At 38.5% G+C, this 288,358-nt stretch overlaps 4 protein-coding genes across 6 annotated transcripts in view; 3 read left to right on the top strand and 1 right to left on the bottom strand.

The window, feature by feature from the left end:
- Positions 1-4,491: 4,491 nt before the first annotated feature.
- On the top strand, positions 4,492-110,818 carry nlk.L (nemo-like kinase L homeolog; the record flags this gene model as incomplete). Its single annotated transcript, NM_001091101.2, is given in 11 exon segments — positions 4,492-5,168; positions 58,673-58,802; positions 61,874-61,929; positions 76,373-76,479; positions 82,376-82,461; positions 86,956-87,165; positions 95,731-95,832; positions 103,860-103,946; positions 104,916-105,114; positions 106,849-106,942; positions 109,007-110,818. Coding segments are annotated over 11 exon segments (1,602 nt in total). The 3' UTR covers positions 109,062-110,818.
- A 6,096-nt stretch (positions 110,819-116,914) lies between these two features.
- ift20.L (intraflagellar transport 20 L homeolog) lies at positions 116,915-124,247 on the bottom strand (the record flags this gene model as incomplete). Its single annotated transcript, NM_001088666.1, is given in 5 exon segments — positions 116,915-117,319; positions 117,768-117,871; positions 118,987-119,072; positions 120,652-120,780; positions 124,188-124,247. Coding segments are annotated over 4 exon segments (399 nt in total). The 3' UTR covers positions 116,915-117,237.
- Positions 124,237-143,996, top strand: tnfaip1.L (TNF alpha induced protein 1 L homeolog). 2 transcript variants are annotated; one of them, XM_041581837.1, is made up of 7 exons: positions 124,237-124,298; positions 133,073-133,418; positions 134,515-134,684; positions 138,540-138,629; positions 139,478-139,530; positions 140,205-140,400; positions 141,115-143,996. In XM_041581837.1, the coding sequence occupies exons 2-7, from the start codon at positions 133,205-133,207 to the stop codon at positions 141,349-141,351; spliced, it is 960 nt and encodes a 319-aa protein (XP_041437771.1). In that variant the 5' UTR covers positions 124,237-124,298; positions 133,073-133,204; the 3' UTR covers positions 141,352-143,996. The 2 variants fall into 2 exon arrangements, with proteins under 2 accessions (XP_041437771.1, XP_041437770.1); XM_041581836.1 differs by lacking the exon at positions 124,237-124,298 and adding an exon at positions 124,645-124,830.
- Positions 143,997-153,339: 9,343 nt separating this feature from the next.
- The window catches only part of LOC108708040 (small G protein signaling modulator 2), a 182,540-nt gene continuing 47,521 nt past the window's right edge, over positions 153,340-288,358 (top strand). For both annotated transcript variants that reach the window (XM_018246316.2, XM_041581838.1), the window contains exons 1-5: positions 153,340-153,550; positions 216,171-216,246; positions 268,518-268,680; positions 285,940-286,101; positions 287,698-287,765. In XM_018246316.2, coding sequence (XP_018101805.1) covers positions 153,494-153,550; positions 216,171-216,246; positions 268,518-268,680; positions 285,940-286,101; positions 287,698-287,765 — 526 coding nt within the window. In that variant the 5' untranslated portion in view covers positions 153,340-153,493. The remainder of the gene's footprint in view (positions 153,551-216,170; positions 216,247-268,517; positions 268,681-285,939; positions 286,102-287,697; positions 287,766-288,358) is intronic.

Here is a 288,358-nt window from a genome sequence, read left to right on the forward strand (position 1 = left end):
TTTCTTTACATACAGTATAAGGGATAATGATAAGCTCCTATCGCCTACCGTATATTTAAATAAACCCATGTAAGTGCTACTAAGCTGTTTCAAACAGTGGAAATTACACAAGATGTCACCTGTCCAGATACAATCACCTCAAAGCTTTTGGTGGGTATTGAACCCTAACTGGGCCAGTTGCAGAGAGCTGCAGTTCGTTCATAGCTGGAACATGCTGTAACCTTAACTGGATTGTGTCATATGATGCCATGTTTAAAATTCAATTTAAATGTATCAGAAGCATGGAAACTGGCACATTCTGAATCTGACTGGTTAATAATCAACCCTGTAGCATCAACTATTATATTAGATATAACCACATTCTGGTTACTTAGATTCTCAACTAAGTACCAACATGGCATGTGCAGGGCCAGGGTGGTTCACCTTTAAGTTAACCTTTAGTATGTTATAGATTGGTCAGTTCTGAGAAACTCTTCAATTGGTCTCCATTCATTTTTTATAGTTTTTAAATTATTTGCCTTCTTTTGACTCTTTCCAGTTTTCAAATGGGGGTCACTGACACTATCTAAAAACAAATGTTCTGTAAGGCTACAAATGTATTGTTATTGCTACTTTATGTTACTCAACTTTTTTGTTCTCCTATTCATATTCCTGTCTCTCATTCAAATCATTGCATGGTTACTAGGGTCATTTGGGCCCTAGCAACCAGATTGCTGAAATTACAAACCGGGGAGCTGATGAATAAAAAGCTAAATAACTCAAAAGCCACAAAAAATAAAAAATATCACGTACATCACTCTCTAAAAGAATATCACTCTCTATATCATACTAAAAGTTAACTCAAAAGTGAACAACCCCTTGAAACAAGATCAGAAAATTGGGACTTGCTGTGGCCATTTTGAAAACACAGACCATTACTGTTAAAGGGCTCGTGGACCTCTGGAAGAACATTACTTCCTGCTTTTCAGCTCTCTTGGTTTCCACTGACTGGTTACCCTGGTGACCAAGCAGTAACCAATCAGTGATTTGAGGGGGGGGGCACATGGGCCATAACTGTTGCTTTTGAATCTGAGCTGAATGCTGAGGATCAATTGCAACCTCACTGAACAATTATGTCCCATGTGGTCCCCCTTCAAGTCGCTGACTAACTCAGAGTTAGAGAGCTGAGAAGCAGGAAGTTGGTTTCTGTTCTATAATGATAGACATCCAGTCAGTGGCGTAACTAGATATTACAGGGCCCCACAGCAAATAATTTTCCAAGCCCCCAAAATGTCTATAGGTTGACCTGTTTTACCAATATTTATGCAAATTGCAAATAAATTAGGGCCTCATGGGGCCCCTATACCTCCTGGGCACCCCTGCAGCCACAGGGTCTGCTTCCTCTGTAATTACACCACTGCATCCAGTCACTCCAGCCTTTATACATTACATTTTTGCCTAACTAACTATATTAGAAACTTTTTTTTATTTTGCACAGCCTATTTATCCAGTTTTTATTTTTACACTATTTTCAAAGTAAAACTAGCCAAGGTATGGATTTGGGCTACTTTTTGGGTCTTTGGCTGGCTTGTACTTTGAAAACAGCCAAAGTTTTTTCTTGCCCTAATGTGCCATGTCTGTGTCTCCCAATGCAAAGTTGGGTAATGTAGCTTTTGTTTAAAAATTTGCCAACTGCCAAGTTTTAAGGAGAAACAACCCCTTAAGAAAAAGAAACCCTACCCAACATAGACCCCCCTCCCTCCTCCCCCCAGCCTAGCTGCCCCCCCCCCTACCCCTCCGTGCAAATTCTGTCCAGTGGAGTTCTGTAATCTTCGGAATGAGACCGACGCTTTGGCAATTTTCGTGAGTTTCGGTGCATGCGCAGTAATTGTGAAACAGAAAATAAGCGCATAGAAAAGATGGAGCCCATGAACTCTGCTGGACAGAATCTGCATGGAGGGGTAAGTAAGGAGTTAGGGGTATTTGCCTAGGGGGGCAGCTATACTGGAGGGAGGAGGTCTATGTGGGGTAGGGGGGTAGGGTTTTTTTTTATTAAGGGTTTGTTTCTCCTTTAATGGTAAAACTACAATACCCAGCATGCAATGGGACTGACGTGTGTAGAAGTCAGGAGTTACCAGATTTTGAGCTCTGTACCACAGTCTCCCATCACTCTTAAGCATTCTTGCATTTTCTGGTGACTTTCCTCAATTTCAGACAATTTTGGGGCAACAATCTGCTGGCCACCAAAATGTCTAGAGGTTGACCTATTTTACCAATATTTATTGAAGTTGTATATGTATCAGGGCCTCATGGGGCCCCCTATACTAGGGTTGCCACCTTTTAAAAAAGGGGGCAGGAATAAAAGGGCCCTAATGGCAAAGGGGGCGGGCTGTGATGATAAAGGGGGTGGAGCCACAGTGCACGATTGTGTGGGTCGTGCCGTCAAAGGGGGCCGAGCCATGGCACGCGTTTGGCAAGAAGCTGGCAGGAAAAAGGTTAGTTTTGACCAGGCTGGGGGCAGGCCACGGCTTTTGTTAGGTGTATTACAAATTTACCGGCAGCTACATTGCCAGTAAATTTTCACACAAATAGCCCGACATACCGGCCCCTGCCTTGGCAGGGTGGCAACACTACCCTATACCTCCTGGGCCCCCTGTGTAGTTACGCCCCTGGTGACAGGTAAATCTGCCCCATTTTGCTTCAAGGAAAAATTTGCCAAACAGTTAAAATTTGAAAAAGGCGTATTTTCACATTCATTTATTTTTTTAGACTTGTTTTCACTGCACATATTGTGCTATTTTTGGGCTACTTTCGAAGTGCCTCTTGGCTAGTTTTGGGCTGGTTTTGAAAATGAGACCCGGCAACCCTGGAGTAGGCCACAGTTTGGGAACTATTGGTGTTTAAAATAGGGTTAGGGAGTGCTGGGGGTTGTGGTTCCTGCTTTGCTGAGAGTTTTAAGCCTACAGTGGAACCTCAATTTTATTAAGTTTCCCCTCTTTTTACATGATTGTTTTGCGCTCCCGCCTATATACTATGCATAATACAAATTTCCCTGATTTTATATTTTCCTGGATTCTCCACCATTTTTTTCTGGAGCCCTGAAAAACGAAAAATATGATTATTGCACTTCCTCTCCCGATGTCATTTATGTGCAGTTATATAATCCTCTAAAGCAGAAAGGAACAGTCCTTGTCCATCATGCAAAGTGTTTCCCCTCAGAATGAGCTTTTGCTGACGCAGACACGCTGGGACTTTAGCCGGACAGCTGGTGAGCAGGGCCAGGTAAAACTATAAAGAAATAATGGAAAGAACCTTAACTCCCCCAATGCCGAAGGGCGCTGAATGACTAAATATGCACCCAGCGTATGCTTGTACCGGGACCGGAGTAGTTAAAATCTTTACCTTCCCTCGCAGGTCACAGTGGGTGTTGTTCATCTAGAGTAGAAGTCACTCAGTTCCCATTGATCCTCGCCGCTGTCATTCAACGGGAATTTCTTTTCAGGTACGGCCCCTCACGAATTCATTGGGTGTTTTTTCCCTTTCCCCGCCCTCTTCATGCGTTGCCACAGGGGGCGCCAGCATCTAATGTCTATCACCTTCTACAGCTATTCGCTAGCCGTCAAGCGAAGGGGCTATTCTGATTGGCTGCATTGCGCTGTCAGTCAGACTCAGCGTCAGGTGGCTGGGCTGCCCGCGTCTAGCAGCCTCTGCTTGGCTCGGTATAGGCAGCCTGGGACTGGCCGGACTGTGGCGGCTGGCGGGGGATTCTTTGGATTGTATGCACTGAGCAAAGCAGCGCTGGCTTTCCCTGTTGTCGGTAGTTCGGTGGATTTCTAAGACGGATATTGAGAGCCGGAACCGCCTGAGAGGAACCGAGGAACAACCGGGATACGTCCTCCTGTCGCCTGTCATAGGCATGACCTGGCCAGCGTAGCCCTGTCTGAGTGTGACTCCCTGTGTGTCCTTGTTCCGCTCCTTCCGTCACTAGACAGCATCCTTCCCTCACCTTCCTCATTCCCCCCATCCCCTCTTCTTGTCAGTTTTGGGACTGTGCGTTTGGCCTGGGCAGCTGTCAAAACCTCCTCCTGCTGCTGCTGTGGCTGCCCCTTCCCCTCTCCTCACCCTCCTCCCATTCACTCACACTTTACTTGCCTCCTCCCCAGAGAAAAGAGCAACAGCTCCTCTGCCCTTTCATCCCCCACCCCAGGGTGCTGCTGCCAGTGAGTTTGTAGGGGGCTTTGTTTGTTTGTATTTCCTCCAGCCACCGTGTATATGAATTGATTGGCAGGGTGCCTTGCAGCTGACACTGCTGTACTGGTTGTCTTGCTCCCAGGCTGGAGGAGGAGGATGTGGGATGGAAGGACCAGGATTCCATTCACTTTTTAGATCTTGCATTGTGGGGATTCTTGTTGCAGGAGTGTGGAAGGAGAAGGTGGCCTATTTTTGTAACAAACCGGAGTAAAATAAGCATGGCTTTCTAGTATTTATTATATCTCTGAGGTTTTTGGGGGGGGTGGGAGGGTTTGGGAACACAGATACAGTGAAGTAAAGTTTTAGAGAGGGGCCCGACTAGTGTTGTGCTGTGCAGGTTGGCGAGGGATTGCTATAGGATGACCCCTCTTTTGAGGCTGTTATAGGAGGCCTTCTGATATTCACTTTATGGCCAAGTGACAGTTGATCATCCGTCAAGTACATTGGAGGGCATTTCTGTGAATGTCTCTTTGCGGCACATCTACCAATGCAAATATGATGGCGGCATATAATGGGGGCACATCAACAGCAGCTGGGGGTCACCACCACCATCATCATCACCATCACCTGGCCCATTTGCCCCCTCCCCACCTACACCATCATCACCACCTCCATCCACAGCATCATCTGCACCCAGGCTCAGCAGCAGCTGTACACCCTGTTCAGCAGCATGTCTCCTCTTCATCAGCTTCCTCTTCAGCTGCCGCCGCTGCTGCGGCAGCGGCTGCAGCAGCAGCAATGCTAAATCCAGGACAGGCCCAGTCGTACTTTCCATCTCCAGCTCCAGGGCAAGCTCCAGGTCCTGCAGCAGCAGTGGCCCCGGCTCAAGTGCAGGCTGCTGCTGTAAAGGCTCACCATCATCAGCACTCTCATCATGCCCAGCAACTGGATATTGAACCTGATCGTCCCATTGGTTATGGTGCATTTGGAGTTGTCTGGTAAGTTACTCAAGATGATCTGTAATAAGCATGAATTATATCCATTCCTAAATCCAACAACTGATATTAAATAGAATTTAAAGCAACTTTCCAATACACATGAAACATTTTCAGTGGTTTTGAAATTATTGTTAATGTATTTGCAATTGTTATTTTTTTTTTCCAGGTCTGAGACTAAAAAAATGTAAACTAAGTCTGTTGACCTCCAGGTGCTCAGTGATTTCATTTCTGTCACATGACTGATCGAAACCTGTGTAGTATATAGTGAATAAAGTACCCCCTCTTGTAAAATATAAGGATATTATAAGTTACCGAGGAGTTTCATGACCATATAAAAACACGAGGTTGAAGGCCAAGTGTTTTTATACAGGTCATGGAACGCCGAGGTAACTTCTAATATCCTCATATTTTACAACTGGGGGTACTTTATTTATTATAATACACAAGTTTCAGTGAGTCATGTGAGAGAAATGACATCAGAACTCACCGTTTATAACTAATGACATCAGAACTCATTATATATATATATATATATATATATATAAAATTTACAAGATATTTATGGCTTTTGTGTATTATAATGTTATTTAAATCACTTCGGTTTCTCTGGCCTGTATAAACACTTCTCCATCTAATTTATGTTCAGGCAAAAGCTGATGTGCTCGGGCTATTTAGCAGTCAAATGGTGGCTCTGTTTCCATTCACAAAAAAAAAAGGAAAAGGAAAAATCTCCCCCATTTGGGTAAAATTACCTAGAGATGAAATCATTTCTCAGAACACTCACTGCCACCAATACTACAGTACAATACCAATGTAGTATGCAAGATAATGCCGTTTTCAAAAAACAAGTTGATCCCTATTTAATAATGGACGGTAAATTAACAGCCTTCTTTTGCTGTTAGTTTTGAGCTCTGTAGGAAGTTATAAGAAGAAGAAGCTATAATTGTCTTTGCTTAGGCAGAAATAGGTCAGACAAACTGAATGTTTTCATTAATGGTTTCATTTTCAAAGAATTCTCAAAGAGAAATTGCTTGTGTTGCTTGATTGCTTTCAAAATGCACTATGTGGCCAAGAGCTATCCGGATAACGTGAGCCATGTTATAGTGGTTTCTCAGGTCTTTGGGGGGATGGTGGCAACTTTTAAACAGATTGCTTTGATTTTACATGTTTACTTTTTAACATCCACCCCTAATGACTATATCAAGGCTTTTATACAAGCTACAAAACCCCATGTTGATTTTGCACTGTATTTTATAATACATGGCCTTGTTTTCAACAAAGGAAACATAATATTTACTATGTCCGGCTTCTGTGGTGGCCTCTTTCATGCATGTTAAGGGACTCCAACGGTAACCTTAGAACATTGCGGCCTACACACAACTCTCCAGATGTTGAGCAACAGATAGGAAATTCTAGGTAGAATATATCTTATTTTGTATCTTCGCTTACATTCCTTAATACGTTTAGTTCAGGGGTGTCCAAAAGGTAGATCGGGATCACCAGTAGACCTTTAGTTGGTGATCAGTAGATCTCAAGACTGTCAAGAAGCAGGTTGACTAAATAACCCTCCTGTCTCATACTTTTCATTCAGATATTTATTACACTAAGTTGACCTAAGAAATGCAGGTATGGGACCCGTTATCCAGAATGCTTGCGACCTGAGGTTTTCTGGATAAGGAAACTTTCTATAATTTAGATCTTCATACCTTAAGTCTGATAGAAAATGATGTAAACATGAAATAAACCCAATAGGCTGGTTTTGCTTCCAGTAAGGATTAATTATATCTTAGTTGGGATCAAGTACAAGGTAATGTTTTATTATTACAGAGAAAAAGGAAATAATTGTAAAAATTTTTGATTATTTTATTAAAATGGAGTCTATGGGAGACGGCCTTTCCATAATTCGGGGGTTTCTGGATAAAAGGCCCCATACCTGTAGTTGTAAATCAATATAATATTTAAGTGAAATTTTCAATGGAATAGAATGCTAAAAATGTTTTTATGGGTGTAGCTCATAATGGGACAACATCACTAAAAGTAGACCTCACATTAGTAAAGTATGGGCACTCCTGGCTTAGTTTAACTGTATGACCGTTACTTGTGTGTTTATTCCGTAAAAGACGGATCACTGTATATACCCAATGAAGGCACCAGATCACAGTAGAGCTCTGTTTTCATGTAAATGTATACGACTACAAGCCATGCCACTTATATCTTCTATCTTCATTAAATTATCTTACTCGTGCTGTAGATGTGCACAAAGATTTCAGAATGTTTGACCTTACTTCGTTCAGGATGTGGTTTTATGGTCTGTGGTCTTATGTCTTTATAAAGGTCTGTAGTTCCTGCAGTTTCTTATAAAATCCCTTGTAGTGGGGCCACTTTACTCCAGTGTAAAGTTAGGATGATAAATAATGATAAATACAGCAGTGTAACTTATGTGATAAAACAATATCAGCACCACGTTATTGCATATTTAATTTGCTGTTGAGAGTAGTACATAGCAGATGCTTCCTGTGCTCCTGATTGAATAAAGCTCAGACTTTAAAGGCAATTTACCTTAGTAGATAAATGGATTATTCTGTATTGAGCCTTAGAAGATTTAAAACCTCCCCTCAGCCCCTAGTGACACCTTTAGAAGTATTTTCCGTCACTGGAGAAACGTCTTTATCCCTGAAAGATTTTCTCTCATACCATATTCCAGTCCTTCAAGCTGGAATTCTGAGACGCAACATAAACTGTTGCAATTGTTGGATACACTATTAACATATATATAATGGCAAATATAATTCTTAATTGGTGGGTGTTATTTTTTTTTATTTTTTTGTGGTGGGGAGTATGCTGGTTTTAAATTTTAAAAAAGAGGGTTGTATGTGTCCTGATTCATTGTGCTATAAATGGGATAAACAAGACAAAGTGCATTTGTTTCATTTTGTAGGCTGTGCGTGCAGCCCATGCACTAAAGACTTAATGAGCGAGTGGGTTTTTGAGGCAATGTTGTTGCTGTCTGAACTGAATAATGTTTCATCGCTATTAAATGAAACCACTCGGCACATTTTAGATGGTTACTTTGCTCATTCCTTCTAACTGGAATGAAAGCCAGTTCCTTTCCCATTATCACACAGGCATATTTTTTTTCTCATGTGGATCACCTTAAATAAAAGTCTGTATTATTAAAGTACAATGTTGCAAGCTTATCTGTGAAATGTTTCTGGTATGGGATGGATCTTCTTTTACCTTATTTGTATGGAAATATTAGAGACAAAACAAGCTTTTGTCTGGTTTATCTGCACAGATACTAGCTGTAAAAGTAATCTTGCTTTGTGAAGTACGTCTCATTCAGCAAATGAGGTCAATCCTACCCAGGGACTGGAGCTCACAAAAGAGCAGTGCCTCATTTTATTGGTCAGCTATATTTTGTTACCACGTTAAAGCTGTTTTTCTTGGTAAGATGGTTTGTTTCTTTAATATTTATTGCAAGATCTGATAATGATGGCATGCTATAGAATATAATCAATGCATTTTGTTTTTCATTGTAATTAGGGATGCACCGAATCCAGGATTCGGTTCGGGATTCGGCCATTTTCAGCAGGATTCAGATTCGGGCAAATCCCTCTGCCCGGCCGAACCAAATCCTAATTTGCATATGCAAATTAGGGGCAGGGAGGGAAATTAGAGGGACCTTTTGTCACAAAACAAGGAAGTAAAATTTTTTTTCCCTTCCTACCCCTAATTTGCATATGCAAATTCGGTTCGGTATTAAGGGGTTTCGGCCGAATCCAAAATAGTGGATTCAGCGCATCCCTAATTGTAATTAAAGAAGAAAAACTGGTACCCCTTCTTAAAGCAGAAGTTACCATATCGCTCAATTTGGCTGCACCTTTGCCCCTGCTAATTGACAACTACCAATGTATTCAATTTTCAACCAAAGTTGTTCTCAAAAGGTTACGTTCCAAAATCCTCAACTTTCCTTGACTGTTAAAAGTGGTGATTGGTCTTAAGGAAATATTTCAGTCCTTGGTGTATTACCCTGCTTGGTGTATCTATAAACACCTTTGTTGTAATGGATATTGATATTAAGAGGGTTATTTATCAAAGGTCAAATTTTAGAGCTTTTCTACCACTTTTAACAATAGTGGATTCAGCGCATCCCTAATTGTAATTAAAGAAGAAAAACTGGTACCCCTTCTTAAAGCAGAAGTTACCATATCGCTCAATTTGGCTGCACCTTTGCCCCTGCTAATTGACAACTACCAATGTATTCAATTTTCAACCAAAGTTGTTCTCAAAAGGTTACGTTCCAAAATCCTCAACTTTCCTTGACTGTTAAAAGTGGTGATTGGTCTTAAGTAAATATTTCAGTCCTTGGTGTATTACCCTGCTTGGTGTATCTATAAACACCTTTGTTGTAATGGATATTGATATTAAGAGGGTTATTTATCAAAGGTCAAATTTTAGAGCTTTTCTATACCTCTAATGAGCTTGAATCAACTCACAACTGGAATGGTTTCTAATTTAAGAAAAAACTCAAATCAGTGAGTTCAGGGCTCACAACCCTAAAACTTGAATCAATCGAATTTTTTCCGAAAAAATTAAAGGAGAAGGGAAGCTACCAAAGCAGTTTATTGCCAATAGACACTATATTTATTCTGCGGAATGTTTTATCATACCTGAGTAAACCGCTCTAGAAACTTTCTCTGTTTGTTTAGGATAGCAGCTGCCATATTAGCTTGGTGAGACATCACTGCCTGCCTGTGTCTCTCCCTGCTCATTCATAGCTCTGGGCTCAGATTATAGCGGGAGGGAGGGGGAGAGGGAGAGAGAAGCAAACTGAGCATGCTCAAGCCCTAGCCCTGTAGGCTTATGCTGAAAACAGGAAGTCTGATACAGAAGCCCATGTGTACACAATAGAATGAAAGAAATGCTGTGTTTCTTTTGAAAGAACATCATTACTTTTTATTACCGGTTTATTTATATAGACCTTCCTGTAAAAGCGTACTTAATTTTAGCCTTTCGTTCTCCTTTAATTGAGGTTTCGAGCAAAATCCCCCAACCATCATGGAGGCTACTAACATCTTCAAATGATTCAAGGGACCTCTGCCATTAATTCCAACATGACATCGACTGATTTTAGATGGTGTATTTTCAGATTCCTATTTCCAGGATCGGGATATAATAAATCTTAAACAATTCGAGTTTTTTTTTAACGTGAAAAATTTTAATTTTCATGGAAAACAAATCTCAGACCTTAACAAATCTGCCCCTAAATCTATGCATTAATATTTTAATTTGAGTCACCTTGAATTCCGAGTAACATTTTATAGGAACTCTGAACTCAAACAACTCTATGCCTTAAATGGAGCCCTTTCCTAGTGTCCAGGCAAGCTTGGTCTGGTCATATATTATCTAGAACTAAATGAAAGGCATATAAAATAGTGCATTTTCAGCTGATTGCAGCAAGGAGTTAGAACCATGGAATAAATTATCTTGCATAAATTGCTGAACTCTTATTTTAATCAGCAGGTGTAGGCCTTATATAGAATACTTTTCCAAGAAAAAATATTGTACCTTCAATATACGTTTAGATTCAGCAGGAGTTTTAAACCTTTAGCTTTCCAGTGCTGGTTAAAACTTCCAACAACTGCTGACAGCAACTGATTGTGGTGGCATGATGGGATTTTTAGGTTGGAAAAACTGAGGAATTTATTTTTATTATTTGATATTTTTTTATTTGCCATCACTCTCCATTGATGATGATGTATTCTAGAGTATTCTCAACAAGGAACTCTCAGGAGTGAAAGGATGCCCAGCATTGCTCTTAAAATATCCATGTTCATGGCATATAGTATAGGTGGTGGTGTTCTGTAATGTACCTTGGGGAAATTATTGGGTTCATCTATCCCCCACCCCCAAATATACTTTTCTTGGGGCTCCAAAGGAAGGGATGTAACTGCCTGTGATAAAGGGTTTCTATATGTTCATGTGTCCTTGTGGTTTGGCCTTTGTTGGATGGATTACTCAGATTTTTTAGATTCAATTTTTCCAATATAGGTCAACCATCTATGTGTAATAAAACCTTTACCTCCTCCTAGGAGGGATGATGGTAGGGTATAGATACAAAAACGATTTTGGAGTACTATAGATTTTATAGGTTGCATCCAATTGTATTAAGTAAGGATTTTGATTTCCACCTGTTAATCTTATTTGGTCATAATGTCATTTTTGGCTAAAATACTCTGTAAATGTACTCCTTTCTTTATAGATTTTCTACCAATTGGTTTTAGGGATGCACCGAATCCACTTTTTCCCTCCAAATTAGGATTCGAATTCGGTTCGGCCTGGCAAAACGATTCGGCCGAATGCTGAACTGAATCCTGGATTCGGTGCATCCCTAATTTGTTTACATGTTCTCTTCATTTATGAACCTAAGCCTTTTTCTCCAATTATGATGATGAAATGTATTATTCTGTATGGAATTGCTGACATTTGCCTTGGCTTGTTCCAGCACAAGCCATGTCTCACAGTCAATGAGATATAATGGCATGTAGATTAAGGAGTGTTTATTAGAAGAAATTGGAAGAAATACAGATTGCTTTGGACAATAAGCCTTTGTTGACATGGAGATTACACCCAAAATTTGTAAAAAGAGCCCAGTGACTGTTTTGAAATACATCTCTGTCTCTGCTTTGATGTTACTTATTTCTGGTAAACTGCCCAGGGACCATTCATGTCACAGATGGTGCAACACCTGGCATTGGGTAAATAGAGGGGGATATAGGATACAGGAAAATAGATAATTTTGCTACCTTACTTGTCAGAACACTTACTAAATAAGAATAAAATAAGTTTATTGTCTGAGAATCAAGGTGTGCATGCATATCTGGCCAGCTACCACAAAAACTTTTAAAATTTTAAGTACTGACTAAAAATATAATACCATTTCATAGCATGAGTAGAGAATCCCTAAATGTCTTAAAACAAGATAAAATCTTTGCAAATGGCAGCCCAGACAGAGAGAGAATTTAATGGCTTATGTTAAAAAAAAATGCATTAAAGGAAAACTATACCCTGAGCAATGTAGGTCTCTATATAAAGATATTGCATAAAACCGCTCATATGTAAAACCCTGCTTCATGTACATAAACCATTATAATATACTTTTTTAGTAGTATGTGCCATTGGGTAATCCTAAATAAAAATTGGCATTTTAAAATATGAATTGCCGCCCCCTGGGATCCTAGGATTCATGATGTACACAAACAAAGCAAACAAAACATATATGTTAGGTCACATGAGCCAATGAGACAAAATTATGTCTTTTGCTTCCACACTTCGTCCTGTTACATTTAAGGCCCCCATACACAGGCCGATAAAAGCTGCCAACAGACCAAGTCGGCAGCTTATTGGCCATCTGACAGGCGTCCCTGATTGATATCTGGCCGAAAATTGGCCAGATGCCGATCGGGCAGGGTAAAAAATCCTGTTGGATTGTGGCCACATCTTTTCATTGATGCGGTCTTGTGATTCGACCACCCGTATGGCCTCCATTCTGATCCAATTGTTGGGCCCTAGGGCCCACGATCGGATCAGAACGATATCGCCCACTGCAATGTGGGCATATCTGGGAAAGAACCGTTCGTTTGGCAAAGGTGACCTGTGTATGGCCACCTTTAGAGCTGTAGTATTTCTGGTCAGGTGATCTCTGAGGCAGCACAGAGACCATCACAAAGTGGTGGTTCAAGGCAAGAGATGTACAAGGGCAATATTCACCTCAATATATACTAGTTTGGTAAAATTCTTTAATATGCCACAAGGACCAGTAACGTCAATTTTTTTTAAAAAATTCATTAGTATACAACTAAAAAAAAAACCCACAAAGACAAATTAAACTTTGAAACCGCTTTTTTTTACTCCACTTGCTTCTCTTCAGAAAAGGCGTCAGGGTGGCGATCCATCATGCGGCACTCGATTTGTCCTCCCTGGCTATCTGCTATAAGGAAGGCAGGGAGGAGAAATCGAGTGCTGCACAATGGGTCGCCTTTTCTGAAGAGAAGTGGAGTTTCGGTAAGTTACTTCTTAATAAAGACTTAGTGATTTCAAAGTTTAATTTGTCTTTTGTGGGGGGTTTTTTCGTTGTATACTAATAAAAAAATTTTTTTTTTAAAAATAGATGTTACTGGTCCTTTAATTTGATATAAACTATCTGTAGCTTATGTATTCATTTTGGGGTATAGTTTTCCTTTAAGAAGCTACTAGATGAGTTGTCAGTCACAGCAAGTGCTAAGGTTACTCTTAATTAAGATAATTGCTTTTTCCTCTGCAAAGAAAACTTATTGAGATCAGATCAAACCATAGTTTGATTATCTGAGTCATCAAGGACATGCCTTAAGGCAGGGTGTGTTGTTTACTAGGAGCTGATCCTGTGAATATGATACCTTTGAACATTTATGATACTGACCTGATATATGTTTCTTAATTTTTTTTTGGTGGCTTATGTTTTTTTTTAATTAAACATTTTTGGGGAGCTTCATCTCAACTAGGTTTTGACTAAAGCTCCCCATAGACACGACGATTCTTCTTGCCGAACGACCGATTTTAGGGAAGCCCGACCGATCCTTCGAAATTATCGTGCGGTTAGTGGGATTCGAACGATCGTACATCTTACGATTTTTCGGCCGACATCTGTCAGGAAATTGATCGGTCAGGTCAAAAAATCTTTGTCGGTCCCAGTGCAATCTATCTCTATGTTTGCAGGGCCAAGCAGGCAGCTCCCCTTTGTTTTCCTGGCAAATTGGTCTTTTTAGTTGATGGTAAATTCGTACAATCGTACGATCGTTCTGAGAAGATCGTGGTCTCACGATCAGGATCTGATTTTTTAAAAATCTCAACATCTATGGCCAGCTTTAGAGTATATGCCACAGGGCTTCATTTTGGTGGATTCTGGGAATTGCAGTTTGTCCCAAAGATGCCCCATGAGCGGGTAGAGGACTGTGAGAGCAAAACTGTTGTTGGGAAAATAAATTGCAGTATTTGTTCTGCTGGGATGGGCTATGAGAGCAATAATGTAGTTGGTTAAAAACATTTGCTGTTTTTCTGCTAGCACCTTTTAAAAGGGAATTCCCTTTTTTAATTTTTTTAATTCAGTTTTAAAATTAGTACACCAGAAATGTTGAATTCTTTTCAGTTGCTTTCTACTTTTTTTTTTTTTTAGTTTCATTTCCTTTCTTTGGTGATTCCCAATAGCAGCTCAGGCTAAATCTGTTAGCCAATTGACTGTTATAACTTCATTAATACATTTCTGAGCAGTAATGTAGAAATGCCAGCAGCTAATGTAGAAATTGTAACAGTTGCGCAGTAGTAAAGGTCAGGGGAAGCTACTGTTGTTAAAGGGGTTGTTCATCTTCCAAACACTTTTTCCAGTTCAGTTGTTTTCAGATTGTTCCCCAGAAATAAAGACTTTTATCAATTTCTTTCCATTATTTATTTTTTACTGTTTTTCCAAAATCTAAGTTAAAAGTTCTCTGGTGTTTGAGTTTGGCAGCTCAGTAATTCAGGTGCAGATTCTGACCCGTTATGATTTTGCAACATGTAATTGATACATTTCTCAGCAGCATCTCTGGAGTATTAGCAACTATTGTATCAATTCTAACAGCTGCCTGTAATGAAACCCAGAGATTCTGCCCAGCAGGGACAAAGATAAGAAATGTATCAACCAAATGTATCAATTAGGGCTAGTCCACACGGGGAGATAGCCACGCGTTTGCGGTCGCGACCGGCGCAGGCGACAGGTTTGTATGGGCGCCTATGTAAAAACGCCTGTGCTAACCACACGAGGCGATGCGCTTTTCAACAGTCGCCTGAAAAAGCTTGGCGAGGCATTTTCAGGCGACTGTTGAAAAGCGCATCGCCTCGTGTGGTTAGCACAGGCGTTTTTACATAGGCGCCCATACAAAACTGTCGCCTGCGCCGGTCGCGGCGCTTTGTCGCCGCGACCGCAAATGCGTGGCTATCTCCCCGTGTGGAATAGCCCTTAAGAACAGGTTACAGGGTCGGCGCCCCTCCCAGAGCTGCTTTAGAAGGTGAAAAAAGGCTTTTGTTCATTTTGTACAATTTCCATGGTGATGTAGATGTTTGCAGTGCAATAAATCTTGGAAACGTATCGATCCAACATGTTTAAAGTCAGCAATGACATGGTTTAAGCAGCTCTCGTTTTTGCTGCAGCATAAATACATCTTCAGAGGGAATAAAATGACTCTTAATAGTAAAACAGAGTTATTCTTGTGACACAGCAGGACTTCCTTTCATTTGTTTGCACTATGTATTGGCACGTAATAAAGAGATTTCAAATCTTAAAAGCATATTGGATTTGGGAGTATTTTGTTTGTTAACATGCATTTAAAAGTGTATTAATCAATCACTTGCATATAAGTTACATGCAAAAGACTGTTTAATAATCCTGAATATTTTATTAATATTCAGTTGTGATCTGAAAAGCTTAGAGGTACCATCTGATCGTTTACCACAAGACTATTGGTTACCATCGCTAGTTTATAAATGCTACAGCTACCTTGCTGTAACAAAAGAAATATATATATATATATATATATATTAAGCAACAACAAAGTCCGCACTCATAGGTCTTCTGATCAAAAAGAAAAATGTGTTTATTTCAACGTTTTGGCTCTTACATGCGAGCACGTTTTTCTTTTTCATCAGAAGACCTATGAGTGCGGACTTTGTTGTTGCTTAATACTAATTTTGTTTTTCCCAGCACCTAGGCAGTTATAGGTGATCTGTGTGCGCCAGGCCAGTGGTTTTGTGTGTGTGTGTGTGTGTGTGTGTGTGTGTGTGTGTGTGTGTGTGTGTGTATATATATATATATATGCTTTTATTAATCTTCAGACCCGCAACTAAGATTAATATAAAGAAAACAAGTCACACAATGATCGGACCATTAATTGACAGACGGCAATTGTCTGAAAGTACGAAATTAAGTTATGTCAAATAGTAGTGACAATATCCTATTGATACTGTCAGATCTTATAATTAGCTGATATAGATCTTTTAACCTCTCTGATCGACTGAACGAGCAATCACCATGGTACGAAAAATGCCGGGCACTCTACACACGGTCCAAAAATCGTTTGAAAGTTTGTTTCACACAATCATAGCGGCCGACGTAAACTTACCAGGCTGTCAAAGACGGAGTTCACACAAATAAAGGGCCAAAAATTATGGATTCCTTAAATTGTGCAATCTGTGCATGCTAAAAAAGTAGCAAGAGATTATTAAAGGAAACTGACATTGCAGAAGTAGATTTGTTTTTAAAGAGCAACAGTTTTGGAAAATACTCCATAAAGAACTGATCACCATACCTTAAAGGGGTTGTTCACCTTTAAATTAACTTTTAGTATGTTGTCGAGAATGATATTCTGAGACAATTTGCTATTGTTTTTTTATTGATTATTTGGTTTTTGAGTTATTTTTGAGTTATTCAGCAGCTCTCCGGTTTGCAATTTCAGCAATCTGGTTGCTAGGGTCCAAATTACCCTAGCAACCATGCACTGATTTGAATAAGAGACTGGAATATGAATATGAGAGGGCTTGAATAGAAAGATGAGTAATAAAAAGTAGCAATAACAATAAATGTGTAGTCTTACAGAGCATTTGTTTTTAGATGGGGTCAGTGACCCCCATTTGAAAGCTGGAAAGGATCAGAAGAAAAAGGCAAATAACTCAAAAAGTATAACGTAAAAAAATTAAGACCAATTGCAAGGTAGCTAGGAATTGGACATTCTATATAACATACTAAAAGTTACCTCAAAGGTTAACCACCCCTTTAAGTCTACACAAAAAAGTCATTTAAACATTAAATAACCCCAATAGGATTATTTTACCTCCAATAAGGATTAATTACATTTTAGCTGGGATCAAGTACAAGGTACTATTTTATTATTACACATTAAAAGGGAATCATTTTTTAAAAAAAAAAAAATATTATTTTCTTTAAATAGAAGAGTACAAGGTTTATGGCATGTCTGCACACAGGGAAAACTTTAAATGGAATAGATGATGTTGCACTTAGCATGCGCTAGGGTTTAGTTCTCCTTTAAAGGAACTAAAAAACGTTAAAAAAAACTTTTACAAAGTAATATGGTTAAAAAGGCCATATTTTGTTAGTGGACCTATTGTATCAGCCTTAAGTTTCAACTTCTCAATAGCAGCTATGACCTTCAAACTTGCCACAGGGGGTCACCATCTTGGAAAGTGTCTGCGACACTCGCATGCTCTGAGCAGCTGTTGAGAAGCTAAACTTAGGGGTTGTTGCAAATTTACAAGCAGAAAATGAGATTTGTCTCTAATATCAGCTGATTATACAAGGCTGATTATTAAATTCTGATGCTAATTGCACTGGTTTCTGTGCTGTCATGTAGTAATTATCTGTATTAATTACTAATCAGCCTTAAATTGTTTATATTCTATATGTGTACTGTATATTGTGAGTGGATCCCTAAGCTCAGTAAGTGACAGCAGCACAGAGCATGTGCAGAGAATCGGCAGAAAAGAAGATGGGGAGCTACTGGGGCATCTTTGGAGACACAGATCTTTACTGCTAAAGGGTTGTGGTTTCCTTGGGCTGGTATAGAAACCCAAATCATAATGTATAACTTTTCTATCTACTTCTTTAGTTAACCTTTAGTTCTCCTTCAAGTAAGTAACTGTTTTTTCAAACTGTGTTTCCATTCTGTGCGTTCCAATGTAATGGAACTGCACCATGAATATGAAGCAAAAGGCTTCCCAGCTAGGAGCTGAAAGTATTAAGGGTGGGAGCTGAAAGTATTAAGGGTGTTCAGCATGAACACAGCACAGTCAGATATCTCTTGAGCATGTCAAATAAATTCTGTTTCCCTCCATTTTCAATGTATTGATGTGACTGCTGCATATAGGCTTGGCACACCTTAATGTGGTGTACGTATTTACCCTTAATTTTAAATCAGCTAGTAGAAGTGTTACCTGTATTTGGGTAAATATATTGTTTTTTTCTGTCCTATAAAGAAAAATCTTTCATTTTATGAGAGAGTGTCTAGGGAGCACCAGCAGCCTGGTTTCAGTGCTTTCATCTACGTAGCCATAGGCTTTTTATAAGACAACACTAGGTCTGTTTTCACAAGCCAAGGGTGACGTCAATCCATGTACTCGCATAGAGGAGGCTTTGCGGGAGTGATATGAAGCCTGCTGTGGAGGAAAACAAATTAAGTGCATGCTGCTTCATTTATTCTGAAATGGGATGGGGTTCATTTTTAGGTTTTGTTGTACTTTAAGCTTCTTCCATTTTTTAACATATGGTGGATAGTATCTAAAATTTGGCTTGGGTTTTTATTCTGTTATATTTCTTATATTCTGTTATATTCTTATTCCGTTAGAGAGAGATATATATATATATATATATATATATATATATATATATATATAATATTTTATGATCATACATTCAACTGCTATGTCATATTTTATTTGTTGTTTGTAAATAATCATGTTAATCTTATTCTGTGAAATCTTACTCACAAATTCCCAAAGATATTTTGTGTTCAAAATTACGGGCCAGGTCATTATTTGATTTTTCTAAGTACGGGTTTGGGACCTGTTTTTCCGAAAATCATGTAAACATTAAATAAACTCAGTAGGCTGGTTTTTCTTCCAATAAGGATTCATGTTCTCTTACTATGTTTTAATATTACAGAGAAAAAGAAAATCATTTTTAAAAATGTGGATTATTTGGATACAATGGAGTCTATGGGATAACGAATCCTATACCTGTAGTGTTTCCACATATTTGACATTAATTGGGAATGAATTAAAATGAATTTATAATCCACCGGGTGTACATTAGGATTCTTGTTGGCCAAACAATGGATCACAAGGTCATAAACGAACATTTTAACTGTGCTTTTAGTTGTGCTTTAGCAATTAAGCATAATATTAAAGATAAAAGCATATATCAACTTGTATTCAACATCCATTAAAAGCTTCTTGTAATATAGATTACCAACGTATTAAATAAACATTTGTGTTTTAGGTGGAAAAAAAAAAGATACCATTCAAACATTCATCCAGTATAACCTTTTCCGACGCTGTTGGTTTCATAAGCATTCAAGACTAGTACCTTAATCAGATGAGTTATCTGCAAGGTCATTGCTTAAGAGGCTTTGAAGTTGTTAGACTAAATGGACACAGTGTTCTCATTTATATGACATTTTACAAGTACAGCTGAGCAATACATTTAATTCTTTTGATAATTCAGTATTTCATAGTGCAGAATGTGTTTGTATACATTTCAATGGCTTGCCCTTTAATTATATGTGTGTATATATATATATATATATATATATATATATATATATATATATATATATATATATATATATATATATATATATATATATTTATATTTGCACAAGTATTTTAATTTTAAGCTCCTACATCAAAAGGACTTCACACATGTTAGTATTAAATATACATGATTACAGGTCTCTTAAATACAGTGGGAGTTTAGATCCAAAGCAATGCTTTAGGTTATGGAATATTTTTATAACCCAAATACAAAAAATCTGATGTATACAGATGTATCTTTTTAGAGCTTATATGTGGTCGTTATAAGAGATGTTTTGGTAATAAGATGATTTCATGTACCCCAACCTCGTTCAGTCTCTCTACTGGAACCTAGATGCATGACCTATCAAGGGTATAAGTGAAAGGGTGAGCCACATCAAGCAATTCTTTGGAATTTTATGTGCATGTAATCCTGTGTTTTGTCATCCACCAAAGCAAAAATTTTGGATACATACATTGCAAACATTGTCCCCTAAAGGGCTTAACAGGGAGTATGACCTGTATGCTTTCATGTGAATGAAAGGTATTTTTGTAACACTTTACTATTGGATTGTTGGGACTAATTGAATATGACATCCTGATTCCACATAACTTTTTTGTTCATAGTTACATATTGTTACTTTTGACCGATATGTTACTTTAATCTTTGCATGCTACTGTTACCACTGTCTAATGGATACTGATGCAATATACAAGTTAAATGTATGCTTATTGGTCTATAGGTAGTACATGATGAACCACATCCCACTTGATGGGAGTGACCTGTACACATGGCTTTAAAAGGATGTGATGTCATTGTAATTTTTATTGCTTGATAAAGAAGCAGGAGCTTCGAAACTTTGTTTTTTCTTGATCACAAAGCAAGTTGTCTGGACTTTTTTGATATATATATATATATATGTATATATATATATGAGGTGGGAAGTGTGGTGGATACATAGACTTTGGCACCACATGGGTTAAATAAAGACTATGACTTGTATGTGTATCTCTGAAGCATTTCCACTGTTCTCCGGGATATAATCATTGTTTTTAAATTTTTCCATTCTCCTTTATTTGTAGCTTCCTATAATATTGTTGTGTGGTGGTTTCCAAGATACGTATGGCAAAGTCATATCCAGTATATGGAATTATTTCCTGTATTAACTTTTAGGGCCAGATTTATTAAAGGCCGAGTGGTATACAACCTGAAAAATGTTATTTTTCGGGGGTATTTTTCAGTCAAAACTAAAATTTTTGGCGCTAAAAAATTTGTAAAAAAAAAAATAAAAAATTATTATTATACCCCGAAGTTGGAAATAGCTCAAATCTGGAAATATACCAGCTAAAACCTGTCAAGGTCATGTAGTCAATGGCAGAGGTCACTTGAACCATTTGAAGATGTTAATGTCCTTCATGATGTTCGAGTTTTTTTTCTGTGGGTTTCACTCGAAAACTTGATCTATTCGAGCCATTTTAAGTTTTTCCTTGATTAATTCGAGTTTTTGGGTTGTTCACCTCAAATTCACTGATTCGAGTCTTTTCTTAAATCGGAAAAAAATTGAGTTGTGAGTTCATTCGAGGTATAAAAAAACTCACAAAACTCAAAAAATTCAACCTTTGATAAATAACCCCCTTAATGTGGGTTACCAAGTATTGGGGCATCACTTTATCCCTGGCTTGAGTGGAAGTAATCCGAAACGTTGCAGATGGGGTAATGTATAAGTTCACTGCTGCACTGTGGAGTTTTTGAACTTTTCTAATTTATAGCTTGTTCAGCAGTGGTTGTGGTTAGAAACTTGCACTACCTTGTGACAAAGAGAAGGTATACTGCTATTGAAGGAGTGTATGTCTATGCACATCTGTTTATTGAAAGGGAGTCCTCTATTGTCCATCATGACTTCTCTCTAAAGATGCTGTTTTAGCGTTAGTTAATCTTAAAGGATTGTTCATTTAGGTTTTAATTTAGGTTTTTATAGCTCATGACCCATTACCACACTATGCAAACCATGTAGTTAAAGGTGAAACTGCAAATGTCCTAATAAAAATGTCCAGATGACTCATTACTTTCTAAGTGGCAGTGCCTACATAGCAGATTCTACTGGTAAATTTGAAGTAATACATTATATAAAATAGTTCATTAATATACATTTATTGGCAGATTTATTTTCCTTTAATTCTTGACTTCATACTAAGTAAGAAAAAACAAGTGAGATCTCAATTTCCCTTGGGTTTTCTTGTGTTTATTACTCAATCGTGATTTAAGATGTACAAGTATGTGACCTGTTATCCAAAATGCTCAGGACCTGGGGTTTTCTGGATAATGGATCTTTCCATAATTTGGACCTTCGTATCTACTTCTAGTCTACTAGAAAATCATGTAAACTTAAAAAAAAAAAAAACAGGCTGGTTCTGCTTCTAATAAGGATTAATTATATCTTAGTTGGGATCAAGTACATGCTACTGTTTTATTATTACAGAGAAAAAGGAAATCATTATTAAAAATTTTGATTATTTGGATAAAATGAAGTCTATGAGGCAGAATGCCTAAAGGGCGAAGTGACTAACGCTATCGTTAATTTGCTAGCGTTACCGCCCGCGGGGACTTTGCCGGTCTCCTCACGGGTGCAGACGTCACTTCGATAGCAAAGGAAATAGACGCTAGCGTTGTTTCGCACTCTAACGCCAGGCGAATTTTCACTCTGACGAATGGACGTAACTCCGCAAATTCACTAAGATGCAGATTTTTTTAACAATTCTCAACATAACATTACTGTAACAGTTTAATTTGTAATTGTATTTGTACTTTGTATTTTACTTGTATTATGTAACCTCTGTGGAGTAAAGTATACCCTGTGCAGATAGTTTAGCTGCGTCATCCTATCATTGCTGCTAATTATTCCATCAAAATGGAATCCAGAATATTCACCCAGTTTTCCGTTGTGACTTCGGGGATGTCCTGTTACCACTTGGCTTGTAGTTTGTTCAGTGAAGTGCTACAAACGTGTAATAACAGCATAAAAATGTGACAACGCTTTGCGTAGCTCTTGTCTGTACACCCCTTCCTCTAAGCTGTTTGGTGTGGTATCTAAGGACTCACATCTAAATTGAGACTCAATGTCATGTCTAAGTTGCAGGTACCTAAATAACATTACATTCGGGAGTGCATATTTTTGTTTCAGTTCCTGGAAACCCAATAGCTTACTGTCTTTAATGACGTCCGTTATATATTTTACATTATGTCTTGCCCATATTTGAGGGTAGGGGATACTCATTAAGGGGCACATTTACTATGGGTCAAATATCGAGGGTTAATTATCCCTCGATATTCGACCATCGAAGTAAAATCCTTCGACAACGAAGTCGAAGGATTTACTGCATTTACTTCGAATGATTAAATCCTTCGAATTGAAGGATTTTAGTCCATCGATCGAACGATTTTCGATCAGAAATTGGTCAAATAGTCGAACGATTTTTAGTTCGAATCGTTCGATTCAAAGTCATAGTCGAAGGTCGAAGTAGCCAAAAAATACTTTGAAATTCGAAGTTTTTTTCAGTCTAATCCTTCACTCGAGCTAAGTAAATGTGCCCCTAAGTGTTTTAGGTGCGGATTACACCACAATGGGGTAAATCCAAAGCAGTGATTTTGTACCTCAGGGTAATATTGTAATGTGGACTGCCAAATTGTGACTGTGGCTTCCATCAATGGGGAACAATTAACCGCATGAGTGCGTCCTCTATATGGGAGATTCCTCAGACCTTCAAAGGATCCCACAAGCTTTGTCTCTTAGAGTAGTAGCTGCATTAGTTTGGTCTGAAGTAGCCCAGTTCCTTACCATCACCATTTGCGCTGCCAGATAGTATAAAAAAAGGCGAGGGGCTGCCAGACCCCCTTTATGAACAGGTAACTGTAAAATGCCAAGGGCAAGTCTGGGGGAGGCCCCATTCCATTCCATTGCGATGGTAAGAGTCTTAAACCTGGAAAATATCTGGTTGCGAATTACTATTGGGATTGCCTGAAAATGTAAGTTAGTTTTGGCAGTACCAACTTAATGAGTATCTCCAAACGAGCGGATCTTTCCCCGATATGCCACTAAACAGCATGGCTATATCGGGGGTAATTCGAACGATCGAATTACGATGCGCCAAGGGGCTCCGACGGGTCGGTCGGTTAAAAATCCAACCTTCCCGATCGGTATCGTGGCCAGATATCGATCGGGAAGACCCTTCGGAAGCCCCCATACACGGACAGATAAGCTGTCAAATCGGTCCAAACGACGATATCGGCAGCTTTATCTGCCCGTGTATGGCCACCTTTAGTTGAGGATTTTCTTTTTTTACTCAGTTTGGAGTAGTGACTAATTTTCCACAGCATGCTTTTAGACATTTATTTTGTTTATTAGGTCAAACTGTGCTTAAATTATATGGTCATTTTAGGCCAGCGATTATACATGAGCAAAGGATACTGATTTGGGAGTAAAAAAACAAACTTGTATGTGTGCATTATTAAATCGAGTGTTTTGTCCGAGTATTGCCTTGTGGAGCAATTCGCTGCGTTAGCGACCTTTTTATAATGTAGTATTTTCATTACCCTGCATTACTCCCAGATTTGAATATTTATCATGTGTTTGCATTATCTTCCTTATAAATGATGAACAGCTAGCTACTCATGCATTGTTTTTTCCCCTTCTCTTTATATACAGTATTTTTGCAAAAGGTTTCCTTTTCCAAAGAGGAAGGTCAGGCAGAATAGTTTAAATGGGCCCAACTGCTCAGCCAGATCTATGCATGTTTGGCTACCTTTTATGTTCAGTGATAGATGTATACAGGTTTGGGACCTATTATCCAGAATTCTCAGGACCTGGGTTTTATTAGATAGCAAATCTTATCGTAATATGGATCTTCATATTTTAAAGGGGTGGTTCTCCTTTACATTAACTTTTAATACGTTATAGAATGGACAATTCTAAGCAACTTATCAATTGGTCAATTATATATATATATATTTTTTATAGTTTTTGACTTATTTGTTTTCTTCTTCTTTTTACTCCTTCCAGCTTTCAAATAGGTGTCACTGAACCCATCTAAAAAACAAATGCCTTGTAAGGCTACAAATGTATTATTATTGCTACTTTCCATTACTTCTCTTTCTATTCAGGCCCTCTCCTATTCATATTCGAGTCTCTTATTTAAATCAGTGCATGGTTGCTATGGGAATTTGGCCTAGCAACAGCATTTCTTAAATTGCAAACAGTGCATCTATGGAGTTTTCTGGATAATGGGTTTCTGGATAACAGATCCCATGCCTGTACTGAGAACCATGGCAATCCAAAGCTTTTATGCCTGCAAGCAGAACTGAATAAACAACTATAATTACTGTATCTGTTTTGCTTTATGTGCTTTTTTATCCTTTTCTGTGCACTTTTTCTTTAAAGGGGACCCGTCACTCAAAAAAATTATTCAAAATCCTATTTTATCCATACCTCCCAACTGTCCCTTTTTCGGAGGGACAGTCCCTCTTTTGACAGCTCAACCCGCAGTCCCTCATTTGTACTGGAAAGTCCCTCTTTTCTCTGCACTGAACAGCCAGAAAAAGAAACAAAGTTTCTCACTTAATTGGCTTTTAGCAGAGAGCCCAGAACAGCTAACAGGTGCAAATAAGAAACTTTGTAACAATTTTGAGACACAAAAACAGAGTTTAGATAAGGAGAAATATTTTCAAACTTTCATAACCTGCCAAATTTTGTAAAACAAACATGGTAATTAGGGGTGTGGCCACAGAAAGGGGTGTGGTCAAAAAATTACTGCGCTACGTGCGGAAAAAAAATTTTTGTCCCTCTTTTTACTTCCAAAATGTTGGGAGGTATGTTTTATCACATTAGTCAAGCAAAATAAACTTTAATTACATTGTATAAATTATTTGAATCTTGTTTCCTTCAGTCTGGGAATTCAAAATTATAGCAAGCAGGCAGCAGCCATTTTGTGGACACTGTTTTTAAGGAAAGCATTGCATCAACTCAGAATCATGTTACTGCACCAGAATGGGGGACCCGATGTCCATCCCCATGCCCTGGCTACACAATTAAATGTTAAAGAGAACGGGGCAATGTGTGGAGAGCAGTGACATCTAGGAAGTGCTGAATGGAAAGTGAAAGTAATTGTCTGCCCCGCCTCTACGCCTAGGCATAGAGGAGGGGCAGACTATATTTGATTGACAGCTGAGATGTTTAAATAAGTTTACAACAGCTATGAATGATTTCATAAAAAATAGAAATTGGATTTCATGTTTAATTTGAAAAGGACTTTTATTATACAGATTTTTGTGTCTGGGTGACAGGTCCACTTTAAATGATAATTTTTGGACCTTTAGATTTTATTCGTATATAGGAGATTTGCCCCCCCCCATAAGAATATTAGTCTCTAACAAACTCTAAGATCTTGAAATGGGATGAAACTGCATTTATTTGTATTTGGCATTCAGCTTAGATGCTGAGTGTGCTTATTGGGAAAGTCACATTTTTAGCTTGCAATTTTAATTCATTTCCTCACATTAAAATTCTTTTCTAGATGACTGTTGTGACATGAAACAACAATAGCTGAGGTCATTCTATTACCAAGTTATAAATAGAACTGTGAAGTTCTTTTTTTCATTGGTGCTCTGAATCTGGCATTCCAACTTTTTCTGATAAGCAGCTTTGTGTCTCATTAAAATCATTTCTCTGTTCTGGAAGAACAAAAAGAAATTCTCAATAAATGCAGAACAATGGGCAAAAGCTAGGATTCTGACATTTTCTATTTGTTCACATTAATTCAGCCGAAAAGGAACTCATTTTAAATTAAGAGCGGGTGGTATGCTGTGAGAGCTGCAGTTATTTCTCATATCAAGATGTAATGTAATGCTACTAAATGAACATGATCTAGTACAAACAATACTTAGTGGATTTATTTAACTTTTTGGTCTATGGGGCAAATTTACTAAAGGGCGAAGTGACTAACGCTGGCGAAAATTCTCCAGTGTGACGTCATTTCGGAACTTCACCGATCGATATACTTACGGGAGCAGGCGAAAATTCGCTAGCGAAAGAGACATACACTAGCGCTCATTCACAGGACAGCTGGCTGTTGATACAAAGTAACAGTAGTCAGTCAGCTCAGCAAAGTAGTCAGACAGATCAGCAGGAGAGCAGTGAGCTAGGCTTAGGGAACTGTTCCAAAGTATTAAAAACCATGAAAAGTCTGCATATTTTTTAATTGATGTATATTGCAAGTTGCTTGAAATTATATTTTCTTTTCAAACAGCTTAAGTTATGTTTTTATGGAGTTCCCCATTTCAGTTAAAATTCACTTATTTCATCCTTTTCTATTCTTTAAATGGTTATGAGGTATGAGATCCGTTATCCGGAAACCCGTTAACTAGAAAGCTCCAAATGATGGAAAGGCCATCTCCCATAGACTCCATTTTATCCAAATAATCCAAATTTTTAAAAATGATTTCCTTTTTCTATGTGATAATAAAACAGTAACTTGCACTTGATACAAACTAAGATTTAATTAATCCTTATTGTAAGCATACCCTGGAAGGAATAGTGTATTCGATCGAATTCGATTCAAATTTTTTCCAAAAATTGATTTTTCAAAGTCCACCAATTGACTCTAAATAGTTTCTGGGAGGTCCTCCATAGGTTAAGGTTTTAGATGGCAAGTGGTTGAAGTCGAATTTTTAAAGAGACCGTACATGATAAATTTTGATATTCTCATTTTTTTTTCAAATCGAATTTGGACTATTCCCTAGCTCAAAATTTGAATTTTTTTCATTCGCCTCGACCTTTGATAAATATGCCCCTATATTTTGAGAACATTTCAGCCCCCTGTGCTGGGAAATTGTATAATTTATAGACACTTGATTTGACTATTGTCTCCCCAATGAAGGTGTTATTCTATAACAGGAAAGATTGAGTAAATGGACTGAAGTGCTACCCCTTTTACCACTACCAATGCACAGAAACATTGTTTGCTCACCAAATCAGTCCATGAGTTGTTTATGTCAAACTTTATTGTTCAGACAGTTACGGTACTTTCTTCAAAAATAATGTTACAGCATGTTTATCTATTCACGTTTGCCACCTTTTCTAGATAGACCAAGTGGACTGGGCCACAACCACCATTAATTAATATGTGTCCACTCTGACTTGTTTGGGGATAAAATAATACCTAAACATACAGTGCTATTTGCTTGTCAGAGAGAATCAAGCTAATAAATGCTGTCTGAACCTCAACGCAATCCTCTCATGTGTCTAGTTGTCTTTGTTACCTGCTTGAGCTTATTAAAATATGACAGTATAGAATGATGAATGTACTTCGATAAAGAATTTATTTTTAAAAAGTCATTTTTGGACTCTCTGAATACGATGAATTTTGTTCCATTTACAGATTTTGTCTTTACGGCTCATATAATAAATTTTACATCTATTGGAGTTCTGTGGAGGGTGGCTTTTAAAGGGACATTATACAGGTATGGGATCCATTATCCATTACGGAAATGCCTTCTCCCATAGACTCCATTTTATTGAAATAATCCAAATTTTTAAAATGAATTTCCTTTTTTTTTCTGTAATAATAAAACAGTACCTTGTACTTGATCCAAATTAAGTTATAATTAATCCTTATAGGAAACAGAAACAACCTATTGGTGTTTATTTAATGTTTGCATGATTTTTTAGTAGATTTAAAGTATGAAGATCCAAATTATGGAAAGATTCTTTATCTGGAAAACCCCAGGTCCTGAGCATTCTGGATTACAGGTTCTATACTTGTACCTTGTTGTCCAATACGTACCATGATTAGGGCTTGGGCTGTACATTCTTTTTTGCCTGTTTTTTAATAATGAAAACATTTTATTTCTGTTGTTCTTGAGCCAAACGGCATCGGCGTTCACAGGCGCCATCTTCTTCTTCTTCAGTCTACATCGGGTCTTCTTCTGGCGTTTGGGTAATTTTCGCGACTTTCGGCGCATGCACAGTTGACAAAAACGAAGACTGCGCCAACTGCGCTTGCGCTGATACGGAACTCCATTTGCGATGAAGAACGGAGAGAAGAAGATGGCTGCCGTGAACTCTGATGCTGTGAATCTGCACTGAGGGGTAAGTAAAGAATTTTGGGCATTTGCCTGGGATAGCAGCTAGGCTGGAGGGAGGGGGCTATGTAGGGTAGGGGTTTTTTTAATAAGGGGTTTACTTCTCCTTTAAGCTATCAGGTTTCTTTTCAGACTGATTTTAGAGTAGGCCTGTGTTTTTTAATGCTTAAAAAAATAGTAATAAAGTCAGCCGTGCAATACCATCACGGCATCCCTAGAGCTACTGTAGATGAAATGCCACTGATCTGAACATTGGTGTTAACACTGCAATTGTTTCCACAGTTTGAGCTAGCTCCCAGAGGGATATTTGTCAGGGCTTTGTAGAAAGATAAGAGATGCTTCATGTACATTTCTTTTGCAGCAGACATCTGTGATATATTTAAGTGGAACATTGCCAAGCAAAATGGGGTGCAGGCACAAGGCTTTATATTATAAAATGCGCAACTGAAGATAAAAAATATATCTGCATTAATTGAGGTCTCATTAACCAGTACCATAAAGATTACTGGATTTTTCAGTTTTATATTAAAGGCCAGGAAAAGAAAACTGCTTGAAAACTGATGTCAAAGTGCCATCCCCATAAGTCGATATCCTGGGGTTGTTCACCTTCCAACACTTTTTTTTTCCAGTTCAGAAGGTTTCGGATAGTTCGCCACAAATAGACGTTTTCCAATTACTTTCTATTTTCTATGTGTGACTGTTTTTCTAATATTGAAATGTAAAGTTTAATTTTTCACCTTCTAAAGCAGTTCTGTCTTCAAGTAATTGGTTTTCTATTGTGTTGTATTTAAAGGGGTGGTTCACCTTAACTTTTAGTACAATGTAAAGAATGATTTTCCGAGACAATTTGCAACGGGTTTTAATGTTTTCGTATTTGTGGGTTTTGAGCTTTTTGTTCGGCAGTTCTCCAGTTTGTGGAAATCTGGTTGCTACTGCACAAATTACCATAGCAACCATGCATTGATTTGCATAAGAGACTGGAATATGAATAAGAGAGGGCCTGAATAGAAAGATGAGGGGGGGCACATTTACTTAGGGTCGAAGTAAAATCCTTCAACTTCGAATATCGAAGTCGAAGGATTTACCACATTTCCTATGATTTGAAGGATTTTAATCCATCGATCAAACGATTTTCCTTAGATCAGAAAATTGTTAGGAAGCCTATGGGGACCTTCCCCATAGGCTAACATTGCACCTCGGTAGGTTTTATGTGGCGAAGTAGGGGGTCGAAGTTTTTTTTTAAAGAGACAGTACTTCGACTATCGAATGGTCGAATAGTCGAACGATTTTTAGTTCGATTGGTTCGATTCAAAGTCGTAGTCGATGGTCGAAGTAGCCAAAAAAATCATTCGAAATTCAACTTTTTTTTATTCTATTCCTTCACTCGAGCTAAGAAAATGTGCCCCTAAAAGTAGCAAAAGGTTTTGTAAAAACGTAAAATGGGGGTTCTACTGTAGCTCAAAAACTATAAAAAAAGAAAACAATATAGCATTGCTATATGGTTTAAATATATTGTTTTGTTACAATGTCACTTTGTATTTGGTGCAAGGTGATATTCTTTTGGTGACACTGCTATTCCCAGTAGCTCATTACTTACTTTAGCAGTAAACCATCTGTTTGAAATGTGCTCTATATTTTCTACTCAGATAAGCAAAATTATAGCTTTGTTTATTGGCGAATCTGAAGATAACCTTTGTGTTGCTCATACATAACCACTGTAAAACTTGTAAAATCCTGTCCCGTTTCTCTTTCCATTCAACTTCATGGGGGCGTATTGCATTTTCTTGGTGTCTATTCTCAATGGGCAATTCCTAAACATAATTGCATCTGTAGAAGCAGCTGCAATATATTCACAAAACCTAGATCATTCCCCAGAACCATCACAGGTTTATTCCAAATTGTTTTGTTATTATGGCAATGTGTTAATCTTGGTAAAGCAGAGTTTGGTGCTGGTGACCTTTGCAAACTGAGCTTCGATTTTAAATGTGCCTTTTCTTTCCATCTGTATTGTGTTGGTGTGAAAGTGTGGGGAACCCTATTGAGTCTGGGTCTCTGTTTTCTGGGTATAACCCAATTCTGTGTTGGCTTTAAACAGCACTTATTATGTTCTACATATTCTGCTTCCTTACAATATTGATGTGTAATTCTGATATACAGGTATAGGATCCTCTATCCGCATTATCCAGAAAGTTCGGAATTACCGTCTCTAGTGATGGGCGAATTTGTCCTGTTACGCTTCACCACAAATTTCGCAAATTTCCAGCGAAATTCATGAAACTTCCCAAAAATTTTTGAAACACCGTTTTTGACACTGGCGACTATTTGTCAGAATCTAAGTGGGCACTGACATGGGAACGGTAGTTGGCGTCGAAAAAACTTTGACCGCAAATTTGCGAATTTATTAGCTGGTGGCAAAATGTGCAAATTCGCCCATCACTAGCAGTCTCCCATAGACTCTTATTTTATCCAAATATTCCACATTGTCAAAAATGATTTCCTTTTTCTCTGTAATAATAAAACAGTACCTTGTACTTTGTCCAAACTAAGAGATAATTAGTCCTTATTGGAAGCAAAACCAGACTATTGGGTTTATTTAATATTTACGTGATTTTCTGGTAGACTGAAGATCCAAATTACGGAAAGATTTGTTAAACGGAAAACCCCATGTCCCGAGCATTCTGGATAACAGGTCCCATACCTGTACTCTCTTTTGGTTCTTAGGGGGCAATGTAATAAAACATGTGGAAATAAAAGCACCCTGAATTTGCTGAATTAATACTGCGTTTGACCTTTTCTGACAATTACTTGGACTGAATTATGTTTTTATTACTTTAAAACACTTTTGATGTCACTGCTCCTTTAAGTGAATTACAATATCTAGCATCAGAGCTGATTGTTGAGAGTTGTAATTCAGTAACAGCTGGATAGGGAGCAATGGAAGCCCTCATGGCTATTTAGCCCAAGAACCCTCAAATACTAAGGAACACCCCTGGCTGTTTGAACAGTTTGTTAAGCACCGCAGAAATGACTTTAAAACAGCGAGCCAAATATTGTCCCCTGCAAGTAGAGCTTTTTCTTCTTTGAATCATTATAGGTTGCTGTGACAGTGATTACAATGATGATTATTATTGTGATCAAGTTTGTCATGATTACATGCATAATTGCCCCTTAGCTTCAGATAATAGTTAGAAGCACATTAGCATTGCTAAATAAATTGGCCTTATCTGTGATTCACAGGTGGGCCCATTTCATACCGCCAAACGGAAATTATCTCCTGTAAGTCGTTACAAATTTTGGTCTTGTCTTTGTTCACTGATTTAACTATCAGTGGCGATTTCTGTCCAACAGTTCCTCTATATTCAGATTTATTAGGGGGGTATTTCTTTTCTTTTCTCTATGGCAGCTGCTATCCTTGCAGCCTTCATTTTCATTCCTGCCCTTTTCCTTGAATATTCATGACCTGCTTGGCAGAGGATCTCTTTTCAGTCATAAGCAGCTGCTCAAGAGTCTGCTGTGATGACAGCCTGTTACTTATTGCTTTGCCAGCTATCAGTCATTCTTCCTGACATTTGGTCAGATTCATTACATTTTATTACGAAAAATACTAAATTTGAATGTGGAAAAGTAGAATGATAGTATAACATATCCACAGTGATTGCAACTAAAGTATTAACCTATACTTTCTGCCTTTTGCCCACATCACTAAAGAAACATCATATATTAAACATTCAAAATAACCGTATACAGCTACACAGACCAGCCATCTGACATTTGTTGCAGCCGCCTTCTTGGATTTGCCGAGCTCGGTACCTGGGGTATTCTGGATAACAGATCTATCCGTAATTTAGATCTTCATACCTTAAAGGTATTGTTCACCTTTGAGATAACGCATACCTCCCAACTGTCCCATTTTTAGAGGGACAGTCCCTCTTTTGACAGCTCAACCCGCAGTCCCTGGTTTGTACTGGAAAGTCCCGTTTTTCTCTGTACTGAACAGCCAGAAAAAGAAAAAAAGTTTCTAACTTAATTGGCTTTTGGCAGAGAGCCCAGAACTGCCACAGCAGCAGATAAGAGATAAGCAAATAAGTAATTATATCAATATAAGATAATCGGTCCCTTGGAAAAAGTTAGACTCACAGCTTAAAGGGCAATTCACCTTCATTAGCAATAACATAAAAAAAACACAGAAATATATTCAAACTTTCATAACCTGATTAGGGGGTGTGGCCACAAAAATGGGCACACTCTGAAAAAAAATTGCTGCGCTACACGTGCCAACTTTTTTGTCCCTCTTTTTATTTCCAGAAGGTTGGGAGGTATGATATATTTTACTATGGTGTAGAGAGTGATATTCTGGGACAATATGCAATTGGTTTTCATTTTTTATTATTTGTGGTTTTTTTTATATAGCTGTTTATTCAACAGCTTTCCAGTTTACAGTTTCAGCAATCCGGTGGCTAAGGTCCAAATTCCCATAGCAACCATGCATTGATATGAATAAGAGACTGGAATAGGAGAGGACCTGGATAGAAAAATAAGTAATAAAAAGTAGCAATAACAATACATGTGTAGCCTTACAGAGTGTTTGCTTTTTAGAAGGGGTCATTAGAAAGCTGCAAAGAGTCAGAAGAAAAAAATAAATTACTGTAAAACTATAAAAACTATAAAAGTTACCTTAAAGGTGAACCACCCCTTTAATGCTACCAAAAGAAGATTTTAAATATATTTCAATGACTTTGCTGGTATCATTGATGTTCACTTTTTTTATGGCTTTTTTGCATATAGAATATTACTTCTAGTTTTGGGCTTCTGGATGAAGTTAATCACAAACCATTTCAGTGTTTTGAATGTGTTTTGAGGTCTAAGTGAGCTTTGCATGCCATTATGACGATTACCAGTGTTTTCTATTCGTCAGGCTTCAATCATGTGTATGTTGCATATGTAGTCCCTTAGTAGCATACTATTGAAGTCTTGTAATACTAGGCCTGTAATTATAGATCTTTAATGTTAACATGTCATTACTTTATGCAACTGTTTAACAATCTGTATTCAACTCAAATAATCTAGGTTATAAAATTCATGGTGCCTCCAAAAATGAACAGTTTATTGTTAGATGTATACTCGGAGGCCAGCATCCATTCTAGTGAAACAGAGAAAGGATGTTTAAACATTCTATGTTATATACAGACACTCACTAGTACTCTTAAAACGTTAAAGTCGTCATAACAATTAAAACCTTATTAATAAAGTGCTTATGCAAATTAGGATTCGGTTCGTTATTTGGCCGAATCTTTCGCGAAGGATTCGGGCGTACCAAAAAATCGTCCAAAATAGTGGATTTGGCGCGTCCATAACAAGAATATAGTTTCACACAGGGCCAGAACTAGGAGTAAGCAGAAGAGGCATGTGCTTAGGGTGCAACGAAATGGAGGCCCCAAACACGTACCTCTTCTTTCGCCTACCCTTGGTCCGGACCCTTGTTCCCCCACTGGCACTCTCTGGTGCGCTGCTCCGTTCAAGGGTAATTAGGTGGTGTGTCCGCAAAAAGGGGCATGGTCAAAACATTTGCGGCAAATATTTTTGTCCCTCTTTCTGTTTTCAGATTGTTGGTTGGTATGATTGTTGGTGTTTAAGCATAAAAAGGGGTTTAGTGGATTTTTTTTTTGATTCCTTGCATTCTTTATATTTTTGTGTTTAGGTGCCTGATTTTGCTTTATTGTTACATAAACAGCAACGATGTTATAAAGGGGTTTAGACTGTGTCCCTTGCATTCTCTGTAATTTAAAAACTAATTTTCTATTCATTTAAAAGCTACAAATGGAAACTCCCTAAACACTGGTTTGACCTTGGGAGAATGTGAAATTTGCAGTGAAACATATCAGTGTGGATCATACCGGAAGACTGATGTATGGCCATACAGCATATTTCTTTGATACTTATAACTTATTTATTGAAGGTTACTTCAAAAAGCTAATTATTACACATATAAATTCATTACCACAAACCCACATACCCAATGATATAACTCAACAAACACACACTCTTATACACAGTATAGACAGCTGTTCTGTGCTAAGCTATATAAATGTCCATTTTCTTCATACCCAACTCTGATCTGCTGAGCCTCAAACTTTCAAAATATCTGTAACATTTAGAGGCACATTTATAAAAGGTCCAATTTCAAATGCATGTGAGTTTTTTAAAACTCCCATAAATTCGAAATCCGACCAATCGAAATTTATTAAAAAAAAAGCTAGTTTTTCAAACTGACGGATTAAATTGACCTGAAAACTCTAATCAAATTCAAATCTAATTTGATTTAAAAAAAACAACTCGATTTGAGTTTTTTCTCTGAAAAAAACTCGAATGTTAGGAAGGCTGCAAACAAATTCAAATTGATCCCTGGACATTTCCCATTGATTTAAACAGCGAATGGTTGAACTTGAGTTCTTAAAGGGCCAGAGTATGATAAATCTCAAAAATTGAATTCGATTTTTTTTAAAAAACTCGAATCAAATTTGAATTTCTCCCTAGTCAAATATTGCAGTTTTGACCATAAATTTTTTTTTCGAAAATTCAAATTTTCAATTCCATGTTGCTCTCCAACTTTTGTTGGTCTTATGTTGCTCTCCAACGTGGCTCAGGAAAAAAAAAAAAGGCTGGAAACCCGTCAATAGAGCATCTATTGAAAATGAATGCCAGCGTCTAAACCGTGTATTTGTTTTAGTAGTATGCCTGAAAAAGCACTTGATACACTGTTGGTTACACTTATGTGTAAGGCATATCCTATAATGTGGTGCTATTGTCTAGCTAACCTTTTTTTAGTAAATTCATTTTATAAGGATCTTCTCTTCTTGTCCTTTGCTTGCTTTGGTCTGTATTATGTGACTTGCTTCTTTTATCTATTTGTTAATTACAGCTTTTGCTAATCTGGCCTGCCCTCAATAACCAATGTCTTTACAGCTTCTCTTAAGCTTCTTTCTATCGTCAGAACATATTGGCCTATTCATTGCATACATTTGCTTTTATATAAGGACTGTTTGTTATGCTCATTTTTGTATTGCATGTTGTTGGCCATAGTTATGAAAACTTTTTTTTCCGGCTTTAATTTGCTTTTTTGTTATAAAATACATTTAAGTTCTTCAACCAGTGTTTCATACTTTGCTCAATTTAAATTGCAGCTCAAACACATAAACTCAGCCTTTTTTGTCATCTGATGTTTAATGGGTGCTGCTAGTAAAACAGATGCCTGTGTATAGTGAAATATTAACTTACCGGTATATGAGTATTATAGCTGCAGTGCCCTAGCGGCAGAACTATCATTTTGCCTACAACAGAAAAGGAGTGGGTAGACTCGAGCACACTAATTACACTAAGAAATTATGATTATGACAGGTATGGGCTCTGTAAGCTGCAGGCTGTTTGGAAAAGTTTAGATGATGTAGTGGGTAGGGAGCAAAGAGGAACTAGGCTAAAGAGGGTTAACGCCAAACATTAATTTAATGAGATATAGAATTTCAGAGAGGAGGTGCAGGTCTAGAGGAGTTCTGCAGATACCTGAGAGGCAAAAAAAAAAATGATGTGAAACCTGTTTAGGTTCATGTGTACCTTCTCAAATCACTGATCACAAACCTTTAGCAATCTCAGAAAAATTTTGGGCATTGATTCCACCCTAATATCATAATTTATAAATTACCTAACTGCTGGATATGAATATTTCATGTAAAAAATAGATTGGGCTATTTCTTTAGAATAAACTATGAATCCGTTGTAGCAAGACTTAGTTACAGGTATGGGATCCATTATCCTGAGTAATGTGTTACATCTACCGCTCTCCCGCAATTCCTCTTTCACTGCAATGGTGGTGCTGGCCCTCCACCAACCCGGCCAGGTCCCTTAGCAACAGTAGTGAATTCACGGATCCGCACATACACTATTATCAGCAGTCGTGGACGTGGTCCCTCTTTTTATTGTAATACCACCAACAAGATCAACGTTTCGAGGGATTTAACCTCCTTTCATCCTGATTTCTTTTTTCTCTTTAATAATAGTGACTTGTTCTTGATACAAACTAAGATGTAATCAATCCCTCTTGGAAGCAAAACCAGCCAATTGTGTTTATTTAATGAAGATTTTCTAGCAGACTAAAGGTATGAAGATCCAAATCACAGAAAGACCCCTTTTCTGGAAACCCCAGGTCCTGAGCTTTCTGGATAAGATGCCCATACCTGTACTGCATGTATTGGTTTAAATATGTCTACCTTTACACATTTCTCAATCTACAGTCATAGTTTATGTAAACTGTAAATTTAAAGATTTAATCATTCTATCTTGATCATACCATTTTACCATACTTGAACTGAAATATCAAAAACTCAAAATATCACAAATCCATTGATCTTCTAAAGCAGTGTTGTCCAACTGGCGGCCCACAGGCCCCCCACATGAAAGTCTGCCTGCTATGACTGTATACCTTGTGTGAGCTTTAAGGGTCAGGCCACACTAGCAGTTTCGGGGAGATTAGTCGCCCCAGCGACAAATCGCCTCTTCTTCAGGGCGTCAATTTCCCCGAACTGCCTTCCCCCTGCCCTCCGCCGGCTAAAATGCCGGCAATTCACATGCGGCGCTTTGTTTTCCGAAGACGAGTTGAAGGAGATTGTCGTCCCGAAGAAGAGGCGATTTGTCTCTGGGGGGACTAATCTCCCCGAATCGTCTTGTGTGGCCTGACCCTAAAAGGTATTAGTACTGGGATTAACTGGCCCCCTTTGTTGTTTGCACCTTAAATTCAGACAGTGAAATCCTGCATTTTTCACACCTGTTATCACCCCTGCATTGTTTACACCTGTAACACCTCTATTGTTCACACCCCTAAAGCCCTTTTCTGCTCATACTCAAGATGAAAGTATCCACATTGTTCCTTATTGCACCTTATACAAATTGCTGGAAGGGCACCAGCTCCTTGTGTGCCATACTTTGCTTGTTTTATGCTCCCTGTGTGTGCCATACTCTGCCTGCCCTAAACTCCCTTTGTGCTATACTCTGCCTGCCATATGCTCCCTGTGTGTTCCATACTCTGCCTGCCTTATGCTCCCTGTGTGTGCCATACTCTGCCTGCCATATGCTCCCTGTGTGTGCCATATTCTGCCTGCTATATGCTACCTGTGTGTGCCATACTCAGCCTGGCCTATGCTCTCTGTGTCTGTTATACTCTGCCTGCTCTATGCTACCTCTCTCTGCCATACGCTGCCTGCCCTATGCTCCCCATGTGTGCCATAATCTGTCTGCCCTATGCTCCCTGTGTGTACCTTACTCTCTGTCCTATGCTCCCTGTGTGTGCCATACTCTTGCTGCCCTATGCTCCCTGTGAGAGCCATACTCTGCCTTCCCTATGCTCCCTGTGTGTGCCATACTCTGCCCTCATGCCCTGTGTTCCCTCTGAGTGCCATTTTCTGCCTGCCCTATGCTCCCTGTGTATGCCATACTCTACCTGCCCTAGGCTTCTTGTGTGTGCCATACTCTGCATGCCCTGTGTTTCCTGTGAGTGCCAATTTTTGCCTGCCCTATGCTCCCTGTGTATGCCATACTCTACCTGCCCTATGCTTCCTGTGTATGCCATACTCTGCTTGCCCTTTTCTCCCTGCATGTGCCATACTCTGCATGCCCTATGCTCCCTGTGTATGCCATACACTGACTGCCCTATGTTCCCTGTGTGTGCCATACTCTGCCTGCTCTATGCTACCTGTGTGTGCCATACTCTGTCTTCTCTATATGCTTCCAGTGTGTGCCATACTCTGCCTGCCTTATGCTCCCTGTGTGTGCCATACTCTGTCTGCTCTATGCTACCTGTGTGTGCCATACTCTGTCTGCTCTATGCTACCTGTGTGTGCCATACTCTGCGTGCCCTATGCTCCCTGTGTGTGCCATACTCTGTCTGCCCTATGCTCCTTGTGTGCCATACTCTGCCTGCCCTATACTCCCTGTGTGCCATACCCTGCCTGCTCTATGCTACCTGTGTGTGTGCGCCATACTCAGCCTGCCCACTTCTCTAGAGTGTCCCAAGGCTTAACTGCTATTACAGTAAAACCATTCACTTATTCTGATAATGGGAAAACCTTGTTACTTTTATATTTTGGCTTCATCATAAAATTATTCTATTGTTTTTTGTGAGTGGATCACGTGCAGTTTGAGGCTTGCTTTGACTTTTCACAAAATCTGTATGCTGTAATATTGTTTAGAAACTTGCATGTTAACAGCAACCTTACCATGATGTGAATTTTGAGCTTATATAGCCTACACTTTATTTTTCTGTCACAAACTGTTTTAAACTTATATTCTCTTAGTGGCTCTCACAAATAATGAGTTGTTGTCCAAAAGCTTATTTGGAGATTGTAATGGCTCTGTGGTTGGTACAAAGAATAGTACAGTTATGGGCCCCTTTATCCAAATGCTTGAGACCTGTGGTTTTCTGAATAAGAGGCCCATAATTTGGACCACCATACTTTAAGTCTTCAAAAACATTTTTTAATATTAAATAAACCCAATAGGATTGCTTTGCCTCTAATAAGGATTAATTATATCTTAGTTGGGATGCATGTTACTGTTTTATTATTACAGAGAAAAGGGAAATCATTTTTAAATATTAGAATTATTTACTTAAAATGGGAGATGACCTCGTAATTCCGAGCTTTCTGGAGAATGGTTCCCGTATCTGTATAATATATGGCGACTCTTGTTTGTGCCCACAAACTATGCCCACAGTCACCCAGTTATATTTAGCATTCAAACAAATCCTGTCTAAATCCAAGTAAGACACTTGATTTATTGGTCACGTTAAAGGAATTGTTCAGTATAAAAACTGGGCAAATAGGCTGTGCAAAATAAAAAATGTTTCTTAGTTAGTTAGCCAAAAATTGAATGTATAAACGCTGGAGTGAGTGGATGTCTAACAGAACAGAACACTACTGAACCTGCTTTTCAGCTCTCTTGGTTTCCACTGATTGGTTACCAGGCAGCAACCAATCAGTGACTTGAGGGGGGGGCACATGGGTCGTGTTTGCTTTTTAATCTGAGCTGAATGCTAAGGATCAATTGCAAACTCACTGAACAGTTATGTCCCATGTGGCCTCCCTTCAAGTCGCTGACTAACTCAGAGTTATAGAGCTGAAAAGCAGGAAGTAGTGTTCTGGCTATAATGTCGGACATCCAGTCACTCCAGCCTTTATAGATTACTTTTTGGCTTACTAACTATATTATAAATATTATTTATTTTGCACAGCCTATCAATTTACGCATTATTTTTACACTGAACTGTTCCTTTAATGTTAAAAGTCTTCATTTTAATGGACAATCCAGTGGCCACGTATTATAGTGAATTCTGCGTCCCATTTACTTGTTTCCACTTTGCCGAATACCCTGAATGTATGGGGCCTTATGCATTTTTAATCCACGTTTATTTTTATTTTTTTAATTCCCTGTTGAAGGTTTGCATTGAATTCAGCCAGTTTATTATGGCACCCAGTAGATAATGATAGCAGTGACTCGGGGATTGTTATCTGAAGGCTTATTCGCAGTAGCACAAAGGTCACTGCAGCAAAGTGTAACAGATGGTGTTTCTCTTGTGAATGTGAAAGCATTTTATTATTTTCAAGCAGATTTTTTTGGTACTTCCCGAACCCTTATCATCAAAGACACATGTAAACTGCCTCGTGCATGCATGTAGATTTGAAATGATACTTCTTTTTTTTTTTTTTTTTAAATTATATTGAGCAGGCATTTCTAAATGGTGTCAGTGTCAGTGGTTTTCTATTGTGACTTTATTCTTGTGACTTTATGGCTTTGTTGCAAATATGTCTGTAGGGGTCCATATTGCAAACAAGTCAGCGTGCGTTGTAATCAGTGAAGTGCTTGTGGTTTTATGACTGGCAACATTATTTTGAGGCCATTCCTAGCTCCAGTAGGCATTTAACCTCTACTCTGTATCTGTGGTCAATAGGGATGCACCGAATCCAGGATTCAGTTCGGGATTCAGCAGGATTTGGAACCAAATCCTAATTTGCATATACAAATTAGGGGCAGGGAGGGAGATCACATGACTTTTTGTCACAAAACAAGGAAAAATTATTTCCCCACCCCTAATTTGCATATGCACATTAGGATTCAGTTCGGTATTCGGACACATTTTTCGCAGAGTCCAAAATAGTGGATTCGGTGCATCCGTAGTGGTCATAACGCTGTGCATTTCCATGGGTCACTTCACATCAGCTGCAACATGCAGTGGTGACATTGCAACAGTATTAATTTCCTTACAATTAAGTTAATTCCAAGGGCTAATTGGAAATGATGTGGCCAGAGTGATGCAGGAATCCTAAATGGAATTGGGCTTTTCCCTCCGTGAATCCAGTTCCTCAAGCTGAACCATAGTAGAGTTTAATAAGTGATGATTTTTATTTGAATTGTTTGGTGTCTCGTGTATAAATAATGTATTCTAATATGACCATGGATTTTTGCTTATTGTCACAATGTCTATGTATTTAGTAGGCTTCTTTATATCACTTAATCAGCCAGTCTTTTAATATAAAAAGTGTACAGTACAATTCTTTTATTTTCACCGATTGTTAAGAGAAAGATGTGTCTACATTCTAGTGACACTGGCAAAACCTTGGTAGAATTCCTTCCAGGAGTTCTTCTTGCAGTTCGGACGAAATTGACAGTTATTTGCTTTGTCATACGAGACTGCGAGGAAAACATGCTTTGCTGGCACTCGCTTTCTCTCTTTTATACCTCGGCTGCCCTATCATTCTAAGAATAAGGAGGAGAATATTATCTGAAACATGACTCAGCTGCTAGGCTTTGCAAACGCTCCGGTGATACATTTGTCAGTTTAGTGAATCATTTCCTTGTGTATTGCATCTCCATTAAACATGAAGCTAATTGTGGTAATAACATTTTTTTTCTGTGCCGTGCCTGCTGTATTTGTATATGCCTTTGTGTGAAATGATTAACATCTGCAAGTGCAAGAAGCCATAATACTCAAGATTACTTGGTTGCAAAGCAAATACTTCCTTCATACCAAATAATATTACAGGTATGGGACCAGTTATCCAGAATGCTCGGGACCTGGGAATTTCCGGATAACGGATCTTTCTGTGATTTGGATCTTCATACCTTAAGTCTTCTAGAAAATCATGTAAACATTAAAGGGATACTTTCATGGGAAAACATGTTATTTTCAAAACGCATCAATTAATAGTGCTACTGCAGCAGACTTCTTCCCTGAAATCCAATTCTCAAAAGTTTGTTCTATTTTCTTTCTTTGTGCAATAAAACAGCAATTTGGTACAGCAGGAACAACTCGTAATGTGTTATAATGTCCTATATAAAAATACTATAAACCTGTATAGTTTTAAAGTGGCCTTTTGATCTGAGCTGGGTTTCAGCATCTTGTATAGTCTTGCTGAAATACAACATGTCTCTGATTGTCTTTCTTCATTTTGCTTAGGGAAAAATACAAATCACATTGCCTTGTTGTGCAACTGAATGCATAATTAAGCCTTATTTATCTTGTTTACTTTGTTTCTTTAGTGAAAATGAGGAGGAGAATCACATTTAACAAAAACCATTGCTATTTTCTCTAGGTGAAAGTCTAGAATTAGCTTGCCACCATTTATTTCTCTGCTATTTTGACATCTATTTTCCCATTTGCATCCATCTTATGTTTTGTTTTTAATTTTCCTCCAGCATTTATAGTTTTCCCATCTCCCCCAAGATCCCAGCACTGCAGGACAACAATGCTAACCATAGTGACACTGTCCTCATTTTTATTTGGAAATATGTTTATCCTATTGCTTCCAGTGACACATTAGTTAATAGACATACAGGAACTCCTTGCAAAAAGTTTTCTTGTCTACGTTCTGGAACAAGTGTGTAAACATAAAACCAAAAATGAAAGGGGAACTCCGGCTTCCAAACCAAAATTTGAAAAAAGAGGCCCACATAATACAGAACCCCGAATATCTCACAGTTACCTGTTTTTTTCAAAAAGTGTGAAAAATTAAATTTTCTATGTTGCAATCCAGCTGTGTAACAGTTCTACTCTTTCTCCATCATTTGAAATCCCGGCAGGGAAGGAGGGACAAAAACACTGATGTTACAAATTGTAACAACTTCTCCACAGCTTACAGACAGCATGCAGGAACTACATAACCCACAATACATTGCACTGTGATGTTCCATTCCTTATTTAAATTACATGTGCAGTACGGAACGCATTTTAGGACATCATCAGGAGAAAACACGCTCCTGCATGCGCTCTCCTCAGCCCTCATTACAAAAGCCCTCCGTCCTCAGTCCTCCCTCCTCAGCTCTCAGCCCTTCCTCCTCCGCTATCAGCCTGGCTTACGAGCTGAGGTCTGAGCACGGAGGGCTGAGGAGGGAGGGGTGAGGAAGGAGGGCTTTTGTAATGAGGGCTGAGGAGGGAGGTCTAAAGAATGAGCCACAAGGGGGGAGATTGCAACAGCAAATGTGAGCAGTACGGAGGTGTGACTGCAGTTTCTTCGGATAAGTGAGTAGAGTGGGAGACGAGTCTGCATACTTCTTATTTATGAAAGCACATGCAGGAGCGTGTGTTCTCATAATGTCCTAAAATGAGTTCCATACTGCAGGGAATTGTGGGGTTTGGAGGAAGGCTGAGGACACCTGGCTGTTGATACAAAGTAAGAGTAGTCAGCCATCTCAGCAAAGTAGTCTGAGAGATCAGTAGGAGAGCAGGGGGCTAGGCTTAGGGAACTGTCAGAAACCAGAAAAGTCTGCATATTTTCTAATGTATAATGCAAAGTTGCCTGAAATTATGTTTACTTTTCAAAAAGCTTAAGTTATGTTTTTGGGGAGTGCCCCTTTAATGATTCTTTCCAAGTCCTGATTAGTGCAGAGCTACATTATTATCAAATAGATGACCAAATACAATGTTAATAGGCTCTGAACTCTATAATAGGTTTGTTTTTGCTTTCCTTTCTAATTCTTTCGTTCTCTATATTTAGCATCATGTTTAGGTTTCCATGATTAAGGCGGTGCAAAGTTAGTTGCAATTATCACCTATAGCAGGTTTCTATGTGTTACTGCACCTGGTAAATATGTATGCCTTTTATAACTTATAGTAGAATGTGTGTTTTTTCTTTTTTGTTAGAATACAGTCAAGAAAAGTTTGGGCAAATACACAATTATAAAATTGTGTGTGCTTGTTTTTGCATCTGCTCCAGGCACAGTGAGCTCTAATAATATATTAATCCTCCAAATCAGTGTAAAACCAGCAGAATCCTCATTTCTCAATATGACTAAAATGTCACATTGGCTTGTATTTGGAAATCTTAAGCAGCTGCAGCATTGTTTGTATTTAAGCATTCCATTAGCATTGCCTTTATTTAAATTCAGAATACTGAATTTTGCTCTTATGTGCATTTTAGATGTATGTTTTGTTTGCATGTTAGGGCTCTATTGTTCAGTTAACTCCTAACGAAATCACAACTTTTTCACATAATTCCTTTACTCTGTGTAGTAAAATGTATAATTCATGTGCATCTTTTTCTCAGTAGAGGTACAATAATAGTGGTTGCTCCCCAAGCTTGATGAAAATTTGGAAGAGGGCACTCACGTCCTAATGTCTGTCCTCTGTAGTAAAAATATGTCTGTATGTGTGTGTCAATATTTTAAAACAATTTAAATGTGGATAGAACTTTTAAATCTAAATCTATGTTAAGGGGGGTTATTTATCAAAGGTCCAAGTTTAGAGTTATTTGATCTTTTTTATACCTCGAATGAACTTGAATCAATTATGTTTTTGGCAGGGAAAAACTCGAATCTCTCTAATTGTTTTCAGCCAAAACCCTCAAAAACAAAGTTTTTTTTTAACCTGAAAAATTATTTTTGACTCCAAAAAAACCTTGAATTATCATGGAAAACACAACTCGAACCTTAATAAACCTTCCCCCAAATGTAAATCATTTTAGAGCTCACATAAGCACTCCAGACCTCTATATAGGGAAATAGATCTCTTGTTGGGTGCAAATTCAGTGTGTACTTAAACACGGTAAACACTTAAACTTTCAATGCATATTAGATCACTGCAATGTGGCTGTGTGTATGTAGCCTGAGGAATGCATTTTTTTTTTTTTTTGTTAAATTTTACTTTTTTGTATTCTTAATCTGTCAAAATAATAATTTGGAAAGATGGTTTGTAAAGCACTGCTCCTGCTAGAGAAATCTTTTCTACATCCACTCAGATTTATATTTTATGGATGTTTCAAAAATCATTTGACAGCTGCCTTAGTTTTGTAAGAGTATGCTTAGAATGGAAATGCTGTATCAGAGAGAAGCATTGAGATAGTGGATAGATATGCAAGGGATGTTGGCAAGAAGTATTTTGTACAAGTTGTGATCTGTATTATCTGCACTCGGTATGGTCTCCATGTCAAATTGTTTGTCATTGTTTGGATGATGTACCAAATGCTAGTGTTTCTGTTATGATTGATTAGATCTATATAAAAGGCTGTTTATTGTGTGTGTGTTTTATTTTTTGTCTGTAACTTCCTTATAGCACTTGGTTACTTTGTTTAAAACTGTCAGGTTATTTAAGGGCAATCGATGCACAAAACTTTGGTGGATGAACTGCATTTTAATATAATTTCCCAAGGAATATTGTATTGAATACCTTATTGAACTATTTTGGTTAGTTGTTTCTTTAGTTTACATGACTTCATTGCTTCCCTGAATTGCTGTTAACGGTCATTTAACAGTGATTTCTATCTACACAGATAGCTAGCTAGACATCCTTTTTGTTATCAGGTTAATTGGCAGCTTAAAGGAATTCTGTCATAATTTTTATGGTGTAGATTTCATCAAGTAATTAATTCTACCATATTTTATCAAACCAATTAATGAAACTTTTAGAAGAACTAAAAAAAAAAATACAAGAGGAAAACTTTGGTCAACTCTGAAAAAAGGAAGTGACGCATATGTTTTACCACCGGCGATTCACTTTATCTCCAATGGGAAAGCATGTGTCATTGCTCTTAAAGGGGACCTGCCACCCAGATGTTAAAAGCTGTATAATACTAGTGCATTTTCAAATTGGACATGAAACCCAAATTATTTTTTAACTAGAACATCCATACCAATTATAAACACATTCAAACATCTCGGATGCATAGAGGCGGGGCAGGCAATTACTTTCACTTTCCATTCTGCACTTCCTAGATGTCACTGTACTTCTCACATTCCCTCTTCTTCCTTATCATCTAGCTTTGTAGCCAGCACATGGGCATGGGCATCAGGTCCCCTATTCTGGTCCATCAACAAGAATTTGGAATAATGCAAAGCTTGTCTTAACAACACTGTTATTAAGTGTTTGAACATTTGGGGTTCAAATCTGCTTCATTGACTGTATAATTGAGCAAATTAAGTGATGAGAAATGTAGGTAAATTAGAGGTATATCTATCACTCTTTGAGGTTTTGTCTGACAGCGGTTATAGAGATATTGTGAAGGCTGAAGAAACAATGGATTAAACTAAGCATCAGCAAATGAAAGCATTCTAATGCTCCACAGGGAGCCTGAAAAGAGATTTGTGTTTCAGTCACAGTAGTAATCATTGTCATACATTAGAAAAAACATTACGGAAAGAATGGGATTTTAAAATTGCTTTTTCTGTTTCCCTTACCAAATTCTTCTGATATCTGTGGGCAGATCTCAAATGTAGTATTCATGCAACATAGATTATATGAGACCTAAGAACATGGTAAAAGAACTCTGGAAGCATTTGGTGGGGAAAAATCCAAAATTTGAAAACTTACAGAGGACTTGTTGACATGTACTTGTGAATGTTTTTGATGCCAGAATTATGAATTTATTCTTCTTCATTCTTGTTTATACTAGCTAATAGTAATTATTCATTTCCATTTGCTTTTTGATTTTCCCGATAATAAATTGTCTGGAATTTGGATCTTCCAACCATAAGTCTACTAAAAAAATTGTTTAATGTTAAATAAATGAAGTAGACTTGTTTTGCCTTCGGTGATGATTAATTATATCTTGGTTAGAATTAAGAACTAGGTATTCTTTTATTATTATAGACAAAATGGAAAATCATACGATAATATGGAGTTTATGGAAGACAGCATTCCTGTTATTTAGGGCTTTCTGGCTAAAGGGTTTCTTGACAGTACTTGATTTTCCACCAAACGGTTCTCAAGTCAAAGGGGCGAAGTGGCTCTTTTGAGCAAAATGCACAATAATGGTTATTTGCAGGGACATTGGCAATTTACTATAAGGCAAAGAGGACAATTCACTAGCAAAAAAAGGCGCTAGAGAAGCCTTGCGCTGTTTCGCCAGGTGAATTTTCACTCAGGTGAATGATCGTTACGCCTCAAATTTACCAAAGTGCGAACTTTCCAAGTTATGTTGCCCCACTGCCTCCAAATGCTATAGATGCCATAGTCACTTTTCATTGGCTTGTGTGGGGATTTTTGAGTCTTCATGTTGTTGAAATAAAAGGGCTTGTTTTGAATCTCAGGGCATTGGTAGTATTGGTCTTTTGGTAGCACATGCCTTTCACACACTTCTTTTGCATTGTATACATAGATGTTTTAAAAGTTCAGTAGCAAGGTATCCAAAATACACATTATGCACTCTACTGGGTCATAACAATCAATGCATTCGATCTCTTGCCCATACACTTGAAGACAATTGCACTATTCGATATATAAAGCAATCACGCTGGAAGCCTTTTGCGCTTGCGTTTGTAGATCATATTCACTGACACAATAATGGGTGCATAAACAATATCAACTTAAAGGGCACCTATCACCTAAAAAATTTTTCATCGACTGGCGGTGCAGGTTAACAGAGATTTCAATCAGTATGATGAAAACATTAGTATTCTTCTCAGAAAAGACCTCAGTGTCCTTACTCGCTTTTTATGCACATACATGTGACTTACAGTAGAGTGGTCAGTTTGTTTCCTGATCCTAAAGGTGGCCATGCACGGGCCAATAAAAGCCTATTGGACTGTGTATGGGGCCCTCCAACGGGCTTCCGCAAACGATATCTGGCCGAAAGCCGGCCAGATGTCGATCTGACAGGTGATATATGGCGGAAAGTCGGCCAGATGTTCTTCATGCGGTACCGTGAACCGACCGCCCGTTTACCCACCGTTAAGATCGCTCGTTTGGCGAAATCGAATGGATCTCTACGTGTATGGCCAGCTTAAATAAAGTATAAAACGAGTGAGCTGGGGTATTCTAACATAATGCATGTGTGTCCCTCAACATGAGTGCCTGCACTAGGAGCTACCTTCCAGTGTGAGGGCCAAATACTCAATAAGGAGATTTTCATAGAAGAATACTATTATTTCCAACATGTAGAGTACAGACCTCCAGCGGGGCAAACAATTTTAAGGTTAACTGGTGCCCTTTAATGACTACATACAAATTGACGCGTGCGATATTTGTGTAATAATAGTTTCAGAATTATGTATGTACAAAGGGGAAATCTTTTCCACTGTTGCATTTATGCTGTATCATGTGAGAATCTTGTTCTCTGAACAAAACAAGAAGTGCACTCCAGTCATGCACCATAATTAGGATCAAGTACAAGATACTGTCTTATTGCAGAGAAAAGGGAAATATTTTTTAAAAAGTTAAATTATTTGCTTAAGATTGACTTTATAGCAGTCGGCCATCCCTTCACAGCTCTCTCGGTTATAGGTTTCTGTATGAGGGATCCCATACTTGCAATAGTATTTTTTTCAGCTACAAGTAGCCCTACGTGAAACTTTGATATTTATGTTTCTCTCTGGTGAGCCCTGGCTGTTGACTTAAGCAGGTGAATGAGGCCATAAGAAAAAAACTTTTTGAAGAGCAGGTCTAGTCCAGAAACTTCAAATTGTTGCACATACCTATTTGAGTAACTATATATCCTGCTTCTATCCTTTAACCATTTGGCAACCAAAGAAAAACTCTAGTTGACAAGCTTTTTTTTCTTGTGGAAATTTAGTTTTTTGTATTGAAATTGTTTATACTTGCTTCTCACAAGGAACATAAATGATTTCATTGGCTTTGGAGTAATTAATCTGTCAAGCAACTGCCTCAGCCCTCTGTTTATATTGTTAGTCGTTATAGTTTTTTAATTTAAAGTTTTATTTAACACTTGGCCTTACTTCAAGTCAGTGTAGCATTGTATTGGCATGTAAAGATCATACAACTTGTCATACTGAATCATTACAAACAGTAGAAACATAACAGTACACAATCTTAAGTACCTTTAAAGCCTTCACTCATCATTTGCCATAGGAAACACATCCACCCACTAACCCCATACCTTGCCAATTTTATTAAATTTTTAAATTCGTTGGTCAATTTTATTAATGAAAGCATACAATTTACCAGGTTGATCTACTGTTTAATTGCAGGGTTTGGGTTGGAGCCAGTGCAGAATGATAACTTTTCTTGCATAGAATAATAAGGTCCTGTACATTATTCTGGTGTGGTTGTAGGGAACTAGCTCGGCTACTGAACCCAATAGGCATGCTTCTGGGGATAGCACTTGCAGTAGGTCTAGATGATCACTAAGGCAGCAGACCACTCTCCGCCAGAATTTCAGGATTTCTGGACACTCCCAGAGAATATGAATAAAGTCCGCTGATGGTTGGTGACATCTTGGACAGGCTGAGGATTTGCTAAGGAAAACCCTATGTAAGCTTGCAGGGGAATAGTAGTAGAAATGTAAGATTTTGAAAATGATCAATCTGTCTCTTGTTGAGATAAGGTAATTGTAAGAATTTTCAGTGGCTTCTTCCCAGATATCCTCTGAGATTGTTGGTAATGCCCTTTGCCACTTTTGATGGGCCAGTTGGAAGGGAGAGACCTTCGCCTCCAGCAGATTTTTATATAAGGATGACACCAACTTCTGTGAGATTTTGTTATGAAGTATATTGCCAATGTCAAATTTGTGGTTTATTGGATTGTATCCACTGAATTGGCCATTGAATCCATGCTTCAGTTGCATGTATCTAAACGGGTCTATGGGGGTACCTAGTAGTTTCTCCTGCAGTTGTGGAAGGGAAGGAAAGGCTCCTTGTTAGTTGTTAGATAGTATACCTTAGCAGCACTTATAGATGTGAATATTCTACATTATATTAACTAGTTTTCTGCACTGTCTATTTCTACAGCATAATAAAATAAATTCAAATTTTTCATATTGCAGATTTAAGTAGCAGCAGCAATACTTGTGGGCCTTTTTTATTGTAAAGGTACATAATGACACTCTCAGAATAAGCTCAGCCGAGCATAAAACTAGTGCACTCAGATGTATACATTATTTAAAGTGAAGTAACAATATCTTGTTGATTTAAGATGTTTTTAAGCTTAAAAAAAAGGCTTGTCTGTTATATTTTCTGCTCTTTTCTTTTTGCTATAAGGTATGCCTTTTAAAAAATGTCTTAGATGAAATCAAGCAGTAATTTACTAGCCTGTACTGCATGACTGCATTGTAATGTTGCCAATGTGCATACAAACATGAGATCGATTCATGTTAAGGACAATGTAGAAAAGAAAAGCAATAAAAAAAAAAAAGCAGAATGGGATTAAAGCAAAGTTGAATAGGATGCGGATGTTGTGTGTATATATGATTATGCAGGACAAAGCTTTTTACAAGAAAGAGTATCATGGTATACGGGAGAAAAATGTGTTCGGAATGGATCTGTTTGTCAGTTTGTAGTCAACTTGATGAAACCGGGACTGCAAGTAAACAGCACATGAGATTCAGCAAGGGCACAAACCTAATACTGGTATCCAGGGACCTGGGATTTTCCATAATTTGGATCTTCGTACCTTAAGTCTACTAGAATGTCAAATAAACGTTAAATAAACCCAATAGACTAGCTTTTCCTAAAGTGGACCTGTCACCCAGACACAAAGTTGTATAATAAAAGTCCTTTTCAAATTAAATATGAAATCCAATTTATATTTTTCTATTAAAGCATTCATAGCGGTTCTTAGCTAATTTAAAAATCTCAGCTGTCAATCAAATATTGTCTGCCTCTCCTCTATGCCTTAGGCATAGACCCATGATATAGATATATATATATATATATATAGGTTAATTTATATTTCTGTATATATTCTGTATATATTTGTATACAAGTGCGCACAAAAGCTTCTTTCATTTTATGGAACCAGGGGGAGTTATTTTTATTATGTCTAATAGGTAAATGAGAAAGGAGATAAAAGGTCTCAGAAATAGAAGCAATTCTACTAACATCAACATTGACTGCAGGAGATTAGACTAGCACTAAAGTACTAAACAGAAAGCACCTTTATACTGTTAGCATTTTGAAGCAGAACAATGATTATTGTTATTTCTAGTGACCGTTTTGTTCTTATTGTAACTTTCCACAGGGAATTGAGTTTCTATTTGTACAAATACATTCTTAATACAAAACTGAAACCTAAATCAATGTTGTGGTAACAGGGCTGGAACTAGGGGTAGGCAGAGAAGGCGGCCGCATGGGCGCAATCATGATGGGGGGCGCACTTTTAGGGGGATTTTGTTTTCTTTTTTTTAATCCCTGGTTTGATTGGCCTTTAATAGTTTTTTAATTTTATAAACTGCCTATTCCAACCCCCTCTTGCCCGTGATTTGTACTGTGTGCACTCCCCACCTCCCTCTTGGCTGCTGCTGGCACAGCTACATATTTGTGGGCAATATGGTAGATTTTTGGCTCCTATTGGCACAGGTACAGATTGGGGGCAATATAAGGAATTGGCTGTTGATGGCACACGTACAAATGGGGGTAATATGATAGCTGCTGGCACAGGTACACAGATGTTTGGGGCATTATAATGGATTTTTGGCTTCTGCTGGCACAGGTACAAATTAGGGGCAAAATGATGGATTTTTTTGTTTGCCGCTGGCATAATTACAGACTGGGGGTAACACTATGATGAATGTTTTGTCTTATGCTGGCACAGGTACAGATTTGGGGCTTGGGGGTAATCTGAGTGATTGACTGCCATTGGCACAGGTACAAATAGGGGTAATATGATAAGCCCTGGCACAGGTACATGGGGCAACATAATGACTGCTGGCACAGGTACAGGGGGCAGTATGAATGGTAAGGTGGAAAATGATAATGTAGGGCCGGGTGGGGGGGGGGGGGCGCTGATTGAAGCCCTTGCCTAGGGTGCCAAAATACCTTGGCCCGGCCCTGTGTGGTAAGAAAAAGTGAGGGAACATATACTCTTGAAGAGTTTTTTATTCTGTTCTGTTCTTCCAGGCAGCAATATAAAAGATGCCATAGCACACAAAGCATTCCTGTGCTGCTTATTTGCATTTATAAATATGAGTGGGAAATTCCATTTTCCCTTCCATAGTAGAGAAATTCTGCAAATTTTATAAGAGAACAAAATAGTGGCTTTTTTAACAAGGTTAAATGCCATTATTGCAGTATTTCATAAATTCAAACATCTTTTAAGATCTTGTTTTACTAAATGTGCTCCTATCTGTTTTTAACAAAATGCCGGTGCTGTTTTGTTGACTTGGAGGATTGTATACGCTTAAGATGGAAGCAATAGGTGCCTGCTACTCCTGTGTATTTAAGCAAATACAGGTATGGGATTCATTAACCTGAAACCCGTTATCTGAAAAGCTCTGAATTACAGAAAGGCCATCTCCCATAGACTCCATTATAAGCAAATCATTTTCATTTTTAAAAAAATTTCCTTTTTCTCTGTAATAATAAAATAGTACCCTGTACTGCAGCCAGACTAAGATATATTTAATCTTTATTGGAGGCAAAACAATCCTGTTGGGTTAATCTAATGTTTAAATGTTTTTATAGTAGCCTTAAGGTATAGAGATCCAAATTACGGAAAGACTCTTTTCCAGAAAACCACAGGTCCTGAACATTCTGCATAACAGGCCCCATACCTGTATTCTAAGAAGTATACTGTTCCCCTTAATAGCTATACATGTGTAGTTGCCCTTCTCAGATTTGTGTGGCCCAAATTACTGCTATGTTTGCAGTTAAGGTGTTAATATAAAGTAAATTGATTATATGTGGCTCATTAATTACCTAGTTTGTGCTTGGCAAATCCGGTTTAGGGCTCTTACAAACAACATTTTGTTTACACACTCATGCTGAGCGTGTAAAAAACACATTTTGTGTTTGTGTGCATTTTTTGTAAAGCACCTAAGTGCGTTTTGTCCGATTGCAACCCTCTATTCTATTGGCTTCTAAACCCCTGTCAACTGCAAGAAAGTGCAGCTTGTGAAGCCAAAGAACGAAATAAAACATAAAAGCTATACTGTGAATGCTCAAGAGTACAACAAGGAACAACATAATGGAATGCATTAGCTGATGCATTTAGGTGCACTCCTTTGTCTCACACATGCAGCAAAACACATTATAAACCGCCTTGTGTATAAGAGTCCTTATGCTCCTATGGCTGCATCTAAAAATGCATGCTGAATGCAACAACATTTATTACATTTTCTGGTTTCATGGGTCCCAGGTTGGACCTTATAGGCTCTAGGTGGCAGGTGCTGGTCGGGTTAGCAGCTCTGGGTTGGATAATGGTCCTTCCAATTGGGCCCATGCAGGAATCTACCCTACAACACAAAGAGTAAGTGGACATATGATTATACTAACCCTTGTCATGCTCTCAGTGACCTTTGTTTAACTTCAGAGGAATTTTATTTATCATTGCACAGTTCAAATCCAGACATAATGCCTCATGTCAATGATAACAGCGGAATCAGATTTATTACTACAAACACTGCGATGGAGTCCAACCAAGAATTTGCATTTTTCAGCTGAAGCCATAGCAAAGCAAACAAATTGCATGAGTGGAACACTGTCTTCTTTAGGCAGTTGGCTCACTGTGTACTTTTGGCTTTTCACTTCATTGCAAGGATTTGCCACTGCCCTTTAGCAGCAGGTCATCCATCCAATTTTTTTCTCTCCTTTATGTGCTGCTAAGGAAAGTTTTATTAACTTGTTTTTTCAGTAAGTGCCTTCCGGGAGGGAACTCTGTGTGGGAGAAGGGGTTGGCAACTGTGGTGGGATATACTAAGTGACCCAGATAGGTCCTTAGACTTTACTCAGTCTGTAGAACATGCACATCCAGACGAGCTGAAGGGTAATTCGGATACGAGTAACCTTATCTTAATTAACCAACCCACTGCCTAGTTGATCCGTCTCCCTGCCAGTATCAGGATTTTAAATCATGCACATTGGACAAATTGTTTTAAGCAATAATTTATTAATAGTTTTGTTTTAACCTTTTTCATACTTGAGTCTTCGGATGCAAGGGATTGGAGGTTGCAATAACATGGGTCAGTTCTTTCTTCTTCTTTGTTAATTCTGTTTAATTACTTGACCCTGCGCACCATCCTCTATACAGTCAATATTTATGGTTGGTGCTCCCCAATCTCTATTTTATAAGCACACACACACACACACTCACCAGATGCACGCAGGCAAAATTAGAGAGAACAAAATTATGCACAGAATGTTCCTTGGCTGGACTCGAGTTACAAGGAGTACCACTAATACACAGTGTGTGACACCCATTTAAATTGGGTGAATTCCTGTGGAAGAAAAATAGCATTTTTTTTAAGCGGTTGCTTTGAACAGTCTTTATTGCATCAGTTTGTGTTCCTTCGCTCATGCTGAGCCAGTCACTCGTTTCATGCTTCATGTGCTGCTTTCAGACAACAAATCTGGTACCTCTGCCCTGTGGCAAGTAGCACATATTTAACATTGTATGTCCTGGGCTTTGGTGAAATGCAAATCCATGGAAAGAATCAGGTTAGGTTAATGCCTGCAGAGACCACCAGGTTGTTTTGCTTTATCTGTTGTCATCAATGAGAACAGATTTCATCCCGGTCTTTACCTCTGTCCTTTCTGAATGAGCCAATTTGAACTTCCCTTGGCCCACAGGCCAATATTAGTCTATGTCTATGTTCTGTATATGTACTATACTATTTTGTTTAAGCTAATCAAATATTTACCGGACATTGGTATGGCAACAAGTATAGCACAACACAGAATTAGCTATATACAGTGGTGTGAAAAACTATTTGCCCCCTTCCTGATTTCTTATTCTTTTGCATGTTTGTCACACTTAAATGTTTCTGCTCATCAAAAACCGTTAACTATTAGTCAAAGATAACATAATTGAACACAAAATGCAGTTTTTAAATGAAGGTTTACGTTATTAAGGGAGAAAAAAAACTCCAAATCTACATGGGCCTGTGTGAAAAAGTGATTGCCCCCCTTGTTAAAAAATAACTTAACTGTGGTTTATCACACCTAAGTTCAATTTCAAAGGTTATAAAGCCATTTCTAAAGCTTTGGGACTCCAGCGAACCACAGTGAGAGCCATTATCCACAAATGGCAAAAACATGGAACAGTGGTGAACCTTCCCAGGAGTGGCCGGCCGACCAAAATTACCCCAAGAGCGCAGAGACAACTCATCCGAGAGGCCACAAAAGACCCCAGGACAACATCTAAAGAACTGCAGGCCTCACTTGCCTCAATTAAGGTCAGTGTTCACGACTCCACCATAAGAAAGAGACTGGGCAAAAACGGCCTGCATGGCAGATTTCCAAGGCGCAAACCACTTTTAAGCAAAAAGAACATTAAGGCTCGTCTCAATTTTGCTAAAAAAACATCTCAATGATTGCCAAGACTTTTGGGAAAATACCTTGTGGACCGACGAGACAAAAGTTGAACTTTTTGGAAGGTGCGCGTCCCGTTACATCTGGCGTAAAAGTAACACAGCATTTCAGAAAAAGAACATCATACCAACAGTAAAATATGGTGGTGGTAGTGTGATGGTCTGGGGTTGTTTTGCTGCTTCAGGACCTGGAAGACTTGCTGTGATAGATGGAACCATGAATTCTACTTTCTACCAAAAAATCCTGAAGGAGAATGTCCGGCCATCTGTTCGTCAACTCAAGCTGAAGCGATCTTGGGTGCTGCAGCAGGACAATGACCCAAAACACACCAGCAAATCCACCTCTGAATGGCTGAAGAAAAACAAAATGAAGACTTTGGAGTGGCCTAGTCAAAGTCCTGACCTGAATCCTATTGAGATGTTGTGGCATGACCTTAAAAAGGCGGTTCATGCTAGAAAACCCTCAAATAAAGCTGAATTACAACAATTCTGCAAAGATGAGTGGGCCAAAATTCCTCCAGAGCGCTGTAAAAGACTCGTTGCAAGTTATCGCAAACGCTTGATTGCAGTTATTGCTGCTAAGGGTGGCCCAACCAGTTATTAGGTTCAGGGGGCAATTACTTTTTCACACAGGTTTGGATTTCTTTTCTCCCTAAATAATAAAAACTGCATTTTGTGTTTACTTGTGTTATCTTTGACTAATAGTTAAATGTGTTTGATGATCAGAAACATTTTGTGTGACAAACATGCAAAAGAATAAGAAATCAGGAAGGGGGCAAATAGTTTTTCACACCACTGTATGTGCATCATTTTCACTGTATTTGAATCCCTTTCACACTTGTAATGGTACAAGTCCTTTTAAATATTTAACTAACTGGCATGACCCTGTTCTGAATTTCATTTTGTCCCATGCATTGTGAGTGTTGCTCATCATTTTCTGTACACATAGAACAGATTATGGCTTTTATACACATTCCCCTGTATATTTTATGTACAGATATGGGATGCATTATGTGGAAACCAGTTATCCAGAGAGCTTTGAATAATGGGAATGTCATCTCCCATAGCCTCCATTGTAATCAAATAATCCTAATTTTTAATAATTTTGTAATGATGAAACGGTACCTGATCCTAACTAAGATATTATTTATCCTTACTGCAGACCAAACAATCTTATTGGCTTTAATTAACGTTTACATTATTTTTTAGTAGACTTAAAGTATGGTGGTACAAATAACGTAAATTATTGACCCCTTATCTAGAAAACTCCAGGTCCCCAGCATTGTGGAGAACAGGTCCCATACCTGTAATAACAGAATTTTAACCAATTTTCAATCAAATACACAAGAGCCATGAATATCCTATAAATTATATTCTTATAAACGGTGCTTGGTGATGTCAACAGTTATAATTGGAGCTTAGTGATGTCATTTCTGTCGCATGACTCACTTAAACTTGTGTATCATAATAAATAAAGTACCTCCTGGTTTGAAATATGAGGATATTAGATGTCCCCTCGGAGTTCCATGACCTGTATGAAAACACTGGACCTTCGGCCTTGTGCTTTTATATGGTCATGGGACTCCTCAGTAACTTACAATTAGGGATGCACCGAATCCACTATTTTGGATTCGGCCGAACCCCCGAATCCTTTGCTACAGATTCGGCCGAATCTGAATCCTAATTTGCATATGCAAATTAAGGGTGGGAAGGGGAAAACATTTTTTACTTCCTTGTTTTGTGACAAAAAATCACGCAATTTCCCTTCCGTCTCTAATTTGCATATGCAAACTAGGATTCGGTTCGGCCGGGCAGAAGGATTCGGCCGAATCCTGCTGAAAAAGGCCGAATACTAGATTCGGTGCATCCCTACTTACACTATCCTTATATTTTAAAATAGGGGGTACTTTATTCATTCACTATATTATTTAGAACTGTACCACTTCTGTGAAAAGACCTTGGGTACAGCATTCAATCTGAAATCAAAACACAAGTTTATTTTGTCACATACGCATGCTATGTTTTAATTCTTACCACTAAGCATAGAGACTGCTTTTTTTTGCCATTTTTCCTCGGTTGGCTTAGTGTGACATATATACAGTTCAAAAAATATTGTTGATTGCTTTCAACTAGTTGCATTTTATGTTTGCTATTATATTGCTTTGCCTGAGCTATTTCACTGTGTGCATATTGTGGCAGCTGCTGAGAAGGAAATGTATTAAATTAAGTATGTTGGTCTGAGTCCAAGTAAGAAGAACACTTCTTCTCTCATCTTTTAAATGAGCAACAGTTCTTAACAGTCTTTGTTGTTTGCAGTAGATGAACAAACTGGTCTTTAAATGGAAGTTAAGACAAAGTTTGGTTGTGTAGAGTACAACAAAGTAAATTTCTGTTTAGATTTAAAGTTACCCTTTAACCTCTGTTAAAGTTTGTTTCATCTTTAAATAGGAAAATGTAGTGTAAGTGGTACAAACAAGGGAAAGTTGTGCTCACAACTATAAATATAAAGGGTAAGGCATTTTTTAGTGGTGAGCACAGCTTTCCCTTGTTTGTTGTAGTTTATACAGGAGCAGTGGCCAGCTTCATGTTGTAACTCCCACCCACCTTTCCTTCTCCTTTAAGTTGCGCCTTCAGTCACTGTATAATCTTTAATTATACAAAACCCGAAAAAGGCACCTGAGCTACTACTACATCAGCTAATAAAACGTTTCACTTAATTTATTATCTATATTATCTATACTTTCCTGTTTTGATCACTAAAGGTGGCCATATCCACTTAAGGTCACTCAAAAAGCGGATCTGTGTCCGATTTGACGGGGTCAAATTGGGTTGATCCAATTGTTGACCCAAGGGATAATAAACAGTTGATACACTGGTCTACATAGGGTTTTCAAACTTCCCTGAATTGATACATGGCCAATTTTCAGACATATAGGTTGGGCAGGCTGTTGGAGGGCCCCATACATGGGCCAATAATCTGCTGACTAGGTCTGGCGGAACAGTCAGCTGTTTTTATCAGCCTGTGTATGGCCACCTTAACACAGTACATCACGATCTATAAATAAACTGTCACGTTCTACTGTAAATTACAGGGCAAATCTGATCTCTTAATTTTATTTAGAGAAGTATCCTGGGAATTGTAGTCTTGTATTTGAAAGTTTCTTTTCCCTGACACTACACACACACATTGCAGTTTGAAATATATAATGAGAAATCTTAATTTATTTTTTTATATATCTATAGAGTTATCATTTTTTTCTTTTATCTTTTAGGTCAGTAACAGATCCAAGAGATGGAAAAAGAGTTGCTCTGAAAAAGATGCCCAACGTCTTCCAGAATCTAGTCTCTTGCAAGAGGGTCTTCCGAGAATTGAAGATGTTGTGTTTTTTTAAGCATGACAACGTGAGTGATGATCATTTTTACATATCTGCTCTTCTCATGTTGGGCACATACCATTTCTTTTGCCCAATATCCCTATTCTGTCTACATGCCTACTACTGATTTTCCTGCTTCACATCTTTGCTGTATCTTGTTTGTACACACTGTGCTGCTCATCCCTAATCTCATCTCTTTGCTTCTGCCTACACATCTCATTCTGTGTTCATAATTCACTCACAATGAATCCCTAGCATGACCACACTCCTACTCTCTGAAATAATTTAAATGTATACATTTTGTGGCAGCTTTTGTAAATCAAATGTATTGAATAAATGAAACATTTTTGCATACAAAGAAAATATAAACCTAAACCACTACAGAGAATAAATAGTCGGACAGACACTGCTTTCAGTAGAAAATACATTAAAGAGGTGGTTCAACTTTGAGTTTGCTTTTAGTATGTTATATAGAATGGCCAATTCTAAGCAACTTTTCAATTGGTCTTATTTGCTTATTTCTTTAATTATATGCCTTTTTCTCCTGACTCTTTCTAACTCTCTCCAAATGGGGGTCACTGGCCCCATCTAAAAAAGAAGTGCTTTGTAAAGCTATTGTTATTACCACTTTTTATTACCCAATACTTTTTATTACTTGGCAATAGGCTAAAACAGTTTTATTTGCAAAATAGTGGAGCTTCATAAAGTCCTGGTTGTGTATGTGCCATATTATCCCTCTTCTAAAAAACAACCTAAAAAATTCTGTATACTTATACTTAAAATAATATAATACAAATAATACAAACAATAATAATTAAAATATTGTTCATAATGTTAAAAGACTGCACATCAATGGGGCGTTATACCGTACAGAGTTCAAACAGCTGCCACAGCATAGGGAATTGTTTGCTACATAATATCACTTTACACATGAATAAGCCAGTCATTTTGGCAGTCCTCCAGGTCCCCCCTTCCTCCCAGAGGGTCTTTAACTGATGTGTTAAACATTTCACATTGCCGCATGCTCTGCCTGGTCTAACTGTTCTCATGGGATCAGGAGACTCCTGATGAAGACATTGTGATGAAATACTTAGAAGAAGCCAGACTAACCCAGTTTAAGGGGATACCCAAGAGAATTTACGAGTTCAGTTACATCAAGCAGAGGATGCTGCAAGAAGAATCTCATTTCACATCAATTATGAGTGATCAAAGGACATATCCACCTAATGCTCACTGTTTATTTAAACTAATTGGGACTTTTTCTACCATAATATTGCTTTATTTTTTATTCAGAAGCAACTGCCAAGTTACTGCCTCCATGCTCAGTTGTCTGCCACCTATTTTGGAGAACATAGTATTGTGGTGAATTGAACACCTTACAAGCATATGCTACTGCAAACCTGTGTCTTTAGTGCGACACAACAGTACCCACTGAGAGAGAGATCACAGATTTATTTAAGCGACTTCAGCTTTTTTATTAAAGGAGGAACATTCACCTCTAGTAAGAATAAACCAACGACATGCAAAGAAGAAAAAGGGTTAATACTATGGCCCCATTTTCTTTATTGGGAGCACAGACCGTGTTCTTTACACAATATAAATACCATTCTCCTTTTTATTTGGTGTAGGATTAGTGCATCCTCCTCAACTTCATGCACTTGCAACATGCAATTTCCACATATATACGTGGTTATTGTTTATTTCCATTAAAAATTGTGTATAGCTTAATCTCAATACCCAACTGGGTAACTACTTTGGTAGTTACACTGATTTAACCTCCCACCCCCATCAAGTTTCCCACAGGACCCGTTCACACTCTTCTTCTGATCTGCACCTGAATGTTAAGCTGGCCGTAGACACAACAATCCGATCGTACGAATCATGGATTCGTACGATTTTCGGACCATGTGTGGAGAGTCCCAACATTTTTCGTCCGGCGGAGATCGGTCGTTTGGTCGATCGAACAGGTTAGAAAATTTCTGTCGGCTGCCGATAATATCTCTGCATGTATTGCCGATCGTACGATTTTCAGTGGGAGACTGTCACTAGTTTTGTCAGATATAACTATCGTACGATTGCTGTCAGAGGTAGTACATTGGCTGATCTGTTCTTTTACTACTTTATTTGAGCAGAATGGTTAGTGGCGGGTCGGGAGATGGGAAAGTCCGATCAAACGTTGATTCGTATGACCAGGGCTGTAACTGGGCTGATGTCAATAGGCTCATTTTCTATGCAGTATGCAATGTGTAAAGTGCATAAAAGGCAGCAGTTGGCCAATTTATTTACACTGTAGACCTTTTCTCCATTTTCTTTGCAATCTGCACACTGCATTTAGCCTTTGCTGAGTGGCCGCACTTTTCGGCACAGAGACCTACAGCCAACCCCTTCAATAGAGCACTGTTATCACCTAGATGTCCCATCTCCTGCCCCCTTACATTTCACCGGCGGTGAATTTTTGTCTAAACAAAACGGGTCAAATTCGCCCAAGCATACAGGGAGACTAATAGCTAAAGTTTGCCTGGTGCTCTTCTTTAAATCTTCTGCATTGTTTAAAAAATTGAACATTCAATATATACTTTCTGCTAGATATACCATTGATCACTTAACTTTACATAGAGTGCTGAATTCCACCACAATAAAAATGCACAATAAATGTTCTTTGTGTACATGATAAATGCAATGTATAAACCATGTACTACATCATAAAGGTAGTACAGACCAGTAAAGGTGGCCATAGACACACAGATCCTATCGTACGAATCGAGGATTCGTACGTTTTTCGGATCGTGTTTGGCGTGACATCTTTCGTCCGGCGGAGATCGGTCGTTTGGTTGATCGGTCAGGTTTGATTTTGACCCGCCCGATCCCGCCGGAGCCCACGGCACATCGTAATCGGATCGTTCCGCCATACGGCCGAACAATCAGATTACCCCCGATATAGCCATGTTTGTATGGCATATCGGGGAAAGATCCGCTCGTTTGGCGATGTGGCCAGACGAGCGGCGATGTGGCCAGACGAGTGGATCTTTGCATCTTTGGCCACCTTAAGCTTTACAGCTGCCTGATAGCTAAGTGACGTTATATTTTTATGCTTTGCAGGTACTCTCAGCACTTGATATTCTCCAGCCACCTCATATTGATTATTTTGAAGAAATGTATCCTACACACTTGTTTGGTTTGGGGTAGGTGTGATCATTTGCAGGGGTTTCTTGGATTTGTTAAGTCAATATTAATGTATGTATTAATAATAAAATAATTGTATCTGGAATGTGTCCACTCACAACAGTTACAGAACAATTTACTAGAAACACAGCTCATTTAGAAATAATCTATATAAAAATTTTAAAATTAAGTTTTAGTCCAGTAAAGGATTTTAAGCTTTAAAAGGTATGTCATATTGTATTTCCTGCAGCTGTTGCCATCTCTCACAATTAGGCTAATATTAAATAAATATTAAGTACTGTATAGTATTTTATAGAAAAAATATTTAAGCAACATACAGCATTCACACAGTCATGTGTTTTTATGCAGTTATATCTATTATTTTGTTATTGCTGTTATTCTTTACATTTCACCATTTTCCTTCCAGGTAATATCTTTACTTTCCTGTACTACTTTGCATCAGGGCTTGGGGGGGGGAGTCTTTGGGGCTCATTTAGCAAGTTTGAATTCAAATTTTTATCGCAAATACCGTTTATTCTCTAAACCTCACAAATTTGAATTGAAAACTCAAATTTTAGATATTTATTAAGCATGAAAAATTCTAATATTCAATTATGTTACTGTTCATATTCTTTATCTCCTTGACGTGCACCACTTTCTTTGTTAGTTTTATAGAGTAAAATAAAAGCAAGGTGCAAAATCTTTAATCAATTACTACCGAAAAAAATTGTCCTTAGAGGCAACAAACATGAAAGCGATCGGCAAGAATTCATTATACTGAATGCAGCCTGTTCTGAATACCATCAGAATTGTGTCTCCAAGGCTTTGATAAATGTGCCAAACTGCTGTGATATCTATTAGGATTCCCCACTTTTAATATTAATAATTAATGTCCCATCATCTTTTAGATAGTAAGCTCTATTGAGTAGTGCTCTCTTTACCTCCTGTGTCATGTAATTTGTATGCTTGATGTGTATTCACATTGTATTCCATTGTACAGTGCTGCGGAATATGTTCGCACTTTATAAATATGTGATGATAATTGTTTTTCATTACTCTCTAAATTAGATTAACATAGAATATAGTTTAAAAAACAGTCAATGTTGTGCTTCAATGGGGTTAGTGTTTAAAGTGAACCTGTCACCCAGAAATAAAAAGCTCTATAATAAATGTCCTTTTCAAATTAAATATGAAACTCAAATTATTTTTTTTATTTAAAGGAGAAGGAAACAAAAAAAATATAACCTACTCCATTTTGTGCGTCATCAGGCCCCCTCCTGAAACGCTGCATTGAAAACTGTAATTTTATCGTTTTAACATTTTGTAAAGTTTGGCGCCGCCATTTTCTAAATGGTGTATCACTTACGCCCTGCGCATGCACCCAGAGCTTTACAGTTAACAATAAACATATGTGTCTTTTCATTTTTTTATTATTAATTACTGCAGACTTGCTCGCTGACAAGCTGTTAATTAAAACCAGAGCGAGCGCAGGAGCTTCAAAGATTCACTGAGTGTCCTAGGAAGCAGGATCCCGATTGGAGATAGAACGAATGAGACGGGGGCAGAGAGGTCAGTGATGACGTACGGCTCCGCAATGTCATCTCTACCAGGGAACACATCAGATTCTAGTGCGCATGCACAGAGCACTGCTCTTAACTATTGCGCATGCGTGTGCCCTATTCAGAGTGATTTTCGAACAAACTGGGTATGATTTTACATACATGTTTAAACTTTTTTTAAAAAACGATTGCAGCCCTTATATTGGGGAAGAAACTAATGAGGGAATGTTTGCTGTTAAATATATGTTCTGTTCATTGGCAACACTTAGAGCTGAAGTTTATTTTTGACTTTCCTTCTCCTTTAAGCATTCATAGCTGCTGTAAACTTATTTAAACCTCTCAGCTGTCAAATATTAACTGCCTTAGGCATAAAGGTGCAGCAGGCAGTTACTTTCACTTTCCATTCAGCACTGCACTCTTCACATTCCCCCGCTTCCTTCATCATTTAATTGTGTAACCAACACATGGTCCCCCGTGTTGGTGCACAAGCAAGATTTTGAGATGATGCAAGGCTTGTCTTAACAGTGTCCACAAAATGGCTCCTGCCTTCTTGCTATAATTATTTATTCTCAGATGGAAGGAAACAAGATTCAAATAATTATTACAGTGTAATTAAAGTTCATTTTGCTTGACTAACATCATAAAATAGGGTTTGGAATTATTTTTTGGGGTGACAGGTCTCCTTTAATTAATATTGCTGGGTTTCCTATGCTGTATAGCCAAACTTCTATACTTTATTTATACTTGTAGAAATATAAATCTGTATACAGTAAGCAAGTAAACTTTAAATATACTTACTTACCCTCTATTGTGACTACTAAAGCATATTTTATTATTCATACATCTTTTAACAGACCTGACCGCATATACTCTGCTAATTGATTTAATCTTTTCTTAGACGACTTCCATGCTCTGACATCTTGCATCATATCTTTTCACTGTTAGATCTGTTATGATATCTATGAAATCATATCACAAAGTGGGAAGAAAAGAAGACTTGTTGCCCTTCAGTTGCACTTATGCAGCATTTTTATCATTGCTTTTCTTCTGCCACATAGTTCAGTGCTATCAGCCATCTCTTGTTTGGTATTTATGACATTTACTTGTCATTGCTGATTTAAGCGAAGAGTTATTCAGAAATGATGATCTGTAAAATTCCATTGGATATGTTGGATTCTATGCTTATATAAAAGGAATGCCATTCTTAAGTGTAGCTGAACATTTCCATTACTTTATAACAGGGGAAAAAAGCATGTTCTCCAATTAGTGAAAACAATCCTGTCGGGGAGACAATGAACTATGTTTCTAGTCCACAGAGCGCAAACGAAGGATTGTGATTCGTATAAATTATTATGTATATTTCAAGGGGAAAATATACTTATCCTTTAAAGATCAAATCAAAATAATATTTAATAGCTGTGTGCTTCATAACTAAAATATATAACCCCGAGTGCCCAAGTTGTCATGTGATATGGTACAGCACGTGCCTCTTTTTACCTAGCAACTATTCTTGAATCCAACACCAATTAGAAAGGTGAGTGCCCTTGTTTTGTTCATCATTAAAATTTTAAGAATGCGTTTATTTTATGTGCCAGCACTAGTAAAGAAAATTTAAGAATATGTGGCCCTGGGCCTAATTGGTTCTAGTGTATTCAAGTTAAATTTCAACTTATGTGAGTTTTTTTTACATTTACCCGTAAAACTGGAACAGTTTCTTAAAATTCATAGGGTATATACCACTGATGTATTTGACATGCCATGACGTGCACAGCAACATTAGATTGAATACCACTTAAAGAAATTGTTCTGGATAAAAATAAAAACTGGGTAAAATAAAAAATATTTTCAATATAGTTAATTAGCAAGAAATGTAATGTATAAAGGCTGGAGTGACTGGATGTCTAACATAATAGCCAGAACACTACTTCCTGCTTTGCAGCTCTCTTGGTTTCCACTGATTGGTTACTAGGCAGTACCCAATCAGTGACTTGATGGGGGGCACATGGGTCATAACCATTTGCTTTTGACTCTGACCTGCATGCTGAGAATCAATTGCAAACTCACTGAACAGTTATGTCCCATGTGGGCCCCTTTAAAGTCGCTGACTAACTCAGAGTTAGAGAGCTGAAAAGCAGGAAGTAATATTCTGTTCTGTTATGTTAGACATCCAGTCACTCCAGCCTTTATACATTACATTTTTGGCTAACTAACTATATTAGAAACATTGTTTATTTTGCACAGGCTATCTATTTACCCAGTTTTTATTTTTACACTGAACTGTTCCTTTAAGTACATCTATGTTTTTGTTTTATTTTTATCTTCCTGCCTGTGATTCAATCCATTGCTTGGTTGCTTGGATTGTGGTACTCTACTAACCAGGTAGCAGTTTAAATTCCTAGCTAATATTAATAAAGCACCAACATATTCTGCTACACTGTACGATACAAAACAAATATATATATATATATATATATATATATATATATATATATATATATATATATATATATATATATATATATATATATATATATAAATAAAACAACATGAGGCTTTCAGCTCAGAAGCTGTCTTTCAGAATGAGTATGTCAGTGTTCATAACCAACAGTGCATTGTTAGGATAGTTGGCTAATAATAAGGTCGCTGACACTTACTCTGCATGAGAGCTGTTGAGCCAAAAGCCTGGTATTAGTGGTCTAAAACGAATATCTCAGAAACCATTACAGATAGAAAATGAATGTAAATTGCAAAAGTGTTTAGACAAGTTTACATAAATTCATTTTCTGGGTTTAGATGCCATTAAAATTAAATAAATATAGTTTATAGAAAAGCACACCAGCAAAGGCTTACATATTTGAAATACTCTGAACAAGTTTGTTGAGATTATAACCTCTTGTGAGAAGGGCTCTCTACTTTTTAATCTTTGTTTGCTATAAATGATTGTGATGATGAACTTGTATAGGCCATACAGCCAATGTTCATACTACATGTAATTTACATTTTCTGTAAAAGCATCTATGGTGCATCCTTAACGACTTCAGATTTTAATCCTCTTTTATTTAGTATGTTTTAGTTTCTGTTACAGCTAAGTATCATAAATGAAAGAGAAAAAAACCCCAAAATTATTAGCAATAGCTTAGAACATATAGACACGCAAAATTTGTATTCTAAGGTTTGGTACAATTAGTTTCCTTAACTGGAACTTTTACCATGCTATGGAAGTAACTCCTTTAGTAGAGATTATTCAGCCTGGCTGCACATGTACAGCTGTTCCAAATTCACTGTCACAACTGTTTTTCATTTCATGGGTTCATAGCTCTATTGACTGAAGCTGGCACATGGCAGCAGAACAGATATCCTTGTACAGAACTTTTCATGCACTTCTTCTAGATTCATAGCAGCACACTTTTTTATACATGTAGACATATTAGCAAATCCTAAGGCAAAATATATAGGAGAGCTCAAGCATAATTTTCATTTTGAGAAAATTTATTTTTTTTCATATTGGGCTGAAACTGTTACCTTTGCACAAACATAATGCAAAAATATAATTCTGATTGCTTGTAGGAAAATTATTTTTTGCTCATAACCGACTGTTTAGTGAATGTGAAGGGTGAAAACATCCAATTATAGTGTTTATAAAGCGTCAACTTACAGTGGTGTGAAAAACTATTTGCCCCCTTCCTGATTTCTTAATCTTTTGCATGTTTGTCACACAAAATGTTTCTGATCATCAAACACATTTAACTATTAGTCAAAGATAACACAAGTAAACACAAAATGCAGTTTTTAAATGAGGGTTTTTATTATTTAGGGAGAAAAGAAATCCAAACCTGTGTGAAAAAGTAATTGCCCCCTGAACCTAATAACTGGTTGGGCCACCCTTAGCAGCAATAACTGCAATCAAGCGTTTGCGATAACTTGCAACGAGTCTTTTACAGCGCTCTGGAGGAATTTTGGCCCACTCATCTTTGCAGAATTGTTGTAATTCAGCTTTATTTGAGGGTTTTCTAGCATGAACCGCCTTTTTAAGGTCATGCCACAACATCTCAATAGGATTCAGGTCAGGACTTTGACTAGGCCACTCCAAAGTCTTCATTTTGTTTTTCTTCAGCCATTCAGAGGTGGATTTGCTGGTGTGTTTTGGGTCATTGTCCTGCTGCAGCACCCAAGATCGCTTCAGCTTGAGTTGACGAACAGATGGCCGGACATTCTCCTTCAGGATTTTTTGGTAGACAGTAGAATTCATGGTTCCATCTATCACAGCAAGTCTTCCAGGTCCTGAAGCAGCAAAACAACCCCAGACCATCACACTACCACCACCATATTTTACTCTTGGTATGATGTTCTTTTTCTGAAATGCTGTGTTACTTTTACGCCAGATGTAACGGGACGCGCACCTTCCAAAAAGTTCAACTTTTGTCTTGTCGGTCCACAAGGTATTTTCCCAAAATTCTTGGCAATCATTGAGATGTTTTTTAGCAAAATTGAGACGAGCCTTAATGTTCTTTTTGCTTAAAAGTGGTTTGTGCCTTGGAAATCTGCCATGCAGGCCGTTTTTGCCCAGTCTCTTTCTTATGGTGGAGTCGTGAACACTGACCTTAATTGAGGCAAGTGAGGCCTGCAGTTCTTTAGATGTTGTCCTGGGGTCTTTTGTGGCCTCTCGGATGAGTTGTCTCTGCGCTCTTGGGGTAATTTTGGTCGGCCGGCCACTCCTGGGAAGGTTCACCACTGTTCCATGTTTTTGCCATTTGTGGATAATGGCTCTCACTGTGGTTCGCTGGAGTCCCAAAGCTTTAGAAATGGCTTCATAACCTTTGAAATTGAACTCAGGTGTGATAAACCACAATTAAGTTATTTTTTAACAAGGGGGGCAATCACTTTTTCACACAGGCCCATGTAGATTTGGAGTTTTTTTTCTCCCTTAATAACGTAAACCTTCATTTAAAAACTGCATTTTGTGTTCAATTATGTTATCTTTGACTAATAGTTAACGGTTTTTGATGAGCAGAAACATTTAAGTGTGACAAACATGCAAAAGAATAAGAAATCAGGAAGGGGGCAAATAGTTTTTCACACCACTGTAGTCTACAGTGCTGTTTATTTAGATATTTAATCACAGCTCATGCAGAGCAGCTATCCGATGCAGTGCTTAATGCTAGGTTGCTCCTAATCACTCTACAAATATAAATTTAAATAATAATAAGTATTTCTGGCAAAGTGCATATCTGTGTCTGTATACTTTATATACTTCCAAAATGACCCAAAAAAGTAAGCAGGGGATCTGGGGTATGGACTGATTTACGTTTTTTATTGTTGAAAACTGCTCTCCATAGAGCAAATCTTAAAAGCAGTTGTAACAGGCATCACTTGCACCTACCTTTGCTGTCTTGAAAAGGGTAAATGCATGCATCTTATGGGAATGGGTAGAAGATAGGGTGCTTGTGGTTGATGGAGGTCCTTAACCTTAGTGTTAATTGAATCTAGGAAGTGCATATATAGTTAGGGTTGCTCACACTCTGATTTACAAATAAAATAAATATAAATGCATGACTGATAGAATTATTTCTGGTGTATATGGAAAAAGGGATGAATGATGTTTGTAACTGTATATAGGCACCATAAGGTTTTGCTAAGAGAAACCAAACCGATGTAGCTTTTTTTTTTACAGATATACCTGTATATTTTTACATTAGTTGTACGTAATTCATTCAGAAAATAAGCAAAGATTTTTCTTGTGTGAAAAAACAATACATCTGTTGGTTACTAGAGATGCACAGAATCCACTATTTTGGATTCGGCCGAACCCCCAAATCCTTTGCGAAAGATTCGGCCAAATTCCGAACCAAATCCGGATCCTAATTTGCATAAGCATATTGGGGGTGGGAAGGGGAAAACTTTTTCATTTTGTTTTGTGACAAAAAGTCACGCGATTTCCCTCCCCGCCCCTAGTTTGCATATGCAAATTAGGATTCGGTTCAGCCAGGCAGAAGGATTCAGCCGAATCTGAATCCTGCTGAAAAAGGCCTTATCCAAAAACGAATCCTGGATTCAGTGCATCCTTATTGGTTACCCTTAAAAAAAATACTTTGCATTTACTTTTTGGTAGTAAAATTTGCAACAGACTTAATTATAGCACAGTTCTTCTCTAAGAAACTAGAAGCCAATGATAGCTGGCCATAATAATTATGCATAGGAGATTGGCCAGGACTTAATAATAATATTTTTAGAACCTTAAGGCACTTTTTTGTCTCTAATTTTGAGGCAAAAATATAGGGTGTCTTTCTGTGCCAACATGAGTGCCGATTTTCATATTCATGTATACTGGTATACATGTCTGCAAGTGTAGAAACTGGGTGACTGATTATTTAATATCTCCCTCTGGAGTAAGACAGTAAGTACGACCAATATTCTTCTAATTTTTGCTCGTTCGGATCTTGGACCGTGATTTCAATAGTATGGGGCTCCACCATTCTATGAGGGCTCACAACAGTGGCTGGTAGAAAGTGCAGCCTGAAGGTCAGGTTTGGTGAGACTTGGGTAGAATGACTATTTCCTCTTATTCCATTTCCTCTTTTTCTTATAATCGCAGCTTGAAGGCCATTTAGCATTTTAGGGTAAACACTTGTGTTCGGTCCTAGATTATCCTGGGAACATGACTGGATTTCTAATACAGCAGTGTTTCCATATATATATGTAACCCTGTTACTGGTTAAAGAGGCCTGACCAAATTCTGCACCTCAAACCAAAATAGTATGAAAACCTCTGATCTACCAACAGTAACATAACCTCTGCTAATATTCCACCTAGTGTAAAATGCTTGTTAACTATACTAAGTTAGCTTCATGTATTTTTTTTGATGCTAAAATGTCATCCAAGGACCTCAAGGCATTGCTTAACACTGTATTTCCCCCACTGTCACCTACCATCAAACACAAACATCCTGTGAGTGCACTAACCCTGAATAAATAAAGGTAAAGAAATTAGCAAGGAAAGCACATGTGATTTCCCTAAACCTCCCTCCCTATATACGTATGTGGTGTTAGCACAATATTTGGTTCAATAAATGTGACAGTCACTTTTTTGCTGACCTGTAATGACTATGTTTATCCTTTTTGCTGGAATAAAAGTCTTGTGTTTGTTTATACAAATCTTTCTATCCGTATATCCACCAGTGCATTTGAATGACATGCAGAACTGGTTGTTTGCGTGCAAGGTAATGTTCTAACATCAAGTGAGCTTTTGGTAAAGAATACAGAGAAATTTACTAAAAGAAAAGCTCTGTTAATATACAAGCAGCAATTTTCTAGGGCTGAAAGCAATGCAAATAGTAACAGACTCACTTCTTAGCTTAGAAAACAGAATCTATGACACAAGTACAGTATTACAAAAAAAGCAAAGAAATTATTTTATAATAGAAAAAACATTTGGTAGCATGAGAACTGTTGTAAAATGATAGCATTACCACTAGCAGATCAAGGAAACTAGTGCATGTAAAAGCTGAAGGTTGCACAAACCTTCATAAAGTTGAAGTTGCTTCATGTTTTAATTTCTTGCTATTTGGGTTAATGCATAGGGCTTATGTCTGCTTTTTCATGTACAGCAATATAATGTGGAAAAAAATGATTTGTTTCCATGTTCTTAGACACCTCTCTAATGCTTGTAGCCTTGCATACCTAGTAATTCTCTTTATGCTTCTTAAAACTTGACATGCATGTGGGTCTGAGCACAAGTATTTCGGGGGCATAGGGATTCTTTGTGTGGATAAGTTAAAAATACTTGCCCTTTAAAGCACAGTGGCTACTGTTGCAAAGGCTCAGGTGCAGGACTGAATTACATTACAGATGAAGACGATGCTTGTTCTAATACAGACAGCCACAGCTCTTGCTTTGGCTTTAAATATTTCAGTTACACTTCAATGTAGCTCTTTAAATATCAGGGATCTTTTATTTTGTTTCATGACAACAGCAAGTTGTAATAAACCCCCTACATGTAATGTTAAAAGAAAATAACAAATTTTGTGACTTTCAAGCTTCTAAGGACCGACAAGGAAGCAAACACTAGTCTTCCTGTTATGCTTCCTTTTATTTGATTTCCCTTGTTTTTGTACACCGGCTAAACTTTGCTTTAGACGGGGATTCTAAAACAGAGTGGATGTTAATGAGACTGTCACTGCACACAGTGTAGCACTGGCACACCCCCATTGCTTGTATTGGGCGCACAACTTGATGTCTTGTTACTGCCAAATACTGTACTTCTGATTTGAGCCTATCACACCATTTCTGAGGGAAAATGAAGATGGCAGATTCAGTCATGCAAAGACTGTAGAATAAAATTAAAACTTTTTTTTTTTCCTCTGGGGAAAAACTAAATAATATCAAATTGGGTGAAGATTTTTTTATTTCAGCATCTTAGAAAATCTGCTGCTTAGCATCTCTGTCCCCTTAAATAAATTAAAACCTTTGAATGAACAAAATGGGAAATTTGCCCTCTGACAGCTGCCTCAGATGCCAATCCCCAAAAGCAGACTTGATACACACCCTATTGTCGTGTCCCTCCCTACTAAATTTCTGGAATATGGTGCTCGGATGACTGGAAAACCTCTTCAGGTACAATTAGAATGGGCACTGTTTAGCAATGACATAACTTTTACACAGTTAACAAAATCAGACAAGAATCTGATTGGAAGACTGGCAGCAGCTGCCCGGAAAACAGTATGACAACTTTGGCTAAATAAAGAACCTCACACCATAATGATAGTAAAACAAAAGCTACACTACCTTTTCCATATGGATTGGTTGGAAGCCACAATTAGAAAGGAACAAAACACCACACATTTTTTTTAAGAACTGGACAAAATATATAGAATCCTTACCACAACAAATCAGACACCTTACAGTACATACATTTAGATAAACCCCCTGGTATAATACAGCGATACTGACGGAACAACGGTTAGCCATGGAATCGTCCCGATACCTCAGAGACCAAGTACCAGATCAACGAGAACCAAGCTGTGCCCCCCCCCCCAGGAGTCACCCAACTAACCGGTTATTAGCCTCCTATCCACAGAATCCTCAATAGGGTCTCATGGACGTTTGTCACTTGCGCTGCAAGTTTACATTGTTATTATTGTTATGATGAGGTTATAAAAAAGTTGATACATAATGTTAGTGGAACAATACAGGAACCTAATGTATAGTCGTAACTGTATAACTGTTATGTAAGGTTACTTAAATAAAAACAAGTTAAAAATATAAAAAAATAACCTTTGAATGATAATAGCACTGCATGCCTATTTGAACTGAACCACAACTGGGGTTGCCACCGGCCGGTATTTTACCAGCCTAGCCGGTAAAAAAACTGCCAGGGCCGGTATTACAAATATACCGGCAATGTAGCTGCCGCTAATTTGTAATACCCCTAACAAAAGCCCTTGGCCCTCTGGCAACAACTTACCTTTCCTTCGTCTTCTGCCCCTCTCGCGATGGGGCGCCGTCCCCTTTTGCGTCACGACCCCCGCGGGTCCGCCCCTTTTTACGTCACAGCCCACCATTTACCTGTGGCTCCACCCATTTTTACATCACAGCCCGCCCATTTAGTTACCGCCCCCACCACTGGCCGGTAAATTTTTTAAAAAAGGTAGCAACCCTAACCACAACTGATAAGTCATGTCCACATACCTTTTTGGGCCTCTCAAATCAAGGCTAATTTTGCCATTACCCACAATGAGCTGTTAAAATGAAAATTAATATGCATTTGTCAACTAATCCAGCCTATATGAATGAATGCCAAAGAAACTGTAGACTCGATAGTTTAAGGGAGTTATTTAACAACGTCCAAATTTATCTCAATGTTTTCTGCTACAAACTCTGATCGTGTTTTTTTTTGCTTATTTATTATTACTTTTTCCCGTAAATCTGTCTTTCATGATTTTTTCAGATTTTGCATTCGATTTTCACGATTTTTCACGAAAAAATTAATTGGGACTTCTCCCATTGACTTATAAGCAACCTCGACAGGTCTGAGATGCCGGATTTTCTGATTCTGTCTTTTCGATCTTTGGGGTTTAATAAAGTCCGATTTTATTTAAAAAAAAAAAAAATTCGTTTTTGCATTCAGAGTTTAGTAAATAACCCCCTAAATGTGTTTTATTAGCATTTAGCTGTTGTGCATCAAATTACAGAAAAAAAATCCTTATCCAGAAAGTTATAATCTATAACGAATGAAACATGTTTATAAATAGCCAGATATCACCTGTTGCTTTAATGTAAGAAAAAAAATGTGTGCAATTTCCACTGATAACAGAACAGAGCCACATTTTCCCCTTCTGCATATTTTGGTCCTGAATAGAAGCTTTAACCCTCTTGGGCACCATCTGTTGAAGAGGCTGCCACATTTACAGGCAATGTGAACATCAAACACGCTCTGTATTCACTCCTATTTTGATGCCCTCATTAAATTACCCAGAGACAATAATCAGAAAGCTTCTTTTCAAGTTAATAGCACCTTTGAGGCCCTTTCAAGTGAGCTCTATTTAATGCACAACAGACCTGGAGTGGTGCAGGTGCCATTTTAGACCCTCATTTAATTTAAGCTGCTTTGGTTGGCCTGGCAACAAATAGAGGCATATGGGAGACATTATACAAGAAATACTGATTTGGGGAGGATATTCAAAATGGCTAAATGGAAGCCTCACTGCAAAGTGCACAGTAATGAATTTGGCTTTTTCGAATGCATGGAGTTCAGCTTAAAAAAAATGTTAGGTGAAGATTGCCAATGGATGAAATGAATTTAAATAACACTTGGCTTTATTTTAAAATCAATCATTGCTCTCATAAAATTGCTTTTTGCAGTGAAAGCTTTTTGTGCGGGGCATTCATCTGACCTACTAAACCAAAATCATTGTGTCATGAATAATGGGTTGCTTGCATTTTTACTTGAAAATGATTGCTAACTTTTGGGCTTTGATTGAACCAAACTGCAAACTTAATCAGTTCGAGCTGTGAAAGATTCATGTCCACCCCCCAGCACTTATATTGCTTTGATGATTTTTAATCTGTTTGAAATTTTTTTAAGAAAAATAACTTTTTTAGAAATTATAAAGCACTGTTAGCCTTGTTCTTTCCTACAGTGTTTCCCGGCCTTCATTATCACTAAGTGCAATATATAATCAGCAGCACTTGATAATGTACATTACTGTATTCAATTTATTTCAATACACATAATGTATTGAATGTGTTATATTGGGTCAGTAGCCTGCATGCTGAGCTGTGGCGACATCTGTTACGCCTTTGAGCAACTACTAGAAACAGGTGTTTTCCATTTTTTCATATGCTTATAAAGGACCCAGGGTAAAATATGAATTTGACTTGTGTCTGTGGATATGACACTAAATAAAGGATAACAACAATTACGACTTAAGCAATACTTGTATTGATATTATCTTGATGTAGTATGTATTTATATATATATATATATATATATATATATATATATATAGATAGATATATATATATATATATATATAGATAGATAGATATATAGATATATATATATCGATATATAGATATATATATATCTATATATATCTCGATATATATATCTATATATATCTCTATATATATATATATATATATATCTCTATATATATATATATATATATCTCTATATATATATATATATATATATATATATATCTCTATATATATATATATATCTCTATATATATATATATATATATATATATATATATATATATATATATATATATATATTATATATATATATATATATATATATATATATATATATATATATATATATCCACAGCAATGACTCAGCACTCACCAGACTTGCTTAAAAAAATGTTAAAAAAAAAATTTTATTGTGCAAAATCAATGTCTTGTTCACATATTTAGGCCTTTATCAAGATCTGAATATGTCATAGCTGTGGATGTGCTTGCTGAACTACCACTTGGCACCCAGGCAGTTAGTGGATTTTTTTGTGTGTGTCCTCCATTACTATGGTATATATAAATAGAGCTGCCGAATAAAAAGCTAAATAACTAAAAAAAAAAACAAAAAAAACACAAATAATATAAAATAAAAACCAATTGCAAGTTGTCTCAGAATATCACTCTTTCTACATCATGCATCATACCTGGATAACACTTGAACTGGGAACTGGCACTTATATATGACACTGTCATACACTGTAACCTACAGCACTTAATCTGTATTGTAATTATATTTTATATCTATGGGAATTGAATTTCAAATGCACTTATTGTTACTTATTAATGCAGTTACCCCATGTATGTTACTACTAATTTATTGTTTTGCTGAACAGTGCTTTGCCCTCAAGGAGCGCTATACAAATAAAAATATACATACCTACATACTAAAAGTTAATTTACCCCCCATTACTGACTAGCATTTCTGCTTCATCTACCAAAACTGTAAAATAACAGATCCTTCAAAGTGATCAAATTGCCTTGAAAACATCTTTGGGCATAGTAAACGTTAACTCAAAGGTGTACTACCCCTTTAAATTAAACCACTAGGCCTTCCCAGACAATTCATTATTGACACCTAATTTGCATCTTTATCATTTAAAGATAAAATGTAAAGTCGGTAGCTACACCTGCCCCGTTTTGCAGGAAATGAAATATCCTATATAGCAGGTTGTATTAAGGTACATTTGGTTTTAACAAATTAATGTTTGATTTTTAGGTTTGCTTTCCCTGTACATTACTGTTATGATGTATCACTTGGGATTCTTACTACAGACATTGTTAAAATAAACTAAAAATGATGATGGATGGACATTAAATTCTTTTTCCAAACATGCTGCTTTCTTTAACACATGGCTCAGATATGTTGTCACGGAATTAATGCAGAGTGACCTTCATAAGATCATTGTCTCTCCTCAGCCTCTCAGTTCAGATCATGTCAAGGTTTTTTTGTATCAGATTTTAAGAGGTAAGTTGTGTTTTATTTATAGTTTTTTTTTTATCAGAAATATGCGTATGGGATCTATTATCCGGGAATTCTTGGGACCTAATAAGGGTTATTTTTCTGTAATTTGGATCTCCATAAAAATGTAACATTAATGATACCCAATAGGATTGTGAATTCATGCAGCTTAGTAACAATCAAGTACAATGTACAGTTATATTATTACAGAGGGGAAATCAGTAAAAATGTATTTGATTAAAATGGACTTTATGGGAGATGGCCTTCCTGTAATTTTCAGTTTTCCAGATAAGAGATCCCATATACTGTATGTATTTAGTACACTTGTCTTCTTATATTGAGGCCATTGCCATCTGTAGCCATTCAGTATATAGTATTGAAAATGTCTCAAGCCATGAATGATCAGGAATAGATACCTGTGAAAATACAGGCGGAGAAAACATGCCTCTGCTTTGTATGTGTATAAAACAGGGTTGGAATCCTCCTGTCATTGAGCATATTTATGCCATTGTATTTTTATTCCAGTGGAGATTGTGTGCCATAAGCATTAGCTTTATAAAGAACACATCATGTAGCCTTGAGCAATGTATACATATATATTTTCAAAAATGTATGGCACTCAACAGGACTTAATCAAATATAAAGAGTTACTTATTCAGTGGTAACCCAATGTTTTGTTTACTGAGCAATTCTATAATGTCTTTAAAATGTCTGCATAAACATCCATATTCTATGGTCCGCATGTTGTCGACCAAAACAGAATACATATTATTTCAGTGATCTATAAAAAGAACTTACAGTGTGCAGTAAATTTTTGTTTATAAGCACATATTAATAATGACATGGCTGTTGCAAATGGGTATGGGTTGAGTATAGAGAATTTCCGGTGTTTATTATGTAGCAAGTTACATAATATATACCCTGTTTGCTGAACTATTGTGGAAACAGAAGCTATACTAACACTAACTGGTTATTTAAAGGGATACTGTCATGGGAAAACATGTTTTTTTCAAAACGCATCAGTTAATAGTGCTACTCCAGCAGAATTCTGCTCTGAAATCCATTTTTCGTAATAGCAAACAGATTTTGTTATATTTAATTTTGAAATCTGAAACGGGGCTAGACATATTGTCCGTTTCCCAGCTGCCCCCAGTCATGTGACTTGTGCTTTGATAAACTTCAGTCACTCTTTACTGCTGTACTGCAAGTTAGTCATATCACCCCCCTCCCAGCAGCCTAACAAAAGAACAATGGGAAGTTAACCATATAGCAGCTCCTTAACACCAGATAACAGCTGCCTGGTAGATCAGAACAGCACTTTATAGTAAAAGCCAAGTCCCACTGAGACTGATTCAGTTACATTAAGGGGCAGATTTTTTAAAGGTTGAGGTGAATTTTCGAAGTTAAAAACTTCGAATTCCGAGCTATTTTTTGTGTACTTTGACTAGGGAATAGTCCAAATTCGGATTTGAAAAAAACTTCAAAATTCGAATATAGAAATTTATCATGTACTGTCTCTTGACCCTTGATAAATATGCCCCTAAGTAGGAGAAATAACAGCCTGCCAGAAAGTAGCTCCATCCTAAAGTGCAGGTACATGTCACATGACTGGGGCAGCTGGGAAACTGACAATATGTCTAGCCCCATGTCAGATTTCAAAATTGAATATAAAAAAGTCTGTTTGCTCTTTTGAGAAATGGATTTCAGTGCAGAATTCTGCTGGAGCAGCACTATTAACTGATGCATTTTGAAAAAAGCATGTTTTCCCATGACAGTATCCCTAAAGATGAATGCAAGCAAGATCAATAGTGCAGAATAACATTTCCGTTTAGGAAAATGTAGATGGCTGACTTTTCACAATTTAAACCTTTTTCTAAATATTTAATAAATCAATGACCTGTTTGGTGCAAAAAATAACAAAACCAATACTTTTGCAAATATACACCTTGCAAAGAATGTATCTTCAGCCCTATTGATGACATGCCTTTTCAGTTATTGTGTATGCAGTTTAGTTTGTGTTCTTGATATCAGTTCTTGTAAGCTTTCATTACTCGCCATGGCTAGGGATGGGCGAATTTGACCAAAAATTTGCAGGCGGCGAAATGTTGCAGACAACCATTAAAGTCTATTTTTTGACGCACGTTTTTTTTTTTGATGCACGCCATACAAGTCTATGGGCGTCTTTTTTTCGGTGAAACGAGGCAAAAAAATTCGCCCATCCCTAGCCATGTTTTTTTTAAGAGAATTGCCCCACGTCTCAATTTCAGTTAGGCTGGGAATCAAACATTCAAACCCACACCAAAACTGAAAATTAAAAAAAAAAATTACTGCATTGAATTCAATAACCTGAAGACAATAAAAAGCAAAAAAAGTAATTTTGACTTTGGCACTGCATTCAAGACCAGGTATGTGTTAGAGTTTTATATGCCTAGCAAGGCCTCTAGAGAATAGAGCTCTTTTAATAATCAGTTTATTGTATCCTTATGTAAGTGTTATGGTTAAGGTTCTGATTTTGTTGATCAGAACATTATCACTTACCACTGTAAGTAAGCATTCGTCTGGGGATGTAATTGTAAGATGAGCCTACAGTTCCGGAGAATCCTCTGTGATTCATGATTAAAAAGTAGAAGACATGGGTTGTTTGAAAACTTTTGATACATTGTATGTGCCTGAGGATAATGCCTCTAAGAACATGTGACAAATGAAAAGTTTGAATGGCATGTTTCCCGGATAGGATGGTGTAAGAATAATGTAGCATTATTTGCTGCTGCACATGCCTGGACTACACACATTCACTTGTACGTTGTTAATCTTATTAACTGGCTTTCGTGATGTAGGCTTTGGCTATGCGCAGTATTACATAAAGCTGGTGTTGACTTTCCTGAAGTGTCTTATTCACTGTCAATTTCTGCATTAACATGGAAGAGGAGGTGATCGATGACCCCATCTACATTAGCCTACGTGAATGCTATCATGTCAAAAAATGGTATATATTCCCTTTGTGTGTTGCCAGAACTGCTTCTCAAGTCATTATCTGGGTAATTTATGCTCCACACTTGCAACCTTTTCTTGCAACACTTTAACAACAATTTCACAGTCAATAATATGGCTCACTAGGCTATTGAGCATATGTCTTTTATTAGTGCTTTATAGCTGTAGAGTGTTCATTTCAAGTGGTCTCTTTTTTTTCTATATTCTTCTTCCTTTTTTTTTTTATCTTGCAATGAATGACCACTTTATTCAAGAAGTGCCCAGTAAGTGCTTAGAATATGAGGAACATTTCTATTCCTCAGCTATTGGGCTTCAATTACTAAGGAGTTATTAGTAGAAAAGCAAAATGCAGTATTTTTTCAGAAATCCCTTTATTTTACTCCCCACATTCGGTCACCAGCAGTAACAGCCTCACTCATCTTCTGCAAGTAATTTGCACCCAAATTTTAACACAAAATCCTCAGAAGCAGTCGGAGCACTGTGAAGGGCATGGCCTAGAACAGGGGTGTGGCTGGGGGAGCAGAGTGGTATGGCCAAAAAACACCCATATATGAAGGTATCTTGGTTGGCATCTCTGCTTTTTGAGTCAATAAATAGTTTTTGTAGTGCAATCAAATTAAGTTGCAACGTGTGTTGTATGCTGAGACTGAGTTTCTAGCTGTCCTTTTAAGGGTGGTTGGTGGCACATGTTCAGATTTGGGGAGATTAGTCGCCCAGCTACAAATCTCCTCTTCTTCAGACAACTAATCTCCCAGAAGTGCGTACTTTGATTGATTTGTTTTCCAAAGTTGTCTAACGAGGAAACTAATGATCCAAATGCCATCCTGCTGTCAATTCTTGCTGGCGGGAAGGCATTTTGGGGAGATTAGCCGCCCAAAGAAGAGGAGTTTTGTCGCTGGGCGACTAATCTCCCCGGAATCGCCACGTGTGCCACCACCCTAACAGAGCAGCCTGACCAGTAGTCTGCAACATACTGTATCTGAATAGGATTTTGCCTCAAAAACAGGTCTGATTGACAGTCTTTGAGGACGTATAGCCATGCAGAGGAATGTGAAAATACAAAATATACACAAAAGAAGACCACGTGAAAGCTGAAAGGCTTCAGAGTACATTAGGTATGCTTAGATGGAAGGGAAAGTGTGTGCTGTTTCTCAGACAGTGTTGCCAGTCCCTATTTCAAGTAGGGATGCACCGAATCCAGGATTTGGTTCGGGATTCGGCCTTTTTCAGCAGTATTCGGATTCAGCCGGATCCTTCTGCCCAGCCGAACCGAATCCAAATCCTAATTTGCATATGCAAATTAGGGGTGGGAGGGAATTTGCTTGACTTTTTGTCACAAAACAAGGAAGTAAAAAATTTTCCCCTTCCCACCCCTAATTTACATATGCAAACATAGGGTTTGGATTCAGTTCGGTATTCAGCCGAATTTTTCACGAAGGATTCGGGGAATCGGCTGAATCCAAAAAGTGGATTCGGTGCAGCCATAATCTCAAACTGCATCATTTCTGCTCCGTGCTCAAATCTCTGTAGTCAGAGCATGGTGGACAGTTTTACAAATTAATCTGTTAAAATGGTATCTACACTGTACCCTTGTAGTGTGAAGAGAAATGCAGAGCTGCACAGCAATGTTTGGGGGCATCATCTTGGTTCACATTACTCACATTGACTACTTGGATTTCTGTGAGCGTGGAGTACTAGCTGAACATATATCTGCAAAAACTTTCTATAGTGTGTATTTACACACTGTTTTATATGTAGGTGGGTAGAGTTGCCACCTGGCCGGTATTTTACCAGCCTGGCCGGTAAAAATGTTCATTGATGCCAATGTTATTTATAGGGGAAAAAAGTATTTTTTTCCATAGCTGGGTCAAATTGAAACCTTTGTGCCAGGACAGTTTTTCTGCTTTATGATGGTTAACAAACCTTGAAGGCCTATGTGACATAAAATAGTTGATCTATGACCTGTTTGACTATATACATAGCGGGTCAAATTGTGCAAATCTGATTGTTCCTCTTCCTGCTGAACTGAATAATCATGGGATGGTGTTGAGAGTTCATGTCATCTCATCTGGTGCCAACATAGCATACATTACCAGATGCAATCATGAGATGATCTCAAAGTAAGTTCAGGCCAATTTAAAAGACGCTGGTGTATAGAGTTCTTACATGTTGCTCGCTACTTGTACATCTGTTAGTTTGCCCTGAGTGCGGGCACGGATCCTCCTTTGTGCTTGCGGGGGGGAGGGGGGTGCCCGGAGCGCCCTGCAAGCCCGGCATTGCCATAAATTTATTATAATATGCAATAGGCTTACTGACATAAACTGCTTTTGAATTTCCAAATCAAATACATTCTTTGTATGGGTAACAATTTATTTACACACAGGCACACTAAAACATTGCATGTGTTGGGCTCTATATGGCACGACCTTGGCTCAGATAAAAGCAAGTTTTCAAACTCTGTATAGAAATCGTAATGCAAAGTTTTATTTATTGATTCATTTATTCATTTTTGATTATATAATTTTTGATAAACTTGTATGATTTTTCTAATTGTCTGCTAAGTATTCAGTTTCAATCGACATCAAGTTACTGCTCCGCTAGGCATTTCATTAACGTCATTATTCAATTTGCATGTGTTATTGACATTTTTCATGGTATTAGTCACATCGCCTGTAACAGGTTTAGTATAATTTTGATCAGTCTAGTGGAAATTCTGCAACAAACTCCTGGCATTGTCTTCTTACCCTATTATTTCTTTGCAACAGTATTATTGCTGCCCCTCTTGTATTCATCCACAGATAATTAATTGTTATTTACATTTGAACTATTCGCTTTTATTTTAGCCTGCATGTTATACGTGACATCCATTATGTTTCAATTTATTTTCTTCATTTCTCTCATTAATGTTAAGGTCTGAAGTATTTGCATTCAGCTGGCATTTTACATCGAGATATTAAACCAGGGAATCTACTTGTGAACAGCAACTGCGTTCTTAAGGTAATTTTTTTGAGTTGTTAAATATAAAATGAGACAAAATGAATTCAATTGTGGTCATTGAAGTAAACTTCTATCTAGCAAGTGTGTGTGTATGTATGTATGTATGTATGTATGTATGTATGTATGTATGTATGCATGTACGTACGTATGTATATAATACACACATATATGGCCAAGGGCATGTGGACACCCCTTCTAATTGTTGGAATTGGCTATTTAAGCCACACTTATCAATGCCAACAGGTGCGACTATATCATACATTGAAATGTATTTCTTGTTTAAACAGGATAATAACCCTGTGCACAAAGTAAGGCTCATACAGAATGATTTATCAGAGCTGAAAGTGGAAAAACTTGACTGACCTGTACAGTGCCATAACCCCAACCTAACTGAAAGAGCTTGTTCACCTTTAAATTAGCTTTAGATGATGTAGAGTGTGATATACCGAGACAATTTGACTTTATTTTTTTTATTTTATTTTTTATTATTTTTATGGTTTTTGAGTTATTTAGATATTTATTAAGCAGCTCGGAGATTTAGCAGTTTTAGCATTTGCTTTGAATAAGAGTCTGGAATAGGAATACTGTAGGAGATGCCCTGAATTCAAAGATGAGTAATAAAAAGTAGCTATAACAATACATTTGTAGTTTTACAGAGCATTTGTCTTTTAGATGGTGTTAGTGACCACCATTTGAAAGCTGGAAAGAGTCAGAAAAAGGCAGCAACTAATTAAAAAATGATAAACCAGAAGAAATGAAGGGCAATTGAAAAGTTGCTTAAAATCAGCCATTTTATAACATACTAAAAGTGAACTTAAAAGTGAACCACCCCTTGAACACCTGTGGGATGATTGGAATGAAAATGTGAGCCAGTTCTGATCACCCAACATCAATCCCAATCTTGTATTAGTGGAAGCAAACTACATCAAACATTGTCCTATCTAATGGAAAGCCTTCCAGAAGAGTGTGGGGTAAAAACAGTTTTTTCAACAAAGAGAGCACCAATGTCATATTACAGAAAAACAAAAGGTTTAATCATTGACCTCCCAACCCCAGTGATTATAATCTCTTGCCTCTAACTATGGTGCCCCTCTTCTCTGGAAAACTCACAGGCCAGGCTCCTACTTTAGTACTAGACTCTAGTATACTCTAGCATTCCACCATCATCTTTGCCAACAGCCAAGATACCAGAGATCGGAAACGGCAGCACTCACCAGAATAGTACCCTGGGCCAAAGAAGAGCACTTAGCCGAGTTTGAGGAAAGCAATTATAATTGCCAATATGCCTAACAAATTGGCACCGCAGTAAATAATCCATTTCAACTTAAATTCTCTGTTTTGGTATGATATGTTGGACTGGCAGCTGTCCACATACTGAGGGGGTTATTTATCAAAGTCTGAATTTATCTCAATATTTTCTGCTACAAACGTTGATGAAATCCGCTCAGGTTTTTTACACTTATTTATTATTACATTTTCCCTAAAATTTGCTTTGCTGGAAAAAAAATCTGATTTTCAAAATTTTTTCGAATTTTTCCCATACGATTTTCATGATTTTCACCTGAAAAATCTGAAAACTTCGGGGTATTGCATGAAACCCACCGCACATCAAAAAATCATTGGGACTTTTCCCATTGACTTATATGCAACCTCGACAGGTCTGAGATGCTGGATTCTGCTTTTCCATCCATGGGGTTTAATAAATTCTGAATGTTTGATTTTTTTTTTTTTTAAAGTTTGATTTTATATATAAAAAAAATTGTGATTTTTGCATTCAGAGTTTAGTAAATAACCCACTGTGTGTGTGTGTTCATAGAGAGAGAGTGGGAGAGAATAAATGAGTGTGTTTTAGGTTGTACTGGAAACTTTGTAAAGTTATTGATTCAGTGCCATTCAATGTTTGCAAATAATGAATTTTCTGCTTGTTAACAGAGCACATCAGGCAATACACAGTGCAGGGAGGACAAAAATATAGGGATAAGTAATACCTTCTGAAAGTAACCTTTGAAATACTGCTATGGTCTTCAGGCTTCTTGGGTTCACTAAACCCTTATGGTTAAATATTACAACTGCACCCCCCCCTCCCCATTTCTCATAACAAAACAACCTTGTGAGACTTCCTCGCAGTTTTGGTGAGGCTCCACAATAAATGTTTTATACCAGAAAGAGTCCAAGTCCCAAAAATTGCTTTTTAGGATAAAACATTTTGGTTTTAATAGTTATAGTTACATTTTAAATTCATAATCCCAGGGAATGTAATATGTTAAGCTTGTTTATATGTTACAGAACTACCTCTGGAAGCTGCACAAACTACATTTGGTAGCACTGTATGTTAAGCTATCTTTTTAAACCAACATACTAGAGCAAATTCATATAAAACTGTTTTGCGTGGCTGTAGTATGTTATAGATGTCCGCATCTTGGCCTGCTTGAAGCCAGTCCCACATTCAGATACTTTTAATAATGCAAATGTCTGTGGGAGGGTCACCAGTATCACCTTATGGCATATTCACTTACACTACCAATTTAATGCCATGAATTCTTTGATTTTTAGATTAATGTTTTGACACTGCTTTTCTGATCAGTACTGGTGATATCTGTGCAAGATATTATATTTCATTCCAACAATTAGGTTAAAAAAAACAGAATATATATAGTCTGCTTGAAGCAAACAGAAGGCTGCTGGCATTGCATTACTGATTAGATTTTGTATACATGTTACAGAAGCAATGTAAAAACAGTTGTGCAATGGTGACTTGCTTTTTGTGTAGCATGAAACAGTCACAATAACTTCATAAAGATGTAAATATGATTTTAGGCTGAGGGAAGTCAAACTAGATATTTGGAGCATGGAGAAACATGGTGATCAAAATAACCTAGAATCTTAGGTTTTGAAGACAAGGAGTCACAGCAGGGTTGTTGTTTCTCTGTACAGAAGATCTTGGTATTATTTGATTGCTGCATTGAACATTCTATAGAGTCTTTATTAGTATTAAAGTTAATAGCTGACCACATAATAAAAAACACATTATCGACCATTTTTCACCCTGATTGCAAACCTTTTCTCCAAACATAGTTTCATAGCAACATCAGTTCCAAATATCACCTATCCAAAAATCTAATGGCACAATGTTGCCTCTGTGTGTCCCAAGCTCTTTCAATCAAGGTGCTTAGGCTAGGTTCAGTAGGCTCTAAAATGATGAGTTTGCCCTGTAAGAAATGAAAGCTCCTATTGTTCAGATACTTTCAAATTTCAAATATGTAAAGCTATCTTATAACGATGAGGGACAGACTGATCCAGTATTTTTTTTTACCAGTAGTATACAACTCCCCTGAAGCTCAAAGCAAGGGGCCAGATGATACCTGCCCCTAGGTGTGGAACCTCTATTGCCAACTATATTCACATGAAATGGTCTTGCCCTACTATACTGTATGTATGAAGCCAGAGGAACCTCAGATTTGGAGTCCCTGGTTAGATAGCTTGTACTTGATCCCAACTAAGATAAAATTAATCCTTATTGGAAGCAAAACCAGCCTATTTGGGTTTATTTAATGTTTGCATGATTTAATTATAGACTTTAGGTATGAAGATCCAAATTATGGAAAGATCTGTTATCCAGAAAGCCCCAGGCCCTGAGCATTCTGGATAACAGGTCTCATACCTGTACTGTAATTGACTTTGTATCTTATGTTAAAATGTGATGACACAGATGTGTTATGTTAGCTATTTATTTGTTACAATAAAGTAAAAATTCACCTTTAAAAGAAAAAATTGTAAATTGAATGTTGCCTTGTTATTCAAAATTCTTCTGAGAATGTAATTCCATATTGATGTGTTTTTGTAGCAAGTGAGTCACTCTGCAGAGACCTTTATTTTAGTATCGCTAAGTTTGCAAATCACACTACATAGATAGTTTTGTAGACAGTGGGATTATATAGAAAATTTGGGGGGCCTGAAATGGAGGGTTAATGTGAACTATCCACCAAACTGGCAAACGTCTGTGCTTGGTATGGGTCAGAATAACTCTGTGGTCAAATCTGCTCAGAATCCCAGTTGGACATTTGTAAATACTTGTGGCCACTAATACGCCGTCATCGTCTGAATGGAGTAATAAGCCAACTGCATGATTATATTGCTCAGCAGAAGATTTCTTTCCTCCCGACTTTGTTCAACTGGTTAGTGAGCTCTGAGTTCAGCTCATGAGAGACTGCATGTGCAAATACTCGATAGAGATAATAGACCTCTTTCTGCTTCTACTCCTGTGATAGTACTGATTTACAAACTATTCTATTAAGCGCAACTAGTATATGTTTATGCTGGAACTTTTATTTTATACTGGGTATATACCACTTACTTTGAATTTCCTGTTTCTGTAGTTATGTTTTATTTTACTTTAATTTTGATTGGGTAATTGTGTTTACTGCAATTTATTGCTTGTTGTTATGAATTAAAGGGCATACCTTTTTAACAGAAAGCATCTTTTTTGTTTTTCAGATCTGTGATTTTGGATTGGCAAGGGTTGAAGAACTCGATGAATCTCGGCATATGACTCAGGAAGTTGTCACTCAGTATTATCGGGCTCCAGAAATCCTCATGGGGAGTCGACATTATACCAACGCTATAGACATCTGGTCTGTAGGGTGCATTTTTGCAGAGTTACTCGGGCGAAGAATATTGTTTCAAGCTCAAAGTCCAATCCAACAGGTAAACATGTTTTCATAATTGGCAAAAAATATTATGTCTGTCCTTCTGCCTTAATCAAATAAAATGGTTGCATCAAAAATATATTTCCTGAAATGAATGGTAAAAGAAAACAAAATTGCCAACTATTTTTTTTCCACTGGGATCAGCCATCAGTATTTCAAATTTTACTCCCAGCTTATTCTTTCATTAGGGAAAAAGAAGATGCCCTTGAAATATATCGGTGTCAGACTGGGGTGTCTGGGGCCTGCCAGGGCTGCCACCTCAGGGGCCCCCAGCCTCCATTTCCTACCTCTGCCTCAAACCTGCCTCCAACTCCAGCCTTGACCCCCCAGATTTTTTCCCGGATCCAGCACAATCCAACCCTGATAGCTATACATTTAATTCATTAGTGGCAATATACAAAATATTCTACTACACCTCAGAACAATAGGTAGAAAACTATCTATTTCCATTATAACTATGTCTCAATGTAGTAACTAAAGACTGTCTGTTTGCATTTGCTTTATTGTGTGAAGCCAAACCAGCTGTACATTTGTTTAGTAACATGCTTTTTTCCTCTTTGACCTGGAGAAGAATCTTACATTTCAAATTCCTCCCATTAAACCTAAGCTCTATGAGCTGTATCTTTTCAATTGTTGTATGGTTACAACTCTCAGCAAACATGGCATATGGGAAGCTATAGCCTAACAATATCTGGTCAACCACCTCTCCATGATTCCTGTATTAAACTTACTTTTACAGGAGACAAGAAAAGTTCAAAAAGCAAAAAGTCTATTTGTAGTGGGCTAAATCTCTTCTTTGTTTGGAATAAATCTGTGAAGCCATACATTTGCTGGTTGATTATGCTGCTTTGGTCATACAGTTATGTATTATGCCCCCCTTTGGCAAATCTATAAGTTTGTGTCCTCCTATGGGGAATGATAGATTCAGCGAAATACACAAATTTGAACCAAACCAAATTTGTTGGATTGGATTGGAGAAGAATACTAAGTACAAATTCCTGTCTCTTGAACCCTATTTAGCATTTTTCTGTCTTGTACAACAATTTCTTCCTATCATCCTGCATAAACTCTCTCATTTTTTATTTAGTATCATCAGCAAATACAGAGACAGTGCGTGCTTTGCCAACCTCAAGCTCTTTTGTGAATACATTTAAAATCAGTGTGCCAAGGACAGACTTCTTAGGTACTCCAGTTGTCAGCATCGGTCCAGCTAGAATATGTTCCATTCACCTCTAGCCAAGCAAAAAAATTATTTGAAGGCGAATATTCCTTAACTTAATCTATAACCTTCTGTGTGGTACTATATTAAATGCTTTAGCAAAACCTAAATGAGTCACTGACTGAATCGACTACAACATCAAGTTCTAGGTTTCTGCTTTTTTGCTTACCTCCTTTTAAAAGCTATTTACATTTGTTTGGCAGAACCCGTTGGGCATACACTATGCGGCACTTAGTGTTCGTATTGGGAATTGAAATGTTTCTAATTGCACTCCCTTAAAAAATATTTCAACCACAAATGTCAAGGTGCTACAGGCTGTATTTATGTGGCTTAGAGCTGGATTACTTTTTGAATAATGCCATTGCATTAGCAATTTGCCAATCTCTTGGTAGCAAGCCAGGCATCAGAGAATCAAGGCTAAGTAAAGTGCTTTGGCAACCACTGAGCTAACTCCTTTTAGTGCGCTTAGGGGAATATCATTAGATCCTGGATCTTTTTGTTTTTGTTCAGATGATCTCTTTTGAGACAACCTGTTCCCTATTTTTAATTTTTATTGTATTTTTAAAAAATATAAAAGTGATAACTTACTTCAATAGTTCCATATTGGTGTAAAATGGTTTAATATTCTACATAGATTTCTTTGTGACACTTTGTGTATTAAAAAAACTTTAGTTTCCACCAACCGGTGTGCAGGTTCTATTAGCTCAAAGTTAGGGAAACCCTTTTTTTGCCAGACAAGCACTATTCCTTTTGGGGAGTTTTCTAGATTTTGCTCTGTTCACATTTAATTGCAGATTTCTACATATACACATAACTGAAGAGTTATATATATTGTGACATTCAGGTAGCTTAGACGATAGGCCACGGCACAGAGTCTGACACCGCCTTTCACGCTTTAAATGCAGCTTGGCTGGCTTTTATTAGGAACAAAATCCACTTCTCAGCACACTTGCTTCACATAGGATTAGCAGTCCCACTTCAACATCCACATTGGTGTACATATTAACACAAATTTCCAGCACTTACAGTCATGCATGTATAGAAGTCCCAGAATCCTCTTGGCTCACACAGTCTCTTGGAAGAGTTCATTTTTTCTCTTCCCAGTCACTTGGAGCTCTCCCCAACACATCAGGTCAGCCGGGAAACACAGTCCCCTTCCCAGCAATTCTGACAAAGGCAAGCACACCTCCTTCCTGCACATGGAGGTGTCCACAGGCCCCTCACCCTCCTCTAGCACAAGGAGATCTCCGGGGGGAGCCCTGAGGGGTAGTCCCGCACCTCTTTTTAACTGCAGCTCTTCTGCAGCCTAATTACCTAGCTACCTCTAACTGGGCAGCTGAAAATACTTAATAGAATATGTAATGGAAGGCCCACCCTGCTCTACTCCATTCACTCCAGGGACCAATTTATCCAGCTTTTCCTAAGCTGGCACACAAATACAGCCACTCTTGCTGCAACACTATACATTTTTTCCCTGGAGTTCTCTATTCACCAGTCTAATACTGGGGACATATACACATAATCATTATATTTTCATGGACACCCCTTACAATATAGATACTGTATGTATCTATAATTCAGTAGGTTTAATTGTGACATTGGGATCTGCTTAGCAGCTGTACTCTCCCACCATTCCCCATGGCCCCCAATCCGATCCCAGCTCTCAGTCTACAGTCTATAGTCTCTCTCCTTCTAGTTTAAACACTCTTCCAGTCTGTTTTCCATCCATTACCATAGAAAAAATCAATTGTAATTGTAATTCTAAGCAACTTTACGTTATACAGTGCAAAGATTAAAATATTCAGTAATTTTATAATTATTTGTAAATATAACTACTATTGAAAGCAGTATCTGTCCAGAAATCACTGTTACTTTAGCACCTCCATTAGATAAGAAGGCCAGTGAATATAGGAAAGTAGCTTAGGTTGCTTAGTGCTGAATCAACCTGCTGAAATACGCAGATCAATTTTAGCCCCTACATAGGCAGTAGTCTCCTCTTCTTTTTGCATCCGGATCCTCTGTGCGGGCTTCGGCAAAGTCTTGCATTTTTTTGCCAAAATCAGCTGAATGTGTGCTCGCCAGAGCCAACACAATGCTTCTGGATGTGAAAGGAAGAAGAGGCTACTGTCCATGTAGGGGATGAAATTGAGCTGCGTATTTCAGCAGGGTGATTTTAACCCCCATAGGGCACTAGTCTTAGATCTGCATTTTCATTAGGCAGAAAATTTTAATTTTTGGTTTACTATTTCTTGTACAGATACGTTTTTTCTGTCTGTATGCATACGAGTTTTAGCTCTAAAGTACTGTAGTTTGAATGCTCAAAGGGCTCACTACAAACTTTATGTTTTGGGTGGCCAACCCAATTTTTTTTTTTTTTTTTTGCCATGAATGTGAGATCATTGTATATGTTACCAAACACTTGTGTTTTTTGATCATCTTCCTCACATTAACTACCCGCCCTGAGGGTTTAGCCAAATAAAATACGACTTTCTCACACCCACTTTTTAATGCAACGTTCCAGAAAATGAATGAGTACAGTTGAAGATGGCAAGTCAGATATTGACAAAATGAGATGTAATTAGATTTGAATAACCTGCTCATTAGTGTTAGACCCACTGCATGCATTCCTTCACCTATCACATCAAAGTAGTCAAGTATTTGTTCAGTGACTGTGATTCCTTATGCACTTGTTTGGAAATACAGAATAGCAAGCTTTGAAATTAGATCAAAGGTTTCATGCAGCATTTCTAAGATTTCTCTAGTACTTTTGATCTGTGACTTATTAGTCTACACTGTGGCATTTCTAAATGGAAATTTGTATTATCAAATGAATTTATTGACTGAAGGCTTGCCAGCAATCTTGGTACTGACAATATGAATGAGTGTTGAAATAAATACATAAAAATAAATAAATAAAATCTTTGTTGAAAAGGTTTTAATTAATATAAAACCATTAGGCACTAGTAGTTGTCCTGGGATGACTATTGATACCACTTATACTCATTGTCATTTGGAATTGGAGTCAAAATTGCAGTCAAATGCTTTCTGGCCAATACCTGCCTATTACTTCTAGGTCAGGTTGATTATATTTGAGTGATGGATTGCCTACACAGTCGCATTGAGATATTTCTCCCCTAGCTGAAAAATTCCAGGAGAATATGTGCAGTCTGCTATGGTCTAAGTTCCTGTTGCCAAATTAGAAAATACCCAACACCCATTATAGTGATGTGCGTTCAGGAAAAACTCAAACCACACCCAACCCTAACCTGCAAAACCTTAACCTGCACCTGAACCTAACCTGTAAAATGGTGCCTTTGTAGAACCTGCACTGGACTAGTACCCACATCAGTCTCTGGTTCCAAGACTGGGAATCTTCAGGAGCAGTGTAATTCCCCAGTCTGACTCGCACCAACCCTAACCCGCAAATGGTTAGCCAAATTTCAACCCTTGAGTCACCAAGGGTTTCAGGCCAACCTGCACATTACTAACCCATTTCCCACAACAAGCACAATAAAAACACACTCATGAAGTTCTATACAGTTTATTTTTAGCAATATTATCATTTTAATATTATTTAATTGAAATGATTAAAACATGTTAAATATTTGCTGCACTTCTTGATTTTCTTGTACATTTAAATGATACGGTTTGCTTATCTATTAGTGAATTTACTGTTTGATTTACTGGTTTTTAGGAAAGTGCTGTTCACTCAGTGCAGGTAGAGTTTCATTGGACAGCCTCTTAGTGTGGAATTTTGTTGGCACATAGTTGTTTACAGTGTTGTTTACTGATAAACCAAGTACATGGTACAATGCAAACCAAGGCAAAACATTACATGCCATTTCAGTATTACCAAACAGGTGTTGTATTTTCATTGTATATACTTTTATTAACATAATTTACCTAGAGTATTCTTTCACTGCCTATATATGTCAGACGTTGTGTTGTGTACTGTATAAAGATTTCTTCTGCATAGACAAAAGGGTATAAATAAATTGGTAAGAAAATGTGAATTGTTAAAAACACTGTGACTATAATTCTTATTTAGCCTTTGAAGTTCACATTTTTCAATTGGATATCTGATAAATGTAATGCTTGTATGTCCCAAAATCACTTAAGTTGAGCCACATTATGTTCATTTTACACAGTGTGTTGCAACCTGGGAAATTTAAAATCACTCTTTTGTTCATTCAATCTGACTTTGACCAGTCTAGCTGTTTTCCCAACACAGAACATGCCTCATGGGCATTTCATATATAAATTACTGTATAACATCAGCTGTATCTTGCTACCACCCAAGATTATTTCATTACAAGTGCTCCACACCTCAAAGAGAAAAGAGGAGAACTGGCAAGTATTCCACACACATGGTCGGATAGCCCCATGTTGGATTTCAAAATTGAATATAAAAAAATCTGTTTGCTCTTTTGAGAAATGGATTTCAGTGCAGAATTCTGCTGGAGCAGCACAATTAACTGATTCATTTTGAAAAAATTTTTTTCCCATGACAGTTTCCCTTTAATGACTGTAAAAGAGATGCTATCCCAGATAGCCTCAGTCTGAATATAGACTGTTCCTTGTGTTAGGGAGCGGTTATCTGGTTACTTTCCCATTGTTCTGCTGATGGGCTGCTGGGGGGTGATATCACTGCAACTTGCAGTACAGCAGTAAAGTGTGACTAAAGTTTATCAGAGCACAAGTCACATGACTGAGGGCAGCTGGGAAATTGACAATATGTCTAGCCCGTCAGATTTCAAAATTAAATATAAAAAAATCTGTTTACTCTTTTCAGAAACAGATTTCAGTGTAGAATTCTGCTGGAGCAGCACTATTAACTGATGCATTTTGGGGAAAAAAAAAACCATGTTTTCCCATGACAGTATCCCTTTAAATTGTACTTTTTGCCTATAATCCCTGTATCATTGAATTTACAAGATCCTTATAACCGGTCTCGCTTCCACAAGCACCATGCCCCTTCTACCTGGTTATAGCATTTGACACTTTTTTCATCCTACACTGTTTAGACATTTGCACATTTGCAAACCTGTGTGCTATTATTCATGGAGGAAGCTCCAGATGGGATGCTATAGGAGCAGAGCAATAAAGCAAAGCTACCATGTTATAAGCTTTCTTTTATTTTTTATTATAAAGGCCACGGATACCCTGGTGACACTTGTTCTGAACAAGTATCTCTGAGCAGTTTTGTTGCAATTATTGTCCTCGGGGGAGACTTTGTTCCGAGTAGCGCTGCAGCATTCACAACAATCCTCTGGCAAGCACGAAGGACCAGGTGCACAAACCTCTAATGACACAGGGGGAATTATATCCTTTTCTTTGCCTGACAGGTACATTTGCCAGAGGATCTTGTTTTTTTTAACTCTTTCATTGGTACAGTGGAACACCTGTCACTCAGAGTCATTTGGGGTTATCCTGCTTCAACACTGTAGTCAAATACTGGCCAATGTAGACAATACACAAATAGTGATTCTTCAACGTGGAAGGGTTTCCCCATCATGTCAGATGAAATGTGCTACCGGAAGTGAACTTTAAACCTCATTTTTCATCTTGGCAGCTTAGCAACATAAGCAACAGAGCTTGAAACAAGCAATACCTTTTCTTTAAAGTATTTAGAAGACACTTCCCTTTCACAGTTATGATAAAATAATTTGTTGGGCTACATTGTCAACCTCTGTATATATCTTGGCAGCTATAGACTGCTCACAAAGTATACGGCATTTTTCACTTTACTGTAAGGGCTTAGCTATTTTCTTGTAAGATTACAGTCCATTTAAACTCCCAAAGCAGCTTAGGCTTATACACTTAATTACTCTTTCTCACTGTCAGTACTAAAGTCTAAGCTACTTGTCGGCGTATATAGCAAGACGTATTGTTTATTAAGGGTTATTACATTCTGATTTTAGTGGTATCTAGTGTAATTAAGGAGACAGATATTTGAAGCAGTGTAACTCGCTTATTTCGTAGTGTCATTTGACAGTTTTTGATACTGGGGGTTTGTTGTTAAAATGCCAGCCCCTGTCATTTCAAGCACACACAGAACAGTGAGTATCTATGGGGTATTGTAGCACTCCTCTTTGATAGAATCTTCAGATTGACAGCCCAGACTTAGGGAGGGTTAACTGTCCCTGGTGCATAGTGAAAATGTTCTGAAATGAATATGCAAATGGAATCTACGATCTGGAAACCCATTATCCAAAGAGCTCTGAAACATGGCTGTGCCATTACCCAAAGTTTTCTATTTAAAAAAACAGCTCTCCAATTGTTGCATTTTCCATGTAATAAAAATACAGTACCTTGTAGTGTAGGCTTTATATTCAGGAAAGACCAATTATCAAAAACATTTGGTCCCATACAGTCCTAATAATGATCAAAACCCTCTTTAAAGATATTCTTACTGGCTAATAAAACTCGATATTACTGGCCCCCACAGCAAATAATTCTTCAGGCCCCCAAAATGTCAAGAGGTTGACTTATCTTACCAATATGGTTTTTGAAATTGTATATGAATTAGGGCCTCATGGGGTCCCTATACCTCCTGGGCCCCCTTTATCTGTAGTTACGCCCCTGCTTACTGGACTCTCTTTCTGTTTCTATCCCTTTCTCTCTCTAATTTCTAGAATTATAGAGAGAATCTGTCATTGGGGGTTTTGCCTAAAATGTCATAATTTTGAGTTATGTAGTGTTTTTCCACATGCTGCAGTACAGCAGACTCTTGTACCCTGGGTCCATCTTGTACTCATCCTGAAGCCCTTCAGTCCACTGTATCTCCTATTTCTTTTGCCTCTATCTGAGAAGGACTCCAAGTCACAGTCAAAATAAAGTCAAATATGTGCTTCGTAATGAGCTGATCTTTTCTTATATATAGATACCTGTATCACAATTTAAATTACACAGCAGTTATACCATTACTTTAAGAAAATTAAAATCTGGTGCCAGCTGGTTGAGTTGATTTTGGCAATGTAGATTTACAAACCATAAAACAAACATATTTTTTCTCACAAAGAAAATGTTTTATTGTGCTAACTTCTGTTTCTACAATACCAACAGCATATTCATGCACAGTTCCTACAATTTCTCCATCAGTAATATAGTAGTTCTGCTACATCTGGATTGGCTATCCCTGCTTAAGGGAATTACAGTATATAAATGCATATTGTTTTGCTTTAATTAGAACTTATTCCACCACAGTGTATAGTAATTTGCTCCTGGCTACTAATAGAAAAGTGCTTTAGAAAGTGTTGAACTTTAATTTTAGTATTGTACGGTAAAAATACTGTTGCATTTTTGTTTAAGTAATATTTTTAATATTTTTCTGTTTCCTTCCAGTTGGACTTAATCACTGATTTGTTGGGTACACCGTCACTAGAAGCAATGAGAACGGCTTGTGAAGGAGCCAAGGCACACATACTCAGGGGTCCTCATAAACAGGTACTATAATTGAGCTGTGCTGCCCATGATTTGTATAATAGAAGTGTAACCTTATAGTAAACTGAGTGGCACCGTTGCTCTAACGATGAGCTTCACCCCAATATTGTGCTCCGGATTAGACCTTAATATATTCAGGGGTTGAGCAACGGTGTGGAGGCAGGGTGTTGCACAACTGTACATGTATGCAGTGCACAATGATTGGGCACCAGTGGTTCTTGAACAATAACTGAACTGATTTATTAGAACATAGCCTCATGGGAGAATAGCATAATGATACAGAAGGCAACCATGGTGTAATAGTCAGTACATACTCACAATGATGACCAATCAGCCTACCTAGAGTTTTTCCTGTTTCCTCTGGGGACACTTCATATGGGAAACCAAGGGTAGATTCTATACAAGTCCCATTTCCCGTCTGGTTCCCTGACTAGGCAACAATGCCTTTGGGATCAAATCCCTTCTATCACTCCTTAGTAGAGCCAAAGCTGCTCAATATAGGTAGCCCTAATCTATATGGCTCTCCTAGAGAGACTATTACAGGGTCTAGCTATTCCTTACTAGTCCTGACTAATGTCTCCACAGGAGGTGCAAATCCACTTAGAAGAGGAGTGACCGAGATCTGCCGGATGAAAGATGTCAGCACTCTCCACACACGATCCGAAAATTGTACGAATCCTCGATTCGTATAATAGGATCTGTGCGTCTATGGCCAGCTTTAGACTAAGGGTCCCCTTTGGGCACAATCTTTGGGGGAAGGCAAAGTAAATGAGGATTCATTTATCCATCCCCTGCATTAGCTAGGAAACACTGAATGGCTGTTTTCATTAAAATATCTGTAAAAGTCTGTGTAGTAAAGTATAAAACACACGTAGTGTGATGTGTCCTAGATATTTTTCACTAAAACAGAGTTGCAACCAACACTGAATTTTTTTGTGATTTTTCATATGGCTGGACCTTTCATTGCTGGTGCATCTGAGATATTGCATTCCACTCTACTGGATTTATTTCTTTAATAAAACCTCTACAAATCATACTTTTTCAAGGGAGCAGTAGATCTTTGGGATGGGGTACTTGTCCCATTTGTTCTAAGGTTGAAAAGGAGCACTTTTTCAATGTAATGTACTGAATGGCATGTTTGGGGACAGATATTTATTATACAAAGGTTTTATTAGCGAAGTGCTGATTAGAATAGATCAAATGTCATGCATGGCTCCATATATACCTATAGGATGAAAGCCTTTCTTATAGACTACAAGCATATTTTAATTGCAAGAACAGATAGGATCTATAACTGTATAAGATCTATAAGTATAAGCTTCAGAAATAATATACTAGATTTTAATGTTGCTTATTGATTTTCTCCCAAAAAACTTCTGCTTGAGTTAATGTATTTGTATACTGATTATAAACTTATTGAAGACCTTAGATTAGGGACTAAAATCAACGCAAAAATAAGCAAATGGGGTTTTATAAGTAAACCATATATTTTAATCTTATACCAACCTTTACTTTATGTTATACATTGTGCAATGGTTAATGTTTTATTGATTGGGCTATTTAAGGACTGTACTAGGGAATCGTGGTTGACTTTTGAAGTAGTCTGTTGCTTAGCAACATGATCAGTACCACCCCTTCAGAAGTCACTGGAAGGGAAGGAGCGAATCGGTGATGTAGGAATGATCTGCAGAGCCGAGGGCACACACTGGGAGATTGGCACTGGTTTAAATTTTATGTTAAACAGTGGTAAACGTCTAGATAGCTGCAGTCCTACAGGGGCAAGTTTTCACCAGGTATGGTAGTTGCTGATCAAAACATTTTTCATGCATACCATTTAATTATGAATTATATCTTTCTATTGAATTAAAAATTGCCATTTGCTTTCTACGCTTGTTTAAACCAAGTGGGAGCCCCAGTCTAGGGGGTGTGCATGGTAGTATAATAAAGCATACATAATTAATTTACACAGAAATGAAAGGCATGATATTGTTCCCAAAAAAACGGTTTTGAATAATTTATTATACATTCTACTATATTAGATACAGGTGTGGAATACATTATTCGGAAACCCGTTATCCAGAAAGCTCTATTTTATGGAATGGCCGTTTCCCATAGACTCCATTTTATCCAAACAATCCAAATTTTTGGATGATTGATGATGATTTTCTTTTTCTCTGTAATAATAAAAGAGTACCTTGTACTTGATCCCAACTGAGATAGCATTAATCCTTACTGGAAGCAAAAACATCATATTGGGTTTATTTAACATTTACATGATTTTCTAAGAGACTGAAGGTATGAAGATCCAGATTACGGAAAGATCCGTTATCCGGAAAACCCCAGGTCCCGAGCATTCTGTGTAACCAGAATGCTCTGTTCCCATACCTATATATAGATTTGTGTTTCTAGCTAGATTCTCTATTGATATTCATATATTTCAAGGTGATCTGCAAATAGCAAGTCTATTGTGGGTAAATTTAATTTTTTTGTTACCTGGATCAGAGGGAAACTGAAATTTACAATTGTTAGATTTTTTTTAAAAAAATATTCTTAATGGAGTCTTAGTAGAGTAGAATTATTAAGCAGTTAAGAAATCTCTAAATATACATGAACTGCTTTAGTCGTGTGGAAAACATATGCTGTTCTTTTCTCCTGGTGGGAAGTTGATGGTGTGTGCTCCTTCACAATTTCTGGGCTTTGTGCTAATTGGAATAAGTTTTTTTTAATCAGCTAATCCACCATGCATTATACAACAGCGAGTTTAGTCTCAGTGCAGAGACACACGGTCACATTCAGATAGATTAGTCACCCAGCGACAAATTTCCTCTTCTTCAGGACAACTCATCTCACCCCGAGGTTGCCTCACAGGGAAACTTTGGGCGACTTCGGAAAATGAAGTGCTCCGCCAGCGATTTACATTCTAGCCGTAGGGAAGGCAGTTCGGGGAGACTAGTCGCCCCAAAGAAGAGTAGATTTGTCACGGGTGACTAATCTCCCCAAATCTGACTTTGTGTCTCTGCTCTTAAAGAGAGAGAATGTCATTCCCCCACCCTTTGTATATGTATAGTAATCGGTTGGACCCTAATAATCACTTGCAGGCCAGGCAGCAATATCTTGAACTATTAGCGCTCTGATCTAGATGATTTCTATTTAAGTTAATAGAGGAGCAAGTAATTTAAAAAGCTAACAAATCTTGCCAATAGATTAACCACAATACTGCAAGCTATAACACTATATTTTTTCTGCAGAATGCTTTGCCATACCTGAGTAAACAGCTCTAAAATCTCTTTTTTTTTTTTTTAGGATACCAGCTGCCATATTAGCTTGGTGTGACATCACTTCCTGCCTTTGTCTCTCCCTGCTCACTCATAGCTCTGGGCACAAATTACAGAAGGGAGGGGAGGGGGTGAGGAAAAGAGGAGCACACTGAGCATGCTCAAGCCCTAGCCCTGGAGGTTTATGCTGAAAACAGGAGTCTGATACAGAAGCCTGTGTATACACAATAGCAGGAAGGAAATGCTGTGTTTCTTTTGACAGAGGACAGCATTACTTTGAGGATTTACTGGTGTATTTATATAGACCTTTCTGATAAAGCTTACTTAATTTTAGCCTTTCCTTTAATTTCCTGCCCCGAGCTGAAAATTGCACAGGTGGCAAAATGCTGGGAATTGCCCCATGTACACGTTGTGTTGGCTTTCAATGCCCCTAGGCCTTGCAAGACTGAATTGTGTAGCACTCAGTCTTTCATGGCATGGGGGCAGGCCCGGACTGGCAATCTGTGGGTTCTGGCAAATGCCAGAGGGGCTGCTGTATGGTTCCATAGAAAGTTACCATAGAGTGGGCTGGTTGGGGACTGTTTGGGCCTCTGCGTACTTGGAATGGCAGGGCCTATTTTGACTCCCAGTCCAGGCCTGCATGGGGGCATTGTGGCACTCCAGCAAAACTGTAATTGCATCCATTTAAAATGTAAAGCCCAAATTATAGATACTCTTTGAATGCCAGTATGTTCTGGATTTTGTGGAGAAATTTAGGGCTGTGCATTTTCCAGCAATACTCACCTGTTACAAGTCAGGACAAAGCACATTGTGGTAATTCCCAATCACTTTAAATAGGGAAAGATTTCTGGTGCCCCCAACAAGCAAAGTGAAAAAACACTATAGGAGTCATTTCAGATGTAGGACATAGTATGCAAAGTGCAAAAAAAAGGTTGCAATCTGCTGTTTGTTGTGCACACTGCGTCCTGCATTGGGGCATCTTGTAACCCGTGCAGCAAGGCAGCAATACTTTAGCCCACAGCCGCTCACAGGCAAAATGTTGTTTTAGCTCTAGAGGGAGGGATAACTTTATTTAAAAAAGTTTTGAATTTATTGTGCTTAATTTAAGCTAATGAAAAAATGTGGCAGTGATAAAATACTTGGAATTGTCATGGATCACTTCTGATTTTGACAAATGGGAACCTCTATGAAGGGTTATAGACTGGGACATATTTACCATATGACTGGGCCTTGGGTGCCTATATGGTAAAATAAAATTTGCAGGGGAAAGAAGGTTGGGCTGCAGCAGACTTAAATACAGCCCTGTGGATGGGGTCTATTTTTGCTCATTGTTTCATTATCATTCTGCTTATGAGATGCATGGTTATCATATAATCAAACATTCTTTTCTTGCTGCCAGTAACCACAGGAAAACATCTGAATCTAGCTGGTATTTTAATATTATTGTAGTCATTTTTTTTAGTTGACCCAGTTGTTCCACACAGAGGAATTCAGCATGCTGTCACTTTCATTTATAGTCATCTGACTCCATTAATACCCAGTCAGGACAGATAAAGCAAGGCTTCCATTTGGCCCTATGCCTAAATGACAACATCCCTGCTACATAACTAGCAGCCTTGTCATACATGAAACCGGGTCGTTCAACAAATAAAAACATTAGGAAGGAAAAGCGAAATCTGTTTCTTGGGAGGCAAAGTAATAGTGAGGATTACTAACCCCTAAACCTCAGCTCCCATCTGCTCAGCGGCAAAACACAAAGCTACTGAAAAAAAGACCAGTAGCAAATAAAATAGGTTCATATAAACCATTAAAGCAGGAAACACAATGTCCGCAAGAGCAATGCCGGCAATTTAATCCGTAAGCCCACGAAACGAGAAATTCAATAAAGCAGTTACATTCACCAAGGCTCAGAAATTGTCTGTTACTTTAGGAGATTATTGAAGCCAATGAAAGCAGTTGAGTCTATTACACTTTCAAATTGAGGCAGAATAATATGGTTGTACAAAGCATTACAAGGCTATAAAGCTACAGTAGACGCGGTCTTTTCCAAGAAGCCTGACATGGCCTTCAAATATCACTGCTTGATATTGCAAGACAATTTGCAGCTGGTTTTCATTATTTATAATTTGTAGTTTTTGAGTTATTTAGCTTTTTATTCAGCAGCCCTCTAGTTTGCAATGTCAGCAATCTGATTACTAGGGTCCAAATTACCCTAGCAACCATGCACTGATTTGAATAAAAGACTGAAATATGAATAGGAGAAAAAATAGCAATAACTACATTTGTAGTCTTACAGAGAATTTACTTTTAGATGGGGTCAGTAATCCTCATTTGAAAGCCAGAGAGAGTCAAGAAGGCAAATAATTAAACTATGGAAAATAAATAATGAAGACCATTTGAAAAGTTGTTTACATACTAAAAGTTAGTTTAAAGGTAAACCAGCCTTATAATTTGAAAATACCCTCTATATAAACTGCAATGCTTTATCTGAGAATGCCCTCTGTATAAGCTGTAGTGCTTATGTAACAATAGCTTCATCACATGGAAACGAAAAAACGTTTTAAATATAATCAATTGAAAATTGTGTACCATTTCTGAATTAATCATGCTACTTACTCTTCCCTTTCCCCCTCTCAGCAATCTGTGTCTCTGCATGCAGAAGTCGGTCATATTTTGATTGACAGATCTAATTCATTGGTGTGTGCTCCCTTTGCTAAGACAATGTATTAGCAATAAATGTCTTCTGAAACAACCGACTCCAACACAAAGCTGCATATAGAGAGGCAAGTTGTAGAGAGGGGGATAGGGAAGAGTAACTTAATTATTTCAGAAATGGTACAGATTTTTTGATTATGTTTAGAAACATGAGTTGAAGTTTCATTTTTGTGATAGTTGCACTGGATGCTGCTCTGTGAACAAAATGCATAGGGCTGTTCTTGTCTGTTTGGTTTAATTGATGCATTGCCTGCTGGCAGCCCTCTGTCTGGGGTTATGCATTGTCTGTGGCCTGGCTGTCTGGAGATGTTCTCCTGTATTGAGTTTTCAGTGAACCTTTATTGTGGCTCTTGGTGTTGCTATTGCTAAAATGATATGTTTTTCCCTTGGTGATGCCCTGCAGAGGTGTAGCCAATTTCTCCTAATGCCAAGTGCATGGTTGTGTGCACAGCACTTGTGCTTAACCTATATACGAGTTTTGTAATTAACATCTTATTAGACTCCAACATGCAGTGAGTTGTTAGCTAACCAGGACCTGTTGGTGCTGTATGAATACGTGTTGATAATCATGCTTAAAGGAACAGTTCTGTGTAAAAATAACTGTGTAAATAGATAGGCTGTACGAAATAAAAAATGTTTCTAATATAGTTAGTTAGCCAAAAATTTAATGGAGTGACTGGATGTGTAACACAATAGCCAGAACACTACTTCCTGCTTTGCAGCTCTCTTTGTTTCCAAAGGCAATAACCAATCACTGACTTGAGGGAGGGTCAATTGGGACAAAACTATTAGCTCAGATTCAAAAGCAATAGTTATAGCCCATGTCCCCCTCAAGTCACTTATTGGTTACTGCCTGGTAACCAATCAGTGGAAAGCAAGAGTGCTGAAAAGCAGGAAGTAGTGTTCTGGCTATTATGTTACGCAAGGAAACAAACGGTCGCACACCCTTGATCAAATTAGCTTGGTGCACAATATTAGAGGATCCGGCAACCTCACAATCGAGTAGGAAGAAAATATTGGCACACAAGGCATACAAGTTGCAGGGAGTACCCTGCTTGTTTTATTATGTGGAACGCAACGTTTCACGGGTAGCATGATACTTTGTAACCTTTTACAAATGTTGCCAATTGCCTTATCCTAATTTTGGTTTTATCTTTTGTTACTTTATTTAAATATACAAGTGGTGTTTCCTTTTTAGGCCACTGTTAATATTGGACTTTTTCTTTTGCACTTACGGATTTTCTCAAGCACCTATGGACTTATTTTTTGATGCTTCCAATTATGGACTATAGTGTGCAATATACACCTTGGACACCTAATATGGGGGATTTAATACTAATTATCATGTAATTATTTATACATTTTTGCTATTTTATAACATTGTATATGCTAATTCATTAATTGACCACCCTATTTGTATTTCCTGCACTACGGTTCCCACATGCTTGTCAAAGGGGCGTGTCCCAGAAATGTTACATTCCGCACAATAAATCAAGCAGGGTACTCCCTGCAACTTGTATGCCTTGTGTGCCGATATCTTCATCCTACTCTGGCTATTATGTTACACATCCAGTCACTCCATTTTTAATACATTACATTTTTGGCTAACTAACTATATTGAAAACATTTTTTATTTTGCACAGCCTATCTATTTACCCAGTTTTTATTTTTATACTAAACAATTCCTTTAAGAACTTATGCTACTCTTCTAGAAATGTACCTCTCTTGGCATCCCACTGGATTCAGTGTATACGTGTAAAGCAATGTTTGCTTATGTACATCTGCCGTTACTTAAACACATTACAGCGTATGCCGTAAACTGCTGATCCCCCCCGAGTACCAAAGGTTATTATGGTGATAACATAGACAGCGGGAGATGAGGAATGCTCATTGCAGTGGGACGTTGCTTCTCCCTTAATCAGAATGACAGGAGTGCTGTGCTTGCTGACTACAGGAATAGCCAGAGCAGTTACACAGAGCAGCCCTTTTATCTGTGCCACAGCAGGCTTTATTCTTCATTATTTCTTTTTGTCCTTTCAGCCATCTCTTCCTGTCCTCTACACACTGTCCAGCCAGGCAACTCATGAAGCTGTCCATCTGCTCTGCAGGATGCTGGTCTTTGATCCAGTAAGTAGGACTTGCCCATTCCCAGGGTTATTTCTTCCTCTACTAACATTTGCCTTTATAGTGATCCTCTAACAGAAATATGTTGGCACCTTATTCAGTGCCAGAAGCTTGCTGGACCCTGTAGCACTTACAGTTCATTCTGGGCCACCTAACCAATCCATAGAACCCTGCTGATTTAGCAGAGGCGTGAGGCACAGATCATTTTGTGCATTGTACATTGAATGCCATTTGTTCCCTCAAGCATAAAACCTGATGTTCTGTGTTTACTCACGCCTGAAGCAAAGCACGAGAGCCCTGTTGGTACACTGGGTTCTGTGCATAAGCATGACTATGCCAAAACAGAATAAAGTTCAATAAATAACAGCACAAAGCTTGTCCTTACTCTGTTACCCACTCAGATTAAAGGTCACCTACAGGATTTCTGTCCTTGTTTTATTTGGTTTTATTTGCAAACTGGTAATAGTGCTACAAAACTAACTGCTCATGAACAGTTCTTATGCTTCTAATGCTTATACAACATCTTCAAAACCAAGCATCAACAATTAAAGTATGAGTGTCCCATCAATATATGAACATAAACTTCAAATGCTGCTGCATAAGCATTTAATGGTAATAATTAAATGACATAGATCGTTAGAAGTCCAACGCCGCAGACTATATCGTCTAAATGGCTGTCGAATGTATTTATAATGTTATTTGTCATCATGCTAAAGTCTTTATCGCCCTCTAGTGACCATTTTACTTACTAAGCAGTAATTTAATATTTATTATGTGAGTGTAGATAGTGTGCATCCTCCATGTTCTCCAGAAGTCAATGTAACCCTATCCCTAGAATGCGAAAGCATTTTGGAGCATTTTCATGCTTGAAAAAGTTCAATGTCAAAAATGATAAATACTCCAGAACTGAATCCATATAAACTTTTCTGCTTTGGATTATAAACTAACATTTCGTCTTTGTTTTTTTTTCAGTCCAAACGGATATCGGCTAAAGATGCCTTGGCTCACCCGTACCTGGATGAAGGCCGCTTGCGATATCACACTTGCATGTGCAAATGTTGTTTTTCAACTTCTTCCGGGAGGGTCTACACCAGTGATTTTGAGCCGATCACAAATCCAAAATTTGATGACACTTTTGAAAAGAACCTCAGTTCTGTTCGGCAGGTGAAAGGCAAGTACTGAGTCGTAGAATAACCTTAGGCGTTCATCTTATTGTGGTGTGACAAAAGGGAAATGAGTATACACCTCAACTACTGCCAGTAAATGATTTTCACACTGTTTATCAGTTAAACATTTTACTCCTCTACAATCAATTCAAGAAATATAATCCCACATTTTATGGTGGCTGTAGTACAGCCAAAAGCAACAGCTATTGCATTGGAGTTAACTATCCATTTAAAACATCTCAAGGCAAATGTGAAGCATTAGAAATAAATTACTCTTATGTGAGCTGTCCAAGCAGGAATGGAATGCTCAGATTAAATGGGCAATATACAAAGTAAATAGGATATACAAAGTCATAGTATATATGACACTGATGCTGGCTGCACAGTTGCACTGGCCCATCATGGGACCAGAAACTCCCAATGGACCCAGTAAAGCTTCATGCAACTAGTTTCATGCCTATCTCATAGCTGTTACCTACTTTTGCATGAGGACTAGTAATAACAATGGATCGAAGGATAGACAGAAAAGTGGAAAATAAATAATTTGGAGTGTGGGTCTATGAGCTAAAGTTTTCAGGTGGGACCCTGGCACCCCAGACTGACACTGTCTGAGTTAATTGTTTTATAATGCTTATAAAATGACTGGTAATAACTTAAAGGGGTTGTTCACCTTTAAATTAACTTTTAGTATGATGCAGAGAGTGATATTCTGAGACAATTTGCAATTGGTTTGTATTTTTTATTATTTCGTTTTTGAGTTGTTTATTCAACAGCTCTCCTGTTTGGATTGTCTTCAGTCTGGTTGCTAGGGCCCAAATTACCCTAGCAACAGACTGCAATATGAATAGGAGAGGGCCTGAATAGAAAGATAAGTAATAAAAAGTAGCACTAAAAATAAATTTGTAGCCTTACAGAGCATTTGTTTTTTAAATGGGATCAGCGACGAAGAAGAAGGCAAATTAAAAATTATGAAGAAAACATGAAGGCCATTTGAAAAGTTGCCTAGAATTAGCCATTCTGTAACATACTAAAAGTTAACGTAAAGGTGAACCACCCCTTTAAAATAATGATTTAATAGAAAGTATGGGCTGCAGTTGACTCAGGAGAAACAGAGAGTTGGGGGTTAGCATACTGTAGTGAACCATGTTAGCGGCAAGAAGAGGTGTAAAATTGCTGGAATTGCTGTTAATGCTAAACTATACAGTAATACAGCTTCATCCATATAGTGACTGTATATTCATATACAATAGAACCCCCCAATTTTCCGTTTTTTAGGGGACCAGGAAAAAAGGTGTAAAATCAGGGAACTGTATTATGCATAATATATAGGTGGGATCACAAAATAACAATGTAAAAAGAGGGCAAACTTAAAATCAGGGGATGTAAAATTGAGGTTTCACTGTATTAGATGGTTAGATGCTGGTGCCATTCTACTTTCTAGACATGCTATTTTTTCATGAGTGCCTATGGACATATGAGGGTGCACCTAACTACTGTCTGATTTACTGTGAGAGTTTCTTTACTATAATGTGTTTGTATTGGGCACATGGGGCATTTGGTCTGCTGCTGCCATACTGCAGAAAACAGTAATATACAAAACACTTTTTTTCGTGTCACGACTCCTGATAAAATGTATAAAAGTGCCATAATGCCTCATGTGAAATATTTGTTACTGTCTTTGCCTTTGTACCTATAATCTACTTTTCTCTACCCCCCCCCCCATTCTTTTTCCTCTGCAGAAATAATTCATCAGTTTATATTGGAACAGCAGAAAGGAAACAGAGTACCTCTGTGCATCAATCCTCAGTCTGCTGCTTTTAAAAGCTTTATAAGGTATGTCACCTTGACTTGTAAATACTCAATCAATCTGCAATAAATAGCTTTATTTATTACTTGATAGTTACTCACATCTCTTTATACACTGCTAATGGACTCCTGACTGTTACATGCAGTCCTATACAGTTAAGTATAATTACAAGCAGCCCTCATCTTTATTATCATCTTTATTATCCTCTTTTAAGAGGAACATAATGTTCGGTAGGGGGGACAGCTTGTCTGTACAGAAAATTCTTTCTCTCAGTATCAGTATTAGTAAATATTAGGCACAGTTGCTCTATGTTTCTGGGAAGACGTACTCTAGAGACTCTGGTACATGTATACAATCAATAGGCAGCTGCTATGCTGAAGCCTGTGGATAATGCCTGCACCATGGCAAGCAGTAGCTCATATGTATAAATGCCTAATAATAATTTTGGTGCTATCGATAGATTAGTCGCATCATCTAAAACTGCAGAAACATTACAGCATGCACTTATTTAACAATAGCAACACAATTCAATATGAAAAGGTTAGTACATTGTAGTTGTGTTATGTTCAGGGACATGGGCAATTAGCAAATTACTAGATACTATTGTCAATGTTTTATATAGAGTTTTCAGAGTAATTTGGTCTGAGCCATATGGTTAATTGGAAATACACTGAGGCATCAGCAACTTTAAGAGGCTGCCATTAGTATCCTGTTGGGCCCATCATATTTGTACCTTGTAATGGCCTAGGCCTAGAACCCTGGGTTTATAGCTAAAAGTGTATATAATAAAATGACTACCCTATTTGCATTTTGGAATATAATATTGATCATTACACTGCAAATGTGAATTGCTTAAAGCAATAATAAATGAACACCAAGTGTTTTAAAGAAATGAAAATATCATGTGCTGTTGCCCTGCACTGATAAAACTGCTGCGTTTGCTTCAGAAACACTACTATAGTTCATATAAACAAGCTGCTGTGTAGCAATGGCGGAAATTGAAAAAAGGCTACATGGCACAGGTTAAATAGTGGATAACAGATAACACCATTGTGTTCTACTGAGCTTATCTGCTGTGTAACCTGAGCCTTTTCTCCTTTGAATGGCTGCCCCCATTGCTACACAGCACCTTATTTATATAAACAATAGTAGTAATTTTTTGGTGTTACTGTTTCTTTAAACTGTATCTACCCACTAGGGATGTGCGGGCCGGCCCCATACCCGTGGGTTGGGCGGGTTCAGGCTGACCTCGTGCTCCTCTTCGCTAGTGGGTGCGGTTGAGCTCTTCTCCTGCTCTTCCCGCCCTCCACCTTCAACTGCCGACGTCCGACTTTATAGCTGAGCCTGTTTGCTCCCCCTTTTGTGACATTATCGGCTTGAGTGGGTCTTTAACAGGAAGCCGTTAAGCGGTTGGAGGGAAGTCGGGCTTCAGGCGGGTGCGGGTCGTGAAAAATCCAACTCGCACATCACTACTACCCACTGCTGCCATATTTTAGCTATAAGAAAATATAAATCTGCTTCCAATGGTAGAAGCTGGTGCTGTCAGGCAGTAGTCATTTAGAAATGCTATAGCAGGAGTCTTGAGATCTACTGATCACCAGCTAAAGGTCTACTGATAGATCCCGATCTACCTTTTGGGCACCCCTGTGCTATATGTTAGTTGTTTCCCAAGGAGCTGCAGCTAGGGACAGACATTTGAACTTGAGAGGAAAAGCAGCAGCTATAATATATTAGTTGAAGTCAGATGTCTGCATTGCTAATGCTCTGTGAGTTGGTCATGATATATGAATAGGAGAAGGCCTGACTATAAAGATAAGCAAGTAATGGCACATTTAGCCTCACAATCACAATTTTGCATTAACTATTCTAAATTCAACTTTGCCGTTAGAGGGAATACATTAAATGTCTGAGAATTGTGAATAGGATTTGTCAGTGCCACCCTTAAATCCTCTGAATGATGGAAGCAAAGACAGAGACCAGTGTATTGGACTGAGATACCACTTGCCAAATAAAGCAGCCCCTTCTCTTTGCAGTCCAGCTACGTTGTGTCTGCCATTGTACCCAAGACTTACGTGCTTTTTCTTTTCCAGTTCCACTGTTGCTCAACCCTCCGAGATGCCACCATCTCCACTGGTTTGGGAGTGAGAGTGGAAGACTTACTACTGACGACCATTGTGTAGCTTTCCACTGGAGTCTGGGAATTGCAATTCTGGAGAGTGCGCCTGTACTGTAATTTTACAAATTAAGGTTAAATCTACCAACCACTATGTGAGAAAAAAAAAGTGTATCATATTTAAGACAAAAGTGGTGTACAGCTGTGCCGTCGGTGGTTGTACTTCTGAATGGATTGAACCCAGAATTGCTTATTTTATCAAATATATGATGTTTTAAGGCTCAGAACAAATTGCACCAAATGATGTAATAAATGGGTTTTTGTAGAGGTTGGTTCTAGGTTTTTAAATATTATTTTATTTATTTTTTTAATTAAAGTGTGGCTGTGTGCAAAGCATTTTTATACTGAGCCATTCCAAAATAAACTCCCCCCCCCCTTAAATTTTCTGTTAATCCAAGCAACGAGTAAGGACTGGAGAATGTGTCTGGAGACCAATCACAAAGTACTTCCCATATTGAAGAATGACCAGGGGCTGACTATGTCCTGAGCTTGATGTCCCTTACCTAGTGCTGCACTAGAAACCATCTTGTTATTTATATGTTCGGAGACCAGAAGGCTTTTGGCGAGGAGGAGGAGGAGTACATCGGTGACTAGAGGGAATGGACGTTCTCCCTTCCCAATATAAATATATAAATGATATATTCTATTTTTCTTAGACTTCTTTTTTTTCTTACCTTGAAGTCCTGGGCATGCATCGTTTCCATCTGTGTATATAATTCCATTGATCATCGGTCGTTTGTAAAGGTCCTTTTTAATGTCCCACTGTATAAAGGTGAGCTAGCTTGCACATTTTAGATTATAAAAAGGTTTTTGTGACCCCCCCCCTCCCAGACCCCTCCAGCCTTTGCACTGGACAGCCTAGAAGCAAGGAAAGGTGCCAACGCTGAGAACTGAGGGAATACCTGTACCTGCGCTTGTGTAGGCGAGCAGACATGGAAACATCACGGCTAAAGAATCTTTTACTTTTCATTTGCTTTTTTGATTCAACACTGAATTCTCCTGTGCATATGTACATACAGACACAACGTAAGGCCTCTACCTCCTGGAGTAGACAGCTCAGCTCGTTTCACTCCAAATGATTATTTTTTAGCTTCAGTGTGCAGACTTGAAACTTGAATGTTCCTTCCAGTTTTTATATGTAAGCATATTCCACTAGCGCAACACGAGAAGGCAGAAGATCACTCTCACTGTTATCAAGGAATTACTACAGATGTAGTGTGCTATTACCTGCTAAACTTATTGTCATTTATCCTACAAGAATATTTTTTTGATCCTGAACAAGCTGGATTTGATAGGAGGACACTAAATAGATTTTTTTTTCTCCCTACAGTTTTTTGTTTTGTTTTAAGCTTTATTTTACGGAAATAATAATTTTTTTTTCAACTTCAATGGAGTCATTTTTGCTGTGAAAAATGTGCGTTTGAATTCCAACTATCGGAGATATGGAGTCTTTCTTTCATCTTTTTTTTTTGTTTCCTTATTTAGTTTCCTTTTTTCTGCAGCGGCTCCTTTAACAGATGCCCCGGAGGAAGTGTTTCACCTGGGGCGTAAGCAAATAGCCCGGGGTCACCAGAAGGAGATGATCAGCATTGTGGAGCACAAGGCTGGCTGAGGAAAGGTGAAACATGACCATGGTGATTTGAGATACTTGCTGGTCACTTTGTAAAATGTAGATTTGAAGTTCAGTGGTGAAAACATTAAATGTGTCATTTAAAAAAAAAAAAAAAAAGATGTTTTGTTTTGCATTTTTTATCTTTTTTTATCAAAATGCTTAATGTATCTACACATTTAATACCTGGATGCTATCTATAATTGTATTTAATATTACCCCAAAGCATATCCAGGTTTCCATAGATTTATATCTCTCCATCACCACCAATTCGCCATTTACCCCTCCAGAGGGAAAGGTGGGTTAATTCTCACTTTCTTATTTTATAAATCTGACATGAGCAACCCACAGATATGTTGCTTAGAGGAGAACTAAAGCCTAACTAAAGGAGTAGGCTGGAAATGTTTTACATTATGTTTTAGGCTTCTGTACCAGCCCAAGGCAACCACAGCCGTTTAGCAGTGAAGATCTGTGTCTCCAAAGATGCCCCAGTAGCTCCCCATCTTCTTTTCTGCTGATTCACTGCACATGCTCTGTGCTGCTGTCACTTACTGAGCTTAGGGACCCACTCACAATATACAGTACATATAGAATAGGAATGTTGTGTAAGTCAGACAAATAGATACCGCTTCTTAATCAATTGTGGATTGTTAAAAATGAGCTGGAGGATCTATGTATAGATTTTAAGAAAAAACTGGATGATTACACCCCGTACTAGTGTGTCTTAATTAAAATTGCTGAATTATATTGCATTAATTGTCCTCATATGCAGAGCTTATTTAATTAGAACCATATACTTATTAAAAATGTGAGTGCAATCAATTAAATAAGTTCATTAACCTCCCCTCCTAAGGGTTAAAGCAATTAGGTGCTAAATTGAACGTACTTGAAAGTTAATTATAAACTTGTGAATTATTCTCAATTAATTAATTATTAGTTCCAATTTCAGTATATAAGAGGTTAATCGATGAACCATTAATTCATTATCAAGTGACCATGCCAATAAATGAAATTCTAGTTCATCCAATTACCTTAACATCATTGCTCAGATTTCATAGATGAGTAGGAAAGAGAAATAATAGAAGGTGGAGAAGTCCTGTAGAAACTGATTTTAGATGAAATTTAGGGCATAGAAAGAAGCTCACAGGCGCCAGTAACTGGGACATAAGGAGCAGATCTTTCTCCTATATCTTAAGATGGGTAATATAGTGCTGATCCAGTATTTGGGACCTAGGGCCCAACCATCAGATCACACCAAAAGGAGATAAAAGTGGTCGGACTGAGGGCGGAATCAACGAACCGATGTGGACCTTGCTCAGACAGGATTTTTAAACCTGTCAGATTGATATCTGCCCAAATTTTCCCAGATATCAGTCGTTGAAGCCCGTCGAGGGCCCTATGCAAGGGCCAAATATCGGTCACCTTTAGACCTACTTTATCTTTGCCACGTGTATTGTCAATAATTCTACACCAGTCAAAAAAGGAACTACACATCATTTTAAATGCAAGGCGCCTTATCGCATATATTGAAACCAAAAACCTGCGTTACTCCTCTTTTGGAGTTCCTTTACATTCCAGGTATGGACCCTTTAAGTTCCTGGGGTTCCAGGTATGGGCACCCACCTGTAATCATCAGGCAACAGGCAGAGACTGAACTGTTCAGAGGAGTAGCAAACAGCCTACCATCATATTCATCACTGTAGCTTTTTGTAAAATTACATTTCTGGTTTCATGGTTTACAAATGACTAACTGGCAATCGCTATTCCTAGTAAGTACTTAAATACCAAGCCATTTTTTTGGCCTTTTTGCAATGACACACCCAGAGACCTGAAGGAAAAATATTGCCAGTGTACAGTTTGCCTTTAAAAATAATTACAAAAAGTAGCTGTTAGTTCCACACTTTGACTACAATAGGTAAACTTGCATGCCACGTCTAGGCCCCTTATTTAACACGTCTGTAGTACATTTAAGATCAAATCCCCCAGTAAACAGTGTGATTGAGTCATAAGACTATGTTGCACTTACCCATAAAGGGGTTGTTCACCTTTGAGTTTACTTTTAGCACAAAGTAGCAAATGATATACTGAGACAGCTGGTTTTAATTTTTTAAATTCAGCAGCTCTCCAATCTGCAATCTGGTTTTTAGGGTCCAAATTACCCCAGCAACCATGCATTCATTTTTTTTTTAGATGGGGTCATATGCCCTACTTGAAAGGTGGGAAGAGTCAGAAGAAGAAGAAAATAGAAAAGTTGCCTAGAATTGACCATTTTATAATATACTAAAAGTGAACCACCCTTTAAAGGAATTGTTCAGTACAAAAATAAAAACTGGGTAAATAGATAGGCTGTGCAAAATAAAAAATGATTTTAATACAGTTATTAAGCCAAAAATAATGGCGTTTCTAGCAGCTAGTCAACAGCACAGCGTGGTTTAGACCAAGCCCTGGTGATTTTTTTCTGTTTTGTAGCCAAATATTGCTTCTAGCTGCCATTCAGCGTTTAGGTAAGGTAAGTAATAGGAATGTCGGACATTGTTGTTGCGTGAATATGACATGAATGTCTGATGCGAACGCTGCATGTTGCGTCTTCATCCGACTGTCGTGTCGTGTCGGATGCACGCCGCAACAATGTCCGACATTCCTATTACTTACCTTAGATTCGGCGCATCATCATCATCAGACGTGACGCCTGGAATTCATCTCAGCGCGTCGGAACGGTTACTATCTCAGGTAAAAGTGCTCGTGTAGTTCTACACTAAGCCCCAGCCAATCAGGCCCGGGCCAAGGTGTAGGCAGGGTAGGCAACCACCTAGGGCTCAATAACTGGAGGGGCACACTTATCTGGGGGGGGGAAAAAAAGTTTTTGAATTTTTTTTTCATGTATTAAAATTTGTCCCATGGCAGGCCTTTAGTATTTAAGTATTATTTTAAAAAAATACGCATTCGCCCAAGGGCCCCAAACCCTGGGATTTGTAAAAAAAAAAAAAAAACAGCAGCAGGCCAACAGCAGCAGCGCTCCCCCACCCTGGGAGTGCTCAGCATGATGAGCGTGACTCCCAATTATGTGACGCGCCGGTACAGATGGGGGGCTTGGACCTTGGGGCAATGTTGTTGATGGCTAATGGGCAATGGCTGCTGGTACAGGTACTGATGGGGGGGGGGGTTTGAGTACCTTCGGGGCAATATTTATGGCTAATGGGCAATGGCAGCTGGCACAAGTACAGATGGGGGCAATATTGATGGCTAATGGGCAATGGCAGCTGGCACAGGTACAGATGGGGGCTCGGGGGCAATATTTATGGCAAATGGGCAATGGTTGCTGGTACAGATGGGGGCAATATTTATGGCTAACGGGCAATGGCTGCTGGCACAGGTACAGATGGGGGCAATATTTATGGCTTGTGGATATGTTAAAATGTGATTTAATATGTTGTAAGCTGAGTGCCAGTGCAGTTTGTCTTTATAAATAATTATAACAAAAAACTTAGAAGCCTGAGTTCATACTGAAAACAGTAAAAGAAAAACAAAAACCTAGGAGAAATTGTACATGTATGGCAGGCTGCTCCTCTATAACAGGCCCAAAGAACGGAACAATTCTACCTTATTCTGGAACACTGATATAACGCTGTCCCTTAGATTCACAGGATAAAAATCCAATATGGTCCTAAACTTAATAGTTCTAAATGCTGTACTTACTTTACCAAAATCTCCAGGGGTCTACTAAAAAAATAATTTAAACATTAAATAAACCCAATATGATTGTTTTTGCCTCCAATATGGATTAATAATCTCTTCGCTAGAATCAAGTACAAGCTGCTGTTCTATTATAACAGAGAAAAAGCAAATCATTTGTAAACATTTTATATATTTCATTATGGAATCTGTGGGAGATAACCTCGTATTTCAGAGGTTTCTGGTTAACTGATCCTATACTTGTACAATAAGTAGCCAACTGAGTGATCCCCGGGCTGATGAAGGTCCAACATTTACAGACTTGAATTTAGCCAAAACAACTATAATGCCAAATTCCTAAATGACTCATTCTAGACTGCCTCTACAGCGCCTTCAATCCAAGCAATCGTTTTTAGGTTGAAACAGGTCTCGGGCAAAGTTGTGCATCACCAATAAGATGTCAGCTGAGCATTAATGTAAAAAGTTTTCAGTAAAGCTACAATAGTATAACAAGCTGTGCTGCACCTTTTCCTATTGCTGCTGTCTGTACCCTCTGCCTCCTGGTCATGTGTTCAGTGTAAGAGTGTGGCTGCTACTGGCAATTGGGTAAGAAGAGAACAGAAGCACGGTTGAAGCATTGTGTTGAATATATATATATTTTTATAAATCATGGCAAATTGAATGTACGCAAAAAAAGCATTGCATTGTTTCTATGCAAAAAGTCTATGTAGATCTCACTATACACATAATATATATCCATTTACTTATCCACAGCACTCCAACATGTACAAATAAACAATATAAAATGAGAGACATTGAACTCCAATTTGAGCCAAACAGAATGACTGACTGGATGAAGTCACGTACCTATAGTAATGCTACTCAGTGCCATTGTTCATCTTTCTTAATATTTCTTTGACTCACTGTTGGATATTCTCCTGAACAAAAGAAGCCATACAAATTCGATTTTTGCCAGTTAAATATAAAGGCACAGTTTACAGTCTTTAAAAATGACTGAAATGGCACAGTTTTAAGGGCAAATTCACTAACAGGTAAAAATTCACCAGCGACGGCTTTGCAGCCATCGCAACAGTTCGCCAGGCGTAAATTCGCTAGGACAACGATCAAGTGTGAAGTTGCGTCCAGGATGCTGGTGAATTTTTGCTAGCGTTACTTCGGCAATCAAAGCGAAGATGCGCTAGCATTGCCTAATTTGCATACGGCGGGAAATTATAAAGTTGAATGGATGTATATGTTGCAGCAGCAAATATATTACACTACACAAGTCCAGGGAACCTTAATAAATAAAATAGAGTTGTTATAATGCCCTACACATGAGCCCACTATAAAGTTTTTGAAAATGGAGGGGCAGAACCCGGTTTCCCAAAAAAAAAATTTCCGACCTTTGCAGGCTATCACTCTGAAACAATTAGTAACTTAGAAAAATTTTGCACTAAAATTGAGGAAGTCCTATGCACTCCATTGCACTTTGCCTGGTCTGAGGTGGCGAAGGCAACGCCGGCGAATGAGGTAACGTTCAGTAAAATCCGCATCTTGGTGAATTTGTGGAGTTACGTCCGTTCGCCAGAGTGAAAATTCGCCTGGTGATAGAGTGCGAATGATCGCTAGCGGTTGTCTCTTTCAATAGCAAAGTCACGCCTGCGAAGTTCCTGAATGACTCGCGCTGGCGAATTTTCGCTACCATTAGTTACTTCGCCCTTTAGGGAATCTGCCCCTACGTCTATAAAGAACTGATAGTTGTGTTTCATGTGTAAGGTGACACGCTGCTCCCCATACATACCATAGCTGCAGCTAAATCTAAACATATGGCTCTTATGGCTTTTCCTGCAAAGGCAATGTCTATATATATATATATATATATATATATATATATATATATATATATATATATATATATATATATATGCATTCACAAAGTACCTGCACTCCTTCCTTGTTGTTCAAATGTGGGTGCTTGGTCAATCAGCGTATACAATGTTCAAAGTGGACCAGCACACCGAAGTTTTCAATCAAAAGAGTTTTATTTTAACATCACACATGAGTGATGTTAAAATAAAACTCTTTTGATTGAAAACTTCGGTGTGCTGGTCCACTTTGAACATTATATATATATATATATATATATATATATATATATATATATATATATATATATATATATATATATATATATCATGAATCTTTATAGACATGCAGAGCCCTGCCTATAACGTCACAGTGATAATTCAAGTGGATGAGGCATAACTGAAAAGGGAATTACTTTACCTTAGGTGCGGCAAGCTGAGCTGCAGCTGCTAAGTACACACCATAAAATACGCCATCATTGCTTCATTTAAAAGATAATCCCCGGTAACATCATGGTTTTATTTACCTTTTAATTGTGCTGACTGGCTATTACTGATCCATGACTATTCATTGCAGGAAATACTCCAACATGCCTGAAGCCAGATGGGTGAGTCAATATACAAACAAGTTTAATGTATTCAAACGATGGTTTAAAAATTCAAGCATTTAGGCAGATCGTTAGAAAGTATAATAATACATTTTAATGTTTAACAGTGGTTTAAAAATAGCGTTTGATTCTCTTAAAGCTTCTTGACCGGTTACTTGCTGGAGAGAAATGTTGGTTTTGCAGTTTTTTTTATCATGAAATGTCAGACTGCAGAGAAGAAGTGGTAGGGAGTCCTGGAAAGCTCTAAACAAAATGAACATGTAATATTAAGGAATGTTTTTATTGAACGTCCAACTGGTATTGCAATGAGATGTGGGTACTGAGGAGAGATCCTTGCTGGGAAAATAAAGCGACCCACAGAGTCAGTCAGAGCAATCAAGGCTTGCGAGTGATGCTATTTCTGGAGGTTAAATTGATCAATAAATTCATTTTGCTCAGCTTCCACTTTACACAGAGCGTCGTATTCTATTCGGTACCTGCAAGAGAGGAACGATAAGCGTTTTTTTGTCCAGGAAGCTTATAAATATGGCTGTGCCATCTCCCATCATGTGCTACATAAAGGGGTGCCTGGCCAAACTGAATTAGAATCAATGTGACTTTTTTTTGCAAAACAAGGAAGTAAAATTTCTTTAAGTGCTCCTAAAATGAGCATTAAGAGACATGCTCTTGCACTCCCTAGGGTCAAGAATGATCCTGCATATGGCTAGGATTACACAAACGATTCCGGCGCGCTGCGACAAAACACGGATCAGTCGAGTCGGATCAACGCAGCGACACCATGCGACAATTCTATCTCTCACTTTATTTTTGCCGCATGCGTTTTGTCGCAGTGCGTCGGATCGTGCCGGAATCAGTGTAGTCCTAGCCTATCTTTTAACTATGTAGATACACAGCTGTTCTATTCAGAAACAGGTCAATACATACCTTTCTAGTTGCATTTTCTTCTCTGCTATTAAGGCATATAGTTGCTGCTGCTGGGCTTCTCTTTGCTTTGCTATAGATTTTAACAAGTTCCGGGCACCTATTGCCTTTAACAAAATAAACACACTGCAAACAGTCAGTTGATAACGGTGCAGTGAGATTACCCAGCAGTATTCTAGACATAGTATTTCCACGGCTGCTTGATTGCTACGCTCTGACCCAGGTATATTGCTAACAGTTGCAGAGAATAGCTGCAGAGAAGAGCAGCATAACAAACAAAGATATAACAGCTCAAATACAGGTATAGGATCCGGAAACCCGTTCTCCAGAAAGTTCAGAATTACGGAAAGGTTGTCTTCCAGACGGGTATATTTATCAAAGAGTGAAGTCAGAGATCGCCATTGTCTTCTAGAGTGAAATTCTGCCACTCTCAATTCATTTCTATGGGATTTTTAAAGGCGTATTTATCAAAAGGATGAACTTTCGCTTTCACCCATTGATAAATACTCTTTTAAAAAATTCCATAGTGGTGGAATGTCACTCTAGAGGACTGTGGCGATCTCTGACTGATAAATATCCCCCATAGACTCCATTTTATCCAAATAATTCAAATTTTGAAAAATGATTTCCTTTTTCTCTGTAATAATAAAACAGTAGCTTGTACTTGATCCCAACTAAAGATTTAATTAAACCTTATTGGATGCAAAACCAGCCTATTGGGTTTATTTAATGTTTACATGATTTTCTAGTAGACTTGGGGCATGAAGATCGAAATTACGGAAAGATATGTTATCCGGAAAACCCCAGGTCCCGAGCATTCTGGATAACAGGTCCCATACCTGTACCACAATCATCAAAACTGTATACTGGTCTGATGTTGTCTTAGAATACTACCGTTATGTTTCTAACTCACAAGTATATTTTGTGTTTCTAAAAATGCAAAATGTGAGAAAACTGTATGGGGCCAATTCATTAACTTTGAGTGAAAGATTCGAAGTAAAAAAACTTGAGTTAAGTCCAGGGGGCAGAGGACAGCCATGCCAACATGAAGATGCTGAACTTCACAGATATTACAACCTGTAGTAAGTAGTCAGAGGTGTAGGCATGTCCTTCAGTCATTCGTAACAGCCCTTGGGGTGTGTCAGACAAAATGTGTACAGTATGTGATCGCTTCCACTAGAAAACCTATTTCATTCAATGGCATAAACATTGATACCCTTACCTTCATTTTCTCGTTTTCGGTTTCTTTAGCTAACTCATCAACAAGCTCAATTAGTCCACCCACTACTTTCTGAAAATGTCCTATTTCTAAAAAAGAAAAAAAAAGTTAGTATGTAAGGAATGCAATTTGCATCTGACACGCACTGCGATTTTTTTTATATGAAGCACAGATATGCAGCCTTCCAACTGTCACTTGCTATTAAAGACAGCTGACAAGAGGCTGTGAAGTATTCCCTAAATAAAGTCATGGATCCAAGAGAAGCTAGCGTGATCAGCATTCTTACCTAAAATACCAGCTTTTAATACCCATGCAATAATAATGCAGCAGCATTAAGTTAACTTTTAGGGGCACATTTACTAAGGGTCTAATATCGAGGGTTAATTAACCCTCCATATTCGACCATCGAAGTAAAATCCTTCGAATACCGAAGGCTAAGGATTTACTACAAATACTTTGATCGATCGAAGTAAAAATCGTTCGATCGAAGTAAAAATCGTTCGATCAAACGATTAAATCCTTTGAATCAAATGATTCAAAGGATTTTAATCCATCGATCAAATGATTTTTCTTCGATCCAAAAAAGCTTAGAAAACTTATGGGGAAGGTCCCCATAGGCTAACATTGTAGCTCGGTAGGTTTAAAGTGGCGAAGTATGTAGTCGAAGTTTTTTTTAAAGAGACAGTACTTCGACTATCAAATAGTCGAACGATTTTTACTTCGAATCGTTCGAATCAAAGTCGACGTCGTGGCCTATTTGATGGTCGAAGTACCCAAAAAACTGCCAAATTCTAAGTTTTTTTATATTCGAATCCTTCACTCGAGCTTAGTAAATGTGCCCCTTAGTACGTAATAGAATGGAAGTTTTTAAGCAACTTTTCAATTGGTCTTCATTTTTTATGGTATCTGAATTATTTGCCTCCTTATTCTGACTCTTTTCGGATTTCAAATGGGGGTCACTGACTCCATCTAAAAACAAATGCTCTGTAAGGCTACATACAAATGTATTGTTATTGCTACTTTTTATTAATCATCTTTCTATTCAGGTCCTCTCCTATTCATATCCCAGTCTAGAGTCCTGCAGCAGGTCGGGTACCTGACAGCACTTCCTGATTCTTGATGGTCAACGGGTCCGGGTTGCGGATAAGGTACTTGCGGGTCGGGTACCGGGTAAGAATGCGGGTTGCGGATTGCAGGTATGGGTTCCAAAAAATAGACCCGCGCAGGACTCTATCCCAGTCTCTTATTCAAATCAATGCATGGTTGCTAGGGTAATTTGGAACCCAGCAACCAAATTGCTAAAACTGCAAACTGGAGAGCTGCTGAATAAAAAGCTAAATACCTCAGAAACTACAAATAGTAAAATATGAAAACCAATTGCAAATTGTCCCAGAATATCCCTCTCTACATCATACTAAAAGTTCATTTAAAGGTGAAGGTAACCTTAAAGGCTAGTGGTATACACATGGCTTTTGTAGTCGCTAGTACTCTCTAACTATACAAGAGAGGCATAACTGAACTTTCCTTCTATGTACAGCGTGGCAACACATAACTGCGGAAATAAATGGCATCACTTTCTCAATTATAGTTCTGGTATATTTTACATTTAGTTTTTTGTTTTTTTTTACCATTTCCCACCAAGGGTATACTGAATAATAACAGACTTACTGTCTACAAAATCTCGGCACTCCTCCTTTAATTCGGTTGTTTGCTGGGAGACGTCGGGGTCCAAGATACGCAATTTGTTCAGCTCATCAAAGTGCAGCCCCGCGTCAGATAAGGAGTCCCTGGCCATTGCTGTGAGTACAGATTATTTGGTTAAAAAATTTTAATAGTGTAAGACTTTTCTTCAATCAATGGAGCAGCCATGCTAAAATCCCTACCCAGTCACAATGGTAATTTTTTATTAGCTTTACTTTTCTATAAATCTTCATTGTATATGAACACATAGAAACTTCTCATCAGACTTAAACAAAAATGGTAGCCAGGATACCACAGAAAACAAGGAACTGCTTGACTTTTACCACAAAATAACTAAACATATCTGAACTATGTGTTTGGTAACTGCATCAAGCTGTAATGCAGCCAGATTCCATAGCGCATTATACTGAAAAAGGAAATACCACAGACTAAAGAATGCAGGACAAAGTTAATAAATAAAGGATTATTTAAAAAAAAAAACTGGCTTTAGTAGGAAAAGGCTCCACAAAATTAACTGTAAAATAGTCCAAACCCAATTCATTATAGTACAGGTATGGGATCCAGAAACCGGTTATCTAGAACACTCTGAATTACGGAAAGGCTATCTCACATAGACTCCATTTTATCCAAAAGTGCAATTTTTTTAAAATTATTTCCTTTTTCTCTGTAATAATAAAACAGAACATTGTACTTCATCCAAACTAAAGGTGGCCATAGACGCACAGATATTGTACGAAACAAATTTTTGTGCGATATTCGTTGCGTGTATGGTGGGAAAAGAGCCGACCAATATCGGCAGAAGACTTGAATATCAGTCGGCTCGGCGATCGGCCTGGACGGAAAATTTTGATCGGGTGCCTTTGAAGGGACCCAAACATCCGGCATTGTTAGTGCTAAATCGGCAGATACAGGTAGAATTCTATTGTTTCTACCTGTATATCTACCTGTATATTTGACGATTCAGCTCTACACGTGTGTATTGAAATGAACGATCTTTCTTGGGAAGATCTTTCCCAAGAAAGATCGTAATTGTTATGTCCATGGCCACCTTAAGATATAATGAATCCTTAATGGAAGCAAAACAAGCTTATTGGGTTTGTAATATTTACATGATTTTTTAATAAGGTATCCAAATCACAGAAAGATATGTTATCCGGAAAACCACAGGTTTCCGAGCATTCAAGATAACAGGTGCCATACCTGTATAGCCTTTTGTAGAATCTTAATTTTTTCCTCTTTGATAAGTATGCTGGGTTTCTGTGAATTTACAGAATAGACTGTGAGTTTAGTCAGAAGGTTCTGCAATCTGCAGTTATTTGCGTTCCCAACACTGCCTGCTTGCTTACCCACGCCTCTGAGCTAACACTATCTAATCTCTCAGTAACTCCTGTATGCAGCTGCTGTTCTCCATAACCTCATAATAACAAGTTACACTTCAATACTCCCGTTGATGTGGGACCATGACAGCATTATGAAGGCAATGGAGTAAGAGTTACTGATGGATCACAGGAGCCAGCCCGATAGCAGACCTTTGACTCAAACATGCCCTCTCCTAGTCTGCTGGCATTCAACCCTCCCTGAAATTAGAAGGAACGTTTTTTAATTTAATCAGACTAAGAAATCAGAAAAGCCAATACTGCTATTTGGTTTCCCCAAATCAATCTATTTGCCCCTGCTTCTCCTCGCTGTTCACCAGATAAATCTCTTTAAGAACTACAAATCCTGCTATTTGTTGGGTTGTGAAGCTCTCTGTCCATTTCACCCAGCACTCGCCTGCTGCCTATGTGGCAACTGAAAATGATGCATGGGAAAGATTTCTTGTGGGTATCTTCTGCATCTGAGAAGAAACTACAGTTATGGGAGCAGTCTCATGTTTTACTCTTGAGATGCCACTGTCCATGAATACCAACCTTTCACAGGAGCCTATTAATGGGCATGCTCCTACTAGTCATCTGTACAGAAAGTCAGCTCCAAAATATGACATTTCTAGGTCAAAGGGCTGATATTAAAAGATTAAAAAACTGTAAGGCCTGACATAATTCTAATTTAACTATATCTTCAGTAATACAAGGTATGCTGGGAAATCATCAATATAGTTTTAGGTCAGCAGGCGAAAAAAACAAAAGCATTACAAATAGGAACCAAGTAAAGATCTGTGTAAAAGTCATGTAACCAGGAACACCAGAAAGTGGCACAGCTACAACAGACTGTTTTCCTAAATCTTAACATTTTTGCAATATATAGTGAATAAAGTACCCCCTCTTGTAAAATATAAGGATATTATAAGTTATCACTTCGGCCTTGTGTTTTTATACAGGTCATGGAACTCAGAGGTAACTTCTAATATCCTCATATTTTGCAACTGGGGGTACTTTATTTATTATAATACACAAGTTTCAGTGAGTCATGTGACAGAAATGACATCAGAACTCATCGTTTATAACTGATGACATCAGAACTCACTGTGTATAAGGATATAATTCATGGCTTTTGTGTCTTATAAGGATATAATTTACAGGATATTCATGGCTCTTGTATATTATATAGTGAATAAAGTACCCCCACTTGTAAAACATAAGAATATTATTATAAGTTACTGAGGAGTTCCATGACCATATAAAAACATGAGGCTGAAGTATATATAGTGAATAAAGTACCCCCTCTTGTAAAATATAAGGATATTATAAGTTACCAAGGAGTTTCATGACCATATAAAAACACGAGGCCGAAGGCAACAGGGGGTACTTTATTTATTATAATACACACGTTTCAGTGAGTCATGTGACAGATATGACATCAGGACTCATCATTTATAAGTGATGACATCGGAATTCACCATTTATAACTGATAACATCAGAACCCACCATTTATAAGGATATAATTTACAAGATTCATGGCTTTTGTGTATTATATATATATATAAATATATATATCGACCAGAGAAGATCATTCTTTATATGCACAGTGGTTACATGTTTCTGAGACAGTTTAGTTCTCCTTAACTAGTCTTGTTAGCAGCTTGAGTGTAATACATTAACATCATTACAGATCTTTACAGTTCAGAAAGAAGGCAGACAGTATCCAGTGCATTCATCTTTCAGATGTGATGGAGGAGAGATGTGTAATGTATTATTAATCCCACGTCAGATAGGTGCAAGGCTAGTAATGTTCCAGGCTAGTAGCCTCCACCTGTTGTTGGGCTGTCTCCAACTCCCAGTCCCACATCTGGCCGCCTGTGGAGCTGTCAATCAGTAAAAGCTGCACTGTTAAATACTGAGTATGTCTGAGAAAGCAGAATGCAACACCAAGGGCATTTTCAAGAGCTAGTCACCCTTAGCAACCAATGAGATGTTTGTTTTAAACAGCGGCTCAGAAAATGCCACCTGCTGATTGGAAGCAATGAGTAACTAGCTCGGTAACAAACTTCCCACCGCTACTTTCATTACGTTCTTTCAAGTCCCTACAGCTGTCGCGTTTACTGCCCTATACCAGTTGCTTTTACCGTTCAGTCGTCTCCCGCTTCAGCTGCCACGGATACAACTCGCTGGTGTTTACAGACGTCATTTCCGGGGACACATCTGGGTTCCATAGTGACAAAGCGGAAGCAAAGCCTGTAAGCGCCATATCACATGCTGGCAAAACATTATTGCGCTGTTGCGTTTCGCGGGACGCAGGCACATATCACGCCAATTGAGTATATATTTATTACTGGAGGTATTTTAAAACAGGTCTACATCTATCATTGTAAAAGCCCACGGCCTTCAAACCAGTATTCTGGTAATGTCAGCTGGTATTAAACCTCCTCCTCTCTGCAAAGTTCTAAGCCAAAACTAGGAACAGCAGCGTGACATTCCGGCAGTTTCGTTTTTCTTTACGTCGAATGCGTAAAGCGATTTGGCTGTGGCGTAGGTCCCAATAGACTACTACGACATTTCCCAGTATTCCCGGCGCTGGGCGGCTCCGAGACTGCCTCTAATCTGATAGTGAGGGCAGGTTGCCGTGGCGACAAGTTGCGGAAGTGACCTCAGCCTGTGGAAAAGATGGCGGAAGAACTGTGGAAGTGAGGCAAGCCCGTATCGCATAGAGCTGGTTGTTGTAGCCCCAGTCGGTGCAGGTGTGTGTCGGACAGAGGATGCAGCGCGCAGGTACGGCTCACTGGCTTTTTGACATTGTGGGGGCTTGTTACCAGCCGCACGTAACTAACGTGACTGTATGGGGTGGGTCACATGCTCAGCTCCTTGTTATTTAGCACAGTGTGAAGAGACCGTGCCAGGAGAGGGATTAGTAGTAGTAGTAGTAGCTGGAAAAGGAAACAGTGACACAGGCAGACATATTAGTAGTGGGGCTGTGGCAGTGACGATTATACAGGAAGTGTGAGGGTGACACTGGCTGGGGCGACTGTATGTGCCTCAGGGCTGCAATGGCATAATGGGCTCAGGGTTGCCAGGTTTACCTTTCAAAACCAGCCAAAGACTATAAAAAAAATAGCCATTTAAAAAGTAGCCCAAAAATAGCCCTATTTGAAAGATCGGAATAAAAGAAAGTAAAACAATAAGGGTATCAAATCAAATAAGCGTCTGGAATTTTCCAATAACTTTTCTACATTAAAGTGGACGTTATAAAAATTTTCCCTGTAAGTTTGGACATATTTCTATAGACATGAAAAGGTGCTTAACAGTACAATTTATATATATATATAATACACAAAAGCCATGAATATCTTGTAAATTATATCCTTATAAACGGTGAGTTCTGATGTCATTAGTTATAAACAGTGAGTTCTGATGTCATTTCTGTCACATGACTCATTGAAATTTGTGTATTATAATAAATAAAGTACCCCCAGTTGTAAAATATGAGGATAAGTACCCCCAGTTGTAAAATATGAGGATATTAGAAGTTACCTCGGAATTCCATGACCTGTATAAAAACACTCGGCCTTCGGCCTCGTGTTTTTATATGGTCATGAAACTCCTCGGTAACTTATAATATCCTTATATTTTACAAGAGGGGGTACTTTATTCACTATATAATACACAAAAGCCATGAATATCCTGTAAATTATATCCTTATAAACGGTGACTAGTGATGTCATCAGTTATAAACGGTGAGTTCTGATGTCATTTCTGTCACATGACTCACTCAAACTTGTGTATTATAATAAATAAAGTACCCCCAGTTGCAAAATATAAGGATATTAGAAGTTACCTCGGAGTTCCATGACCTGTATAAAAACACTCGGCCTTCGACCTCGTGTTTTCATATGGTCATGAAACTCCTCGGTAACTTATAATATCCTTATATTTTACAAGAGGGGGTACTTTATTCACTATATAATACACAAAAGTCATGAATATCTTGTAAATTATATCCTTATAAACGGTGAGTTCTGATGTCATCAGTTATAAACAGTGAGTTCTGATGTCATTTCTATCACATGACTCACTGAAACGTGTGTATTATAATAAATAGAGTACCCCTGTTGCAAAATATGAGGATATTAGAAGTTACCTTTAGAGTTCCATGACCTGTATAAAAACACTCGGCCTTCGACCTCGTGTTTTCATATGGTCATGAAACTCCTCAATAACTATATATATATATATATATATATATATATATATATATATATATATATATATATATATATATATATATATATATATATATATTGTATATATAACACAGACACACATCTCTCAATCCCAGCAAACAGGAACACACTATACAATGGACGTACACACACACACACACACACACGCGCGCCATACATTCATACAATTCTAGCTGACAGGGGCACTTTCAAACATACACAAACTGTGCTATGTACTTATTTAAACATACACTGTACACAAAACACAATACATGCAGGAAAATTAAAAGGGCTGTACAGAAAACACCAAGGACATGTCCACAGTACCTCAGTCTCAACCACCCCCCCCCCCCCTAATATCTCCAATTCACTCCAGAGTCCAATTCCAGCCGCACAAAATTGGGCGCCATTTCATTTTAAAAACAGACCAATTTGGCAGTAAACCCGCCAACCTGGCAACCCTGAAAAGGGTGTCTGTGGAATGATGACAGTAGGATAGTGTGGTGTTAAAGGTGTGGTTCCCCTTAAAGTTAACTTTTATTATATTCTAGAGTAGCCAATTCTATTCATCTTTTCAGTTGGTCTTTCTTATTTTATAGTGTTTTAATTATGTGGGTTATTATTCTCTCCAGCTTTTAAAAGTGGGTCACTGACCCTTTTGAAAAAACAAATGCCCTGTAATGGCAGGGGCATATTCAGTGAGATTTAGTCGCCTGTTGACTAATCGACTCTTCTTCAGGGTGACAATCTCCCCGAACTGCCTTCCGCCTGCTAAAATAAAAAAATCGCCTGCTGCAATGCACTCGTGGCAATTCAATTTCTGAAGTTGCCCGAAGTTTCCTCATGAGGCGACTTTGGAAAACGAAGCGCGGTGTGTGCATTGCCGCAGGAGATTTTCATTATAGCCAGCGGAGGGCAGGGGGAAGGCAGTTCGGGAAGATTGTTGCCCCGAAGAAGAGGAGATTAGTCGCTGGGCCGACTAATCTCCCTGAATCTGCTTGTGTAGCCAGACCCTAAAGGTGGCCATACACGGATAGTTCCGCTCGTTTGGCGATGTCGCCAAACGAGCGGATCTCCCTCCGATATGCCCACCTTGAGGTGGGCAATATCGGGCTGATCCGATCGTGGGCCCTAGGGCCCAACGATCGGATCCTAGCGTTCACCAAACGGGCGGTCGGATCGCGGGACCGCATCAACGAACAGATGCGGCCGCGATCCGACGGGATTTTTAATCCCATCCGATCGAGATCTGGCCGACTTTCGGCCAGATCTCGATCGGGGAAGCCCGTCGGGGGCCCCCATACACGGGCCAATAAGCTGCCGACACGGTCTGTCGGCAGCTTTTATCGGCCCGTGTATGGCCACCTTAAAGGAGGAAACAGATTTCTTTTAACACTTCATTTTGAAATATAACATAGGATTAGACATGATGTACATTTCTCCGGTCACAATGGGACTTCTGTTCTGATAAACTTCAGTCACTCTTTACTGCAAGTTGGAGTGATATCCCCCCCCCACCCAGCAGCCTAACAACAGAACAATGGGCAACTAACCAGATATCCGCTATCTGACACCTCTGCTGAAAGATTCAGGTGCCTGAACTGATAGTGGTTCAATGGGCTAATAGCACTGCTGCTAGTGTCCTGAATTTTAGCAAGTGGGTGAATAAGCAAAACTGTCTATACTACCCCCCAATAATTTAGGGTGACCAGGCATTTCTCTGCCAGCTAAAATACACTATGGAAAACCTGTCCCGTTTACCATTAGCCTCAATAAATTAGTACAGTAAAGCATATATACACACAGTATTCACTTCTAAATATTGTTACACTGGTTTCTATGAACAATATCTCCAGATCATAAATACATTATACAACGAGGGCGAGAAGTAGTGGCACCCGAAATACGTTTAATACTTTAGCCCCATATACAATAAATACATTGAGAGGCAGTGGAACTTTAGACTCAAATACATTAAATACAATGAGGAGCTATGATTTATGACATCCCGGACCCCCTCACCCGTACAAAAAAAACAGGTTTCCTGAAGGCTGCAGAAGATTTGAGCATTGTAGAGATCAAAATGAAGTCCGAAATCATTTGAATTTCTAAAGTCCATAGCCCCACCTAGTGGTAGACATGAAAATAACACCCAAGCATGAAAAACCCTGCTTTTCCTAGGGAGCACGACTTGGGTCATATTGAAGTACAATGAGAAGGAGAGAAACAATGGCTTATCTCAAAGCAGTTTCATCCTGGAGTGCTGGTTTCTTCTAAAAGCTCAGAATCAGACACAATGCACTGAATTGGCTGCCTCCAAACCAATGTTACACCTAAAAAAATACATTGGTTCTAGTAAATAAAATTTAAAAGTAAAGTGAATTATTTCCAACGCAAACCATGTAATTTAGAAATAAAAAGTAAACCATAAAAATCACAGAAAATGACAGAATCCATTTACCTAAAGTAGCATAAAAATCTGCTGATTTTATACAAATGTATATATTTGGAAATGTTTTTTATCAGCCTTTTCATGTGGAAAAGTAAATACACCACATGGCAATTTTATCACCAACATATTTCAACATATATTTGATCTTTAACAATATTTGGGGGCCGATTCACTAAGCTCGAGTGAAGGATTCGAATGAAAAAAATTTGAATTTCGAAGTATTTTTTGGGTACTTCGACCATCGAATTGGTTAAATTCGTTCGAATTCGAACGAAATCGAACGTTTCGAACGAAAAATTGTTCGACTATTCGACCATTCGATAGTCGAAGTACTTTCCCTTTAAAAAAAACTTCGACCCCCTACTTCGGCAGATAAAACCTATCGAAGTCAATGTTAGCCTATGGGGAAGGTCCCCATAGGCTTGCTAAACTTTTTTTGATCGAAGGATTTTCCTTCGATCGTTGGATTAAAATCCTTCGAATCGTTCGATTCGAAGGATTTAATCGTTCGATCGAACGAACGGTTAGCGCTAAATCCTTCGACTTCGATATTCGAAGTCGAAGGATTTCAATTCGAGGGTCGAATTTCGAAGTATTTTTAACTTCGAAATTCGACCCTTAGTGAATCTGCCCCTTGATCTTTACTGATTGAAAAAAGTTAATGTAATATAACAAAAATCATTTGCCATTATTTAAATAAATGCAAATTTCACATGTGGAAAATGGAAGTTCTTCCCTACATGTATCACCAGCCTCAGACATTTAGATGCATATTTATTATGTGGTGTAAAAAACAGAAGAATAATTCACACATCGCCAGGCATCGTCATGTAAAAATTGTCTTTTTTTTTATTTATTTTTTTATTGTTTTTTGCACACCTTTTCTTTGAGCAATTTCCGCCGGAACTTACTTACAATGGTCCGAAGCAGGGATGTTCAATAGCACTTTTTTTTTTTTCTTGGTGAATTTAATTTTACACGGCATCATACATATGCCTCTAATTTTGGTTTACTCTGGTGCTAAAATGTGTGGAATTATGATGCCTAGAATGTTTTCTCTGATGCCTTTAGAAAAAAGGTTGAAGATGCCTATGTGTCTGGGGAAAGGTTTTAAAAAGATTTGTAAAAAACTTGTATGGAAGATCATCTACAAGAATTCAAGCAATTGCCAACTTGCACAGGCCCGGCTGTCTTAAGCTGGCCATAGATGTAAAGATTTTTAAAAGATCTTTTCGTTATCGTTAGACCAAGCTTATCTTGAAACGATCGTTTAAAGGAGCAGTAACACCAAAAACTGAAAGTGATTTAAAATAATGATAAAATATAGTGGTGTCCTGCACTGGTAAATCTGGTTTGTTTGCTTCAGAAACTCTACAATAGTTTATATATTCAAGCCGCTATGTATCCATGGGGGCAGCCATTTAAAGCTGAAAAAGGAGAAAGGGCACAGGATACACAGCAGATAACAGATGAGCTCTGTAGTAAACAATGTGATTTATCAGAACTTATGTTATCAACTGTGTATCTTGTGCTTGAATGGCTGCCCCCATGGCTACACAGCCGCTTGTTTATATAAACTATAGAAGTGTTTTTGAAGTAAACACACCAGTTTTACCAGTGCAGAGGAACAGTACATTATATTGTCATTACTTCTAAATACTTACATTTTTTGTTGTTACTGTTCCTTTAAATGTATGATTTGTCCATCAACTAAAAAGACCATTTCAAGAGATGTTGTCTAGTTGAAGCCAGGAAAACTGAGGGGAGCAAAATTATTTGTTTCATTAGGTTTTGTGGTGCAGTAAGTTAATGTTTATGTTTAGTATACGAAATACTGCATTTCTAGCCTTATTCTATTTTAAGCTGGCCATAGATGCAAAGATCAGATCGTACGAATCATCGAACGATCAGACTTATCAGACTTCCCGACCTGCCACTAACCTTTCAGATCAAATAAAGTAGAAAAAGAACAGATCAGCAGATTTTCTGCCCCTACAGCAATCGTACGAAAGCTATGTCCGACAAAAGCTGGTGACAGTCTCCCACTGAAGATTGTCAGATCGGCAATAGACACACAGATATTATCGGCAGCTGACAGAAATTTTTCAACCTGTCCGATCGACTGAATGACCGATCGGCATGGCACGACAGATGTCGGGACACTCCACGCACGATCCGAAAATCGTACGAATCGAGGATTCATGGGATCGGATCTTTGCTTCTATGGCCAGCTTTAGACTTTAGTTCCCCTTTAAAGAGATAATTTCCAATGCAGGGGGTGCTTTGACGTCCTTGTACTGTAGGAATATGCAGTGTAGCTTTGCCTGCAATGTACTTCCCTCACTGTACAGACAAATCACAACTTCAAGATGGCAGAACACTTCTGATTCATAGCAGAGCACTATGCTCTTTATTGTGAGTCCCGTCTGATACGTGTTGGCATTCAGCTGATATTCTCAAGATGGAGTTTAGCTTCTATTCTACATCCATTTGCAGCACCCTTGTGCTATAAACCCCCTGTTTTTTTAACTGTGGGTCTCCAGAACTAACCCTCCCAATTTTCTTCAATATAAAATAGAGAATATAAAAGAGAAATAGCATGATGTAGTCCAGCACCATATGAGGACTGAAGGTTACAAAGCAAGAACCCAATGTGCTTGTTTTGCTGTTGTTAAAAAAAAAAAAAAAAAAAAGGTTGTAGTCTTGTTTGACTCAAGAATCTTTTTTTTTTTTTTTCTTCTTCTTTTGCTTCCTTTACATCATGTGAGTGCTGCTTATAAAATAGCCGGAAGCAGGATGACTGATTTATCTAAACTGTGATTTCCAGTTTTTAATTTTAGATCGTGAGGTTCCTCCCTTGGGTTTTGTAGGAAATGCCGTTCCATTGAAATCAAATGTAACTGGAATGTTCTGCCTATCTGATGTCACTTGCTGAATTATTCCCTGAAGTGGCCTGATTATCCATACCAGTTGTTCGTTGGCTGGATTAAATTCAAGTGATGTCATTTGAGGAAGTCTATAAACTCTTTCATTCAACAGGGGTGATAGAAATCCTATGTAGAACATGTTATTCTCATAGACAATAATGTATTGCATTATAAAGGCAACAGAGGAGTCGTGCACAAACACAAAAGGCATTTAACGTGTATGTTCACGCATTTTTTTTTTTTTAGCCACAGATTGTGACACAAACACTCAACATTTTGGGGTACAATCCAACCTTTGTAAAAATGCCATGCTGTCATCTAAGTATGTTTTGGCCTCTGTACTAACTCTTCTGCAATATTACTAGAAAAAAAGAGCTAAAATGTTATTGCTCTTTTCATTTTTTCCTGTTTTATCTGGATTCACTTGTGTTCTTAGACTTAAAGGGATACTTTACTTTTTCCAAAACACGTCAGTTAACAGTGCTGCTCCAGCAGATTTCTGCACTGAAATCCATTTCTCAAAAGAGCAAACAGATTTTTTGAAATTTGATTTTGAAATTTGACATGGGGCTAGACATATTGTCCGTTTCCCAGCTGCCCCCAGTCATGTAACTTGTGCTCTGATAAACTTCAGTCACTGTTTACTGCTCTACTGCAAGTTGGAGTGATATCACCCCTCCTCCCCTGCAGCTTAATGACAGAACAATAGGAAGGTAACCAGATAGCAGCTCGCCTACACAAGATAACATCTGCCTGGTAGATCTAAGAACAGCACTCAATAGTAAAATCCAGGTCCCACTGCAACACATTCAGTTACTACATTAAGTAGGAGAAACAACAGCCTGCCAGAAAGTATTTCCATCCTAAAGTGCTGATTCTGAAATCACATGGCCAGGCAAAATGACCTGAGATGGCTGCCTGCACACCAATATTACAACTAAAAAAAATACACTTGCTTGTTAAGGAATGAAATTTTATATTGTAGAGTGAACTATTTGCAGTGTAATTTAGAAATAAAAGCTACATCATAAAAATCAAGAGAGAATTCCTTTAATCCAAGCGCTGTCCCTTATGAACATTAATGGCTCATTTGCACATTAGTTGTTGGGCTGACTTGCTGTTCAAGGGTCACAGAGCAGTGAAAGAAGGATGAAATGAAGCAGCTTTCAATTCCACTGTTATCAACACAATGATATCACAGTACAAGGGTTGCCTCTAAAGGAATTTTAGGTGTCTAGACATTTATGTATCCCTCTTCACTCTTGCCGGGTATTCTGGCATTGACAAACCAGGCAATTTTGTGTGTTTTGTTGGCCGGATCTAAATTTCACCCTAAATGGCCTTCAGGTTGCACTGGTATGAGCCACAGCGTGGGAGCCTCTGCTTTAATTACATTTGTTTTACTATCATTGCAGATTTCCAGTTGGAATAAGTTAGCAGGCTGTTGATCCCTGCTAACTACAAGGGTCCTTGCTGTGCACCATCCAACCACGGCAGCACACGTGAAGCCCACAGTGTGTAGAGTTGTCGTCTATTTGCAGCGAGAGATGTCAGGAGATACTTGCTTGACAGCTGTGTGCCCGGCCTCTGGAGCCAAACCTAAAACGTACAGCTTCAAAGGAGGATGTTTAGGAAATAAGTACATACGGCTAAATGTGGGGGGCTGCTTGTATTATACTACAGTGCAGGTACTCACAAGACACGATACTATGCTCAAAGCCATGTTCAGTGGGCGCATGGAGGTTCTGACAGACAAGGAAGGTAAAATCTATTTATTTTCTCTGAGATATGATAATACAGTACAATTATTAAGACACAAGTAGTCTCCTCTTGGATGCATGGATGACACAGTGCTAAAAATTGAATTTCTCTCCAGATTTACAGTAAAACACTTTAAACCATTTGTATATAGATGCATAAAATGTGGTTCTGGAATTCAGTTTCAGCACTTTGCAAAACACACTTTTCAGTGCCAGTGGCACAGGTGTCAGAAAATTGTGTAGAACCCAGCTTCGATGGTGAACGAATAGTGATTATGTAGGCAGTTTTACAAGCTTATACTGGTTTCTTCACACATTTCCTATACACTTAGTGGAGTTCTTCAAGTCCATTGAAGTCCCTGTATTATGATTTTGGATTAAATGGTGGTACCCAGGCATATATACTATTGGAATTTATGCCAAAGATGAACAGCAGTGTTCGTTTAAAAACACAGCTTTACAAATAGGCTTTTCATGTCATGCCAAATTTGATACAGCTTGTTTGTTTGGACATAAAAATTAAATCTAGGCTTTCTATATTTATACCCTATAGTTTTCCATGGTCATCTAAGTGACACAATGAGAGAATGTAGAATGCATAAATTGCCATTGGCTCAGCAATAGGTGTCCTGAACTGCCTACAAATTCCTATGTTTCCCCAACAACTCACCAACAGTGTGCAGTGTTCTCACCAGCAAAAAAGTACTCCATTATTTAATTAATGTTAGTGTTAATGTTTGCAACCCAGCAAAACCGCCTGTTTTATTTGTTATCAGTATCCAGGAGCCTAATTCCACACACTCCGCACTTGATTCTCTTTATATTAGACTTTTACTGCGATAGATGAGCATTTCTGCTCCCTTCTAAATTTTTCATTATAGCAATACATTTTTGCCATGAAAAATGTTGACGTCTTCATATCAATTGACGTCTTTTTTTTTTTAAATGCACAAGTTTTGATGAGTCATGTGACATAAATGATGACTAGTGATGAGCGAAATTTTTCAATTTTTTTCTATTGTGGAAGTGACATAATTCTAAGGAGATGTATACATACGTACACTTTATTTTCCACATTATTTATTTTCTCTCTACAGGTTGGATTCTTATTGACCGCTGTGGAAAGCATTTTGGGAGCATTTTAAACTATCTTCGAGATGATACCATTGCTCTTCCAAAAAGCAGACATGAAATCAAGGAGTTAATGGCTGAAGCCAAATATTACCTCATTCAGGGTTTGGTAGATAAGTGCCAAACAGCACTACAGGTAATTAGATGAGCCTAGTTTTAGTCTGCATATACCCATCTACTACAGCTAAATATACTTAGAGCAAATGTTATGTACTATAGGAGACCAGCATAAGTACAGTGTGCAAGTTTAGATACACATTGCCTTGTTTTTACCCATAATGAAGCGTTTTGTCTTAAAATTCCAGCATCTGCCTCCATTACGGCCCATGTATCAGAAGATGTAGTTGTCCTGGCTCACATTTGGTGCAAGTTGCATCTAGCATATGGGGAAGTGGGGTTATATCACTTTATGGTTTGTGCATTTAAAACTGCATTTGTATCCAAATCACTGGAAGCATGTCTGGTGTGCTTGTTGAGGCAATTTGCTGCTGGAACCTTGCAAGTTTATTACAACTTCACTCATCATATTACTATACATTGCCTTTGTTAATGAAAACTATACCCCCCAAACAATGTAGGTCTCTATAAAAATATATTGCATAAAACAGCTCATATGTAAAACCCTGCTTCATGTTAACAAACCATTTTCATAACAATATACTTTTCTAGTAGTATGTGCCATTGGGTAATCATAAATAGAAAATTGCCATTTTAAAAAATAAGGGCCGCCCCCTGGGTTCATACGATTCACTGTGCACACAGACATACCAAACAAACCATACTTGTTATGTTACATGAGCCAATTAACAGACAAAGTTATGTATTTTGCTTCCACACTTCCTGTTACAGTTAGAGTTGTAGTATTTCTGGTCAGGTGATCTCTGAGGCAGCACACAGACCATCACAAATCGGGGTTCAAGGCAAGAGATATAAAAGGGCAATATTAACTCTATATATATATATATATATATATTATATATATATATATATATATATATATATATATATATATATATATATATATATATATATATATTCCAGTTTGGTAAGATTTTTTAATATGCCACTTAATATGATCTAAAATATCTGTTGCTTAAGTATTCAATTTTGGGGTATAGTTTTCCTTTAAGTCAGATAGGGTATCTATTTTTTTCTATGTGAAGTCATTTCAAAGTATTCCCCTTAGAGAATGATTTATTTATTTTTATTTATTTTTTAAGCCATTTTCTTACAACTAACTAAAGTTATGCTTTGTATCATTATAACAAACAAGGGAAAGTTGTGCTCACCACTATTTTTTAAAACCATTAGGCGGGGGTGCAATGAGGCTGTGACCACAAAATACATATAGTCAAATACAAGAGTCCTCTGCACTCAACCCATTATCAATATATTTAAGACAGAGACATTTTGTGCATACTGCTACTGAAAAATGCCTTACCCTTTAAACAACACAGGGATTGTTTGTCCATATATTGCAATATATTTAAGCTGGCCAACTACGTCAAAGTCATCCCATATCTGGCCAGTCCTATGCTCAATTTTATCTGATTCATTAAGAATTCTGTTGCTTCATTATATATTTTACAAAGGGACTTGGTTTTACCTGCAACTTAACTTGCTGCTTTCAAAGTAAACCTCCATACTCCATACTACAGGAGCAGTGACCAGCTCCATGTTGTAGCTCCCACCCTTCCCAGCTATAGTCAGGTGATCCCACTGGTGTCTAATAAAAGGGCAGCCAAGTATGGAGGTTTACTTTGAAAGCAGCAAGTTAAGTTGCAGGTAAAACCAAGTCCCTTTGTAAAATATATAATGAAGCAACAGAATTCTTAATGAATCAGATAAAATTGAGCATAGGACTGGCCAGATATGGGATGACTTTGACGTAGTTGGCCAGCTTAAATATATTGCAATATATGGACAAACAATCCCTGTTTTGTTTAAAGGGTAAGGCATTTTTTAGTAGCAGTATGCACAAAATGTCGCTGTCTTAAATATATTGATAATGGGTTGAGTGCAGAGGACTCTTGTATTTGACTATATGTATTTTGTGGTCACAGCCTCATTGCACCCCCGCCTAATGGTTTTAAAATTAGTGGTGAGCACAACTTTCCCTTGTTTGTTATAGTTTATACAGGAGCAGTGACCAGCTCCATGTTGTAGCTCCCACCCTTCCCAGCTATAGTCAGGTGATCCCACTGGTGTCTAATAAAAGGGCAGCCAAGTATGGAGGTTTACTTTGAAAGCAGCAAGTTAAGTTGCAGGTAAAACCAAGTCCCTTTGTAAAAAAATATATAATGAAGCAACAGAATTCTTAATGAATCAGATAAAATTGAGCATAGGACTGGCCAGATATGGGATGACTTTGACGTAGTTGGCCAGCTTAAATATATTGCAATATATGGACAAACAATCCCTGTTTTGTTTAAAGGGTAAGGCATTTTTTAGTAGCAGTATGCACAAAATGTCTCTGTCTTAAATATATTGATAATGGGTTGAGTGCAGAGGACTCTTGTATTTGACTATATGCTTTGTATCATTGTCATGCTGGAAAAAAAAGTTGCAACCAAGTTTTAAGTTTCTTGCTGTTGTCTTGAGGTGTTGCTTCAGTGCACTAGACCCTTTTCCACTTCAGCTTCAAAGCCTCACCTTTTTTTCCTCTGTGCATAGTGATGATCACTATGGACAAACATTTTCTTCATCCTCCAGAAACCTCTGTCTTCGCCTGGTGTTCATTTTCAAACTTCAGTCTGGCCTTTTTTGAGTTTTGCAGAGTAACCAATCAGTGGAAACCAAGAGAGTTGAAAAGCAGGAAGTAGTGTTCTGGCTATTATATTAGACATCCAGTTACTCCAGCCTTTATACATTACATTTTTGGATAACTAACTATATTGAAAGCATTTTTTATTTTGCACAGCCTATCTATTTAACCAGTTTTTATACTGAACATATCCTTATTAATCGGTTTCATAACTACAGACGAGGGCTGATTCAACAATTGTTTATATATTTTTTTCTAAGTGTTACCAATGCGTACAGCTTGTGAAAGTGTTAACCATTGTTTAGGGCTTTAGCACACGGGCAGATTTGGGGAGTCCCCTAGCAACTGATCGCCTCTTCTTTGGTGTGACAATCTCCCCAAAATGCCTTCCCCCTGCCTTTCGCCTGCTAAAATGAAAAATCGCCTGCGGCAATGCACTCGTGGCGCTTCAATTTCCAAAGTTGCCCAAAGTTTCCCCGTGAGGCAACTTTGGGCGACTGCAGAAATCGAAGCGCGGCAAGTGCATTGCCGCAGGCGATTTTTCATTTTAGCAGGCGAAAGGCAGTTTGGGGAGATTGTCGCCCCCCGAAGAAGAAGCGATTAGTCGCCAGGCGACTTTCTCTGAATCTGCCCATGTGCTAAAAAGCACTAAGATTTAACATCTGAGCTGGAATGATTTGTTTCAATGGGGAAAATATCTTTGAATCTTTTCTCTCTGCATGTTATTTGCATTGGGGAGAAAGGATTTGGATGGATATAGGTTCCCAGTGCTGCTGCTGACCTGCTCTGAACACTAATATCCCATATACCAGATTAGCTGAACACATTTTGACAAATTGACTACTTTATCAGCTTTGATAAATGTGCATGTATTTTAAAATGATTTCCTCTCAAGAGAGTTTTGATAAATTGAAAAAAACAGATCCAGCTGCTAAGGATCCTTTTAAATTCCTTTGTGCAATCTTTCATATGTAAGCACCCTGGATTTTGTATGTTCTTTCCATGTTTGTGTGTTTCCTCTGCTCTGATTTCATCCTGCAAAAGCTTCAGCTCAAATGGGTCCCACTGTGGTTTTGCTCATGTGAGTGGGGATAGTAAAACTTGTTTGTAAGCATTGATATTTCTCGTCCCTATTTCAGTTTTATTGTTACTTTTCAGATTACATTTTACCAATACTGTGTATGATAAACTGTAACATTGTATCGTCTTTTTGTTTTTTAATTTTAGGATACGAATGATACATATGAGGCAGTCTGTAATATTCCTATTATCACATCCCCCAAAGAAGAAGAAAAGCTTATTGAATCGTCTGCCAAGGTTCGTTATGTACAGTTTAATGCCAGCAAAAATGGCCTTTTTGTATCATTGCCAATTCTAAATCAGTATTTTCTGTTTGATTAAATGTAAGATTTTCTTTTTTGTGCTTAGGTTTGCCTTATTGGGCATAGTCATTTATTAAAATAATGGCAACATATGTACTAGATTTGAGCAATCAGATTAATTTTAAACTACATCCTTTACTACAATAAAAAAAAATGAAAAAGCCATTGCATGACTATGAAGATTTTCAGTCATCCAGGTCATGGTATATCTAGTATAGGTAAACAACTGGACTTGCTGAGTAATCATTGAAGACGTTTCACTGAAGAAGCTGCTCAGATGAGTAGTGAAACGTCTTCAATGATTACTCAGCAAGTCCAGCCACTGCATATTGTCTTAGAATTCATTTTAAGCTGCTTTTAACTGGCTTTACACAGGCCAGTAAAAGCTGCTGACTTGGCCCTGCCAGAGCAAGTTATCTAGCTAGGCCTGTGAATGGGCCATGCAGGACAGCTGTATCACAAATATCTATTGGGCCAGCAAAGACATGGCCAAATCAGGCAGTGATCCACTGATTTGGCAACATAATGAAAGAGCAGATCTCCAATTATATGGCCAGCTTTACCTTCTCCTATATGTTCTTTATCCTTAAATCTAGAAACATGATTTCTTTCTTGCCAAGACAGTATTATATAATATGTAGGCCATTGGAGACTGAGGAAATGTCCAATTTAACTTGATATATTCTGGGCACATTCGTCACAAGGCATATTTTTAATGTTTTTCCCCCCTTATGATTGCTAACACTATTTCACTTTTCTCTGTTTTTGGTTGCTTTCCAACAGCCAGTGGTAAAGTTGCTATACAACAGAAGCAACAACAAATACTCTTATACCAGGTTGGTTATCTTTTATTCCATTGGTTTGGTTTATTTAATTCATATTTTAATAAAGGTATTTTAGGTTTGCTATTCTGTGCTTCTTTGAAAGCTGGTTTAGTTTTCAGGTTTTGCACACGGCACAATCCAGATAAACTACGACTGCTGCTAGAGGCATGGAAAAGAAAACTGTTCCCGAGGGCTGATTCTGTTACCTGACCCCATGAAGTTAGCAATTTCATACTGTACTGACTAGTGCAGTTGTGCAGAGTAGTCTGTAACATTGGAATATGCGCATTATCCACATGCGTGTAATATGTATCCATATATGTTTACTTCTCTTGAAGAATTGCCTAAATTGTTACACTAGACCCCATAGGGTCCAATGTCAGTGAATTAAGAGGGGAAACGGGTTAGCATTTATTGCAAATCTTTTCTGATTATTAGTCTGCTGTCCTACACACTCTGGAACATTACAACAGGGTATTGATAGGTGGGTATGAATCCAAATGTGTGAAAACTGTAGCTTTGTTGACTGGTGCATGGCGTTGCAAAAATTCATAATTTTTAGGTGCACATATTCAAACTCTTTAAAATGTGTGTGTATATTTGCATGATTGACTGCAATTAATTTCAAATAAATGTAATTACTTATGGAATTATTTAAATTTATTTATTTTCTAATAAACTTTCAGCAATTCTGATGACCATCTCCTGAAAAACATTGAACTATTTGACAAGCTTTCCCTCCGCTTCAATGGGCGCGTCTTATTCATTAAAGATGTGATTGGTGATGAAATTTGCTGCTGGTCATTCTATGGTCAGGGTCGAAAGTTAGCAGAAGTCTGCTGCACTTCGATTGTTTACGCCACAGAAAAGAAGCAAACAAAGGTAAATAATTTAACGTTGATTTGGTCTTCAGTTCTACTAGGGCACATGCTGGACTTTTAAATATGTGGATTCTTATATTGTTGAAACATCGATTTTAATTTGCTTGCTATTAAACATTACACATTTGGATAGAAGATTTATACACACCTTGTTGCAGCATGATCTTGTGATTATTGGAATAGTAAAAGCAAGATTTGTAAATAGTGTAATAATAGTGCAACTGCTTTATCATGCTAAAATTAGCTTCATGTCACAGCCTTTACTTGCCAGTGTCTGTCACAGGGTTTAGCATAAACACTTTTGCAAAGCGTCTGCTCTCTAGCATTTATATAAATACACCCAAATATATACCATTTATCCAAATGCAACTATATTCATTCTTGCAAAGTCTCACGGCTCCCAGAACAACATAAGGACATTAAATATTTTGGGAACTTATAAGCACAATAAAACGGTTAACTATAGAGACTACTGAGATCTGGTGAAACCATTAATATTGGATAATGCACAATAACTAAATGGTGCTGGTAAATGGCACATGCAATGTTTATTATTTTTACTAGGTTTGGACTAAAGTTCATACAGTTGAACCAATCAATAAATGATGCTTTTGTCTGTTCATTTGAGGGGTGTGGAACGTGAGCATATCACAAGTTTTTATATGAACAGTTTGAAGGACAAGAACTTGTATGAATAAAATCTTTTCACCCATAGGTTGAGTTCCCCGAGGCACGCATCTATGAAGAGACTCTAAATGTTCTGCTATATGAGACCCCTAGAGTCCCTGACAACTCTTTGCTAGAAGCCACCAGCCGTATACGCAGCCAAGCGTCGCACAGCGAAGATGATGACGGATTTGAGCTTCGTGACAGAGTGCGTCGTATTCATGTAAAGCGATACAGCACATATGATGATCGGCAGCTTGGTCACCAGTCAGCTTACAGAGACTAACCCTGGAGTAATGAGCTTTTAAGAAATGAGGCAAAGATATTCTTTGCCTTTAGACTATTTTAGCCAGACCCTTTTTGTAGGAGCTATCATATTTAATTCTCTTGCTCCAAAGCTCTTGCACCTCAACCACTCTTCAGCATAAATCGGATCATTAGAAAGGTAGACTCACTTTTTCCCTTTTAGTGGGCTGCTCTGTATGAAAAAAACAATATGAGTAAGATGTTTCCCACAACCAAGGGTGCACAATGTTCGTCTTTCTCTGTCTTTTGTCTGAAAGAGGCAATATCAATAATCTTGCTGAGTTTCCTGATCTGAGGGTAACACTACATGTGTATTGCGTATAGGTCCATGATAAGCTGAGCCGTTGGGATTAAAGTGGGAGTTTTGGTACAAAGCTGCAGTGCAAGTGCGTGCATGTTATAAAACATTTCCCATTAGTTAAGGATTTAATCATGTTTATCTTACCATGTTACTGACCTCACAAGCTGAGACAGTCGAGTAAGTAGTGTTATTGCTTAATCTTTGTTGCCTAAGGTAGAAAGTCTGTGTGGAGTTGGCACTGCTATGTGGACACTGAAGACAAGAAGGCAATGCACAGAGTTTTATTAGAAACATGTAAGTGGCATAACATTTCAGGGAGAAAGAAGCTGCATTTCACAAATAATTAATGCCCCTGAAATGCTGTGCCTCTCTCTCATGCTTTTAAGAAGTGGCTTCAGAGTTGGGTACTTCTCTGCTGAGTGTAGTGACAGCTGTATGGCATCAGTTTGTTTTACAGTCCCTTTCTGAATAGTAGTTTTTTTTGCATTTATTTTCCCTTAAATAAACATATAGTGAAGGGTTGTAGTGCACTGCATGCTGGGATTTATACATTAACATGGTGCTGCCATATTGCAGTACAATTTATTCATCACAGATTGTAGTATAACAGCAACAATTCTTGCTTTATATAGAGCAGTCCTTCTAAGGCCAACAGTACGGCAGTGCCCTTTGTTTATAAATTCAGGTATTCAGAAATGGGATTTTCTGTGCAAACAATAGGCTGTCCTTGTAAATGTCTTTGCTCAGTCTAGATAAAATACATGCAGTAAATATGTTGTGCCCCTTTACCAGATCCTAAGAAGTTTGAAAATCCCAGTTACAAACCAAGTAACTTCGAACCATTAGATTAATGTAGATACTGTATTCAACTTTTTATTTTTGTGCTTAGTTCTGCATCATTAGGAGCATTAGCAAGTGACCCCAAATTTCTGATACAACTTAAAAACTGATCTTGTACATGTTTTTGTGGTTTTTACAACCCAGGGGTTTGCTTGGGAGCATTAGATGTGCCCATAACTTATACTGAAGCCTATCTGCCCTTACTATGAACTTATGTGACAAAACAAGAAGTTGCAACTATGATATCAAATGATACTGGCCAGGGACTGTTTTTCATTTCTGTTGAAATATATATATTTATATTGCCAAATTTCCCTCTACATAGACTGATTTTAAAACAGTGGGGACATTATTCTACACTCTAGTGACATGTGGGTTGAGAAAAATTAGTCCCTAACCCTCTGTGCTCTCCAACTTATATACGGCCGCCATGATGTCCGGTAGGGGGCGGGGCACGCCAGCGCACTGGTATATAAAAAGAAGGGTGCCTAGCGCAAGTGGGGCTCTAGGAGGTTGCAAACTTTGTGCAGATGTTGACCCGAACCCAGGACTTCGGGTCAGCCTGCACATCACTACTGGACTCCTCTATAATGCACCATTAGCTTCTGAGTGGGTGATTCATTAATAATTAAAAAATAACTCCTATAAATGCCATTGTGATTCACAGTGCTCATAGGCAGGACCTCTCAGGGGTAGTTGGTTTCAGACAACCCTGTCTAGTACTTAGAAAAAGAACTTTGCTTTTTCTTATTTTGAAAGTGGAATGCCCTCTGTGTATAAATTATGCAGCACAATAAGTCTTATAAACCACTGTCACCTCAGTAGCCCAGAGCATAACTGTAACATACATATACAAGATCTCAAATTGTTATCATTGGGAGCCATACTCTATAGAGAGTGCTTTATTGCCAACCTTGTCCAATCACATCCTAGTCTTAATCTTTTTTTTTTTTTTTAATTATTATTATTAATTGCTTGTTTTGATTTTGCTGTTGGAGTTATTTAAACGTTCTGAGTGAAGTAGGGTTGCTACATGATGCAGTTGACTTGCGAGTTGCCATTTGCAGCTTTTATTACCTTGTCTCTTATCGGTAACACAGTGAAGCTCAAACGCTGCACTTTTAATATGGCTTTATTAGGATGGTCCAAACATTTCTACATTTGGGCTTCCAAAATCTACAGATTTGACTTCTAAATGGACTTAAAGAGAACACTATATTGAACATATGCAGTAGAATGTAGATTTTAGCTGTGTTGTCAAAGGTTGGGCTGTTTGTACCTTTTCAGACAGGCTCCATCTACTTTGTCACATGATATTATGGTATGGGTGAGCCCGGCACATCTGGGGTAAAAAAAAAAGGTGGGGGAGGCAAAGTTTGCAATGTTTAGTTTCCCCTAGCAAGTTTGTTTTCTTGCAGCTGGACAGTAAATTGTGCCTTCTGGTTGGATGCTTTGGGTTACTAGACCTGTAGCAAAATGTGCAACCTCCTCCTAGTTACTATTACACCTCATACAAACAGGGTTAACCTTTGCCCTCTTCATTTTGCACAAAGGGGCACCCTGAATGTGATGTAGAACCTGATATAAGAGAGCTGTCATGGAGCATGGAAGCCACCCATATACAGGTGGTCTCAGCATCTCAGGGGAGGGGGGAGAAGGTGCCGGTAATTTCAGTTCAATAAGATCTTTAGGGATACCAGTTGGTCCTCATGTAACTCCATGAATTGATATTAAATTCATTCAAATTGATATGAATTGATGAATTGATTTAAAGGGAAAGACAAACCAAAAAAGAATTTCCCACTAAAAAAAACCTAATTCTAAGCAACTTTGCAATATATATTCATTACACATTTTTATGGTTTTAAAGTTATTTGTATATGTATTGCTATTGAAAGCAGTGTTTCTCACTTTTTATTCTCTGTCCTGGTGGCTCAGACTGTTGATACAATGTAAGACAAGGCAGCTGATTAACTGATCTGTCTAAGAATTAAGACTAACATTGTTTAAAAAGTAATAACCAGGAATTAAGCTGCTTTCAATAGTGATTGTTTTTACAAATTTAATACACTTAAAGGGTCAGGGCACATGGACAGATTCGGGGAGATTAGTCACCTGGTGACAAACCTCCTCTTCTTCGGGGCAACTAATCTCCCCGGAGCAATTCGTTTTCCGAAGTCGCCTGAAGTTTCTTCGTGAGGCAACTTTGGAAAACGAATCAGTCCGAGTGCCATCCCGCCGGCGATTTACATTTTAGCTGGCGGGGAGGCAGTTAGGGGAGATTAGTTGCCTGAAGAAGAGGAGATTTGTTGCCCGGCGACTAATCTCCCCGAATCTGCCTGTGTGCCCTGAGCCTAAAAGCACTGAAGATTTTTTAATAAATGTATATTGGAAAGTTGCTTAGAATTATGTTTTCTTTTATTAGGCAAAGTTTTATTTTGGGGTTGACTTGCCCTTTAATGAAGTCAGTCATTATAATGGCAGCATTGATCTGTGTTTCAAGCAGGCAGTAGAGCAAGGGGGGGGCTCTGTATTTCAAGCACTACTGTAAGTGATAAATACCTGTGGATGTAAGTCAGAGATGTCTAACCAGCGTCTGCTCTGCTGGGAGAGCTCTGATCTAAATGCATTGTAAATACTGTATTTCCTTTTGTATCAAATTGTTTTGTAACTTTCAATGTGAGATGCTTGCTCCCTCGTGCAGCAAAATATTCTCACGTCCTTGTTTTGTATTTTTACAGTGAGCACTTCTTCCATGCTTGCAAATGTGACATGGTTTTAAAAGAATGCCCCATCTTACATTGTTTTTCTCTTTCATTAGACAATACATATAGAGCAATGGGGAGTGTTTGTACTGCTGCCTAAACGGAAGAATCTTTCCGGCAGTGCAAGCTGTATGGTCGCTCCATTCTCCAACAAGGAATGTTTTGTTCAAATGTTAAGTATAATGTAGCGGGGCTCATTTATCAACACTGGGAAAATTTGCCCATATGTAGTTACCTATAACAACCAATCAGTGATTAGCTTTTTAAAGCCAGCTGCAAGTAGAATAATGAATGCAACAATCTGGTTGCCATGGGTTACTGCCCAGTGTTGATAAATGACCCCCACTGTCTTTTGTTTAGGGACAATCAATCGAAAAAGATAATTTCTGCTTATTAATACGGTCGACTAGGGAATCTTTTTAATTGAATTGGAATTCTGATCTTTTTAGGTTTTTACTTTTTAAGGCAAGTTATATGAATGCAAGAAAATGTATTCTTACAATTACATGTAGTGATGTCATGAAAGGGATGGGGCAGGCACCAGTCTATAAATTGATGGGCCGAAAGTGTGAGGTTGCAGGCAGGGAGAGCTGTAGCTTGTCCCTCTGGTTTCAGGCCGGCCCGTACATGACTATTTCCCACATTGAAGCTCAGTTGTCTCGCTCATTTGCTTTTATGCTTTACTTTTAACTTCTTTTAATATTCTAGTCCTTGGCTGAGCACTGCAGCTTCTGAGAGCAGTTCCCTTGTGGCAGCCTCTGGTGATGGAGCGGGAAATGTTATTGGGAAACTGCTGGCACTGGTGAGCAATGGAGCTGCCCATCTGGGCATAGAAACTGACAACTGCCCCAGGAATCATTTGTAAATGTTTCTGTAATTTCAATACGCGTGAAAACGACTGATTTCTATCAGATCAATCAGTATTACATGTAACATTCATTGCAGGCTTTGCTTTTATTAGTCTGTATGAAGAGGACATTATTCCTCATTTTCAATACAGATCAGCTGGGCTTGTGCCCTCTAACCTCTTTAACACTCAAGTAATTGCTGTACATTTGAATTTGACAAATGAGACACTAACTTTCTAATAACAATAAAGATTATCATTGTCCAGTCTGTGTGGCTCATTGATCCAGAGGTAAAAGGTATGACTAGGGATATGCTGCCGGATGTCTCGTACAACGTATTTAGAATCTTCATCCAGCGTTTCCTTTCATATACAGTAAGAGAGCAGGTGAGCTGTATGTTACTGGATTTAGCTGTTTTCTAATGTCCAGCCTGCTCTTCTCTTCAAGCCTGAGCCTGGAACAATAAAGGACCAACCATGTGATGCCACAATAATGTGGATGCAATTTGAGCACCATTTACAAACTGGAGTTTTAAATCAGAATTCTAGCATGGCCTGTTTCTGAAAAGTGGGCATCTTAAAAAAAAAAAAAAAAAATGAGGGAACAGAAAAAAAAAAATCCACCCTCTGGATGCAGATAACACAGTATTTCATCATGCGGGTAACTCAAATTATTTTTGTAAAGCTTCAATTCTGTGCATTATTTTGTGTAAATACTATGGTCAAATTACCACTCACCAAAGTGATAATGAAGTATCTTTATTGTGCGGAATTGTTGCAAATTATATGCAAAATACAAATAGCCAGTCAAACATTCCCTTGACCGCTTAAAGCGAATAATCTGTAAAGTGAATGCACAAGTACAAGTATAAAGTTTAATTGTAAATGCATACCTTCCACCTGTTGTGTTTTCTGTGGGACAGTCCCAATTTTGACTGCTCAGCCTGCAGTCCCGGGTTTCTCTTACTTACAAGTATAGGTATGAGACCTGTTATCCAGAATGCTCAGAACTTGGGGGATTCCAGATAACGGATTTGGATCTTCATACCTTAAGTCTACTAGAAAATCATGTAAACATTAAATAAACTCAATAGGCTTGTTTTGCTTCCAATAAGGATTAATTCAATCTTAGGTGGGAGCAAGTACAAATTGCTGTTTTATTATGACAGAGAAAAAGGGATTACGGGTTTCCGGATAACAGGTCATATACCTGTATGTGTGAATGAGTAAGGCTGGTGTACATACATTATGCTGTACTACTTTTATACTGTATCAACGAATTCTACCATTATAAAAATTATGTCACTATCTTTTTCATGACAAATGTTTAAAGGAAACTGAAATAATAAAATTAGGGTCCATAGGCACCCAAACATATCTTTGTGGCTCAGCCATTCCATAATACTGAAAATTGCCACTGCCCTGCTAATAACCCTTCCCAGACATATGACCCACACCCACTCCCCATCCAACCAAGAGATCAGTGCAACAGGAAGTGACTTCACTTCAGAGGTGGATCAGTCAGATATAGGAATAAATTGCTAGATCGGCAGCTGAACCAGATACCCAGGCAGGTACATAAGGAGCAGAGGGAGAGAATACGGGAGCACTCTGATCTTGCTGTGCTTTCACGTGTAAATGAACGCTCCCGGCATGTACAACCTTTCAAGTGAATATATTGAACACGGAGCACCAGCAGTAGTTAAAATCCATAATTTATTAAATCTTCATTAAAAGGTTAAGCACATCCTATATCCCAACAGCATGCTTGACGCGTTTCGTGGACCAAGCCACTTTCTCAAAAGCTATGCTTAGCCTGTCCAGGTGAGCATTTAAGAAGGTAACACCACACCCCCATTAAAAACATTAACCCTTACATGGTACATGAGGAGCCCTTATGTGGTTGGGGTCTGCAGGGAACTTCTGTCCCAGAAACCCGACCACTTTGCAGGTATTTCACGGGTACCTTACCCACTGCAGCCTCTAATACAAGTGACATCATTAAGCACCAATTAGAACGATATATTTAGTGTAAAGGGGGTTGTTCAACTTTGAGTCAATTTAGCATTATGTAGCGAGTGATATTCTGAGACAATTTGCAATTGGTTTTCATGTTTTATTATTTGTGGTTTTTGAGTTATTTAGCTTTTTATTCAGCAGCTCTCCAGGTTGCCATTTCAGCTATCTGGTTGCTAGGGTCCAAATTTTCCTAGCAACCATGCATTGATTTGAATAAGATACTGCATATGTATAGGAGAGGGTCTGAATAGAAAGACGAGGGATAAAAAGTAGAAAAAAATATATATTTGTAGCCTTACAGAGCATTTGTTTTTTAGATGGGGGTCAGTGACCCCCATTTGAAAGCTGGAAAGAGTCAGAGGAGGAAGGCAAATAATTAAAAAACTATAAAAAAAAAAATAATGAAAATTAAATGAAAATTTGCTTAGAATTGGCAATTCTATAACATACTAAAAGTTCACCCCCTTTAAGAATAGGTAATATAGTGAATAAAGTACCCCTATTGTAAATTATAAGGATATTATAAGTTACCGAGGAGTTTCGGCCGAGTGTTTTTATACAGGTCATGGAACTCCGAGGTAACTTCTAATATCCTCATATTTTGCAACTGGGGGTACTTTATTTATTATAATACATTATAATACATAAATTTCAGTGAGTAATGTGAAAAAATTCCTGGAAAGAGAGTCCACTCCAAGGTTATTTACCTGGCTGCTATCTGGGGGGCAATTATCCCAGGCTTTGAATTGCCAAAGTAGGAGCCGAGTTGCTCCAAAGTAGGAGCCGAGTTGCTCCAAAATAGGAGCCGAGTTGCGCCGAAGTAGGACCGAGTTGCTCCAAAGTAGGAGCCGAGTTGCACCAAGTATGAGCCGAAGTAGTAGCCCAATTGTGCCGAAGTAGGAGCCGAGCCATGCCTAATAAAAAAAATGTAAACCTTTTTTGTACTACAAATAAGATATGTGCAATGTGCATGGAAATGTATTCATGTTTTTTCAAACTATAGTCTGTCCCCCTGTTTAAAAAGTTTGAGGACCCCTGCATTAACCTGTGCTGCCTATTTCTACATGAGTGAACAGCCATTAGCTATTCTACACATCTCTGGGAGAGACATACCTTCTGTCTGTTTTTTAGTCCCTGTGACACAATATACACACACATAAAAACTATATAAACTTATTCATAATCATTTCTTTTGATTTGGTGTGAACACGAAGGCAACAGTGGAAAATAGGGATAAAGACTTTGTCATTTTTATTGGCAGCCCTATTTAATTACAGCACAGATTTTCTTGCCCCTCACTATGAGATCCCTAGTCCCTAACTAGATAAGTTCTGAAACCGTGAATATTTACTACTTTTGTTTAAGAAGAAAACAATCAGCTCCTAAAGGACGAGAAAAAAATAAAAAGGACTGGGGGGAAATAATATATGCACTCATTGCCATAACTTTCCATTGGTTTCTGCTTAAATCTAATAAGTAAAAGACAGAGGCACAGGACTCTAATAAAACTGCAATTTTAATAAAACAGTTCAAAATGCCTGGAGGCGGAGTAATTCTGAAAATGTACTTATTTCTGCTGCTATCAGATTTCAGATTTATTTGTGTTTCTCCAGTAAAGTTTGCTATTTCATTTCTCTACGTTATGTTGCCTTATTATAAAGAGGCCATAGAAAGCCACACATTTGACTAAATTTTGTTAAATATAGAGATAAACCATAGAGTTGCCTCTACTAGCCATCAGCCTATAGGGCAGAGCTCTTCTGTGTCTGGCAATTCACAAGTTCACAAGGGAGTTCAGTGTTTCCCTCACAACAAGCAAAGGTTTCTTCTATGGGGCACATAAACTTGGTCCCCCCAATACCACAAATTGTAAGTAGGAATCTACTTACAGGACAGATGTTTCCCTAAATTAGAAGCTTAAAGGAAAACTATACCCTCAAACAATGTTGGTCTCTATAAAAAGATATTGCATAAAACAGCTTATAAAACCCTGCTTCATGTAAATAAACCATTTTCATAATGATATACTTTTTATAGTATGTGCCAATAGAATAATGCCATTTAAAAAAATAAGGGCCGCTCCTTGGGATCGTGATTCACAGTGCACACAAACATACCAAACAAACCATACATGTTAGGTCACATGAGCCAGTCTTTTGCTTCAACACTTCTTCCTGTTACAGTTAGAGCTGTTGTATTTCTGGTCAGGTGATCTCTGAGAAAGCACACAGACCATCACAAAATGGGGGATCAAGGCAAGAGATATAAAAGGGCAATATTTACTTAAATATATATTCCAGTTTGGTAAGTTTTTTAATATGCCACTTAATATGATATAAACTATCTGTTGCTTTAATATTCATTTTGGGGTATAGTTTTCCTTTAAAGGGGTAGTTCACCTTTACGTTTACTTTTAGCATGTTATAGAATGGTCAGACCTTAGTAACTTTATTTGTTTTACAGTTTTTGTATTATTTACCTTCTTCTTTTGACTTTCCAGCTTTTAAATGGGGGGGGGTTACAAATGTATTATATTGTTACTTTTCATTATTTAGCTTTCTATTGCTTTATCTATTCATATTCCAATCTTCCATTCTGAACACTGCCTGGTTGCTAGGGTAATTTGGACTCTAGCAACCAGAAAGCTGTATAAATTCCAAAATGGAGACAAACTGCCTCAGGCAGAAGCAGCCCCTGAAATATACTGTACACTAAACCCTAAAAATGAATAGGGCTAAAAATGTCACATTTTATTTACTGAACTTATTGCACCAGCCTAAAGTTTCAGCTTGTCAATAGCAGCAATTATCCAGGACTTCAAACTTGTCACAGGGGGTCACCATCTAGGAAAGTGTCTGTGACACATACTCAGTGGGCTCTGAGCAGCTGTTGAGAAGCTGAGCTTAGGGTCCGTAGCAAATTATCAAGCAGAAAATGAGTTTAGTCTGTAATATATAAACTGATACTACAAGTCGGATTATTCAATTCTGATGCTAGTTGCACTGCCATGTAGTAATTATCTATATTAACTATTAATCAGCCGTGTAGTGTGACATTTCTATTCTATGTGTACTGTATATTGTGAGTGGGTCCCTAAGCTCAGTAAGTGACAGCAGCACAGAGCATGTGCAGTGAATCAGCAGAAAAGAAGATGGGGAGCTACTGGGGTATCTTTGAAGACACAGATCTTCCCTGCTAAAGGGCTGTGGTTGCCTTGGGCTGGTACAGAAGCCCAAAACATAATGTACAACATTTCTAACTACTTCTTTAGTTAAGCTTTAGTTCTCCTTTAATGCCTCCTTCAAACATGTGAATCTCCCTTCAAACACACAATTTAGAATTCAGCCCCCATTTCTCCTGGCTGTGATTCTCCCTAAGCTTTCCCCAATGGGAGTATTTATAATTAGGAATATTCTTGCAGAGAACTATTCAAATTATTACAGGTGGCAGGAAGAGGCATAAACCTTGGCAGCATCAGACAGAAGACAATGAACGGAGGTGTGGAGGGAAGACATATTACAGAAAGTTGGAGGGGAAACAGAACGATGCTGAACTTCTGTGGCGTGTAAGTCTCGCAAGAATTGTGTGACGTCACGTGGAAAGAGCCGAATACAGAAACATAAAAATAAAAGAAACTTTGGGGCAGATTTACAAAAGGGCGGAGTGGCCGTCACTAGCGAAAATTCACCAGAAATCCCATCCACAGAGACATTGCCACACGTAGAGGACAATTCGCTAGCGAAAGAGACCAACGCTAGCGCAGTTTCGCGCCCGATTGTTAGGCAAATTTGTAATAATAAGTGGCCACTTCAATCATTTGCACCATCACTAATAACGACGTCTACACGACATATCTGTACCCGCCCTATTCCAATTGAACATAGTGTCGCTAGATAGAAATGATCGTTACTAAAAGATCGCTATGAAATGCTCTCGCTGACAAATTAACTCTAGTGAAACTTTGCCAGCGTTTGGCTGCAAAGACCAGGGCTGGATTTACATAGCGGGTGCCCCTAGGCCCGCTGTAGTTCGTTGCCCCCGTCCCCTTTTATTCACGCAAATTTTCATCAGCGTGACCGGAGCAATGGTTATTGGCGCATGGGAAATGTAAAACATTATTGTATCTTCTGTGCATCCCCAGTGTTTCTGAAGCAATGTGGGTGTGGTTGGACAGCATGTCTCCCCTAAAATCCTGCCGCCCTAGGCCCGGGCCTCGGTGCAGGTCTGGACTAGGGTTGCCACCTTTTATAAAAATTTTTACCGGCTACCGGGGGCGGGGCCTCAAAGGGGCGGGACGTGATGTCAAAAGGGGTGGGGCCACGTCACAGACGCTAGAAGAGGCAAAAGAAAAGGTAAGTTTACAGGGGATTGGGGGCGGGCCGAGGGGGTCTTTTTAAGGGTATTACAAGTTTACCGGCAGTTACATTGCCGGCAAATTTGTAATACCGGCCCCGGCCTTGGCAGGTATTTTACCGGCTAGGCCGGTAAAATACCGGCTGGGTGGCAACCCTTGTCCGGACTGAGAATTAAAATAGGCCCTGGCATTTCAGGTACACAGAGGCCCAAAAAGCCTCCACCAGCCCACTAAATACTGACTTTCTATGGCATCTTATAGCAGCCCCTCTGGCATTTGCCAGAATTCACAGATTGCCAGTCCAGGCCTGCCTCGGTGGCCTTTCCACAAATCCGGGCCGGCAGAGACGCAACTTTGCATTTTAGTGAATTAGCCCAGTGGTAGTGCATTTGCGCCTGACCAAGTGGCTTGAAGTGTGGCGGAGCCTTCGCACGCGAAAATTCTCCCATTAGTGAAGCCTGCCCCATGTTTACTGCCAGATAGGACGTGGCTCCAAAATAAAAAGACAAAGGTGTGACTAGTATGTTTGGGGGGCGCTTTGGCTTTGCTATTATTTTGTTACACTGGAGAGTCAAAAGCTGCACACAATGATTTATGGGTGAATAAAGACACAGCACCGGGTGTATTGACACTATTAACACAATTTTTGCAGCCAACACAAGTTTTGCTTCACAATGGGCGACCCCGCCTTCCCATGCAGAGCTGTTACTATGGGAACTGCTGGGACGCGGTCAGTCCGGCTCCTCACGAAGAGCAGAAAACCCACTGAGGGGCGGAGCCCAGGGGGAGGGTCTGGAGAAGAAAAAGCGAGGAGGGGACTCGGGGCAGCCCGGGGGTGTGACGTCACAGCGAGTTCTAGATGGAATGACAGCGACAGCATCATCGGGACAAGCAGCGGCAGCAAGTGCAGAGCATCACCAGCTCCTATAGAGACAGGGCTGCCGGGAACAGCTTCATCTCTCTCCATCTCTGTGTCCCTGTACTACTCCCAGCACCATGAGCTGCTCAGATGATAGCGCCAAGGAGAAGCTGCTGTGGAACGTCAAGAAGGAGGTACACGTCACACATAGACATTTATATATATATATATATATATATATATTTGCACTCACACACAATTGTATATACAAATACACATCTATTTATCTACACACTCAGACAAACACACATAACACATCTATATACACATATACAGTATATACACACGTGCTATAAATTGCATTTTGTACTAGTGCCTTCCAGCCATCAGATGAGCCGCTAACCCTAACTCTGTGCTTATACCTGTGTGTGTGCAAACTGCCTGCCTCCAGCTGCTGTTCAACCACAACTCCCAGCATTTGCTGATAGCAGAAGCCTACCAGGGTGGGGGCTGAGAGTTATAGTTCTGCAACAGCTGTACACTATTAGACTATATATAGTATATATATATATATATATATTTATATATATATATATATATATATATATATATATATATATATATATATATATATATATATATAGACACTATTTTGGCATGGCTGGACTGAAGAATACACATGCTGATTGAATGCATGCTGATGGAGGGCAGTGCTCACTGTCTCTGTGCAGCAATAAGGTTTAATATGTGTATATAGAATTTCTCAGGGTTTGTGTGTCCATACCATACTGTAATAGATAGATGAGCCAGTAGTCCATTGGTTTCAGGGAACTGGGACTTCCATACAAAGGATGCTCACAATATAACTTGTCTTATCAAGGATAACCTTATATATATATATATATATATATATATAATAATATATATATATAATACACAAAAGCCATGAATATCTTGTAGATTATATCCTTATAAACAGTGAGTTCTGATGTCATCAGTTATAAACGGTGAGTTCTGATGTCATTTCTGTCACATTACTTCCTAAAACGTGTGTATTATAATAAATAAAGTACCCCAGTTGCAAAATATGAGGATATTAGAAGTTACCTTGGAGTTCCTTGACCTGTATAAAAACACTCAGCCTTTTTTTTATATGGTCATGTAACTCCTCGGTAACTTATAATATCCTTATATTTTACAAGAGGGGGTACTTTATTCACTATATGTTTGGAGCATGCGTCTCAGGGATAGGTACTAATGCTTTGGGCGTTTGGTTATGGTGATACTGTACATACAGACAGTGACCCTAGTGTATAGTGCAGCTGCATGACATGGAAATTAAACATGAACTGGCATTAACAAAAGGAGAAAAAGGGAAAACTGCCCTATTACCATCATCTGCTTGTAAGTTCGGGGTTAAATGTGTGGCATTTAAGAGTGGAATCGTGTTCACACGGGGGGTTTGTTGCTGGTGACATTTCGGTAGCTTTTGAATCCAGCGCAGGCATCAGTATGTTACAGTAACAGATGTTCGGATCAGGACACCACTGATTTCCGTCTGGCCGATTTGCCCAACTTTTTCTCAGTTCCAGTAAGCAGAGTGGGGAGTGGGTTCCATACTTTTTCAACAAAGGAGAATTACACTTACGTATAATGTACCAGATGTATCTTTGATGGGGGGGGGGACAAACAGAGGAAAATGGCTTGAGGTTCATAGAGTTGCATACATAGGTACATGAGGAAGAGTATGAGAAAGAGGTGCATCGCAAAGGTTGCAACACATGACACCTCTTCAGCTTTTTCTATGTGCAAGTGCGAAGTTTTGCAATTACCTTCGACCTGGACATAGTGGTAATTTCCTTATCCAAGCTGAATCAATAGTCACTACTGACTTGCCAATGCCGTTATTAACGCCGTGCTCCTGAAGTGACACCATTCCAACACAGAGTAGACAACATCTCTCCCTACTATACCTGCTATCCCACAGTCACACTCCCTTCCCAGAGACTATTATCCCCACTGTTACTATAGGCACATCTCTCCCTACTATACCTGCTATCAGGGCAGCCATCAGGGGGGGACAGAGGGGAGAGTTGTAGGGGGCCCCGAGGGTAAAGGGGGCCCGGCCACGCCACACTTACTTGATTAGCCGAGCCCCCCATCTTTCTGAGTTTGTGAAGGCATGGACGTTTAAGGGGCCCTGGCCACCAATTTTCTCATAATGTGGGTGGGGGGGGGCCCTGGCCACCAAATTTTTTTTCTCATGGGTCCTAGCCACCAATATTTTTTAATGGGGGGGCCCTGGCCATAAATGTTTTTTTTATGGGGGGCCCTGCCCACCAATATCTTTTTATTTTTTATTAACATGTGGGAACCCTAGCCACCAATATGTTTTTTGTTTTTTTTACTGTGTGGTGGGGGGTGGACATGTAGGTGGGGCTTGCGGTGGGTGCAGCCCAGGGGGCCCAGGAAATTTTGTTGTATGGGGCCCTGCGATTTCTGATGGCGGTCCTGCCTGCTATCCCACAGTCACACTCCCTTCCTAGAGACTATTATCCCACTGTTACTATAGGTACATCTCTCCCTACTATACCTGCTATCCCACGGTCACAGTCCATTCCCGGAGACTATTATCCCACTGTTACTATAGGCACCATCTCTGCCTACTATACCTGCTATCCCACAGTCCCTTCCCAGAGACTATTATCCACTGTTACTATAGGCATCATCTCTCCATACTATACCTGCTATCCCACAGTCAAACTCCCTTCCCAGAGACTATTATTCCCACTGTTACTATAGGCACCATCTCTCCCTACTATACCTGCTGTCCCACAGCCACAGTCCCTTCCCAGAGACTATTATACCCACTGCAACTATAGGTACCATTTCTCCCTACTATACCTACTCTCACAGCCACAGCCCCTTCCCAGAGGCTACTATCCCCCCTGCTACTATAGACACCATCTCTCCCTACAATACCTGCTATAACACAGACACAGTTCCTTCCCAGAGACTATTATCCCGCTGCTACTATAGACACCATCTCTCCCTACTATACCTGCTATAACACAGACACAGTTCATTCCCAGAGACTATTATCCCGCTGCTACTATAGACACCATCTCTCCCTATTATACCTACTATCCCACAGCCACAATCCCTTCTAAGAGACTATTATTCCACTGTTACTATTTGCACCATCTCTCCATACTATACCTGCTATCCCTCAGCCATACTCCCTTCCCAGTGGCTATTATACCCACTTCTACCAAGGCACCATCTCTCCATACTATATTTACTCTAACAGCCACAGTTACTTCCCAGAGGCTATTATTCCATTGCTACTATAGAGACAATCTCTTCCTACTATACCTGCTATCCCACAGTCCCTTCCCAGAGTCTATTATCCCACTGCTACTATAGGCACATCTCTCCCTACTATACCTGCTATCCCACAGTCACACTCCCTTCCCATAGACTATTATCCCACTGCTACTATAGGCACCATCTCTCCCTACTATACCTGCTATCCCACAGCCACAGTCCCTACCCAGAGCTATTATCCTCCCCTCTAAGAGGCCAGTTTTTGACGTGTTGTTGAGTTTTTACACACTTCTAATGTTGCACTTCAGAGCTGCATTATGTGCAGGGCTCACTGTAGTCACTTTGTTTGGCTCCTCTGTCTTCAGGATGCTGTGAAACACACACATATATACTGTATATAGAAAATTTTGTTTATTTAGATAAAACAATGTATTTAATTAGAAAATAATGTATACTTTTTGTAGATTAATTTAGGTCATAAAAAAACCATGAAATACAAATACATTGTAGAATTCTGGGCAATATATACAGGCAGCTGTTAACGTGTTCCTTTAAAATGATTTGTAATTGCAGTTCCTACAGTCGTCCATGTGGTGGGATATAGTTGCGCATTTTATTCGTTGTAATACCAAGATTTTTCCATTGACTCCTACAAGACAGTTCTATCCCAGCATGTGAGAGTTTCTGTGCTCACAAATTCTGCAATATGAAAAGAAGCACATCATTAAACATTGTGTGTCCCTCAACTGACTGAATGGGTGGTTTCCATAACTACAGTTTCCATTTCTCCCACAACCAAGGGGTAGGAACTAATTCCTAGAAGCTCTAATTGAATTTTACTGTATAGAGTTTAAAAGGGAACATGGAAATGAGCCTAAAATTGCTGACATGGGTTTGTGCCTAACATTTCATGTACACTGTATTGCTAGCTATAGACCATATGCCAGTGAGCTTTTTCTTCTGAGAAAATGTTCTCTCTGCTTCATTAATATAGGTCAATTGAATTCAGAAGGGTTCTCAAAAGAATTCAGCAATCCAATTTTCATTGGCATTTTTATCACAGTCCTGGCTCCTGACATTATTCACCCTACTGTTTGATACGTTATCTGAAAGGAAAGCAGCTTGTGAGCTGACATTACATATGCTCAAACGCACATACAGTACAAATGGAGCCGTCTGTGTTCACACTTGTGTTCTTCTTTATTTGGGCATATTTGTTTTATGGTATCTGGTACTACTACAGATCATGTAGTAGAGAACTGATAATTAACTAGGGAGAGCAGTTTCCTTGACCATATTTCAAGTTGTGGATATATGGGCCAGATGAATTTGACTAGCTGGCTCTATATATTTATGGGAAGTTTCTACTAATATCTGACCAAGTGACCCATGGAAAGTCCCCAGCCAGTATATGGTCAACTTCAGCCTTAGTTTGCTTAATAAAAACTGTTGCAAATGGCATCTGGCCAACACCTCGGTGCTTGTACAGTTGCTGGATTTTGAAACTGATGGGATCTGTGCTTTAAGAACATTCCCTACATGATATATTCTTTTTTACGTCAGCACAGTTTCCTGAATATCCATGTACAGTATTCAGGACCTTGGCTTGGTGGAACTGGGATGTTATTAGAATATTAGTTACGCCAGAGCTTTACATGGGGTTCCACAGTGAGTGTCTACATAACTGTGGATTGTATTTATTTAGGCTGCTGTATTTTATTCTCAGTTCTGTATTTCCCACGCCTAACTGATGAATAATTTATTAGGAATAGAAAGATCTTAAAAAGGCATTCTTGTATGTTGCAGACCTGTATTTAAATAGTTTTGGGGCGAGTTGCATTTGCATCCACTGGCTTCAGTTGAAGTCCAGTATGAGTCTCTTATGTGTGTACTAAAAGTTGCCGACTCTATTTAAGTACAGTAGTCTGTTTCAGAATGTGCTTATTCATGTACACTTGGAGCATTAATTTGGCTAGATTGTTACTGGACTAAAATAATGGTGTGTTGAAGCCCACTGGTGGGAGTATGCCCGCTGTAGCTTCAGATGAATCCAAAGTTCATGCAATAACCTGTTGCAAATAAATGGATAATACACAAAAAGTACACAAATACATATTCAGTTGGGAGAAAATATAAGTTTACGTATATAGTTATGTGAATTAACCTAGTCGGAGGAGAATGGTTGGGTTGGCCTTAGAAAGTCATGTTATGTTACTGACAATTTGTCTCTGCTATGTACAATATATAAGTTGCTGGCTGACCTTTACTGATTCTTCTGCAGCAGATATTACATGACAGTATTTATTCACGCTTCTTTTTTGAATTTGAAGGACATTCCAGTGCAGTTAAAGGCCTAACATGCTTGCTTAAAGTATGTGTGGCTTACACCTGCCCTTGAAAGCCCTGGGCAAATCCTGTTGCTATGTGAGGTCTTTTCTATCAGTTTTTAGGCCGCATTGCTGGTAGACCGCTTCCCTTGCATGTTTATAACACCACAGGAGAGTTATGGGAGTATATAATTAAGATTGTGGGCAGGGTTTTATTTTGATCTGGTGCTGCCCTAGGTACCAGTCCATGCACATGGCGTCACTTGCCATGTATCACTTACCCCACACCTCTGCTGGTGGATTTTGTGAGAAAGGCTGGGGAGGAGGCAAAAATGAAGGAGTCAGTAACTCCTTCATTGCAGTGGCGGAACTACCAGGGAGCAGGGGGTGCGATTGGGCCAGGGTCCGCACCCCTTGCGTACGGAGGGGGGTGGGGGGCCCGGCTGCACGTGCCACACCAGGGCCCATCCCCCTCTACAGGCCCGGATTTGTGGAAAGGCCACCTAGGCCTGGGCCTAGGGCGGCAGGATTTTAGGGGGGCGGCATGATGCCCAACCACACCCACATTGGTTCAAAAACACTGGGGATGCGCTGGTGATATAATCATCTATTAAATATACCGTGCTCCAATCCCCATTGCTCCTGTCCCCCTGGAGGGGACAGGGGTGCCAAAAGGCAGTGGGCCTAGGGGCGCCCACTATGTAAATCCGGCCCTGCCCCTCTAGTTACATTACTGCTTCATTATATCTAGTGATAACAAAGCAAGATGAAACACCTCTTAACCTATATATTAGAAAAAAGTAATGGGGAAAATAAAAAAGGGATGCACAGAATCCACTATTTGGGATTTGACTGAATTCCCGAATCCTTCATGAAAGATTCAGCCAAATAACGATCCGAATCCTAATTTGCATATGCAAGTTATTTACGGAAAAGGAAAAAGTGGAAAAATAATGTTTTACTTCCTTATTTTATGAAGAAAAGTCATGTGTTTTCCCTAGTTTACACATACAAATTAGGATTCAGATTGCGTTCTGCCAGGCACAAGGATTTGGCTGAATCGGAATCCTGCTGCAAAAATCCAAATCCTGGTCAAATGCCAAACGAATCCTGGATTCTGTGCATCCCTGAAATAAAATACTATTTTGAATAAATAAGTTCTGTAGTTAGCTGGTATGTTTTCCCCTTGATATAGATGTTTAGATTTAATGAATATGTTTTGCTATATTCTGTCTGTGTTGCCTTTAGTAATCTGTTTCAGATGGCACACACTCCAACAGCTCTGCACACACACAGCAAGCCATTCCTCTTCTGAGATATTTCTTTGGCAGTATTGCTTTAAACTCAAATCTGCTCTAATGTATAGGAAAAAAAACCATTACGGAATCATTCTTTTATGCTACAGAAAATCTGCCCCATGATCATTTGCATTTATATGACATCTGTCAGGCAAAAAATGATTACAGAGCACTTGTAAGGTTTCTAGAGTATTGGTCTCCATGACAGCCTCCAAAGGGCAAAAAGGAAACAGGAACAATGGCTGCTGCCTGAACCAACTCAACAATGACATCAGAAGAACTGCTCCATCTTCAGATAACAGGCTACGTGCCTTTCTTCTATGCGCAGATTTATTTTATTTATAGGAAATAATAGCTATGGAGCATGCAATCAAATTGTGTTTCCCCCCCTTAAAGGTGAACACCTATAAAATATACATGCTGTAGGACTGCAAATAGCCCATGACTTAATACTTTACTAGACATTTATGGAATTAATTGTACATGTCTACATTGAAATAGGGAATATGTTTACTTTTTTTGTAAATGGAGAAACAAAGCAATTTGTTAGTCACCCCATGTGGCTAAAATTGCCACCTTTATACCCTGGCCTTGGGTACTTTTCTCCATAGAGTTGTGCCACTCTTTTCTCCCTGCTCCCAGGTATACCTTGCATGTCTTGGATGGGAACATCTGCAGTGCAGAGGGTTTACAAAGGCTGGAACAATTTTTAAAGAAAGAGTAAGACAACCATGGTAAAAAAAAATAGCGATTTTACTTACTGGGTTGCCTAACAAATTGCCATTATCCAGTATGACTATGAAGATTTTCATTAATTTTAAAATTACTTATATTAGCCATTATCCAGTGGTTTTTTTTCTCCTTTAGGTCTTACCACTTGGTCAAGAGATTTTCTTTCAGTAGACCAGAAATTCAATTGTTGAGCCATGTGATATAAAAGGGTTAGCAAGTGCTATAGCAATAAACGCTACAAAAGCGTGCCTCTTAATGCTTATTTAAAAAGCATTCCCATCTACTGACTGCACTCTGCACTTAGCACTGGAAATTGCAGCGCTAGATGCCTAGCAAAATGTTAGTGGGCACAAGGGAGGACCATGACAATCATTTGCCTCAAGTGTTTAGCCCCCTTCACCAATTGTGTCACATTCTTGAATAGCGAATCCTACACTAAAATGTTTGTTGTTTTATTTGAAATCACTAAAAAAAATGTTACATTTTTTTTAAAAGGGATGTCAGTGGTTTTATAGTAACTGATACATTTAGGACTAGGAAAGTTATAATATGATAAAGCTGCATCTGAAAGGACAGTGTAACTCTGATCACTAGAACTTACTGCCAGGGCCGGATTTACATAGTGGGCGCCCCTAGGCCCACTGCTGTTTGTCGCCCCTGTTCCCTCCCCTTTATTGTGCAAATTTTGATCAGCAATGGGGCTTGGCACATGGGAAATTTAAAAAATTATTGTATCTCCAGCACATCCCCAGTGTTTTTCAACCAATGTGGGTGTAGTTGGGCATCATGCCACCCACCTAAAATCCTGCCGCCTTAGGCCCGGGTCTAGGTGGCCTTTCCACAAATCCGGGTCTGCTTACTGCAGTGCTTTGTGCCCCTGGTAAATAATCATTTTCATTCATGCAGCACCCAACAACCGGAGCCTATGTAATAGCCCAAGTCTTGCGCTTGCTTATTATTCTTGATTCCCTCAGCTTCAGTGATGACGTATGGGTCATATAGCATGCCAAAGGTTCAAAGATTCTCCAGTACCTGCTCATATTAGCTGCCTCTCCATTTCCTAGGTGATGGTAGGTTCCTAAGTCACCCTGTGAGCACTGAGTGGGTGGCCAGCATATTCCCTACAGCAGGCGGAATTATATTGCCCATGTGCAGCATTAACTTTAGGTAGTGCCAACAAATGAAGCCAAGATGATGGTCACAAGGTATATAGAACAAAGAGCTCTACACTTTTTCTACATTTTTCAAGATCTGAGACATAAAAATATAGTGGTTTAGGAGACCACGAGTTGGCCAATCTATAAGCATTAAACTAATTCTGTGAATTTCATTTTCATTCATTGTCTGCCCCTTTATGCATTGATGGATGACACTAGAAACAGCCAGGGCAGTATTCTGATCAGATTCCTGAAATACAGAACTTTATTGGGGCTTGTCAGGCTTTCTGATCAGCAGATGTAGAGCCAGTGAATCCATGAAAAAAACATTTTGGTGCACTATACTGATGTGCCCAAGTAAGGGTGAAACCATTCTGTTGTTATGGAATCTTAGGTGTGGAAATGGGCTTTCTTTAAGACTCAGCAGATGAGCTTCAGCTCAGTGGCGTAACTACCGGGGGAGCAGGGGGTGCAATTGCATCAGGGCCCGTCGGAAATAGCACTGCAGCGTGATGGTAAGGAAAAACTCCTTGTCTAGTGCATCTAGAGGGTTGGGGGCAGTGTCGGACTGGGATGCCAGGGGCCCACCAGAAAACCTTAGGCTGAGGGCCCACTTTCCCTCTCCTCACTTAACCTCTTTATTCTCCTAGTCTCTTTTCTCTACATACTATACTCTATTCTTCCATTATTAAGCCTCTTTGTTCTCATAAAGAAACTGGGAATGACCATGAAATAGGCCAAATGTTTAGAAGCAAGAGGCCCACTGACCACTGGGCCCACCGGGAGTTTTCCTGGTATCCTGGTGGGCCAGTCCAACACTGGTTGGGGGTGTGGACCAGGTACACATCCTATTAGTTACGTTACTGCTTCAGCTGTAGAGTATTCCATAAAAATGTACAATTTTTAGAAACATTCTAAGTTTCTTTCCCAGAATTCCTTCTGCTTTGCATATTAATGAAGTCATGAGTCTCCTCTTTTTTGTTGTGTAGAAACTAATCTTGAGTTTAAGGTCTTTGAAATTTAAACAGAACAAAACGACAGTGTAGGATGTGAAATAAAAGAATCAGTCACAGGTCTGTTGCAAGGCAAACTAACCAGTGGTTTCTAGCAGAATCACTGGTAAATGATCATAATAAGGGAAAGGCAGAAAAGCAATAAAGGGACAATCAAATAATGCATCCAAAACGTATTATGTCGCTGTATCTGGATAGCTGCTCAAGGAACCTCAAGGGTAACTTTAAGAAAAGCCCCTGTAGGCACAGCGGACACTGTTTTTCCTGGAATTACTGACTGTCCTCTCTTATTATTCCTTGTTACCTTTTACCCAAATGACTGTGACTATCATTATAGTTGGTTTAATGCATTGTTTTTAGCCAAGTCAATAAACATGTTTCAAACAGCATCCCTCCTAATAGAGAAGAGAAAATCATTGCTCATACATTTATTATTATTATTATTATTATTATTCTTTCTGTAAACCACTGGCTTTTATTAAATGTGTTAATGTGTAGAACTACTGGCAACATTAGGGACAAAGCAAGAAATGTTACCTAAGCCATACAGGACTGAAGGTAAAAATGCAAACTCCACTCTTAAACTTAACAGCTATTCCTTTGATGGAAAGCAAAGAAAGAAAAAGAGAGGCCACGTATTGTAGGTTTCATGATGCAGATATAGTTTGATTCCACTTGGTGATAGCCGTCTTGTATCGTGCTACACTATTCACTTACTGATCTATATACAAGATCTATCAGATATTACACAAATATGCACCAATATGAGTCCAACATCAAACCTACTCCCCTAACACAAATAATTATAACCAATTGTGTATCTATATATTATTTGTATAGTGCTGCTCATTATAGTACAATTACAATCCATTACTGCTATCATGTCAAGTCACTTACAGGCTAGGGATAAGCACTAAAAGCATCTGACAGTTTCCTAATGTAATTGAAAATCAGCTTGTGTTCATGTTAGTGTACTCATAAAACCCACAGTTTTGGGCAAGCTTAATATACTCTTTCTGAGCAGCGGGAAGGAGGAGAAAGATGTGAAGACATATAGATGTAATAGGGAAGCATCATTCCCTTGCCTGCAGTCCTAGCAAGAACATCAGCCATTATTTACTGTACATTTCTTTTTTTCAAGTTTTATGCTCTCCACTCTGCCGAGCTACTGATTTAGCATTCCAAGAGAGACATTTAAACAATTTAATTTTTATCTCAGATATAGGCATTTTTAGGCTTCTTGAATCGCTTGCTCACAAGTAAAATATATATCATGTGTTTTTTATATACTCAGCTGGCAATATATTTAAAAAAAATACTTTTCTCTTAAAAAAGAAGGTATTTGTACGGTTAGACAGTTCAAAAATGTTCTTTTTTTTCACACAAATACCAAATAGAGTACAAACCTCCAGATGTAATAAATTGAACTGTTTGCTCAGGCGCAGTAACCCATATAGGTGACTATTAAATGCTACCTGCTGATTGGTTGCTATGAGTTACTGCCCCTGGGAAATCTTAATGTCTTTTATTAAATAACCCCAAGAGTGCAATAGCATGCCCGTTACTGCTTGCTTCTGGGGTACAGTTACTTTCTACACCTAACACCATAATCTGGCAATAGGTAGAGAATGCAGCACAGACATGCATTAGGTTATGGGTAGGGTGCAGGAGTTTGGATACCTACAAAATATACCCCTGCCAAAATATATTGCTGCCGAATGCAGCCAGTGTCGGCTAATGTTTCCCTAAAATGTAAAAGGCACATTTAGGGGCTTATTTACTAAAATTCTTTTATTTTTATTTTATAATCATTATTTACTAAAAATATTTTATAAAAAAAAAAACCCATGACCAAACTTCCATGCTCAATTTTGCCTTATTTATTAATAAAATAACCCGAATTAATCGGATGCGGGAAAAACTCGATAAAATCAAGTAATAATCCGAATCGCCGAAAACCCCCAAAAAGTGGAACCTAGCGCAGACCACGGGACCTTCAAATTGAAGGTGCCTTTCCCATTGACTTATATAGGACATTGACAGGTCTGAGATGGTGGATTATCGGATTCTTTTTGCAGCATCAGGGTGTAATAAATCTCGAGAAATTTTATTTTTTTTCCCATGGAAAATTTGAGTTTTCCCCCCAAAAAGCCAAACAAGATAAATTGGAAGTTTAGTAAATAACCCCCTTAATGTGCCATTGTACATTGTAATTGCCATTGATTGCAGGATTACATTTTTCTCTTTTCTACAAAATGATACTACTAGGGATGCACCGAATCCAATATTCGGTTCAGGATTTGGCCAAGATTCTGCCTTTTTAAGCAGGATTCAGATTTGCCCGAATCCAAGTGTATAAATTCAATTAACATTTTAAATTTAAATTGCAAAAGTGATCAGAAGAGCACTGAGAGTAATTTTACAATAAGTTATACGTTGGGCATATTAGGGCAAATGTAAATTGTAAGAAATGAAATGGGGAGCAGTGAACACAGTATTACTAAGGCAAACACACTGCAAGTTTGTGTAGATTAAACTACTAATCACAGTAGAAGAAAAAGAAGACGTGAAATCAAAACACTGTTAGTCCATAAACACTCACTTCAAAGCAAACTAGTTCAGTGTGGCGCCATAGTATGATTGGCCAAACTGCCTTATATAAAACGTAACTTTTAATATAATTAGGCTAAAAAGAGAAGAGCGCCCACAGAAGACAAACCCACTGCTAGTAGCCCGTAAGGCTGCAGTGCAGGAACAATGTCCTTAAAAAACATTAGTTTAAAAACCAGCAAATGGTGGAAACGGTGGTATCTTAATCAGTCAACAAAAATACTTTGCCGGTAGTAGTATAAACCATTGGTTACAGTGCAAACACTACCCGCTCCCACCCTTCTATTTGTGCCCGAAGTTTGTCAGCAAGAACCTGCCTGTCTACATAGGGACAAAGTGGGAGCTAAGCTGCCACCGTCCACCTATGCCGCCCAACGCGTTTCGCTGACTTCTTCAGCTTCCTCAGGGGCATAAATCTTTTTAGCCTAGTTATATTAAAAGTTAAGTTTTATATATGGCAGTTTGGCCAATCATACTATATAGGCACCACACTGAACTAGTTTGTAAATTGTAGCAATTGAATTCTTAATGAATCAGATGCAAGTTGAGTGTAGGACTGGCCATATCGGGGATGACTTTGACGTAGTTGGCCAGCTTAAGGGCCAGGGCACATGATGCTATTTCGGGATATTATTCACCCAGCGACAAATCGCTTCTTGTTCGGGGCGACTAATCTCCCCGAACTGCCTTCTGGCCAGTTAGAATGTAAATTGCCAGAGGGATGGCTGTTGGAACGCTTCTGAAGTTGATCTTCGTGCAAAGCTGTACAGAGCAAATTCTTTACAGAGGAAATAGGAAGTAAAGTTTTGGTTGAAGAGATGGTGATGCCATATTTTGGCCTCTACATCTGGTAATTTTCATCTCCTAACCACACAGTTCCAGAACAGTTATGTGACTTAGAGGTCAGCAGGCAACCTAAACACATAAGATAACCAGGTGGCTTGCTGCATTTTTTAGTATGGATCTTTGAGGCAGTGCATAAGTTTTGCTGGGAAGATCCATAATAGCTAGCTAAAGAACAAGGTTATTCCTTGCATAGATACTTTCCATGGTTATCTTACCGCGGTTGCCAGCAGGTGCGAGGGCTGTATAGACGACGTGACAGGCAAAGCCGAAGCAAGCAGGATGAAGAACCGCATGAGGCTCCGGAGCCGTGGGTTGCCTACCCCTGATCTAATTGAAATCAGAATACCCAGGTTATGCTTTCAGTGCAATTGACATTAATTGCTTGTAAATTGCCTGGTTTAGATTAAATTGCTGTGAAAACCCATCCTCTGCAGTAGGCAAGAATAGGGATCATTTGTTTCTATAACTGGCAGTTGCTGGATATCTGGCAGCACTATCTATCTTCTCAGCATAAAGTGGCAACATAACCTATAGACTTACTCAGAACCTCATGGGGAGTTATAGTGTAGATATGTCCTTTTAAGGGTAGAACTACACAGACGTTTTGACATTCGATACCTTCCATTCTGACTCAACGCGAGGAAGCACAGCTGTCATGCCGAATCTAAGGTATGTAATAGGAATGTCGGACGTGACATGACACGACTGTCGGATGAAGACGCAACATGCATCGTTCGCATCCAACAGTCGAGTCGTGTTGGATGCACACTGCGACAACGTCCGACATTCCTATTACATACCTTAGATTCAGCACATCCGACGTGATGCCTGCGCTTCCTCACGTTGCGTCAGAACGTAAGGTATCGGATGCCCGCGAAGTAGCAAAGATTATTTAGTAATTACATAAAATAATTCTTGATGGCTTGAGTGGCTGGATAACATTTAGGGGGCTATTTATTAAACGTCGATTTTATTCTGGTCAAGTTTTTAAAGGGGAAACTCAAATTTTTCGAAAATAAAGTCGAGCTTTCACAGGCGAAAAAAGTTACACAACTTGAATTGACGCACAATTTTGTTTTTTCACACCAACTTTCTTTTATTAGAGTGAGTAAAAGTCGAGTAATAGGTACCATTCAGTTTGGTGCCAAAACTTCAAGGTTCTAAACTATTCTGCATTTCTTTTCTTATTGTATTGGTTGCACAAGGTTAATTCCTCTCGATGTATAATTAAATATCAACATGGCAGTGTAATAGAAACAGTTCAGTAAAATACAGTCAATCAAGCTGATTCATGATCTATAGCATAATAACAAAATCACATTTATTTAAATTTTAGCATTTCTAAACACATTGCTTGCAAATTTTCCTGGTTCTGTCTTTTCTGTAGAGGCAATGAACAAACAAAATAGATACAGCATAGATATTGTTTTCAGATATTGTAAATATTAATTGTAATTTTGTGCAATCATCAACTAATGGCACATGGCATGCAACAGAGAACATAATACTTATCAACATGTGATACTTTATGAATATATTTCCAACTACTGTACTGAAAATGAGATAAATGTATGTGCTGTGAAATTATTTAGCACCTTAACAATGAATTTTATATCTGCCTATAAATATGTTCCTCTTCATTTTGAGAAGCCTTATGATATTTGCATTCATTCATGTATTTCCATTTTATAAATCCATTTAACACAAAAGTCTGATCATCTCTGAAATAAGTAGCTGCTCTTAATAAGAGGAAAGATGCAGCCATGAATGCATGAAATAAATAAGCACTTCCTATACAATGTACATGTATGTCCAACAAATAAAATAAAATAAATTGCTGTAGAGGAAATTACAGATCTGAATGTACAGTTGGGAAACCCAGTTCTAACCTTTAGTTAAATTAATTTTAAGAAAATATATAGAGATAAATATATATATATATAGATGAAAAATTATATATATATATATAAATATATATATATATATAGATATATATAGATATATATATATATATATATATATATATATATATATAGATATATATATATATATATATATATATATATATATATATATATATATATATATATATACTGTATATATCTCCTTGAGAAAGGGTCAATCTTTGGATCAATAAACCTTTTTCTTTATTTTTGACTTTTTGGTGTCATTGTAAAAATCCTGTGAGCGTACCTCCCATCTGTCCCGTTTTCAGTGGGACAGTCCCGCTTTTGACAGCTCAACCCCCAGTCCCGTGTTTGTACTGAAAAGTCCCAACTGTCTCTGCACTGAACAGCCAGAAAAAGAAATAAAGTTTCTAATTTAATTGGCTTTTGTCAGAGATCCCAGAACAGCCACCAGGTGCAACTAAGATACTTTGTAACAATTTTGAGATAAGCAAATAAGTAATTGTAACAATTTAGATAAGGAGGTCCCTTGGAAAACATTAGACTCACATCTTAAAGGACAATTCACTTTCATTAGCAAAACTGTTATAACTGGGGGAAAAAACAGAAATATTTTCAAACTTCCATAACATAACATGGTAATTAGGGTTTTTTTTGTCCCTCTTTTTATTTCCAAAATGTTGGGAGGTATGCTGTGAGTGTTATCATTTTGGACAGTTTATTCTTTTTTTGTTGCATACTACTTTAAGGTGTGCAGCCTATACATTTTGTTATATATATATATATATATATATATATATATATATATATATATATATATACTGACCAAGTTTTTAAAAGTAATTAATTAATTTCTTCAAATTTACAGGTAAATAGGAATCTTTGTGTAGGCTGTGTCCATATGTTTAAATACAGGTATGAGCCCTGTTATCCAGAATGCTTAGGGGCTGGGGTTTTCCAGATTTGGGATCTTTCTGTAATTTGGATCACCATATCTTAAGTCTACAAAACAAAAATCATTTAAACAATTATAGGATTGTTTTGTCTCCAATAAGGATTAACTATAGGTTAGTTGGAATCAAGCAAAAATAACTATTTTATTATTACAGAGAAAATCAAAATAATTTAAAATTTTCTTACTTAATTCATAAAAAAAGCATCTATGGGAGATGGCCTTCCTTTAATTCGGAGCTTTCTGGATAGTGGGTTTCTGGAAAACTGATCCCATACCTGTATAGGCATTCAAAGAAATTGTTGGTGTGCACCTAGATTAGCATTATAGAGGCGTTAGTCTTCTGGCCATATAATATATATATATATTTATATATGTAGTCCAGCACTCCGATCTTTAAACTGGTTCGTGGTGCACGATCAAATACAGGATATATAGAACAAGAACGATCAGCACTCACTGTATTGATGTGAAGAAAAATTTGCTTTTATTTATTTATTTACACCATAATCCATGGTGTAATCCAGGATTATGGTGTAAATAAATAAAAGCATATATATATATATATATATATATATATATATATATATATATATATTTTGTAACATAGAACTTTATGTTGATATTCTTATCTAATGCGTATTTAGAATTTATGTGAATTCTTATCTAAACCCTAAGGGGGTTATTTACTAAACTCCGAATGCAAAAATCATGAAAAATTTGTGATTTTTTCTTATAAAATCTGACTTTTAAAAAATCACAAAGTTTTCGGAATTTATTAAACCCTGAGGAGGAAAAGTCTGAATCAGAAAATCCGGCATCTCAGACCTGTCGAGTTTGCATACAAGTCAATGCAATGCAATGATTTTTTGATGTGCTGGGTTTCGGGCAATACCCCGACTTTTCGGGTGAAAATTAAGAAAAAATTGGGAAAATGAAGAAGTCCGGAAAATTTATGAAAAACTGATGTATTTTTTTCCCGCAAATTTTCGGGAAAATTTAATAATAAATAAGCGTAAAAAACCCGAGTGGATTTGATCGGAGTTTGTAGCAAAAAATATTGAGATAAATTCGGACTTTGATAAATAACCCCCTAATAGTGTACTATCTACTATACTGAGTGGAGGACTGTTGGGCCAGTTTTTATAAATATAGCACAGTTACAGTAGGGAACATGATCTGACTGTAGAATTAAACGGAGTGGAAAATAGGTTTCTGGAAATGGAGTATAGAAATAAGTTGGTTAAGGAGGCAAGAGACAAAGCTGAAGCTAAAACTTGGGATAAAAAAACCAAGACTTTAGTATTAAGTGAATAAGCACACAGTGAATAAGATGCAACTGCCTTATTAAACACATGCTCTATAAATGATGGATCCCCCCTAATGCTACCTAAAACTTACACCCAATATGCAAAAAAGGGCAACAGCATCTGTTTTGGTGCATCTGACACAACCTGCGGTAGGTCCAACTTTGAGCGCACAGTTATGCTGGAATTATGGGGAAAAAGCTGCACTTTTTGTGAAAAACAAAAACGGCACTTTTTACGCTGTGTTTGAGTTTGTAATTTAGCTCTTATCAGAGCTGATGCTGCTAAATAAACCTAACGTAGTCTTAGCAGGCTTGGAGCTCTCTCCCTTTTTTTGTGGAAGACTGAATCCCATCATAGGGTGAGCAACTTTTTGTTGGGCCCGTGGCTGTAGTCTTGGTAGAACTGCACTACAGAAGCCAATGCAAAAACCTGCAATGTGAGAGCAATTGCTATAGAGGAAAGCCTTAACTTAAAAAAGGAGGTCTTGCAATGAAACTGATAATTAATGGCAGCCTTGGGAAAGTTTATGCAAATACAGACTTGGGCGCGGGTGTGTTGGTGCTAATCAATCTTAACAAAATGTTTCCCCTTGCGCAACATTTAATTGATTTGCATTACATGCGCAGCTGTTGTCTACTTCTGGAAAATGATTCCCATGTTGCTTTTCTATTACTCCCACTAATGTTACATCTGCTGTCAAGGCAATGGCCTTATCACTTTTGGCACACACAGGAGGTTTAAAGCCTTTGGTGTGGATTTTTTGCACACTTTTACACGTCATGTTTTAAGTCATTCTCATATATTCTTCTTCTGGCATTTTTGTGTGTGGAATGTTACTGAGACAATGGGGGATATTTATCAAAAAGTGAAGTCAGAGATCGCCACAGTCCTCTAGAGTGAATTTCCGCATCTCTCCATTAATTTCTTTTAAAAATCCTATAGTAATGAATGGAGAGTGGTGGAATTTCAATCAAGAGGACTGTGGTGAGCTCTAACTTCACTCTGATAAATATTCCCCTATGTTTCTGCACCATAAGCCAAAGAACACATTCACACCCTGTCACATCACTGATCCCAGAAGCACAGAGGTAGAATTAACTTGGTATTTTTCATGTTTCAGTGTTTGAATATTACTGTTCAAACAATAACTTGCCACAATGAGCTACTGGTCCTTTAAAGGGGTGGCTCACTTTTAAGTATGTTATAAAATGGGCAGTTCTAAGCGACATTTCAGTAGGTTTCATTATTTATTTTTTATAGTTTTTTTTTAATTATTTGCCGTTTTCTTCTGTCTCTTTCTAGCTTTCAAATGGCCGTCACTGACCCCATCTAAAAACAAATGCTCTGTACGGCTACACATTTATTGATAGTGCTACTTTTTATTACTCATCTTTCTTTTCAGGCCTCTCCTATTCATATTCCAGTATCTTATTCAGGTCAGTGCATGGTTGCTATGGTAACCTGGACCCTAGCAACCAGATTGCTGAAATAAAAAGTTGAATAAAAAGCTAAACAACTCAAAACACATATAATAAAAAATGAAAAACAATTACAAATTGTCTCAGAATATCACTTTCTACTCATCTCTCTACTCTCGACATCGTACTAAAAGTTAAGGTGAACCCCTTTAAGAGTTCCACCATTACAGCAAAAGTTGGGGCAAGATTTTTGGATTAATTTTGGATCGATTATCTTCATTTTAATTTTTATTGTAAATAACAGTACATTACACACATACCTATAAACATACATTATTGTTCAGTGCTAGAAAATGTGTCTATATAGGTCTATAGGTTTATAGATGACTATTGGATCTATTAAAGGGGATATGTCACCCACACATAAAAAGCTGTATAATAAAAGTCCTTTTCAAATTAAACATGAAACCCAATTGTTTTTATTAAACATCAATTCCCGTTTATAAAGGGTAGTTAAAAATCTCATCTGTCAATCATATATCGCCTGCCCTGACTCCATGCCTCAAGCATAGAGGCGGGACAGGCAATTGCTTTCACTTCCATTCTGTACTTCCTAGATATCACTGCACTTCTCTCATTCCTGTTTCCTCATAGCTAGCTAATTGTTTAGCCAGTGCACATGGATGGGCAACAGGTGCCCCATTCTAGCAGATACACAAGATTTTGGCATGATGCAAAGTTTGCCTTAATAATACTATTCACAAAATGGCAGCTGCCTGCTTGCTGTGATTGTGTAATTCCAAGACAGAAGGAAACAATTTTTAAATCATTTATATAGTAGTGTAACAACAAACACAATAGAAATTAATTTGGAATTATTTCTTAAGGTGACTGGTCCCCTTTAATGTGGGAACCCTTTATGCAAAATATGGCTATACCATTCTGAAGTGTGTCCTGTTTAAAGAGCTAAATAACACTTTCACCTGATTTGCACTTGATGGTAAGTTCATCTAAATTTATCCTGATGTCCAACCAACCCTAATGCGTTTTCTTAAATGTTTTTAGTAGCCTTCAGGTTCAGTGCTCCACATAACTGTAAGCACAGGGGGTCAGGGGACCAGCATCGGCAGAATGCACAAGTAGGGATGTAGCGAACTGCCGATAATGTGTTCGCGAACGCCGTTCGCGAACACCGGCAAAAAATGCGAACAGTTCGCGAACTTCGAACATCCGAAAATCGTTCGATTCGAACGATCGAAGGATTTTAATCGTTCGATCGAACGATTTTCGTTCGAATCGAACGAAAATCGTTCGATTTTAGCGTCCGAATGGTCGAACGATTTTGACGCGAACGCCTATTGGCGAACGTCGCGCGACGTTCGCGAACTTGCGGCGGACGCGAACAGTTTGCCGCAGAACAGTCCGCGACATCCCTATGCACAAGGTTCAAAATTGTCCCTACCAATCTTCAAACTTAATTAAGTCATTAACACTAATGCAGAAAATTGTAAGGGGGTTTGATGTTTGGGTAGAAAGGATTTTCATGGGGGTTTGTTTTGTCGGTAGTAACTCTGCAGTTGAGTATAGTAGTCCCAGTGTGACATCTTGCATTGCGAATCACAGTGTGTAGAAGAGTGGAGAGCAAGATATGAGCAGTTATAGACCAGCAGTACCTTCTTGTCAACTTCACAAGGAGCTTGATCAGCATCAGTTTTACCCATGTCCTGCTCTTTGATTTGCATTCAGATAATGTTGGTGGAAATGTGGGGTTGCAGGTTATTGTCTCCAAAAAGATTTAGGCATTAATAAGGCATGACATTTGTTTGTGTGAGGGTTTAATAACACGGACGAAGTTGCTCTGTACCTTGGGCATCTGGAGATGTATTCTCATATCATAACTCTGAGGAGCAGATATTTGGGTGATATTTGGGTCATTGTGATCAAATTCCATGACTCACCGTTTGTTATTTTTCAATGTAATATCCTGACAGCATGATGATGACTCATTTAATAACCCTGTCATTAAGAAAGATATTAGAGAGAGGGCTTGTCAGGTGTTCAGAAATTCTATTGCTTAAAGGAGAAGGAAAGCTACTGAGGTATTTTATTGCCAATAGATTAGCTGCAATAGTGCAAGCTAGAATGTAATATTTATTCTGTAGAATGTTTTACCATACCTGAGTAAAAAGCTCTAGAACTATCTGTTTGTTTAGGATAGGAGCTGCAGTATTAATGTGGTGTGACATCACTTCCTGCCTGAGTCTCTCCCTGCTCTGGGCTCAGATTACAGTAGAGAAGGGAGGGGGGGTGGGGAGAGGAGCAAACTGAGCATGCTCTTGCCAGGGCAATGAGGTTTAAGCTGAAGGCAGGAAGTCTGATACAGAAGCCCATGAGTACACAATAGAAGGAAAGAAATACTGTGTTTCTTTTGACAGGGGACTCAGAGCAGCATTACTTTGGGGGTTTACTGGTATATTTAGATGGACCTTTCTGATAAGGCTTACTTAGTTTTAACCTTTCCTTCTCCTTTAAAATGGTAAGATAATATTCTAAGACTGCCTGGGAGTTATCTAGTAACATGGTCTAAGATTGGCTTGACCAATAACTGATAGCAACCAACGAGTCTTCACTTTTTTATACTCACTGCCATAGACCATGTTATTTATAAGGGATGCACCGAATCTACTATTTTGGATTCGGCCGAACCCCTGAATCCTTTGCGAAAGATTCGGCCGAATACCAAACCGAATCTGAACCCTAATTTGCATATGCAAATTAGGGGTGGGAAGGGGAAACATTTTTTACTTCTTTGTTCTGTGACAAAAAGTCACGCGTTTTCCCTTCCCACCCCTAATTTGCAAATGCAAATTAGGATTCGGTTCGGCCGGACAGAAGGCCCAATCCGAAACCTGCTGAAAAAGGCCGAATCCTGGCCGAATCCTGTATTCGGTCGGTGCATCCCTAGTTATTTACTATTTTTTTTCTATAAGTTTCTTGACTAAGGGCAAATTGTGTCCATTTTACTACAGTTGATAGAGTAGTCAGTGTTAAACTGGATGTAAATATATACAGTACATTAAGGTTTTTTTTTACTAAACCCTGAATTTATCTGGTCAGGCTTTTTGTGTTTTTTTTTTTTAAAACTTGAATTTTTCGATATTTATTAAAGCTAGATGCTGCAAAAAGCCTGAATCTGAAAATCCGCCATCTCAGACCTGCCGAGGTTGTGTATGGCAGAGGTCCCTAGACTATTTGGAAGTTTCTGTGGTCTCGCTGAAAAATTCAGGCTTTTCGGAAAAAAAACCTGAAAAAACCATACAATTCAGGGTCTCTCTTGATTTTATCAGGATTTTCCCAAACCGATTGAATTGAGCTTTATTAATAATAAATAAGGTAAAATCGGATATGGGAGTTTGGTCTTGTTTTTTTATTTAAATAAATAATAAGATAAATTCGGATTTTAGTAAATAACCCCCTAAACGTATTTATTTTCAGAACCTAAATTTAATACCTCTCCGACCCAATATTTAGTTTAGATTTAATGCTGAATGCCCTTTTAAATGTAGTATCATTATCTACAAATTAAATATATTAGGCTCATTCTTTGTCCCCTCCAAAAGTAATTCATAGGAGGTCATCTGCAATTTCGTGCAGGAGGGTAGGGGGAACCAAAAACAAATTATTTGTGTGGGGACCTCCTGGGCTGCCAAAATTATGCCACTGTCCATTTAATATATGTTCCAATATATGAATCCACAGGACCTCATTTACTACAGTGTTGTGCGTGTACCTGGAGATATATAAGCAGCTGACAAGTATTGTATATCAGTCCTGATATTAGTCCTGCCTCGGCTACACTACCATCACACACCCGGTGTTAGCATCCAACAAAAAATATCTGAAATTAATAATATAACAACAAAGCCAGAGATTAACTAACATAATTAATGGTGAGTGGTTATGAATGATGTTTGTGCAGAATTGTTATGGCCTTATGCAATTAATCAGGTAAACTAGAAGGTCCACACTCCACAGTAGTGATGTGCGGGCCATCCCGATACCCGCGGGACCCGCGGGTCGGGCGAGTTCGGGTCGACCTCGCAGTGCTCCTCGCGGGTGGCGGGCGAGTGCGGGTTGAGCTCTTCTCCTGCTCTCCCCACCCGCCACCTTCAAATGCCGGCATCCAACTTCCGGGTTTATAGTCTCGCGTCTGCTCGCCCCGACCCTTTTTCGGCGCTGATCTATAAAAGGACCCTGGAAGTGCGGGTGGCCGCGGGTTGTAGCAGGGCGGTTAGGGTCAGGTGTGGGTCAGGGAAACCCTGACCCACACATCACTAGTCCACAGCACAAGAGACAGAATTGCCCTTTATGTGAATAACTGGAGTAAAATAATGGGGTTGCTTTTAGCATTATCCAGGCATTACAGAATATATACTTCGCTTTAAATACCATGACTGGGGCTTTGTGTAAGTGCAACATCTTTTTATTTTACTACCGTTTTGGGCATGAAATATTTTAAATGTGCCACAATCAGAACTACAGCTGGAGGCATCAAGATTTGATATCAATTAGATGTCAATTTTCTTTCTCCCCAAAGGGGCCCATCTGTTACAGTGGCCCCAATGCTTCACCTTAAATTTGGCCCTGACCACATGATTGATGAGTTGTAAGAATCTGTTACAATGTCTCTATGGTAACAGTAATAGGTGTTCCTTGCAGCATTGATATGCAGGCTTAAGCTGTTCTTTATTCATTCTGTGGACAAAAAGCCTGCTTAGTCCAAGATTATTCCATTGAGATATTGGTATAATATTGCAAGGAATATTGTGACAAGAGACTGAGTATACCCCTGCTACCTCCCTTGCCTATCACTGAATAAAATATCTGATGGGATTATTAGAAAACTGACTTTGTTGGAAAAAAAGTCTGGTGTAATGCATACCTCTCAACAGACTCATTTTTCACGGAAAATTTCTGATTTTGAAAGCTCAGCCGCAGTCCTGGTTTCTCTTTGACCTCCTGCACTAACACCAGAAAAAGAGCCAGATTCAATTCAGTGAGAAAAAATACTGTTTCTCATGGTTGACCATGGGAAAACTCATGGGCGAGATTCATTTTGAGGAGAAAACATTTTTTGGCAGAGAGCCTAGAATAGCACCTGCACGTGGATACATTTGCAACAATTTAAGATAAGCAAAGATACATTTGTAACTATTTAAGATAAGTAAAGATATAATTGTAATGGGGGAACTGAGATACAGCTTAAAGAGCAATTCATCTTCATAAGCAAAATTGTAATAACATAAAACATAACCCTAAAACCCCCAGAAACGTGTTCACACTTTACATAACCTGCCAGATTTATAAAATGGACATGGTATTTGGGGTGGGTGCCACAAAATGGCAGAACTTTTTGCCCTTCTTTCCAATTTTCAAATGTTGGGAGGTATGGTAATGTGGGCTGAACAAATGAAACTGCTACCCTTTTATCCAGGCCATCTTCAACTACTTCACCACCTCTTCCTCTCTCTTATGCAGCACAAACATGCGCCATTGAAACCAGGCCTAGACTGGCTTCACCAAATCATCTTTGTGGCTGCTAGAGAGCCACTATCATTTGTAGGTACAGGATGTGCCCCTAAGAATTGCGCACCAGTGTGCTGCTGGCACGCTTGGTAAAAAAATCTCCCCCTGCCCTGCCACGCATGAAAAGATTTATTGTGGCTCTAGTGGGCCTCAGAGTGGTGCAGGGGGTGCAGCCCCCCATACCCCCAATAGTTACACCAATGGTTCTTCCTTACATGTTGCTAATGCCAAAAATGATTCCATTATTTTAATCCAGTCTCAGACCTGGTGTAACCCGTTGAAATTCAGATGAAGAATATTCCTGTGGCGAAAAAAGCAAAAATGGCAACATTCACCTTTGTTTTTTAAAATGATTGCTGCTTTTTATGGTAGTACTTTTTCATATAATATAATACATTTTCTTAAATGTAATCATCTAAAGCCCTCGGAATACACACAAAGACTTGCTAGTGGCACTGCTAAATGTATGAACAATATGAAGGGCAATGCTCTCTTCTGTGCTGTGGCCCTTCTAGTTTAGCCTATTATTAGGTTTTTATGACTTACTGTATACCAATGATTAAGGCTAGGAGATCCCCCACCCCTATATAAAGTATAAAGGCACAGCTAGGGGCACATTTACTTTGCTCGAGTGAAGGAATAGAATAAAAAAAACTTTTAATTTTTTTTTGGCTACTTCGACCATCATATTGGCTACTTCAACCTTCGACTTCGATTCGCACTAAAAATCGTTCGATCATTCGATAGTCGAAGTACTGTCTCTTTAAAAAAAACTTCAACCCCCTACTTCGCCACCTAAAACCTACCAAGGTGCAATGTTAGCCTATGGGGAAGGTCCCCATAGGCTTTCTAACAATTTTTTGGTCGAAGAAAAATCGTTTGATCGATGGATTACAATCCTTTGTATCGAACGATTTGAAGGATTTAATCGTTCATTCGAACGATTTTTCGTTCGATCGAACTATTTGCGGTAAATCCTTCGACTTCAATATTCGAAGTCGAAGGTTTTACATTCAGCAGTCGAATATTGAGGGTTAATTAACCCTCGATATTCGACCATATGTAAACCTGCCCCCTAGAGTAGGGTAAGTTTTTATGACAGTGCAGTAGTCAAGGAGAATCTAGGAAAATAAAGCAGGGGGGGGGTGGAGGGGTATTAAATAAAACTCATATTCATATCATGTTTTTTTTAAAACAAAGTTAACCAAATGCCTATCCACGAATTTAAATCATTTATCAAATAAAAGTCACAACAAAATCATGTGACAATTCGATAGCATACAAATTTTTCGAGCGTGATGCCGGCGGGATGGCACTCGGAATACTTTGTTTTCCGAAGTCGCCTGAAGTTGCCTCATGAGGAAACTTTGGTCGACTTCGGAAAGCCGAAGCAATCCGAGTGCCATCCCGCCTGCGATTTTCATTCTAGTCAGCGGGAAGGCAGTTCGGGGAGATTAGTCGCCCAAAGAAGAAGTGATTTGTCGATGGGCGACCAATCTCCCGAAATAGTAGCGTGTGTCTCTGCCCTAAAGGGGTTGTAAAGCCAAAATAAATTCCAATACAAATCTCTACACAGTCGCGGACTGCTCTACAGGGAAAACAAACAAAGCTGCTTGAGTTCTGCATGGCTGGGAAGTAAGGTGGGAGAATTTTACTGCAGGTTTCTTATAATAAAATGGTACACATTTTTTAATTAAAGTATATTGGAGATAGGTTTCTTTTTCATTAAAGAAAGTAAAAATTTGATTTTATTTTTTTGCCTTTACATGCCCTTTAAAAACTCGACCTGAAAAAAATCTAGGTTTAATAAATAGGCCCCCTAGTGTCACCTCACTGAGAACTACAGGAAAAGGTAAATAGGAAATCCACATGGAAAGCCTTGGTGTAGCCTTCCTTCTCTATGAGCATAAATATGTAATTAAATGCTGTGGAAACCCCTAGCAAAAATTTATAACCTATTAATAACTCGAGAAAACCATAATTTTAAAGTATTCAGTCGAGAATGGGAGAAAGAACTGGGAGCTATAGCCACAGAACTAGAATGGGACAAAATATTCAAATACAATAATAAGATGTCGAAGGTTTCAAAAACACAGGAAGCAGTATATAAACTGGTAACCAGGTGGCATTATACACCTAGTAAAATTAGCAAAATGTTCCCCCAATCATCGGATCTATGCTGGAGGTGTAAAAAATCGGTGGGGAACCACCTACATATTTGGGTTACGTGCCCTCTATTGGACGCTTACTGGAAACGGATATTAGAAAGTATATATAGTATTACAGGTATAAAAATCCAGAGGGAAGATAGTATAATGATCATGTTATATATAAACAAAGAAAAACAAACAATGTTAGAAGACCCGCTTACCTTCCATTTAATTCAGATGGCAAAATCATTGATCCCGAGGAACTGGAAGTCTGAACTTCCCCCGTCATATGAGGACTGGATGAGGGCTGTAAGAGAAATTAGTTTACTAGAGGAACTAACACTTATTTCGCAGAATAAAAGTAAGAGGTACTGGGAAATATGGTCACCCTGGCATAAATATTTGAAGGATTTCTGTGGTAGATAAGCAATGAAGATTTGATAAGCTATAGGTACATGCTTTTGAATTCTCACTATATATTTTGCCCTCTATTAATAACGTGCTTAATAATTTGCTTATAAGCATACTGTCTAGGCATTCTATAAAATACAGGTTCAGAAATATGTAATACATAGAGTTCAAGTGTATATACATGTAAGGATAACCACATCACCCCCTTATTATTTTTTCTTAACTCCCCTTTCTTTTTTTTGTACCCCTGAAAATCGAAAATAAAGAAATTTAATAAAAAAAAAATGCTGTGGGGCTCATTTGATAATGTCCCTATTTGCTTCAGATTAGCAAACCATTGCATCCTTTAAGCAATTAACTTTGATCATACTTGTGCAGAGTATAAAGTGTAGGAATAAAATTAATGATATTCATATATGGCTAGATACAGTATCCTAGATATACTGACCCACAGTGGTGGCCACATCCGTAGATACAAGGCAGGCTTAGTTTACTAGACCATGGTGTGCTTCTATGCTCTCTTGTCCAAAAAGATACAATATTGCTGGTATGAAGCATTGAGTATGATGGTGCTCAGTGTTACACACACTCTTTGGAGGCACCTGTAACACTCCTATATTTGTTTGGAGACTCCCTGATACATGCCCCCTCCCGTAGTTTCAGGTCCATCTCTCGCTGTCAGTAACTTGCACTCTAAATTTAACTTACCAACTTCACTGACGTAAATAGAATTGTCACCGACATACTCAAATATCATGCAAAGCAGTAGAGCAGGGAGCACAGCAGGTCAGGGTGTGACAGATGCAGCCAAGGTCACTTCTGGATTACTTTGGATCCCTGTTGGCATCTCTGCAGGGCAACCTGAGGCCTCATAGCAGAAATGTGTCTAGAATCAACATATGCCTACTGTATATAATTGTATAGTTAATATACATATAATTAATATAATATAGAAACTGACTGTAAAAACGACTGTACAAAATACAAGCACGTGACCAGCTTTAGTCTCATAGTCCCAGCCTTGTAGACTCCAATACAGATGAGTTGCCTCCTGTCATTAGCATCCATGCTTTATGTGACTCTCACTGTCTTCAGTCCAGCATTCAACCCCTCTCTCATTTCAACCCTCACAGTGGTTATCTCTTCCACTCTGGCTCTCTGGCAGCAGTCTCAGACTTGGAGCATGGGCAGTTAAAGTCAGGTCCAGATTGGCTTCAGCTACACATGTGACAGATTTGTGATTGTCACCAGAGCACTAGGACAAGGAAGACAAACAGCTTGACATGGCAGCCCCAAACCTTGCTAAACTTTACTTTCTTTTATCAAAGGGAGAGGGCTGTATTGGGGTGGCTAGGTGTTGAGTTTCAGGATGGAGGAGGGAGGACTCTGCAGGGAACTGAAGTTGTATAAAGGGATTTTATTGCCCTTTAAAAGTCCAGTAACACGTCTCTGCATTTTATATGTACTTATAATTGCTTACATCTATGGCACGTGCCTATGTGTGTATCAGATCCCTTATCTGCTCCCTGTCAATAACATCTCATGTAGAAGCAAGCTGTTGCTACCCATCAATAGCTGACCTTCTGTTTCCAGTTACTGACACACATGTTTCTTAAATAAATATTTATAGTCAGATAATATCAGGGAGAAAGTGTCATCAGTCTGATAAAAGTATTTAGGGTGACGTCTCCGCACAAGCCTCCAAACCTTTTTAATGACTCTAATGACAACTTTACCCAGGTAATGAGTTCTCGCTGATTCCTGTCTGTTCTAGCTTCATGTCTATGTGTGTCTGTTCTGCCCCCTCTGGGCAAGCTGATAGAGAAAAATACATCATTAGTATTATCTGAAGGAAGCTGTAGCTCAGTAATGCATGGAAACCAGCCCAAGTTCCCTCCCGAGGTTTGGGAATTCAACCAGAAATGATATCAAAACCTGGTCCTCCTACACAGCACCCACTGGGGTTTGTAGCTGCTTTCCCACAGCATCTCTCTCCTTCACTTCACCCACTCATTAAAGAAGAGGCAATCACAAGCAGTAATATCAAGATTCCCCTAACTGATTTAACGTTTTCGGTAATGACTGTTTGTAACATTCAGAAATATATAAGAATGTTGCAAATCAAGGCTGCATACATTGTCCTCTTGTAGTAACCAAACACTAGCGCTTCTTGCCCCCCCGCCCCAGAAGTAACAGTAAGGGGCATATCTATAATGCTGTGTAAATGTGTAATAATACATCACACGTCGCCAGGAATTTCCGCATTTTTTCTGAGATGTCGTCCGCCGAAAGCAATGTAAAAATAACGGCAGCAAATCTGGCGTTTGCATGGCATAAAATTAGGGATGCACCGAATCCACTATTTGGTATTCGCCCGAATCCTTGATGAAAGATTTGGCCAAATACTGAACCGAATCCAAGTCGTAATTTGCATCTGCAGATTAGGGCCAGGAAAGGAAAAAGTGGAAATTTTTTTTATTCTGGAATGAAAGTCACGTGATTTCCCTACTCGCCCCTAATTTTAAATTAGGATTCAAATTTAGTTAGGCCATGTACAATGATTTGGCCGAATCCGAATCCTGCTGAAGAAGGCCGAAACGAACCGAATCCTGGATTCAGTGCATCCCTATAAAAAATTACATACGCCTTCATAAATTCTTTAAACAGCTTCTTACATTGTTTTTTTTTGGCAGATTTTGTTTTACACAACATAATAAATATGCCCTTTAATAAATTAATCATCAAGAAGCAAGAAGTCAAGAACATAATAAATTACCATTTTATTTTATCGTTGTAAGGGGCTTATTTACAAATGCAGCGCAATGCACCATTTTTAGATGTAAATTGACAATTGTTTTACCCACAATTCTCCCCAGACTTCCAGTGTAAATGAGGCTCTTTCCAACTTTATTCCACCGTAACTTGCATGCAATGCTGTAAAAAAAAAGCCTGAAATATTTAATGGAGTGGAGATTTTTGTGATTATGGTGTGTCTGTTCGCAGGCCAATCACATATTTCTTAGAGCTATGGGGGGGCCACCAGTGAGATCTTTGCCCTGAACCCACTGATACTTTAAACCTTTTTCACAACCAAACCTCTTGTTTACAGATTGCAATAAAACTTAACATTTAGAGAAAGATAGTGCAAAAAGGAAATGCAAATGATAAGGTGAAATTACAATAGGATGCAATTGAGCTGTTTATTTCACATGTTTGTACAGTTCATATTTATTCCACTTGGAAAAACATATCAAAATATTTTAATACTCATGCAAGGTAGATTTATGTCAGCTGAATAAATAATGGGAATTTTGTAGTGATGGATTTTCCAGAGACTACTGTGTAGGGGCACAAACTGGTTTTATATGCAGATGACACAGACAATTGCTCATCTCAAAGTGTTATGAAACTGCAGTAAGCCCTGAGGCAGAAGTGAGCAAGTCCTCAGATGGAATAAAAAAAGATGGATTCTGCTCTTCCCCTGAATTGTAAAACTGCTATAAGTCATTTTGTTTGTGAATTTAGCATTTCTGTTTCACTTACTGTATTTGTTTGGTCCCATTTAACAGTGTAGTCACTGGCTGTGTTTTTATAAATTCTAGGTTAGACTATACCTTGAGTTCAGGATGCAGATGGTCCTGGCCATTTACAACATTTTGGACACTCACAGAGTCCTATTTTGCAGTTATTTGGAAGGTAGTAGCCTTCATCTAATACAGTGTTTTCCAACTTCTGTGGTACCGAGGGCCGAATTTTTTCCGGCCTACATAGTGAAGGGCCGATAATGGAAGCCAGTGTTGACCACTACATGTTTTCAAACCACACCCACTTTAAACCACACTAATGATACCACAGCTTGGGCGAATTTGACCCGTTTCGCTTCGCCAAAAATTCGCCTCCGGCAAAATGGCGCTGAAGCCCATTAGAGTCTATGGGCGTCATTTCTGCTCTGAAACAAGGCGAAAAAATTCACCCATCCCTAACGAGATCATGTCCACATTAATTGTAGTAGCACACCAAAAACACAAATGGTTGGTGCACACTGCAGGGATATCACTTATAACTCATATGTGAAAAAGTTGTCATATTAAGACATACCCTTAAATCCAAATGCCTCCTATTTCCCATGGATAACACAGCACCCCCAGCACATGATTAAACACCTTAGGGCCCCTAACAATAATTTATTTTCAAATGCTAACAAACCTCCAGAACAAATACCAGGCGTATGTTCCACAGGCAGAGCAGGGCACACACAAGCAGAGCAGGGCACACACAGGCAGAGCAGGGCAAACACAGGCAGAGCAGGGCACACACAGACAGAGCAGGGCACACACAAGCAGAGCAGAGCACACACAGGCAGAGTATGGCACACGCAGGCAGAGCAGGGCACACACAGGCAGAGCAGGGCACACACAGGCAGAGCAGGGCACACACAGGCAGAGCAGAGCACACACAGGCAGAGCAGAGCACACACAGACAGAGCAGATCACACACAGACAGAGCAGGGCACACACAGACAGAGCAGGGCACACACAGACAGAGCAGATCACACACAGACAGAGCAGGGCACACACAACCAGAGCAGGGCACACACAGGCAGAGCAGGGCACACACAGGCAGAGCAGGTCACACACAGACAGAGCAGGGCACACACAAGCAGAACAGGGCACGCGCAGGCAGAGTATGGCACACGCAGGCAGAGCAGGGCACACACAGGCAGAGCAGAGAACACACACGCAGAGCAGGGCACACACAGACAGAGCAGATCACACACAGACAGAGCAGGGCACACACAGACAGAGCAGATCACACACAGACAGAGCAGGGCACACACAGGCAGAGCAGGGCACACACAGGCAGAGCAGGGCACACACAGGGCAGAGCAGCGCACATACAGGCAGTGTCGGACTGGCCCACCGGGACACCGGGAAAAATCCCGGTGGGCCCCAGTCCTTGTGGGCCCCTACGACCACATTCCCTCCCATTTATTTTTTGCCAGAGCTCCGGTTTTTCAATGGGCCCCGCAGCGCTGACACTATCACCTGGGCTGGCTGTCAAAGCTGCTGCCGGCAGCCTGAATGTGCTTTGATCTGTGCAGGGTGGTTGTGCCATGCGCTGCTGCGCATGTTTCAGTGTGCGAGTGTGATGCGCCTGATGATGACGTCACTGACCTGGCTGGCGTCCAATGCGTCCTTCTCGTGGGGGAAGAGAAGAGAGAGTTGCACGCGTGACGCGTCAGAGAGGGAGAGCCTGAGGTACTGCTGGACTGGTGCGGTGGGGTGGATCTTCCTGGCTGGCTGCATTCACTTTCGCTACCTGCTTGTGCCTGGGCTGGGCAAGTTCAAGTTGTGCTGACAAACTTAATCACCCTGGGGGTTGGGGGGCATGGACTTTGTAATTGGCAGCATGCTGCTGCTGCTGCTCTGACAGTCATCGCTTGGCTGTTCTGTTCCCCTGCTCCCTGCATTGATTGCAGGATAGGCGCCATGATAGGTGAGTTTACACTCTGTGGGTCAACTATATATATATATATATATTTATATATATAATTAGGTAAAGAGAGACCCACACACACCAGCAATTTCTCATAAACTGTCTATAAAAGGAAAGAATTGGCTGCTTTTAAAGGGGCTGTTCACCTTTTAGTATGACGTAGAGAGGGATATTCTGAGACAATTTGTAATTGGTTTTCATATTTTATTATTTGTGGATTTTGACTTATTTAGCTTTTTGTTTCAGCATCTCTTTAATTTGCATTTTAACCAATCTGGTAACTAGGGTCCAAATTCCCCTAGCAACCATGCACTGATTTGAATAAGAGGCTGGAATATGAATAGGAGAGGCCTGAATAGAAGGATCAGTAATAAAAAGTAACAATAAATGTGTAGCCTTACAGAGCATTTTTTTTTAGTAGGGAGTCAGTGGCCCCCATTTGAAAGCTGCAAAGAGTCAGAAAAAAAAGGCAAATGACTATAAAACTATAAAAAAATAAATAATGAAAACCAATTGAAAAGATGCTTAGAATTAGCCATTCTATATCAAAATAAAAGTTACCTTACAGGTGAACCACCCCTTTAATTGAAAAGATTGAAATACAAGGCCAGAATTCTAGTAGTAACATCATACGTTCGGTTACAAATTAAGACTAAGTAAAATCCATGACAGTTAAGAGTATCGCATATTGAGTAGGCTTTAAGTTTTAAGCCAAATGAATAAAGTGTGCAAGCAGAGCTTGGTGGTGGCAACTCCCTCTCCTGTCTCCCAGGTGGCACATCATCATATAACTAACTTGAGGACATTACTGGCTATACTGAAGCCTCAAATTGTGACCCCCTACTGCAGCAAAGGTACTTACTTTGGTCAAAATATATAAAAACAAGTTTTATTTTTTGTCACACTGTTACTAGAGTGGGGATCAGCAGACAAAAAGTTGCAGGTTTTTTTAGGGGATAGTACACCATTTACTATGTTATACAATGGACAATTCTTAGCAAGGTTTCAATTGGTCTATTTTTTATAGTTTTCAAATTGCATTCCTTCTTCTTCTGACTCAAACCAATGGCTGAAATGCCAAAAATGCTAAGTAATTACAAAAACCACAAATAAAAAATGAAGACCAATTGCAAATTGTCATAGAATATCACTCTCTGGGTCATACTATTCTTCTGTCATGCTTTTTATGGTATAGTTTTTATTTCTAAATTACATTATTTACACTGCAGGTAATTTACTTTCATTCCTGAAGCAGCAAGTGTATGTAGTTGTAATATTGGTGTGTAGGTGCATCTCAGCTCACTTTGCCTGGTCATGTGATTTCAGAAAGAGCCAGCACTTTAGGATGGAACTGCTTTCTGGCAGGCTATTGTTTCTCCTACTCAATGTAACTGAATGTGTCTCAGTGGGACCTGGATTTTACTATTGAGTGCTGTTCTTAGATCTACCAGGCAGCTGTTATCTTGTGTTAGGGAGCTGCTATCTGGTTACCTTCCCATTGTTCTTTTGTTTGGCTGCTGGGGAAAGGGGAGGGTTAAATCACTCCAACTTGCAGTACAGCAGTAAAGTGTGATAAGGGTTACCTTGTTTATATTGCATGTGCACTTAATTAAAAGGATTCTGTTATGCTTTTGTATTTATGACTAATATTTTAATTCAATATTGTCACAGCCATTCCAGTTTTTTTTTTTAAATAAAAATGTTTTTTTATATTTGCGGGCGATTTTGTACAGGAGGGTGGGCCCTTGAGATGAGGTTTCCTGGTGGGCCCCAGGCACCCCAGTCCGACACTGCATACAGGCATACCATGGCACACACAGGCAGAGTATGTCATACACAGGCAGAGTAGGGCACACTACCATTTAAATCTTACACATGGTAAGCAAACACAGCAGGTAGGTGGGGGGGTCACACAAGGGGGGGGGGTCATGGGCCGAATGCAGCTGGCCAGTTGGACAGCCCTGATCTAACACATTATAAAATGGTAGGCCATCAGATTGTCAATTTATTACCAAAGGGCTACCAGATTAATAAAAGAAATGATATATCAAGCTTACTAGGAAAGCACTGAATGATTTAGTCATAACATAACCAAATATACATACTGTACATGGTAAGTACCAAAATGTTACTTTTCCTCCTATGAAAAATAGAACTTCTTTTTTCAATATGTTACTACATTTTCATTTGGTCTGTGAAACGCAATGGGCCAGATCCACAGAAAAGAATCATAATTGCTTCCTGTGAGGGCCGTAATTAAATTGAAAAGGATGATTAATTCATGATCATTTCCCTTTAAGAAAAATACATCTCTAGATCTTTCTCTTGAGCTGTAATCACTGCAGCTTAGTGACTGGTGAAACAACATATCTTGGACTCTGCACCCTAAGGGTTGTGCCACGTCATGCAATTGCCTGGCATGTCAGCAAGCAGATCATTTCCTATGATCAATTCTATTTGTGCATAATTAGAATTGACTCAACTATGCTATATTTATGTCGCTGTTGTCTGAAAATCAGCCAGCAGTGTTAAAGGACTGACAAACCAACAACAATCTCTTTGTCAACAAAGAGAAATAATCCATGACAATTACCTATGTTTCTTGTGAAAACCATATATATGACCTGTTACATTAGCTAAATATTAATGGACAACCTATGGATTACTGACTATGAAGATTTTCATTCATCCAGGTCATAGTATATCTAGTATAGGTCAATCTACCAGTTCTTTGGATTACTGTTGCGATGAATTCTACTTTTGGCTCTGGGCTGTGCCTCATGTTGCCTGTATCTGCACTGACTTCTTTGAAGCCATCATTGTTACTTATTGTTGACACCTACCAATCTAGGGAGTCTTGCTGATCAATTTCTGAAAACCAGACCTGACTCATGACACATACCTGGACCTACAACCAACAGGTACATCATGGCCACCATAAAAGTGACATTACAAAACAGAAATTATAGATTATATTATTAAAAGGGCAGAAAAAAAGCAGTAGTAAATTTTTATTTGTACTGAGACCTGCAACCCATACCCTTGCCAGCATCAGCAAGTCCTACTGTAATCCACAAAAGACTCACATTTTTGCAAGTAAGCTGTGGCTCAAGGTGGTGCACTTGTTTAGCTGCACTATAAGGGGTGAATAAACGTGCATTTATCATCTTTCATGCAGCTGTTGACCACAATCTGCTTATCTGGCATAGAACAAAGTAATAGTTTAGTTAAATGAAATTAAAGAAACTTCTGAATCTGATGTGACAGAAAATAACAGAGGACTTTTTGGGCCAAAAGATACTATTTCCTGAACTGATACCAGTTTAAATATGTACTTGATGCACAAAGTCCTGGGTTCAATGCAATGCAATATAAGTCCCCTACTTGATATACTTGTAATGCACTATAGTCCTTTACTTGCTAAATTTTGGAAAGATAATAATGACCAGAGTTGTGGATATATGGCCACCTTTAGCCATTTTTTTCTGAGCAGAATCAGCCCATTGCTTTTGCTCAACTCGTTTCACTATGGCTTTGCTAAATAGAATTCTGCCCATGACACTCTACTTGTTGCTAAGGGTTGGGCAGCCTTTGGATCTCGATGGTTTGTTAAATATTCAATAAAGAACATGACTAAGACTGTATAGTATTCTGAGAAACAAAATAATGTACAGGACAAGAGGTGAAGAGAATTAAGCCTGTGGGGTTTGCTAGGTCTTATACTGTATGATATTTATGCTACTAGGCCAATGCCTTACACAGCAACTACAGAACTTTACCACGAGCCTTTAACAGGAGATGTTATCATCAGCCACTCTTGTATTTGTTTTTATTGTTGCTGTTGTTATTAAGTGCTGTTGAAAGACGGATCACATTCGCTGCCCTCCATATCCTCTCAAGGGTTTTGCTTGCTTTCTGGCTGAGGGCTTATCAAGCTTTGAGGTCATCTCATGGGATAAGAAGTGCCTGCTGCAACTCAGATGTATGAAATATGTTTTATAGGCCACAAATAAAAAAATTCTTTATACCTCAAAATGTTCCAGGTAAAAGCAGAACTTCCCCCACACATATTCTCTCTGTCTCCCAGACAATGATTGTTGAAGAATACTACTCCAGCAACATACTTTTTCTGCATCAGAATTCTTGTATAAATGTTTTATTGCCTTTGGTATTCAGAATTTTTTTTTGGGTGGGGGGTCATTTGTCAAAAAGACAAATTTTGCCTACCGTAATTTTTAACAATGTGGAGTAGTTATTGTCAAGCTTATTTAGTTCAACCTTGCATCAGGGCCAGGCAAAGATTTGCGGCGAGCCCGCAAAGGCCCGGCCTATGGCGGCACAAGCTCAGAGACTGCATGCCGCCCGCCCGCACTTCAATTTATGCCGAGCCTGAGCACTAGGGACTATGAGCAGGTCTGGACTGGGAGTCAAAATAGGCCATGACATTCCAATTATTGAGAGGCCCAATCAGCTCTCTACCAGCCCACTAAATAGTGCCTGTCTATGGCATCTTACAGCAGCCCCTCTGGCATTTGCCAGAACCCACAGATTGCCAGTCCGGGCCTGACTATGAGCCCTGTCCCAGTGCTTTGGCTGGAGATAAAACGGATGCGCATGTGTATGATCCTAGGGGAGGGGGCGATGGAAGAAGCTGGCCTCCGGGCGTGCACAGCTCAAATCCGGCCCTAATCAGGGCCCCACTTAGTTGATAACAAGATTACTGATATAGGTTATATTGGTTATCAGCCATTCATCAGTTGTTCCAAGAAAAAACTTCGAACTTCGAATTCAAAAAGACCAACCGAATAGAGGTCTAAAACAGCACTTCGCCAGCTTTTATGTGGCGAATGGTCGAAGTTTTAAAGAGACAGTATATGATAAATTTCGATATTCTAATTATTCAAAGTTTTTTTCGAAGTTTTTTTATGGTCAAAGTACCCAAAAATTACTTCGAAATTCGAAGTTTTTTACTTCGAAAATTCACTTCAACCATTGATAAATCTGCCACCTAAAGTGTTTTCCCCAGAAAACAGTTATATTAGAAGAAAACGTGTATATAATTCACTGGGCAGTAACCTGTGGCAACCAATCAAATGTTTGCTTTCATTAATCAACCTGCTGGCTGAGAAAAGCCAGTCACTGATTGGTTGCTATGGGTTACTGCCCAGATGTAAATTTGCCCACTGTTAATAAATGAGCCCTATTGTGCATAAATATGCAAATATAGTGCATGGTGTATATGCAAAATCATATAGTCCTACCATCTTCTGTAAAAAAAAAAAAGTGTTTAAGGAGGCCCAAGTTAGGGGAGGCTTTGAGGAGCACTGTATTCATCCCATCCTTCAGACCGAGCCCCCGTTCACTGCTCCAGGACCTTCGATGGGGACAGCCACTTGGGAACCATCCCATCAATCTTCACCTGCCTTCAGTCATCAGTTACCTAGTAGTTTAGGCCCACAAATTATTCTTTCTCTATACTGAAGCTGTTTATTTAAGGAGTTGGATGTAGTTGTTTCTCTTCTGCGGGATGTTGTTGTCTGCATGGTGCATTTCTTCCTTTGCCACAATGACATTACATCCTCTTATAAAACAAATTTAGTAGACCCAAGAGATATTTTACACTATGTTAATGTTCTTGCCTTTCAGTTGCTTTGTACATTGCGCATCAAAATATACAAATTTACAATGTTTCCTTTTTAAAAGTATTTTACTATTTTATATACTGCTGAAATGTTTATGCTAGCAACAAAAGGCTCATCCACACTGTTATTTGTTGGAGCGATACATTGTTGTTACATTAAAGTCACTGCATAATTTTGCTAGCAATTTTGCTCTTTTAGTAGCTGAAATAAAAAAGGAATATTTCATCTGTGTATTATGAAATGAGAACTTGCCATTAGATTAAGGCTGCCTTATGAATACAAGCAGGTTCTTCTATACAGCTGATCTTGTAGGTGAAATCAGATCCCTGCAGTTGTGCTTGCAAATAAATGCTTCCAAAAGCAAATCATTAAGGGCCAGTGAGTGACAGCTGTGAGTTGACATAGACTCTGGACTCTAGAAGGAAGAAGCTCCTTGTGATTAGCAACAGGGTCAGAATAACTGTTGTTTAAATTCTTCATTGTCCATTGGAACAATTTCAGATATTACTTTATAGTTGAAGTGGATATAAAAGGGTGTGTGCTCTGTTCATCAAAGTGTTGAAATGTATTAAAAAATAGTCAGTTGCTATATTTATATATCTGGAGATGTGACCACCTATTAGCAGTTTTCAATTTGAGCTCTAAGGGTAGATCAACTTTAACTTAGTGGGTTATTAGAAAATCCAGCATCACAGACCTGTTGAGGTTACATATAAGTCAATGTGAGAAGTCCCAACGATTGTGCGCTAGGTTTTGTGCAATACCCCAAAGTTTTCAGAGTTAATGGGTAAAAAGCATAAGACATCTGAGTTTTCGGTTGAAAAATTCCGAAAAAATCTGAGTTTTCGGGTGATAAAAAATCCGAAAAAATCTTAAAAATCAGATTTTTTTTCCCTAAAAGCAAATTTTCGGGAAAATATAATGAATAAACGTAAAAAAACAGAGCAGATTTGGCAGCAGAAAATGCTGAGATAAAATTGGACTTTGATAAATAACCCCCTTAATGTTTAGTATGATGTATACATTGATATTATGAGACAATTTTGAACTGGTCTGAATTTTTTTAATTTTTTTGTGGTGTTAGACTTATTTAGATCTTTGTTTAGCAGCAAGAGATTGAAATGGGAATATGAATGGGCCTGACAGAAATGTTATAAAAATAATTAACTGTATTTTTAGTACAATCGTAGCAATAGATTTTTGGCTGCCAGGGTTATTGAGCTCCATTTGAAAACATGAAAAAGGTTGAAATAATTAAAACTCGAAGACCGACAAGTTGTTAAATTGATTGAATTATATTTTCTACTATACTCAAAGGTGAGCTACCCGTTTATTGCAGCCTTTGGAAGCAGCAAAGAGTCACTCTAAGAATCAGAATATAACCCAAAGACTGTCAGTACAAGCAAAAACGGGTCATTGTTTCATTTTCTTATTCATTGATTCATAGATTCATTGGGTCATCTACTGAACGCTGCTCAGGGAAGATATTTAAATGCTTAACCACTTAAATGAAGCAAGAGAACGCAACTCTTGGGACATACTATATGAATAGGTCCATGCCAGTGTCTGACCCATAGTATAGTTGACATAAGCCAGCATCACCAGGTTGGTACATTCCTCTCTATAGTGTCCAGATGAAGTTTATAAGAACAGTACAAATATATTCTTTGTATTTTCTCATAACCAGCAACTGAGGGTGAACAATTAGTTTAAGGTACTGTACTAAAATAACCTGTAGCTTGCTGAGGAAATCTTACATATTTATTGGTAACAATATTATTATTGTTTCAGTTTAGTGTACATCCTACAAGTTTTGCATGTTACTTAAGTTTTATCTGGGAGTCTTACAATTATCCGAAAAGGGAACACACATTCTTGTTTGTTATGGGTTTGTACATAAACTTACTTAAAGCTCCTAGACGACAAACTAGAATTCCCAAGGGTACTTACACCACAGTTGTGTATACTAGGAATCCTAGATGACCTCATAACTACTAATCATGCCAGAACTAGGTACAGAACCCTCCTATATTATGCTAGGAAAATAATTGCAATGACGTGGATGGGCCCCAAACCCCCTACATTGGAAACCTGGATTACAATGGTAAATCAAAGCCCCTTTATCAAACTCATCCTGTTAGCCAGAGGCTCACAAAAGAAAATTGACAAATTATTGAGCCCATGGTGGGAGGCAGGGCTAAGGGGTTGCGGTTCTCTTACATAAACCGCAATCTGTAAAAGGTGTGATATGAATCTCTAAGAGCACCATATAATAACTGACAGATCTAACCCTGGTTACTTGTTGAAGCTCTCATGTATAAATTAATATTTGCCTAATGTTTAAAGACACTAAGGTATCAGCCAAAACATTGAATGAAACATCAATGCAATGTAAAACACTTAAGTACTTTGTCATGGAAACTGTATTATTTTAATGGCATAACTTGTCTTATGTTATATGTGTTTAAAACAATTAAAACTTTACCTTTCAAAAAAAGTAGAATTTTATACATTTATTGGATACTAGTGTAAGGTATCCCTTAGAGTTTGATTCTCTAGTTGCCAGGATGCTACTGTTTGGTTTTAATAGTAATTCAAGGGTACTTTTGCATCTTTTCAAGTCCTCTCTTCCCTTAAAAACATGTGAATCATTGTATTCATGGGTACAAGTAGCCCCAAGCATCTGTCCCATTCCTCAATGAACTGCTTTCACCACTTCTTAAAGAAGTCTTGCTTCCCCAATGTTCTTTCCACAAACCAAATTCCGACTCTAATACAAAATTAGGTTATATGTCCTTCTTACATCAAACCCTTTCTTGAAATAATCTGTTGAACATACCAGTACACAGGGCAGGATTTAAAAACTGTGCGCCCATAGGCCACCCAACCAGCTCCGCCCCCCGCTCCACTTGCACCCAACCTTCTCCCCCTGCACCCGACTTGCTCCCCCATACCTGACTCGCTCCTCTTGCGCAGCCCCACTGCTCACCTCCATTGCTAGTTCCTCGTTTGCCAGCGCTGGGAACTAGATGGGGGTGGGAGATGCAAACTGCCAAATCTCCTGCTCAGTCAATCCAGCAGGTGGCATGCCACCCCAAGCTCTCTGCCTCCCTAGGTCCTGGCCTTTGTGGCCTGCCCACAAATCCGGGCCTGTCAGTACAGTGAACATCGTAACGTTTCATTTATCTTATGGAATGCTATTGTGTCTACTAGAAACTTCTTTTGGTAAGTAACCATGTGTGTCCTACACATATAATGTACAGTATATATTAGACGTTATACCCTCAGCAGCTCTTGTCCAATGTAAACAAACACTACAGGCCAGATTCACTAATGATCTTTATTGATTGTTTGGTTCCAGTTGATCAATAAGGATAATTGATTTTTGGTTGAATTAGAACCTTGCTGAATCAGTTGAATTCAGATCCATAACCGCCGTTCTCATGAATCAATATCAATACTGATCAAATAAATAGAAAAAAAAAACAATTTAATTACCAATAACCTACTATTGGCTATAATAACTCCAATTAGTAATTTTGAATTGCTGATGGCTATGGACAATTCCAATTAATGATTTTAATTGCCTTGATCCAAATGGCATACCAGTGAACTTTCCAGCAAAAAGTTCATAATTCTGTTCTCAAGTTGCACTAGCTTTAATAGCAAGAGCATCATGACTAATTTAAACCCACAAATAAACATATTCACTTGCATTTAGATTCCATGTTATCATAATCTTGCACATATCTCCCTGCTAATATTCTTCCATAGATCATCTGCAAACACAGATGTTTGAGCATGCATGCTCTGTAAACTATCCTCCAGACACCTATATGTATGTTCCATTATAATGAACTCATTTTTTGGCAATTATGAAGAACTTGTTTGGTTTGGAGCCATTCTCGTGGTGGTTCAGACAGCTCTAGAATGAGCTATACCAAACATTCAACCAATGACTTTTTACCACCCAGCTATGTTGCCCATCCATCCAACATTGCCCTAATCCAGGAGTGCCCATACTTTACTAATGTCTACTTTTAGCGATGTTGCTCCATAAAAGCATTGTTGACATGTTTCATGGAAAATATTACTTAAATATTGATTTTTGAGAACATGAATGTATATATATATATATATATATGCTCATTTTATACGAGGGCTGCAGAGGGAAAGGCCATGCACTTATATATATATAGTAGACAGAGGATCGAACTTACAGGACTTAATGCAAAAATTGTTTATTTGAGCAGAAAGCTAACGTTTCGGCCAGCACTCTTAGCCTTTATCAAATCATGAACATAAGAATTTTTGCATTAAGTCATGTGAGTGTGATCCTCTGTCTACATTGTACTGTAACAAACAACTATTTACTATGTAACCTTAATACAATAAATATCTGAATGAAAAGAATGAAGTAGGACAGTGGTTTAGACAAACCATTTGTTGACAGTGTCTGGAGAACTACTGATCACCACCTTAAGGTCTACTGGTAGATCCCCATCTACCTTTTGGGCACCATCCTTGATACCTGTTGGTAGACTTCAGTCTGTCTGCCATATGTATATATAATCCAATGGTTTATCAGTAATTGGTTTGTATATTCCATTTTAGGATTTTGTAGAAAAACTAGTTTTGTCTTCCATTGTTAAAGGCCAAAGTACCTAAACATAACATACATACATGGTGGAGCTTCATAACCAGACTGTTCAGCCAGCAAACTGAACCAAATATAGCCCTTTCCATCTTATTTAATAATAGCTAGGAGACTTGTTAAGTCAAGAAAACATTTTATCACTTATTTGTTGTGTGGCTATAAGTGTCAAAAGCATACAGAGAAATGTGACATTATTAGAATTTGCTCAAGCATGCTAATATGTGAACATGACAACTGACGCAGTGATATATAACCAATGGGGAAAGAATGTAGACAAATAGCAATTTTTTTTTAGAGCCAGGCATAGAGAGAAGGCCCTATGGGCACATACTATCAGCATACATAGTGTTGCTATTTATTTCCTTATGAATTATTTGTGATCAGCTAATCCAAACAGTAAGATCATCATCATTGTAGAACATTACATGTTGGTATAGGAAATGTTTTATTCTTTCCAGAGTTCAACCAACTGGAGGCAGAGCTGCTGAAGATCTATGAGAGTGCCCAACCGATTTATCAGAGTAGAAAACGTTTTCATAGCTGTTCCTGCTCATTTTATACGAGGGCTGCAGAGGGAAAGGCCATGCACTTCCTTTAGAGCTATGTCCATGCAATCATTAGCAGTGTAATACCAAAGCGGCTTTGATGTTACAGCAAGCTGAATTTTGGCACTGTTGTCACATTACTTATTAAAGTAGCACTGAATCAGAAATGGCATGAAGTGATTTGTGCTCAGAGCCAGAAAAGATGCAAAAACAAAAATTCTGGCATTCAAAATCTGTTCATGTTAAGTTGCTCATCTTCTGCTGTACCTTCTGCAGTTGGTAGAACATTAATACCACTCCAAATAGTTTTTTCCTTGGAATGTCTACAGATTTGTTGCTTTGATAGAACACAGTGTCATTTTGTATTTCTCAAATGCCAACGAAGTGAAGTTCAGCTTTTTGCACAGTTTACTATAATTTGCAACACTTTTTTTTGTGAAAATATGCAGAATCGTCTTTCGCTTGAGAAAACTTTCCCCTAGATGCCTATTGTAAGAACACTATATAAATGTATATATTGTTTTAGAATGCTGGAATTCTTGGAACAATTTTGCCATAGGTTATAAAGGTTAATGCAGGCAAACAGTGTTAGGGTAAGGCCACACAAGGAGATTTGGGGAGATTTTGTCACCTGGGGACTAATCGCCTTGTCTTTTGAGCGACTATCTCCACGAACTGCCTCTGCGTTTTTCCCCATAGGCTACAATGCAAATTCACCTGCGCTAATGCCCACGCGGCGATTTGATTTCTATAGTCGTCCGAAGTTGCCTCAGTGAGGCAGTTCGGGGACATAGTTGCTCAAAAGACGAGGCGATTAGTCGCCAGGCAACAAAATGTCCCCGAATCTCCTTGTGTGGACTAGCCCTTAAGCTAAAAAACATAAAAAATTAGAGATGCGCCAATGTTAAAATGCAGGGGAAAAAAAAGCAATTTCCTTGTGTGATAAAAAGTTACATGGTTTTAAGAATACTGATTTTGTTTGGTCAGGCACTTGGATTTGACCAAATCCAATTCCTGCTGAGAAAGGCAGAATCCCAACCCGAATCCTAGATTCAATCTATCCCTATAAAAAGTATTTTGTTATGAAACTCATAAACTGATAAATATACACACTTGCAATTTCAACTTGAATTTGAGTCTGTAAATCATCTTCATTGTAAATCAACTGTTTTTTTACACCATCTAGCGCTAATCTCACAATAGGGAACCTACAATATCGTTTTAATGATCATTTTAAGCTTAAACATAGGAAATGTGGAAGCCTTCATAATCAATGGTACAGGTTTCAAGTGTGATTTTCTGTTTTAAAAGCTTCCATTAAAAGCATGAAAGCCCTTAAAATACAAGGATTGTGCATTTTTAATGGAATCTCTGTACTATTCCCAGTGGTGCCATATGCACATGAGGATGCAGTTATCCCCATGACTGCTCATGAGTCACAAGTTTCTTGTCATTGATATTCCTTTATTTCACACTGGACCTCTGTAGACGTCTGATCTATGCAGCACTTCTCATTATTTAGCAAGATTGCATTAGGCTGCAATTGTATCTGTCAGTCAGTAATATGAACAGCCATTTCAATTGAATGCTTCTGAAATTGCACTGTAGTCAGTCCAAATTTCTGGTGTGAATGAACTATAAGGCTAAGGGGTAAGATGAAGAAATCTTATGGTAATTGGACATTGGTGGAGCACTGGGAATTAAGAAACCCTAATAGGACAGTGAAGAAACCCTAAGGATAAAGGGAGTGTGAATCATGGAAGAAGGAGCATTGGAAAGTTAAGGAGTTCTTAGGTTGATGGGTGCTTTATGATAACATTGACAGCCATAGGTTAGCCCAACTACAGCTCTTTTTAATGTACTCTGTCTATGATCTAGCTTTCCACTTTATACTGTTCTCCTTTTTTTTTTTTTCAAAAACATTATTTTCAACATGGATTGCTTACTTTGATGTTTTAAAGGTGGTTATATATATATATATATATATATATATATATATATATATATATATATATATATATATATATATATATATATATATATATATATATATATATATATATAATCTGATCAAATGGTCAGAGGACTGAAATGATAAATATCATGCTAGGGACCATACCAAGAGGTTTATTTACTAAAACTCGAGTTTATCTCGGTTTTTTATTAAAACAAAGTCGACCAAACTCCCATCCATGAATTGAACTCATTTATCAATAACCTTCTTAAAAAAAATTAGCAAAACAACGTTGTGACAAAATCAAGCGTCAATTTGAATTGAACGCTTGATGCCAAGAAAACTCGACTTTACCGAATCGGACCCCAACTTTATGAGATTATCTAGAGCAGATCACGATGTCAAGAAACAACTTCAGAGACATCTGCAAATTACTTCTACATGAACTTGACAGGGTTGAGATGGAGTATTTTCAGATTTGGATTTTTAACAGCTTTGGGGTATAATAAATTTCAAATTTTTTTTCATGAAAAATTAGATTTTTCCCCTTTAAAAACTAAACCAGATAAATTCAAGGTTTAATGAATGGTCCCCAAGTGTGGCAGCTGTCTGTTGTTCTTCTCATAAAATATTGATATTTTCAAGCAGGCTGCGGACAATAAAAATCCTTTTGGGGGCTTCATCTGGCTTTTAGGCCTCCGTGAGTATAGACATGACTTGTGAGCTCCCGTTGTTCTATTCTTCATATATTTAGACAGGTAAGGGTGCACAAAATCTAAACTGTTTTAGGGGGGACTGCAAGTCTGACATGTTTTGTACTTCTTGACACATTGCTTTAAATGCTCAGTCTCCTGAATCATTGTATTTTATATTTTGTTAATTCTGTTTTGTAGTCATTCTAAATGTGGCTCATTTTCAGTTTGCTCTTGCGTGTGTGGGCGACAGAATATGTTTGCTGGAAAACTTGTTTCTCAGCTTACTGAGCCCTGCTGAAGCGTGCCTAGAGCAGCCACATGAGCTTAGTAACCTTTTTATTGAGGCCAGGTTTGCTATTGTTTGGCTTTTCCACTTCATTTCTGTCATACTTTTTGTTCTCTGGGACAAAAGAGTTTGGAGAAGTGTTATGTACATTATTCCACATGCTTCTGAATGCCATTTTGCTGTTTTGATTGCCTGCCTATTTATTGCATCTCACCTCTAATTTCAGTAATGAGGTACCATTTATAAGTACTTGTATAGGCCACTGTGCTCTCTACCTGCTGTCTTTGTAAACAACTTCCTTCTCTTTTCTTGCGAATGACATGTACACACAGCTGTGCTGCTCAGGTCTATGCGTGCCAAGCTTTTGCTGTGCCTGGTGTTTGCCAGCTTCATGTTAAATGCAGATGAACAGCTTTGGAGTAAAGCAAGTCCATTTGCCCAAAACAAACACAAATATTATTTTGTAGATTAAAGTGTGCCAAATAGGGTTAATTGGCACAATCATAGCCTATTGGAATCGGAGGTGGAATGGACACTGCAGCACTGAACGCTGAGTATTTGGAAGTGCAGAGAGTGGCTTAGGAAGCAACTACTCTGGTTGTTCACCTTTAAAGCAATTGTTCAGTATACAAATAAAAGCATGTTTCTAATATAGTTCGTTAGCCAAAAATGTAATGTATAAATGCTGGATGTGTAACATAATAACCAGGGCCCTGAGGCCGCATGGTCTGAGAGTCGGGTGTTCACACATGCACGTCTTCCCCCCCACTGCCACATGGTCCTAGCGCCGAAGAAAAACTGCACACAACCCCTCCTTCGGGCGGGCGAGGGCAAGCACTGCACTTTGGGTCCCCAGTGCTTCTTAGGATGCGGCTGGGTGGCATGCTAAAGATTTGCTGCCCTAGACCGGCCCTTTGTGGCCTCACCACAAATCTGGGCCTGATAATAGCCAGAACTATACCATACCTCCCAATATTTTGGAAGTAAAAAGATGGACAAAAAATTTTTTCCGCACGTAGCGCAGCAAATTTTTTGACCACACCCCTTTCTGTGGCCACACCCCCTAATTACCATGTTCGTTTTACAAAATTTGGCAGGTTATGAAAGTTTGAAAATATTTCTCCTTATCTAAACTGTTTTTGTGTCTCAAAATTGTTACAAAATATTTTATTTGCACCTGTTAGCTGTTCTGGGCTCTCTGCTAAAACAATTCAGTGAGAAACTTTGTTTCTTTTTCTGGCTGTTCAGTGCAGAGAAAATAGGGACTTTCCAGTACAAATGAGGGACTGCGGGTTAAGCTGTCAAAAGAGGGACTGTCCCTCCGAAAAAGGGACAGTTGGGAGGTATGTTATACTTCCTGCTTTTCAGCTCTCTTGGTTTCCACTGATTGGTTACCAGGTAGTAACCAAGGTGCCCCATTTTGGTGCATAAACAAGATTTTGGAATGATCTAAATCTTGCCTTAATAACAGTGTTCACAAAATGGCTGCTGCCTGTTATACGTCATTGTGAATTCCAAGACTAAAAGATTTAAATAATTTATATAGTGTAAGTGTCGATTATTTTGCTTGACTAACATCATAAAACAATGGTAACAGGTCCCCTTTAATAATACACACATAAATTGCTAACAAACAATGTTATATATAAACTATTCATTAGTCTGGGCAAAAAACAAATGCAAAATACTAAAATGGACATAAAACGGGTCATGTATTAACACTATTCAAAAAGGTACTTGCATCATTACATGCTCCTTAGCAACTTGCAGTGAGCACCAATATGCTTGTTTAGCCTTCTCTGAAGAATTGCCCACAATTTCAAGCATGGACACACGAGAACCCTGAAATTAATGGTGGCTTTGAGCTGGTGGTACTTTCAGGGGTTTCTTAGCAGCATGTGTCCATGGCAGCAACTAACCTGTGGCTTGTGTATTCCATTATTGATGCAGTGTGTCAAAACTGACACCTTACGTTTTAAACATCTTTTTAAACTCTTTATACGAATACTCTTTAAAAAAAGTGTAACAAAATACTATGAAAAGCAAATGTTCAACACTTGATCGATCTGCAAGGTTGTATACAATGTAACAAATTATAACAAACAACTGAAGTTGGAGCCAGACACCAGTGAAGGACCTATGCCCCTGAAGAAGCCACTTATGCTACGAAACGCGTAGGGCAGCATAGGTGGACGGTGGTGAGAATAGCTCCGACCACTCCCAACGGAGACAGGCAGGTGCGTCGTACGGGAAAGGAAGGGAGAGGGGGCAGCCCTCTATGGCGTGTCACTTGCCTAATTGTTAAGGGTTCTCTTATATTAAGGTTATGCTGGTGTACCGTAAAAGTTCCACCACCTTTCTACCTGTGTAGTTTTTAGTTGCATGTTTTTATGGACACGGTCCAGCATTGCACTAATAAACGCAGTGGGTTTGACGAGTTGTGGTGTACTGTTCGCACATGGTGCGTCCTAGTTTTTAATTACTATACTATTAAAAGTTATATTTTATGGAATGGTATGGGATAAGAGTGCAATTAATTACATGTACTGGCAGTCTGAACCGGGTTGCTGGGAGTTGGAGGACAGGCATTTAGGCTGTCTGGGTGTCTGGCTAACTTCAATTGTTTGTAATTAAAAAAAAGTGTGCTTCAGCTTGTGTGTAATTTGCAAAACAGATGCTAACTTACATCCATATTGGAGAAGAAAACGCTGCACTGTGGAAATTTGCATCCGAATTATTCACTTTGCACAATTCACTGATTTTGTAAATATGTTGTGCACAAAGTGCAAAAAACTGACAAAAACTGAAAATGACAGTTTATGGCAGTGTCCTTTTGATTATCAATACGATTCCACAAAAACAAAATCTTCTTTAACACCTGAAAACAGGAAAGCCCTGTACTTCTGTGACCTTGATATTGGGTGCAGTGGATTTCCGCTGGTTGAAAAGCACTCATATTGTCTCTGGTGGCTCCCATTCAGTTAAATGGTGAATGATAATCTTCAGTGGGTCTCCATGACCACACCTTTAATGAAGACAAATGTCCTGCTCCAATAATCAATATTTATTAAAATTAGGTGCATAATTAGTTCTAAATCAATTATTTCAGTTCACAAGACTGACTCCCAAAATTAATTTGGGTCCCTGAGAAAAATGTTAAGAGACCCTGGTCTACAATGAAATTTTACAACTTTGGAAAAACAAATATGTCTGTGCTGTGAAATAAATCATATTAGAGATATAAAATGATTTTTAATACTAGATGTTCTACAATGCCCTTATGTCCTTGGTTTGGAGGATAATTCAAAGAGCATTCCTTTTTCACACATTTCTAAATATAGATGAAGGTCACATAATGTTCTGATGAGATGAAGTCCCAATCTGTGCATTCACAGTCTCGGGCTCTAAATGTAATATGAAATTCTTTTCTCCTGCTAACAATATATTTCAGGGAACATGAATTCCACAAGGTTGTATGGAAACCACAAATGTGAAATGCCACGATGTTGTAAATGTATCGAGTTAAACCTTCTGAAAAGACGACCTTACGAACTGCAGCCGGCATTTCCTTTGCTTATGCAGGTTCATAAATGTGGAACCCCGAGAGATATGGGATATTTAGATGCCTTTTAATAGTGAGAAGAAACTTGTGAAACTACATGATTTGGGAAACTTTAATGGGGAATTCATTGCCATCAACATATGCTGTGTTACATTAGCCTGATTGTCTTAGCAACCCGGATTCTTCTCATTGTGTAGTTGTGGTCTTCAGTTTGTGAATGTACTCTTCCAGCATTTGGTTGGTAAAGCCTCAGCCATAGTAAATGTAACCTCCATCCCCAGCTCAATAGATCATCCTACAATCATATGAGATCACAATCAGTCTGCTCAAACTGAAGCTCCCCTTGTTAGTGGCAGAGATGTCAACCTAGATTCCTACTGCTCTGGGTGTGTTTTTGCCACACCTGGTCTGTCCCAGCCTTGCCCCCTTCAGCCAACCGACTTGAACCGAGCTTCATGCTCCAACTGCTTCTGAGGATTCAGGGGACAATTCTATGCATTTCAGTGGTGATTTGGGTGAACTACTTATGAAGGAGGAATGGGCTGTTACTGTGGATGACTAGGCAGGGGGGGTTAAACCAGGGTGACTCCCAAAAATGCAGTTGAGTTGGCGTAGCTGTAGTGGGTGAATACGGTATTGTATGGGACAGTGCTATCTGGCCATTACTGTTCATGGCCAAATCACACAGTATATGGCCCACAGGCCAGATGGATGTATAACTGTAATTTTGATTATTTATGGCAACCTTAAAAGGGTAGTTTAACTTTTATAGTAGAAAATCAGATATCACACACTCTGGCAAATGTGCAAAAAAACTTGTAGTTCATTGAGACCCATACACGACGTTTCGGAGGTACAACCTCATTTCTCAAGTGCTCTCTTAGTGCTCTCTTTCCTCCAGAGCACCTTTATATACCTGTGAACTGGGTTACACCTAAGAGAGCACTTGTGAAAGGAGGTTGTACCTTTGAAACAATGTGTGTTTATCTCAATAAACTACAAGTTTTTTTCACAGAGTGTGTGCCATCTGATTTTCTACTATATACCGATTACTGAAACCAACGTTTGCAGCAAGGTTTCCAGATTGAGCACCTCCCGAATACACACATAGGTTTTGCATTACCACTGATAGTTAAACCTTTAGTATGATGTAGTCATTGATATTCTGAGAACTTACAGTTGGTCTTGATTTTTTTTTATTTTTTGTGGTTTTTCAGTTGTTCAGCAGTTCTCCAATTTGGTATTTCAGCAGCAGCTATCTGATTGCCTCGCAACCAGGCAGTGGTTTAATAAGAGACTGGAAGATTAATAGGAGACTGTCTAAACAGGAAGATAAGTTATAAAAGTTAACAATAACGATAATATTGTATCCTCAACAAAGCAATCTTTTTTGCTTTTGGGGTCAGTGGTCCTCATTTGAAAGCTGTAAGGAAGCAGACGAAGGTAAATAATTTAAAAAAAAAACTTGAAAAAAAGAAATAATAAAGACTATGGGGTAAATTTATCAAAAAGTGAAGTTCTGCCACTAGAGTGAAATTCCGCAGGTCTCCGTTCATTTCTATGGGATTTTGAAATGCGTATTTATCAATGGGTGAAAGTGAAATTTCACCCTTTGATAAATACTCCTTTAAAAACCCCATAGAAATGAATGGGAAGTGGCGGAATTTCACTCTAGTGGCGGAACTTCTCTATTAACTTCACTCTTTGATAAATATACCCCCAAGTGAGAACTTGCTATGAATAGCATCTATATATATAACTTTCTGTTTGTTGAACAGTGGCAAACTGTATATAAACCTTTTGCCCCAATATTCTGATGTCAGAGCCTGTTCTGGATGAGCTATGGTTGGTGTCTTAGAGGAATATCTAAAAGAGATTTAGAGAAACATTTTAGGACACAAGGTAAGCAAATGAGTAACAGGAGTTTAATTATACAGAGTAGTTCTCTTAATATTTCCATTCATTACTTACAAAAGAAAAAATAATTGAAAAAAAGGATTAGTGTGTGTCTGTAAGCTGAGAGATGATTGACCCCATTAAATGCTGAAGCCTATCATCGTATCACTGCTCTACTCCTCATCTTCTAAATCTGCCTTCTACAAACATCTCATCTAGAAAATGTAATAAACACCTTAAAGATTATGAACAATTCAATAATAAGAGGCCTGGCATTTATAAAAGAAATAAATTAATGTAATCATTCGGATGCACCTAATATTTTCTGATAAACGAATTTCATTTTAACACATTGGATTAAGGTAAGTTCCCCATAAGGGAAGTAAATAAAGCAAAACAATGCCAGAGGGCTCATTTACAATATGTGGCAAAATTACAAAGCACAAAAATAATGGTACAAATCACCGTGCACCTTCTATTGGTGGGAGTGAATTGTTCCTGCAGCTGTCAGGTCCACGTTTTTGCTCACAATTCTACAGTTGCAAAGATGTGTGTCTGGTGGGCATCTGGGTCTGCCATGGAAGGTGCATGTCATTTCAAAGTAGCCCCTACTTACCTGGCTTCAATAGTGATCTGTTTTTTTAGGTGCAAGATCAGGTTCTTATTAGTACAAGAATCTCAGGAGCCCCATACATGATCATATTGATTTTGATGCTCTAATCTTAGCACTAGAGATACAAGGCAGCAGAGAAGATAATTTCTTGCAAGAGCTACATGAAGAACATTTTAATTGGCACAGTTTTGCACAGTTCAACTAGTGTTTGCAACTAACTTCATTTCTTTTTACAATTAATTTAATGTTGTTTTTAAAATGTTTGACATAAAATATCAAATACATTCATTGTAGCCTGCTGCTGAAAAATTATACAGAAACAGCAGGGCAGGTGTTTACAAGTATGTGGTCCCTGGCAATGCAGGAAGCCAGAGGCCTAATTTTAAGTTTGAAAATCTGACAATACAATGCATTATACATATACAACCTGCGGGGTGTTATAAAAGACAAAGAACATAATTTTATTAGGTAACAATGCGACATATCTTGTATCCTGTGTATATATGTGTATATATATTATTTTAGCATATAGATTGGAGATGTCCACTATGCAGGAATAAAACTGCTGTTGTTGAACATACACCCCCAAAGGCCATTGGAAATTTGGGGTTGTGTCAGAGAACAGAGGCAAAGAGTAATTGATTTCATACTAAAAGTTTACTTGGTGTTGATTGTGCTGCTAGTCTTGCAATGAACAGAGAAACCACTATGCAACTGGAATAAAAATGGGCACGAATGGATCCAACTAGGAAGTGAACTATGGTGAACGCTGTTTTCACTGTTAATAAAAACGTCCCATTGTCTCAGCAAACACTTGATCAATTTACATATTTACTTTTGCAATGTGCCAATATTCTGTTTGTGCTAAGATCCCAGACCGTGTTAATTCTGATCTGCTCATTTGAAGCCAATGTAACAGCTTGAGTCGGTGAGCTCTTTGGCAGTGCATTTCCAGCTGCACGGGGTACATCTGTGGTGCCCATACTGACGCCATCTCTGTGCCACTCAGGTTCTCTGCCTTAATCTATGAACACAATTGCATATGATTTCCTGCCAAAGGCTGATTAGCACTAATGGCAATAATGTAATTCCATAGAAAGCTGAGTGAGGCATTATTATTTCTGTTATTTGAGTGTAACTTTTTGCTAGCGAAAACTAGCTTTAATTTTTAGGTTAAAAAAAAGCCACAAATGATTTGCCCAAATAACAGTAAATTACCTTATGCTTATTACAGTTGGCATCTTTGTTATGGATTTCGAATTGAGAATATGTTTGTGTGGCTTATCTTGCTAAGTAGAACAGTTTCAGACTTCTGCCGAAGGGTGATTTCTCTAAAAGTAGCATTCTTATAAAGTCAAGAAATGTTGTCCTGCAGAGAGCAGTGTTTCTCTAGAGCCTTGAATTAAGGTTCCTCTTTAAAAGAGGTGGCAAAGAAGTATCATAAACAGGGCCCTCTTTATCGTATCATTATATTTTTATATATGATCTTTATGTTGAGTGTATACAACCATTTATTTTATATGTTGGTACTATATAAATATAAAATAATAATAGTGATCCAGCTGTGTCTCTGCATTCACGCTTCTTCATTAATTAGAAAGAGACAAAAACTTCCCTGCTGGAACACTGACATGTCTCAATTAGGGATCATGGGAAATTCCCTCATTTGTCCAGCAAATTCATATATAAAATTTAGGGATGCACCGAATCCAGGATTCGGTTCGGGATTCGCCGAGGATTTGGCCCTTTTCAGCAGGATTCGGATTCAGCCGAATCCTTCTGCCAGGCCGAACCGAATCCTAATTTGCATATGGGAGGGAAATCACGTGACTTTTTTTCACAAAACAATGAAGTAAAACATATTTTACCCATCCCAGGATTCGGATTTGGTTCGGTATTCGGCCGAATCTTTCAAGAAGGATTCGGTGCATCCCTAATAAAATTGGATGTACAGTGTTTCTCATATAGGGTCTCTTAGGATAATCACTGAACTGATATAATAATGGAGCTGTCACAAGGATCATCTGGACTCATATGTTTTCCCACTTCCCTGTCAAGCCATATACTGTATACTGTATATAACTGGAAATGAGCTGCCCATCGCTTTATAAGGAACCAGTTTATCTGAGTGATTAAATGGAAACTCTGCAGAATGTGCTGCAAAATTAGAAATATATCTTCCAATATAGATTTATGAAATAAGTTTAATGGTTTTAGAACTATGTGTAAATATAATTTCTATTGAAAACACTACTTTATCATTCTTCACTACTACTTTTTACTACTGAAACAGTGTTGCAGAATCCATCTGATCCATCCCACAGACCTGTGCCCGGCATTGTAAGAAATGGTGGAATATTGGCAGGGAGGAGAACTGACTTCTGCTACATTGCTTTGCAAGTCAGAACCAGCAGTGCAGAGGGACACAGTATTCCTGTAGACATGCACAAACACTTTCAAATAGATAATTTGGTCCCATCCTCTAAGTCCCATTCCTATTTTTGCCTATTTAGCAAGGAGATTTACCAAAGTGGAAAATGTTGTATTCTTTTTTTTTTTTTTACGAGTTCTTGTGTTATCTGTGAGTCACAAAAAGTAATTTCTGATCTGTGATTCATTCTGTTGAGCTCCAGCTATCACGAATACCTATATATGTTAATTTCATTACTGCCCATCGTGTTGTCTGTCCTTATGCGTCTTGTCAAGCTGCCTTTTTCCTCGTGATGATTATTGGTTGACTCCTCCTGCCCCTGTCCAGATGCATTTCTTCAGGACTCAGTGAGGAGGTTAATGTGGCTGCGTGCAGTTTGTAGACACGGAGCTAGCGTTCACCTGGGAAGACTTATGTTAATATGTTCTTTAACAGAAAGAGGATTATTCACCCCAGGTATTATTGGGTATAATTAATGACTTATTCTAAGAAATAAAGTAATTTTAAATAGGAACTCTTACATTGGTTATTAGCTACATATTTCAGTGTTAGCAGGATAGGGATGATTGGAATAGGTACTGCTGGAAACAATAAGCTTTTTCTTTATGCATGCAATATATTGTATTTCAATTTCAAATATCCAACCTATGGTCATCACGTTCTTTGGCATCCCTAGCCACAGACCTTTAAGTAGACAGCTATAGAGTACAGCTATATACAGCTTTATGAGCAAAACAAATACACAGTTACGCATTCTATATCACATATGCTTCATTTATAAACAACCAAACTACAAAACTCAACACAATACAATACGTATATATGTTCACTTCGGTATATCAATAATATTCTTTAAGTATGATTCTGTAAACCAGAAAAAAATAGTTGAGGTTGACAAGAGCCCCATTCTAAAGCTGGCTGATAAAGGCTGTTAATTTTTCCCCTCCGGATGAAGTAGGCAGCTCATCTTCTTGTGTATGGAGACCCCAATGAGGTCATAGATTCCAATTATCATTGATCTAAGGCCCAGGTGACCAGATCATCCTGATTTGGCCTACAACCTTACGATGTATGCCCAGATAAACTCAGTCCACGCCTTCTCATCTCAAATGTTGCCACTCTTTTAAGCTTAGTCATCTGGCTGTACAAAGTTTGTTTTCATGGTGGTCATTATACAGTATATTAGTTATTTTTCTCCATCTCCTCGCAGGTTCTTCAAAGCCAGCTTGCGGAGATAGCCAATGGGTATAGCATCACATACTGGCAACCCCAGCATTATGTGCTATATAGGTATTCCTTTAAAGGAGAACTAAAGCCTAACTACTAAGAAGTAGGTAGAAATGTTGTACATGATGTTTTGTGCTTCTGTACCAGCCCAAGGCAACCACAACCCTTTAGCAGTAAATATCTGTGTCTCCAAAGATGCCCCAGTAGCTCCCCATCTTCTTTTCTGCTGATTCACTGCACATGCTCTGTGCTGCTGTCACTTACTGAGCTTAGGGATCCACTCACAATATGCAGTACACATAGAATAGAAATGTCACAATAAAAGGCTCAAAATTTAATAATCAGCCCTGTAGCATCAGCTTATATTACAGGCAAACCTAATTTTCTGCTTGATAATTAGTGACGACCCCTAAGCTTAGCTTCTCAACAGCTGCCCAGAGCCAACTGAGCATGTGACTGTCACAAACACTTTCCAAGATGGTGACCCCCCTGTGACAAGTTTGAAGTCCTGGATCATTGCTGCTATTAAGAAGCTGAAACTTTAGACTGGTGCAATAAGGTCATTATATAAAATATGGCATTTTTAGCCCTATTCATTTTTAGGGTTTAGTTCTCATTTAATGCTTATCTAGCAAGCACCTGTGACCTTGTAAAAGCTTCATTCTGTACTTCAGTCCAGCGTCAGGTGCAGAGAAGCAGCCATTTTTTGGCATTTTGCACACTGAATTCCGCAAAATAAAAGACCCCTACTGGGAGGCTTTCAAAGCCATCGTAGAATAAAGAGTTACAGTTGCAGATTCCTTTATGTAATTAGTTGAATATCCTTCCACTCATAAAAAATTAAGCCATTAAACCTTCCCCAGCTGACACACAGGAAAAATGTACCCATATCAGTAATTATAGAACAGCATGAGGTTGGGATTTGTGACGTGAATACGCCTCATTTTTCTATCACTGCATTACATCTTTCTATTGATGGCACTAATTATAGGAAATCAGGTGAATTTCAGTGTGAGGAAATACCGTACTTCACAGACTGCCAGTCAATAACATGCTATCAACACAAACTGTGTACTAATCATATCAAGAGGCAAAGGAGAAAATAATTACAGCCGTTTTATCAGTGTAGTTTTCCAGTAACTGGCTGTTAGAAGCATTGCAATATTCTGAATTGCCTGAGCACTTTAAACATATTAAAAAGCTATGCAAACAAAAGTACCATCAAACGCTATGAACAGTGTGTGTGAGCGCTGCTCTTCAATGTAAAATATACTACAGGTATAGGATCCCTTATCTGGAAACCTGATATCCAAAAAGCTCCCATAGACTCCATTTTATCCAAATAATCCAAATTTTTAAAAATTATTTCCTTTTTCTCTGTAATAATAAAGCAGTAGCTTGTACTTGATCCTAAGATATAATTAATCCTTATTGGAAGCAAAACCAGCCTATTGTGTTTATTTAATGTTTAAATTAATTTCTAGTAGACTTAAGGCATGAAGACCCAAATTACAGAAAGATCCGTTATCTGGAAAAACCCCAGGTCCCGAGCATTCTGGATAACAGGTCCCATACCTGTACTACCAGAAACACTATTGTTTTCTATTTTTGATGGTTCACTTTAGCTGCTTAAATATTAGTACTAACCAACATGTTCTTCCTAGTGGTTTAATTAATGGGATGTGTGAGAAACCTGAAGCCACAAATGCACATTAACCGATTAGAGCAACAATCATCTTCCATGTATGTAAGATATTACTGGCCCCAGGAAAGGGATCCTACCCGCCTATTGTCTCAGTATGGGAAGATTGATGAGTCTTTATAAGAAGTGCTCTATGTGGCTAGAGGTTCGGCAAGTAAATTCCATAAAAGCTGGAGCCCTTTATTGGCTCTGAAGGAGAAAACTATGAATAGTAATGAGCTTACCATGAGCATCTCAAAAAGTGGGACTCATTTACTAAAAGTCTGGGGAAATGACCTAGTCGAGTAACCCATGACAACTAATCACATGTTTGCCTTCATTAATCTTACTGCAGCTGGCTGAATACTGCCAATCAGTGGTTGGTAGTGGTAACAAATTACACTATTAAAGCTAATGTGCAAGCTGCAAAATTGAGCAAATTTCACCATTAACAAAGGTACGATGCCTCCATCTACACTTCTCTGTGCTTGCTCCATGTTCCAGAATGTGAGTCACCTCTGTAAGGTGCCAAATACAGGAAGCAGGTGAGTCCTGGAATTACCACACTACAAGTGACTGAAGGAGCAGTCTGGATTATTAACTTTTAGTATGTTATAGATTGCCCTATTCCGACCAACTTTTAATTAATCAATAATTATTAATTTTACCAAATCATTTTTTATCGTCTTTGAATTATTTGCCTTTCTCTTCTGCATCTTTCCAGCTTTCAAATGGGGGTCACTGCCAAAAACTATTGCTCTGTGGGGCTATAATTCTATTGTTTTCATTACTTATCTCTCCTATTCATATTCCCATCCCTTTTCCAAACCAGCGCCTGGTTACTAAGGTAAATAAGCAGATAGCTGCTAAAATACCAAATGAAGAGCCGTTGAACAAAGTAAAATAACCGGAAAATGATACAAAATAAAGACCAACTGAAAATTCTCAGAATATCAATGTCTACATCATATTAAATGGTGAACTGCCCCTTTAATGGTTGTGTAGCTCATCTGCTCAAAAAACATGTTTGTAAAGTGGGTGTTTTTACTAGGGGAGACCAGTAATGTCAATGTCATTGCAGTGTATTTGATGTGTATTTGATGTTTGGAAAAGGATTTGGACACTGACTAGAAACTTCTTGTCAGAAAGGCATTGGTTCTGACCCAAATCCAAACAGTAGTAACAATGAAAACTGTGTAGGTATTGGGGTTTCCCCTATGAAAAGCTACATTTCTGTGGCCATAGCTGTGAAGTGAGGAGCATCTGGGATCCTGTAGCCTTGGACACTAATGGATCAATAATAAAGCAAGTCCCTGAATACACTGACATCACACAGTCTTCCCTGTTTTCCAAGAAGCAGCTGCTCTGACATTTACCAGAGACACATGTTTGTAAAGAGAGAATCTGTCGTGGGGGGCAGGGAAAATCTCTGCAAACTGATGGCCAGGATCCGTGTAGAGAAAACAAACTCCTGATTCTGTCAATGACCTGTTTGTTTCTGTTGTGCACATACAAAAGGTTGGAAGAAGGTGATTATGCACTAAACATGTATCTGAATATGTGAAAACACACACATGTAACAGCAGCAGAGAGCGATTGTTCTGTGTATTCACGGCTCATTGCAAAAACAAAACAACATACTGTATATCAATAGGTACCAACAGGTAAAAGAGAGGCTGGGGAATCCCATGTTGGAAAGCCTCCTGTCTGCCATACACTGATATAAGGACTGTTTCTTCTTGTTATCAGTTACTTATCCTATTGCTAAACCTTGTATAGGATCCCATGTTGAAGTTCAGCACATATATTCAGCTGAAACTCTGTTTACTATGTGAGCCCATAGATGATAACAAATCTCTAAAATCTATTTCCTCTCTCTAACCATATTTTAATGCTTGCCACCTCCCTTTTGGGGTTGGGTGGTTTTAGGGAAAAAAAGGTTTTATTTTTAGCAGGAGAAAGGATAACTGACCCTTCTCACAAAAACCTGCAGCCCCTCCCTCTGAAGGAGAAAGCATTTGGTGCCTGTGTATAGAGAACATCTAGGGGGCTATTTACTAAACTCCGAATGCAAAAATCATGATTTTATTTTACGAATTTTTAGTATTTCATTAAACCCAGAGGATGGAAAAGTCAGAATCTGAAAATCCGGCATCTCAGACCTGTCAAGGTTGCATTTAAGTCAATGGGAGAAGTCCCAATGATTTTTTGATGTGCACTGGATTTCGTGTAATACCCCGAAGTTTTCCGGTGAAAATTGCGAAAATCTTGAAAATCGTATAGAAGAATCTGAAAAAATCGTGAAAATCAGTTTTTTCCCCGCAAAGCAAATTATCTGGAAAATTTAATAATATATAAGTTTTAAAAAAGCCGAGCAGATTTGATTGGAGTTTATAGCAGAACATATTGAGATAAATTCAGACTTTGATAAATACCCCCCTAGTGTTCTATGTGTGCATACCTCCCAACTGTCCCTTTTTTAGAGGGACAGTCCCTCTTTTGACAGCTCAACCCGCAGTCCCTCATTTGTACTGGAAAGTCCCTCTTTTCTCTGCACTGAACAGCCAGAAAAAGAAACAAAGTTTCTCACTTAATTGGCTTTTAGCAGAGAGCCCAGAACAGCTAACAGGTGCAAATAAGATACTATATAACAATTTTGAGACACAAAAACACAGTTTAGATAAGAAGAAATATTTTCAAACTTTCATAACCTGCCAAATTTTGTAAAACAAACATGGTAATTAGGGGGTGTGGCCACATAAAGGGGTGTGGTCAAAAAAATTGCTGCGCTACGTGCGGAAAAAATCTTTTTGTCCCTCTTTTTACTTCCAAAATGTTGGGAGCTATGTGTGTGTTAGATATATATGTATATATTAACATGATCGTGTTTATAGTCTCCCATTAAGCAAATTCTGAAATGAACTTGCTATATTCTAGGTTACCCCAGAGTTGCTCTTTCCCCAAAAATATAAATGCTACCATAAAAAACAGCAAAAGAGATATAAGAAAGATTTTGTAGCAGCAAAAAAAAAAAAAAAGAATGCATGAAGATGTGTGATATTATGGTTGTCATGAATACACTCTAGCAGTCTCACTCACCTTACACACAGGTTAGAAACTAGTGCAATCACACCCCAAAACAGCTCCGATAGAAACCCACAAGAGCACATTTATATAGTAGTACCATGGTTGGCTTGCTAAAAGATACAGACCAGTCCTATAGCAAAGGAAATATAGGTAGTCTGTGTAGTTAAAAAAAGTCTTTTGGGGGTTATTTATTAAATGTCGAGTTGTGTTGTTGTGTTTTTCCTAAAAATTTTAGGTTTTCGAGGATAGTTTCAGCAAAAACTCTAAATTTTGGAAAAAAAATGAGAGTTTTTCGAGATTTATTTTGCCCCGAAGCTGCAAAAAGTCTGAATCCGAAAATACTCCAGCTGAAACCTATCGAAGTCATGTAGAAGTCAGTGACAGAGGTCCCTTGAACCATTTGAAGTTGTTTTGAGCCTTCACGATTTCCAGGGTTTTTTTATGGTGATTTGCACTCGAAAACTCGATCAATTAGAGTATTTGAGTTTTTCCCGCCAACTGCATTAATTCAAGTTTTTTACATTAGGGTTTTTTCATAAATAAGCAAATATTCGATTTGTTAGTTTATCTGAGGTAGAAGAAACCTCACAAACCCGACCTTTGATAAATCACCCCCATAATGTCTAAGTTACTTTGCAAGATTTCAGGACACACAGGGGCTGATTCACTATGGGTCGAATATCGAGGGTTAATTAACCCTCGATATTCGACTAGGAATTGAAATCCTTCGACTTCGAATATCAAAGTCGAAGGATTTAGCGCAGAAAATTCGATCGAACGATCGAAGGATAATTCCTTCGATCGAACGATAAAATCCTTCGATCGAACGATAAAATCCTTCGAATCGAACGATTCTAAGGATTTTAATCCAACGATCTAAGGAATATCCTTCTATCAAAAAAAGTTAGGCAACCTATGGGGACCTTCCTCATAGGCTAAAATTGACTTTGGTAGCTTTTATATGCCGAACTAGGGGGTCGAAGTTTTTTTTAAAGAGACAGTACTTCGACTATCGAATGGTCGAATAGTTGAACGATTTTTACTTCGAATCCTTCGATTTGAAGTCGTAGTCGATGGTCGAAGTAGCCCAAAAAAACCTTCGAAATTCAAAGTTTTTTTACTTCGAATCCTTCACTCGAATTTAGTGAATCGGCCCCACATTGTCTGTATTTTAGCCTGGTGGTTTTTATAAGCCCGCAATATGTTTATAGTCATGCCAGAGAATTAGTATATGATGATTTACAATGCCAAAATAAAATCAATTTGTTTTGCTTTCAGCACATGTATTAGATGGACAGAAGAACAATTGAATTAGGACTAGTGAATTAGGGATTATTTATTAGGGAACAAGAATAGAAAGGCTGGATACACGCAATGGTGCTATTAATTGTCTGTTAGAGAAATCTGCTATCTGCAATTTTGAGTTTTTTTCCTTCTTTGTCTTATAAATACGGCTGGTTTGTAAATTGATTAATTCTGTGGTTGCTAGGATACATAATTGGTTAATGAGAGCGGTTACATGTCTGGCAAAGGATATCGTTAAGATAAGAAATCAATCTATAATTTCCTATAAAAGCGTTTGGTATATTCCTGTTAAATGGTTGGCAAAGTATACCCCTATTTTCCTACCCAAACAGGTATTATGATCTTAAAGGAGAACTGAACTTTAAAAATATTCATATTTGTCCATTTTTGTACAGCGTATAACAACTGTTGTATTGGGGACTTCCTTGGTATTTGGTGCTCATCCTGTTTTCAGTAATCAATACTATACAAATAATTTAAACATTGATTTGCAGTACCTAGTTCTGCAGTAAATCTTACTTCCATTGGTGCAATCTACCAATCCAGGGACAGTGAGACAATGGGGGCCATACACAATGTGTACTTTGTTATTACTCTCATGGACATGGACATAATCATTGTAATTTCACATATTTTTAGATTGCTGATGACTAAAGTTTAAAAACTTCAGCTAAACTGACATGTTTCTTTCAGGTGAAGCAGATCATGGAGGAAGCGGTTACCAGGAAGTTTGTGCATGAAGACAGCAGCCATATCATTGCTCTCTGTGGTAAGTGGGCTTAAATCATATTCATGAAATGTATGACCACTTGTATCTGTGCTAGCAAATTATTTTACTTTTAACCCGAGGAATCATTTACTAATAGTAAATAGTACTAACAGTACTAGTTAGTGCCAGTTAGTGTGCAATTTATATAGCACTTACATTTGGTTCTGCCACAGAGCTGCTGTATTCTATGCATATCCTTTGTAGAGTGCAACTCTCTGTGCATGGGTCCAGTTGGATTTGACCTAAACATGAGCTCTTGGTACTTGACTGTGACTCTTGCAATTGCAGTGTTCTGTTTTTAATGTGCTATACACCATAAAAATCTGTATCGGATTCACCCAAACCATGCTCAGACCACAGCCATTTAAAACCATAAATCACATATTAATATCAATGTAGATTATTTCCATCTCATAACATGGAGGTTTAAAAATTCACTTTTACCAGCAGTTCACAATTTAAACCAATACCATGTAACAATATAGTTTAAATTATTTTATTACAGCTGTGATCTATATATATCATGCATAGGATTCCAAATCATTAATTTATTAATGTACAAACAACATTATTTTTCTTTATTTTTGTTTCTATATAATTAGAACATTGATTGAAGTGGGCTTAAAATGTCTCCAAGATAGCACTAAAAATAGCAGTTCCAGCACTGACAATTAAGGTTAAGCTGCTCCACTTGTTCTCTATAATGCCTATAGTATTACTGTAAACAATATGGCAGATTTTATTTGTGCGGTATCTATAAACTTAAAGGGGAACTCCACACAAACATAACTTAAACTTTTTGAAAAGTAAACATAATTTCAAGCAACTTTGCAATATACATCAATTAGAAAATGTGCAAACTTTTCATGATTTTTAATGGTTTGTAAAAGTTCCCTGAGCCTAGTTCCCTGCTCTCCTGCTGATCTCTCTGACTACTTTGCTGAGCTGGCTGACTACTGTTACTTTGTATCAACAGCCAGCTGTCCTTAGCCTGCATCCTCCACACCCCACAATTCCCTGCACACGTGATTTTAATAGTGAACGGAACACCACAGTGCAATGCATTGTGGGTTATGTAGTTCCTGCATGCTGTCTGTAAGTTGTGGAGAAGTTGTTACAATTTGTAACATCAGTGTTTAGTCCCTCCTCCCCCGCCAATGATGCAGAAAGAGAAGAACTGTTAAACAGCTGGATTTCAGCATAGAAAATGGCATTTATTCATACTATTTGAAGAAACAGGTAACTGTGATGGGTATATTAGGGGTTTCTGTGTTCTGTGGGCCTCTTTATCAAATTTTGGTTATGGAAGCCGGAGTTCCCCTTTAACTACAAACATAACTAAAAAATGAAATACTTTTAAGCAATGTCTAAACTATTAGGGATCACTTACAAAACGTACAAATGAACTATACAGAGCATTGGTGGTAGGTGACACAAACTGCACTCTGAACCTTACATGGGATTAAAATATATGACACAAGGTGCAGGGCATAAAACTGTCCAGGGGACACCCTCTTCTGCCACCTTGTTGGTGCCATTTTACTTTCAGGAACATCAATACTGTAAATATCTCTGCTTTCCAATGAAAGGCTTTCCATAAAATTCACTAAAAATTTCTCAGGCCACCCTAGTAAACCCTGATTTAAAAACAAATTTAATCACCCCAACCCCAGCTGTGTTGGAAAATCAGAGCTTGTGCAAACTAGGAACCAAATTTGCCATTTCAGTATTAACTGGTTTTCTGCCAAGTGGCTGCAATTGTATTGATGTCATGTTGTACATAGTAACAAATGTATCTTCCATGGTCGCTGCCTGATCTCAAAACAAATCAATTTAGCAGTTTCCCAGCCCTTTATTACATCATTTCTCTTGATAAATTCATTAGATTCCACCCTTCTGGTTCTGAATCTTAAAACAATGTAAAAGTCAAGCATCCTCCTGGTCTTTTAATGAAATGGCTTCTGCTACATTCCAGCCAGGAAAACATGGAATGTAAAGTCAGACAGATACTCTTTTGACTAGCAGTTAAATTTACATATAACTTTAAATCTAAAATCTGTAATGTATAATTTATATACTCGAGTATAAGCTGACCCGAGTATAAGCCGAGGTACCTAATTTTACCTTCAAAAATGTGTAAAATGTATTGACTCGAGTATAAGCCTAGGGGTGAGAAATGAATTTTAGGACATCTTCAGCAGAATACACGCTCCTGCTCCTCTTACTTACTGATCCGAAGAGGCTGCAGCCACAGCTCTGTGCTGCCCACATTTGCTGTTGTAAGTGTAAACATACCTTACATACATACATACATTACATATACATACATACATTACATAAACATACATACATTACATACACATACATACAAACATACAGCAAGGGTCGGGCCAGTGCTGCACAATACGCAGCCAGGTAAGGCAATGAGACACTCACAAGCTCGCTCCCCCGCAGGCTCAGCCCACTCCACACGCGACTGGAAGGATAAACCTGCCTCTGCGTTGGAGCATCTGGATTTCCAGAAGCCTGTCCCCTATCCCTGGCCCAGAACACCAGCCTGCGCTTACTTGGCCACAGCCCGCCTCTAGCGCGAGTCCCCGCAGGCGCTGCAGGACTGCAGAGGTGGGGAGGCTGCAGTAGGCCCGTTGCCATGCTGCCAGCTGCCTCTGATGACGTCACGTGATGAAGGCACTGTGAGTGAGCGGGAGGTGCCGGGGAGATGTGGGCCGGGTAGGAAGTGAATGGTGTGTGGCAGCCGGCGCGCTGGGGAGACAAGACGAGTGCGGTGGGGTTTTTTTGGCAACTGACTTAACTTTTCCAGGGGGGGGCAACTGCCCCCTCTTGCCCCTTCTGTGGATACTCATGGAGGTGAGTTCTTTCCTAGCAGAGCGCATGCAGGAGCGTGTGTTGTGCTGAAGCACAGCCATTCGCATCATTGACTCGAGTATAAGCTGAGGTAGACTTTTTCAGCACATTTTGGGTGCTGAAAAACTGGGCTTATACTCGAGTATACACTGTAATAGAAATTTACTGTAAAATTATATTTTCTTTCCTTATAAAAATAAACTGTTTTTGGTATACATTAAATAATCCCTACTAACGTAATAAATGTATGTTTGTGTAGAGTTAACAGCTACAGTTAGAGGTCATATAAACTGAATACCAAATAGCTGGTGTAAAATAGTTCTCTAGCTGTGTTTTTACTGTGAAAATTTCACTTTGTATATTGGTCTAAACTATAGCCAAATGCAGATGTTTATATTACTGCTAGAAACAGTTGCTTCATTTAAAGTCTGTCAGTTCAGCACCATGGACAGATCAAGCTATTCCATTCTATTATATTTTAGTTATTCACTGTTACAGTATCAGCATCCTTAGTATATATAGCACCATAATATTCCACAGCATTTTACAAAGATTGTACATCATTCACATAAGGCACTGTCCTGTGTAAAGCTCCTACAGGAACCTGTTAACCTGCTTTTGATATGTTTGGAAAGTAGTAAGAATTGCACATAAACACGGGGAGAATCAATTGTGTCATTGTGGCATAGAAACACTTTTTATTTCCAATTTTAAAGAAGCAGGTGAAATCAGATGATTACAGCAGGCACCAATCCCTGAAACATGACCGTAGGGCTGTTTGAACCACAAAAATAATCTATTTCAAGACACTAAAGATGCTTTACTGATAGCGTTGCGAGAAGATGGCACAGCATCGCTTACCCACAAATGCATGTGATACTGCAGCAGTTTCTGAACTACAAGCCAAGGCATCTGGCTGTGGCTGCTGTGAATTTTTTGGCAGCCAATGCTAGAAAGCTGCATGTTAAAGAGCACTGATTTTCACATTAAAACAAAGATGGATGATCATTTATTATAGATAGAACTGTGAATTAAAAAAATGTGTCAAAATAGACAGTCACTGTTTTTTATGTTTCTCACTATGCTGCTGGTCACCTGTCTCTGTTGCTGTACTGTATACCCTGTGCAATATGTTCTGTGCTCCTTGCTTCCTGTTGTTTCAGGAGGATCTCCTACAACCCCCAGCATCCCTTGGGGCAGGTGTAAACTACCTACCTGTTCCTATGTCTCTTCCATTTCCTGAGAATCATATTGTGTGGAGCAGTTACCTCTGATCTATCATCCTGACGGCCAAGCACTGAGGACTGGCTTTCCCAAAATGTGGCCATGCCAGTATGCAGCTTGGCTTGTCATTGCTAGCAGGAACTGATGTTGCCCTGATATACTGTGCAAGGGTCTAGGTTAAAGAGGTTGTTTACCATAACATTAACATTGAGCATGGTGTAAACAGGAGAACAACAAGAACATTTGCAACAGGGCTTTATTTTTTTTATATTATTTGTGAATTACTCTATTGATATGTATTGCTAAGGGTTAATTAATAAAAAATAAAGTAGAAAGCCTGAAAAGAAAGATAACCATAAGATTAACAATAAAGTAAAGCACCAAGATGGTGTAGGATTGTACATCTTTATAGGTGATGCAAATAATTTGTACTGTACCCCCCCTTTTTTTCCCTTCTGTACTTCTTTTGAAAAGGTTAAATAAAAAAACTGTTAAAAAAAACAATAAAGTAAATCAATGGAGTTGCAGTCTGGAAAGAGACAAGATGAATGAAGAGAGATAAAATGCTTAATTGCATTACCAGTTTTGTGACCACATATTAATATTATTAGCATCCACTAGTTTCCCTTTAATATTGCCTTTGTTTTCCTTTCTGCATATATAAACGGCTGCCCATGACTGTGCTGTGATGACTCGCTCCACATGTAGACAATCAGACAATCAAGGGCTCAACAGAATTCCTCATTCAGAGTGCTCCGCAGCCCATGGTGGTTTTTCATTATTCTTTGATCATTTCCGCTCGCTAATCCCTCTTTTTTCATTTCTAATTAACATGACTCAAGCTTGCTTTTACCAGAAAAGAACACTTTGCACTCATGCCTTGTCTTGAGAACAAAGTCTAACCAGCAGAGAATGTGCAACAAATAGCCATAAGTCTAGAAATAAAAAGGCTAATAGGCTAAAATTGGAAATATTATTGTTGCGTAGTAGTCACGTAAAGACAGATCAAAGTGCCATGTTCTTTTAATACTTTTCATGCCAGCAAGGAGAAGAGTATTAACGATACAGACAGCAGCAGAGCCAGACGTACTGAAGAGCCTTTGGGAGTCCTGAATAATGTGTGTGTGTGTGTGTGGTAGATGTGTGTGAAAAACACATATTCAAGGTTTGAGGAATCGGAGACCTTTTAAATGAATTTGTATCTGGGGCACAGTAACTCCATTCAGAGCAGATCTGTTATTGGTAGTATGACCGGTATGGATGTCCACATAGTGTATGATGAAGTCACTTAACTGCTTGGTAGACAAAGTACTCCCCCAAAAAACGACACAGTCTTGTGCATAGGAGTTTTAAGGTATATTTTAAAAAAATTGTAAACATAGTGAGCTCCATAGTCCTCTCTGGGTTTCAGTTCTGATGGGTTTCTTCAGTACACCAAAGGGCCGATTATTAGAATTTTAGTTTTCACCGCAAGCTTAGTTTTTGAATTAAAACTCACGAATTTGAATTCGAGATTTTGAAACTCGAATGGTGGAGATTTATTAAGCACAAAACAACAACACATGTAAAAATGTGCCATCTAAAAGCTGACGTCAATGGAGCTGTCCTAGGTGAAATTTAAGTGACTTTGTTCAATTTGAGTTTTTCCGATTTCATTGGAAAGTTGGTAGACTCGTTGAAAATGTGTAGAATTCGATTTTTCTCCATTCAAGTTTTTTTTCAAAGTTTTTAATTGATCAAGCTTTCAAGTTTTTTAATTCAATAAATAAGCGCACAATTGATTTTGGTGAGCTTTCAAGTTTTTTTCAAATTAAAAAGAATTGAAAAAAGCCTTGAAAAACACAGATTATCCAAGGTCAGTAAGTATGATATCTCCCTTGTGTCTTTTTCAACATTGTTTACATTATTTAAAACACCTTTGGAGAATAACATGCACTAGACACTAGAGGATTGATCTCAATCTTACAGCAGCTGAATTTCAGCCTTGAAACTGCTTGGGAATCTTACCAGCTAAAATTCATCATTGAATGGCATTTGTTCATAAATCCATATATGAGTGTACCATTAAAGTATTCTTACAATGGCAAATAACATTATTATATGGCATATTTGAGAAGAGATAAAACCTCTGACAAAAAATGCAATGTGCACAAAGCTGTCTTCTTTGCACTTTTGTATTTTGCTTGTACAAGGGGTGAGTATGATGATCAGCTCACAAGCAATGCAACACAGGTGCATTTGGTAAGCATGAGCATAAACATGAGCATTAGGGCTCTTACAGACCTAACAGACCTGCGCTCCCCTGCGTTCCGTTTTTCTGCGTTCAGCCGAAGGGGAGCGCAGTAATAGACGCATTACATTTTTTCCAATGGGGCTGTACTCACACAGGCGCGTGTAGGCGCCCAACGCAGGAAAAATGCAGCATGTTGCGTCTCAACCTGCGTTCGGCGCCTACACGCGTATGTGTGAGTACAGCCCCATTGGAAAAAATGTAATGCGTCTATTCCTGCGCTCCCATGCGGCTGAACGTAGAAAAACGGAACGCAGGGGAGCGCAGGTAAAAACGCTCGTCTGTAAGAGCCCTAAGTGTGGCCATATTATACCATTTCTACACAGTTGGCTACATACCTGTGTTCAACAAGCAATTTGTGTGTGCAGATTAATTGGCACATTCAGTACCTTTTTTCTACTTGTTCTAATGTGCTGCCTAGATTCTTTGATGGGCCCAATGTTGTGTGGGAACATAGTGTGCTCGCTATGAATTATCTTTGTATTTTCTCCTTACCTGCTGATGTATCCTCCAGTTCAAGGAAATCAGTGCTTTTTGTGTGGGAACAGCTGCATTAAACTCTCTTCTTTATTAAAGGTAAATTATTTAAATTAGTTATTAGGAAAATGATTTGAAATGTTATTTTTATTGCCATGCAATTAGGCAACTTTATTTCCAAGAAAAAACAAAACAAAATTCAATAGTCGTTCAGTAAACTCTATGATTGTAGTTCAGCATAGGGCCATAGGTCAGAAGCACAGCACTAAATACCAGAGTTTTTTGCTGAGTCTGACGTGATGGGACAACATTATAAATGGTAGTCCAGAAATGTAGGAATGCTCCAATTTGAATAAAAAAAAATCTCTGGCTGTTGGTGGGATCCTGGGAGCTGTAGGTCAACGGGTCTGTAGTTCAAGTCCAAAGTCCACAACACTGCCGCACACTGACAAAGTGAATTGATTATGCTTTGTGATATTTATTTGGCTCAAATTCAAGTAGACAAAGGCAACGTTTCCTGATAAAGGGCCCTGTGAGGCCCGAAACATTGCCTTTGTCTACTTGAATTTGAGCCAAATAAATATCACAAAGCATAATGAATTCACTTTGTCAGTGTGTTGCAGTGCTGTGGACGTTGTATATGATTTTCCTAACCTGTGGCAAGTTATGTAATTTACTGCTGAGCACCTGATTCCTAGAGGGAAATTACACAGATAGAGCACTTCATCATTGTGTGTAGTGCAAGTCCAGTCACCCCTGCACACTACAGTTCAAAATGATACTTAGGACAACATTTATTTTACTTTGTAAAGAAAACTCTACTTAGTAAAACTCTAACTCAGTGCTGTCCAACTTCTTTGGTACTGAGGGTCGGAATTTTTCTAGCCTACATGATGGAGGGCCGATAATGGAAGCCAGTGTTGACCACTCCCTGTTTTTAAACAATACCCACTTTAATCCACACCCATGTTACCACAAGACCATGTCCACATTAATGGTAGTAACACACCAAAAAACCAAATGATTGGTGCTCACTGCAGGGATATCACGCATCACTCATATGTGAAAAATGTAAGTCATATTAAAACATACACTTAAATCCAAATGCCTCCTCTGTGGATAAGACAGCACCCCCAGGACATGATTAAACACCTTAGGGGCCCGTTAACAACAATTTACAAATGTTAACAAGCCCCCAAGACAAATACCAGGCTTATGTTCCACAGGCAGAGCAGGGCACACACATGCAGAGTATGACACACACAGGGAGCATAGGGAAGGCAGAGTAAGTATAGAAAAAGATTTCTCAAATCTGACCCTTGAGGTGCACCATTTGTATCAAAAAATCCCAGTACTTAAGGGGAATATACCCCTGAGCTCCCCAAAGTAATATTATAAATACCAAAAAAAGAAAAAGACAGCTGAAAAATGGGAAATTACTATTAATTAATTTTTTTTAAGGCAGAGTATGGCACACCAAAGGAGAATAGGACAGGCAGAGTATGGAACACACAGGGAGCATAGACTGGACAGAGTACGGCACACAAAAGGGGCATAGGGCAGGCAAAGTATGGCACACCAGGGCCTGAACTAGGGATAGGCCAAAGAGGCAGCTGCCTTGGGCGCAACAATAGAGGGGCGCTGGGTAGCTCCCTCTTCTGCTTACTCATAGACCAGCCATCCAGCCTACACGCTCCCCTACAAATCACGTATGTGCACAATGTCGATACGCATGCGTGTGCATGACGTCACTTCGTGTGCACGTCGACATCGTGTGTGCGCACAAGCGACAGGGTAAGGAGGGGGGAGAGCTGGCTGGCTTGCCTAGGGCACCCAGCCGGCATGGCCTGCCTCTGTGGCACACACAGGTAACATAGGGCAGGCAGAGTATGGCACACACAGGGAACATAGAGCAGGCAGAGAAAGGCACACACAGGCAGCATATTGTAGGCAAAGTTCTGGAGCGAAAATTCTAAATAAATACACTCCAAAGACTTGGGTTCAAGGACTGAATATACTATCAGGACCTAGTGGCTTTTGTCCAGGTTGGAGTCAGGACCATGGAGGAAGCAGTAGTACAGACTGGCAGGAAAAGTCCAATACAAAATACACAAAAGGTTAAGAAGTTCAAAGTCCTGGCAAAAGGGGTCAGGGAAGGCAGAAAATCAGCGTAGTCAGAATTAAGCAAAAGGGTCAGAATACAAGAATCAGTCAGAAAAATAATTATGACCATAGGTGCCACTATCTTGCCCACGAAGTGGAGCACTCCTAACTGGAGTGCTCCTGACAGGGATGTTGTGAGCTCTCTCCTGTAAGCAGCCAAAGTACTGGTAGATTCACAGTGTAGTTTCAAGAAAAGGTTTCCATAATATATAATACAACTAGTACACTAGATCCAGAGACTGATCAATAGTCATTTTAGATATACTCCTTATATAGTATGTAAACTCACTGTATCTTGAGTCAGTTCTGCTGGTCGACATTTCATCTTACCTGTGCGCATTAGATGCCTTCTAAGCAGTTGAAAATATCATTTGCTAAGTGAGCATTGAAGAAATAATATCGCTAGAAGGTAGAACAATTCCATTATCTCCCCAATGAACACATGATTTGCTTTTAGGTTAAGTGGGGTTGTTATCTTGATGCCAGTGGCCTTCCAATACAAACATGCCTGTGTAGTTATGGTAACTTGTTCTTGCAGCACTAGCAGAAGGGATTCTTATCTAGGTGCACTAACAACATTTACAGCCCTATGGGTTTATTTGTCTTCATACATGTGTTGGGATTACCTGGCTAATGCCATGATATACCGATTCTTGTGTTACAGCATATTTTGAGTAATTAAAAAAAAGGAATGGCCTTGGTATTACAGACATTACGCTGTGTGCTTTCTGTCTAATCATTAGCTAGATTCTGTTTGACCTGTCATTGCCATCACTGTGCTGCCACTCTTTTATTTAATCATGTATGTTAGTACATTAGGCTTTATAGCTTTATACTGGAAATGCTTTGCCAATTTTTAAACCTTACACTTTGTCACAGTCAGGTTTTACAGTGTAAGTAATGGGGTATTGCAAATACAATGAACTCCCCAAGTGATTTTTGTAAGTTTACAGCTCTGTTTATGCAAAAATAGCACATACCGTATCCTACAAAATTAATTTAGCCTATCTAGGCTAAATTCTAGACTTAATTCTTGATCCAGGACATCCCTAGTGCTATAGGGAATATAGGACACATTTATTTCAGTCTTCATTAATAAAATGGAAAACTTCCACAGCCTGAACCTATCAGCTGGGTGAGATGTGACAGATGAAAAGTTTTTCAGTGGAGAATATATTATGCACAACACAATACAAAGCAGAAAAAATGTGACTGCAGGCCTGAAAGAGCAAAATCTGTCTTCTTTATTAAAAAGTCTGGTGGCAGTGTGGATGTGCTATGCTTGTTTTGTCTGTTGGTGAGAATGCTTTCAGCTGCAGCCTGTTTTCATCACCGATCTATGACTCTATGCCTAATTCACAAGTAGTTGTCTAAGCCATGTTACCTTGATAAAATTCCAGATGTTTGTTTACTTACAGGAGCCAATGTGTGATGTGTAGACAAATAACACTTTTTGTGTACTACAAGCAGTCTATGTCACATGTATTTTGCGTACTAAAAGCAGTCTATGTCACATGTAACTATGTCACATAGTTACATAGCTAATTTGGGTGGAAAAATCAAGTCAATGAAGTTCAACCCCTCCAAATGAACCCCAGCGCCTATTTATCAAAAACATAAACAGACCTATCTATGCCCCTCATATATAAACTCTATATTCCGATACCTATACTAAACTAAGGGCCTTATTTATCAAAATCCAAATTTTTATATAAAAAAAGTCAGACCAAACTAGAATCCATGATTGGATCTTATTTATTATTATTAAAAAAGCACAATATAATTGAATCAGGGACAAACTCGCTAAAATCTAGTGAAAACCTGAATTATATGTTTTTTTCTGAGTTTTTTCTTGAATCGCTCTAGAATTTTTTGGATTTTTTCCCCGAAATAGTCGGATTTTTGGGCTAATTTCAGCACAGACCAAAGTAACTTTCAAATATGATAGGGACCTCTCCCATTGACTTATATACAACCCCGGCAGCTCTGAAATGCCAGATTTTCGGATTCTGACTTTTTCCATCCTCAGGGTATAATAAATAGAATTTTGGGATTTTTTGGCATTCAGACTGTAGAAATACCAGGGACCTATAAAGAGGCAAAATTATGTTTTCATGCCTTGAGTTAATGCCATTTGCTTTGGTAGCCACAGATTGACATTGTCTAACGTTACTCAGCTTGTTATACACAAAAATCCCCAAATCCTTCTCAGATAAGGAGCCTGTAATTAGGGCAAATATCTCCTGTGTTAATATTTTAACCTATTATACCCACCCCCCTTAATACGTACTATTTAATGCATACCTCTTATATATGTAATTTCTGCCAAAATGCATAACCTTGCCTCATGTGCCAGGTTGCTGCTTAGTTCTCCATGTTAGTCAAATACCACTGCCATATCTTGTGTGGAACTTAGTTTTGCACAATTTACTAATAATTTAGTACTTTACATTTTCACCTCAAAGTCATTAATAAATAAGTTTAAAAACACAGACCCCTGCAGTACTTTACTAACAACACTGGTCACAACTAGCAACAAATGTTCCATTTACCACCACAATGTAATCTATCATTCAGCCAGTTCTCTATCCAAGTACAAATACTATGTTCTAGAGCAGTGATCCCCAACCAGTAGCTCGTGAGCAACACGTTGCTCCCCAACCCCTTGGATGTTGTTCTCAGTGTCCTCAAAGCAAGTGCTTATTTTTGAATTCCAGGCTTGGAGGCAAGTTTTAGTTGCATAAAAACAGGTGTACTGCCAAATAGAGTCTCTTTTAGGCTGCCAGTCCACATAGGGGTTATCAAATAGCCAATCACAGCCCTTATTTGCCACCCCAGGAACGTTTTGCATGCCTGTGTTGCTTCCCAACTCTTTTTATTTTTTAATGGGGCTCACGGGTAAAAAAAGGTTGGGGATCCCTGTTCTAGAGCAATATTGCTTAATTTAATTAGTAACCTTCTGTGTGGTACCTTATCAAAATCTTTAGAGTAGTTTAAGTAGATCCACCAGGTCTGGACTGGTAAATTTCTTAGACATATCTCGTTTCTGGGTGACTTGTTTTCTCCACAGACACTGCTTTGGCTGCTTTCTTATGGTATATCAATTCTATTTCTGGGGATCCTATTTTCTGCAAGGAGTTTGAATATTCTCTCATTTTAATGGGCTTACTCCCATTTGGGTCACTTGCCATATTATAACAGCATCCAGGCAGGTAGGTTGACTTCTTATAAAATTGACCCTAGTATGTGAATATGAAAGGGAATATGAAGGGACATTTGACTGCAGGCTCCATTGTAAGAGTTGGGCACTGAAAAGATGGCTGCATGTTCTTGTAAAATCCTGTGACATGTTAGTGCTAAATAAAGGATAATACTGTAATTACATTAAAAAAATGTTTGATTCACTGTCCCTGGGTCTCATTTATCAAGGTTCAAAAACCTGATGTTAAAATCCTGCACAGTGGACTTTTTAAATATATGTTCCTTGCCTCTTGCACTTTACTATAGTTTGTGCCATTGGCACTGGCCTGCTACAAAGACAACAGATATATAAATTGTCCAGAGCAAAGCCATAACCACATACCACCAGTGCTTCTGGGGCTCCTTGCTAAATGAATTTCATGAACATATAAATCTAAGATTTCGTGCTTTCTTCATGTCCACGATGATCCTTACGCTAGTGCGGAGAGCACAATTATCAAACTGTAAATTCAGCTCATAGGGTAGGACTACACGGACAATTTTGGAGCGATCCGACAGTCTGCACAAAAATGCAGGCGTCAAATCGGATGCGTGCTGCGTCTGCATACAATGCTATTATTTACCTTATTTCTGTAGCATCCGACTTGACGACTCGACAAGTCACCCAGAAACGAGATATGCCAAGTGTATTCCTACCCTTAAAGTGGCTTTTTGCTGCGCCTGGTAACCAGTGGGATGCTGCCTCCTGAGCGAGTTTCTCAACTTGACTTATTGGTGCAGCTCCCCTGCTATTTTTTCACAGAGAAAAAGAAAAATCATTTTTAAAATTTTGTATTATTTGGTAAAATGGAGTCTAGGGAGACAAACTTCTGTAATTCAGAGCTTTCTAAATAGCGGTTTTCCAGATAATGGATCCCATACCTGTATATTGTTTTCCATGCATTAAATGAGGTCTCAAGGGTAACATTCTCATCCCCATTCATTCTATCTCCCTGCCTCTCATCAGGAAACAGTTAACGTTTTGTGGCAGAATGATTTATTTGTAGAATAATAATGTCGTTCCCTGATTTAAGTAAGTTGACGCAATGGAAAGCTAGCATAGCCTCTTTTAATAAATTCTCACCATGCTCTTTAATTGGCGTGCATACATTTCTTAATCAAGCCCGTAGCTGTCCATGAAAGGTAATGTACTGGCATTTAAATATAGTCTAGACACATCGGCTCTCAGAGTCACAGCTGATTTCTCAGCCAAACCAGGAAAATATAAAGCTATTTACCTAATGTGCACTAAGTGTTTTATCACTATACACTGCCATTACAATCCCCTTGCGTGACTATATTAACCTTTATATAATTTTTAGTGCGCAGTTTTGTAGCCCATAATAGATCTCTCTGCTACTGAAGGAGTTAATCACCAGGGGGGAATCAGGTGGTGGTTGGGGCCAGCCTTTCTAACGTGTAAGTTACATTTTAATTATTGGCATATACAGTACATAATGTGCCAAAAGGATAGTCACGTTTATCTACATAGCTATCCAAATAATTGCAAATTACCAATTGAAGGATTTGTTTCATTGGGTGTTAGATCCTGGTCATTAAAGCCAATCTCCTGATCTAAAGCTTATAATATAATGTGATTTGGGATTTAATTACCTCTTCCGCCTGGAGCCCAAACTGATTTGTGTCTCCAGTCAAACGTTTATTGGTTTTTGTGCTGCTGCCATCCTTTATCCAGTCTGTTCACCGAGGGCAAAATCACATATTAACCTTGCCTTAAGTTGCACTGAATTTAATTGGCAGTGCCCGTAGCGATCTCTTTCCCAGACAAAACTCAGCTACTTACATGCTGATTTATTTTCAATGGATGATTTATGTTCAATGGAAGGCCATATTGCAGGGATATAACAGTTGGGACAGTAATTCAAGCAGATTCCAAGGGGCCCTGGAATATATGGGCAGCTTTGTAGATCCTGAATAATGTGTTCAAAACACATTGCCATTACCAATGTTTATGGTATAGGGCGCATTACTTTATAATAACGTTACTGCTGATTTTCCAAACAAGCAGATTGCAGGGTGGTATTTGTTTCCTGACATCTCAATGTGAGCTGAGCACAGTCAGGTACTGCCTAAAACATTTACAGGGGGTGCAGTTGCACAACTGGATTTTCCACCCCAGTGCGCGAACAGACCTTCAGTGATGCCATGCTAATCAAATGGGTAGGAACAAATCATGTTATGGACATATGGACATGCTAGAGGATACAGGTTTAGTCATGCACAGTCACTGTGAGACTTTGGGAGATATTCATATAGGTGTGTAGAATATTTTAGGCAAAAAAAAGTGCAAATAAAAAGTGGATTTAAAAACTTCTGTTGTAGTACTTCAGTGTAAATGAATGCCATGCAGCGTAATCACAGAAATCATTCATTACAAAGAACTAATCATGGCATTTATAAAGGTGTGTATTTTCCTTTTTTAAATGCTCATTTTATGCTGAAATGACACCATTATTTTGCACTCTGGTGTAAATCATTGAAAACTTCTGGACCAATTAAGTGAAAATACCTTTTCAAGGCTTTTTTTAAGGGCGTTTTTTTCTGGGCTCCCCTGAGTTGCACTGTTTTACGTTCAGACGAATGTAAGCGGCAAACGCAAGTGGGACGCAGCATGTTGCATTTCACCTGTGTTCGGCACATACATGCGTCTGTGTGAGTACAGCCCCCTTCACAATAATTGAGTGCATCTACTCCTGCGCTCCCCTGCGGCTGAACGGAAGAAAGCGCAACTCGGGAGTGCAGGAAAAAACGGCTCTGTGTAAGACCCCTAAAGCGGACATACATTTATACCCCACACTCCTTGCCTGAACATATACAGCAAATATATATTTAAATTGATTTATTTATCTGAAGCAGAACCACTGTTTTTAAAAAGCCAGTTATACCAAAAATTAAAGGGGCCTGTATCCATTTAAATATTATATAGAATAACCCTGCACTAGTTAAAATAGTGTGTTTGCTATAGGAACACTACTTCAGGTTATCAACAATAAGCTGCTCTGTAGCCATATGGGGAAGCCATTTTAGTTGAATAGGACAAAAAATATAGACGTTCTGTAGAATACAATGGGTTTACTTCTACATGGGTAGATAAACATCTTAAATATAGAATGAAATGAAAACCTGACATTAACAAGGAACATTTGTTGCCAGGAAGTAGTTTATTTGTTGGTGCTGTATGTACAAATAGAAACTTTAGCTTAAAAATAAAGGATTTTGAATTATTTTAAAAAAAATATTTTAGAATATATCATTTTATAAAGAATGCACTTTCTGGGCATGTTTCAGTCTCTATCTCTTTTTATCAACCGTGATTTTTTTTATCTTTCATTTAGGCATTTATAATTGTAGGCAACAATCTTTTCCCAAAGGCATCTAATGTGAGTAGTTATCAAGCACAACTGTTTCTAATATCTTTTTGCCTGGGGCCAACGGATAATGTTGCCTATAGGTTATAAGCAATTTTGCTTAAAATCTAGAAATCTAAAATCTAGAAATGTTATCATGTAAATAATGATTTATGCAATGCAACTTAGAATAGTGTGAATTCTAGAAGTATAAGTATAGTGTGAATTCTTCACTTATAATTACGCTTAACAGCAAAAATCAAGGAAATTAACAGGCAGCAATAAGAGATCATTTGAGATGCAAAAGGGGATAATAATTGTAAAATGTACTAATGTATCAGTTACGTCTCCCCATACTGAAAATTATACTTTCATGTTTTTTCAGAGGATGGAAACTAGTCCAATGTGTCACTAAGGAGTATTCCGTGAAACAAAATACCCCCTTTTTGCATTTCAGTGGAAAAAATGTAGCCTTCAAATTCTTTTAATGGGCTTGCTAAATATTATCCGAAATAGTTGTGCACGCACTCCTGCAGCCAAGGCAATTGAGGTTAAAACTTGTTGCTTTATTCCATCATGTTAAAAGATATGCATCCTAACGCGTTACGTAATCATAGGCACTCAGCCTTCGGCCTCGTGTTTTTATATGGTCATGAGACTCCTCGGTAACTTATAATATCTTTATATTTCACTAGAGGGGGTACTTTATTCACTATATAATACACACGCACACACCTGGGAGTAATTCCTGTCTGAACAATATTTCCCTTATAGAGTTGTATCCACAAGCTTCCCCTTTTGGGGCACCCACAGTAACCAGACTATGGGGGTGATTTATCTGTCTTTTTCTCAAATCAAAATTTTTTACTGTAAGGGGATATTTTATCAAGGGTCGGATTTAGAGTTTATGGGAGTTTATAAAAAAACTCCCATAAACTCGATTTTCGAGTTAAAAACAACCAATCAAATTTTTTTTAAAAAAAATCAAATTTTTTCAATTTGGGTGAATGGAATCAACCCAGAAACTCAAATCGAATTTGAGTTTTTTCTCAGGAAAAACTTGATTTTCAGTTTGCCACCAAACAACTCCAAATTGATTCCAGGACGTTCCCCATAGGCTGAAACAGCAATTCGGCAGGTTTAAAGTGGCGAATAGTTGAATTTGAATTCTTAAAGGGCCAGTACATAATAAATTCCGAAATACTAATTTGATTTTTTTAAAAATCTCTAAACTAATTTTAACTATTCCCTAGTCGAATTACACTAAAATAAGCTCGAAAATTTGAATTTTTAAATTTGAAATTTGAATTTTCACTTCACCCCTTGATAAATCTGTCATTTTAAACTTGGAAATTCAAATGATGCTTTAAAAAACTCATATGTACCATATATTTATTAAATGCAAAAAATTTGTAAAATTTCAACATTTAATAGCTGCCGAGTTGATGGGAGCCATCAATAGTAAATTACTTGACATTTTTAACCCATTGAAAAAAATAGTGTAAAATTTTGAGGTATTCAAATTTTTTAAATGATTTTTTAAAAAAAAAATGTTGTATTCTAAAGTTTTAATAACAAAGCAAATTTGATAAACAAGCCCATATATGTTGAATTATAACTTTTTAATAAAACATCTCTTTTCTTTAAATTATTGTAAGAATTAGTTTTAAACTTTAATAAACCATAGCAGCAATATGGTAGATACACAAAAGGATGCGGCCGATTCGGTACAAATCTAAGTGCCTGGCCAAACCGAATCCAAAAATTCACGTGACTTTTTGTCACACAAAGTCAAATGTTTTTTAACTGCGCACGCAGAGCATGGTTCTCTTTCCCCCTCGTTTTCCAAATTTACATATGCAAATTAGGGTTCCGAATCGGTTAGGTATTCAGACGAATCTTTCATAAAGGATTTGGGATTCCGCTAAATCCTAAAATAGTGGATTTGATGCATCCCTACTAGTAATTGTAACCAAAAAATTTGAGGTCATTCAGATCCTTATCTACTAGAGCTGCAGTATTGTTATACCCATGAGCTGCCTTGCTTTTTTAATAACAATAAACAAACAACAAGATTAACAAGAAATTATGTAATTCATATATGACCAGTAGTCAAATGAAATGGCCAAATAAGATGCACCTCTAATAAAAAAGGTGGTAGCTCTCAGTATTGTAATACATTTTTGGTAAGGCATAGCATGTAGCAAACTGTATGTTATGCTTGGGTTGGATGGCAACAATTTTAGCTATTTTGTCTTGTGAATCTATTTATTAAACAACAAGGTGTAGTAAGTTAAAGTATCTACTGGGTAATTCAGTAATAAGTAGGGTAAAGTTCTATATGGGGCAGATTTATCAAGGGTCGAATTTTGAAGTAAAAAATACTTTGAAATTCGTCCATCGAAATAAAATACTTCGACTTCAAAGGATTTTTCACCAAATTTGGCCATAGAACGATGTGTAAAGACTTAAGGTGGCCATAGATGCACAGATAATATCCTACAAAACGAATTTTCGTCCGATATTCATTGCGTGTATGGTGGAAAAAGAGCCGACCGATATCGGCAGAAGACTTGGATATCGGTCGGCTCGTCAATCGGGCTGGACGGAAAATTTTGATCGGGTGCCTTTGAAGGGACCCAAACATCGCCCACTGTTAGTGCTGAATCGTCAGATACAGGTAGAATTCTATTGTTTCTTCCCGTATACATACCTGTATATTTGACGATTCAGCTCTACACGTGTGTATTGAAACGAAAGATCTTTATTGGAAAGATCTTTTCCAAGAAAGATCGTAATTGTTACGTCTATGGCCACCTTTAGCAAATAGTCTAGAACAGTAATGTAATTGGAGGGGGCGGGCTCTGGTGCGGGACGTGCAGCCGGGCCCCCGCCCCCCTCTGTACCAGATTATCTCCGCCAAAATCGGCCGATGCAGCCGGAAATCGGCAGTGCGCAAACTGCCAGGGGGTTCTCAGGGGGTGCGGGCCCTGGCCCAATTGCACCCCTGCTCCCCCGGTAGTTCTGCCACTGGTCTAGAAGGTCCCCATAGGCTAACAAATTCGAAGTCGTAGTATCCTATTCGATGGTCGAAGTATCCCAAAAATTTCAAATTTTTTTCTTCAAAAATTCCCTCAAATTCACTTCGACCCTTGATAAATCTGCCCTTATATGTTAAACCGTGAGACCCGTTCACAATCACATTAATTTACTGTGGCTGTTTCACTGAATTATATATATTATTATTTATTATTATTATTATATTATAATATTATATAATGTATGCTATTTTAAACCATCTCTCCACTCATTTATAGCTCCATGTATAATAAACAGATTTGTTTTTTATATAAATATATTTGTGACTATACCTCAAAAATGTACAAGGTACTATACCACCCCCCAGCCAAAAGAATTGTTGGTTATTCAATAGCAGTGTGCTCAAAAATTGACGCATGGTACACAGTGTATAGAATGATATCGGCTCATTACTCAGTATGTGCTGGAGAACACTAGGGAATTGTAGACTTCTATTGATTTACTGTATATAAGTATTTTTTTGTCAGGACGTGTTTCTTCAATCATTCAAGCAATTAGTATGGGGTCATGTTTATATTTTGTATTAGGGACACAAAACATTAAGAGCTCATTATATAATTTCTTGTTTCAGTAATGTGTAGGTGTTTATTAAGGCCCATGATTTTCTGTGGGATTCATTTATGGCAGAAAGCCTGTACTGCTGAAATTCCTCGTGACAGGTATGGGATTTGTTATCCGGAAACCCGTTATCCAGAAAGCTCCGAATTACAGGAAAGCCATCTCCCCATAGACCCCATTTGAATGAAATAATTGAGATTTCTGTATCACACTGATTGAAAAAAAGGTTTATTGGTTGAGCAGCATGCACTACCATTTGCAGATATAACAAAGGTCTGAAGATGATGCTTTGGGCACTTAAAAAAAAAATCTATGTCAGAGAAAGATAATGGCAGTATTCCCCCAGCAAAGCACAACATTGTTATATGGCAGAGGAAATGTCATTTACCAGTATAGTTAAACCATCAACCATATTTATGCCTTGGCCAACCTAAAATAGCTTTTCCTTATTGTCTACTTGTTCCCACGAAGAATATGGTGCCCTGCTAATAGTACGTAACTTACTGCTGGATATGCAAAACCTCATAACTGATATGATTTATGCTTTTTAGTCACATTGCTTGAAAAATGGCAGTGGTTCATTATATTTGTCTGCACATACCATGTCGATCGATACAGCTCTCTAAAGGAGGAAAACACAATGTGCCACATGGGATTCCAAAAGCGCAAAATAACAGCTTCCACTGTCTACTGCTTTCAGTAATATGTCTTATAAAGAGGTCTGTATACAGTGAAATAGGAGAATGGCTCCTCCACAATGGGGAAGCTATAGTTGGCACAGGAATAAAAAAAAAAAACGGTTTATTTCATGGAGGTTGTAGCAGTTTGTCTCTGATAACATTAGCTTGTTTGATTTTGTTTACAGGGATTTTTTTGATTGACAATACTGAGAATGGAGAGGATTATTTCTCTTTTGAGGTTTACAGGAGACTGCTCAGTGTTGGACTGGCCCACCGGGATACCAGGAAAACTCCCGGTGGGCCCAGGTGTCAGTGGACCCTCTTGCTTCTAATCATTTGGTCTATTTCATGGTCATTCCCTATTTCTTAATGGGAAAAAATGCTTAATAATGAAACAATATAGTAAGTAGATATAAAAGACTAGGAGAATAAAGAAGTTGAGTGAGGAGAGGAGGAATAAAAGTTTGGAAAGTGGGCCCACGGTCTAAGGTTTTCTGGTTGGCCCCTGGCATCCCAGTCCGACACTGAGACTGCTCTAATTTCCTTTTTTCTGTATAGAAATTTATGATGCAAAATTCTGAAGTGAAAATATGTTACCCGGATCCAGAGACATTACGCAGCCCATAAGACTTTTGGCACCTGTGTATTCCACCAAATTGAAAGCCACAAAACAGGCTGGTGATGATCCCCTTCAGTTATTCAATCAAGTGGAAACATCTCAAACATCTCAGAAGGTTGGACCAAAGCAGTTTTCCTACAACTCCTCCTGTATCTAAATACAAGAAGTGATAAACGTCACCTTAATATGTTCATGAGCAATAGTGATATGTAGAGTTGTTGACATGATCAGGGATGGTCCAATTCTTCATAATAGCAGACTACATGAATATATTCTTTTAGTCATGTATGTGGTAAAATATCTGTGCTTCCTGTTTTTATAAAGGAGAAAGAAATGTCCAATTGATGGGGGCTGCCAAATGTTATGGCAACCCCAAGGATTGTAATCACTTACCTGATACTCTGGGCTGTTGTTCCCACTGTAATAAAAATACCTGGCAGATGCCCGCTGCCTCCTGTATGATCCTGTGCCGAACCATCAATTCTGGGTTGCGCGGCACTCAGTATGTTTGCCCTTATTTGGATCGCGTGAAATATTTAAAGGGCTCTTTGCCTAATGTTCCTTGCCCGATCTAAATGTTCTTTCTTAGTTCCTGGGTGCTTTCTAAGCCTGTTTCTTGTTTGACCCTTGTCTGTCCTTGATTCTGCCATCCTGCTGCCTGAACTGACCCGGCCTGTTTTGACTATTCTTCTTTGTTCCTGTTCTGAGTTTTAATAATTAGATTTTATTCATAAATTTTGCCATGTCGAATTTTGAACTCATTTAAATTTAAGGGAGTTTAAAAAACTCTTGATAAATGTGCCTCATCATGTTAGCCTAAATACCAGTCAAGTTAAAGTTATGGTGAATACATAATTGTTGGAACTATAGCAGTATGAGGAATGTAACTGTGTTGCCATAAAGCTGTTACCTTATTATGATGTAAAGGAGCCCTGCACAAAAGCTAAGCAACTTGGGAGAGCGTAAAGGGATCCTGTCATTGGAAAACATGTTTTTTTTCAAAACACATCAGTTAAAAGTGCTACTCCAGCAGAATTCTGCAGTGAAATCCATTTCTCAAAAGAGCAAACAGATTTTTTTATATTCAATTTTAAAATCTGACATGGGGTTAGACATTTTGTCAATTTCCCAGCTGCCCCAGGTCCTGTGACTTGTGCCTGCACTTTAGGAGAGAAATGCTTTCTGGCAGGCTGCTGTTTTTCCTTCTCAGTGTAACTGAATGTGTCTCAGTGGGACATGGGTTTTTACTATTGAGTGTTGTTCTTAGATCTAACAGGCAGCTGTTATCTTGTGTTAGGGAGCTGCTATCTGGTTACCTTCCCATTGTTCTTTTGTTTGGCTGCTGGGGGGGGGAAGGGAGGGAGGAGTCTCAGTGGGACATTAGTGGGGTTTTTACTATTGAGTGTTGTTCTTAGATCTACCAGGCAGCTGTTAACTTGTGTTAGGGAGCTGTTATCTGGTTATCTTCCCATTGCTCTTTTGTTTGGCTGCTCGGGGGGGTGATATCACGCCAACTTGCAGTACAGCACTAAAGAGTGATTGAAGTTTATCAGAGCACAAGTCACATGACTTGGGACAGCTGGGAAATTGACAATATGTCTAGCCCCATGTCAGATTTCAAAATTGAATATAAAAAAATCTATTTGCTCTTTTGAGAAATGGATTCCAGTGCAGAATTTTTTTTCCCATGACAGTATCCCTTCAAACTAAAGTCTTAAAATGCTTGGAATTTGGGGTATTTCCCCTTTAAGTGCTTCCATTGAAATCTGTTTTGCACGCCTGAAAGATGTAGGAATTTAATAGCCTATTTGTGGTTCATGTGGTTTTTCATCTATAAACATTGTGTAATGAAAAGCTGTTGGGATGTACACTCACGACTTTAATTAATGTCATAAATATAAGAATTAGTATTCTTTGTGGTAATGTATATATAAGAACACTAATAACACACATTTTCTTTCTACTAAATGAGCATATCAAGGGAGTATGTTTAATAATCTTACTCAACAACACTTTCATTAAGTAGACAAAGTGTAATATTATTGGCAAGTTTCTAAAATGGTTTTGTTATTGTATGACTTTGTGCCACAGTAATAATTAGTGTCTTGGAAGGATAATATTAAAGGAACAGTTCAGTGTAGAAAATGGGTAAATCAATAGGCTGTGCAAAATGGTTTCATGTTCTCGATTCTCGTACACGCTGTTTTTCCAGTGTTGTCTATTTAAGAAAGATTTAACATTTCCTGAAATTATGACAATTGAAATTATACTATTCAATTCAAATGGAAATGCATAGATAAAAATTGAATGCTTCATTTTTGGTAAGCACAGTTGTCTAGCTTTAAGACCAGTCAGTGACCCTGATAATATGTTCTGCAGCAGCTGCCTGTATGGAAAGAGGATGTATTATACTGTATAGTAAAATAACCGCATGAACCGGCAGCTGGGAAACTGACAAAATGTCTAGCCCCATGTCAGATTTCAAAATTGAATATAAAAAAATCTGTTTACACTTTTGAGAAATGGATTTCAGTGCAGAATTCTGCTGGAGTAGCACTATTATATTAACTGATGTATTTTGGACAAAAAACATGTTTTTCTATGACAGTATCCCTTTAAAGAACCTCCTTGATTCAGTTTGTGTTCATGCTCAAATTTAGACTAATTGTTTTTCCATTACCATAATGTGTTATTCTCCAGAAATGTCTTTTTTTATTTCCATTAGGAGTATAGCTTTCTTCATTTATTTCAATTAGACACAATCTTTTCTCATTAGGTTTTTTTTCATTGGCTTTTTTGTATTTTTTGGCATGTAACAATCACTATTTTCTTATCTGTAGGCCCAGTCTATTCCCATACAGAAGACTATATATTAATTGCTTATCTAGTATACGTTAAATGTTGGTAAAATCTTCTCCTTCACTATGTCAACTTTTAAGTATGTTAAAAAAAAAACTGCCATTTGCTTTATAACGCAATGAAGTCTCAAGCATTTGATTTCTATAAATACAATCCTTTCAAATCCTTGCATCTCATTATCTGCAGAGCAAGGGGTTTCTGTGTAGAATATATCGGATTTAGGAAGGAAAGTAGGTTGCTGTATAAAAAATAAGCCAACGTGTTATTACAGATCTGTAAGTTCTGTAGGTATCACACACTCCGTATTCCTCCTGTCATCTTGTTGTTGAGTCAAGTAGATATTTCATGCCTTATGATGATGCTTTACAAGACCAAATCATACCTCTTCAATAGAATAACATAGCAAAAGTATTAGAAACATTAGCACTTATAATAATAATAATAATAATAATAATGATAGGTTAAAGAACCTGCTACAAATATAAAGCAAATAAGACCTGTTATTGGTGTAATGTTAAATCTGTTGGATCTGTATATGTTTATGTGTTCTTTATCTTGTATTCAAGCATTTGCCTGCAGTTGACATATAAACATTACTTCCGTTGCTTACTGTAAATTAATTGCGATTGGCTCCTTTGACACTTCCCTGACATCATTTAAAACAAAACACAATTCCAGTAAAGACTTTTATTAATGACCCAAAACACTGTTCTATTTTTGGTCTTCGTTTAATTGGAGTTTCTCTAGTTATACCAATCAATTAATTTAGGCTTAATGAGAAATAACTGTCAATATGTTTTATCCCCGTGGTGTGGCAGTTGATCTCAGAATATGCTGTAAGATAAGGTTTCAAAGGTTTAAATCATTTTCCTTCCTCCCCAAAGTGCTGCCTCTCTCATTTATTTACAGTTAAGGAGGTGTTCATAATGCAGGGCTTTTCTCGTTTCCTCGTGAGGCAACTTCGGGCGACTTCGGAAAACGAAGCGCCGCATGTACTTTAGCTTTTCATTATAGCGGACGGGGAGACACGTGAAGGCAGTTCGGGGAGATTGTCGCCTAGAATAAGAGACGATCAGTAACAAAAACAAAAACTTATACAACAGTGAAGAGGAACTTGGAAGGAATGGAAGAAGCAGGGCTCATTAATAACACTATCCCTCATTCTATGTAGCATGGTAACTAGATTGAGCAAAGACACGTCCATCAAATTCAGTCTATATCTTTGTAAAATCTTCCTAATTGCGAGTCAATCCAGAAGAAGAAAAATATAAAAAATAAACCCTATCTGACAATCTATTATAGACTTGTTAATTGCATTTCTGTGTTCTTTGAAATACTGCTATACTTGAGATAAGCACAATTTCAGATGGTTATCTGACAGTTTTGTGTAGCCTGTTTCTGTTGTGAAGAAATCTGACAGCCATGGTCATTTATTATTCTTACAGTCTGAAGTACATTATTGAATAAGCCTTTTTGATCATTCTCTGATCAACCACAGTGTTGAGTGATTTGTAATGCCAGTAGCTGTTCTCCCAGGGCCCATAATAGTCACTGTGCACAGTAAACCTTCTGCATCTCAGCAACAGCACTTATGGGAAGCGGAGAAACAAGTGCAATTTAACATCATCAACTGCTTTCCTTCCTTTAGAAGTTTGGGGAGGTGGACTGGATGTGTATAGCTTCCCAGTGATTGCACTCATAACTCATTGAGACCTAGAGTCAACAAGATAGAATGACAAGACTATTCTTACATAGAACAGGAAGGGTTCTGTGTTCCATTCCTTGTTATTGTATGTAATAGTAACAGGTTGCAGGCAACCAAAACATGTGTACATACATGTCCTATGTGCTATTTAGATTGTAACATCTACAAGGCAAGGTCTTCCTTTATCTTATCTCTTAAAGGGACTGTTTACCTTGAAATCAACTTTTGATATGATGTAGAGAGTGATAGTCTAAAACAATATGCAATTGGTTTTCATTTTTTATTATTTGTGGTTTTTGAATTATTTTCCTTTTTATTCAACAGCTCTCCAGTTTGCAATTTCAGCAAACTGGCTGCTATGGTCCAAATTATTTGAGTTTTTAAAAAAATTTGAATTCGATTTTTTTAAATTTATCATGTACTGGCTCTTTAAAGGGATCCTGTCATCGAAAAACGTGTTTTTTTTCAAAACGCACCAGTTAATAGTGCTACTTCGGCAGACTTCTGCACTGAAATACATTTCTCAAAAGAGCAAACTGATTTTTGTATATTCAATTTTGAAATCTGACATGGGGCTAGACATTTTGTCATGTGACTTGTGCCTGCACTTTAGGAGAGAAATGCTTTCTGGCAGGCTGCTGTTTTTCCTTCTCAATGTAACTGAATGTGTCTCAATGGGACATGGGTTTTTTCTATTGAGTGTTGTTCTTAGATCTACCAGGCAGCTGTTATCTTGTGTTAGGGAGCTGTTATCTGGTTACCTCCCCATTGTTCTTTTGTTTGGCTGCTGGGGGGAAAAAGGCAGGGGGGGGTGATATCACTCTAACTTGCAGTACAGCAGTAAAGAGTGATTGAAGTTTCTCAGAGCACAAGTCACATGACTTGGGGCAGCTTGGAAATTGCAATATGTCTAGCCCCATGTCAGATTTCAAAATTGAATATAACAAAATCTGTTTGCTCTTTTGAGAAATGGATTTCAGTGTAGAATTCTGCTGGAGTAGCACTATTAACTGATTAATTTTGAAAAAAATTTTTTTCCCATGACAGTATCCCTTTAAGAATTAAAATTTGACTATTCACCACCTCAAACCTGCCGAATTGCTGTTTTAGCCTATGGGGGACATCCTAGGATCAATTTGGAGGTGTTTGCAGCCTTCCTGAAAATCGAGTTTGCGGGTTGATCCCATTCACCCGAGTTTGAAAAGTTCTCATTTTTTTTATAAATTGCAGTTGGTCGAATTTCGAGTTCATGGGGGTTTATTAAAACTATATTTTACATTTATATATTGCATAGCTCACGTCTGCTTTAGTAAAATAGTTTTTTAGTAGACATACATTGGCACAGCCAAATTAGAAATATATATTCATACATGTGTAGCTACATTTTAAGGCCTTGAAACAGTTAAGTAGGTCAGAAGCACTCATGTTGGCAACATTTTAATTGTAAAATCACTGAGATGGGATATGTACATCTGGTGCACACAGCTTTGGAAAAGGGAATGTCTCTGCGTACCAAATCATAGCTACTCCATCTGTATGTCTGGCCATAAAGCCATTATGTTTGGTCATTCAACCATATTGTTGTGTTGTTTCTTGATACTGAGTTGCCAAATAAAAGAGATTTGGGGGTAGTCTGGACTGGTTGGGAAATCAAGCCACTCTGCATTGCATTCATTTCATCTGAAAGTCACAGTAGACGAAAGAAAAATATAAAGCTGGAAATTCAATATAATCATGAAATCTTCTTGCTTATGTTGATGTTTCATTAATGAGAATTAGTTGCCAGAGCTACAAGGGAACCTGTGATCTCTCTGAGCAATTGTCATAAATCTCCACAAGCTCCACATACATGTACAGTATACATAGTATTATTATTATCCTTTATTTATATAGTGGCAACATATTATACTATATTATATTATATATAGCTTACAGTCTATGTTCCCTACCATACACATGTGGTATGATGAATGTATCTATTTAAAGGGGACCCGCCACCCAAAAAAATTATTCCAAATCCTATTTTATCATGTTAGTCAAGCAAAACTTTAATTACACTGTTTAAATTATTTGAATCTTGTTTCCATCAGTCTGGGAATTCATAATTATAGCAAGCTGGCAGCAGCCATTTTGTGGACACTGTTATTAAGACAAGCCTTGCATCATCTCAGAATCTTGTTTGTGCACCAGAATGGGGGACCTGATGTCCATTCCCATGCCCTGGCTACACAATGAAATGGTGAAGAGAACGGGGGGAATGTGGGGAGAGCAGTGACATCTAGGAAATGCTGAATGGAAAGTGAAAGCAATTGCCTGCCCCGCCTCTATGCCTAAGGCAGACAATATTTGATTGAAATCTTACATTTTTAAATGAGTTTACAACAGCTATGAATGCCATCCCAGCAGATATCGATTGGTCAAGGTTGATTTTTTTTCTGCGATTCAGGACCGCATCGGCTAGTTGATGTAGTCCTGCGACCCGTCTGCGCCCATTCGCAGCATTGTAATCCGATCGTTCGGCCCCAGGCCCGAACGTTTGGACTCAACGATATCGCCCAGCCTTTAGTGGGCATATCGTGTTAAGTTCTGCTCGTTTGGTGACCCCGCCAAACAAGAGGATCTAATAGTGTATGGCCACCTTACTGCTAAAAAATAATTTGAACATTAATTAAAGCCAATTGGATTGTTTTACCTCTAATAAGGATTAATTATATCTTATTTGGGATTTGGTACAAGGTATTGTTTTCTCATTACTGAGAAAAAGGAGACAATTTTTCAAAATGTGATTTATTTGAATAAAATGCAGCCTATGGGGGATGACCATTCTGTAATTCAGAACTTTCTTAATAGCGGATCCCATACCTGTACAGTGCAAGCATGTGGAAATGGGGTATCCTGTCTCTTTAACAAATATCCAGACACTTCCTTTAAAAGTTGCTTTTTGCCGGATTATTAAAATGAACAGTAAAAGCTCTTTACCAACAGCCAGATGTTTGACAAAATTGTGACTTCTGTTTTCAGATGCAAATAAATACGTATTTCCCAGTCTTTGAAGTTGCTTTTTTCTTAATGAAATAAATAGTAACAGCACTGAACCAACAGGTGTTTAAATTTTGACAAAATTGTGCTTTTGTGCAAATTCCAGTTACCAGCTACACTACGGGGGAGATTTACATATGGTCGAATATCGAGGGTTAATTAACCCTCGATATTTGACTGCCGAATGTAAATCCTTCGACTTCGAATATCGAAGTCGAAGGATTTACCGCAATTAGTTTGAACGATTAAATCCTTCGAATCTAATGATTCGAAGGATTTTAATCAATCGATCGAATGATTTTTCTACGACCAAAAACCTTAGAAAGCCTATGGGGACCTTCCCCATAGGCTAACATTGATGCTCGGTAGGTTTTAGGTGGTGAAGTAGGGGGTCAAAGTTTTTTTTAAAGAGACAGTACTTCGACTATCAAATGGTCGAATATTTTAACGATTTTTCGTTCGAATCGTTCGATTCGAAGTCATAGTGGAAGGTGGAAGTAGCCAATTCAATGGTCAAAGTAGCCAAAAAAAAACATTCGAAATTTGAAGTTTTTTTTATTCTATTCCTTTACTCGAGCAAAGTAAATGTGCCCCTACCTATTAAGAGGCTGTACATAAACCAAGACTTGTTGCTCTCAACCCTACCTCCAGCATGGATTCTGTTTCATTTTGTATTTTCTCTAATAATTTACCAGCTTTCCAGGCTTTAATAGTCTGCCGTGAAAATTATTCAATTTTTACTATTATTATTGAAAGAGACTTTTATGCCTGAAAGCCAAGCTGACAAATTGTTGTTAATATTAATTAATAAATATTTCTTCATAGGGCAGGTGGGGTTCTTGCGCTGGAATGTATCTGAGCCAAACTGCAAAATATTAAGTCAGAACAACATATCATCATTGAGCTGGAATAAAAAGGACAATTTAGATTTGCTATTTTGCTTTAAATAAACACTAATTTCACAAACAAAGCTTGAGGCGATGTAAAGCTTGTGTTTTTACTATGATACCTGTAATATGGCTGCTTATTCACAAGGCAGAACATGCTGAATGGGTAAGGATTATGACTGTGGTTGGATGAATTTTGGCAAGAGATTACTCTTAAACATTAGTTTGTAATTGAAAGCCATCTTATACAGTATATGGTGCTTTATGCTGAACTCTATTATTGGTTTAAAACCAAAAATTTTATATTTTACCTTTGTGAGGGACTGTATAACGAAAGTAAACCCAGTGGTTAATTATGTTTCCAGAACCATCAGATGCAATAGAATACAGGCAAGCACAAATTGGGGATTTACATCCTTTCCATTAAAATATTTTATTGTAAATTATACTGAGTAAAACTATAAAACTCATAGCACAGATAAAGCCACTAATCCATACACACAGATGGTCTGTTTCAGCATTGCTATGTTTTATCATGATATTGATACATAGCTTCGAAAGGACAGTATTTGGAGAGTAATTAGAAGATCTAGAAAAGTTTGAGTGAATTGAACTAAAAGTAGCTGAACAGCCCTTGCTCTGTAAAATAGAAGGTATTTTAATGCCTTGTGCTACATATGTAGCATTGCCTGAAACCAAAATGAATTTAAGCCTCACAGAATTAATGGGAAGAGCTAATTATTCCTGTTGCCAAATAGGCCTCCTGAACCACCTTGAGGCATGTGACTGTCACTTACCTTGAGGAGGTTTTCACTGGTTTTAATATACACAAGTGGGGTTGTTTGCTTCGCCTCACACTAACCTTCCTGGTACTTCTGTTTGATTACTGTAAGGGCCGGGGCACACACTGCTATTTCGGAGATTAGTCGCCCAGCAACAAATTGTTTCTTCTTCGGGCAACTAATCTACCAGAACTGCCTTCCCGCCGGCTAGAATGTAAATCACCAGCGGGATGGCAGTCAGACCGCTTCGGCTTTCCAAAGTCGCCTGAAGTTTTCTTGTGAGGCAACTTCGGGCGACTTCAAAAAACAAAGTGATCCGAGTGCCATCCTGCCGGCGATTTACATTCTAGCCGAGGGGAAGGCAGTTCAGGGAGATTAGTTGCCCGAAGAAGAAGCAATTTGTCGCTGGGCAACTAATCTCCCGAAATAGCAGTGTGTGTGCCCTTACCCTTATGGCTGGAGAACCACCGGGTGCTCATGGAGGTGGGGGGTGAGGGTTTGAGACGGGGGTGGGGAGGCCTCTCAGCTGCAATGAGTTGCACTTGAAAAGATGGTTTTCAGAGGGTCCAATGAACCCCAGTATGATATGGGTTACTATCCAGGTTTTTTTTAACTGTCTTGCAGTATGTTCGACTATATGCAGTCGCTAATAAATTAATATTTTATTTGTTGATTAGAAGGAGGAAATGATGTGATGTAAATGTGAACAATGTGTACAAAAGATTACAAATATTCAGGCACCATAATAAACTTTGATTAAAAAATGTCCCAGTGGTGGCATTAAAGGTGATATGTTACTGCGATATACAGATAGTTCTCAGTGTATCATCTAAAGTGAAAAAATCTCTTCTCTGTGTGGGTCTCAGAATGAGCAGGATAGACTTTGTCACTCTGCTCAGTTGTATATTATTATGGCTTATAATTATAAATGTTGTCTGTGGAACAAAGTCAAACAACATCTACAATTAAATATTTTCAGACTCTCTCCCCCTCGTTTCACTTCCGAATGTTCCTTTGGGATACATTTAATCCACAACATATTAAAATCAGGAGAAATTACTGTTTGTAATAAGAATATTATTCACACACGGCAGATGGGGATCATGTAATAGCACCAGCTAAGAAGATGCAAGCTATTAAAATCATACAACTCATTTTACTTGCAGCTGCCTTACAAAGTTGTAAAAGAGGAAAAAGTGATGTATGTTGATGTATGGTATCTACAACTACTGAGAGCTATTCAAGTTCTAACGCAGGGAATCCATACTCTTGCAGTATCTATACCCTGCCCTAGCTCTTTTGCCCATTACTTTCTGTGGCATACAAAGTAACCCCTCCATCTCCCCGTACCTGTGTTTCTGCTAATTACACACATTAGTGAATTGCAGGTTGAATTGAAACACTGCAGTAACCCATGGGTTGACCACCAGTTGGGTTGGTTTGGGTCGAAATTTGGCCAACCATTGCAAGTTAGGGTAGGGTGAGAGTCAGACAGGGGTACATTCCTCCACTTCTCCTGAAGATTCCATCTTGAAACCAGAGGCGCACACAGAAGTAGTGGACAGAGTGAGATGACATGGCTACGGGTTGGCTGTGGGTCCTACAATGACAGTATTTTGTGGGTTAGGGTCAGGTGCAGGTTAAGGTTTTGCATGTTAGGGTCGGGTGCAGGTTTTTTTTTCCTGACCTACACATCGCTAATATCAAAAATGATGTCAAATGTCAAATTCAGTTATCGATTATAATCAGTTTTTTCTCCTGGAAACATTAGAACAAAGACTATTTTGCCGTTACATTTTGTTTTTAATACTGATCTTGTTACTTACATGCTTTTCGATTTCTTGTGTTCTTATGTCATAATGTTTGACTGCACCTTTAGAAAACATTGGTTTACACCTCTCTCTGCAGACTTTTGCAATAAAGCTAAATGATCTGTTATGAACGATAATTCAGCCAAATCCACGATATCCTTGACAGCATATAAATAAGAGTTAGTAAATTGGCTTAGCCTCCAGGTCACTGTAATTGGGTTTCTATTGGCAGATATAATACTTGCTGCGTGGATACCTTTAATGCTGACAGATTGCGCATTTGCAGTACTTAAATTGATGGCAGCGGTACATAGCAAAATCTGACACTGTAACAGTCAATTGTTTAAATGATCCTTTCATTAATAGAAATTGTGAAATATCATATCAAATATAATGTTTAGCTGAAAGGAGGAAGCTGAGAGTCCTGCAACTGAGCCCCAGAGCATGGCTAAATGCCCCTTATATATTCTAATACAGTGCTGTCCAACTTCTGTGGTACTGAGGGACGAAATATTTCCGGTCCTACATAGTGAAGGGCAGATATTGGAAGCCAGTGTTGACCACTCCCTGTTTTTAAACCACACCCACTTTAAACTACACAAGATCATGTCCACATTAATTGTGGTAGCACACCAAAAAACCAAATGGTTGGTGCTCACTGCAGGGATATAACTCATATGTTGTCATATTAAGACATACCCTTAAATTCAAATGCCTCCTCCTCCCCTTGGATAACATAGCACCCCCAGCACATGATTAAACACCTTAGGGGCCCCTAACAAAACACACAGGCAGAGTAGGGCACATTCAGGCAGAGTATGTCACACACAGGGAGCATATGGAAGGCAGAACAGAGCAAGAGACTAATATGTACTACATACAGTGACAGTGGGCAGTTTCAGTTTGGGACTCAGGTGTGAATAGTACAGGGCTATAGGGGTGTGAACAATAGAAGTGTCATAAATGTGAACAATGCAGGGGGATCACAGGTGTGAACAATACAGGGGATTAGTCTGAATTTGAGGTTTAAACAATGCAGGGGCCAGTTAATCTCTGTAGTGATACCTTTTAAAGTTTACACATGATAAGCAAACACAGCAGGTAGGTGAGTAGTAGTGATGTGCGGGTCAGGGTTTCCCTGACCCGCACCCGACCCTAACCCGCCCTGCTATGACCCGCGGCCGCCCGCACCTGCTTCCGGGGGTCCTTTTATAGACCCGCGCCGAGCAGACGCGAGACTATAAAACCGGAAGTCGCATGCCGGCATTTGAAGGTGGCGGGCGGGGAGAGCAGGAGAAGATCTCAACCTGCACCCGCCCTCCACCCGCGAGGAGCACAGGGAGGTCGACCCGATAATATATAAAAACCATTGTAACACGTGGGGTGGATACAGTTTCTTATCTATAGTTTACAGAATATCAGGTGAAGATTTTAAACTCTGTTGGATCAAGTACAAGTTACTGTTTTATTATTAAAGAGGAAAAGGAAATCATTTTTAAAAAATGTAATCATTTAATTAAAATGGAGTCTATGGGAGACAGCCTTCCGGTAATTTGAAGCTTTCTGGAAAACAGGTGTTTGTATAACGGATCCCATACCTTCACAGCCCTGTGAAACATGTTGACTAAAGGCAGCCACAGACTAGAATATTTTAGGGGGAATGTAATTCAAAATCACAAGCAATGTTTAAAATGGCATTATTGTAAATGTTTAGCGCTGCTTACAATGTAAGATCATTTTCTGGCGAATATTACATCGCAAAGCAAAGGTAAATGTTAACACCTGCTCTGGTGTTTTGTTAAATGTTTTGTTGCAAAATATGCTTTGTGATTGCGAAAGTGTATTAACTACACTGTGAATGTTCGCAAAAAGGCCCTTTGATCGCAAACTTTGCAAGGAAGTCGTTGAGGTCTGTAATCGGTCAAAAAAGACACAAGCATGGACGTTAACATTCGCAATGGTCTTTGCGCTAGAGAAGCATATTACATTTCCCCAACTGAGCCTCAAGAAAATCAGGATCACTATTAGCATAGGAAGGGGTTCTTTTCCAAGAGAACGGCATCAAGTGATTGGCAAATTAAAAGAAATAGGCCAAATGCCTTTTTAGCAAGAAATGTAGTATGCATTATTAAACACAATCAATAGTGACTGATCCAGGCAGCTCATTCATTGCTATATTGGCTTCAGGAATAAATTCTCTCCCGTGAGAATAAATCCGCAAATGGCTCTTTAAGAGTTATTGCTTACCTGTTGTTTGCCTTCTTCTGGATTCATTTGTAGAGGGGTTGGAATGGGTTGACACAGATCAACGTATCTTATTTCAGTCTTAAAAATGTAATCAATTTTAATACATTTTTTTAATCAAATTAAGCATGAAAATACACATACTCAAAACATAAATTGCAATGTTAGCAAATTCACAGGCAGTTGAGACATTATAGTGCCCTATGGCATTCTGTGGTTAGGTTATAACAATTATCTGTAATCTATCATAGAAAGTCTGTATGTATTGCATACTGCTTCTGTTATTATTGCTTTGTGCCACAGGTTGTCATGGGGCTTTCTAAATAAATCATAATGTATTCACTTTATTTTAGTTGAAAGGTTTTTTTTCACAGCAAAAATCCAGTATTTGGGTGGCACAGTGGTGCAATGGTTAGCCCTGTTGTCTTGCAGCCATGGGGTCTGTTTTCTGACTGGCCTTGCTTGAAATTCTCCAGTTTCCTTTCATACTCCAGAACAGTTTAAAGCTGGCCGTACATGAAAAGATCTGCTCATTTTGTGAGGTTCATCTTTAGGTAGGTGATATCGAGCTGATACGGTCCTTGGGCACTAGGGTTCAACAATTGAATCACAATTACCAAGATACAGGCAGCCATACTGAGAACTTCATCCACAAGCCAATGTGGTCTTGCTCCAATGGGATTTTGAAATCTGTCCAATCAATATCTTGCTGATTTTCGGGTGGATATCGACAGGGGAAGCCGTCTAGAATGGCCCCATACACGGTCCAAAAAGCTGCCGACTTGGTCTGTTGACAGCTTTTATCAGCACGTGTATGGCCACCTTCATTTGTTCCTGATAAGAAATTACCATAGTGTGTATGAATAGGGTAGGGACCATAGTTGGTAAGCTCTACTGGTACTGGGACAGATGTGAATGATTTATCATCAACATAAAGCACTGCAGAATGTGCTGGTGCTATATAAGTGAACAAAAAGCATAGGTTTCATAGCCATATTGGTTCAATTTACTTTTACCGGTAAATGATAAACAATATACACTAAAAATGCTGTACATTACATGCCTAAAATCCAGTCTGAACAAATGGCTAGTGTCCTTGCTGGGTAATTTTAAATCTTGCTCTTGTATTACAGAGAGAGATTTCAGAACACGAAGCCACCCACGATCCAGACCTTATATTACACAACACGTAGCAGTCATTTAATCTGGCATAGAAATATCTAAGTGCTGCGGGAGAATGCGTGTACGCTACTTTGGAAAGGTCTTAAGATAAAACAAATAGCCTTGATGGCTTTCTGCAACAGATGTAAATAATTAAGGCTCAATCTGCTCTCTTGCTTCTTGATATTGTTTCATGAATATTGCAGTATCCATAGACAATTGTTTTTTAACTACATAACTCTGCTTACTTATTCCATACCATGGTGCTGAAACAGAAGGTAGCTGTAGAGGAAATCGCACACCCACGACACCCGTCCAATATGGTAGTACCTGGTGCCCGGTGATGGAGGAATCGGCAAACCTCTCAAGTAGATACGAAAAAGCACACCGGCACACAGGATTTGAAGCTGCAGGGCAAGCCCTTGCAATTTTTTAATGCAGTGCAGGTGCAGGTGCTGAAACAGAAGGCCATGATCAATTTCTTCAGACTGCCTAGAAAGATATTTTAATCAACCTTCCTTTCCAAAGTGCAACACTTTTCTTGTGCATTCAGGGTCATTTATTATGATGGTGCTGCACACAAATTGCCATTGGCATCAAATGACATAGGCTGCTGTGTTGATGTGAAGAACATGTAGACATGTGGCTAAGACTACAGTGAAGCCAATACTAATAATTTACTTTTTGGATAGAATGTGAATGCCCAGCTTTGCCACTAACTCTATGGGGTAAATTTACTTACCTCCGTAGATCCACCGGCATTGTCTTCACCGCACTTACCGCCTGGCGTAGATTCGTCAGGACATCGCAAATTCACGAAGATCCGAAGTTCTGCACAAGTTACCGATCGGTTCCGAAGTTGCGCTAGCGAAGTTACGATGAGCGGTCCGAAGGCTAATTTGCATACGGCGCCAAATTTGAATTTCAAGGACGTGTATGCAGCAGTGCATACAGAAGACTACACAAGCGCAGGGAAAGTTAATAAAAGTTTATTTAGGTGTTCTAATGTCCTACACATGTGCCCACAGTATAGTTAAGGTGCCACAAATGTAGGGGGGAAGGTGGGCACCCTAAACAAAAATTTTGATCTTTTTCAGCCAGCGTTTTTTGGGACTTAGAAAAAATTTCAACTATTTTGGGACTTTTCAACTTTTTTTTTTAAAACTCCTATCTACTCTATTGCACTTCACCTGCTCTAACCTGGCGAAGTCAAGAACAATGTTAGTAAATTTGCGTATTTTCGCACCGTTCGCCAGAGTGCAACTTCGCCAGCGTTAGGGTGCGAAGTTGCGCTAGGCTATCATCATCGCTGGCGAATTTTCGCCAGGGTGACTGATAGTAAATTTGCCAAGTTGCGAAATGACTTCACGCTGGCGAATTTTCGCCAGCGTTAGTCACTTCGCCCTTTAGTAAATTTGCTCCTATGTGCGTGTAGTTATTTGCGGTGCATTTGTGGACACAACAACTACATTAATGTCTACATTGGCTTAACCTCTTACTCATTAGAAAATGTAGTCAGTAGTAACATATGCTTAGTGTAAGTAAGGCACAAAGGCCCCCCTCCACATTATGTTTCCTAAGATCCTCCAGCCATGCTGCATGCATGAACATATGTACATGGATTAAAGGAGCACAAGCATACAGCTGTTTACTTGGTTCCCTCTCCTCTGGGCCTTCGTACAGTTTGTATTCAAGAACAGTAAGCGCTGTGTCAGGATAATGTGGGTATCAGAAAGACATTGTAATATCCTGCCTGGAGTTGAACCAGAGACCTGGTGTTTCTGGGCTGTCTTACTCACCATTGCTCTATGTGAGAAGACAGCTCAGGCCTTGGTCCACTCCTATTGCTATACTCGTAATTGCAAGTAGGGCAGGGCTTTTTTCAGCTGTTATCTATTTGGCCCCATCTGGTCCCATGTGATCAGTGTAAGCCATTAGGCTGCATATAAAGACCCCTATCCAATATAGGTTCTGTTTACTAGTTCCTGGGTGTGATTATTATTACAGTATCTGTGTTTGAACCTCTGCCTGATTGACTCTGATGTTTCGCTTCCTTTCCTGACCCTGGCCTGTGACCTCAACTATGCTTCTGTTCCTGATTCATACCTTATTGTCTGATCCTTGTTATTGGCCCTCCTCCTGTCCGTTCCTGTACCACATGTGGTTCCCTTGCCTGCCCAGAACTCTCCCTCTGGTCCTCTCACACTAAGACCTGGTGGCACCCGAGTAGCAGAGGGTTCCTCCCGAAGCCAAAGGTGGCGGTTAAAGGCAGAAGACTGAACTGCGATCCAACCTTGGGGTTTGTTCTGACTTTGGGATACCAATCGTAACAGTCATGCAAGTGCCATAAAAACATTTCAGTGACAATGACTGCCTCCTTTCTAATTTGGTTGATTTTTTTCACAGATATAAAGAATACTGTGCTATTTGCTGCCACAGAGGTCCAGGTTTCATATAAATATATACATGTAAATATCAATAAAAGAGTACCAGCAGTTCTTAAAACAAATATTGGCAGGAACACATCAATACATAAAGATGAGCACAGATGAATATAGAGTGATTGCTAAGCATATACTCACATTACACTTCAGAAGTAAATGCTCATCGGGCACCAATGATCAGATTATGGATAGTCAACTTTAAAGTGTTACTACCAGCTTTGGACCTTCTAAGTGGTACCTAGACAGGACAGTTCTACTCCTAAATCTGCATCCTTGATCACTACTCTAAGGTAGTACACCCAGGACTCTAATCCTTCTTATTCTCCTTGGTGGAGCTTAGGCTGCTTACTAGCTACTCTACTCCTGTCTATCACTCCGTTAATGATTTCCAGGAGTGATACAACTAACTATGCCTACCTTTGCCTAGGCTTCAATCTTGTCCCGCCTGCCTTACCAAGTGGAATACAGGATGAAAGAGAGAAAGAGCTCTAAATTACAGCCCACTTAGCTGGCCAAAACCTTAGGGGACTGCCTAAATAAAGGGTAACTAAACTAGTCCCCTACTGAAAAATTTCCCTTGAATTCTGCAGAAAATACAACATTGTGGGTTAAAAAAAATGCAGAATTGCATCTAAAAATGCACTAGCACTAGCTTCAAAATGGATTATGTCACTGTGCCTATATAAACCTTAGTGTTGCTCTAAGTTTTCTAAGGGCAGTGCCCCCAGCTCACCACTTACTAACCTGTGTCGATCTCTGACATGGCTTGAAGGAGAGTCAATTGGGGGGGGGGGCTGGGGAATGTTCTGAGGCTGAGGCACTGTTTGCATTTGGGGGGACTAGGAAATGTTGTGATAGGCTGAGGCACTGTTTGGATTTTTCCTCCAGCCTATTAGAACATTGCTCTTCAAGTACGCCATCACTCACAAAGCTGCTGTCCTTCAAGCTGTGTCGGAGATACAGGTTACGAGGTGCTGAGAGTCAGGACCTCCATTAGAAAAAATTAGTAACACTATTGTTTATATACAGTAGGTATAGCGACACTTTCCTGTTAAAACCTGGAACATGCCACTGTCCCTTTAATTGTGGCCCAGAACCTTAATCTCTTGCATTGTAATGTAATAATTGAAGCACAATACACTCCAAGGGCAGTAACAGTTTCACTGAAACCTCCTGCAGGCATTGCTATTTATCAGTCATGTTTTATGCAATATTATTATTTTTGAATATTTTATTTTAAATTGTTCAGGTTCAAGGTCTGTCTGCATTCATCAGGAAATAATAACTAGAAATTGTCAGGTCCCAGTGTGTAATGTATTTAAGTATTTATGTAAAAGTCCATGAAACAGTGTTATTTGCAGTTGAAAGAAATTAGCTACATAATCCCTTTAAACTATCCAGTGCAGGAAATAGTATTCCTTCCACTATTAGAGATGTGTAATTCACCACATTACTCTTTATTTGTAGGCTGCATTATGAATAATGCAAATACGATTTGTGTAATTGAATGCAGCGCTATTATTTCTAGGCGTCTTTTTTTTTTTTTTTTGGTGTAGACTAGTGCTTGAGCGCTTCCTTCTCACGGTTTCCTTGGAATGTATTTGGGAACGTCAGGACCAATCTTTGCGTTTCTTTCCTGTGGCAAAAAGCAATTCCTAATCAGTAAGTGGGGCTTGTGCTGTGTATCCTGCTTTAAGCTACTCGTGGTGCTCTTAATAACTGGTATTAGCTTAGCGCAAAGTTAGAGCACAAAGGATATTTGCACTGGGCCTGGGCTTTTGTTGAGTTGGAACTCTTGACATCACAGTAGTCACACTAACAGCCACACATGTTTGAGGAAAGGCTTGGGGCTACAGGTTGGACAATTCTGTGGAAGGAATCCCAGCTTTCTTGCAACGCCAGAGAGCCCCTTGCGTAAGTTGGATCCTGATGCTTTTTTATATTTTTTTTAATATATATGGTAATTACCATTCTTACTGGAGTAGCCCATTTTAACTGTTGCTAGGTGATAGTTGTCCCTGGTGGTAATTTTGTAGCACAAAAATAGAGACTGCATATTACTTGCTATTTGGCTGGGGAGTTTGTCAGTAGTACGATCACTGTTTTGGAGCTTTATCATAATTCTTATTATTATATCTTAATAATATCTTATTGGTATTACTGGCAGAATGAAAGGGGTAAGCTCACCAGCCAAATAGCAAGTGTTGTGCAGTCTTTATTTTTTGCTTTGCATTTGGTGTGGGACAGTTGCCACATGTCTAGGATTTTGCAACTGGAAAACTGTTTTGCGTTACAAGTGAATCCTGTACAGATATCAAACTTGTTGCTAAATGGGACCTACACCCTTAAATCGGAACTGTCTCTCTCTGCCCCTTACTTCTACAAGAAGATGATCAAAAACAGCAAGAGAATTGGGCAATAAGAATGCTGCTTGCCAGCACTATACCAGTCACCTTGTTGTTATCTTATATATAATACATACATTATTGACTCATTTTGGATTCATGATGTGAAATATAAATGGAACTTATCCAAAAGACAAATTGAAACAGATCGCTTAACTATATGCCATTGACCCTTGCGACACTCTGTACTATTAATAAATAACCCAACTCTTGGGGTGATATTGGGATCAGCACAAGTATTAGAGTTTAATTATCTCTGCTCTGTGCCCATTATTTTGATGTTAGATGTAAAGAAATAAAAAATTCTTATATTATAATCTATGCAAATGTATGAAATAAAGTGAAATGGCCACACACAGTACCTTAGCTGTATTCACTGCTCTGTTATATGAGATGGAACGGAAAGGTGGTTTTTACCCCAGACAGAAACAAAGGGATAACCTATGGTCCCTGTATAATAGCCTCATTATTGGAGATCCATGAATAATGTATTTGCCCTGCTTTTCTTTTCCTTGAAGATGAAGCACAAGCATGACAGTGGGTGGCATCTAACAGGAACACCACTACATTTACATCAGCTCACAGCTGTGATAACTATAACTCTCCATGATTTAAATGCCTGTTATTTTACAGCAGCTTTCTAATGCCCTAATAGGTATATGTGACATTTAGGATGCAAATTACATAGCACCATAATCATAGATTATTTCAAAAACAGATCCACACAAGAGTGTCTCTCTCTGGGTTAATTGAGTGAGTGTGCTTCAGTCTCTTTGTAATATCCCTGTGTTAAACCACATTTAACGTCACAGTAAAATGATAGTGGTGTTAAATCATCTAGTTATATTAGAGACCAGTAACATATATACAATTATAAAAACGTTAACCATAGGACAAACCAAACAAACAACGAAAATGTATGCAAAACTGAGCATGGATTGACACACAAAGGTATTTGTTTGGTGCTTATGGCATAGCATAAATCGCAACTTGCATGGCATGCACAAATACAGATACAGATTAGCAAGTTATGGCAAATTTCACACAAATACTGCATCTTTGTACAAATCACCACCATGGCTTTAGTGACCAATTCACTTGGCAGTTGCGATGAACACAAGTTGCTAAGGGAGCCCTGGAATTACTGGCAAGTCCATTCTTATATTAATGGTTGAGTTCCCTTGTGTGTGTATAATTTTGGATATTTTAATGATATCCTAGTGTTTATATGTCCATGATAATGATAAAAAAATACCTATACATTTACTTGCACATTCCCCTTTCTACTAAAGGCACACTAGTGCTCAGTTGACCAATACATCTTTACAACTTTTTCATGTTTTAACAGCATAATTCATTCATTTAATTCATAATAATAAAGTGTTTTTTAAAGACATATATTTATTAAAAAAATGTAGGCTCTATAGACATGCTATTTATGAATTGTCCAATAGAGGTCTCTATTGTATGCCCAAAAGGTGTCAGGGCTGGTTGTCTAACAGCCTGTTGCAATAAATTACTGGTCTTTTAACGAAGTGCCACCTGTTTTGTGCTTGAGAGCAATGTATTGGAGCAGACTGCACTGGTGCATTGGGGCAAGTTTCTAAGGAGGATGTATGGACTAAAAAATATACTGTATATATTATACATAATACTTTATTTTAAAATAAGGAATTGTGTATCAACCAGATTCCCGTGCAACCAATTGGAATGTAATGGAAAATAATAGATTAATATCCCAGCTGACTGTAGATTTAATGGGAGAAAAAGCATATATTGAATTATCTGTTTCCTAGTCAAAGACCACTTGTCCATATATTTCTTAAGAAGCTTTAAAAACCTCATATTTGCAGAGAGTTGACGCGTATAGAAATCTGTAAGAAATATGCAAGACAACACATTGTCAAAGGTCCTTTGGAATCAAATCATTGCCTTTCTTGTTGCAGCTCTTATTCTACTCATATTTACCAAATATAAATCTTCTGCTTCTATATACTAAAGGGTTTGGGAAAAGATAATTTTTTTGCCATTTTATTAAAAGGTGCATAACTATAGGAAGAACAAGAATTTTACAGTCGATAACTAAGCACACAGAGCCTGTGCTCGATTAACGACCATTTCCACCATCTAGTAATTAGTTGATAATGATGGGATTTGTATATGAAAACACTGGCTGTTGAGCATCTCTGATCTCACCCATCTCACTGCATAAAAAAGCAGTTCAGTGTAGATCTAATGCTAAGATAGAAATTACACAAGGACAGCCAATTAAAATGTAGTGGGATTTATAGTTTAATTCTATCTGGAGTGCTTTGGGTTGGATGTACATGTTCTGAAAGGTTGTGATTCAGATTTTTCTCTTCCAGGGGTTTAATGCACAACATCCTACCCCGAAGGTTATTTGAATAAGATCTGCTATGCCAACATGCTAGAACTATTTGGATCTTTATAAGCCATATAAATCTGCTAAGAAACATTAAAAAAGTTTAAACAAACCCAGCACCCTTATCCTCAAAAAATATTAATTATATCTTAATTTTTATCAAGAACAAGGTACTGTCAAGTACAAGGAAATCATTTAAAACATTTTTAATTACTTGATTAATATAATCTATGGGAGATGGCCTTCCCGTAATTTGTAAATTTCTGGATAACAGGTTTGCGGATAATGAATCCTATACTTGTACAAGCAGATAATAATAGATCAGAGTTTGTTACATAAGGAAACATTATTTAATCGTCTATCTTGTAAAAGCTACTTTACGCTATATGAATATCTGCAATTTAGACTAAAGTTTTAGTTTAACTAATAATATTGAACCTGTAACATTATTCCTTAAATATGCATCAAGAAGAACCATGGAGGGTGAATATTTTAGCACAAATCCAGTGAATCCAGATAATAATTCATATTAGATTGTGCTTGATGTTTCTCCCTTACTATGAAAGGGTCATTATTACTTGACTCAAGCTGTCACCCCCAGGTAAGCAACTATATCTCAGATGTGAAATAATTGTAATGCCCCTTGACAACAAAGCAATCCTAGTGTTCTAGGTGGTTTGACAGCTGAAATAACCATCAGTTTATATTGATTTTTAGACACAGACAAGCTAATACCAAAGGTTTATGGAGAGCATGCACCAAGCTGAGGGACTTGTTTTAAGATGATGAATGGTTTCCTCTTAGGAGCCATCCTTATTAACAGCGACCTGATATGTTACTCTAAGCAGGTTCTTCGGTTTCCGAATCAATGATGTTCGTGTCTTAGTCGCTAGAGAAACATTCAAGAGGAAACCTTAGAGCTGCTAATATAAAGCTCTCGTAAATAAACTCTAAATTAGGCAAATGAACTTTGGCTTTTCTATATGATAATATCTGCAGACATTTATAATACGCACAGCTTCTCTCGACCAAGGTAATTCTAAGAATAAGGTTGTTGGACAGATGAGGTTAGGGGTTATAGAGGGGTAGGTATTATCCCTATTAGCACAAATGACCAACTTTAGCACAACCTTAGTAAATGTGTTACTAAACTTCCTCTCCTAGAAAATGCATCTGTCATCATGCAGCGATTAGTCTCAATGAGAAAAAGATTCATTGGGGATAGTGTGCTTTTCAGTGCCAGACTAGTATACATTGTGCAATGTGATCACTACAGACATTCTGGTGTATTTCGATATGATTCACGGTTTTTTTATTAAACATCTGAAAAAGAGTATGTAAAAGTTTTATTGGCTTTACCCCAGATTCTATATTGCAGGGCTTGCCTTTCTTATGGAGCATTCTGCTGAAAGTCAAATACATGGCTATTGGGGTTTAGAGCACTCATGTTACTGCACCCAGTCTACAAGCAATTATGTTTCTGATGTGGTAAGTGCTGAGGCAGCTTACATTGCTGTTCCAGGAATGTCACAGGCCTTGTGTGGTGCTTTGCAAAGATTATTTTCATTTCCCAGCTGGAAGGGGAAGCTGCCAACTGAGTGTTCTATGTGTTCCGTTCAGGGTAGAACATCTAGATAGTGCTGAGTGTATGATGCTGATACCAGGACTGTCCATGGCACGGACCTTGTACTTAAATTCAGGGTTACTCAACATATGGTATAGAAACCCAAAATGGATAATCTAATCAAAATGGAAATCTAAAGAATTCTTGGGTTGATATATAGACATCCAGTATTTATCAAAAGTGATAACAAGCGTTAACTCACCAAGGTAATCAGGGGTCCGGGTGCTCATCTTCCAGACTTTCAGCTTAAGGGGAGGTTGTAGGCATTCTCTGTTTTTCAATCACGGGCTGGCACAAACTGAACACTCCTATAGAGGTTGCCACAGTTAAATAGGGTTGATTTATGCAATGAAAAAACATCTCAAAAAGGAGGTTACACTGATGATGACTAGATTTCATCGGTGTCATCCGAAACAGATTAAGAAAGTAGAAAACTTTCCTGTGCTGCTGGTATGGTTTTGTGGAGTCACAACTAGTGGGACTAGTTTACTGTGATTGCTTTTTGTACTATTTCAATATTACAGTAGTTAAGTGTTGCAGGACGGTCCTGATTTCCCAGGCAAGACACGCAGATACATATTGAAGGCATCACAAGCAATATGCCAGCTTGTATTAATATATATAAGTCCAAATTTACATTTTATGTTAGAATAAAAGACATAGAAGGTACACCCACCTACCTTTACTGCTTCATACTCATCTCTTTCTCACTATCTTCTCACCCTTTTATCACTGATACACCAAGGGCACACCATAGAACCTGATGCTGTTTATCAAGCAATTCGCCCGCTAGCTGCCATTTCACTAAAGTCTATGGGAAAGAATTTATACATAGACATAGAACAGTTCAGTTAAATGGCTCTCTCTGAGGCATGTTCTGTTTGTTACATTGTGTTTGTTGGATTATTGCTAGTATTCATAGTAAAAGCTGGGTGAGAAAACAGATCAATACAGTAGATACACATAGACAGAATGCAGAGGACAGCACAGCTGGACGGCTATATGCCATATCTCTCTATGCCAATGCTATTCACAGACCATATTATATGGTTGTTTGGGTAATTTATTGGCTCTTGCGCTTTCATTTACACTCTATAAATTCTTCCTGAGAAACTCTACCTGCCAACCCTGTACAGGTATGGGACCTGTTATCCAGAATGCTCGGGACCTAGGGTTTTCCGGATAACGGATCTTTCTGTAATTTGGGTCTTCATTCCTGAAGTCTACTAGAAATTCATTTAAACATGAAATTAACTCAATAGGCTGGTTTTGCTTCCAATAAGGATTAATGATATCTTAGTTGGTATAAAGTAGAAGCTACTATTTATTATTACAAGAGAGAAAAAGGAAATCATTTTAAAAAATTTGGATTATTTGGATATAATGGAGTCTATGGGAGACAGCCATTCTGTAATTCGGAGCATTCTGGATATCGGGTTTCCTGATAAGGGATCCGATACCTGTATAATGAGTAGTGTCCATGGATTCTTCTGCTTTTCTTTTGCAATAGATTCTCTTTCCTATCTGCCTCATTGCTGGAAATAAATGAAAACACAAGCAGCCCCTTATATTATTTCCCACCTAACAGTGGCAGCCATTCAGGGTCGGAAAGGAACATTGGGTGCCCAACAAGGCTGCAAAATGAAGGGTCCTCCTGGCAGTTCTGGGGGCCCCCTCCCAACCTCCAAACTCTCACCCACCCTGGTGCATGCATACCAAAGGCAGCGGCGCAGGAGATGGTGTTTCTGGGGCAGGGGCCCAGTCAGACCCTGCATTGGCATTGGGTGAAGAGTCTTTAAATGGCTCCCAATGACTGTATAATTATGACACTGGGGAAATAATTAATTTAATTTCAGTAGTAGACTAAAGGGTGTACAGGTAATGCACTTTGGGCCCTACTCAGCTCCACTGTTCATTGTGTATAGGGGTTTGTCTGTGTAGACATTCTGCAGTTCCTCTAAAATTAGGCAAACTAGTGGTATCATATATTACAGGTCTTATCAAGCCATGCGTCCTTTGACATGTTTTACTTAATGCAATGTAATATACCTTTCAATACATTTAATTTGTTTTTAAGATTTGCTGCCTCGGTAATTTCATACCTGTCACTTTTGGTTCAATAAAGGAGGATGCGGTGGCAACTCACACGCTGACAAGCAAAAAAGACAGGGTTCTTAGTTTCAGACACTATGCAAAATACTAAGCAAAATATTCTTCATTGGAACTGATACAACACAATTTGTGGCCAGTATTGAAATATTAACACCGTAATGATTATACTGGGTATTAAATCAACTCCAGGGAAATTACAATCAATAGAGACAAATGAACATTGCTTGTGCCAGAGAAAGTGAAATATAACCACAATATCTTGAACAGGATTCATATTACTAGAAAAAGGAGGGGATTCAACAACCTACATTTTATTCCTCTATATTGGAGATAAGGTCAGTGTGGCCTTGGTACTAAAATTCATTTTAATTGCAGAAATTGTCTTATTAACTTTTACAAACGATTAAGGATTTAATAAACGTTTCGCTTTATTCCACTGCCTACATATTTCATCCAAATGTTATTGGGCTTATTCGGTAACATTGGTGCTCAGAAGTAAGTAGTGCAGTTTCCCACAGCAATCAATCAATAATTAGTAAAAAACAAACCAAAGGTCTGAGCTGAGGCACATGTACATTCAAATTGTGCAAAGTGCAATTACTAGTCCATGTTTTTCTCACCGTGCAGCATTTTCCCCCTAGAATTATGGTGTCATTGCAGTTGCAAAGAGACAGTGCAATTGTATTTGTATCGCTAAAATTCACACTGCGTGTGGGCTTTATTGTAAATTGGGTCCAGTTGCTCCTGACATCCTTTCCAGTGTTTGGTGTTTCCTAAGATGCTATACTTAGGTGCATGATGCTATTTAACACCTATATTTATAAATGATTTATCATCACTATCTCTAAAGGCAAACGTACATTTGCAAGTGCAGCGCCCGCACTATCCTCACAGTCAGTTCCACAGTGAACAACTGATTTTTCACTAAAGAAGATGCTCATATTTGTAAAATAGATTTTCTCATTTAAACAGTATTTGCAATTTGGTTTCATTTTCAAAAAAATGCATTTTAGTATACCTACCTGGAAAGGTAATATACTTTAGCCCCACACTCTCTGACAAAGCAGCACTGACCCCCTGGCTGTGAGAGATCTCGGCAGTGCCTCCTTTATTTGCATACGCCTGATCTTATTGGCTAAATCGCACCAGACAACAGGATCAATGATTAGCGCAGGAAATGGTTAGCAGACAGAGACCAAGGGGCAGATTTACTTGCGAAGGGTGTTGTTTTAGCTAAATTCACCAAAATGTCAATTTGCAGGGATATCTCTAATGTTCTAAAAGGTGAGTAACACACTTTGCTACAGAAATCCTCAGCGCTGGAGACGTTTTGCGTTGTTTCACCAGATAAACGATTGTTAATCCACTAATTTATCTAAGCGTGAAAGTTTCTATTCTTTACCCTTTTCACCAAAGTCTATTTAACTAGGTTATGCCTGGCGAATTAATAAAATGAAGCTGCTGCCTCAGCATTATTATGTCAGTGACATCTTATCCTGTATTCCAAAAAAGACAAAACGCTGGTGTTTTTTCATATTTAAAGCGGGATTATGTTTACAAGTTGTAACTGTTAAACATATGTTATTTACACTTTTTTTTAAACATTTGAAGCTCATGCCACATTTGTTTACGGTGGGCTCATGGCCTAGGACAATGGAGGATCTTTATTGTCTTTATTTTGCTTCCTTGGACACTTTCAGCTATTTCACCCACATCACTAATAAATATATATGGCCTTTATATACCCACTGAATTTAAATTGATGTAAGCGTAAGTTAACAAAGCTTCGCTAGAAAGAAAGAAATTCCAGAGAAAATTCGCTAAGAAATTTTCACACTGTTGAAAGTACGCCAGCGTTTTGATGTATTTTGATGAATACGCATATTGGCCATGAAATAACGTCTGACGTAGTTGCATGAAGTATGGCGGAGCCTTTCAAAGAGAAAATTCGTACATAAGTAAATATGGCCCCAAGAGGTGAGCTAAAGATTTCTGCAACACTTTCTTTCCAGGTGAATAGATTGAAACGCTGCATTTTTGTTAATAAAATCAAATTGTAAATCTTATTAAAATTGACAAATCTATTTATACTCATTACCACTCAGTCCTTCTTGTCTTTTGTTTCTTAATTTTTTCCATGATTCAAGAAAATCGTGGCAAAAAAGTAAATCGTGGCGGGATTCAGTAGGTTCACTTCTACATTTAAGCTATTTTATTGTTCACGGTTTTCAAGAGCTGAATATGTTACAAGTGGATGAAACAGTGCTATTTTCTTTGTGTTTGAGATTTTTTTATGCAATTTAATTTTTCTGATGCAAGTTTTATATGCCAGTGAACAAGAAAAAAATTGCAATCACAGAAAAAAAACTCAAGCTTAATTACAAGTTGTAAAGGATAACTCTTATCTTCTCAGTGTTATTTGGGAGTTTATTATTTTGAGAAGATAGGTAGCTTTTAGATGGCGAACTAGGGGGTCGAAGTTTTTTTTAAAGAGACAGTACTTCGACTATCGAATGGTCGAATAGTCGAATGATTTTTACTTCGAATCCTTCGATTCGAAGGTCGAAGTAGCCCATTCGATGGTCGAAGTAGCCCAAAAAAAACTTCGAAATTCGAAGTTTTTTACCTTCGAATCCTTCACTCGAAGTTAGTGAATCGGCCCCGTAGTGTGTTTCAGACACATCTGTGCATGTGTGCCAAGTGAGCAAACACCCAGGGCCCTATTTATATAGTGAATACAGTTCCACCTATTCTAAAATATAAGGATATTATAAGTCACCGAGGAGTTCCATGACCATATAAAGCACAAGGTCGAAGGTCATGGAACTCTGAAGTTACTTCTAATATCCTCACATTTTCCAACAAGGGGTACTTTATTATAATACACAAGTTTTAGTGAGTCATGTGACCAAAATTACATTACTACTCACCGTTTATAAGGATATCATTTACACGATATTCATGGCTTTTGTGTATTATAAATTGTTAAAATGTTAATATTTACATTGATGCACATTTTCCTGTTTATAAAATTTGCCAGTCTCAGAGTGATGATGAAGCAGTTGTTGCAGTAATAATAATAATCCTGTTGACCACTAAAATGTTACTGGAATTCCATTGTTGCAAATATTTCATCAGTAAGAACCATATTATAGCCAGACAGTAAATAATATTCATGGTTTCTCACTTTGCCAAACAAAACTTCTCCATCCTTCTTTAGGAAATCATGGGGTGCTGCCAAGCCTGAGCTGGCAAAGTAATGTCATAGAGGAAGTTCTTGAAAACAGGGAAAACTAAGAAAACAGATGTTACAGTTATGGGAATAAAACCTTTCTTATGAAGTTAGACTTTTATATATAAGCAAACTTGGAAACAATGGCAGCCATGCCTAACGTTTTTCCCCACTTTAATGCTTTTTTAATAGGCCCTTTAGAGTTTATTCACCTGCATTTGTTAATGCTTTCAGCATTACAACATCTTGGCAGTATGAATGCTCAGGAAATCGTTCTTGCCCCAGTAAACAAAACCATTTCACACATTTGTCCGTGTTCTGAATATGTTGCTTTGCAGTTGCAGTCACAAAATTCCAACAAAACTTTGAGTGTACATTTTTTCAAAATGAATCAGTTAATAGTGCTGCTCCAGCAGAATTCTGCACTGAAATCCATTTCTCAAAAGAGCAAACAGATTTTTTTATATTCAATTTTGAAATCTGACATGGGGCTAGACATATTGTCTATTTCCCAGCTGCCCCAAGTCATGTGACTTGTGCTCGATAAGCTTCAATCACTCTTTACTGCTGTACTGCAAAGTTGGAGTGATATCAACCCCCTCCCTTCCCCCCCAGCAGCCAAACAAAAGAACAATGGAAAGGTAACCAGATAACAGCTCCCTAACACAAGATAACAGCTGCCTGGTAGATCTAAGAACAACACTCATTAGTAAAAACCCATGTCCCACTGAGACACATTCAGTTACATTGAGAAGGAAAAACAGCAGCCTGTCAGAAAGCATTTCTCTTCTTAAGTGCAGGCACAAGTCACTTGACTGGGGGCTGCTGGGAAACTGAAAATATGGGGCCGATTCACTAACTTCGAGTGAAGGATTCGAAGAAAAAAACGTCGACTTTTGAAGTGTTTTTTGGGCTACTTCGACCATCGAATGGGCTACTTCGACCTTCGACTACGACTTCGAATCAAAGGATTCGAACTAAAAATCGTTCGACTATTCGACCATTTGATAGTCGAAGTACTGTCTCTTTAAGAAAAAACTTCGACCCCCTAGTTCGCCATCTAAAAGCTACCGAACCCAATGTTAGCCTATGGGGAAGGTCCCCATAGGCTTTCCTAAGTTTTTTTGATCGAAGGATATTCCTTCAATCGTTGGATTTAAATCCTTCGAATCGTTCGAATCGAAGGATTTAATCGTTCGATCAAAGGAATAATCCTTTGATCATACGATCGAACTATTTGCGCTAAAATCCATCGACTTCGATATTCGAAGCCGAAGGATTTTAATTCCCAGTCGAATATCGAGGGTTAATTAACCCTCGATATTCGAGCCTTGGTGAATCGGCCCCTAAGTCTAGCCCCATGTCAGATTTCAAAATTGAATATAAAAAAATCTGTTTGCTCTTTTGAGAAATGGATTTCAGTGCAGAAGTCTGCTGGAATAGCACTATTAACTGATGTATTTTGAAAAAAACATGTTTTCTGATGACAGGATCCCTTTAAGGATAAATGCACTATTATCTCTTTCTGTTTTTCTTGTAAATATGTGCACTGATAAGAGATTGTTTGCTCAGTGATACCTTCCTTTGATCTTTTCTTCTCGCTGCTAAATATGCACTCCAATAATTGCTGTTAAATCTTCACATAAAAGCTAACACAAACATTATCCTCAGATTTTTATCTTGGTTTTATACTACTAGACTTTTTCATAGTCAATGTGTACATATCATGATTAAGAATACTATTAAATACCAGTCCATACCTTTTTAACATTGCGTTAAATGAAAAAGATAAATGTTTAAGTAAGTAAAGAATTAATATACATCATATTCATATGCTGTATTCAAATATCTTTATCTTTATATGAGATATTAAGAATCAAGTAAACCCGTTCATGTGATGATTCTCGGTTGCTGCTGTAAGACTTATTGATGTTGCACACGAGCACATATTCATTAATCAGCAGCTTAGTCCTACCTGAGACCCTTGTGCTAATGCAAAGTGCTTCCTATGTCATACAAAGTATATGTCCTAGCTTTCATCTACTACCTGTGCATATGTATCTAGAACTAAGAAAAGGCACACTGGCACACAAGCAAGACAAAGGGGCTTGCCCCGAAACGTTGCACTTCCGGTAATAAAACTTTGCAAGGTGTTCACCTGCATTCACAGCTTGTGTGCCAGTGTGCCTTTTCTTAGTATCAGATTTGAGGTTGCCGGTTACCTCTATCACTGTGCACCAAGGAAATTGGAATTATCTACACAGACAGGTGTGCGTGAGCAATTACTACTTCATATGTATCTAGAAACCTATTATCCAGAAAGCTTAAAAAAATAGGAATGCCACTGCCTATAGAATCCTATTAATGCAAACAATTCTTATTTTTTGACTGATTTCCTTATTCTCTGTAATAATATAACAGTACTAATCACATTTTTTTAATGTATTTTTATTTCCCTTACGACATGGTGCTCCACATTATCCAGTAAACCCCTGGTCAAAAGAATTCAAGATAATAGATACCATGGGGTATATTTATCAAAGAGTGAAGTTAGAGATCGCCACAGTCCACTAGCGTTAAATACCGCCTCTCTCCATTCATTTCTATGGGATTTTGAAAGGTGTATTTATCAAAGGGTGAACTTTCAGCCATTGATAAATACACTTTTAAAAAGCCCATAGAAATGAATGGAGAGTGGCGGTATTTCACTCTAGCGGACTGTGGGAGCTCTAACTTCACTCTTTGATAAATACACTACCATGCCTGTAGTAAGTTTTGAAAATTTAGATTGTTATTGTGTGCGTCGTTCTTCTAGTATTGATAATGAGGAAATTCGAAATAATAATACCATTTTCTGCTATTGGAATATCAGTAAACCAGATGTTTCATTTTTGTGCCACTAGATATTCCAGCCAACTTCAGCCATGACCCCTGGTTACAGTTAATTAAATAAATAAAAGATAGCTACGTATAATATATAATTTTATCGTTCACTCACAGGTGTGGTAGAGGCATGTCTTCTGCACCTTCTGAAGAGGAGAGCGGCTGGCTTCCTAAGAAGTGATAAAGTGGCAGCGTTGTTCATGAAAGTGGCCAAAACCTGTGCAACAGCTGCAGATATATGCAAGAAAGTGCAAGATCTGCAGCAACAAGTGGAAGGCAGGTGAGTATCTGTCAAGTTGCTGCTCCACAAGGAATTGGGATATAACTGTAAAGAAAAAAAACACTTCAAACAAAGCTGAAGTTGTCTAGTAACCATTAGATTTGTACAGAAATGACTTATAAAAATAAAATAACTTCTACTGGGTCCAGACAACAAGCAATAAATATCGGTTATAGGGGTCAAAATTCTGGGGAGGCCATGGTACCCCCCCCCCAACACCCTATTCCAATGCTTATGATTAGAATGTTTGCATACAGGGGATATATGAAATGGTTGGTTTTTGCTTTTGTTACTCTATGTATAGCTTGCTGAAAAAATCTAATCACTGATTGGTTGCAAATGCTGTGTGCAAATTTGCTCAGCCTTGATAAATGAACCCCAGTGGCCTAAAGTTGGCCATACACGGGCAGATAAAGCTGCCGATATCGGTCGTTTGGACCAATTTGACAGCTTATCTGTCTGTGTATGGGGGCTTCCGATGGGTCTTCCCGATCGATATCTGGCCACGATATCGATTGGGAAGGTTGGATTTTTAACCGACCGACCCGTCCGAGCCCCTTGGCGTATCGTAATTCGATTGTTCGGCCATACGGCCGAACGTTCGAATTACCCCTGATATAGCCATGCCGTTAGTGGCATATCGGGGAAAAATCCACTCGTTTTGCGATGTCGCCAAACGAGCGGATCTTTGAGTCTATGGCCACCTTAAGAGAGGTCTTTTCCATCGCTTCTGTGTCAATTCTATGTGGCCTTGGCAGGGTTTCTTAAAGGGATACTGTCATGGGAAAACATGTTTTTTTCAAAACAAATCAGTTAATAGGGCTGCTCCAGCAGAAATCCAATTCTTAAAAAAACAAACAGATTTTTTTATATTCAATTTTGAAATCTGACATGGGGCTAGACATGGCATTGTCAGTTTCCCAGCTGCCCCAGTCATGTGACTTGTGCCTGGACTTTAGGATGGAACTACAGGCAGGCTGTTATTTCTCCTACTTAGGGCTAGTCCACACGGGGAGATAGCGACGCGTTTGCGGTCGCGGCGACAAAGCGCCGCGACAGTCGCCGCGACCGGCGCAGGCGACAGTTTTGTATGGGCGCCTATGTAAAAACGCCTGTGCTAACCACACGAGGCGATGCGCTTTTCAACAGTCGCCTGAAAATGCCTCGCCAGGAAAGGGAGGGGGTGATATCACTCCAACTTGCAGTACAGCAGTAAAGAGTGACTAAAGTTTATCAGAGCACAAGTCACATGACTGGGGGCAGCTGGGAAACTGACAATATGTCTAGCCCCATGTCAGATTTCAAAATTGAATATTAAAAAATCTGTTTGCTCTTTTGAGAAGTGGATTTCAGTGCACAATTCTGCTGGAGCAGCACATGGGAAAACATGTTTTCCCATGACAGTGTCCCTTTAATATTCTTGCATCTCATTTGGCAAAAACATAGACTGTCGAATTTAAAGTGTAGGCATGGAGGGAGTAACTTTCAGCATCTTACCCCACATTGCCAAGTCAGAGTCCAGAGCTTGGGTGCTGCCAGTCCCAATGTAGCAGTAATTTCATTGTTTTATAATGGATGGTTCTACTGCTACATGAGTTTGACCAGCAATTTAGCAGATTACTAGTTTAGTATGTAATGTTGCCCCATGACCTATTACTGCAAAAAGTTTTTTCAAACTGTGCTTTTCCCAACATGTAGATTGTTGTACGGAATTTAATTTGTACCACCACTAAAATTATTTCTTGCTTCCAATTAAAATTTGAGACAAACTACTTTATTCTCCTTCTCATCTTCAAAGATAACATTTCTGGTGTTCTTACTGTGTGTCCTGCAATGATAAAATGCTCACTTTTTCAACATCTCTTATTATCATTGCTTTTAACAGTTTCTTTAACCTTGAGTTGAATCAGCCATGCATACAGATCTTCTCTTGTTATTGGAACATCTGTGCATTAGGATACAAAAAGAAAAGTATGCATTGAAATGGGGATTCTTCATTATATGACTGACAGGAAGAAAATGTCTAGAGAAAGCAGGTTAACCCTTTAAGTGCCAGTAATATAAATATAGAAGTATCAGGGGTGTAGAATCTGTTTCTGGGTACCCTTTTAATCTGTGCAACACCCCTTAATGTTCTTGCACTTCTGCCTGTGAGAAATGTAAATGATAATGAAGACTCCATTCTCTGAACATGTTTTGCAATGTCAGAAATGCTTTAAATAACGTACACAAGCTATACTATACATGCTTCAAATGAGAGTTCTGTTCCTCTAGCTTAAAGGGGTGTGGTGATCCTCTTTATGGGAAAACAGAAGAACCACACCTTTGACCTTCATAATATAAATCTTCCATCCTTTTAACCAGTTTAGTTGCATGACTCTGAGAACTGTGATCTTAAGGGCATATGTGGCCTAAATACAACATCCAATAATTATGTAATAGTGGCCACAAGCAGCCTTTAGCGGTTGAATAGTGAATTTTCAGGAGCAGCTCAGCTCTACTCAACAAAGTAGCCAGCATAATAAGAGGGAACCCAAAGTATAATAGATACATTTAAAAAGAAGCAAATAGTTATATGGCTAGCCTAGCTGGAACAAAGATATAGGGGCAAATTCACTAAAGCACCAAAATTGGCCGATTTACTAACGGGTGCTGGTGTAAATTCACTAGCGAAGTGGACCTACTCTAGCGCTACTTCTCACCCTTACGCCAGGCGAAGTTGCGCTATGGCAAACAGACGTAACTACGCTAATTCACTAACTTACGCATTTTACTGAACTTTACCTCTTGCGCCAGACTTGCCTTCGCCACCTAAGACTAGAGTAGATAGGACTTGCTTAAAAAAAGTTTTTTTTACTTTTTAAGGGTGATAGGCTGAAAAAGATCATACATTTTTTTGGGGGGCACCCTCCTTCCCCCCTACATTTCCTAACATATGGCACCTAAACTATACAGTGGGCACATGTGTAGGGCAAAATAACAACTCTATTTTATTTTATGAAGCTTTCCCAGGCTTGTGTAGTGTAATGTATTTGCTGCTACATATACGTCCATTGTACTTTACGCAAATTAGGCACCACTACTTCACTTTGCTTGACGAAGTAAAGCTAGCACAACTTCGCTACCTTTCACCTCCCTGAGCGCAACTTCAGATATTAGTGAATTAGCGGCGGCCTGGCGAAGTGCGGCGAAGCCAACGCTGGCGCAACTTCGATGGTAGGTAAATTTGCCCCATAGTGCACTATATGGACTGTACAAGAGTGTGTATGTTGAAGGCTATTGAGAGAGAGATTTACTGAGTTTAAAAGCAGGACTGATGGCAAACAAGAATAGAACTGCAAATCAATAGGCAGACCTGCTAATCAATTGAGAGACTGTCTGAAAAAAGACATTTATGGGGAGTGATATACACACAATAAAACCTCCCTGACAGAATAAATACAGAGGGCCTCGTGCATTTGGTGAGTTCCCTTGACAGCCACAGGCAGCCATGCCCAACCCTACTTATTGCACTATAATACAGACAAAGACAAGACACAATCAAAAATACATACATGCAGATTTAGTCCCTCTACAGAACACAGAACCATTTTGGAACTCCCTCGCCAGTATGGTCACCTGTGGAACTTGTATTGCTTCTAGTTAAACACTGTGCCACCTGTTGGCCAGCACTGTAATATTTGCAACCCTTAAATAAAACACTGACCTTATTGGTTTGATATGGTATACAGTTCGCCTGCACCAGCCTTTTGCACTGAAGTACAGGGCACAACCATCATGCTGTGACCCTTTGGGTATTTCATATAATGTATACAGCACAATGATGGCAAGCACAGAATTGTTGATATACTGTACGTGTTAATTTGCACAGATGTTGCAGAATGTTATTATAGGAGGCCCTACTCTAAGGTATTATGGCAAATAACAGATGTTTATTTGAACAGGTTTGGAATCCAGCCTTGCACAGAAAATGTTTATATTGAACCCCGGGTGCTCTGTTTCAAACAGGCATTTGTAACCTGTGCATCCCCAGACACACTGATGATGTCTGTCTACAAGGCAGATTCAACTCTGTACTCTGAGAATGTCATGCAGACTGATTCTTGTGTCTGTGCAAAATGATGCATGAGCCCCTGGGTAATGATAGTGTTGTGTGGCGCATATAATATTTCCTAGCGCCACACGCAGAAGTATAGTGCATTATAAATTGAGGGATATTGTCATAACAAATGATTGCAATCTAGAATGAATGAGGTACACACAGCACAAAAATTAATAAGGAAGAATAGAGCTGAAAGCTCTTTAATACTCAACCTGTTTGTCACTTTAGAAAGTTAATTCTATGCCACCAAACCCCTGCCTGTTATAGTTGAAATCCAGCAGTGATCAATCTGACTGTGTTTCATTTATTAACACTGGGCAAATTTGCATTGTGTGTTTTTTTTTTGCCTGACAAAAAATGTTTTATTGCCATTGTGAATATCGTATTACAGTTTTGGTGATTCTGGTGCATTTTTAGCCATTTTATTGCACCTTGTTCGCTTGTTTCTGTCTGTAAAAATTATTTGACCAACCCAAAATAATCAGACTGTGATTCTGACTGCTGATTACACTATGCCAGAAAAAAAAGCATTAATTTAGTGGTACCTTACAAGACCTGGGGTAGATAATGGGGTAAAATACAAGCTTTGTGACAAGTTTCAGAAATTTCATAAAAACCTATGTTTGGCATGGCCTTGCAGTTTGGTAGTTTGATGTAGAAAGAAGTATTGACTCATTTTCGATTCATCAGAATCTGTAATTTTGGAAAATATATGATTTTCTAGGGTTCCCTACTGTTAGGGGGGTCTTATGACACAAAATACACATACCAGGTTCTTATTTTGCTGTAGCCAGAGTGTCAGATGTGAAAATTTATATGCGCTATTTTCATTTGGAGGTCTCTATATTCCACATAGTTTGGCAAATCTATGCATATTGGGCATCAACGTGTTCAGTAGAGCTCTGGCATGCTTATTTAGGAAATATATGCTATGAAATGTGTATGCACTAACTTCATTTTGGGGTGTCTAAACTCCAGATACTTTGGTAATACTATGCACAATGGACCCCTGGCCCTCATAATTAGGATGTTTTTTTCTTTATATCTTATGCTATGTGGGAGATTACATGCTGGAAACTGGAAGCTTTGAGGTGATTTTCCAGCATTTCAACAAAACTGTAAAAAAAATTTACCCCCACCCCATAAAATGCTTAAATGTGTTGATTTTTGAGTAGCTGAAGTGACCTCCGGGGCAATTTGTATGCACTAACTTAAGAACCAGGTACTGAGGTAAACCTATCCACAATGGGCATCAAATTGATCAGTGGACCCCTGGAATTCATATTTAGGATGTTTTTTATTTGTACCTTATGCTATGTGGAAAATAAGATGCTAGAAACTGGTAGCTTTGAGGCAATTTTCAGGTACATTATCAAAACCAGTTTTGGGAACGCATTGCGACTCAGTAGTTTGGAGTAGAAATACATGGTTACCTATTTTGGATTTGTCTGAATATGTACTTTCCAAAAATATATGGATTGGGGGGGGGGTCAACGTATTTCTGTGTGTTTTAACCCCCCAAAAAATGCAGTATATGTGTTGATTTTTCACTGAAGTGACCTCTGGGGCAAATTGTATGCTCTAACTTCATTTTGGGGTCTGTAGATGCCAGATACTTTGGTAATCCTATGCACAATGGGTATCAAACTGTTCAGTGGACCCCCAGAATTCTTATTTAGGATGTTTTTTCATGGTACCTAACGCTATGTGGGTGATAACATGCTAGAAACTGTAAGCTTTGAGGCAATTTTCAGGTACATCAAAACCAATTTTTGGAAAGCATTACAACTCAGTAGTTTGTAGTATAAAGACATGGTTACTCATTTTGGATTTATCTGAATGTATATTTCAAAAAATATATGGGTTTGCGGCTCAGCATATGTTTTTTATGTTTTTCCCCCCAAAACAGTAAATATGTTGATTTTTCAGTAGCCAAAGTGACCTCTGGGACAATTTATATGCATTAACTTCATTTTGGGGTCTCTAAGCGCCAGATGCTTTGGTAATTCCATACACAATGGACATGAAACTGTTCTGGTATATTCACATTTTTTGGTACCTTATGACTTGTGGAAGATACAAACTTGCAAAGTGAAACTTTTGAGGTGATTTTCCAGAATTCTCATGCATTTTTATAAAAATGCCAACGTTCAGAATAACTTTGATGTTAGGAGTATATGGTTACCCTTTTTGGATTCAGCTGAATGTGTACTTTTCAAACATATATGGATTCCTGGGGTCAACCTAATGTTCCAGGATTTTTGGCTTTGAAATCTATAGTATACCATATTCTGTTGTAGTGCTTTAAAAATTCTGTAATTTATTGCTGGGAGTTTTTATAGAAGTCAAAAATCGATACATATCTAGTATTGGCATAGTCAAGAGAGATGAGGCTTTCCAAAACAGTTGAATTTTTGTGCATAATTTTTTCTGGTATAAATCACTATATCATGAAAAATATCAATTGTTTATTTTTCCTTGGTATTTAGAACTCTAAATCTTGCTCCAGAAGTCGAAATACACAAACATTCATTGACAGATTTAGAAAGCTCAGGTTCTCCTAACAAAAACAATGTATCATTTTCCTAGGTAAACTGGAAATCACCTACAGGAAATGCCCCTAAAGTAAGAGAGCACAAAATGTTCAAGAAATGGCTGGCACTGAGTGCAAATGAAATGGGAAATTCTTCTGGAATTTAGAGGGTGGTTCAAAGAAATTCCTTTGTACGATTTTTTAAAACACTGATATACAACTCTGAGGGGCTTAGCTTAGGTCTGACCTAATGCCTTTCAAATTAAATCCATTAAAGCCTTAAGTTGAAAAGACCTTTTTTCTAATTAACTATACATAGAGTCTAATAATACCATTGCACTGTTAGGCCACAAAAGTCTGAATATTTTTTATAGAAATAACTACACATACTTGTACTGTACATGTAGAGATGGCAACTACATATCAGTGGATTGTTTGCCTCGTCATACTAAATGGTAACTTGACATAATTCTTAGAGTGGATCATTATATCCTTAATGGCATGAGATTACCAGACATCTCGGGTGCATGAAGTGCAGGCCCGGACTGGCTCTGATTACAACATACTGCATTTAACAGATGAACAACTGGAGCAGCCCTGCTAGCTGACTTTGCTAGAAAGATGGCTGTATTGAATATATATGCACCCAAGGTCCTGTATCTAGTGTGGCAGCTTTTGGAGGGACAGTCGTCAGTGCCTATATAGAATAAAAACCCATCAGTGCCAGGCCAACTGCAGGTAGCGCTCAAGGCAACCCCACCATAGGGTTAAAAGACAACTTGAAAATTCAGGGACACATTTTAAAAATACAGCTAGATAGGTTGCACTGATAACAATTGCATTTAAATACAGTCAGAGCAGCCCTGCAGCATGCATTTATTATATTATTATATATTATCCCTAAACCAGGGATCCCCAACCATTTTCATCCGTGAGCCACAATCAAATGTAAGAAGGGTTGAGGAGCAACACAAGCATGAAAATAGTTCTTGAGTATGTCAACATAGGGCTGTTATTGGCTATTTGGTAGCCCCTATGTGAACTGGCAGCCTATAGAAAGCATATTTGGCAATACAATTGTTTTTTATGCAACCAAAAGTTTCCTCCAAGCCAGGAATTCAAAAATACCGTAAGCACTTTGAAGTCACTGCTTTGAAGTCACTGGGAGCAACATCCAATGGGTTGGGGAGCAACATGTTGCTCACGAGCTACTGTTTGGGGATCACTGCCCTAAACCATACTTCAGTCTCCCCACCTCCACCACAGTGAGTGGGGCAAGGCTGCGCAGATTGGGGTTTGATTTTGACGAGTGGGGCGGTGTGGGGGGTGGCAAGCGCAGGGCGGTGACAAGCAATCGAGCAACTCGCTTTAAGCTCATCAGCACCTGGCATTAAAAAGTTGAAAAAGGGGTAGGCAGAAGAGTGCCTAGCACCCCTAGTTTCAGACCTGCATCCTGCTGCTGGACACACAGTGAAATCCAATGGCAGAGCTGATGGAGAGGGGTAGGGATCCCTTCAATGATTGTGCTGATTGGTGATGGGAAGGGACCCGGCTGACCAGATATAAATAAAGCCTTAGAACTGTCACGATTATTTGGATGATTTGCAAACCTTAGACCAATAAGTCACCCCCTATATTACTATAGCAGAACTATCAGATGAGTAGAACCATCAGAGAAAGCGAGCTCAGTAACAACCGGTGGACCCCTGCCTGCTTCACATAAAGCCCACACATGTCCTACACAGAGAATAACCATCCACCTGCAGTCTCCCCCCATTCATATTAAGTGATTGTGCTGGTGGAACTTGCAGGGGCACAGGGCAAGTGAATTTGTGTAGTGGTGCGTGATGGCAGAGGTGTGGGGTGTAGACCCTCTAAGAGTGGGCAGTGTTGGGCACAATGATCCTTAAGGGCTCCCCGATGCACTATCCCAAAAGGTGCATTGTGTTAATGTTGGGCATAAAAAACATTTGAAGTGATAACACATAATGTAATACTTATTCTCAGCCAACCATCTTCGCTTATACACTCACAAGAGCTGGTTCTGGTTCAGCATCAGAATTCAAGTTGCAGCCGCACTTTTTCTGTTCCAAACAATTCAACCTAAGAATCAGGTGTCTCATAGTTCTTTGCTCTGCTGCTACACATTTTGATACTGTGATGCACGTATTTCCTCTACACTTTATTCTCAGATTCCATTGAAGTGAGATATCCAGCATAGTATTACGTTCTTGGCAGCTTGCCCTTGTGATCACACTGTTAATGTGTATGAATGTGGCAGTCTAATTAAACCAGCTTCTGTTACTTCTAATGTGTACAGTATGTTGTTCAGGGGTCCTGCTTTGCTAAGTTTGCTTCTTTGTTTTTTTTGAAGTCATTAATATCCATTATATACGTATAATAAATCACTACATCTCAGTAATGTAGAGCCATACTTGCCCTTGTTGCCTAAACAAAGTTAAGAATGTCCACATCCTATCTTACCAAGAGAGCTGTAGCCTTCTACTAACTGGCCTCACAAACTCCAAGAGCCATGGTCTCTTAATGGCAATCACAGCCACCTCTTGCTTTAAAGACACCACCTGTCTGCTACATACAATGCTGTTCTAACATCTGTACCCCGGCGGTTTCAGAACACTTCACACATCCATCCATGCAACTCTCACAAGTAACACCTGTATCTAGGAGTTGCATGACACATTGGATAATCCTATCACAGTAACTACGCAGAATCTACACCTCTGTGAATTTCTTCAGATATCACCTCTTTGAAGAGTTACAATGTGCCATTGTGATTGGATTAGTGGAAGAGTTTATATGCCGAGATCTTCCCACACCAGTCAGTTGAACTGAAGAAGCTGCTCGGATGAGTAGTGAAACGTCTTCATTGATTACTCAGAAAGTCCAGTTGTTTTTAGATTGACCTATACTAGATATACCATGAACTGGATGAATGAAAATCTTCATAGTCACACTGGTAAATACACTCGTCAAAGTCACCCTTGTGTGCCATAGGATATGGGATTCCAGTGCACTACAAGGAAATTTGGCTTCTCAACATATAATTACGTTGCTGCATTTCCACAGTGATCATCTTCTAAAGAGTGAGGAAAACACTTGTTACATAGTTGTATTGACAAAAAAATTTTTTGAAATAAAGAAGAAAGTAAAAAAATGACAGCAAGAAAGTTATTCAGATGAATCTGATCATAAAAGACATATCCCCAAACTCTCCAGAAAATCAGTGACGCATAGAGTATGTTATGAGAGGAAATAATATTAATTGTCAGTTATATTCCCAAGCCTCCTGTTTCTTATATCAAACATCAGATACATTTAATTACTTTGGTAATTCAAATAGTGTCAGTTCAGTTTGGTTTGTCATCTCTTAATTAAGCCTGTTATTTTATTTTACTGCCTTACCATATGTTACATTTGTTGTGTTCTGTATTATTTTGCTTCTTGTGTCACTATAATAATGTTATTGAGATTTAAGAACTGTAATAATTCAATGACAACAATATTGTTGGAACCCCTCCGTTCCATGTAATTTTAAGGGTTGAAATAAAGCCAGATTGATATTATACCGTCTCCTGGATTATTCCGATCAGCGCTCCGCAGCGAGCTCTTGAGTCCTTGTATAGTAATCACCTGGAGCATGCCAGTGCTCTTGGGTGCAATTGGAGATGCTCATTACCATGCATGCATGGGCAAGGTCTAGGCCAGTGGTCCCCAACCTTTTTTACCTGTGAGCCACATTCAAATGTAAAAAGAGTTGGGGAGCAACACAAACATGAAAAAGTCCCTTAGGGTGCCAAATAAGGGCTGTGATTGGCTATTCGGTAGCCCCTATGTTGACAGGCAGCCAACAAGGGTCTCTACATGGCACTATACTTAGTTTTTATGCAATTAAAACTTGCTTTCAAGCTTGAAATTCAAAAATAAGCACCTGCTTTGAGGACCCTGAGAGCAACATCCAAGGGGTTGGAGAGCAACATGTTGCTCGCGAGCTACTGGTTGGGGACCACTGGTCTAGGCTATTACTACTCAAGTTAATGGGAACTACCAGCATTTTCCTACCCACTGAGCTGGAACCTGTGCTGGTGGCTATTAGGTTCTAGCACGCATCCGCTTTAGTAGCATCCGAACAGCTGCACATTGCATGATATCCAAAACACTTATTCACTCTCTTATCATCTCCCGCCTTGCTTACTGCAACCTGCTCCTCGCAGCTATTCCAACAAGTCACCTTTCACATCTCCAATCTGTTCTTAATGCGGCTGTTAGACTCATTCATTTATCTCACCACTCAACATCAGCTGCTCCCATATGTATGTCCCTTCATTGGCTCCCAATTTCCTCTAGAATCAAATTCAAATTACTAACACTCACATTCAAGGCCCTTAACAATGAAGCCCCTCCCTATATTTCATCTCTGATCTCCAAATACACTCTTTCACGCAACCTTTGCTCTGCTTCTGACCTTCACCTCGCTTCTCCTCTCATCACTTCTGCCCATTCACATCTACGAGGCTTCTCTCTGGCTTCTGCTTTTCTCTGGAACTCTCTGCCTCGAGCTGTCAGACTTTCTCCTGCTTTCAAAATTTTCAATCGCTCCTAAAAGACCCACCTGTTTAAAGAATCTTATTCAATGTACTTTAATTAATCAATCATTGCTGTATCAAAAATCTTAGGGGCAAATTCACTAAGCGCCTAAGCGCCTAACGCTAGCGCCAATTCTCTAGCGTTGGGCATTTTCGTTACTTCGCAAATTCACTAACGAACGCTGGCGTAACTTTGCTAGTGTTACTTCACACCCTTACGCCTGGCGAATTTGCGCAACGGACGTAACTACGCAAATTCACTAACACGCGGATTGTACTGAACGCTACCTTTTACGCTAGACTTCCTTCGCCACCTCAGACCAGGCGAAGCGCAATAGAGTAGATAGGGATTGCTTCAAAAAAAGTTCACATTTTTTCTAAGTCACAAAAAACGCTGGAGTTTTTTCTCTATAATGGGTGATAGGCTGAAAAAGATCGAAAAAAATTTTGGGGCTCCCCTCCTTCCCCCCTACATTTCCTAACTCAAGGTAACTTAACTATACAGTGGGCACATGTGTAGGGGAAAATACAAATTTTATTTGATGTTTTGAAGGTTCCCCAGGCATTTGTAGTGCTGCTACATATTCCTCCATTGAAATTTGAATTTGGCGCCGTATGCAAATTAACCATCGCTAGCGTAACTTCGCTTCGCAAATCAACGCTAGCGCAACTTCACAACCTTACGCTACCCCTGAGCGCAACTTCGGATTTTAGTGAATTTGCGGAGCACTGGCGAAACTACGCCTGGCAATGTGCGGCGAAGTTACGCCTGGCGCAACTACGAATCTTAGTGAATTTGCCCCTTAATGTCTCAATTGTACCCTAACCTTTAGTTTGTAAACTATAATTTGTAGGAACCTCTAATCCTCTGTAACCCTTGTTTGTTATCCACCATTTATTCCCTGTTTGTTATAATAAGGTAAAGCACTGCGTATCTTGTCGGCGATATATAAATAAATGATGATGATGATGATCCTAGTTTCTAAATATGAAATTGATTTCCAAGTAGTCATTCAAACCCAGTTTTGTTTTGGAAGGCATGGTTCCCTGTATAGATGCAGTTGCGTGTAGTAGTGAGTAGTTTGAGATTTTTTGTTGCAGCAGGAGGCCAGTCATTAGTGTGCATGCGGCACTGTGACACTTTTGTTGTATTATTAAAAATGTTTCACTGTGTTACGTACACTCCTTTCATGTATTGACTGTGCAGCTAGTTGGGAAACACAATAGCCATACACTAAATTCCTTCCTACATTTTCAGCTAACCACTCTAATGCTTTTGCAATTCTGGTGCTATACTCTGCAAGTTACTGCACAAATGCAAAAATAAACCCTGATGTGGAGACAATATACATAAAACATGCTAAGTGGCACCAAATCAATGTGTTATGTTGTTATTTGTTTGGTACAGCCAGAACTGCAGTTTAATAAATAGCTCCATTGTCGGATAAAGCCTGCAGTGTAAACACATTATGCAAATAGGAAATAGTGGAAAATAAGAGCGTGCACTCGTCTAAGCTTCTGTCAGTCATGTTCCCGGCAGCAATTCCCTTCCCAGAAAGAGCAATATTCTCCGTCTGGATTCCGCTTGTTACAGCATCGCAAACGGAATTGCTCATTGGTGGAAGTGGAGGTGTTATTTTTCTTTATTGCTCTGCTTGATGAAATATTGTCACCTCTTGTACAGATTATGTTCAGTGAGATTGCAGGAATCATGTGTACAGACTCACACAGATGAATTCCATTGTCTGACCACTTTACCCAAGTGATCACTGTAATGCTTCTGTACATGGACTATGGGATTGGCACTAGTGACTAAGGGTAATAAATACACCAAGAATTGCAGTGGATTACTTGTTATTGATGACAGTATGAAGTGCTATGAGAAGCCCATAATTTTTTTGTGCCTCAGGTTGCCAGTGATGATGAGTACTGATTACGCTCCCTGGGTACCATTGTATGAAGCTTAACATAGTAAGGTGCACATATTGGAATAGAACGGTAATGGCATTCCTTTTTAAAGGGTTGGTTAGGACAGAAGGTACAAATAATTGCATTTATCAGATTGTATCGTGATAGCAGTTCCCAGTCTTGTATCTAATTGGTAAAGACATGCACTATGCTCACATAGCAACATTGGCAACTCACACATTCCCATGCTCCACAGATCTCCACTGCACAACAATATGATGGAGTGCTTCCACCCCTGATCATGTACCCTTTGCGGTACCAGGTGCTATACCAGAAGACCCACTCCTGCCTTGCGGGTCATGTAGATACATAGAAGAAATTCCAGTAGCACACTGAATGCTGAAAAAAGTGTTATATTTATTCACCCAAATACATACAGACAAGGGCAACGTTTCGGACCACTCGGGCCCTTTGTCAAGCCTGGTGTAACAATCATGCAATCAACCTTTTAAAGTGTGAGGAGGGGGTGTGGATAAAGTCTCCTCCCCTTCCTAATAAATGACATCACTATCCAGGTGTACATATTAAACCATTTAAAGTGCGATCCAAGTCCATGAAATTTCAGAGTCCAAAGTTCATTATAAACAACGTGAGGAGTAACCTTAGTGATTCAAAAACCTGTAAATACACATTAAAAACATTCTAAAATCATTAATGTAGAGCATATTGAGAAAAAGGAGAAAAATCGAGAAAAATCGAAAAAAATAAATCGAAGAAAACAGTTGAAAAAAACAGTTGAAAAAAACATTTTTGAAAAAATTTTTTGAAAAATTTTTTTGAAAAATCTTTGAGAAAATCTTATAATATAAAGGTCATAATTAGTATTTACCTGAGACGCCAGAGTGACCCATTCCACATACTGCACTCAGCACCTTCCTGAGACACATGATAGTATGTTGGTAATGATGTCAGCACTCAGTGTGTTTAATACTAGTAACCTTAAAAGGAAGGAAAAAGAAAAAATTAAGTATACATATATGTCTATACATGATTCATAATTCTACACCATATCATACTGTATGTAGAGGACTTAGTCACCTACCGAAACATAAACATAGCAGGTGTATATTCCCTGTTCAGACCCCTGGGCCATATAGTGTCCAACTTGTGGATCCATTGCATTTCAAGCTTTTTAAGCATCATGAGTCTATCACCACCCCTTCTTGGTTCGTCCACAGAGTCAATGATCTGAAATTTAAGTTGGCTTACAGAGTGCCTGGCTGCATGAAAGTGTGCCGGGACTGGTAGTGCTGTGATTTCTCTGCGAATAGTGGATTTGTGCTTACAAATACGGTCACGAATTTTTTGTGTGGTTTCGCCTATATAAAGTAGGCCACATGGGCATTTTAACAAATAAATCACGTATGTTGATTCACAAGTGTAATAGTTCTTTATCGAATATTTTTTACCTGAGTGGGGATGGAAAAATGAGTTGCCCTTTATAACAGAATTACATTGAACACAGTGTAAACAGGGAAATGTGCCGAATTTTGGATTTTGTAAGAACCGTTGTTTATGGCCCTTTGTGCTTCCAATATCTGCCCTAACCAATTGGTCTTTCAAGCTTTTACCACGTTTGTATGATAATAGTGGCTGATCTTGAAAAGCTGCAATGTCTGGATGGCATGACTGCAGTAAGTGCCAGTGTTTGCGAATGATATTGCCCACTTGTCTGCTGGCGGTGGAATAATTACTGACAAAGGCCAATCTTTCATTCTGCCTATTATCCCTTTTAACAGGAGTCAGTAGTTCCTCCCTGCTTTTGTTTTGTATTTTTGCCCAGGTTAGACCTCAACACTTCTTCTGGATAGTCCCTTTGTTTGAATCGATCTGTCATCTCATTCTCACCTCTTTTGTAATCAGCCTCCTTGCTCACAATCCGTTTCAATCTCATATATTGAGTTAAGGGTAAAGAGGCCTTGAGCGAGTCAGGATGGAAACTGCTGTAATGTAGGAGGTTATTTCTATCTGTTTCTTTCCTGAACAGATTTGTATCTAACACGGGGCCATTTCTGGTAATTTGGGACATCCAAAAAGCTGAGAGACATTTTATCAACAACACTTGTGAATTCTAATGTTACTTCCATATTGTTTAGAAATGTATGAAATTCACGTAAACTTCCAAGTGTACCATCCCAAATGACCAAAAGGTCATCTATATAGCGTAAGTATAACATACAATGCTGTAGGTACAATGGGTGTGTGTATACCTTAGTCTCCTCTAGGTGGGCCATATACAAATTCGCATAAGTAGGAGCGACATTACTGCCCATGGCAGTGCCGCGTTGTTGTATATAAAAGGAATCCTCAAAGAGGAAGTAATTCTGGTGAAGTACAATTTCTAGTAAATCCAAAAGAAATAATTTTTGTAAAGCGGAAAATTCGGTAGTATCCAAATGGTGACGAATGGCATTAACACCTGACTCATGCGAAATAGATGTATAAAGGCTGGCCACATCGAAACTAACCAAAAATATTTCATGATCTGGGAGGACTATGTTATTGAGTTTGTTAAGTAAATGTGTTGTATCCTTAACAAAAGATTTGGTGTTTTTCACCAGAGGTTGCAACATAGTGTCAAGGTAAATGGCAATAGGGCTTAATACAGAGTCAGTTCCAGCAACTATTGGGCGACCTGGGGGTTTCTCCAAATTCTTATGAATCTTTGGTAAAGTGTACAACACTGGTGTTATTGGATTATCCTTTATCAAGTAACCTTTAAGATCCTCATCGATAATGCCATTATCAAACGCTTCGTATACTTTGGTCATTATACACTGTTGGATAGAGGAAAGGGGACTTGAATTTACCTTTGTGTACACATCTGCCTGAGACAATTGGGCATAAATCTCTTCTCTGTAGTATTGTTTATTCATAACTACCAGGGCACCCCCCTTATCTGCTGGTTTTATGACAATGTCCTGATTATTCATCAGCTCTGTAAGACACAGATCTCCACTGAGCTCAAAGGAGTGTGACTGTATATTATGGTGCAATAATGCACACTCCATCTTTACTGGCCCAACAAAATAAAAGTGAGGTAAGAAAAATGCAGTATTATTTTAGGATTCCCAGACAGGTTTGCAAGAACTTGTGTTATATTGTGGCATGTTTCTGATCTATATATAGGTAAATTATACAGTAGCATAATATAGTGGCTGGCTTCTGAGCAGTATGGCAGCATTATAGTGGCAGACTTGTGAGCACAACTGAAGTATAGTGGCAGGATTTTAAGCGATATGGTGGCATTATATAACGGCAGGTTCTGAGAGATATAGGTGAATTATAACGCATCAAACTTCTCTGAGATATAGCATAATTATATAGTGGCAAGATTTGAGGGATATGGTGGCATTCTATAATGGCAGTGTTCTGAGAGGTATAGCTGAATTATTTAACAGGCTTCTTGTCAATATACATTTATTAGTTATATATATATATATATATATATATATATATATATATATATATATATATATATATATATATATATAATATAGTGGCAGGGTTTTGAAGGATTTGGTGACATTGTATAACAGCAGGGTTCTGAGAGATATAGCTGAATTGTATAGTGGCAAGGATTTGAAGGATATGGTGACATTACTGTATATAACAGCAAGGTTGTGAGACATATAGCTACATTATATATTGGCAGACTTCTGAGGGGATAACCTGTATTATATAGAGATAGATATGGCAAGCTTCAAATCAAGATCTAACCTATAACTATTCTAAATAACCTTTTGAATGTTCACAAACTTACAGTTAGTAAGTTAGTAATCTAGAAGGTCAAACTCAGAATGATGTTTTTTGCCTTTTAATTCACAATATATTTGTTCTGTATGACAAAATCTTTGTAACACTGTGCCATATATGTCAGAATTATGTAAATTTGTTCAGTTTTCAGCCAGCACACTTGCTTAGGTGGATTGCGTTCCGCAATAAATCTAATAAAGGCACTTCTGGTTTTCATGCAACCTTAAAATAATTAAGGCTAATATTATGTGCAGAAACTAAGAAACTGAGACTTTTTGGAACTCTTATTCGCCTAGGAAGAACCTCTCCAATGGTCAAGAATCTTTGAAAAGGCAGAACTCAACAACAGGAAGAACAGTCACCCTCACGCCACAAGCTCTTAAGCACATATGGGTGCGTACGGCCCTCATAGAAAAAGTACTGGACAAAATTGTGCAATACATTGTGGATAACTGCAGGTAAGCACTGATTTGTCATATATTTTGTGTATAAAATTGTTGTAGCAAATGACTTAAAAGAGAAGTATACCCCTTCATTCAAAATAAATTCAATGAATAGGGTTTATGCTGAACATACTTTTTGACTATTGTTTCAATCATGAAAAATCTTTTTTTTTCTCTTGCAAACAGGGAAATAGTAGCTACTCTATGGGGTATATTTATCAAAAAGTAAAGTTAGAGATCACCAGTCCTCTAGAGTTAAATTCCACCAAGCTCCAATAATTTCTATGGGATTTTTAAAAGAGTATTTATCATCTACATTGGGTGAAAGTGAAAGCATATAAAAAATATGCCTTTCAAAATCCCATAGAAATAAACAGGCTGTGATTTGTGAATTAAAGTCAGTTGCACATGCATAATTTTGTATATTCAAGATATGCGTATATATATATGCGCACAAACAAGGGGAGGGGGACGCGGATGGGGAGAGAGACGCGGATGCTGAGGGGGAAGCAGAAGATAAGGGGGAAGCAGAAGGGGTGAGAGATGTGGAGGGGGAAGCAGAAGGGGAGGCGGAGGGGAAGGGGAGAGAGAGGCGGAAGGGGAAGCAGAAGCGGAGGGGGAAGCAGAAGGGGAGGCGGATGGGGAGAGGAGAGACGCTTAGGGGGAAGCAGAAGATGATGAGGAAGCAGACGGGGAGGGGAGGGGAGAGAGATGCTGAGAGGGAGGCAGAAGGGGAGGCAGAAAGGGAGAGAAACGCAGAGGGGGAAGCAGAAGGGGAGGTGGAGGGGAAGGGGAGAGAGAGACGTGAATGGGGAAGCAGAAGGGGAGGCAGACTGGGAGGGGAGAGAGACACTGAGGAGTAAGGGGAGAGAGATGCTGAGGGGGAAGCAGAAGCTGATGGGGAAGCAGAAGGGAAGGCAGACGGGGAGAGAGATGCTGAGGGGGAAGGGGAGGGACGGGGAGAGAGACGCGGAAGGGGAAGCAGAAGGGGAGGGGGATGCGGACTGAGAGGGGGAGATGAGCAGAGACGATCTAGGGGCGCCCCGATTCTAAAACTGGGCCTGGAAATGAATGGAGAGTTGCGGACTCTGGAGAATTATGTTCAGCACAAGCCCTATTCATTGAACACGTTTAACTAGATGTATACTGCCTCTTTAAAGGCTCATTTACTATGGTTGTAGGAGCAGTATCTGCAGTATAAGGAGCACATACACCTGTGAGCAATGGGATCAACTTTCAGGGAGCAGGGTCATTGAGGGTGAAGAACGGACTAGTAAATATTCCCTTGGTCCAATGGGAAGAACAATGGATATGTTGTTATTTGACCAACCAAATCTACATGTGCTTATTTTAAAAAGTCTGTTTGGGCCTGTAATGTACAACATTTATATACTGTATGTGTTTTACTAGCATAGTGTTGTGGGGAGGAGAGGTCACATGGTGTCACTTCATATATACATGAACATTTTTTTCTAGGTTTCCAGATTTCCAACAGGCATTATAATGGGGTTATTAGTAGACGTCCAGCCAAGGAAACATTTCCTGTAACTGCTGTCATTGTGTGAGATCAAAGACTTGAAAGTGATTTTGTTGTGTCTTTTTAATCCTCAGTAAATACTACGAGAAGGAATCTTTAATGTCTGATCCTGTTTGTGGGCCCATTTTGGCTGCACTTTTGGGTAAGATCACTTTGTATCTGTTAAATTGATCAGCTGCACTGCACTCTGCAGATCGTCATCCAGGTTTAGTTTTAGATGTGTTAGAGCCCAGTGCAAATGAATGATGAATGCCAGGGATGGCCAATATGCTGCCTTAAAGGACCAATAACACAAAGATTCAATGGATTTGAATTGGCAAACTGTAATTACAGTCTTGTGCATGTACACGTGTTTTCATGGAGGGCCAAATTAAGTTTTGTATTGCAGTGAGTTTGCAGGCAGCTCTGCTGTGTTCACTATTGTGTGCAAAAGAGCTTTAGATAATACAAAGTCCATGAACTTCCATCAAAAACCCTAACATCAGGTATAGCTGTTGTGTCTACATTAAAATATCATGCTAACAGTCATACTGCATTTTTGTGTATGTGAACACTATGGGGCAAATTAACTAAAGGGCGAAGTTATTAACGCTGGCGAAAATTTGCTAGCGAAGGAAATAGACTGTAGCGCTACTTCACACTCTAACGCCAGGCGAATTTTCGCCCTGGCGAATGGACATACTGTAAGTATGCAAATTCACTATGATGTGGATTTTACTGAATATTACCTCTTGC

This window comes from Xenopus laevis, chromosome 2L (assembly GCF_017654675.1).
Source record: "Xenopus laevis strain J_2021 chromosome 2L, Xenopus_laevis_v10.1, whole genome shotgun sequence".
Lineage (NCBI taxonomy): Eukaryota > Metazoa > Chordata > Amphibia > Anura > Pipidae > Xenopus > Xenopus laevis.

Bases quoted from the DNA above. Each gene is read 5' to 3' on its own strand.
- tnfaip1.L (XM_041581837.1), top strand. From the start codon at position 133,205: ATGTCAGGAGATACTTGCTTGACAGCTGTGTGCCCGGCCTCTGGAGCC. The intron at 134,685-138,539 runs GTAATTAGATGA...TTTTAATTTTAG, and splicing joins AGTGCCAAACAGCACTACAG to GATACGAATGATACATATGA. The intron at 139,531-140,204 runs GTTGGTTATCTT...ATAAACTTTCAG, and splicing joins AACAAATACTCTTATACCAG to CAATTCTGATGACCATCTCC.